We start from the raw sequence: 276108 nt of genomic DNA on the forward strand, positions 1-276108 counted from the left end.
TGTTCGCCAGGTGCGCCGCTCGCGCCCCGTTGGCTTTCTGTGCATCGGGAGGCAGGGGGGGGGGCTGGCGTTTCCGTGCAGTTCGTCGCACCTCAGCACTTCCAAGCGTTTCTTTCGTGGTTTCTCGTTGATTCTCAGGCGAAGCGTGCACCATTGTCTTGCGGGGCGGCAGCGAGCACGGTCTCGAAGAAGCTGAGCGCTCTCTCCACGACGCCCTTGCCATCTTGTCGCAGTTGGTGCTCGAGCAGAAGGGAGAGAAACAAAGCGGCCTCGACACTTCGGCCTTCCTCAAGGTCGACGGCAAAACAGGAAGTGCGGCTCCATTCCCAGACCCCACAGGCGCACAGCCGCTCGTTGTCTGTGGAGGCGGCGCCGCCGAACTTGCCATGGCTTCTGCTGTCGAGGAGCTGGCTCGGACAGAGGAAGGCAAAGTTGTAAGACAAAAGTATCCCGTTTGTCCACAGTCGATACACCAACTCTCTCCAGCGGACATCGTCAACATGCCCTGTATATATCTTTATATATGTATATATATATATATATATATAAATTTATATACGTATCGAAAGATGTACGCATGTGGGTATTATGTGTGGCAACGTGTAGAGATACAGATATATATCTGTATATAGGGTGTGAAGAAACCTGTGTGGCTATCGGTGGATATTGCGGCGCCGGAGCATGCCTGCACATGTCGATGTGCGTGCACCTGCACGCAGGGGCATCTCTCCGCAGATCTTTCTTGTGTCTCCACATCCGTGGTCTCTGTTTCGGTGTTTGGACAGAGTCTCGCAATCGAAGCGTTCGCCAAGGCTCTCAGACAAATCCCGACGATCATTCTGGAAAACGGAGGTAGGCTGTGTCTCCCCCACCCGCGAGGAATTCGTACGGGCTGACCCCCGTTTTCTGCGGCGACTGTTCAGCGAAAGGCAAAACGTGGGAAGGCAGTGAAGAGTCGAAAGTTGTGTGCAACGCAAGGCGGAGAAGCGGGACATTCGGTCTTCCCACGTGCGTGTTTCGGCCTTCAAGATTGGCGTTGCAAGTCTCAGGAAAAGGTGTAGAAATGCTTGTTTTCAGCGTTCTTCCAGAGGTGAAGAACGCGTTTTTTCCCGCTAAACTTGTCCTCGTGTCGGCACTGGGTATCACCTAGTTTTCGGTGACTGTCTCTGTGTCGCTTCCTCAGGTCTCGATAGCGCAGATATCGTCTCCCGTCTACGCGTCGCCCATTTGCGTGGCGAGCACACGATGGGTGTAGACATGGACACCGGGAGCGTCGCCGATATGAAGACAAAGGGAGTCCTCGAAGCCTACAAGAGCAAACTCAGTCAAATCTGCTTCGCCGCTGAGGCTGCAGAGATGGTATGAAAAATGATGGGAACGAATATCTCGGGGATAGTCATTCGTCATATGCGCACCAACAGGGATACACGCCTTTGTGCACATATAGATATATGCATATATGTGTGGTCTCTTAGGCAAATATGTGGGAGCAAACCAAGCGAATGGGGGCTATGCGAATGTGTCTGTTAAGCTTTGAACCCAAGGAGCACGGAACCCCTGTGTTAATGGCTTCCACATGCTGTTCACATTATTCGCAGATACATGGACAACTACGCATTCATCTAATTAATTTTTTCTGTCTGTGTGGTCTGCAGATTGTGAGAGTCGACGACATTATTCGCTGCGCTCCTCGTGAGCGATCAGGAATGTAGAAACAGACAGCTCGGCGGAGAAGCCCCAACGAAGAAAGAGCAAGATAGAGCCCTACCCCGATTGGGGAGAAGCTCTCATAAAATCACTCTTGCGATTCCTGCTGCCGAGTGGAGCGACTCCAGTTTCAGTCGTACAGACGCACGTGGCCCTATATATATATATATATATATATATATATATATATATTACGCATAGGTGGTTCCGCGGTAGGAGGCTCACCAAGCCGAGACAGCCCGCGCATGCGGCCAATAAATGCGTATGCACGTACAACTATGCATGCGTATTTTCTATTTATATATAATAGGTAATATGCATGGCTCTTCCGTATCGGGGATCGTGTTGATAATTCGTGTTTTCGGTGGTTGGCGAGATAAGCTTTGGTAAACGTTTTATTCTCTTGACTCTGTGTACTGCACCTTTAGTGCCAACTGAGAGACGTTTATCTTTTTTCGTCGCCCTCAAAAGTGGCAGAACGGGTGCGTGCATGCACTCGAAACTCCCGTTTCTCTTCTTTTTTTTTGACTTCCTCATGTTCTTGCTCATGCGGGCATCTCTACAGACACATAGACGCATGCGTGCATATACACTTGAACTTAACCTGTGTCAACAGAGGCGACCACCGGAAGCCTGACAATGCTTATCGGGTTCTTTGCCTTGTTTCTTTTCTGCGATCCACGAAGAGTTAGACGAAGGTATAACGCTGCGTCCCTTAACCTAGCGCTCCATTTTTGAAGCAAAGCTTTCTTCAGTGACGCCGCCCCGTTTTTCACCGGCGTGCCGCAAACACTTGCTGCTTCAGCTAACAAAGAACTGTCGGCTGCGCATGCTGTTCTCAGTCAAGAGTGCACTGGGTCGGTTTTAGTGTTAGCGCATCTACAGAAGCAAAGAGAGACTGCTCTCTGGGCCATTACAACGTTCGGCGCCGGAGCCAAATATAAGTTGTATATCTTTATATCGCGGGATATGTGCGGTTGTCGTGAGCCGGAAGGGGCGACTAGTCGAAGAGTCAGAAACCTGATCTACTTGAAGTCTTTTTTGGCCAATCCAGTGTATGAGCTCCCAAGAGAAGAAGCGGGAGACGTTTCGTGAAAGGAGTGGCACGGATATGTATCGGTAGACGGTGCTGAGATAGAAGGCGGCTGTCATCAACACTTCTCCGCCCTCATGAAACACATGCGCTCCAGTTCAACAATGAACAAACACATCCACGTTTTAGCATGGCTACATATATTTATGTGGGCGTTAATATGTATACTCACGATCAGCCCCGGACGGCGTCCCCTGGATTTGTATATAATACATATATACAGAAAAAGAGAGGCACACATGTGCCCTACAGCACCACAGATACATATAGGTAGAGGGCGATAATGAAAAGGCGCGAGACATATATATATATATATATACATGTATATACTTACCTATTCCCGATGACCTCGTAAGGCGACATGAGCTCCGCAACGAAAACGTCCGTTGCGGTTTTTGTCAGCGCACCGCCGACGTCGAGAGGCGTGTGAGAACCAGTTCTTCGTTGGCATCATCTGAGGCGCTTGCAATGACAGGCAGGCTTCTCCTGCGAGTGCGAGCATCAGGGCCGTGCCAGAATCGACAGTGTAAGTCGCTGTTCTCTAATTGGGTGCTTAAACTCGACGCCGCACAGCCTATACGCGGGGGCGAAGCTGAGCCTCACTCTCCCTGTTCTTTCGCCGTCCTCTGCTCTTGAAGAATTCCTCGACAGAAAGGCTGCGGCTCCGCATTCGTGCCCCTCTCATCTTCTCCGCGGTTCTTCCTGCTGAACATCTCTTGTTTAGATCTAGATTTTAAGAAACATTTGCACGACTCCACTTCCCTCTATACTTATACATATAAGTGTACATACACTCGTACCTACACAGTAGTACATGGCCATACATGCATGCATTTACAGAAAAGTAGATCTCCGTACTTAGTCGCCTCTGTCTTATATATACATATAAACATGGATGTGAATAAAAACGTGAGCGGCATGGGTAGCCCGGCACTCCGTGTTCTGCAGGTTGAGGAGAGTTCAGTTCCCGGATTGGTGGTTTCGGTTCTCAGTCGTACAGCTGGTAGCAGCTGATAGCTCCACTGATGAAGCCAGCAGTTCCCACAGTCCCTTCCGGCAGAGGATGTCCGAAAATCTTGTGCGGGAGATGCGCCAGGTTGGACGCGACTACCAGGTCCGCTGCACAAATCCGGAACAGAAAACACCGCAAAGTCTGAGGCTGTCGCAGTCGTGTCGCCTCGACAGATCGAATCCCCTATCGAGCTGCGCCAGGGAGACCTCTGCAACACACGTACCGGCGTTCTTGATGAGATTGAGGGATGCCGCTCTCTTCTCCTGTTGCAACTCACGCAGTGTCCTGGCAGCTTCTTTCGCACGGATCTCGAGATTCGCGCCGTGTTCGCGCGTGTCATCTCGCTCTAACGTATCCAAGTGATTCTGTTCGTCATCCTGCACTCTACGCAGCGTCCGCGCTTCAGTCGCGAGGGAGCCGAGGAGGCCTATAAGCCTAAGAGCGAGACCAAATGCGCGTACTACGCCAGATGTCAGGGAAACGTATAAGGGGAAAAAAAGGTTCAAATACGTGTCCCCACATTCGCCTGGGCGTACGTATTCACTCGGATGTACGCGTCTACACACAAATGGGTAAATGTGTACGCGTTGGCGCGCAGTGGTAGGCGTGCACGATGGTATAGATGCACACGTGCATGCGGGGATATACGCGACTTGGACTCCTGGGCGTTCGTCCAAGGACCGGAAGAAATAGAGAATGGAACGGCAACGGATTGCTACATCTCGTTGAGGCATACAGGGCTGGAAGCAACGTGTACATCACGAACGGGGTTTATGAGCTTGTGTGTCTACGAAGCAGCTAACGCAGCTTGGCCCGAACGGAGCTGTCGGTGCATCGCTTTGCCCAATTATCCGCGAGTATATATATATATATATATATACATGGATTTGGATAGATAGGCGTGTGTCTAGGTGTATCTTGTAAGCCTAGGAAGCAGAGAGTGTGGCATGAGGACAGCAATATTTACATGTGTGTTGCCAGCGGAGAAAAGCGGCTGATCATGGGACAGGAAAAGCTGACCAGAAAACGCCGCACAGTTTGGCGAGCTTTTTCGTATCGAATCCGAGAAACTTTATTTTGGAGAGGAGAAGCAGATTGTCCAGGACCCAGTAACAGAGGAACCCAAAACGACTGATAAGCTGCAGCAACTGAAGAGCAGACAAAAAGGCACAAGGCAAAAGAAAAGCGGGAGGCGTACGCTACACAGGAACTCCAGTGAACGTGACCCGTGGAGAGGCCGAATCCATCTGACGGCTGCGAAGAGTTGTGTTATGAAGAGTTAATTCTCCGTGTTTTCGGTACAGAAAGAGTCAAGTTGTATGACGTCATCCGAAGATATATCTGATGGGGATCTTCCCAGGTAGAACACGTCGCGACACATTTGGAGCTAGAGAGCCGTGGTAATCGTAAGATAAGACAGAGAAGCTCGGTCTCGCAAAGAGACCGAACATGCAAGAGGGGATCGTCCCGGAGGTTACTGAACAGCAACACAGCGCGTCTCCTCCTTAAGGCATCGCACGCATAGAATCCGCTTATTTGCACATGGTTAAACACCAGAAGGTTATGGTTTGTGCAGTCGATTCACGGTGGCATACATATCTCCATATGCATTTGAACCGTGCATAAGTTTGAGATATGCATCTCCATGCAGGCAACCGTGTACACACTCACGTTCCCAAACGTGGCCGTGCCCTATATATTTATATATATGTATATATATGTATTGTGACTGAGTGGAGAGCGTTTGCCACGCAGACTTTTCTCAGAGAAATATGCAGGAAGCAGATAACACCAGTTGGCGGCAACAGACAAAGGGAGTTTCAGCGGGGGCGAACGCTATGAAGTAGGCGACTTCGTTGTTGACACAACGCTTTCTGTTGAAAAGAAGCCTGGGAAGCAAATTTACAAGAGAAAGCAAGGGAATCCTTCCTCACTTGGGTTTTGTGGCATTCGTCCCAAGGCAGTTTAGCGGACTTGCAGCGCGATCGTAAGAAGGCAATGAGGATCGCCTTGACTTTCACGTACTCGTTCAGGAACTTTCCCAGGCGAAAGATTTTCCGACCGTCACTCGCAGTCCCTGACAGAAACGAAAAGAACCAGGCGACGATGCAATGGACATAAAATCTTTTTTCTGTATCTATGCGCATATATGCCAGCCTCCTTTTTGCCTCGTATGCTGTGGGTGCGTACTCTAGCCGTCCATTTGCTTCATCTCCGTTATCTTTTTCCGCTGCTCGCCACGTCTGTGTGCAACAAGGTGAAAACGACTGAGCCTCCCGGTTGTGGCCAGCAGCAATCAAAAAAATTCAGCTAACAGTGCTCGAGCCTGTGCAGTTGCATGCAAAATCACCAATGTTAAAGTTTTCTGATACAAATAGCATTTATAGCATATACAGGCATAAGCCCATATATATACCAAGGTCAAAGGTTTCTGATACAAATTTATCAACATATACAGGCATAAGCCTATATATATATATATATATGGTACGTGTGCGTAAACTCGCGTACTGCATGTGACGTGACCTCGCGACGAGTCACACAGTCTGGATGTACGGTCTACCACGAGAGCTCATCCAACTCAATAGCGTCATGTGGTTGTGTATCCAGTGGAATAAGAATAGTGAGAGGGACGACTGTTCAATAGGGAAATTTGCGGATACACACACGAAAGAAATGCGTAGTCCCCTATATCCACTGACCGGTTAAAGCAGCGAACTTCGCTGCGACTTTCGGGTTTCTTGTCACCAGAAAAGACGCGAGCGTTCGGCTTCCGTACTGAAGGCATTTCGTGGATTTGTCTCGTCCTTCTGTAATGAAGAAAAGATATTTTTTAATTTTCACTGGAAAACGATGATTTGCAAAAAACGCCGCAACATCTAGATCTCCACGAAGTGCTGATGCACACCAATTGATGTATCACTTTACCAGCAAACGATGAGGCACACGCATTACAATCGTACAAACGTATGCATACGTATCTAACAATATGCGTCCATTCTCCACCGCCATATCTCTACATACAGAAATCAATACATATCTGTATATAGTGATTTATCTACTGGCACTTGTACATACAGAGAGACACACATGTCGAGGTGCGCTGACAGGAACTGAGGGGACCAGAGCTGCCGGTGTGGAGCTGAAAAACAAGGGATCCGGCTTCCGAGAGTGAGTTATTTCCACGAAACAAGGCACACAAGCAGTGGTAAAAACTGAAAAGGAAGACCGGCAAAAAAATCTGTTGAGTCTTCGGCACATTTACCAGTGGAAGACCAGAACTTGACGAGATGCGCGACCTCGTCTCTCTCATTGCTGAACGCCATGGCCACCAATTACCGAAATCAGGGACGAGACCGAGAAAGAGAAAAGCTAGGACAGTGAAGAATCTTTAGCTGGAAAGACGTGCTAACAACCTGGTTGCTTGCAGAAGAAAAGTCAAGAAACCAGAAGCCAGAGGGTACGCGTTTGTCAGTAGATCGACGGAAAGAGGCATGGGAAAGAGGGCCTTTTTGGGGGGTGAAAGAGGGAGGAGCGTAATTGTTCGTCTCTCCTGTGCGCGTATGCTTGCCCGGCAACGAAGAGAAAGAAGAAGAGGAAAGATGTTGCACAGAATGCGAGCTAGGGAAGACACAGGAAAACGGGAAGGCGGCGGTAGACAAGACGCGTCTCAGATTCTACTTCAGTGCGGAACCGCAGAAGACGGAAGAAGATGGAAAAAAGGGAAATCGAACGGAAGATGTGTAGGGGGAAAAGGATACAGGAAAGAGCTGAGGCGATGGCGACGTGCAGCCGAGGTGATAAAGCGCAGGACGGTTACAAAAAGAGACTCAGGAAATACACAAGTCACCTCTCATCTTTCGGTGCTAAAACAAAAGTGGAAGAAAAGAGGGGGGAAGGGACCAAGAAAGAGGAAAGTATGCGGTGAAAAACGACGGCGAGAAGGGCTCGACGAAGGGCTATACATTCCTTCAGCTACATGATGGCGTGCATGTTTATAATATGCATGTACGTACATTTGTATGGCTGCGGCCGACGCACGTACCTAGTTTCTGTGCATCGTTCTGCCGGCAAGAATTAACAGGATCATTCTCTCTGCCTGGGAGTCCAAGAGGCGAAACAAGGACTCCAAAAAACACGCTGCTGCAGAGTGAAGGAAGAAGAAACGGAACACACGAGCAAGAAATTAAATGAGAAGCGATTGTGAGTTGATCATGCAGCCATCCGCAGACCTGTGGAAACTCGTGGAACCCAAAAAGAGAGCGACCGAAGACCTATTTCGCGAGGACCGGAAAGAACACATTACTTAGTCACACAGGCTGCGGCGCCGCGACAGCTCCTTCCCACATCTGCCGCTTTCCAGAAAACCACAAAGTCTCCTTTTTCGAGATTCCAAAAGTTTTCCTCCGCAGTCGGTTTAATGTTTTCCTTTTTCCGAAGTCAAAAGCAACGAGTTTTTGGCCAACTAGAACCGTGGGTGATGGCCACCGGTGGGTTACGGAACGCAAAGAGTGTGTCAGTCTTTGCGGAGAAGAAGAAAGTTCAGAGGGAACAGTGCGTGCAGGGGAACGCGTCTTCACGGGGATCAGTCTCGAAAGTTAGAGAAAGGAAACTTAGCAGGCAGCGAGAGCCGACTCCGACATCAGGCCGCGACACCGCCAGAACTTGTGTGTAGGTGAACAAGAAGCATGATTATAAAGCAGAACGCACGGAAGCAACACACGAGTTAATGAGCAGGTGGTGTGAATCGGAAATTCGTTCACCAACAAGGTGGGAAACCGGCAAACGAGTAGAGAGAAACGTATCTCCATGCACTTTCTTGTTTTCCGCTTTGCGAGGAAGCGCCAACTCGTAGTCTGCCCCGTCTAGTAGCCCGTTGAAGGAGCGCCTCGTCCGGCCTCTTTCCTTACCCGTTTCATCCGTTTTGTGCGAACCACTTCTTTCCTGCCTTCGAGGCCATGAAAAGCGAACAGCAAAACTGTGCTGGCTACTTCAACTGTTCGAGACGTTCGCGCGCCGTTCAGGATGTTCAGGAAAACAGCGAAGGCAACTGAACATCGAGCGGACCATTGAGGAGAATAAATAGTTGGCGCGTGAGTTAAAGGCGTGCAACGTCAAATGTGTCAGCAAGTCTCGCGTTTCACTCCTCGTGTATGCTAGGCGGATAAAATGTAAAAACGTCCTGCGATCCAAGAGGCGATATCTCAAAGAATCAGTGAAGGTAGCCAAAATGTCACACGATGTCCTGCAAAGTGTTCGTGACTGGGCCTCCAATTATGCTGGCAAGCGTGTTGCGGAGAGACCATCAAGGCAGTAAACAGAGGGTGGGTAAATCAAGATTCTCTGCAAAGGATATATCATCAGCGAACTGCAGGGCATACGTACCACGAGAGACATGTCGCCGAAACATCGACCGCCTTTTGAGGGTGGGGAACCACAAACAAGTTGACCAGCAATGCTCCCGGCAGAAATGTGGGAGTATGCTTGTAGATGCATAGCAAGGTGTCTCGCAGAGTATGTCTAACTGCGTTCTGGCCACATCTGTACGTTCAGACGGTTGAGACGCTTCTATCAAGTCGACGCTGGGCAACACGCATCGGTGGACGTTCCTATAGGACAGTGGCAAGACTAGCCCAGAGAAGCCTTCTAACAACATTGAGCAGACACCTTGAGCAGGACTTGAGAGACACGAGCAGAAAAACAACCTTCACGCCCCTGCGTTGTGCGTTGGGAAGGTGTCTGCCAGTAGTTGACGCGCTGTTCTCTACGAGGCTTTTGCAGCAGTCTCTTGTACAAAGGACCGAGTAGATTTACCCCTTGGCGAACTACGGGGAGAAAGCCCATCACGTGGTTCGTGATCATGGAACAGAGGAACATCACAGATGCCGCCAACGTTCTCTATTCTGCATATTTAGCGAGTTGTTCCTTGATCGTTCGAATACCTATCGCCGTTGTTTACATCGATTTTCCTGCGTCTCCACACAGACCATACGGACCTGCACCAGACATATTTCTTCTTTTTTGAGGAGAGAGACACGAACCAAATGGCTAGCTTCAATGCTTTACCACAGTCGGGAGGGGAAGCGGGCCCCTCGCTAGCGGCTACAGACGCATCCCGTTTTGCTAGTCGCTAGCGTTCCCCCCCTAGACACGGATCCAAGAAACCGAACCAGCCGCATTGCCCCCCCCCGCCGCCAAAACGGTCGCATTGTTGGGTCTCTACTCCCAGTTTTGTTGTTTCGACCTTCTCCTATCGTCAGGTTTTAAAAACGTTCGTTTAGTATGCTTTCTTCAAGTTCCTCAGTCAGTTACAGCAGAGCCAGTGACCTGAACACGCTGGGGTCATTTTTGCGTGGCTGAGCGCGCAGAAGAGGTTCGTTCGTGTCTTCCGCGCCCGTGCTTCCAGGGTGCATTTTCGCTGGAGAAACGACCGCGCTGCTGTCGGGTGTGGGCCGCTTCCCGTCGAGGTTTCGACTTCTCTCCCGGAAAAAACGAATTTCTCCCACTTTTCTGCTGGTCCAAATGACGCGCCTAACACCTCATCAAACTCTGCCGTGTCCACGCAGTGCTTTCCTCGTGCCTCGGATGTCGCTCGTCCGGCTCTTCTCCCTCACCCTGGCTGTGCCTCTCCTCTTCTCGTCCCCGCCTTCCCTTCCTCTCTCTTTTCTGTGCCTCGCGAGCGAACCCGGAAAACCACCGGAAGCTGTGTCCGCGGGGCCCAAGACAGGCTCCGAAGAAAAAACTCGCTCGGTTTCTCCACACCGGCCTAGTGACACTACGCTTCAGAGCGGTGGAGCGAACCCCCGGCCGCCTTCCGCAGGCACGAGCGAACAACCGACCGTCGGCGTCGGAGGAGCACGCGCGAGAATCCCCGGCCTTTCGCTGGACTTCAGCGGCCTCGGCGTTTCGGCGCCACCGTTGACGAAAAAGAAGAAGAAAGGTCCAAAGTTGTTCACCGAGGAGACGATGGGGCCGTGGAAGAAACACCCTTGCTTGCAACAGCTGGATCAGGCAGTCCAGAGCATTCAGGCAAAGGGGCTCGCTGGCAAGGAAGCAGCCAAAGCGTTCGCTGACGCGATCATAGCATGCGGCATCCGCGTCGTCGCCAGCGACTACGACAGAACCGCCATCTCTCACCACTCGGGTGCGCGCTCGCCTGTTGTGCAGGGCCGTGGTACACGTAGTTACATACATCTCGGTACAAGGCACGAGTGTGCACTGCTCTCAGCTGGGTGATCCGAGAACGAAGAAATGAAGCCAAGCGGCATCTTTCGCGACTTGTGCCGACCGTCTGTTTCTTTGGACCTCACGTGCAGGTGGTAGCGCGCTTCCGACCGATAAGCACATCCTTCAATCCCTGACTCGGGACTTCCACTGGCTTGGAGAAGAACTTGAACGCAGAGGCATCCCGCTGTACTTTGTCACCTTCTCTGGTAAGGTTCCGCACCACGCGGTTTCCACTCCAGAGGGGAAACAATCTCGACACGGCCAGGCTGCGTGTAGATCATTTCTATACCCGTGCACACTCCCGTAGGTGTCGCGATGTGTGTTGTTTTCCGCATATGAGGATGTGTCACTTTGAGCACACGTATGTGGAGTCACATACGCCGGGACGTGTACGTATGGAACTGGCGTGGGAGTGGAGACGGGCCACCCTGCTGCCGATGAACCACATCGTACCGTGTGTATGTTTCTCAATCGTCCTCGTGTTTGCCGCGGTCTTTTCGTTTGTTTGTGCTTCAGATCGTGGGGAGAATCGGGATGGAAGAATAGCGGCGGGGCCGCTCGTTGAGGCTACGCTGAAAGCGAGTGATGCGAAATTCGGAGCCCGTGGTGTGTTTGGCTTTTTCCCCCCGTAAGTCCAAGTCCGTAAAAAAACCCACCCTACGCAGTTGAGACTAACTGCATGCGTGTGCCTACTTAATCATATGATCTAGTGGTCAGCTTCGTGCTCGTCAATAGGCCCCCTCCCCTCCGGTCGGTAGCGTGCCTGTGTTGGAGTAGCTGTTCGTCTCGACGCATACTGCGAGCGGACGCTGGCGGAAGGCCTTTCCTTTCTCCCGAGATACACACACAGCACCGCATTCATTTTCCGCCTCACGCGTGCGCAAACGTGGGCTGGCCTGGGAGGCTGCGTTGCCTTTGTGGCAGTCAGTCAACGACACTGATTCCTCTCAACGGGCCCTCTTTACACGCGAATCGGCTCAGTTTGCTCCGGTGCAGAAAACCGAGTCTTCTAATGGCCGCATCGCGGCCTTGCACACTGGCGACGCGCGGAAGAACTTTTGGGTTTCAAATTGGGGCATGCCCATTGGGTCCACCTAACCTGAATGTCACCTTGCGCATCAAACTGCTTGGTTCTGTTGTGTCGGTTGACAGATTGTATTCGGATCCCGACGAGTACCAGGCCCTCGGTCTGACCGGGCCCATGCCGATGGACAAATCGTTCCATGTCAAGCAGGTATGTGCTTGGGAGACACCTTTCGTTGGCTATGGATGCGAAGGTGGAAGCCTGCCAATAGGAAACAAGTGTATGTCTGCATGGATGCATATTCGCCGTGTTTGTTCGACTGCAGTAATTTTTTCCGAGTCGGTCGAGGAGCAATGAAGGAGTAACACGTAGAGCTCTCAGCGTTGATGCCGCTGCACAGTATATATTTACCCAGTGTTCGCGGGTTGATAAATACGGAGACGGGCACCAGAAATAGTGAGGTACTTTGAGGTGCCGCAGTGTACAAGCGACTCCGCTTCTCATGAACCGGAGCTGGTTTTGGCGCCCTGTTTGAATTCTCAGGTCTCCAAAGTTTCGGGGGTGCCGGAAGAACAGATCCTTCTTCTGGACGACGATGTGACCAACTGCGTGAAGTACTGCAAGAGTGGTGGTATAGCTGTTCATGTCGGTGGCCATGACGGCTTCGACTTCAGGCATCTTCATGTTGTCACGAAGCCTGCGTTGGTCATGCATTGAAGAGCAGGTACAGACTGCGTGTCTGCTCTCGTCTCAGGTGGTAGCCTGACTACAGGCTCCACTACATCAAGAGCAATGGAAAACAGCAAGGGTGCGCAGAGGCCGTCCTGGTGCAGGCCTCCCCAACGAACATTAGGAGACCACCTGGGAAGAAAATGTCAACTTCTGGGGCAGTGCCCGGAAGAGCACACTTTTGTGTATATGTTATATATAGGTGTACATACGTATTCACGCACACGTGCATCTGCATTTGTATGCGATTTTGTGTGTGCGCTTGTGTATGGGGTATCACCTTAGTAACGCTGTTCTATTCGTCTTTTCCGAATAGGCGCCAAGTTGACACGGCGGGATCGATTGCTCCCGGTTTTCTTCTGCGTGACACACGTCTTTTGTAGTGGGAGAGAAAGTAGCTCCCAGCCGCAGGTCGATGCTGCTGCATGTGAAAGTCAAACGCTTCGGTGGCACATTTGGGGGCATTATGCTTGGGTGCGACGCCACGGCAGGAGACAGGTGCACAGTTAGACCTGTTTTCGATATTGTATCGCGGAGAAAGTGTCCGGCCTTTTGGGAGGGATTGCAAGTGTCGACAGCAGCAAAATCTCCGTGGTCTTCTTCGGGGTCAGCGGAGTTGTTGGGCGTGCACACGTGAAACTACGCGTAAAACAATGTAAGGATGGCTCGGTAGGTGAAGCATGAATATTTGCAGATAGTATGTGTGTGCAGAAACACTCAAAAAGTGGTGGTATTTGCATATGATTGGCAAATGGGATGCCGTTCTCGCTGTAGTGACCAAGATGCGGCGGCAGTGAATCTTTGGGTGTGGATTCACCTGTTTCATTAGCCCAGGTGTGAGCCGATGGCGGGTTGGGGTGTTTCTGTGTTAGGGAATATGTCAGAAGAGAACTAAACAATGTGACATTTTTTAGCAGACTCGCGTTCGTGCTGATACCGACACGGAAATGCTTTAGCATGACTCGTGACCTCATTTGGTAAAGTTGTTGTAGCCTGGCAAAGTAAAGAGACAATGTAAAAAGACCCCTATGTTGCGCAACAGGGGATCGCAAAGCAGTGGACTGTTTTTCGGGATCGCGGTAGGCATATCCGGGCCCCTCTACTACTGACGATTTCCTGACAAACATAGCGTCACTGCAAATGCGCTAGCGTAGATTCTACGGTAACCTCTCAACGAGAGCAAGGACCCGCCATGCACATATCATACGGCTGTTTTGTGTTCAGATTCGACCGTAGCCACCGTAGTTGTTGTGATCACGCTCAGATACTGCACCAGCGATGATGTGCATGAATAACACACTTTTTTTCGGTATATCATGTGGTATTCGCCTTGAGGCGCTTGTACACATTTCGACCTGTAGGAAACGTGGATATCTATGTATATAATGTAGTCTTTGATGTAATCGCGTGTGCTATCTTACTGCCAAATTTTGTGAGACGCAAAGCCGAGAAGGCTGCTAGATATTCGTGTCTCTCATTACGTGGGCGTGGATGCACCGAACCAACAACCCCCTTTGATATCAAGAAAATAGAATGTTGCTAATCAGTCATGTAATTTGGTTTGTCGTTTGACGCATTACGTTCAACATGGTCAGAGACTACATTCGACGCATATGCCCTGTTAGAAATGGTGGCTGTACCTTTGTTCACCCACCTCGCAAATTGTACAATACCTGGACGGTGCTGTGCTCCACAGAGGAGCTTAGCGCCCAAGAGAAAAAACGGGTTCTATCCACATCTTCTGCCAGAACGACACCGTCAATGACCACATCTTCTTTTGTACAAAGAAGTCTACAATTTGTTTTAATCTGTTTTTACATCACTTGCAAGCGTAGCACCCTTGCCACACACACCGCAGGGGACTGAGTGGAGAGTACGTTGCTCTCCGATGCCCAAAGATGAAGAAGATTCACTCGTTGTGTTTCCGCCTCCGATCAGTCAGCACACACAAGTGGCGTAAAAAAGCAGGGTTGAGCTGTGGACCTAAAAGATGGAAAATCCATCTAGCCAAAACGCGTAACTTGTGTTTTTTGGGGGAGGTACTTGCTCCTGTTTTTTCCGACCTTCTTGTGCTAGAGTAGAGTTAGAACCTACTTAGATCTCCAGTATTGAATTCTCGCTGGAGATAGGAAAAAGCAAAGTGCGAAACGCTGTGAAAAAGTCTTTTCCTACAAGTGGCGAAATGTGTTTGATCACTCGCAAAAGAGATACAACAAAACCTAGGCATTTTCATATCTGTGGCCTCATTCCATTTCTTGACATAATGCAGCTGCATGCGCGCGGTCTCGCGTGTCACGTTTTCACCAAAGAGTGCGGCCCCTCTCCTGCCGAGTTTGTTCCCGACGGTGAACTTTCTTCTTCAGAATTTGAGGTTGCTTTCCGCTTCTGGAGAGCCGTTGGAAAGAGAGGATCAACAAAGGCCCTCAAAATCGCCCAGACATTTCGGTCCATGTCTTGATCCCTGACTCGTGAACAGGTTCATGTAGATCGACATGCTGCGCGTTTGGTAAACAACTCGCAAAGATGTGTGAGAAAACAGTCGCCCCACGAAGCTCGTTTCAGTCAACTGTTGACTTCCGTTCCGTTCTTTGCACTACAACTATGAAGACATCCAACTCCTTCGCCTACGAAGCCTTGTGAGAGCTTCTGTAGGCAGAAACCAAAAGTGTTTTCTCAAAGCATCAACCAGCTGCAGCAGCCAGGATGGATAGGGCACATACGGCGGTTGATGCTTGGCTCCAGTGGGGCTCAAGAAAGCAGGAAATTAGATGAGTCTTCAGCAGGCCTTCCGTGGCACAAACATTGGAGAATCAGCAGCGGAGTAACGTGATCTGTGTCGTTTTCTGCAACCCACTCTTTTTACCGAGAGCCATGATCTGCCTGCTCGGGAATGCGCTCTAATTCATCATCTCACGTACTTTATGTTTGTTATTCCCTAAATATTGCCCCCCTTCATATATTTGTGGAGGTTAATGTGTATTCATGGGCACCATATATATTTCTCGACAACTAGATTCACATAAAAACTCAGAATCTAGACAGTCTGGTCTTTCCCGGAAGCGTAACGCTAAGAGTGTATGTATTTAGATATATGTACAGAGGATGTGCGTATGTGTATGTTTGGACACTGTTGGACTAACGATGGCATACCTGAATACAATACGACGCAGAAAAGCTCTCTCGTGCTTCTCGGCTGACACTCGTTTTCCCTGTTAATATACATCTAGCTCACGGGTACGGGGCTCTCGGGGGAGTCAACGGCCTAACCGGAAAACCGATACTCGCTGGTAGCACGTAGAAGAATGGAAGACGAGGCGCTCCAGTCACACGGGACCGCTCTGTCGGATCCGCTGTTGTCACCAACCCAAACGAGTCAACGTCCGCTAGCAGAAGACAAGGTTCCTTCGGCAAATTTGTCCCAAGAGGGACCGGAAGAAACGGAATACATATTCGAGCGTGCGTCTACCCGGTTTCGGGACGCGTATCTTCATTCCTGTTTCGTTAGTTTCTGCCCTCTGCATTTTCAGTCTCTTTCCTACTTCACTGTAGGTCGTGTTTCGCAGTTCTTTTTGCGAGCACAAAGCACCTTTTTCGTCGCCACGCCGCGTGCCTCCTCAAATGCCCACGTGTCATATACCCACGGGATCGGAAAAGCGCGCCCCATGCATTGAAGCATAGTATCGCTGTTCCTTCTTCAGCGGCGTTCGCATGTTCGAGCGTCTACATCTTCACCGGAAGGTTGATGCTTTCTCCACGAGTTTCTTGGAAACAGCACATAAAGTCTGCTACCGCTTGTGTATCGACGCGATTGGTGCTTTGGCGAGATCAGTCGACTCCGCAAATCTACATGAGAAAAATCCTCTGATCCGTGTTACAGACCGGCATTTCTTGTTGGGTCTTGCTTATCGCCGAACTGCGTCTATTGTGAAGCTTCGGTCTACACATTCCGCGTCACTACCGTCTTAAATGAGAGATCCTCTTGAAAGACTGTTGTGTAACACACGAGTGTTTTCGTTCAGATTCAGCGAACTTGTTTCCCACTTGCAAATGTTTCTGGGAAGTCTAAAATGTTGTCACAAATTCTTTAAACGTCAATCCACGAAAAATGGCCAGCCTGTTCTGTCCACGACCTTTACACTCCCCCAACTGCCGACGAGTGAAGTTAACAAAAGGGGAACAAGCGTCGCTGTTTTGAGGAAACAAACGTGCGGAGCTCTGTAGTTCCCGACATCCATCCCCTTTTCTCCTGAAATGCGACACTGTTAGTCGATGGCATCTTCGGCCATTGTCCTCCGACGCGCCTTCAGCGCTGTCTTGGTTCTTTTTTCGTTCAGCCGTCGTCATCAGCGACGAAGATGAGACGCTCGACGAACACCTGGAGCTGACGGAGTTGGAAGCAGAACTGCAGGCTGCTCTCTCGGAGGCAAACCCCCTCCGGGCGACAAGTGATGTTGCCGAAAAGAGAAAAGAGAGTTCACGTGGACCTATGGAGCGGACTTCCGAGGATGTCAATGAGCTGGACGACTATGAGCAGCTGATGAAGGATGCAAGAAAGTTCAAAAGAGAACGGGGTGAGAGCTTCGTCATCAAACGCACATACATGTGCAGTTGCACAGTGCTTCACGCCTGTGTCTCTCCCGTGGACACTTGTGGGCGTGTTCAACAATATCCTCCTCTACGTACATCTCTGCGTGGAGCTGCCGCTCCGCCTCAAATCTTCCTGTCGGTTTCTTTTCATCAAGCATACGAGTATGCATCCACACCAAACTGCCTCAGTACTCATCGAGTTCCGCATCTGCTTATCCACGTATTCATCTGTCCATCTCTCCGCGCACGTTTCTGTCTTGATGCCTATCTATCCATCGGTTTGCCTACACAAATGTGTGTATCTAGAGGTGCGCATGTCTAATATTTACCTGTTGCATATCCTACTATATGCTCGGTTTGCTGCTGGTTGTGTCTCCCCAGACGACAACGATGAGGACATTTCCATCACTAGCGCTCGAGTGACGGAGAAGCACGAAGCAATTGAAGATTTTATACGGTCTTTTCTCGTATCCTCCCAAATGCACAAGACGCTCTCCTGCTTCCAAACAGAGTGGTAGGTTCTCTAACTGCATCTGATCAAGCACATTACGGGGTTTTCTATCTGCTTCTTATCTGTACCTGGAAGAGTGATATGAACTTCGGCAAGACGCGGACAAGTGCTTTGAGCCTGCATTCGTCCACGAAGAATACGAAGGACGATCACGCCAGTCAAAAAGCGATCGATACACCACTCTCTCCATTTATCCACTTTTCCCCCGCTTTCGTTCTGGGTCTCATCCTGCCCGTCGGCCTCTCTGTATCGCTCGTTCTCTCTCCCTACATTAGGATATGTAGAAACATATACATATATATGAATAAGTACTTCCTTGCAGTATCCAATTTGTCTGCTTCGCCTGCTCGTGTTTGGCCACGTTTCCCCGTAGAGAACTTATCACTTTTATCACCCTGTTGGAAGGACCAGAGTATCTCGTGCATTTGGAAAGGACACAGAAACAACGTCGCTCACCCACGGCAAACAAGTCTGTGGGTTCAGTGTCGAGCGTTCTGTAGGAGTGCGGCCGATCCCCGCATATGACTCTGGCGTCACCGTTTTCAGCCTGGTCCTAATAGTGAAACATTATTGGCACGAGTAGGAGACGCTCTTTTCTACGGCGCACGTGCATTAAGACGTCTATGAAGAAACGAACTATGAAAGCAACCCAATGTCTTCAGGTATGACGCTCAGCTCCAAAAGAGCGACAGAGACTCAGCGACTGTGGCGAAAAGGGAGCAGTGGACTGTTCCACATGCCTTTCTGGTAAATCAAGATTTGAAAGAGCAGGTGGTTCTTCTGGAGCACGAAATCCGCCGACAGCGAGAGATTGCATCGAAGGCCTTGTAAGGAATTTTCTGAGTCCTGCCGAGCACTGGACTTCGCGTTGTCATTTGCTGTGGAGGGAGAATTTTTTAGTTTCTGCCCATTCATCTGCCGCCCTCCATAGCAGCACCTTCCGAACACAGGATTTCTCTTCGTTCTCCAGAACGTTCCTCTCAAACATCCGAGACGAAAGATTCACTCCAGCTGCTCGAGTTCTGTAGAGCGCTTGACAGCAAAGCGTCGATTGCTGGAGCTTCTTGCCCTCTCCCACTCCATTTCTTTCTCAGTCACGCTCTGCTCCCAAGCTTCTTTCTTGCTCGTGCTGTTTCGTATGGCAGAGAATACTTTGACCAGTTTAAGAAAGAGCGAGACTTCCATCGCATGCACCATCGACGACTCAAGCAAGAAAAGGAAAAATGCACCCGTAAGAGACACAACCACTTCCTCTGTCGTTCGGGGGGACGCATGGCGTGCGTCTCCGGGCGTTTACGACCGGAAGACGCGCAAAAAGAGAGACATTATATGCCACTGACTCCTGACCCAACTTTTTTTAAAACACGAACCAACACATCGCCGTAGATGTCAATACATACAGTAGAAAGACAGAAGCATACTGCAACAACGGTGGATGTCTAGTCGGTCACTTCCGCCCTGTACAGAATGCCCGGGGGACACAAAAGGTCGAATAGAACTGGACATGGAACGGCGTGTTCCTTTGGTACTCGCGTGAGTCCTCCAGGAGACAGCAGAAATCCCGGTGTCGCAACAATTATATGCACGTGTGAATAGACACGCGCATCCCGCCCTTCATTCCGCGTGGGGCTGCGACCGGTCAAGACTTTTGAGCAATTCACGGTCAGACCCGCGTTCAGTTTTTCGCTTTTCACCAGCAGATACTCTTCCACTTTTGGGCCCTCCTGGAGAGACTTCGAAACGACCGCACGGCACCATGTACAGCGGGAAAGTTTCAGAAAAACAACTTGTGGATGAGGGTCAGAGATGGACATGTTTTTGGGTCTCCATTGTGAGTCTTGTCCTCAGAAGAAATCAAGAAATTGAAGAAAAAACTCGAGGACATGCGTCCACAGATCGAGAGTCTAGAAGGCAAATACAAAGTAGGCAAGGGACGCCTCCAGCGTCTTTCGCGGATCGAGAGAGGAGTCTTCTCGCTTTTATCTCTGAAACCCTCTCTCCTACCTACCTCTCTTTCGCAGTGCCTGCATATACGCTTGGCATCCGCTTGGGCTCATATCCAATTCCACATGCATAAGCACATCTGCAGATGCTCCTTACGAGTCCGTCCACGTTAGAGGCATTCCCTGCGGCGGAGTGCTAGTTGATCATCCGACGCCGACTTTGGTTGTCCGAAGAGGTGTAGCTACGCACGTGTGGAGTAGGTCCGCCCGAGCAACCATCGCGAGCTCTACGGCATTCGAAGAGTCGACGCCAGTGCACGGAAATGCACGCTTTCCACCAGGATACAGCAATCTCCGTGCGCAAATACGCGCGCAACTGTTTGAGAAAACGCTCTGCCGGCGGCTACGTCTCGCCAAAGGAGACGCTTCGAATGCCCCCGTCCGGGTTTGGCAGAGCATGGGAGCTCGAGTGTTGCGTCGACCTATTTCCCCTTAGACCAGCATTCGCGAGAAGATGCTAGTCACGCTTGACCGAGATCGCCTGGCCGCTCAGATCGAGTCTGTGGCACAGCCGCCACGCGACTCGCCGCGCGCTGGTTCTCCTCGTAGGTTGAGGAGTTCAAATTCTCGCGGGACGGGGAGGCTGAAGACGTCTGACGGAGAAAGTGAAGTGGGAAGCCCCCCTGGAAAAGGATCGGACCAAGTCAGCGTCCCGAGCGAGTCTGGCAAGCCGAAGCAAACGAAACTTGACTCGGAATGGCCAGAGCGGCGCCGAGTCAATCCGTACCTTACTTTGGACAAAGGGGTGGGTGAAACAGGAAAGGGCGAGCATTCGAGGCCGACCCAACGGGAGCCCAAAGGGGATTCCGGTGCCTTTCTGTCGAGTGCCGAACGGCCCCGCGACCGTCTAAAATGCTCACGCGAGTTCGACGCTCACAACGCCGCAGTGGTTTCCCTTGCCTTTCACCCCCAAGTCGAGCTGCGTAAGTGTGTGCTCGGTTCTGGAATTCTGGAATTCGTTGAAAAGCGCGATGCTAGGGTCTCTCTCTTTCCCTTGTTTTGAGTCTTGAGAGAGGTGCGTGTCTCTGGCGGATGCAGTGAACGAAGTTGCACACCTGGGAGCTACCCTGCCTCCCCTCGTTTCCTTCTTCACGATGAAGAAAGAGTCGTTTCGGCCCGCCGCGCGCCGGCAAAAAGAAGAAACGAAACGAGATCTCAAACACGTCGCCCCCCCCCCTTTTCTCTGGATCGTTCTCTCGCTGCGCCTTCTCGGTTCCTGTCCCTCTGCCGAAGTGTTCCTCTATCTTTGCCGCACTCTCTTCCGCTCCATGTGTGTCTGCTATCCCCCTTCCTCTGTGTCTCTCCATCCACCTCCCTTGTTGCGCTCTACCTAACACCTACTCATCTCTCGCGGGTTAGACAGAGCTGGAGCGTGTGCCTGCGTCGTGCAAACGGGTGCACAGGTGTCCCCCCCCTTTTCAAATGCGTCTCCTCTGTCCGTCGGTGTTGCGAAACGAAAAGGTGACAATTCACGCTTGGGTATGCGCCTCTCTCAGTTGCGTCGACGAGCGATGATGGGACATGGAAACTCTGGCAGATGCCGGGGACTCACCTCGTCATGTCGGGCGAGGGTCACACGGTAAGCCGAGGACGTGCGGCACGGTTTCGAACCTTTCTTTAAGGACACGATCTGTTTTTCGTCGGTGGATCACCCCCCGAGTCAAGGCAACTCTAAAACCACGCGGCGGTTGCGACGGCGATCTATCGCCCACATTTCTTTGCACGTATGGATACGGAGGTACGACCGTTCATACAGCCCTATAGCTGTGCCCAGCCTTTCATTTGATGGATGAGCATCTGTGCACCCCGCAATTTCTAGGCTGCCAAAACAGCAAGTCACCCTGACTGTAAATTGCAGTGGAGTTACACGCGCCTGACCATGCACCCGTAGAGAGAGGTTTGTCAAGTCGCACGCGCTTCCTCTTTTCAGCCCTTTTTTGCTACCGCTGCGCAACGCGTGTCTTGCTAGGACTGGGTAAGCAGCGCCTCATTCCACCCCTACGCCTCCGTTCTTGTCACCGCCTCTGGAGACGGAACTGTCAAGCTGTGGAGCATCGCAGAAGAAATGTGCGTTCACACGCTCACTGACCACGCCAAGCCTGTCTGGGACTGTTGCTTCCACGATGCAGGTGAGCCGAGCCTGTTTAAATCCCCGCAAGATCCGTTCAAACGGCAGGGAACGAATGGAAAACGATGAAACAGCAACGAAAGGAAGTCGGGGACGCACGAGAGGCGCGCGGTAGTCCAGAGAGACAAGAATAGGGCCCCGCGTCCGTATCTTGGAAGGCATCCAGTCCAGTGCTTTCCTTCCGATTCTCGCAGTTTGTCCTCGCCCCGAGAGTAAAGAGACACGCTCTTGGATCTCTCCACGTCGAACGTGCTCGAGGGCCCGTTCGCCGCGCTTGTGTGCGTGTATGCGGCCACAGGAGACTTCTTCGCGACATGCTCTGCTGATCATTCCATCAAATGCTTCGATGCTAACAGGTGTGAAGAGAAGGGAGAGACTGAGAGAATGAAGAGCATCTGGGGGGAAGGCGCAGCCCTGGGGGGATGAGGCTGCTAGAAGTTTGCAGCTGGGCCGTTTAACCCTCTCGCGTCTTCAAAGCTCGACAGACGGTTTTCTCCTGTCTTCCTCATGTTCTACCTCGCGTGGCCTCTCTGTTCGCGCAGCCTGCGATGCCGCGAGAGTTTGAGAGGACATGCAGACTCCGTGAACGCAATCTGTTTCCAGGCCTTCACCAACTGCTTGGCCAGCTGCTCGACAGATAAAATGGTAGGCACCCGTTCCTGTGTGTCTCCCTCTGAAGTGGGTGCGCCGTCCTAGGTTTTGCCAATGGCGAAACGCCCTGCGAGAAGTTGATTACAAACTCAACTCGTGTTGCGCCTGTGTTTCGAATTTTGGCTGAATCGCCTCTTTCAAAACGGAACGGCCAAAGCACGGTCAAACGCTGTGATCCACAGGACATCCACACTCTGAAAAAAAGCTTCCAAGCATATGTATATATCTGGCCATCTGGGCCTGTCACGAGTCACAAACGAGCAGCGCGTATGGCATGAGACTCTATACCCCGATTGATGAGCCGAGTTGTTTGTCCCTCGACAGGTCAAGCTATGGGACATGCGAACGGCTTCTGTGGTTCGCAAGTTGGCGGGGCATGCTCATTCCTGCAACGACGTCACGTTCAATTTGCAGGTGAGAGACAAGGCTGTAAAAAATGTCCACGAGGCGTTTCTGGCAGCGGAGAAACATCCGGACTGGGGAAGGCTGTTTGCCAGGTTCTCTCTGCGGCAGCACGTTTCCGGACACTCCAGAGAAGAAGCAGACACGCAGCCCCCTTCTGACGACCCGGGCTGCCACAGTCTACACAAATTCCCCCCTTTTCGTACAGCGCCAGAAAAGTCTTCTATGTTATGGATAAGAAGTACAGATTCCGACTCTTTCGCGTATGTATGCCTCAGGCGAATGTGGTTGCCTCCTGCGACGCCGGTGGCGTGGTCCATGTTTGGGACCTAAGGAAAATGGAAGACGTCCTCGAAATCAGTTGCGGTACGCGACAGGCTCTGCGCGTAAAAACCACCCTCTATATGCGTATCGCGTCACCTCTAAAGATGCCCTGTAAAAGGGACACAGTTCTTCTTGAATGCACACACACACATATACGTAGCTTTTAAAGATGCATATATGTATCTATATGTATATATATGTATATATATGTATATATGCCAACGCAGGGTCCGTAAATTAAGGAGACACAAACCAACGTATATGTGTGGAACCTGGTGAAGGCTGGGGACAAGAGAGGTTGCTAGCGTGAACCGAATCGGTTGTGCCAAGAGACTTGTACATGCATATTTGCATGTATCTGCACAACTCTATGAATTTAGCAACTTAGTTTCAACTTTTGAAATAACTGGTTATTCACTCCGACAAATGTCCAGAGAGGTGAATGCCTCAGAGCCGGCCGGAATGACTCGCGAAGTCTTTTGGCATGCGCAGAACTTCCAGCAGCTTCTCCGTCGAAGCGAACTCGCACCCTACGATGCTCTGTGTGACCGGGTTCAACGGAAAGAGACGGGCGGTCCCGTATTGTCACTTTATTGGGTGTTTCATGCCTCGAGTTTTTGCTCAGGCCCCAATGCAGCAAACGGCTGTGCCTTCGACATCACTGGCAAGGTTCTCGCCGTCGGTTCCAGCGACGGAACCGTGAAACTGTGGGGCCATATTCCGGTAGTTCCACTCAATTTTATACATTTATACATGCGTCCGAATGCACACAGCCACACTTTCCCTGTGCGTCCATGTTAAAGCAGTGTGGATCTACACCTGGATTTAAATATGCAGAAACGGCCCGGCAAAAGACACCGCGAGAGTTATACACGTATGAAAGGCACACATTCGGGCATGCAAACAGCTGTACAGGGGTACAGACAGCTGAAACCAGCTCAGGAGCAACAAGCGCGCGTACGTAGGTGCCTATATATGTATGTATGTATGTATGTATGTATGTATGTATGTATGTATGTATGTATGTATGTATGTATGTATGTATGTATATATATATATATATATATATATATATATATGATCATGTGTTTGCGCAAACAACCGACGAAGGGCCGACGGTCTGAATCCGGAATGGAGCACCATAGTTGGCTGTTGCAAGTGGACGCGAGAGCTTGAGACTAGATGCTAGTTCTTTTAAACGGTCGGGCCCAAATTCCTGTGTCTCTTACTCCCTCTCTGTGAGGGCTTGAGGAATCAATACGCTTCTCCGCGCGGTGTCCGGCGTCACCCTGAGATGTGTCGAACGCGCTTGACCTCGTTCCGTAGGCTTCGAGTATATGCACGGTGAGGGTGTCATGCGTGACAGGTTGCTGCCCCCCCGTGTGGGGGCTTTGAGATGACGTTAGTATCGTTTCTTCCGTTACTCTCTTTGTTTTATTCGCGTTTTTTGTCGCCCTTGCTAGGCTCGACATAGTCAAAGAAACTCTTCTACAGAACGTGGATGGGCATCCAAACTATGTTCTGGTAGGTACAATCGCGGAGGCGGACACAGAAAGGCGCACACTTGCACGGATGCCGGATGAACCCTCTACGCGAGATGCGCATGCGTCTATCTCCGACTCTCGCCGTTTTAGATAGAGAGCTCTGGAGATTTGCGTGGCTGAGGTGGAAACGCCGGTGAAGAGGCGGTTGAGGCATCGAAAGACGGCCGGACCTCTCTCTACGCAAGAACGTGTGTGTGTTTGGAGGCAATACACGTGAAACCCGCATGGCATCGCCGGGGTTGGAAATGCTCCACAACACTGAGGGCGAGGCATCCTCACGTCCCACCGAAATTGGCCCGAAGAGGGCCCTCTGGACCTCTGTTTCAGGCAGCAAGCTCATTTCTGTCTTCCGATTGGTTCGTTCTTGTTGGGGCGACCTCGTTTTCCACTGCCTGCCGTCGGAGATGTCTTTCCGCTTACGGTTTCCCCGACAACCTGTTCTCGTTTGTGAACGTGTGGTCCTCGTGCCGGAAACTCCGGAAAACTGCTGTCAAGACCTCCGTGGCTGCCGTCTGCTTCTTCCCTTTTGTTTCTCCTGTCTCAGGATGTGCATTTCAGCCCCGACGCGTCATATCTCTGCTCTGCATGCGCCGACGGCAAAGTTCGGATATGGGAATGAATCCAGTGGATGTATTGTCGACACACGCGGCTCGAGACGCTCTTCCGCGATCCTGGACACGTCAACGTCGCATGTTAACCGGTTTAGAAATCCGTCGTTCAACTCCGTTTTCTGCTCTCTGTCTCTCTGCTTGCACTCCAGTACACCTAGCTGGATCAACACATCTGGAGCCTCGCCGATCAGAACGTCCCTGTTCTGTCTAGCTCTCTACATAGCGGAACCTATCTCGAAATATCGCTTTTCCTCCGGGCAACTCTCGTGCATGAAATATGTCTTTTCGTGGCCTCTCTGCGCTCCTGCCGATTTGGCGGTGCTTTTCCGTGCACACTTGTCCGCCGTTTTGTCTCTGCCTGTGTTTACCTGTGTTTGCTTGTGTCCTTTTCTTCTGTTTTTCCTGTCCATTTTCTGTCAACCTCACTTTTCTGGGTTGCTTCACGCCAGCGTAGGGGGCTGCGAACAGGAGTGGTGTCGTCGTTCTCCGAGAGTTGGGGTGGCCGTCCTCATAGGAGAACTCTTCGCCGACACGACACCTATCCTCTTCCGTCGACTACGGGTTTCCTCCCCCACCTCTGTTGCCACAGCCGGGGAGACGCCGATCTGTGTCGCCACACTCCACGCGCAGGCATTTCGGCTAGACTCTGCCGTCAAGAGACACGACTGTGCGTCTTAGAGTGTTTGCGAATGACTCGCGCGAAGCGTGGGGGGCGGGCGGAAAGGGGGAGGGAGGGTCTCCGCCAATACGGCATTGTTTAAAAAAAGGAAAACGCCGGTTCTCCGCTCAAAAACGACCTCGGTTCGATACTTAACTTCGTCACAAAACCTATACAAATTTTACTGTGTCTCTGCTGCGTTGAGCGAAAGCTGTCCAACTCTGGAAAGCTAGATGATCCACTCTTCTCTCCCTTCGGTTTATAGCTACACATAGACGTACGCCATAAATATATGCATGCCTCGCTTTCTACACATACGCATGCATACACGCGGGTATACCCAACATGGTAAGAGTACATGCTTACACACGTTTTTCCCCCATCAAACGCAAATCGTCGTCTTCTGATACAGATAAGTACATATCTACACATACAAGAATATGTATACTCGTACAAGAGCACCTATACACGCTTTGGATATGAATGGCTCTTTTCCGATTGACGTTCACTCCTGGTTGCCTCCAGTTTGAGTTCTTTTTCGCGGTCTCTCGATCGAATCTCGTCTCGGGGAGCGCGGGTGCTTTTTCCCCCGAGGAAATTCATTCTCTGGCTCGCTGCCAGGGCATTTCCTGTGGTCTGGCCCACACGCGACCCATTTCTTCCTTTCGGACTCTCTCGTTTGCGACCTACGTAAAGTACGCACATCTACCTAACACTAATACATCAATGAGCACACATACAACACTATTGCGTCTGCGTTCATACGTCGATCCTATCCTTGGACCAATAAATAACTTCAACAAACAAATGCATGTAGAAACATGCATATTGGCGCACGCATATGTGCATATATATATATATATATATATATATATATATATATGGCCCATCGACAATCCACCGGGAAGGGGACGGGCAACTCACAACACAGTCCCCTGCGTCTTTCCTCTTTGCGTTTGCAAGACCCTTGCGAGGGAGAAAGAAAAGAATTCCTTCGAGCACCGCCCCCCTAAAGGGACTACAGAAGAACCACCGGGAGGCGACACGCCGATTACGAAATTGAGCTTGCTGAAAAGACACCGAATTGAGAGGCTTTTAGCGACAAACGGAGAAGCCTTTTTGCAACAGAAAACCGCGAGTGAAGAATAACACAAGGACAGAGACCGGGCGCTCGACTCCTTAGAAATGCGATTCAAATGCCTTAACGCGATTAAGAAGAAAAGGCCTGAGCCACAAACGCCACAAACATGAGTAAAAACAGTCTTGGGCCAACGTGTCCTCGTGACTGAAAACGACCGGCGAAAGCGGACGGCATCGTTCAATTTGTGTCGAGAGAAGCACATTAAAGATATCGAAGGAAAACTCGAGATGTACAGGTACACCACGACAGCATATATTTAAAGATTATCTAATTCACATCTTATATCTTAGCCAGCTATAAGTATGTACCTTTGTATCTGCGCTTCCACACGGATACAGGCACAACTATGTACATGAGTATATGCGTGTGTGCATGTGGGCCGTTCCTGACACTGGTACACTTTCCAGATGAGCCGACCTGGTGCGGCGGCCGACAGAGGACGTCGAGTCAGTTTTTACCGGAAATGTTCGCTGTCAATATTCAGGTGTGCCACGTCGTTGCTCTCGTCGTCCTCGTGCAAACCTAGCGCGGACCCAACGGCGAAAGCTGAAAATTTCCCGCAGAGGCACCATACGAGATCCACTGGATCGAAAAGAGAGTACACGAAAGGGAACCAGAGAGAGACAAACGCCCTGTACACGAAAAGAGAAGACGAACGGTTTCTTGTGTGGCCTCTGTACTACGGCGCGGGGCTGAGGGAGAGACAGAGCACGAGCGACGAAGAGAGAAACGCCGGAAAGTGTACGCTACAAACACACGAGGATAGGCGCTTCTGACGCATTGCCAAGAGTATCTGCTCTCGTCGGCTCGTGAGAGGAGAGGAGATTTTGGACGAAACCTTGTCGACGATTCGTGCGGGTTATTTACACATGGCGCAAAAGGCCCAGGTGAACTACTCGCTACCCGCTTCTTATACCTGCACACGGAGATCTAAATGGTAACGCATTTGAACGTCTGAAATAGCCAATCTTGCACTCGTTTATATCTAGAGATTAAAACACATCTTGACCTATTTGCAACTCTATCACACTTGTAGAAAAATTTTTGAGACATGCAGATATACACGTAGTATCTGCTTATATATATATATATATATATGAATAGCGAGAGGAGAAGGACGCATTGGTGGAGGTCGGTAGACGGCGTGGTTCCGGCGACAGTGTTTGGTTTCTGTCCCTTCTTCGCTTACAAATCCACTTCAGTCTGCAGTTGCTCCGTGCAGCAGTTCCTCCGCAAATCTCGAACACGGCTCGATGCGTGTAGGGTCGCCGTCGCTTCCAGTCTCCTTCGGGTCCGCTTTCTCGCGGCGCGCTACCCCTCGACTGATCACCGCCGAGTGACGCCCGAACGCCCGAAGAATCAGAAGCAACAGACGACAAACCCGGAGGGAAAGAAGAGGAAGAGAAATGTTCTCCAGTTGAGACTCGTGCAGCGCGTGGTGGACTCGTTCGTCTGCCGGCTGGGTCTCTTCCGCCTCCTCGGAGTTCTCTGGCAGTTGGGAGAAAGTCCGAATTCGCGCCGTGCGTGCGGGGCTCGTCGTAGCAAACTTCCACTCGCCGCGTATGCGGATCGAAGGCGTAATCGCCCACGGCGATGAAAGGCACGAGCCGTTGCCAGGTCCATTGTCCCGTCTGGGAAGGCGCGGAGGACTGGGAACTGAGCGTGCTGAAGACGACGTGGCAGTTGCCGCCGTTCTGTGCGCGAGATCCGGGCAACAGAGACAGAACCGGAGTTTCGCCGTGAGCGCCGATTCGCTTCACTCTGGTCAGCAACACTCAGTCCCCTTTTCAGCTACCGCAGTGGGGGACACACCACACCGGCAGAAGCGCGTCGACTGGAACGCGTTGTGAAAAACCGAACGACACAACGACACCCACGTCTTTGCCTGCCGACGACCGGGAGAAAGCCCTCCAGCTAGACAGCTCGAGACGTCTCCATTGAAAACGTGGTCAGATGCACGGACCAAAAAGGGATGTGTCTCCTCCTCCCTGCCCCTGAGACGCATCGGAGGCTCGGAGCTCTCGTGTGTATCTCGAACCCAGTACTCTGTGTCCCTGCGTTTGGGCCCTCTGTTCTGCGCTATCTCTGCGCTTCCCCGCAAGTCCCCGCAAGCGCGCGAAACGCGCAGGCCTACTCGTCTCTCCACTTCTCGCACCCTCTGCTCCGCGTTTTTTAGAGCCTGAACGGCGATGTGCTTGTCAGCCTCGGACCTGCACGCGCAGCCGAGAACACACTCAACGCAGGGAGTCTCTCCCCCCAAACCGCATGTTCGTTCTTGCGGAGGAGAGCCCTCGAACCCCTGTCGACGATTTCTAGCTCTCCTCTGCCCTCACCTGCAAAAGCGGAAGAAACTCTCTTCTAGTCACACAGCCGCAGAAAAATGGAAAGACGAGGAAATAGCGGCACGGGTTACACAACATCCACAACGCATGTAATCACCTTGTTCCTCATACCATGTATGCAGCGATACAAATAGATTAACATGCACATGCTCGTATATATGTATATAAAGAGGAAGAGAGAGAACGAGACAGAAAGAGAGAGAGAAAGAGCGAAAAAGAAAAAGAGAGAAAGAAAGAGATTTATATATATATATACGTATGTATGCGTGAACATAAACTGGTGGTACATGCACTTCTCGATATAGGTATCGGCCTATGCATATATATATGGATATATACATATATAGGTAGACCGCTGTTTTCGACGGCTGCAGGTTTTGTGTGTATCCTGGTGGTTGAGGCGTCGCAGGTTTTGGCCTGTACCGTAGGACGAGGACTTTGTTGCCTGTCGCGAGGGGAAGAAAGCGAAGATATCGGTGGTAGGAGACAGCGACGACTGGGGACTGGTGTAGCATCGTCCCCAAGAGCTGGAGGGAAGCAGACGTCAGTTCTTGCTCTCGCTTCAGCTGCTGTTGAAGCCGAAGACGCTGTCGCCGTTCCTGTTCGCCCTCTTCCATCAGATTGCCCACGTCTCTGACACGGCGCATGTAGACGCATCTGGAAATGTAAATGCCGTCCATGCGAATCCGCGGCCGCTGCAGATACATTCTGTCGACAGGGCGCACAAGAACCAGCGAGCGCGGCGTACGTACACTGGAGATGCCAGGCCCCCGGCAGCGGAAAGAAGGCCTTTTGGTCGCAGCTTCCGGACCAACGCGCGAGGGAGAAAAGGGAGAAAAGGGAGAAGGGACCACGACGACCGAAAATCCGCGAAAAACGTCTGTTGGAAAACCTCCGTTGACACCCATCGGTTAAACAGCATCGGTCGGAAGACGTCTGTCGAAAAGCAGTGGCGACGAACAGAAGTGTCTCTACGCTGGAGCAGCGGTGGGCGCTGCTCGACGCGTTAACGGTAGCTCAAGCTTGCGTCTGCGGCGCACCTCATTCTGCCACATGCAGTTTGGCCCGAAGAAACTTGTTCGCCGTCTTCAAAGGGAGTAACGTTGGCGCATCGAGTCAATTAACCCATCCACACACAGATACACAAATGCGAAACAAACACACCAGTGCATACATCCAAGTGCAACGATATGGACGCATCTGGATGTAGACACAAAGACCGATAGCCATCTAGCAAGGCAGAGAGAAACGTCTTCAAAGGAAGAAGGAATGAAGACGACTTTGAAGCGCGTATATGCGGAGGAGGAAGTTTTTGGAAGAACTGAAGAAACGCTGTGTTTTTTGCCAAGGAGAGCAGAGCATGCGGCGCGTCTCCAGTTGCGGCCGGACGCGGCAGGCCCCAACCCACACAGATGCGCGGAGTCTTCCCGAGCACTTTCAGCATCCACTTACAGATGCCAGGAGGCGTTGTAGAGGCGCACTTCTGCCGCGCAACTGGGGCCGAAGACTTGCACGCACTTGGCTCGCCAGCAGGCATCGCTCTTGGCCCCACAGAGACGCTGGAGAAGCCGGCAGCAGCTCGAGAGTCTGGGGAAGGGAGGGCCCCGCGAGATGAAGGCCACACAGACAGTAGAAAACAGGAATAACGCGTGAGGCTCGAGGCCGCGCGGGTGGGACGAGGCTGTCTGTGACGGAGGGAAAAAAGAGAAGAAAAGAAGGAAGCAACCGGCAGGCAACACGCTATCGAGACAACACACCACACGCAGACAGCCAGCCACGTCTCCCTTTCTCAGCTTTTCGGGGTGTCTCCTCTCGACGCTTCCTGCCCCTCTTCGGAGCGGCGTTCTCTGTGTCGCTCTGTCTTCTCGCGTTCTGTCGCTTGCCCCGGCGTGCGCGTCTTCCTGACGCGATCCTGGCTGATTGAGGGTGCAAAGCGAGGACCCAGCGTCAAGCGCCAGGCTTCGTCGCTCTGGGTCACCCCCGATCGAAACGCGGTTTCTTCCTTCTCACCTGGTGAGAGCGAACGCATCGAGGTACAGGGGCAAGACGTCGAGGAGTTCTGGCGGCAGCGAGCAAAGGCTGCATGCGCCGCTGTCGAGGGCCCAAGGAACGTCTTCGCCCGCGTCTTGTTCGTTTCGCCGTCTGGCGGCGGAGAGATCGTCCTCGGAAGTTGAGAGAGACGACGAACGAGAAGAGGCGCCGTCTCGAAGGAACTGAACATCTTGACGGTCGCAGCCTCTGCGCTCTGGATCCGCGCCGCGCTCCACACCCCGGCCATCGCTTGTTCGGGGGTCGGAGGGGCTCTCGGCTTTCTTTCCTCTCTGGCATCTGTCGGGCTGTCTGCGGCCGGAACCGGCTGCATGCTCACGCGAAGCGGAGAGAGCTGGAGAGCCAGCAGCGAGGCGCGCTTCACTCGCCTCACTTCCCCTCTTCCCGAAAGACACAGGCGCACCCTTTTCTGTCTCGACTTTGTCAGCAGTCCGGCCTCCTACTGGTCCCGCGCAAACACCGCCCTCGTGCTTCTCTCTCTCCCCTGTCTCCTCCGCCTCCGGTTCCTCTCTCGCCCCTCTCTCCTCTCGCTTGTCTGTCTCCTCTCGCTTTTCGTTCTTCTCTCTCTGTGCGCGTGCGTCTTCCTTCTGTCCTCGATGCATTCCTTCCCTTCCGTCGACGAGAAATCCTCCTTCCTCGTTCCGTTCTCGAGCGTGACTCCGTGGGGCGGCTTCGCGTCCTTCGCCGTCCAGTGTCTCTCCGTCCCCGGACTCCTCTGCGTCGTATTCGTCTTCGCTCTCATCTTCAATGTACATGCTGCGCTCGTCGAGCGACGGGTCCAGCCGCAGTGCCTGTCTGTACATCCCGATGGCCGCGCCGAGCTTTCCTCTTCTTTCCAGGCGAAGGCCCTCCTTGTAGAAGAGAGTCGCAAGGTGTGAACGATGGTTTGCGCTCTCGGATGGCGAAGAGTCGCCTGCGACAGGTTGCAGATCCACGGGCGAAGGCGTCGCGTCGAGAGCGAGTCTCGCTTGCTCCTCTCGCGTGCGCAAAGAGTCCGGTTTCGGCTCGCCGGCCACGGAAGACTCCCCGCCGTCTCCAGGACACACCGCGCTTCCCCTCTCCTCAACTGGAAGGTTTTTGCTTCCCTCGCCGAGCTCAGAGGACTCGCAGACTGCATGCAACGGCGGCGAAGCGGGAGACCCAGAAGCGCCAGAGGGACGGCGAAAGCAAGCTTCTGGAAGCTGGCATGAGGGGGGTGAAACAATCGACGAAGAGGAAGAAGAAGAAGAGGAGGAAGAAGAGGAAGACGAGTAAGAGGAGGAAGAGGGGGAAGAGGAGGAAGAGGAGGAGGAAGACGAAGAAGGGGAGGAAGATGAAGAAGGGGAGGAAGATGAAGAAGGGGAGGAAGATGAAGAAGAAGATGAGGAAGATGAAGAAGAAGATGAGGAAGATGAAGAAGAAGATGAGGAAGATGAAGAAGAAGATGAGGAAGATGAAGAAGAAGAGGAAGATGAGGAAGAAGAGGAAGATGAAGAAGAAGAAGATGAAGAAGAAGAGGAAGATGAAGAAGAAGATGAAGAAGGGGAGGAAGATGAAGAAGAAGATGAAGAAGGGGAGGAAGATGAAGAAGAAGATGAAGAAGGGGAGGAAGATGAAGAAGAAGATGAAGAAGGGGAGGAAGATGAAGAAGAAGATGAAGAAGAAGATGAAGAAGGGGAGGAAGATGAAGAAGAAGATGAAGAAGGGGAGGAAGATGAAGAAGGGGAGGAAGATGAAGAAGAAGATGAAGAAGGGGAGGAAGATGAAGAAGAAGATGAAGAAGGGGAGGAAGATGAAGAAGAAGATGAAGAAGGGGAGGAAGATGAAGAAGAAGATGAAGAAGGGGAGGAAGATGAAGAAGAAGATGAAGAAGGGGAGGAAGATGAAGAAGGGGAGGAAGATGAAGAAGGAGAGGAAGAGAAAGAGGAGGAGGGAGAGAAAGAGGAGGAGGGAGACGGTCGAAAGACCCCTGTCATTTTTGAAGCTCCAGAGGGAAAGAAACGGAGTAGAGGAAGGGAAATTTGGCATGGAAAACCGAACCGATGCGCAATATAATAATCAGAAATGGGTGAAGATTTAAGAACGTCTATATAGGAAGACATGTCCACATCGATATACCGACACAGGCGTACACACATATATCTCTATATATACAACAATATACGAATATATTTGGAGGACATGGTGTTGCGAGTGGTGGAGGGGACAGGAGACCAACCTGAGAGAATCGTTGGAGAGAGAAAAACAAGGCTGGGTTGGCGGAAGTCTGGAGATGGGCACTTCCCCAACGCAGTTTTTTTTGTCGCCGTTTGCTTGTCTCTCAAACGTACGGGAGAGACGCGCATCCCTTTTTGTCTTTTGGGGCTCTCGAGCAGGCAAAGGAGTGGACGCAGGACACGTCTGAGTCAAAGAGAACTTCGCAAGACAAGGAGATGCTCCTGCCGCACGCCGCCGTCTCCGCTGCCACGGCTGCTGTTCCGGCGACTAGGAGACAGCTCGGCAAGTGTGTCCCTGATTGTTCATGGCTACAAAAAGACGTTTTCTCTCGCGTTCCATTGATGTGAAGAGCGGCGTGTTCCTCGTAAAGCGGTTAGCCGCGTCATTTGTGGAAAAAGAAGTGAGGCGGTTTTTGGCAAGATGTCTCAAGGTGTACATGCAGCTCGACAGCGCGGCGCATACCGCACTGCGCACACACCGCGCCAGCTTTTCCCACTTTTACTTCGCACACGAGAAAGACGAACCTGGAGTGACGACGCTGTCTCGTTCCTGTGGAGTTTCGTGCAGCAAAGTTCACGGGGAAAAGGATTTCCCCTCGCTCTCCAAAGAGAAAAGGGAGACTTCGAGAGGTCTCGTTGCAGCCGCGCGCAAAGTAAAAGGCGCGTGCGAGGCGACTGGGAGAACCAGGGATTTGTGTGCCTCCGTTGCGGGCTTTGTCTTCAAATCCTTCGCGAAAAAAGAAACCAGAGCACCTAGGGAAAACCCTCACAGGTTATTCCATGCAGCTACCCATCAAAAGTAAACAGCGGGACAACATCCCGACGGCGAAACTCTTCGCCTCCACACGTGCAGACTCGTTAGAGACGGAAGTCTCTCCGGAGATAAGGGACTGTTCCCGTGCTTTGAAAAGCAAAGAATCTGAGAGACACAGTCTAAAAGTGACGACCGGAAACTGATGGCCAGCCTTCGAGGTAGGGGGAATTCCGTGCTGTTAAAAACATCACCGGAAACCCTGCCAGGAAAGTTGCGTAAATATGTAGCCATACTTGCACAGATGGATATATATATATATATATATATATATATTGATCAATATAAATATGTATATATATATATATATATATATATTTATGGATAGGTATAAATGGAAATATCGAAATATGGATATGCCACGACCGTCGGTACTTGTTCGCTGAAAACGACATGTGATACACACATCACTACGTCAAGAATGTGTCACAGCTGTGTCCATGTGTATGTCGGTGTATAGGAATATGTGAGATTTTGTCATAGGATGCTTCTCCATCTCAAACGTCTGAAATACCGCCGGTATTTGTTCGCTGAAAACGACATGTGATATACACATCACTACGTCAAGAATGTGTCACAGCTGTGTCCATGTGTATGTCGGTGACTAGGAATATGTGAGATTTTGTCATAGGATGCTTCTCCACCTCAAACGTCTGAAAATCATGTTTATGCATGGTTGCATGCGCAGAGACGCATGGGAGGAGCTTCGCGAGTCGCTGCCTGAGATCGAACCGCGTGAGACAAGACGGGGCGTGGCAAAAAAAGACCCCTGAGTGGAGAGAAGAGCCACATGCAGAACTTGCGGACAGCGCGGAAAACACCGCGAGAAAATCCATCCACTTGCATGCGTTCCCCTTTTTCGTTTCCCTCTCGTTGATTGAGAAAACGTGCGATGTTTTTTGAAGGCACAACCTCTACCGGTGTAATTGATTTGGGCTCGAGACCAGCATGGCGTCGAAAATACAAGCATGCATATATATATATATATATATATATATATGTATATATATGCATATACATATATATCAGAAACATATATATATATATATATGTGTAAAAGATATATACATATACATATATATATATATATATATAGAAGAAATGTATATATACATATACATATGTAAAAAAATGTATATATACATATATACATACAGGAAAAGAATATGCACGTGCCTCCGTGCACCTATATAGATAGATATATGCGCCTTTTCTTAGGAGTGTATCCATGAGACACACAGAGTTCCTGCATTTACGAAGATGAATGCATAGGTTGAAGGGGTAATCTGGATAGAATCGCGACCACGATGCCAAAAGGCATATCTTCTGGCGAAGATCACGAAGGGGCCTTGGCGCAGGTTACGCGGGAGGAATGCAGAACTGAAAAGCAAGAGACAGCTCCCCGCGTTCAAGTCACCGGTGGGAATGCCCGCTAAAAAGCTGAAAATCTTTCTTCTCTTCCTCGTGTCGGCGAGCCGAAGAAGGTCGAGATTTTTCCCTCTGGTGTTTCGCACCGAACTGAACGAAGTCTCGGCAACCCCATCTAAAGAGCATTCACTCTCTTACAACGCGACACTCGACACAAACAAAACAGCCCTTTGCTTCCCTTGTTGCTTCAAACACAGACTACCGAATCTTCGGAAACAGGAGTTAAGGTGGTGTCTTGTGGAGATTAAGGAAACTCTTCCGACCTAAGACAAGAAACGCGCCTTACGAGGTCTTTTTAAACGTGTGGACCACGCGTCTATCTGCGGTTACAAACGCGCATGCACTCGAACAAAACGCGTGTGCATACCTGCTGCACATCACAATCATGGGCATGCGCATGCACGTTGACCGTCCCGAACCCTGCGGCCGCCAGCAGAAATTATACATACGTTCACCTTCCTTGCTCTGTTCCACTCTCTCCCGCTTAGCCTTCCTTGTGTCTCTGTCGGACTCGTCCCGGTTTCGCTTCTTCTTCCCTTCGTTCTTTCCCTGTCGCCACATCTACTCCCGCTGTCAATCGTCCGTCTCTCCTAGCTGCCTCCTCCGTCTGTGACGGGAGGCCTCTCCTGCCTCCGTTCTCAGTGTTCCTTTCTCTTGTCTCTCGTTTACTTCGCTTCCATGCGTCACCACGCGACCGCGCCTTCTCTCAGTTCTTTGTCTCTGTGCGTTTCCTCACGTTGCCTTGCCTGTGTTCTCCTTCTCTGCCCCGCTGCCTCCCTACTCACTCTCGACTCGCCTGAGCACGACCAGCTGCTGCTCTCCTCTGACTCCGTGTTGCTCCCTTTCCCCCATCCGTCTCGTTCTCTCTGTCTCCCTCGTTCGCTTCGCTCTTTGTCCCTCGGCTTTCATTCCTTCTTTCTCTCCTCGTCCGGTCCCTGCATGTCTGCGACTGCCGCCTTCTTCCCGCCCTTCCGTTTTCGACACAGCGACCGGAAGAAAAGATACCCCCAGAAGTAGTTCAGCAGCGTCCACCCCAGAGTGAGCACCATTATGAAAACCATCCGCAGCGTGGAAATGTTTGCCTGCGGAATGAGGTGCTGTCTGTACACCGCGCAGTCGATCCAGTAATGCCAGAAGACGAGGAACGGCACAACGACGAGCCGAACAGAAATAAACAAGAAGACCGTCAGGGCGTTGATAAAGCGAAACAAGGGCGTTTCTGCTTGGCCATTCTGGAGCAGAAACCATCGAAAGTGGAGGAAGGGGGTTGAGATCTCGCTGACCGCAAAGAGACTGCACAAACCTAAAAAGCGCACGACAAAAACAAGCCTGGCCTTCAACTGCGGAACCTGCTTCTGCTGCACACGGTCACGTGCCGTACCACTCCGCCTCATTTTCAAGACACCTAGGCAATCACAGTGCCTACAGAACCCGCCAGTCCATATATATATTTATACATATATACGGAAAAGTACAGAAAAATACATAAACTTACATAAACTTGAATAAACTTACGTATACTTATATATATATATATATATATACATGTCTGTATACAGTCACACATGTGTACAGGCCAGCGTGACTGGGCCCATGTCCGTGTGTAACGAGGACGGTGACTGCGGCGATAGCCTCCAAAGTCGACGCTCCTGTTTTCTTCGCAGTGTCATCTGAAGCTGAGTAGCGCTCCGGGTTTCGCGATGCACCCCAGAGCGGAAGCATGGCCGTGCCCCATCTCGAGAAATGTGTTCCTCGGAGAGCGGAGGCGGACCCTCGGAGGCAGAGGTTCTGGCCTTTCTCTTTTTGAGCGAATGCATCTCCAAGCACGCGTGTGCAGAAGACGCGACGCACCTGAGAGTTTGATGCCGGGAGCCGCGATTTGGATCGTGCCGGCGAGAAGGCTGAGAAGGGCGTGGACCAGGAATGCTCGCTGGTGGATCTCCACATTGCGTAGACACTCGAAACAATCCCACAAAAAGTAACTCCCCATTATGTAGGCTGCGCAGAAAGCACAAGGAAAACGACAGAGTACATGCACGTGCGTATGGGCCGAGTACGGCTCGCGATCTCCAGAGGGTCAAAAGAAGAAACCAGTGGGCAAATCGACGCACGAGGAAATTTCGAGTCCAGAGTCGGTGACACATCCCCGTCAGCAGGCCCTACACAAGATGTACGGCTTTCGTGGGAGCCTACATCGGCTCGTTTGCATTTGCGGCGACACTAAAAACGTGGCAGAGAGAAGAAAGTGGAGACGAGGAAGGCCAGAGGGACGGCAACACGAAAAAGGGGTGCACACACGTCTGCGTGTTTTGTGTCTTCCCCGAAACACTCCGCGCGTTTGTTCATCCACGTGTGGATCTCTGTCTCTGCATACATACACTTGCCTCTACGCAGGCACAGAGTGGCCGACCGGATGTTCACTGTATTCCTTCTGCGAGAGCTTCAAGTATCCCACAAGGCACTCTCGCCGCCTACGTGCTCTCCCCGCCGACGGGGCCCGGTGTCCCTCTTTTCTGTGCCTACGAAAGTCGTGTATCGCCCTCCCCACACGTGGAGGAAAGCGGCGCTTCGTTTCTGCGCAGATGTCTCCCGTCCTTGTCTCTGTTCCCCAGTTTTTTCGGATTCAGAGAGAAACGTAGTGGTCTCCCTCGCCGGCGTTGCATCTCTCTGTCTCTCGGGTTGCGTGTGTGTGCGGCGTCTGTTTGTGCGAGGTCAGCCTTCCTGCGTTCGCCCTGTTCCGGCTCTGCCTTTCGGCGTCTCCGTAATGCGCGCTTACAGGAGACGACGACGAGCGGATCGTGTGCACCGTCCCAGAAGTCGGGCGCGGCGTCCCAGTGCGCGAGGTACGTGCTCCAGATGTTGTCCTGTTGGGAAGCCGCTGCCTGCAAGGCTGCCTGCTCCGCCTGCATGCGGGCTGCTGCGTCTGTGCCGCGCGCGAGAGCTTCGGCGTACGCCTGAGAAGCTGCTCGAGCAATCAGGACTTGCGACGCAGGGAGAATGACGCTCCGAACGGCGTGGACGAGGGCAGCTGGCGCCAGGTAGAGCGCATGCAGAGAGGCAGTGGTGTTTGCGTTCGCACTGATGAAGTAGACGCGGAGAGCAGCTATCTCGTCGCTCACAGCCTCGCCAGAAACCCCGCGAGGGCCCGAAGAAGCACCGCCTTGGGGCCCCCGCGCAGCTTTGGAAGCTGGGGACTTTGCGCTTTTTTTTGGACAGGTCCGTTCAAGTTTCGCGAGTCTCGCCGTCTTCTCGGTGTGCTGTCGCCGCGCAGAGGGCGGGAGAAGCACCGCTGGGAGCTTGGGCGAGACGAAGGCGTGGACAAAGAACCAGAAACACGTGAGAGAGAAGAAGAGCAGTAGAGACGGAGACCGAGGACAGAACACTCGGAGCAGTTTGTCGGCCAGCCCCGGCTCCAGAGAGGCGAAGGAGAAGAGGCGCGAGATATACGCCAGGCCGTAAAAACCGAGCGCAGCCATCTTGTGGAAAAACGCGAAAACGGGAGGAAAAAGAAACCGCGAGGACGTGAAGGAAGTGGAGCAAGAGAGAGGGGCTACGTGGGGTCGCGAAGAGAGCGCGAGGAGGCGGAGAGAGGGGGGCCGCAACGAAGAGATGGAGAGGAAAGGAGGAAACGGGAGAGGGCCCGAATGCAGACTTGAAAATTACAAACAGCCGTTTTCGCCGGGTGACTGGTTCTTCAGGACCGCTTCTTCAGGTGGAACATCTCGGGACGGTGGAAGGCATGCGCCGGAAAAGAGACAAAAACCCCGAAAAACATAGGAAAAAAAGCAAAACACGAATCACCAGGGAGACCTCAAACGGTCTCCAGTAAGACACCCTTAACAGCGGCGAAGACAGACAGCAGGACCACAGAGAGCTGCCGACACGTACTGGCATGCATATGCCGTGTAGGGCTACATTCTCGACGTACACCTACACATATTTTGGTACGCATTCTCCCCGAGAAGCCGGTCCGGTCACGAGCAAAGAGACAAAAGTTCCAAAAAGAGCACTGACCAGGCTTGTGAACGTCTTAAAAGATACAGTAACGGCTGGTGGGCGCCTGGCGTTCCTGTCGGACGAAAACCTGCAGATGCGTTGGGAATTCGGCCCTCACGCGAGACAGTTTCGACAGTGCCTACTTCAGTTCGAGTCCTGAGGCTTTTCCTCATCTGCTTGTCTTTCCATTTGCAGAAAAGACGTTTCAGAGAACCTGGGTCGCTACGACGAAGTCGGCGATGTGTGCATGTTGGAACAGACGCGGGAGATTTCCGCCCAGGGGGAGTTAGCACGGCCCCTCCAGCGGTAGGAAAATGCCAAGGCCGTACCTGGTCACTGCACAAATCTCTCTTCACTGAAAAGGACCGTTTTCTTGGTTCGAGAAACACAAACAAACCGCTCGCCTACTGCACACTTGCGCGCCGGAAAAAATGCTCGTGCATGCCCACGGCTACCACACCTGCTGGGCGCGGCGGGGCGGCCATCGCGTGTGTGTCTCCATACAGCCCCCCGGCTTCGTGCTTCCACGCATGTGTACACTATTTTCATCTTTAGAGATTCCCTACCTCCCATGCATACCTGCTAGCGTTCGTAGTTCTGCAGACAGAAAGATTAGATATGCCCATGCAAGTGAGCAGAAAGTGCACATGCAGATATCCATATATATATATATATATAAATCGGCAATTCCGTCTATCCATACATGTCTGGAGCTCTCCGGGGGAATTTGCACCGCGAGAAATCTTTGTGGCGCACTTTTCGTGAAAAGTTTCACTGGGGGTTCCAAGGGGGGGTGTCTTATTCGCGGTTGTCCATCAAGTAGCGAGCGAGCAGCACGGATTCACCAAAACATCATTCGCCGAAGCTTCCTACACAGACGGCATGGAAATTCTGCAGAACGATTCGGATTCAGTAGAAACGGCCACAGTGACTGTCTATACCGCGAAGAAACTCTCTCAAACGCGTACCAGATACCTGCTAAGGGCGGTAAGCCGTCCTGTCGCATCCGCTTCTCGTGAGTCGCCGTGGTTTTTGTCTACACACACTTTCCACCCCATAAGCGGGAGAGCTTCTACACGCCTGGTTTCTGGATTCGCGTTTTTGCTCCACTCAAAAGCTGTCTTCCCTCCAGGACCTCTCTGCTCCGGGTTGTGAGGTTTGCTGTTCACACTCACGTGAAGCTGTTTCTGGGAGACATACACGTGTCGTTCGGGGAGGCAGAGCTCCCAATGCTGGGAGTTTCCGTGTGCCCGCTGCTATACCCTGTGAAGGGTCATAAGAGGCTCTGGAAGCGATAAGACACACGCGTGTCTCGTGGCGTCGCACACCAAAGCGAGAGAAAACTACTACTCAGATGCTAGTATGATCAGTACCATCGTACTGGGAATGATACTCTCTGAGACAGGATTATTTATAAGCTTTTTCTGGGGAGAGCGTTGGAGCACATTGTTTCACTCGATAGTCCACGCTCAATCTTACCATACATAGTACTTTTACGATCCCAGGCTGGTTTAAGAAGTAAAAGTTTAGCCGGGAAGTTAGCGTCTAAAATATATTACCGAGTATCAACTTAGATGCACAGAAGGACCATTCTGTGTTTAGCAGCAGCCGCAAGCTAAACCGTTTGCTTCGCTGACCTCGCCAGCGTAAATACAAAGTGGCGTCGAAAGCGGTGTGTGCACAAACATTTCTTCGCCGCATGTTGCGTCTTCCCCAATCCCTCGTGCTGGGCTGGTCCGTGCGGCTGAGGCGCAAGAGGCAGGCACACACCAGCGAAAAATTCGGAATTCGCACAGGCGCACGGCGACGCAAAAAGGTACAACTGCATGAAGATCAAGAGAAACACAGTGGACGAGCGAACTCTCCCTGGATTGCCCGACCTGCATTATTGTAGCGGGCGCCTTTCCTTGCCATGGAGCGCAGCGTTCGCGCCGCCCGTCAATCTGACAGGATTATCGTGGAGAATCGTCTCAGGTCTCATCGACATTTCCGGTTGAAGACAGGCATTCCCGCAAATCTCGGCTCGTGCGGCTTCTCATAATTGACATGCAGTGATCGACGGCAACACTCTGCGCGGAGTTGGAATACGGTGCTCGGAGAAGACAGCGTACTTTCGAGTATACTACACGCCGCACAGAAAGGCCATTAAATTTTCTGCAGCACAAGCGAAAAGTGATCCCGTGCTTCAACACGTTTCGCAAACAAAGGGGGGAAGAATCCTCATCGCCCTGTGTCACCAGGCGCTTGACCCCGCGCCGCGCCCTCCAAAAAGACAAAACACGTCACAACACAACGCGAGTGCGCCTTCCCCATTCCCGGCTCCGCGGGGTTAGACTCCCTCTCTTCCTGTTGCGTGCCTTGTCTCAAAATGCACCGGAGTGGCAGTTCGTTCGATTCCCCTGCATAACCACTGGTCATTAAAAAGTCTTCCTGTCTAGCGGGTGCGTCGCTCCAAACCAGTCCGTTGTGTACGTCCACCTTCCCAGGTGCCTCGTCCTGCCTTTCTCTCGAGTCCCCCGGATCAGGAGGAATACGATGTCGTTTACCGCTCGTCCTCCTTCAGACCCTCCGCGGATCACTATTCTTCGTCACGTGTTTCGTCTTCCACTGCAGCTTCGCTCTCAGTGTGCTGCTCTGTTTGGCCTGCAGGCTGTCCCTGGCGTTTTCCGCGTTTCTTCTGTCGGCGGCACTTCTTCCTCACGAAGCTTGAGAGTTGGCGAGTGGTCTGGAAGTAGGCGATCAGCAGGAGCATATAGATAAACACCACGGCGACCGGGTTTGTGTACATTGTGGAGAAGAAGTCCTGCGAGAAGGTGACGCCAAGATACAGAGGGAGAAAGGCGTGCAGAGATCCAAGTTGCTGCGGAAGAGAGGAAAAACCAAGTGAACACCTACACGACTACGACAATACAAAACCTGGCAGCGGCACAAAACGCCCTTCCCGTTCAAGACCGTCCACTTTTTTCCCCTGCGGAGAAACACGCGTCAGTCGACTTTCTCTCGAGAGGGCCGCCCAACACGCGAATCCACTCGCGACCTGTCCGCTTTTCATCTGGACTACACGCTTCGCCTGGGAGCAAACGCGAACGAGCAAGAAGGGGATCCGCTGAGTCTGAAACGCAAACTGTCGGCCGCGCCACCGGCCCTTCACAGGTCGACTATCCAGAGCACACCGTAGCCCGCCCCTATCCCGATTAACGCGGCTCTTCGCCGGCAGTCGCAAAGAGACGAAGCAGCAAACGGCAGGCATGTTTACGTCTGCTCGCACGCGTGTCGTTACACGACAAAAAGCCTCACCGGCCAAGTACGGGGACCCGTACTCTCCGAGGAAACATTCGCTTTGCGGGCTCTGTTGATATACGCGGCTGGGACCGCCCAGAGGAGAACGACGTTCCACAGCCATAGGGCCAGAAGCGTCACCTGGAAAGAGAACGCGTGCACACAAAGGCAGCTTCGCCTTTCGGAGAGGTTCACAGTTCGCAGCGAGTGCCACGTCGCGGCCTGGATTCATTGCACCTTGCAAGCGGCGGCCCAGGGACACGTCCCCACGACTGGCTGAGACTCTGCCCAGAAGAGCATGGAAAGAGAGAGATACACCGAAAGAAAGTGGTCAACACGAGGTCGGCGGGCTATGCGCGGTGCTGTGTGTACACCGGAGGTGGCCGTACAGGACCACGGGTCTCCCGACCACGCGAGCGCGGGGCAGACGCGAGGCACTGTCCTATGCGTCCATTTGACCCGCAATCTGTGCCCAGCCTCGGGTTACCACACGTCTCTCTCCCTCTCTGCAAGCATGTTTTTGTCTCGAATCTTCCCCTCTCTTACGGTAAAGGAAAGAGATCTGCGCCTTCGTCGCCCGCTGTAGTAGCCAGAACCCTTCTTATGGCTTCCCTTTCGCGCGTGCGCCTGGGAGGACGCGTTGGAGGAGAGCGGATCCTGGCCGGAGGCGCCGTTCTGCTGGCCTTCTGCGTCTCCCTGCACACCGTTCGTCGACTGGCTCCGGTATGCCGTGCGCTGCCATCCGTCTCCGTTTGCCGCCAAGGCCGCGTGTTCGAAGCTCTCAAAAAGGCCTTTGGACGCGAATTCAGACTGCGAGAGGAAGAAGTCCTTGTCAGAGGCGTGCGAGTCCACGCTGTCTGCCTCGGGCGCAGCCGGCTGCTCGTCCGCGTCATACGCCAGGTCGAACGACGCCGTGGTCCGAGAAGCTTCGCTGAACGAATCCTCCTCGGTTCCCTGCGACGCCAAGAGAGCCTCCATGCCCCACTGGTGGGGCCGTCCAACCGAACCTTCAACACCCGCAGTTTGCTCACTGAGGCCGCCGCGTTTGTCGAGCTCTAGAGAGGCAGTTCCGAGTCCGTCGGCGGCGCCGAGAGCAGGCTCCTGTGCAGCCGCTGTGCCGGCGACCGAGCCAGGTCCGAGGAGAAAGACGAACAGGAGAGAAAAGAGTAACGCACGACAGTGTGCGTTTCGAATTCCAACGGGTCCCATCTCCGGCCGACCGCCGCCCCGGCTGAGACTGCCAGGGATGTCCACCTGAAGAATCTCCCAGCACGACTTGCCTCGCTCTCTCTCCGGAAAACGGACCATTTCTGCTTTCGGAGAGGCGCTGGGGGAGAAAGCCCGACCGTCTGAAGCGTTTCGGTGCAAAGGGTTTCGCGGCCAACCAAGCGATAGAGAGAAGCGACCGTGTCGCCTACGGGACAAACGCTTGACACACACGGTGTACTCCGGAGGAGAATAGGGAACAGTGAAAAAGAAGACAACTTGACTATTTCCAAACCTCCATTCTCGAAGGAAGTGTAGGTTTTGGCGGAAGGCTGAGGTGTGATGCGCCTCGACAACCCCGCACGACACCAGCCTCGTTCACGTAGGGAATGCTGCGCGCCTAGAGGGGCACCTCCTCAACGTCGTGGAAGTCTGCCAGGCCTGCAGTTCTGCCGTCCACTGCCTTTTGGTTTGCAAGATGGCGGATGCGGAAGGAGGGGAATCAGAAGGGACAGGCCCGAACGGAAAGAATTTGGGACAGGCCCGAACGGAAAGAATTTGGGACAGGCCCGAACGGAAAGAATTTGGAACAGGCCCGAACGGAAAGAATTTGGAACAGGCCCGAACGGAAAGAATTTGGGACATCCCCCCCACCCGGCGGGAAAAGGCAGACGCACGCGGATTCGACCTATCGGCGGCGCGTCTCGCACCAAGATATCCACATTCTAAATAACCTGCCCGGAAAACGTGAACCGCGGTTTTCGATGCACGGAATGGCGCTGGACGACGACAAGAGCACACGCACACTCTGCCCACTGCCCGGAAGCACACAACGGTGAATGTGCTGGCGGGACACCGGAAAAGAGAGCTCTTCAATGTCAGGAGACACCCTTGAAAAGAAAAATACAGGACACAGAAAGACGGACCAGAAGCATGCCTTACCCAAGTACAGACACACGACAACTCAATTGGACAGTCACCAGAACAGGAAGCAGGCTCTCCGCAGATGCGCGAGGCGACCGAGCACACAAGCGTACGCCAGGTGGAGCGAAGGGACGTGATATCTTAATCAAAAGACATAGTAAGCAGGCTTTTTCAAATGCTAGAGAACCGCTGCCCCGTTGGTGCATGACGGCGCCTACATTTACAGAAACCCCTTTGCCGAAAAGGCGAGAGATTCGGGTTGTCTACTGGTCTTTTCACCTTGTGTTGCGTTATTTCGAAATGGAGTTCCCGCTTGCGCCCAACAGTCGTTCTACCCTTCTCGTGAATGTTCGCTTCGGGATAGAATGGTGAACTTCTTGCGGAGAAGGGACGAGGAGAAAAAGAACCAGAAAGGGGCGTTCTTTCCCCTAGCCTCGTTTGCTAGCTCGGCAGGACGGGCAGTGGGAAGGACGCCTCGCCTTCTATGTATCTTTAAGGGGGGAAAACCTTGATACATTGGGCCAGAGACGTGTTTAACTCGAAACAAATTGCCTCCTCTAACCTCCACTGAAACGGAAACTGTGCCGCTTCCCTCAGCACTGCTGCCACGGCCCCCGCTGCATTTGCTGGGTTGCCGCAGTTCACGCTGGCCCCAGCCTGCTCGGGGCCCTACCCGCAGTCCTGCTGGTCCCCAGTGTCTAGGGTCATTGCAGCGGGTCGTTCTGCAGCACAGCCGTCGGTTTATAAACGACAAAAAGCCTGATTTAGTCACGAGGGGTCAGGGAACAGTCCTCAGGCCGCTATCCTTCGTGCAAAAGCTTCACCTCTCACGCGACACAAAAAGGGTATCCTTGTGCCGATTTTTCGACAAACAAAAGTCTTCGTCCTCGGCGTGCACATTCCCGCTGGATTCGTTTTGCTGCCGTGCTTCGCTGGTGTCGACGCGAGCGCAGACCTTTCGCGAAGTCCAGCGCGTCTATCGAGCCTAACAGCTCCTGTTGCTGACCTGAGCAAGTGCTGGTGAAGCTGCTTTTCTCTTAGATCCGCACAGATCTTAGGACCGTATACACATATGCCTACAGCACACCGCATCCCACGCGGCTGTGTGATTCCCCTGTAGGGCGCGCAGAGGGGGGCGGGGGCCAGAGGCTCGAAGTTCTTCTAGTGTGATGTGACTATTGCCGGAACCTTTGCGCGTCTACAAGCACATGCAAACCGAAAAGTGTCGGTCACTAACGAAGCTCAGGCACGAGACGTAATCTCTCAAAACGTGGGGACGTGAGGCTGCTTCTAAATAAAGGGGAGGTGTGTGAAGTAGGGTGGTTCCTGTAATGCGAAAAGCTTAACACTTACCGACACTCCATCTAACTATACACAGTTATTCGTTCGGTATTCAGAGGCAGCTGCGCCTGGGAAAAATAGAGGCTCTGGAGGAGGTCGATACCTCGAAGCGACGGCCGGAGACGGCAAGCGTTCCCAGCGTTCCCACATGCAGCGTTGATGCAGTCACCGTATATTTGGGGAGCAGGACGACCCTTCTGCAGCAGTAGAGGAGCAACCACGAGGAAATCGCCCGCCAAGCGAGTCGACGGCGTCGTAATGTGACTTGAGACCACGACATTGTTCGTCTCCTATACACTGATTCCATCTTGCAAAAAAAGAATGAGAAAGTAAAAGGGTGTGTGAAAACGCGGTCGAAAGTGGGTCGGCAGATAGTCCGGATCGGGCAGCACACCGAGTAGCGACAAGCCTCAAGCTGGTTGCAGGCCTTGCGGCATTATCGTATTGTTGACGAATTGCATGTTTCGCCTGAATTTGTGTTGTGGCACCAAGAAAAGTCGTGGTCGTTCTTGCTTTTCGGACCGCCGCAACGTGTCGTGGAGACTTCTCTGTTCCCGGTAACTTCTTCCCACGACACAGTTTGATGTGCTCTCCAGGTGTACAGACACCGTGTTTTTTTTGCTCTCGGACATTCGAGCTTGTCAGCAACCATGTCGTCCTCAGTGTAACTAGTGGACGCCCTTCTCCCGCCTCAAAATCTCTGGGTGTGTCGCGGAATTGTAACTCCCCGCGTTATCGCTCGTCGCACTCTCTTGTGCTGCTGAGCCGCTGCCGGGACGGTTAATTTCCGGTCTGGCAGCAGCGAAGTCTCGAGCACCCCGTGCGTCTGGGTTGCCTCGCGAGTTCAGCTGTACAGAGTTTTTTCAGACGCCGGCCACGATTTCTCCTCGGGAGAGTCTGGCCCCGGACCTACCTCCGGAGGCTCCTCACCACCCCTTTCTGAGCTCTTCCGTCCCCGCTGCCAAATCGGCGTCCTCTGCCTCGACAATGTCTTCATTTAGCGCCGCTGTTCCGCTTGCATCGAATTCTGCTCGCTGTCGCGCAGACCAGCACAGTCTCTCGCGAGCGACTCTCCTTCCGGATTACACTCTGTCCTCTACGTCTTCCTCGTCAAACCCTGTAGCGGGTCCGCCGCAAGATGCCTCTCTTAGTAATTCGCCAGCGCGTGGATCGACTGTGAACGGCGACCTGGGTCCACCAGCGTCGTCGCGTTCTCGGCCTCTAGCGGAGACGCCAGCCTCGTCGCTAGCTCCCGTCGGCGCTGGCTCTCGTGAAACTGCTTTTTGCCAACGGCATGCAGTTTCCCGGGTTTGCCCCCGAGAGCGCCCCGTGTCCCGCGCGGGACTCTCGCTGGAGGCGCGGCGGGCGGCGGCGGCGACGCTCGCGCGAAAGCGAGCAGCTGCGGTGGCATCCTCACGAGACCGGCCTTCTCCCAAAAGGACCAGAAAGCACCGATGTGCTACCACAGAAAACGCTCTCCATGAGGGTTTTCCCGGATCTGAATGTGCGTGTGCCCCAGAGCGCGTGATGGAAGATAACGGGGTGGGCAGCGACGATCGGGAGACTGATGCCTTTTCCAATCCGGGAGAAACTCCTTTCTCTGGACTCCTGAGCAGGATTGTGGACGACGCAACGTCGACACTCAGAGCGAGAGAAGAAGCGCTGGCTGTTGCCAGGGAGACCGGAGAAAGCGGTCTGCTGGGAGGCTTTCGCTATCGTCTGACCCGCCGAATACTGGAGCGTGAAGCCGATCGCATGCTTCTTCTCGGCACTGGCAACTACCTCGTTGTCCTTGGAAAGTGAGGAAAGAGGGATAGGAGGAAGCAAGATGGAACCATAAGACGGGAACAAAAGGGGACCGACCACCGCGGTGAACTTTGGATAAGAAGGTAGCGCGAGAGCGCGATACAACGTCCAAACAGAATAGAAACAGCCAAGCGAGCACCCTCTGGTGCAGATGTCTGATGGAAACACACAATATGTACACACGATGTCACTCGAATCAAGAATATTGCAAAATTCAGGTTTTTGACGGGCTCGCCTGCTCTCTGTCACGCTTCCTTTTACGGCCCTTTCCGTCTCTTTCTCTTGTTCCTTGTGGGTTTATGACTCCTAGAGGACTTCATGTACACTGGATTCACACGTGCGTACGTCTCCTGAATTTGAGCTCCGGTTGCCTTCAGCACTTACCCCTGTTTCCCTCCTCTCTTTCCCCGCCTTCTGCACGCAGGTCTCTAGGGCTGTCGCTGAGGTGTATCTGCATCGGGTGCGTTTACCTCCACCTCTTCTTCGATTCCTTCTTCTTTAGCGGCCTGGAGAGAAAGTGCGCGGCGGCTGCTTGTCTTCTTCTGTCGTGGAAGTATGCCGAAGACAGTGAGGAATCCAGGTGAGTGGAGGAGTGCAAATGAAAGGAAGAAAGGTCTAAATTAGAAAGCATCGTTCCTTTCGTCTTCCCGTGCTTGTGGACCACATGTTGCAAATAGTAGGAAGGCGCGAATCGGCCAAAGGAGGAAGGCGCGAATCGGCCAAAGGGGGAAGGTACGAGGCCTGCAGAAGAACAATACCGACGAGGGCAACCCCGTACGAGTGAAACGTTCGGTTTTGAGAAGCCAGATACGCTATGAGAGCGTGATTGCAACAGGGGACGGTTTAAGGCGCAGACGAAACAAGATGCGTTGCCTCTATTGGGGTCGGTCAGGTTTTTCTTCTAATGTGCGGGGAAGGTCGTGTTTCTCTTCACTCGGTAGTTTTCTTCTGGCTGCCTGCGACCGTCCGGCTAATTGCCTGAGAAGCATTTTTTTGGAGGAGGCTGAGGGGAAACGCGACAGAACAGTCTCGGTCTGTTTACTGTCCATGTGCAGGTGCACGCGGAAGCTGTACGATCTAGCTCGAGGCATGTACAGGGTGTCTGTACAGCAGAAAGTCGCTGATCTGCGACAAGTCCGCGAACGCCTCCTTCTTGCTCTTGAGCGCGAGAGGGAAGCGGAGGAAAGAAGAGAGGAAGAGCAGTGCAAAGGAAGTCCGAAGGGCATCGCTCCTGAGGAACCCAGGGATTTCTCTGAAGCCTCCGACCGCCCGCATGCAGAAGTGAAGCCTTCACCTGTCTTGGATCGACTTGAGGCGGAGTCCGTCGTTAAGACTTTGCTATCTGACGACGCGTTGGCTGATCTTGCTTCGTCCTCGCGCTGGCTGCTGCGCGATTCGGCTGTCTCGTTCCGCATTTTGTGTCACAAATTGCGGATCTACGAAAGTGCGCTTCTTAGAGCAATTCGATTCAACGTGGGTCCCTTGCACTTGCCGGTTGCTGCCATTCGCTTTTACGTCAAGGCGTTTTTGACAAGGTGTGAAAGAGTGGCCCCGGTGACTGCTGCCTCCCCGCGAGCAGCTGCGTCTTCCTTCGCTTCCCCTTCTCTTCCTCTCTCCCCCGCAGAGACGCCTCCTCTCCAGGTTCATTCGCCTGAAGAGGGAGAGAAGCCGAGTTGTCCCTCCGAAGAGAGACAGAAAGCAGAGGAGACTTCGCCGGCACCCAGTGATCTGGGCGTTCTTGATGGACCGCTGTCCCCCCATCCTTCCGCTCCTGTTCTCGCTTGCCCATGCGCGATGTGGCCAGCGAGAGGCCTAAGGTATGCACAGCTTCAACGTCGCGTCCACGAGGGAGCGCTCCAGGAGTTTCTGCTTCTCTGTCGAACACCCTTTGTCCTCGAAAGGCAGGCGAACGCGATAGCGGCGGCGTGCGTCATACGCGCCGCAATCCTTGCAGGCCTCTCCGTGGGCTCTGTCTACACCCCGGCGAAGAAGGCGCGGGAAAGCTCCGCAGGGTCTTCGGCCTTTGCACCGAAAGACGGTTGTAGGTTGGAGAATGAAGAAGGAAAGACGGAAGAGGACTGCATTCTGGAAGCACTCACCGCATTCAGTGCACACGTAGATAGGTTTCTTCAGTTTATCAATAAACCTTTGGACGAGCGAACGAAAGGGACTGCCGGAGAGACGGGAATGCCTTCTTCGCGCCTTGACGGTGGGCTGGTCCCGGATGAGACCAAAGAGCGAGACGCTCACCAGGGTGCGCCGTCCAGCTCTCCACCTCATGGGGAACTGGAGGAGAAAAGCGGAGACGCACTCAGAACCGGCGCTGGACTCTATGGAGTCAACCGCAGTGAAGTCCAGGCCGTTCTCTCCGATCTCCGGCAAGCAGCCGAGTGGCAACTGGATCTCTTGCATGGCCCGTCGCCAACTTTTCCCTGTCTTGCGGCTTCTTCCTCTCTGGCGACAGACAATCCAGATCAGCGCGACGGGGCGACTGGGGAGGCGAAGGGGACGGAGGACCAGGCAGAGGACTGTAGAGGGAAGACAGAAGAAGCGGAGAAAAAAAGGGAGAGGAACCGGGGAGGCGGCAGCAAGCAGGCGGAGGATGGTCTCTAGAGGAAACGAGACGAAAGAAGAAACGTGAGGCGGAGCAAAGAGGAGATATAGGAGAGCAGAAGTCGCGCTGGTGGTGATCCAGATCAGTGGAGGACGAGGACAAAGGGACACCACGATAGGGAGAGGACTGCAGGGAAAGGCAGAGCGTGGGTTACACACGGGATACATCGGGAAACGGTGGAAAGTGAGTCAAGAGAAAAAGAGTCAAAGGAAAAAGAAGCCGTTGGAAACGTATTGGACGAAGCGAAAAAACGAGAGGTCATGAAACTGCTACCGCCACAAGCTGGAAGAAGCGGAACGGTGCCTCTCAGCACACAGTGCTGGAGCAGGGCCCGAGAGAACACCTTTTTCATTTACGGCTCGGCTTTTGTTCATCCCCTCTAGGGGTTCTCTGTTGCGCTGAGGAAAAATTCATCTGCGTGTAAGGCCACAGGACGTCTTCGTCCGTGGTTCCTCTGCCACGTCGTGTGTGTCAAGGCCCTGGCGCGTCTTTCCGTTCTGAAATCTGTCGCCTCGTGGCAGTGAATACCTTTTAATTTTTTCGTCAGCTGGCGCTTCTTGTCGACGCTCCCCCTTCTCTGTAGCTTTAGGCACTCTGGCCCAGTGGTAGTTCTAGACAGTTTCTGTGCGTACGGGAAAGAACGAAACAAATCGTCCTGCTTTCCTCGAGTTTCCGGTCTCTGCCCCCATCTGACGGAAGGTGCGGGAGGTTTTTTTGGAAACAGAACGGTGTATCTGGCTCGTTTCCCGTTCGAGGTCCGTTCGCTTCCTCGTTAGTTGGCAGTGCTTCTCAGCAGGCGGTTGGAGACATACACACGGCGGCCAGCAATAGCCGCCTCCAGAGTTTTTTTGTTTCTACAGGTGTGAGCCATAGAGCATTGTCTCTTCCACTCGCGTCGTCTGTTGCTCCCCGTTCCTGATCTCGCACATACTGAGTACGACAGTGCTTTCGTCCACCGAACTCGATCGGTGCATTTTCCCTAACACTGCACCATCCGAGGTATATGGCGACGCTGAGCACAAACAGACGCGTCAGTGCCGCTCGGAGTATGAGTGACAAGGGAAAGTCGCAACAGCTACCAGCTTGGGGCCGGAGCGGAGAAAAGAACTTTCGTGACGCGCGCCGGCGTGTCCGGAGGATCCACGATTATCCACAGAGCTCCTGTAAAGTACAAGGTAGCTCTAGATCGCTCAGACAGGCGTTTTAGTTCGATTCTCCCTCAGTCTCCTAGAGGTAGTCTTCTGTAGGGCTGTGAAGAGACTGCACAAGCCACGGAGAAGAATCATTAGAATGTGCCGAATACAGAGCTTCAAATAGTATTGTTGCAGCGAAAATCGCAGAACGTTCCTACTTTAAGCGTTCCTGAGCCAAAACCGTATTGGACCGTGTGTGAATATGAGGATATCCGGGACGAGTTTTCCTGAAATGTTGCTGCCTTGTTTTCAGGCTGCTGTACGATGCTAACCGTAAATGCACTGAAAATCGCCTTCCAGGCTCGGGCTTTGCGAGTTTCGGAAAGTACGCCCACGAAGAACCAACCTGTCAGTTCTTACACGCCTAACGCCGACAAAGCGGAAGAACGGGAGAGTCGATGCGGTGACAGGACCATGACCTTCGAAGCAGCCGAAGCGACAGGCTTCCTGCGTGTTGGAGGGTTTTATCTGGTATGGACCAGATTCCCTACGGACAAGAGGTCCGGAACGATTTGTGCTTTCCCGTCCAGGAATCCGTACCTCACCGTTTCGCGCACGTCGGGGCGTCAGTCCCCTTCGACTTTCACCCTATCCTAATCGGTGCACGCCTGATCGAAGGTGTCCAGTCTCTGTAAATTACCTCCATTTTGTGAATTATTCCCAGGGCTGCTGTACTTCCCCGGACAGCTTTCTCCGTCAAAGCGAGAAACCTGATCAATGTTTCACGCGCACTGCGTACCAAAGAGTCCCCCCGTCGTTTTTTGCTCGTAGCGCAGCTGAAAAGAGTCCCGTTGTGTCAGGCGGTCGGGACTGTGAGAAGTGTAGATCGGCGACTGGTTCCTACAAGCAGGATGCGGATTGCTGTGCCAATGGAGTGTTGGAAATTGAGGTGTAGAGCGCTGAAAAGAAGTAGTGGAAGTCGTTTCTTTTCGTCGCAAAAAGGTTGCAGAAAGCATGGAAAGCTCGAGGCGCGTCCAGCAAAAGAGCAGCTTTTTGCTTCCAAGACCTGCACTCTCTAAGCCCACGAAGGACCGTTCAAACGGTTTCCCCGTCTTCTACACTCAGCAGCTTCTAAGTTTACGATTCCCCGCTCCCGTTCCTGCACTACAACTCTTCCGTTTCCCGTCTCGCTTCCTGGTCATTCGTTCTTGCGTGGCCACGTTGTTTCTCTGCAGCCAGCTGAAAATTCCAGAGTAGGTTCACCTAACCGCGACGCGGTGGTCCACGGCAGGACAGGCGCACAGATCTTAAAAAAAGGTAGTCTGAGTAAAAATTGACAGCGACACAGAGTGCGCACCAGCGACGACCCTATGCTGGTTCTCTTTTTCGCTCTCTTTGTCCTCTCTGCGAGTTTCCTCGTTTCCCTCGGTTGCTCCAGTCTGTCGTGCCCAGGTCGCGTGGCGGCGACAGCGAGCGAAAGACAGCACCCGCGAACTGAGGGACAGCACAGCAGGGAAAAAAGAGTTCGTTACAGGCATGTCCCACCAATGTGTGAAGGCTGGGACGCATTCCGTCTCGGCAGCTGCGTTTCGCGCTAAGAAAGACCCCCGTGGAGACGAAGCTCCAGGCCACTGTTTTCTGTACGGCCTCGCCCCCGGGCGCCCAGTTTTGAAAAAATGTCAAGACATTTGCACAGCTGAACGAACGCACTGCACGACACCGAGCTCTCTGAGCAAGTCGATGCACTTCCCCCGTCCACCTCACCGCCGCACCGACGCCTCGGTGCCGCGCTTCTCCGGTGGACGCCCGTCCTCTGTGTGTCTGTTCTTCACAAGTATGTCGTCTCGCCACTGCGCACGCATCTTCCCCTCCGTTCGCCAGACGCCACGTCGAGTTCAGAAACGGTACACTGCATCTGTTCCTTAAATACTGGAAAACGAGTTTTCTGCGCAGGCAGCATGGCCGCCGAGAACGGGACACTACCACGAAGTGACGCAAAACGTTTTCCCTAGGAGAGAAAACGGGCGCAGCGAGGGGGGATGCGAGAAAGCCCTCTGGTTTCCGTGTTTTTTCTCTCTTCCTGTCCTGCGTGCACGTCAGCTTCGCACGCATGCCTCCCTCTCAGTGAAATCTTTGCCACAATAAAAGCGGGCACGACGCGTGAATCCTTCGGCGAACAGAAAGATAGGAACCCCTGCGCAGTCAGTGTCTGCTTTCCCGTATCGGAAAGAAACAGCTACGTCCTACGGAGACCTCAGTTTCCGGAGGAAAACAAACCCGGAAACAGCAAAACTGGGCAAATCACCGCTCCCCGTTGCTCTCCCCTCTGCTTCCTGGCCTTCAAATGGTTCCTTTCCTTGCCCGCCATTCTCCCTTTCTGCCGTTTGCGTGCCAATTGCTTTTGCACTGAAAAAACTGATTTTCCCACCACGCTTCCTGCCCTTCGTAGCTTCACGCTCGGAAGAAGTTTTGTACTACGGTTCCTTCTCCCTCGCCGCGCTTCAACGAGCGTCCGCTAGGAACCAGGAGGAGCCAGGAAGGGTGTCTCCCACTTTCCACTTCGCCCCTTGGCCCCGCGCACCTCCGCCTCTTCTGCCTCGCCTTTCCTCCTCTTCTAGCCGACCATCCAGTATGTCGCCAGGATACCCAACATGGCTGTTGCACTGCAGCGGACGACCTCGTGCAGTTTCCTGCCGAGCGCGGAGGCCGACCCAGAAGACCGGGAAATCGTGGAGGTGATGGAGACGAGGATCTCCGATTCCATTTCTCCCTCGACACGAATCACGACGGTCGTCTGGGGGGCTGTTCGGACGGCGCTGTTGACGACGGAAGTTCGCGGGCCTTGCCAACCGACGCTGAACGAGGGGTACGGCGGCTTGGCGCCTTCCGGGATTTTCAGCTGCCAGGCAGTGTTGATGCCGTCGCCGTACGAAAAGACAAACTCTGCCGGCGCAGTCGGAAACGTTTCCTGATACGTCTTCTTCGTATCTTCAGTGCACCGCGCCCCGGTGTCGTGACAGCACGACCCATTGATGTCCGAGGGCACGGAGCTGACGGCTCCTGCGCACCTAATGAACAGAGAGTCCCCCGGATTGACGGTCACAATCACTTTCTGGTTGCGGGAGTCGCAGCTCTCAAACGTCATCTTTCGAATAACGTTTCCCGCGGAGGCGACCGAGGAAAAGGCCAGAACGGTGAACAGGCTGAAAACGAGGCCACAGCGGAGGCAACCGCGGGAGGACGGCGCTGACGCAGAGGCACACCAGGACAGGCGTCCAAGACAAAGCGAACGAAGCGAGGCGCGGAGCGGCGGTCCACGCGACGGACGAGCTATAGGTGGGTCCATCGTGACGCGACGGCGAAAAAGGTGAGAAAAGCGAGCAGAAACACGGAGGATCGGCGTCCGCGGAAAGCAAGACACCGTTTCGCGCCCTAAACAGAAACACACATGAGAATCCCGGAAACATAACGAGACGCAGTTTCGCGCCTCCACAGCGTGCGTGTCGACGGCGTTAAAACGCGGCGGGGGGACGGAGACGGTACACCCGGAGTAGCCTTGGTCCGTCGATGCCTACTTATTTTTTGAGGGAGGCGACCGTATGTACTCGATAGGAGCCCGCCAACAAAAAAGACAAAACTGGGAGGCCACCAAAGGTCGCGCCTTTTGTCGTGGAATCATAAGGAGTGTCGACCCAGCGTCGATCTCAGACCTGGACGCAAATGTTCATCAGGAAATGGGCGTCTCCATCCGGGGAGACAAAAATCAAAAATAGTACAAAGAGAGGGCGCTGCGCGCGTGTGCCCGGGTGAAATCCGGAAGGTGTCGTCCACGGGGCGGGAACCTGGTGACTGCGTGCCAAGTCCCGCTCAACCTAGAAGGCAAATGCGGCTTCCATCTTCGCTGGCGGAAACTCGCGAAAGAAAGCTATTTCCTCTTCGTTCAAATGGGTGCCAAGAGGAAAACTGAAGAGCTCCAAATTTCTACATGAGCCCAAAACTAAAAATTTTGGGGGGGGGGGGGCGTGGAGCCGGCCGCGCGACTGGTGTTCACGTTCCTGGACTTCCCCCTCGTAAACTGATGAGAAAGCACCGAAAAGGTGAACAGAGAACGCAAGGCTGCAGTCCAAGGGACTGCAGCAAAACCGGAATTCCTTCCAACTGTCTCTCTCCTTTGTGCGATACGTGAAAGGTGTGACACAGCCGCAGTCGTGGATCAGAGGGCGAAGACGACGGACGAAACCGCTCCCTTTTGCTGCGCCAAAAATAATAAGAAAGCGCCTGTACATTCACCTCCGCATCCGCGAACCATACGTTTCACAAATTCCTTTTCTAAATGAAGCAACGGCAGTCCGCGACGGGGCAGAAAGATTGCAGAATCGACGCCGCTGCAAGAAGTACGGGGGGATGAGCGGTTCGGCCCTACCAGAACCCGGGGGTGTATTCAGAACACACGGGGTCAAAGCCGCTTCACGGTGAAAGAATCAGACAGAACGCTGCAAGGTTTCTTTTGACGAACTCAAAATCAAGGCACATCATTGACGAAACAGACACAAGAGCATCGAGGAGAAACCGCCAGGAGCAGGTTCGCTGTGTAGCCACGGCGGCGGACCGCTAGAGCGACCAGGGAGTTTGCACTTTTCTGAAGGAAAACGGAACTCTCCTACACTCCCTTCTGAAAAGAGCTCACAGGATGCCGCCCGTGAAACCATGAAAAAAAAATGGGAGACAGTTTCCCCAAAACATCGCTCGGAAACACACGAGTCCGCCCAACCCCTGGGCATGGAACCGCTCGAAGACGGGCGGCAGCTACAGCATGCCGCGAGAAGTCGGGAGAAGTAGCTGTTCCTAAGCACAAGAAACTGACAAAACGCTTCGGTTCTGCTCCTCTTCTTTCCTGGAGGTGCTGTTCTCCCTCCTCCCGCAATGACTTTTCTATCGCGCTGGGCCGATGTGTGGAACTTTTTGATTAAGGATTTTTTCAGCGAGGACCGAGTGCATCCGTACACTTCCATTGTGTGCCGTTGTACAGAGAGAGCCAGACCACACGGAAAAAGCGAAGATGTTTGTGTTTCTCGTGAGCGAATGCACAGAGGAATACGCCGGGGCGCTAGCCTCTTCCTCACGCGGACCAGGAATGGCACGATCGTGCAAAGTCTCGTAAAAACGAGGCACTACCGTGTGAAGGATCGCACCTCAAAAAGAACTCACCTTCAGCATACGCAGAAGGGTTCACGCCTAAACGGGAAAGTGGGACGCCGGCCTTTATTGCGACTCCAGATATCTACAAGTGTGTACACATCCACCGAATCCCGGAGAAAACCGACCCGGCTCATGTCGCTTTTTTGCCAAATGGCATCCCAGCGGTGTAGAGGTGGATCTGCTCTTCCCAGGAATCCATTTGTGGGTCAGCAAGTGAATTGGCACGGGATGAGAGGCGAGTGCATCGTCGCATGCACTTGGTTTTTTGTCCAAAGGCTGGTTCTCGGTAGGCCGGTCCTTTCTTGAGCAACACTGCACAAAAACACCAACACATCGCTCGGCGCTCTCAGTCCCTTGGAGCTCCTTTGCCTTAGCGTTGACAGGCTTCTTTTGGAAAATCGAGAAGAGAGCCTATGATGCACGGCTAAGAAACGGTCCATTCTTTGTTTTCGCTCCCAAGATACGCCCTGAGAACCGGGGTGCTCGCGGAGAGACAGGCTCATTGCCACACTCCTCTGTCTACCCCTGTTTGCCCTTGCTTCAGCCATTTTAAAGAGAAATTTGACAAACGGCAACGCTACGAGCCGCCTGTTTCTCAGCTGTTGCTAAGGGTTCAGGAGCGGTTTGCGCTATTCCTGCTGAGCGTTTCTGCACTGGGTCTTCAAAGGAGAGCACGGTGGAATCTGAGAATGTATTCGTCGGCAGCCCTCGAAACAGGCAAAAAGTCATTAGATGCCACCACCAGTGGGGCCTTACCGCTTCGGTCCTGTTGAACAACATGTGCTGGCCCGAGGCGAGGAAAAACGTGAGAAAAGCTGGGTATTCCAAGCACACTGCTGACACCTGTTCGCTTGTTCCCCCACACCGACGAGCAGTTCATGTACACATTTGGAAACTGACCCTCTCTAGTCTTTTCTCGTCATGCACCCTCTCTCCCGTGTCTTTCCAACCTGAAAAGGAATCGTGTGTGTAAACTGAGTCAGCGACAGTTTGTTCGGCCGGCGTTCTTTTGTTGCAGTTCCCTGTTTCTCGAAGGCAGGGGCGGCTTCGTCCGTCTGCGTTCTCTGCTCTCGTTATAGAGAAACAGGAAACAGCAAAATGCCGATGTTCTAGAAGAAACAGGAGTGCATATGCACACGCGTTTCTGAGAAGCGGTTTACAAAGACAAGAGAGACGAACTGTCCCTTGGTATTGGGGGGGAGTTTTCCCTGCTTTGCATCCTTTCCTACCCAGGGGCAAACGAACTGAAAAATGATCTGGAAGCAACAACACCGGAACTGAACGCTCGCACCAGCTCGATACCTACACCAGCCTCATCGATATATATATATATATATATATATATATATATATATATATATATATCGCGTCGAGATCGATTCCATGAACTTGTACTCGCTCGGGAAGTTAGCCCGCCGCCTCCACGCTTACCACATCGTCAGCCATGTCTCCTCAAAAAGGCAGCACGCATCGTCCCCACACAAATCTTTTGGCCTGCTTGGACACGGCACGCGAGTTCCGTTCCAGTCTCCCACAAGGACAAATACATGCATACCTACGTATATACATGCATATATATAGTGAATGTGACTGTTCTGTCGCGTTTCCTACAAACACAAAAAAGGAGATGTACGTGGTAGTCTCTACACGGGCATGGAGACAGGATACACCCTGGAGCGCGCGAGGTCGTGCGAGACAAAACGGCGGCGTTTCCCTCCCACAACAGCAACAAGGGCCTTGGAAGCTCTCCAGAGGAAACGAACAAATCACGAAGCAGAAAGAACACAGTACGCGTGTTTCCCGTTCGTCAATGGAAGCTAGTAACGGACGTGGTGCGCAAGTCTTTTTGCATGCATGTACACATACACCTACAAATGCATGCATGCAGAGTTGTAAAGCGCAGACCGTTGCATATGCCAACGCAGATATTCCCACGTCCAGGTCTCCTTTCTACGCGTGCACGTGCGCATGCCTAGGTGGATACATAACCTCTAAATCCTGATACACACTTCAATATCTAAATATAAAAACGTTTGTGTATGTTCGTGTCGAAAAGACGCACAGACCCGTACGCATCTCTGTGCAAACCTCTCCTTCCTCGCGCCAATTTCTTTCCGTATTCCCCGAGGACACTTGAGGTGAGCATCTTGACGCTGGAGGTAGGAGTTTTGCATACCATTCGCCTCGCATCTTTCCTGCTCCTTCTCTTCGGCTGTCACGCGTCGAATTCGTGCTATCCACAAAACTCGGCGAGTTCCTTCTCCACCTGCTTTCCTGTCCAATGTCGAGTCTCCTGTCCTCTCTCTTTCGTGTGTCCCTACGCCCTCGTGCTCTTTCTCTTCTACGTGCCCCTAGCCTCCTGCTCTTGGAAAGCTGACCTTCCCTTCCCTTCCCTTTGTCGTCCTCTAGCTCAAACCCTCTTGCTTGACCGTTCCCTGTCCCGTCCTTCGCTCACGAAGAACCGCGTCTTCTCTTCTGGAGCCGCGCTCTCCCCCTCGCTTGCAGCTGGGGCAACAGCCCCCAGAAGAACGTGAGAGAAGCAAATGGTGCAAGAGAAAGATAAAACAGAGATGTGAATCCATAGAGGGGAAAGGGACAGGCGCGAGCGACACAGAGGCTACAGCGTTCGCGGTTCCTTCTTGCGGCAAGAAGGCGGAAGAGAGCAGGTACTACTTTTCGCCTCCTTGAAAAGCATGTCACGTTTTCAAACTAACCGGACCGGAACTAGATCTCCTTTGTTCTCCCCGGTCCCGTCCGCAAATAGAGAGCGTTAATGTCCTTGGCGAATCGCTGCATGTACACACATCGAAGCCAAGAAACCGCTTCATAAAAAAATCCAGATTTTCATGTAGATTCACGAATACCCCCGCGCATCGTCCAACTACGCGCATATCGAGGCATACATATCTGAATCGAGCTAACTACATGTATGGTAAGGACAGAGCGGCCCGAGCTGGCGGCAGAAAAAACTGGAAAGCGTTTCTGGATTTGCCGTCTGCGCTGCTCTTGCGTTCTTTTCCTCTTCGCAATCCTCCACCCTCCAGAGGGGACCACGCGAGACGGCACTGCGTTCTCGTCCTCGGACGCGCCAGGAGGCACGGCCGGCCACGATCATTCGATTCCCCATTCGGACATCCAGGTACATGCACCACATGCATCTGAATGCTTTTCAACCTTGCATGCATTTACGCAGGTACCAGCCTATATATCTATCTCTTTCTCTATCTCTATCTATCTATCCCTATCTATCTCTATCCCTATATATGCAGAGACATCCTCACATGCAAGCAAACTCATGTGGGCGCATGTCAGCGTTCAGTGTAGCAGGCCATAAGGGATGGCGGCGCTCAACAAAAAGGTGGATCCCCTAGCTGGCTGGCGGTCAGTTTTCCTCTGGAGGTTCGGTCAAAGATGCTGAGAGCGGAGTCGCGTGCGTCGCAGCCGACCTCTTGCCGGGAACTGAGGACGCGTGTGGAAAGGGGCGAGGCCAGCAATCTAGAGCGTGTTTTTGTGTCTGCCGAAAGCATGTGAACGCGCACCACCACCACCACGCGCATGCACGCGACGTGTCCACCACGAGCTCGGTCTCCGGGTTACCTCTGAGGCGACGTAGCGTTTGATTTTCATGGTCGGCGTCAACAGCCCATTCTCGATGGAGAACGGCTCGCTGACGAGGCGGAAGTGCTTGACGACTTCAAACCCCTTCAACTGGTGCTCCTTCGCGACGGCCGCCATGCTTTCTGCCACGGCATGATGGAACTCGGGCAGTGTACAGACAGTCTGCAGAGTCCTGTCGGCGAGGCCACGTTGCGCCGCCCACTTTTCGGCCTTGGCGGCGTCAGGGACGATGATGGCCACCAAGCAGGACTGCGAGAGAAAGGGAAAAGGAACGCAGAGGAAGGAGTCAGAGCCGCTGTTCGCGCCCAGAGAGAGACGCACAGCCGGTACACATGAGACTGGAAAGACCGGAGAGACAAGGCGTGACGTGTCATGTGAGAAAAGCCGATCCGGCTTATATACGGGGAACACAGGGGACGGATGCAACCCAGATCTCTGCCTGGATCGAAAAATCCCCGAACCCCCCCCCCCTCGCAACTCTTTGTCGCTTTTCCCCGCAGGAGCTGACACCACAGAGAGGAGCAAGCCCCGACACGAAGAGAGACGAAATGTCGGCGGGGAACCGACACAGCTTCGCACATTGCGCCAGGATGCCAGCGCGCAGAACACGAAGCGACAGGTTGAGACGGCGAGAGGGGACACCGACACGCGAGGAAAGACGAGTAGCGAAAAGCGAGGCAGAGAAACACAGAGAGAAACGAGCAGCACAGGTGAGAAAGTTCCAAGGGCAGTCTGGAGACCTTGTCAGACTCCGCAGGCGGGTTCTACCTGCGTGGAGGAGCCTGTGACAAATGCTTGGGCGACGAGCGGCGCTTGAATGTAGATGTTTTCGATCTTCTCTGGAGACACGTATTCTCCCTGAAAAAAAACACACCAAGTTCCTGCGCAGTACATGTACTCCAACCTGGGGCCGCGCACTTTCTCAGCCACAACATTGTCTCTCCACTTGAACAGAGTGTCGCCCTCTCCTCTCTCGCATAGGTCTTCTTTCTCTTGCTCTCTTTCTCTCTCTTTCTCTGACTCGCGAGAGGACCGCGCATTCCTTGCACCGCAGAAAACAGCCGAAGCGACTCCAGTGCGCGCATCTTGTGGCGACAGGGGCCGACGGAGGACGCACCGCAAACAGCGCGCGACTGTTCCCGGAACTCAGTATCTTTTCTCGGTGTTTTTCTCTTGGCTTTGCTGTCTTGCGCACCTGCGAGAGTTTGAAAATGTTCTTTTTTCTGTCGATGATTTTCACCGCGTTGCAGCCCGGGACGATCACGGCGACGTCACCGGAGTGCAGCCACCCGTCTGCGTCGAACGTCTTTGCTGTCTCGTCGCGATTGCGGAAGTAGCCGGGAGTGACTGTCGGCCCGCGGAGACACAACTCGCCGGCGGGATGTTCGGGATCGTCGATGCGGTGTTGAGGCATTTCGTCGCTGATGTCGGACAAGCAGAACTCGATGCAGGGACAGCAGCCTCCAATGTGACCCGCCGTGTTCTCCCCCGCCAGGGAGATAAAGGAGGCGGCCATCGTCTCCGTCATCCCGTAGCCCTTTGCAAAAGAGAGACAACGCACAGGAACGATCAAAAGATGCCGCCCTCGCGGACAGCGTGAAGACCAGCGGTGTCCTCTCCCTTCCAAGAATGCACACGTCTGTTCCCCGGGAACGTCCGGCTTGCACAACGCGGAGAGATGGTGTCTCTCGACGGACTCCACACACTCACACACAGAGAGATCGGTCTACAGAGACGATGCACACTCTGGACACCACGGAGAGAGGCCTGGAGAGGCGGGGACTGCGCTTGCCGCTGTGTGCTTGCAGGAGGGAAACGAGGAGCGGGAAGATCTTGACGGAAGAACGTGTAAAGAGCAGACAGAGACGGTTGGACCACGAACGAACGACAGATCGCTGCCAAAGGTTCTCGCGGCGTTTTCGGCCCTTCCTCGCGCTTCTCTCGCTGAGGGCGTAACCCGTGAGGCACCAGCGAGGACGAGACAAAAAGCAGCCGCCGCGGGACACGCATACACCTACGACGAGATAGAAGATAAAGAAAAGGGAAATGGAAGCTGCCGGAACAAGGGAGAGAGACATGAATGAAGATTTACCTCGACGAGCGGGACGCTGAAGAGGGCTTCGATTTTTTCGTGGACATATGCATCGAGGGGTGCGGAGCCGACTAGCATGTATCGCAGCTTGGATCCGAGCAGCACTTTTGTCTTGTTGAAGACGAGCTAGGAACAGCAGACGCAGAAAACACCGGGAGCGTTGAGGGGCCACCTGGAGGAGCGACACTCTGCCCGTCTGTCTCCACCGCTTTCTCTCTCTCCTCACCTTGTCCCACATGGCGTGAACCGGCGACCCCGTGGCCTTGATCTTCCTGATCTTCGTGCTAAGCCCTACAGAGGAGGAGGCAGAGAGAGGGCCGGAAAGAAATTGAAGAAAAGGAGGAAAGGGAGAAGAGGAAGGACGCGAGGAAGCGTGTAGGAAAAACGCGGGGCTCGGGGCGGCGAGGTAGGGGACAGCAGAGAACAGAACCGTGGAGGTTGATAACGAAGTGCATGCGAGGAAAGAATGAAACAGAGGAAAGGGACAGCAGTGCGCCGCAAGTAGGTCCATAATCCAGGCGTTTGCTCTGCCGTGTCTCTCAGGGGTGCTCTGACCGACACACACAGAAGGGAGCAAAGGGCGAGAGCAGAGCCACGCGAGTCTCGAGTTGATCTTCCTGTTCACAGAAGATCGGCAGCGAGAGAGTGGAACGCCGACCCGAAGACGCATGCCGGATTCCCTGCAAATCTGCATGCGCTTCCACACAGTACCTTGACTGAAGAGCGACTGAGCGATCGCGGATTTGTCTCTGACGCTGTCGAAAACGCGGTCGTGGATCCGATTGAACAGACGAGGGACACTGGAGACAAAACAGGGAAAGCCAGGAGCGATTTGGAGTGGAGAGGCGCTCTACGCGGGAACAGCCAAACACTCGTGAAGCCGTCTTAACCTGCCGACAGATCTGCGTGATATTTCTTGGGCGCAGAGACCGCACGAGAGCGAGAGACGTGCACCTTCCGATATACGCCGACACTTTTCCAGATGCCACGGCGAGAAGCAGAACAGAGGAAGAGTTGGGGCGCAAAAGAAAGAGGAAAAGGAATAACGAGAAACTAACCTACTGAAGACGGCAGGTTCCAACTCTTGGATGTCTTCCAGGAGCTTGAGAGTGTTCTGGAAAGGACAGAGAAGAACACAGCATTCGCTCGCTGTGTCGTCGGAACGCCCAGCTCGACATCTTTCCGTAAAGTGGGGCAGCGCACAAGGGAGGCAACGACGCGGCGCGCGAAAGCGGGACGCGTCTGCTTCGTCTCGGAACTTTTAATCCCAAAAAATCCGCGGCACCATCCCCTTCTCCCTTCTTTCCTCCTTTCTGTCTCTCCCCGACGCAGTCTAGCTTTTTCCGGGACGAGAAGCCAGGCAAGGAATGCAAACACGCGCTTCCCCACTGGTTCCTTCTGTCTGTGACACAGAGAGACGGCGTTCTCGCGGCTGCTTCGTTGTCCGGGGGTTTCAGCCTTACGCCTGCGTAGAACCCGACGCTGCCGCCCAGCGAGAAAAGAATGTTTTGCAGCGACCGCTCGTAGACGTGAGCGAGGGGGAGATACGAGAGGTACGTGTCTCCTGCGTGGAGGGTCATTTGCGGCACCGTCAGCGCTGCACGCAAAGAGACACTCCAGGACGCGCGAACTGTGTCTCTCTGGCCGTCGCAGCCTCCAGTTTGGCGCCCAGACACGAAAAGCACGGCGGGTTCTCATTGATGCCTTCAGGGACGAAGCTCGCGACTTGGCTACGTCTCTTCCGTCACACGTAGGAGGAACGACAGAAAGGATTTCAGGAGGCGAATCGGCACAAGTGAGCAGAAACGTTTTTTCCCACGTCTTTTCACCGCTTACGTCCGCGCACAGCTCCAGCGACCGTCGCGACGAAATTGCCGTGGGACATGAGCACACCCTTGGGACTGCTGGTGGTGCCTGAAAGCCGAAACAAGACGCTCGCAAACGTTCGCCGTGTTGAGAAAAAACGCCTCATAACCCGAACTCTGGGGACAGCAGAGATGTCGGGAGAGAGAGACGAGCGAAAAACGTCGGGCCACGGCGCACAGCAGAGAGAAAAAGGCGCGAAAGAAATTGCACCGGAAAACCCACCGGATGTGTAGCAGACTGTGCTGACTGTCGACAGCGTCGCGACGACGTCGTCAGTCAGCGGCATCGGATTTTCTTTCCCCTGAAGACATTCAGGAAAAGAGCAAAAACCGATTCATCCAGAGTGCGCGGTCGCCTGCGACGCCCTCAGTCGGTCCGCCTAGCCCGACGGGGACACACTCTGAGCACTTGGCATTCCTGGAATTGCAAATTGGATGAAACCTTCTCGGAACGAGTGTCGACAGGCACCTTTCATGGAACTTGAAAGCTCTGGCGACTTGATGAACGGAGCTGCGCGATATCTTCGCTCTGATGGTCCCGCGAAAGCGTGACAACGAAACCGTCCCCCGTCAACAGAAAACGCGCCCCTTTTGGGCTTCTGGGCCTTCTGTCTTCCCTTCTCTTGGGGTGGCGACGGTCGCACGAAATCTGGAAACGGTGAAGACTTCCGTCTGAACGCTCGCCAGAAAGCGCACCATTTCAAGCAGTTGATTCCACGTGAAGACCTGAACACCCAGCTTCTCTGCGCGTTCGAGTAGATCCTTCGCAGGCGCTCCCGGATCATCCATGAGAAAAAGATACTTGACGAAAATCGCATCCACCGTCTGAGCTCCTCCAGCCTTCTCTCGCTCCCCGCCTTCCGCTGCCTTCGGCTCTTTATCTCCTTCCTTCCCTTCTTTCTCTTGTCCGTCTTTCTCTTGTCCGTCTTTCTCCTGTCCTTCTTTGTTCTCCTTTCCCTCTTCTTTCTTCTCTCCGTCCTCTGCCGTCGTGTGTGTCGCCTTGTCGTTTTCGGTCTGTTCAGCGGCGCGCGTCTTCGCAGCCTCCATCGACTCCAAGAGGCGAGACGCACACTCCTCAGACGCCACGACCGAGCGCAGCCGCGTTTGCGTGAGAATGTACGCCGTGCTCTCGGGTCCAAGAGTGTCGTAGAGCGGGACAATCGTGATGCCGTAGGCGTTGCCTGTGGAGCCGAAACGGGCCAAGAGAGCAAAAAGTACAGCCCCCCGAAAGCGATCTTTCTGCACCACGCCAAAAAGACAAAAAGTGCACGGGCAGCGAGAGACAACACACGGACCTGGTTTTCTTGGCCCCGCTACTGACACGAGCGGACGCCTTGTTTGCTTTGTCCGCGTTTGTGGGAGCTTCGCTCAGCGGCGAATGACGGAGAAGACGCTGCGCCGACTCCGGCAGAGGACCGGCCGCACAATCCCTCGTGCTGGCACGGTCTTCTGGACCGCGGAAACTGAAAAACTCCGTCTCTCGTGGAAAACTTTTACACGCTGGGCAGGGAGGGGCGGTAACGGCCGTGGTGTTCGAATTGCCCGTGGAAAGAAGGCATTCAGCGAATGGCCGAAGGCGCATTTGCATGGTGGGCAATGACACAGGAGACACCCGTCTCAAAACGGGAAGACACTCCTCTCAAAAAACGGGAGGGGACAACGGACAGAAGCTGCTCCAAGACTTACACGCCTGCTCGCAGATCACCCATTCTTCGCGGTTTCGGCTGTAGAAGGCCAAGAAGCGCATGTCCTTTTCGAAGGTCTCCTCCTCGAAGTGAAGCTTCGGGACTGCGTCCGGGAGACTCATGACGGCGCTACCTACTTGCAGCGCGAGTCGCTCCACCTGCGGGGGGGGAGAAATTCGCGAAAAGATCGAGTTTTCGGATCCACGCAAGTCGCGCGAAGGGAAGGCGCCGCGACGGCCAGCGGAATCGCACAAAATGCAACGGAGGCGAACGAGGCACACACACCAGAGGTGAGCTCTCCACCTAGCGACTTTCTCCTGGGACACACCAAGCTCAGAGTCACCTCTTTTGTTTCGGGAAAAATCGCCAGTCCACGGAAGCAACGGGTTCTCTTCAAACCCAGGGAGAAAGGGAGAAGAAAGTACGTTTACAGGCAGCAGTGTCCACGCCGCGCATAGGCACTCATCTCTGAATCGAGCAGGAGATGGAGAGAAATCAGGGAGTCCGTGCAGCTAATGGAGAACAAGACGTCGGGGTGTCCGACCCTTCTTGAGAGAACGGATGTGGCGGAAGAGCCCGTTTTTCAGAACGAGGCGTTGACAGGATTGAAAAGGCACAAATCGACTGCCACGCTCGTTTTTAGCGGCGCGTCGACGTGTTCTCGCCCTCAGCTCTTCTGACGCATTCGGAAGAGTCTTTCCGCAGATGTGTAACGGGGTCACGAAAAGAACTCCAATAGGAAGAAACCACACGGCGGCGTTTCTGTGTGAAGCGTGGCTTCTCACCTGCCGATAGGTTTTCCATTGGTACGGGCCGAGCGTCCCGTCCGGCTTCCTCACTCGCGTACCCAGGCACGGACCCTCTGCTGCGACTGCGACGCCGCGCTGAAACAAATCCCAGCTGCACACGCACGAGAGAGAGAGGCGACCAGTTGACGTCGAAAACTCGACGTTCCAGGGTTTTGTTTCACCGGAGATTCGCGTGAACGGCGCGTGCACTCCACAGAACACAAAGAGACACAACGACGGAGACGTGTGAATCTGATCGAGAGCGGGCCTCGCCAAGGCCCACCACACTCAGAGACAGCCCAGGGAGAAGAGACAAAACTCCCCGCCGGCATTAAACTCACGTTGTGACGGCCACCTCCAAAAATGCAAGCAAGACCGGAGGACATTTCTCTGCATGCGCTCCACAAGGCGAGTGGCGGAGGAGCGGCATCCCCACAGACACCGCTGGCGAGAGACACACTTCTCACGCCGCGTGCCAAACTGCGAACTTGTCTCTGCTGCCTGCAACTCCACGCGGCGCAACAGAGGCCGGGAAGCGCCTCATCGCGTCGACCCGCGTGACAATGAAGCCCAGAATCTGAGCCCGCGAGGCGAGTCGCGAGAGGAGGGGAAAAGGGAAGAGACGTCTTACGCGTTCTGACACGGCCGATCGGCGAAGTTGTCCACAATTGCATTGGGGCTGAATACCGAGCGGTAGATCGGGGTTCGTTTCTTTCCTGGGAAAAAGCGAAAACGAGTCACGCGGCCTGCGAATTGGTCATGGAGGCGTCTCCACATGCATGCACGCGTGCCGCAGGAACTCGGGAACCCGTCCACGCAGAGCGAAGACCGACTTGCGCTGTTCCACATACACATATAGTCCAGATCTACGAGCATGTGTATACGCAGCAGCTGCGCAAAGGTGGCTGAGGGAGCCCAGTGGAGATCCTACAGATTTCAGGCCCCTTCTGTGCGCGTTCGACGATACACTCAAATGTAGATCAGAAGTGTAGACGTGAAGAGAACGTTCCATGGCTTTCCAGGGCTGTTCACGGAGCTGAAATACAGAGAGCAACGAAGCATTTGGCCTCCTGTGTCGCCGGGGCGCTTCGCGGGTCCGTCGCCGCGCGCGATGCCGCAAAGGCTGCGGGCGTTGGGACTTCCTTTTGCGGCGCTTTCGCCTTTTTGCCCACGGACGCAGAAAAAAGCCGATAACACGCTGAGTTACCGTGTGCTGAGAGAAAACCGTACCGGCGGGAGCGGAGTCCTCAATCGGGACGTTGTACACGATCTGCGGTTCACTCTGGGCGTTTCCCATCTTGTGTCCGATGTCTGGAGAGGAAACGGCGCAGGCGAGAGAGGCGGAGACCAAAGGAAGTCGACTTCCCTCAAAGCCGGGAAGAAGATATGGGAAGCATCGCGTTTTCAGGGACCGTGACACACTGAGAGGCTCGCACACAAGACCGCCCCAGAGCGAAGTGACAGGCCAGAAGATCTCGCAGACGAGGGGAAAACAGCCCCAGTGCGTCAGGAGTGAGGGGACCGCCCACACCAGGCCAGAGTTCAGAGCAAACAGTGCAGGCAGCTGGAAACGAAACTCGACTTGGTTCCTTTTTCTGCGATCAACCGTGTGTGACTGTGTGTGCCTGTGTTTCGCGGTGTCCGTCTTCCCGGCCCCCCGCAGCTCCTTGGCGGCTGCACATCTTCGCCACGAAAACGCTCACCGGAGCCAAATAAGTTCCCTACACGGGCGGAGAGCAATGTTCACTGAGACGCGAGGCGCGGAGGCGAAGCCAGCAAAGAAGCGGTCGATCCGCGCAAAGTGCCACGCGAGGCGGGGAAGGGGAACAGCGGCAAGCAGGAACGAGAAAGACGGGAGAAAAACGATGCGCGAGAAGCAAAAAGAAGGGGAGCGACAGTCCCACAGGGGAAGAAGAAAAGTTTCACACGTGCGAAAACAACGCCGATGAAACACACAAAACCCGACCCCTGGGAGAAAGCGAAAATGGGAGAGAGGGCTGTCTCTCTAGAGAAAACCTTTGCGTGGCTCGGTTCAGGGAAAATACATGAACGGACAGAAGCACAGGAACCTGGAGAAAAGGCGAACCACACAGGTTATTACGAGGCCTTTTTTTCACTCGAAGGCAGCGTTAGAATTCGAGCGGCAAATGCGAGGCTTTTTCTGCATGGTTCGTCACCAGCCGGAGCTCTCGATATTTTTCCGTCGTGGTGTCTCGCAAAGAACCATGCCTCTTCTCCAAAAAGAAACAGTTTCCCGAGACATTTCTGGCCAGGCGCAAACATGGATGCAGCCAATCTTTTCACCCACGCGCGGTCACTCACAACCTGCAAACGGATCTATCGCCGGCAGCTACATCGCCGGCGTTCCTCTCTTCTCCGCAATCGTCGGTCCCGTGTCGGTCAGCCCCCTTCCGCAGGACACGTCTTCCGCGCGCCCGAGCGCGTCCTGGCTGCTGCGGAAACAAACTCGAAAGCGCTTACCAAAGTCTTTCCTCTTCCCTGAGAGTCTCCTAACAGAAAAACGTTCCCCTCCAAACAGACAAGTCCAAGCGCCACGGGTGGTGCTTTCTCGATTCTCTCCGGAGCAGACAGATGGTGCGGCGGGAACGGATCCTCGCGGTGACCCCACATTTTGCAGCACGTGTGTCTCGTGAAACTACGGAAAGAGTGCCTTTTCCCTTCACACCCCCTCAGTCCACGCCAGCTGAAAACCACACGCCGTTTCCTTTCTCGTGTCAAGGCCGTCCAATGGATACGTCGCGAACAGCAGCGCACGCTGCGCGGTCTTCCACCCTCAGTGAACAAGAGAGAGAGGAGCGCCCCACACACACAGACCGCGTTGCCACGGAGCTCCTTCGCTGTCAAACGCAAGCAAGTCTGAGTTCTAAGAAACCCGTTTTCTCGTGTTTTCGTAGGTGCCCGCTCACCTGAAAGGTGAAACACCTTTGACTTTGTTCCTCTGGAACGGCTTACAAATGTTTCGGGCAGGGAAAAGGGTGTCTGCCAAAGGCGGCGCCCCGAAACACTGGCGCCTTACAGCCGTTCCGGGACTGGTCCGGTGTGTATTGCTGCCGCATTTTTCAGAAAAAGTGAGAGGAAATACACTAAGGCGGTTTTGCGAGGAGCCAGCGACGGGAACGTTTAGGCTGCGAATTCAACATTATACCTGAGACTCTCCTCTCTTTTTCGCACTCTTTCCGGACATTGGCGGAGCTCGATGTGAGCCGAAGCCGGCCGCAAACCCAGCATACGTGACTTTGTGATGGGGTGCGGAGGCTTGCTTTAAAAGCCCATCGCCGGGGAGCAAAAGAAGACTTTCAAGTGTGTTGTCTCTCACAGAATGGCTGTTTTTGAGGTGCTCTGCTCGTGCAATGTGCTACTCTGCCCAACGGGAGGGAGTTCAGCACCCGGGGAATCCGTCGCACACCGAGGAGCCTCTTACCGTCCCTCATGCCTCACCTTTCCTGATTACGTGAATGCCACCGCATTTCTGCTACGTGAGACAGGTTGTTGTTCTTCTTCGTGCGACACGGCACTAGAAGTCTGCCTCACCATCGTCTGTTACAACTTGCGCAGCCTCGCGAACAAAACACCATCTAACCAAACGTCAGGCACTCGTTTCCAAAGTCACGGTTCCCCCTCGTCACCACGAGGGCACCGACCCCAGGAGGAATCAGCTTCTCGCTTCCATGAAATGCCGGTAATAATCGTCCCAGGACGCTGGAGCTGATTGATTACCGCCACATGCTCGGCGCAGTAGAGCCCCTACTGGGGGCTGGGAGGTGAGACCGCGCATGGAATTTTCTAGCGCCCTCAGCCTTATCGCCTCCGATGCTGCGTATTAGTCTATGGGTAGAGATCGATGCAGCTGTGGCAGCACTAGTCTGTGCTGCCTACCCGGCGAGCGCAATGGCCAAGCCCCGTACCCCCTTCACATCTAACAAAAAGACACATGCCACAGTCCCATCCCTTTACAGACACCCAGGTTGGACGCACACCCGTGTCACTGTGGCCCCCGATTCACAGTGAATCAATCCCCATCCTGTGATGACCCTCTAATGCAAACCTGGTTGTAGCACCGGAGCACGACACAACGTTTCCCTCTATTCAACCGCCCTGGAGATCCGATGTTCCGTATGGGCAGTGTGACCTTGCAACTCTCCGGCTCCCTCCATCTCTCATCTGTCCAAGATATATAATCTGCCAGGCTAGTAGAGAATCCTCAGCCGGGTGGCTTGGCTGAGAGGCCTGGAGTTTATGGGCGCCATGCAGTTGGCAAAAGCCGTGCGCATGACCGGCTCCCGCGCTAGTGGTCAGTAAAGTGAATATAATACCGTACCGAACAGTACATCTTATATGGAGGAGAAGCTACAATTTTACACCTTACCACCGGTGACACCATTGCATACCGTACCTGAATGGTGTTTTCTAGCGGTGTGTTTACCTTCAGGATCGTCATGCCGAGTGTGTGCGGAGGATAGGGTAACTTCTTTGTACCAATTTACCTTGTGGGATCGGAAGTCGTTCTCCCGACAATTCAGATACAACATGAGTGGTGTTACGAACCGGTCAACTGGCATGGAGTTTTCTGGACGTCACATCGGTTATGTTCTCGGCGTATAGATGGGTTGCCGTTACTATGGGACATCAGAACAGCCTATCCAGTTCTTCTGCGGTGAGCCCTGGCCTCGGGCGAACCATAAAAATTAAAGAGTTAACGACTAGCCAAAAACCCCAGAGAATTGCGTCATCGATCCTGGGGAGACCTGTCAACGGCGAAAACAGCATTCCACACCGAAGGAAACTCAGTGACCTCAGCACAGTATTGAGTAGGATCACATGCGCACACCAGGCGAATCGTTTGTGACGCCAAGGAGTGATGCTTGGAAAAAAGAATACAATGCCTTCTAGACAGGAACTCGGGAAACGGCGGCTGTTGTGGCTGCGATTCGAGAATTCAATACGGTCAGCACGAGTGAACCGGATGTTCGGCGGCTAACAGGTGGTTCCCGCCCCCCGATTCCGTCGGCCTGTCTAGTATGGCAGCTACTCAAATTTTGAACGACATACTCGTTCCTTTGTACCTTTTCCTGAGGACCCCCGAAGAAGCCTCGTCCTCCTTCGTTTTGCTGGAGTTCCTGTTTCGACTTTGACTGAACGTCTGCCCCGTACTCACGACGCAAATATCCGCGTCTCGCCGATGCAACATGCCGGCTTCTCGTTGCTGCGGCGGGGCAACAGAACACTGCGTCCAGCTCACCGCTGGAACGCTACTCCCTTCTTTGGCGATTTTTCGCTTTAGCCCCTAATCGTCTTTCCACTGTCTTTCCGACGTGTTTTCTCTCATCATTCCAGGCAAGCGCAATATACTCTGCTTCGCCTCATTGTCTCGTTTCGACAGCATACCGAAACGAACTGGAGGTAGCAAGGACGCAGCACAGGCAAGCAGCGGGCGTCGGTTCATGTTTATTCTGCTATTTTTCTTCGTTTTCTCGTTCCCTCTCGCGAGAGACATTTCGCGTTGCCGTTCTTGCCGGACGAGATGCGCTGTCTCTCGTCTACCTGTTCCATTTTGCCCCGTCGCCTCAGCTTCGCGTTCCAGCGACCGCTGCAACTGGGCCGTTGCTCGTCACTTAATCCGGTCCCGTCATCGCGGCGTGTTCCACATATCTCCTTTTCTTCCACGTTGCCTCGTCCTCTTTCGCATTTCTCGTCTCAACTCGCAATGACTTCTTTCTGCTCTGCGTCCTCTGCCGCTTCCGGTCCGCGGCGCAGCAAAGAGAACACCTTTTCCCGCGCATGCCTGCGGGAACGGGGAGTTGCAATTCGGGCTGTGGTGACGGATCTGGACGGCACTCTCCTCAACTCTGTCCACGCAGTTTCACAAGCAAATGTGGAGGCGTGTGCGCGTCTTCGTCGGAAAGGCATTGCCTGCGTGTTTGCCACAGGCCGGCCCCACGTTGGTACGGTCAAGTGCCTTGGGTCAACGGTTCTGGAAGAGATGGGAATGGCGAACGCGTTTCCAGGCGTGTACATGAACGGGTGTATAGTGTACGATCCTGACGGCACGCTGTTGCACGCGGAGTACCTCGATAAGGATGCCCAGAAAGCGGTCTTTTCCCTTCTGGAGGAGCGGAACCTGGTGAACCGTGTCTGTGGCTACCAGGAACAGGGAATCTTTTGCAATGAAAAGAACAAATACACGTGGCACACAAAAGATGAGTATGACGAATGCGAGCCCGTTGTGGTTCCGTCCCTAGATGAGCTAAAAAATATGAATTTTTGCAAACTGACGGTAAATGGCTCTCCGGAGGAAGTCGCCGAGTTCCGCATCCTACTCGAGAGTGTGGCAGAGATCTGGGACGGTCGGTGTGTTCAGCCCATTCCAGGGAACGTGGAGTTTATTCCCAAGACCATTTCAAAGGCGAAAGGTCTTGATATTCTGTTCGACAACATGAATATTAAGAAGGAGGAAGCCATCGCGCTTGGTGACAGCGAAAACGACCTCGAAATGCTTCGCCACATAGACCTCTCTGTTTGCGTCGCGAACGGATGTCCATCGGCCAAGGAGGCAGCTCGGTTCGTTACCGTCTCCAATGACCAGGACGGATTTGCCGTTGTTGTCCAGGAAATATGCCATGAGCTAGAAGAACAAGAAGCCAGGGCCGCCCGAGGGGCCGCATAGACGGTAAATAGGTTGCTGGGCCGTCCACAAAAAGAAAAGAGAGTGAACAGCAATGCACTCAGGGGGAGGCATGTGCAGGAATAGAGTGAGAGACGACTGGACAGGGAAGAGTTGGAAAACCGCAGATCCACAGGCGGGAGATGAAGACCGCGAATGCGTGGAAACGACGCTTTGAGCGGAGGAAACCGGACGAGGAAGCGTGAGGCTGCAGTGACGACACGAGCATCAGTTCGAGGTGAATCTGGAAAAGGAACGTGAGCTGCAGCGAAAGGCCTGTTTTTTTTATAGTACTCAAGAGGCTGTGTGTGAAGTGTGTGTGTGTCCATTTGGTTTGTCGCGTCTGGTAGCTTTTTCCCACGATGGCGTGTGCGTGTCAAGAGTGCGGTTCCTCCAGTAGCGACAGAAAACCAGGCAGGTTGCCCCCTGATTGAAATTTTGCTGTTTTCCGGAGAAAGCGTCTTGCACTTGCCTGGCACTGTCGCACATTCTCAGGGTGTGCGCAAGTCATATACACTCCTCAAAGTGGACAGTCATAAGCAACGTGGTGCAAGGTTGTGTGTGCTGGACGGAGAACAAAAAGCGATGGCATTCTGTCTTGTCCCCATTCTCCTTTCTGCTAGTCTAGCTTTGTTTAAAATCTGACGCAGTCCCCCCGTGTTCCAGGGAACTGCGTCGCTTGTTGCCTGAAAAAATCCGTTGCGATTCAAAGATGTTGTGCAAGAAGACACGCTGTGTTGCCAACCTGGCACATGACTGCCATTTTCTCGGGTGTCTTACGGATGCTCCTCAAGTCGAACATCATCAAGAAACGCTCGTGTGCGCGGCGTTCAGCGGTCACACATCCTGTCCCCCCTGCGTGGAGTAACCACCAGAGGCGTTCCAGGTGGCCTTTGAAGAAGAGGCAGTCTTCGAGGACACACGTTGCGTGGTGCAGCCGTTTTAAAGGAAGAGTGTCTAGGTAGCCACTAAACGCCAAGTGGCAGTGATATTTCCGCACTTTTGACTCGAGCTCAGGTACTCCACCGCCAAATGTTGCTGCATTTGAGTTCCACAGGCCGTTTCGTTGGCTAAACTCTGCTACAGAGACGCCTCACGTTACTTGTAGGGTCTTTCACCAGTTCAAAGCGTCGACGTTGTGCATAAAAGTTTGGTGCGATCGAGTTTGCTGAGCAGAACGAACGGGGCTGCCTATCCGCAGTGCTAGCTGTGCGGAGCACACCCGAGAAAAAAAAAGTACTGCTGAGGCAGAATCCGTTTCCTCGCGTGCCTTTTTCAGGTCGTCTTCGTCCGTTGCACACTTGCCTGGAAGTGCACACGAATGCGGAGACAGACTAGCAAACACCGGAGAGTGCGCAGAGAGGAAAAGCACGGAAAAGCGCATAGAATGACGTTCGAGACACGGGAGGCGAACAGGTCGCCGCCTCGTAGGGACATGTGCCAGGAAAGGGGGTAGTCAGGGGCCATACGCACACTGGCAACTCGGTTTCCCCCCGTGTATTTTCGACACACTCTGCAGGTGGTCAATTGCTAAGCTTATTAACGAGCGAAGGACGGCGCTTCGCCTGCTTGCTGTGGCAGCGGTCGAGGCGTGCGGTGGTTGGTGTCCCACCCCAGTTTCTGCACACCTCTCCCCGCTGACGGGAAACACCCCTCCAGTGTTTTGACACAGAGGAGAACGGTCGCGAAATGAGGGCCGCGGTGTCGAGAACGCGAATTTCATGGAAAAATGTGATCTTTCGGGAAACCGCCCGTGTGTGACTGCCGCCTCTCTCTCTCAGGTGGTGGTGTCGGGCTCCGTCCGTTTCTTGACCTCCTCTCTCCACTGTCACCCTCCACGCAGTCACCACCAGAGAAACGTCAAATCGATCTGCCTCTTCGCGTCCGGAGTTCCCGTCTCGTCTTGCATGTCTCCTTCCTTTTTGTTTCTTTCCCCCTTTCTCCTCACTTCTCTCCCTCCGCTTTCCTCAAAAGTGACGCCATCCGCCAGCTGAACGCAAGACCAACGCTACCCCGGGGCTCTCTGCGCCGCCCTCCCCCCGCCATACCGATACCCCCTCGACCATATATCGATACTCCCGCCCGCCACATAAAAGTTCCATCCTCCCTCTCTGTACACACTTCTCCCTTGTCTTCTTTCTCTGCTTTTCGTTTTGCCTCTTCGTCTCTGGTCTCATTCCCTCATCCATCGGTGGAGCCTCCCGGGTTCAACGACTGCTGGGCTGCGTTCCACTCGAGTTGGGTGTCTGTACACCAGAGAACCGACACACTACGGTAATGCAAGACCGAAGACCACCTCTGCGTTCTCCCCCTTTCTTCATTGTTTTCCGCGCCGAATCAGTCGAGTGCAGGCCACGCTCCGTTGGTCTGGTGTTGCCTTGCTGCGTCTCCTCGCCTACGCGGCTTGCGCCCCGTGGGTTTCCGTGAGTTCTCTGTCTCCCGTCGTTTGTTTTCCGTTTTCCCTCCCCCTCTCTTCTCAGTAGGATTTATTGGTTCCCACTTCAAATCTGATGCACCGTCAGCTGTTCGCGTGTGTCAGTCCTGCCGCTCGCTTCACCTTGGCTTCTTTGTCTTTTGTCCCTCTTCTCTCTTGATTCCCTGCGCTCTTTGCCCTTCCTACCATGGAAGAAACAACGGTCTACTTCAACACCTCCCGCCTGGAGGAGGGAGGGTTTTCCTCCTCGTCTCCTTCGGCTCTGATGCTGCCTTCTTCGCTTCCCTCCGTGCAGCAAATGAAGTTTAACTTCCGCCAGTATCTGAACCACGGAGGGGCAGAGCTGAAGCGGCGTCTCCTCGCTCACGCGGAGAAGAACGAAAGGTGTCTCCTCCACGTCGACTTGAATGACTTGAAAGTGTACCAGCACCACGTCTCGGAGGCGGACCTCAAGTGTGTCGATACACCGTACTGCAAGAAGAAACACCACGCCGCTCCTCCAGATTTCGCTCGCCAACTCGTCACCGTAAGAAACGAAAGAACTGAAAGTGAACAGGATGCGTGAAAACGGACAGCAGGCGACAGCGGAGAGAAGAGAGACAGTCGGGCCGTGGAGGCATCTGGCGGGAGCAGGACAGTTTTCTATTTGAGAGACAGAGAGAAAACAGATAAGCCTATACATCGGAAGCTTAGTCGAGCCTCGAGAAGTGCCCTCAATGCTCGTCGTTTCTCCTGGTCCGACGATATGTTTTATCTGCTTTTCTTCCAAGTCTTCGCTTTTCTGTCGCGGATCGCTGATTTCGCCTCCTCGTCTTTCCTCAGCTCGCTCTGTTTATCTCGGTCCAGAGCGATTTCGCGGGCGGGCGGTTCCCGAATGTTTGTTCTCCACTCTCCGCGTTTCCCGTCTCGCCCCTCCATGTGTCGTCAGGGCCTGCGGCAGAGACCCCTGGTGTATCTTCCCACTTGCGAGCGCGTGTGTGAAGAAGTGATTGAAAAAAGCGCCATTCTGCCTCCTCGACAACTCGCCGCTTCTCTCGCGCTCGGCGGAGCCGCTGGCCGCCACGGGAGGCGAGGCCCAGTCCAAGTGAGCAAACGGAAGGACCGTCCGGAAACGACGGTGATCACTGCAACTATCTGAAAGCTGCGTGTCTGTCTCCATATCCATATGCAGAGATACATTCATATACACCTATCTATGTGAACATTTATAAGCATGCGTTTTCCCTTTCGGGATGACTCGGTGTGTAGCTAGACAAGGAAAATGCAGGAGAGATCCGGAAGAAGCGGCTTCGACGTGACGGTTCAGAAGTTATGTGTGGACAGACGCGTCGGCCCGTAGCTGTGCATGTGTCTTAATCGGCAAACAGCTGATGAACCATCTCTGACGACCCGTTTGGGTCTACGCAATGTACCTGCCGGTTTGCAGAGAGGCAAAACGACACCGAAATACGCAGCGGCAACTGTAGACGTAGTCATATATCTGTAATACATATCTGTGTATACATATGAGCTTCGATAGCTCTCTCGTATTGCGTGTGTGGCTCTGTAGATGCCTGCGTTTGCGTCCGTTTCCTCTCAAATCAACTGGATTGACTGCGAGCCGTGCATGAGGACTACACATACTCACCCCATTCGTATGTCTGAATATCCAAGTGCACGCGCGTGTCTGAACGGGAGTAGATGCTGGATCTGAGTGAAGGCGAGAAACACGATTCGTGTGTTGCCTTTACATCCGAGAGCTCCTTGTGAGAGAACGCTTTTCTTTTGCATCGTCCTTTTCCTCAGGTCCAAATCAACCTGATGGACACGAGCGCCACACACACGCCAATCAGGTAAGAGGAGACTTGCGTGTCGGGTGGGCGTGGCTAGAACGGCGGCTGTACCTACACACTCGCGTGTTAGCCGCTCTGGCCTCCCGCTTCCCCCTTTTTGCCCGCGGGTGCCTCGCCACAAAAATTCCGTGTGCATGCGGTTTCCCTTTTCCCCGTTCAGACATCTTCTCTCGCGACAGCAAGAACAATTCGTTGTCACCACAGGCATCATCATCTCCTCCCGTCCCCCCGCGTCGCGACTCCAGGTGCGCGGTTGGTTTTCGAGCCGCGTCTCTGGCGCGATTTCCGCGCTTGGACAACCCATCCTCGCCCGAAGGCATCTTCGGGGACGTTCGGATCGTGCACCCCGCCCGAGTGTCTGTACACTGATGCGCCCACTTACAGGTTTCCGCGTGCCCCAGGGCGGCAGCCACAATACGTCACGCCGTGCCTCGCGTCTTCGCAGCTTTCGCCCAAGTTTCATGAATCGTTTAAATACTCGTTGACAGAAACCTCGGTCCTCAAAATTCGATCTCTGCGCGCGGTCTCTTATCTGCGTCGCGCGTTGTCTGCAGACCGTCACCATCCAGTGTCGCTACTGCAATCACAAAATGATCATTTCGCTGCCGGAGTGGAGGGAACAGCTGCAACTTCCCCGTTTCTGTCTCTACTCGCAACAACGCGCCGCGGTGGCGTCGACGGCCGGCCCCGCCTCAGTCCTCGGCGGCGACGCCAACGACCTCGCTGACCTCGGATGCAAAAACAAACCTGTGAGCGCCCCACGCGTGCCCGATGTAAACTTTTCAGAAAGAAACGTGATGGCCTTGAACGCTTCCAGAGGCACATAGTTTTAGACGTTGACGTATGTACATATTTGGTTAGCCTGCGCAGTATTTCCCCACACATACACCTCTCTCTAGATATATATATATATATATATATATGGAAGGACGTACACCCGTGGAGTTCCGTAGGTGAGTTTTAGCTGTAAATGTGAGGCAATTTATGTTCTGTGGCTGAGGCAGGCGGAGAAGGGAAAAAGGGAACTGGAGAGCGAGAAAGAAACGCCCGGACAAGACACCCGAAAAGGAAGATGCCTGTTGTGGACTTGCGCAGAAGAGACTCGTTTCTGTGTCGCGCGTGTCTGTCAGGACCCGTACTTCATCGTCACCAATGAATGCACGTTTGTCGACGTCCAGTCTCTCAAGCTTCAAGAACTCCCCGAGGACGTGAGTCTGCGTTGTCTTCGTTGCTCTCTTCTCCCTTGTTCTCGCGCGTGTCCGTCCTAGTCCTCCGTATCTATCGAAGCACTTCTGCGTCGTTCTGCATCTATCAATATCGACATATTATATATTATGTGTACCTCCGCGTTTGTCGGAGTGTCTCCCCCATAGGTAAATCCATGATTGGTGTCCGAAGCAAGAAAAGAGTCTTCTGCCCCGTCGAGTAGTGTTTTTCCGGTTTCTTTCGCACGCCGTCCGACCTGTGGATAGGAGTGCTGGCGGGGATCGCGGCTGTTTCTTCCGTTTAGGTCCCCACTGGCGACATGCCTCGGCACTTGCTCCTCAACTGCACACGCCTTCTCACCGACCAAGCCTTCCCAGGCGACCGGCTGATCATCCACGGTGTCCTGACTACGAACGTGACAGCTCCAGGCATCCGACAAACCAGCGGAAAAGGTGAAAATGAACAGAAACGTGCACAAGCATGCCGCCGAGTCTTGATCTCTGTGAAGAGTGTCGCTTCTTTCTGCCGTTCTCGCGCGTGATACGTACACAACGCGCGCCTGCCGACGTATGCACATAGGCGTGGATGGATGTGCATACAGGGATAGCTTTGTGCTGGAGTGCGCAGCTGCATTCGCGTGCGTGTGTGCGGTCGTTTTGTTTCTCAGAGACGGACCAACCCCACAGCAGCTACTTGCACGTCTTGGGTCTGCAGAAGATCTCCTTTTTGTCTCTCTCTCGCACGCGCCTCTCCTCGCAGATAGAGCAGCGCGACGTGTTCTACAAACTCGCACAGAGTCAGAACATTCTGGACAAAATCGCAAAGTAGGCGAGCGGTGTCGCGGCGTGCTCGCGCACAGCCTCCCCTTTCCCTGCTGGCTTTTCCCCGATACTCAGAAACGGATTTTGATCTCCTCTCCCAGGTTTCCGTTCTATCTCGGACGCGGCTTCGCCTTGTCTCTGTGTTTATACGCTCGGAGCGATGAACTTTTCGGGGCTTGGTCTCCGCTCCACGCCACCCCTGAGGCGCGCGGGAGAAGACTCACCGAAAAGAAAGAGTCTCTCGAAGCGATTCTCGCCCTTCCCTTTGGCGCTTTTTCACCGCTGTTTCTGTCTCTTTCGCTGCCTCGCAGGTCACTAGCGCCCGCGCTTTACGGCATGGAAGAAGTGAAGCGCGCTTGCGCATGTCTCCTCTTTGGCGGCACGCAGAAGATCGTTGCCGACGGCTCCAGACTCCGAGGGTGAGACTCCAGAGCGACTCGGGCAGGCAAACGTTTGTCTTTGAACCACACAAACGCCTTGTGAAGTATATTTAGGGAGGTCAAAAACGTTTCTTAGCGGGGGGAATCTGGACGAAGACAAACGGCGCGAAATGAGCGGTTCCCTCCCTCCCTCCCCCCCCCCCCTTCTCCTGCCACAGCGAGAGAGAAAAGGGAAGGGGAGTATAAAAGGGAAGAAAGAGATGAACGAAGAAACAGATTGGTGCGTATCGTGCGTTTTCTCTGTTCAAGAAAAGAGATGAAATGCGAGAAATCAACTGGAGCGCATCGTGCGTTTTTCCTCGTTTCAGAGACATCAATGTGCTTCTCCTTGGAGACCCCGGCGTGGCGAAGAGCCAAATCCTTAAGTTCGTCGACAAGATCGCTCCGATCTCCGTCTATACTTCTGGTGAGTGGTTTCCACTTTTTTTGGAAGACTGGCGAGTTCTGCATCGATTCTTGCGAGGCTCGACGGAGAGACCGTGCGCAGCCGCTGCGCCTTCACGCTTCTGAGTTTTGTGGGGAAGTCCCGGCTCTAGGGAAATGGCGACAGCGTCGCGGCTCTCTGGCGGTGAAAGTGCATCGTTCATCTGTGACCAGAGAGTGTGTGCGCTTTGCTTTCATCTCGCCGTGTGTCCATGCTTGGGGGAACTTGTGTAGAGTCGCCAGGGTGCACACCTCCTCTCGATTGTGTTCGAGGCTCCAACCGCGCGCACAGACCTTCGCCTTCGACCTGGGGGGACGGCTGGCAACGTCTCGCTTCTCCTCGTGCTCCTTTTGTGCAGCTGCGTCGCGTAATCTCCATGTCACATTCTCCTTTTTTCCGCAGGCAAAGGGAGCTCGGCCGCAGGTCTGACGGCTGCGGTTCTCCGTGACCGCACGGGCGTCTTCACTCTCGAGGTGAGAAGACAGTCACCGGAGAAACGAACAAGAGATACAGGGAGAGAAAGAAACAGAAAGGGACCAGAGGGGAGAGATGCACAGGGAGGGCGGCAATGGATGCAGAGCGGACAGGGAGATGTGTGAGTGTATATACAGGAACACACTCCCTCGTTTTGGGGCGCGTTTTCCGTCCTCTCCGGGCCACGTGCCGATGTGTGCTCTTCCGCACCTGGAGTTCTCTCTGCTTTAGTCTCTCTTTCTCTGCATTTCTTTCTGCGTCTCGCGTCTCGTCTTCTGTCAGGGAGGCTGCATGTGCCTTGCAGACGGCGGCGTGGTCTGTGTCGATGAGTTTGACAAAATGGACGAACGCGACGTGGTGGCGATGCACGAAGCCATGGAGCAACAAACAATCTCCATCAGCAAAGCTGGAATCAACACGGTGTTGAACTCTCGGTAAGAGAATCAACTCCGGCACTCTCATGCTTCTCTTTCCTCTCGCGGTGTCTCCTTTTCCTGCGCTCCAGTTCTCGTTCTTTCTCCCTTTTCTCTCTCCTCTCCATAGTGTCTTTCTCTATACCTTTCTCTCTTGTATCTCCCTCTCTCCTTCTCTCTCGTTTCTCTTTCTTTCTCTCTGTCTCGCGTGCTGGGTCTTTCCGTCAGAGCCTGATGGTGCCTGAGCGAGGCTGCACAGTGTGGCAGGCCGCGCGGTATCCGGTCCTTTCGCTCCTGAGTTTCGGTCCCGAGAGCTGCCTGAAGTGCTGCGACGTTCTCTTTGTTGTAGCGCCCCACCGTGCGTGTCCGGTTCTCTGCGCAGTTGTGCCGTCTTGGCCGCCGCCAATCCCTCCTTCGGAAGCTTCGATGACACCCAGGATTCTTCCGAGCAGCACGAGTTCAAAGCGACAATTCTTTCTAGGTGCGTTTCGAGAAGACCGTTTTTCGCGTCGGGTTCGCTCGAACCTTGCAGGCTGTCTCGGCCCATCGATACTCCAAACACCGAGTCCTAGTTATATATCTGCATCCACGGAGAGGTGCTCATGTTTAGAGCGACATTCATACGTCCACAGGTTTGTTTAAACGTGGGTAGGCACGTTTCTAGCTGCATGCGTGTGACGACATGTGCGACGTTTCTCTATATACAGATACGGATGCGTGTGCAGCTTTGTGTGTGTATTTGTGTATATCCTGGCGACTCGACAAACGATGTGCAGATATTCGAGTCTGTCTATCACATTCACTTGTCTTTCCTCTTATGCATCCATTCACAGTGGTCTCAATGAAAGTCGGGCTAGAAGTCTGAGTGTCTCGCGATCCAATCAAGAGCTCTACGTTTCTTGGGGAAGTTCTCACCGCGACGACTGCGTGCTGTGAGGAGCGCCTGTCTCTGGCTGTGGAGTCTAAAACCCCCGTCGCGTGGCGGGGATTCTCTTCTCCTCAGGACGGCTTTTCCTTGGGAATTAAAGAAAACGGACCTGGGAGAAACGTCCAGTTCCCTCCGATCTGTGTGTGCAGGTTCGACCTCATTTTCCTTCTCCGAGACAAAGAAAACTACGAGACCGACTCGGCACTCTGCACACATATCCTCAATCTGCATGCAGTAAGAAGCCAGGCGCAACGGCTGTTACCTGAACAGGGCGGATGGTCTCCCGGGGAAAGCATCCGAGAGACGTTGCCTGTGAGAGAGCAAGAGGTGACGCGGCTGTGTCTCGATGGGATGGGAAACACCGATCCCTTTCTTCCGAGAAAAAACGCATTCTCTCTTTTGGACAAAGGTCGCGGTTCTCACTCCGAAAACGGGTGTTTGAAACGCGCCAACCTACCGATCGGAGAGTCATTGGGCGTAGAGAGATACTCCTTCACCCTCCTTCATATGTACATATATATGAAGATAAGGAGTTACGTAAGCACATGCATGATGTACAGATGAAAAAGATTTCTGTGTATTTTGGGTCTCTAATACACTGTAGAATACGTCCACCCTTAACCCTCTCGATCGCCGCACCACAGGCACGAACGTATATATATATATATATATATATATATGTATGTTTATATGTTTGCTTGTGCATCGATTCGAGTGATCCTTTGTTGCGTAACAGGGTGTACCCAAAACTTCCCGTGGGTGGGGAAGGCCCTCGCGCATTTTTTTTTCTGAGTGGTGCGCAATTTTGTTCGTCTCTGCGCTTGTGGCGGGTGTCTTGTCCAGCAGAAGAATGTGCAGCGCGGCGACGACGAGGAAATCATTCCTTTTGAACTGCTGAAGAACTACATCCAGTTTGCCAAGAGTCTCCCTCCGCCGCTCCTCGGAGCCGACGCGCGAGACGCCCTGAAGAATTTTTACGTTCAGACGAGGTGAGGCGAGAAGGGAGAGGAAAAGAATCGCAGCTGCGGAAGGCGCGCTCGAGGCACGGTCCCACCGGGAGTCTAGACAGGGGAAGCAGGCGTGTGCCGACTCGACGTTTTTCCTGAAGCAGGCGCAGCGCAACACGGCAGGCTCTGAGTGTAGCGTCAAACGAGTTCAGAGTGGTGCAGAAGCGTCGGCAAGCGGAACGGAGACACAGCTGCACGAGGCTGCGACGGACAGGCGTCTTGTTTCTCGGATTTTCTCCTTCCAGGCAGGACGTCCGCGACGACAAGAGGTCCAAGACCCGGAAGATTCCCATCACCTTGCGACAGCTGGAGTCTCTTGTCCGCATAGCCGAAAGGTGAGGCCAAATGCGAGTGCGCATGCACTTCCTAGCACGCAGCTCCGTTTACAGCGGGAGAGAGCGCATTCGCTTGAGCTCACATGCAAACGGCGACCGACGGGGGTGAAGCAACAGGGCTGCATTTGTTCGGCTATCGAGACATAAGGCACATGGTGTAACTAATTGTGTGTGTATGCGGGGATGTGCGCACAGAGGTGTAGAGAGAGTGAAGTGGAGTGACGCATCCGTATAAGATGAACACTTACAGATATCTACGCGGCTGGGATGAGAGGAGAGAAGACTTCTGCATTCTGGAGTGTGTACAGACACACGAGTGTAAAGGAGAGCAAGCACGTGGCTCTCGTAGTCTGCAGGCGGCGCCACAGGCTGACGACTTGCATGTAGTTGTGCACATATTAGAGGATGTATCTTTCTAAGGATATAAGCAGATGACGATTTTAAATACAGAAAATCGAGAACCGGTCCGGCTCCTGTCCTTTTTCGCAGTTTCGCCAAGATGGAGCTGAGCCCATTGGCCTCGTCCAAGCACGTCCAGATGGCGATCGAGCTCTTCTCCGTGTCGACGGCGGAGACGGCGCGGCACTCTCTCGTTTTCGAGGGACTCTCAGCTGCGGAGCAGAAACTCATCAAGGTGAGCAAGAACAGGTTCCACGTGTCACGCCAAAAGGCAACGATATCCCTGTTTCTGTTGGAGTGCCCGAGAAAAACCAGTTCGGCAACACATGTTTACCTATTTCCCATTCTCTATATATATATATATGTGCGTATATGTATATATGTCTTGGGCGGCATTCCCTGGGCTTGCTTCTCGGCGGCTGTTTTTGGCTCTACGGGTGGAGCGCTTGAGGGAGTAGGCAGCGATCCTTCTTCGATCTTAAGGCGTTTTTATGGTTTTTCCCGGCGTGGCTGCTTCAGTCCTCGCATTGCTGCCTCATTGTTTTCTGGTGTCTTCGTTGTTCTCGCCGGTTCACAACTCTGCGCAGCAAGCAGAAGAGGCGGTCTTGGGGCGGCTGCAGAAGGGCCAGCGTGCACAGCGCAAGAACCTTCTGCGCGATTTGCAGATGCAAGGCTTCGACAAGAACGTCTTGAACCGGTAGGTGCTTCGACCCCTCGCTCGCGATCTTGTTCTTCGTTTTTCTCGCGCGAAGCAAGCGCACGCTCGCGACAAAGCTTCGGAAGGAAAACGGTCCCGAATAGGCGCGCCTGTCTACACGTGCAGAGTAGATCCTCTGCACGGGCTGTTCACGGCGCGTTTCGACTCTTGCGCGCGTGTTTTTTGTTTTTCAGAGCCGTCGCGATTTTGGTCCGACGCGGAGACCTTCAGGAAAGAGGCGATCGCTCGCTTCGCAGGCCGTGAGGACTCTTTCCGGAAAAACAGAGGAAAAAAGAGGCACGAAAAAGCAACGCCTCTTTCTCTGGCTCGGTTGCGCACCGTGGGAAGTAGTTCTGGACCGATTTCTGCCGTTTTGTCCGAGCTTTTTCACTTTCTTCGCCGGAAACTGGCGGCGAGTCCTTGTCAGAAACTTGGCTTTCTGGCCGTTTTCTCTGTTCCCCTCGTTTCCTACAGTGTCCCAAAGCCGTACTCGTAGGCGAAACTGTCGGCGAGCGGTCACCTGGGTGTATCAGTATTTCCCTGTTTGTTTATGTCGAGCGCATGACGTGTCCAGAAACTTTTTAGGTGGGAAGCGGCGTGCGGGTTTGGCGACATGCCGTCTTCTGTGTTTGTTTTCTGGGGAACTACCTGCTCCTATTAGTGGAAGTGTTGGAAAACGAACAGAGGCTCCGAAGAGCGCGGTGGACAGAAATGAAGCTCTTCGACGTAGGCGGCGTTTCCACTGTGTAGCACGGATCGGCATTGGTAGAATGAAATCGATTGGAGACACACAGAGACAGACGCACAGAGGCAGGCGTGCCCTCGTAGGACTCCAGCGTCGCTCTCCGCATTTTTCGCAAAAACACGCCGCTTTTTTTTCCACGTAGACGCCGATCTCGCTTTTAAGGTCACTTTGCTTCGTTGGTTTGAATCACGCCACAAAACACAAGCGGAAACGCACCGCTGATGAACGGCCACGCCCGAAAGAGACAATCCGTTCTTCTGCTTCGCTCGCGAGACAGAAACGCGAACCCCCGACACAGCTGCCAAGACTCAAGCCTGGCTCTGTCCCAGGCGGGGGCGTTCAGTCTTTCTTTTCGAGAACTGCTGGACTCGCTACGAGTCCCCCCGAAGGGAGGAGTTGAAAAGGTCTACCTTTTTTGTGTGAAAGCAGAGCACGGAACGCGTACCGTAGTCGTCTCCGTAGCGTGCAGGGCAAAAGGTGACTGATTTCAGGTCTCGGTGTGTCGATCGCTATTTCTCAGCGTCGAGGCGTTGCCTCTTTCGAGCACCGTAGACGCGCGGGGGTATCTCCAGCTCGCTTCGGAAGAAACCACCGAAGGATACGCGTTTTAGAACGGCACTGGAGAAGCAGTGGTACGCACACCGACAACGCTGGGGTCTGCTGGCGGGATGCGAGACTTCCGTGCTGGGACGTCGCTGTCGAGGCATCGGTCTAATTCTGCACGCGCGAGGGGCTGCCTCTGAACAACACGCTGCGAAGAAACCAAGCGCAGGCTCCAGTTATCGACGGAGCAGCCGGGAAGTGAAGCGGTTTCTGTTTTTCCTGAGACGGTGGTGACAGGACCACAAGCTTAAGACCGCCTCCACGGCAAAGAAAAGTTCGCTTGCACGTTGCCGCGAGTTTCACGTGTCTGTGGAGATATGCGCATCCACCACGGAAACATACAAGACACAAACAGGGATATTGCTGGATGCCCACAAACCACTAAAAGGGCGTTGAAAAGAGAGCGCCCGCAATGTATGTCAGCCTATATGTCCAACCTTCGCTAATCTACGTGGACGCATCCATGCGGCACTGGTGCCTGACCCCAACAAGGTCGAGGAGCTCCGGTCCCTGCCAAAGCTGAATCACACCGTGAAGGTGTTCAGGCTCTACGACGAAGTCTGGCCACGCCTGCGAACGGCCCGTGTGCACGCACAGGGCCGGGGCGCTGGGGGGGCGGGGAGGGGGGGGGGGGGTGATACGGTGAGAGTACGTCGCTTGCAGACGCAGCTCGGACGGACGGAGCCCATCCGGCGTTCGCTCCTCCATCGCTCCGACGTTCGCTGCTCTCTTCGAAGGCGGCCCGATCATTTTCCACTGTACCTTTTCGCTGCTGTTGTCGCGTTCTAACGCGTCATTTGCTTCGTTGTCTCGAGGGGGAAGTTCCCAGTCGTTGACATCCACACGCGCACACGAGGAAACACGACTACGCACTGCATTTTTGTGTCACAAGCAGCGAGCGCCACGCTTTTCGGTGGCGTGACAAAATTACGAAGACGCCCCGACAGTCAGAACGGCCAAGGCAATGAGACTTGTCGAAGCCACCACAGTTGAAGCGGAGGAGCTCTGCAAAGCAACCGCACAAACACACACCCCAGAAAGGCCCCTGCGCTTGAGACGAGCATTGATTGAAACGGTCGCAGACACGTGGAATACCGTCCGCAGTGTTTTTTGTTTTGGTGTGTCAACGCAGCCAGGGGTACGTGTTGGGAGAAGAAAACATCCGGTTCGCCAAAGGAGCGTTTCACCCTAAAACGGGTGTGCCTGCTTCCGACTCACCCAAGACCATGTTGACCCGGAAAAACAGGGCCACGCCAGCAAGGCTCCCCTCAAAGCGGCAGCTGAACTCACCAGAGCTTTCTCAGTCAGTCCGCGAACTGCCTGTTCATCTGTGAACACCTTTGCGAGATCAGCGACACCGATGCCGTCGGAACTGTCGACGATGGCCATGTCAATGCCCCTCTCTCCTGCTGCGCTTGCCGTCGACACGAAGGAGTGCTCCTTCACGACCGCCTCCATGGACGCCGCGTGGTCCTGCGAGTGACACAGCGACCAGTCGACACATTTTTAATGGCCTCGGCGCGCAAAAAGCGTTCATCCAGTTACTAAACACGTGCCAAGCCAACGCGAACCGGATATCCGCCACACGGCCGAGTAATCTGCCCCACAGCACACGGCGCGTCCAAGACACGCCACGGTTTTCCGCAGTCGAGACGGCGATCGGCGATCGGCGCCCGACGTGCATATATGCCGTGCCTTCTCCAGAACATTTTCATAAACCGCTTGGTGGCGGTTCCAACCGCTTCCTGACCGGGCCCTCTCTCTGCCCCAGATCAGCGGCGCTTGAAGTCGCAGAGTGATACAGCGTAAATAACGTCTGCGTCTTGCTATCACCCGCGAAGGGTGAACAATTCTGTGGTGGCCCATGATCGGATCCAGTTGTCCTCACACCTACCAGGCCACGCTCGACAACTCCATTCGCGAGAAGGTCTACGACCTTTCCCGCGTTCAGTTGCACGGCGGAAACTTCAGGGATGCTCGTGGCAGAAGAAATGTCTTGCGCATCGGTTTCAGCGTCGTTCGCGGGAGCAAGAAAATTGTCGTTGGTGTTGAAGAATTTGCGCCAGCAATCACGATACATTTCCTCGACGAAGATGGCAAAGCGCTCGACCAACCGCGTGTGGTTAACGGGCTGCAAAGGCATGCACCCGGAGAACAGCGTTCCGAAACAAAACGTGACACCAGGAAGCACGCGCCCACGGTACACTCACGGCACAACAAGCGTACGCAGGGAATGAGGGAGTCACCAAGACACACAAAACGTTGGAGGGTGTGGACAGATGACCATCTGCGGGGTTGCCCACACAAGTGAGGTTTTTTGCTCGAGACGGTCCTCTGTGAAAACGGTCTTGCCACCGGGTGCTGCGCTCGCGAACCTCCCGTGAAGGTCCATCATCGATTCCCCACGCACGGTTCGGCCGAAAGCGTCCGGAAGCGATTTGAAACGCGGCGGTGGCTGCGGTCGCCCAGCCTGGCTGTAATCACTCGAAAAACCGCACGGAGGCCACTCCTGGCGCTGGCCTCCGAACGCGTCCGCCAGGCCGTGTGTCAGCTCTGTCTCGGGGCCAGTGACCAGTTGCTTTTTGCCGCATCTGGACAACCTACCAGCTGATCCTGCACGCCGTCGCTGATCGCGCCTTCGCTGTTCATCGTTTTGTTGTAGAACTCCGCGACATCCACGTCGGGTTTGGGCAGAAGGAGCGTCAACAGCTGGGCTGTCGTCGTCACGGCGGCCTGCGGCAGCAGTCCTCCCCAGACGCCGAAGACGCGGTCCCTGAGGGAAAGGCGAAAGCAAAACAGATCGGAGCGCGCGTCCACCGGTGGAAACGGCTGCGACCTGGCAGCCAAAACGGTTCCTCTTGAGTCACCGATCAGGCGGAGAGACCGGTTGCGACAACCGTTCACGCCGCTGGTGCATGCAGCCACTTGCGAAGCGTCCGTGTCCACCGAATCTTTTCACACGCTGCGAGCCGCTCCCCATTGTGCCTCGTCACGTCACCCGGCGTGGCATCAGCGGGACGAACTGGCTGTCTACCTTGCCCCTCGTCGTATCTCCCACTTACGTCACGTCGAGGTAGGCGGCCTTCACGATTTTTTCAACGCCCGCCGAGTCGACTTCAAAAGCGACCGTGTCGTTGTGCATTTGGAGCATGCGCAAGCGGCTCATGACGGCCATCACTTTCTGCTTGATCGGGACCGCCTTCACTTCTTTGCTCGGGATCTGCGCGGTGTTGTAAGGCATCTCAGGGAGGTGACCTCGCTCCCCCAGAGCGCCGAGTGCTCCCCGATGCCTCGGTTCCGATTCTTTCGGCTGTGGACGAGACTCGTGCTCACGCGCCGCTTCCTCCGGAGTCGATGGCTTCTCTTGGATGATCTTGACTGTATCGGGCGCGACCTGTTGCTGGCCTTCGCCTGACGGCTGACGCTGCGCGCCCTGTTCGTACACCTCCAGAGGCGACAACGGCGGCATCACCTGGCGGCTCTGACCGACACCCGCGAGGTTCGCCCCCGGAGCTCCACTCGCGACTTGCGTCGGCTCAGCTCCGGGGAAGACTGCAGCCTGTCCAGGCGCGGCGGGACTCGGTTGCGCGACGGCTGCCTGTCCAGGCGCGGCGGGACTCGGTTGCGCGACGGCTGCCTGTCCAGGCGCGGCGGGACTCGGTTGAGCGACGGCTGCCTGTCCGGGTGCTCCCGCATCAGGCTGTGCCGGGAGTGCGACGGGCGACGCCGCAGGAGCTTGAACCGGCGGGGACGGAATCTGCGCGGGCATCTGGAACGTAGGCATAGGCTGCGCCGGCTGCACGCCTCCCTGAGCGCCCAACGACGCCACAACCGGCTGCAAGTCCGGCACAGGCGCTTGACTGAGCGGGAGACTCGCCGCCGGCACAGCGCTCAAGTACGGGTCAGCCTGTACCGCAGCCGCCGCGCCAGTCGGGCCCGCCACTTGCGCCGGGGCGATCGGCATGGCCACGGCCGCAGCTGGGTTTTGCGCAGGCACTCCGGTCGCCACGCTAGCAACCGTCGGCGCCACTGGAGCCAGCAGTTGCTGAGGCTCGTCCTGCACACCCGCTCCAACCTGGAGGAAGGAACTCTCTGGATGTTTCTCCTTCGTCTTGTGCTTTTCAAGTGGCAGCGCGGCCAGGAGCTTGTTCTGCTCCCGGACATCCGCCGACGGCTCCGCACTCTGCATCAGCCCTTGGATCTTGAAGAAGCGGAATTTGTAGAACTTCTTGTGGAGCTCGATCGCGCGGTCCAGGAGCCCGCCTTCTTCCAGAACAGCCTGGACGAACTTTTTCGCGAAAGTGTCGACCGCCTGTTTGAAGGCCTCGACCGCGGACATGTCCTCGCCATCCAGATTCACACGGAAGATGACTGTCCCTTCGTTCACGATAACGTTCGAGCCAAGCTGCGCGTCATTGCCGTTCCCCACGCTGCAAAAAATGGCTGTCTGGGTCTCTCGGCGACGCAGCAGCGCCTTCCTCACATCCTCCGAGTTGAACGCGTTCAGACCGTCCGTCGCGGCGGTCTTGAACGCCTCCAGCAAGGCTGCAGCGTCTTGGTAGATGTACCAGAGGGTGTCATCCAGAAATCCTGCGTCCATGGCCTTGTGGTAGTGGGAAACCAGAGCTTCGACGATGCCTTTCCGCGCGACCTCCGACCCCCCAGACGCTTTGCTCGGATCCAAATGTCCGAGCCAGCTCTGGGCGAGCGCATGAGAGAAGGCAACGGCTGTGAGACAGTTTTTCTCATGCACGTACTTTTCGATCAACTTCTCGTATTCGGCGCCGCCGCACTTGAGTTGGGTTGTGGCTGAACCCAAAACCTCTCCGTCATCGGACTTCTGTATTTGCCGGCAGACAGGCTGAGACCCGGACAGCGGCGCACACATTTCCTTGTTGTCCATGTGCTGCTCCAAATTTGATTTCAACAGCTTCCACTGTGGCGAGGCTGCCATCAAACTCGTGTTCGATCCGTTCAACTCATCCTGGAGCATCTTCTGCATAACCTCTTGGGCTGCGCACTCATCTTCTGACTCCTGGTCTTGCTCCGTCAGCACAGCGTCTTCATCGTCGCCGGCGCTCGCGCCATCCTCAGCTTCCAACGTGCTCGCACGGTGCCGAGCGCGCGTCGCCTCCGCCGCTAGCGAGGAGGGGAAAAGGGAGGCACTGGATGCAGAAAGAGTGGACTGAACTGCATGCTCAACGGATTCCGGCCGCTGCAACAGCGGCAGAAGGACGAGGAGGGAAAGAGTGAATTGACGCATTTCGACTTATCAACTTGAGCGTTCGCATTGGGTGCATGCGTGCCAACCTGCGGCGAAGTGCAGGGGAAGATACACGCGGCGTGCAACTCCGATGCAGAAGCCCCCAGACGACTAGGCACGCAGGAGTGCGCGGCGCGGGGGAGGAAGTCACGAAATGAGGAAGAAAGCTAGCCCACCACCAGATCGGTCTGTATGTCAGGAGGGGGAAGAAAAACAGCGCCAAAGCTTGGCGAGCGACCGATAACAAGGGAGACGTTGAGTGCTGAATGAGGGGGTAGTGCCGACCCGTGGAGGATGTGACCTTCAGGCAAACAGGCAATGCCTGCGAAAACACAAAGAAAACACGTTCCGTGCGCTGTGAAGAACAAAAAGTGAACAGTGTGGACTAGAATACAGAGCTGGAACGGGATGACTTGGAGCTTCTCTCGCAAACAGCCACTGTGGAGAAAGGAACGGCCGCCCTCGTTCGAGCAGTGCAGGCACCGTTAGTACAGTGGTTTTCGCACTGAGACATACCCATCCCTCTCGCTTCCACTCACAGTTAGTGACTTCTTCCCATCTACTGTTATCTGTTGGGAAAACGGAAAAAACCGAAATCCGAATCGGCGCGTCAGGCCGTTCTTTGTTTCCCCTGGCCCCGACCGTCACCGTTACTAAATGCGCGTTCGAAAAGCGACGTCCATCGACGTGGAAAGGTGATAGATGACAGTTTCTTGCCGTGTAATAACAGCCAACGAAACGTTAGACAACGTCTAAAGGAAAGTACCCCATAGCCTCCACGCTCACGTTTACTCCCCCCTCCCCGTCTCTCTCAGCGCAGCCTGGGCGAGAAAGGAAACGGGGGGCTACCGTTGCACCCCAAGCAGCGCTTTGGCACGAAAATAAGAGACATACAGGAAGCAACGCGAAATGTTGAAAAAATAACACTTTCGCGGAGGATAGATAACCAGATAGCTTCAGCATCGACGGCTAGTCACAGCCACTTACCTTCACCACCCTGCAGACGGTGTTCGGCATCAGCACTCGTTGGGCCGGGGAAGCAGATAGAAGTGCGGTAAAACTCGCTTGAGGGGAACACAAACGGTAAATAAGGAGGGAAATACTCTACTCCACAAGCAAAGTACAGCAAAGGAGAGGACACCTGGAGACCCAACCCGCGTCTCCATGCAAACGGCACCTGTAAGACTCGCTAGGAGCTTGGAATTGTAGCGCAGCTCGGGCAAGCATCGACAATCCAACCCGCGCGCGCACAGGGTATGCGGGACTCCCGTTGTTTCCCGCTTCGTGAGCAGAGGTGTAAGATCCGTGGAACCCCCAGAATCTTTTTAAAATCACCAAACCCCTCGCGAAAGACATACCGCCACGTTTCATCCGCTCCAGCGGTTTTTCCTTCCGTGCAGGGACGTGAGCACAATCGATCCTGCAAGATTGCCCATGTAGAGGGGTTGCAATGCATACTGAGAGAGGCGCAGGGGGATTACCCCTCCGTTGGGTAGCCACCCCGGGGAAGACGGTTGCCTGTGATGACGATTCTGCACCCAACCGCGAGCGCGCACCGCTCTCCTGTACGTACAGCCACTATTGGATGGCCCGCTGACTCAGTACTGGTGAAATGAAAAAGGCAACTGCTCAAAAATGCAGGTTCTCGGCTCTGAAAAAGATTCTCCTAGAGATGGGAAGCCGCCGGTCCTTTTCGAAAACAGCGCTGCGCAGTGCACAGTTTAGCGCACTCAGGCCAGGCAGCGTGCCTTGCGACGTCTCTGTAAAAATCAGGCCAGCTGGGAAGCCTCTATGGAGAGCGGTCGCCGTGCGTCCGATACGGAGCAATCGACGGCGTATATTTTTACTCTCAGCGGGAACAAGACAGCGGTCATACTTCTGCGGGGGGTCCGCGCATTCGAATGCCCAAAAAACGCAGCCGATACTGACGAGACAGTGCACTTCTTGTGCAGAAAAACAGCAATTGTCGAACAAGTGACGACAACCTCGTCTGAGAGCTGCCAGAAGAATTCTTTCGCACGACAGGGGGTGGGCTGTCGCCGGCAAGTCTCGTCTCCCCCCTTCAAGTGTCTCGTTCAGGAGCTTTTCGCCGCCTTTCTACCCTGCCTCATTGGCTGCTTGAGGCTGTCCTACGATACGAGGACAGCGAGCGTCACAGATGATTCATTTTCTGGGTTTCGTGTTAGACCTAGAGCTCCTTGCATGAACGAATTGCGTGTGTCGGGAGAACAAATTGAGTTCGTAGCGGGTCAGCTGCTTGGATTATCCGAGTCGGGCATACGGGTCCTGTACATGATCACCGGTGTGACGGAACGGGATACACGACCTGGCGCTTCCGGTGGCGGCAGCGTTTTTTCCGACGCTTCTCTCTGAAGCAGATAAGCGAGTATCTTCACTAGTGCTCAGTAGGGCTATATATTGTGTGTCGACACAATTCCTCATGGGTTAAGCGTGAAAGCGACAGTCTAGTCTTCCGCAGTTGCCCATTAGTTACCCGGCTGTGTCAGGTGCTGGAAATCCAAAAAAGAGGCGTATCGCAGTTTCGGAAACTAAGGGGACACACGGCTCGGCATTCTGTGCCCAGATAACTGCTCACAGCCTGACGAAGGAAATCTGTCGGAAAGGGATACCCCGGTCCACATCCATATCTCGAGCTCTCGTGTGTGGAAAGTGGAGCCTTCCCCAGCTGCCAACAGGTCAACCATGTATTATTTAATTCAGTCAATTCGCGTTAGGGGTGGATTCACGAAGGAGTTAGATGCTCAGAGCACTGTAAACTGGAACGCCAGGGGTCAGTTGCCTCCTTCCTCATTTTGCAACAGGCAACATGGTTTCTTGAGTCCGACGTAATCTCATCAGTGGAAGACAGCTTCTGAGGAGGCGGGGCCGACGCCACAGCCTCGTCCCCGGGGACCTCTCTGGCGAGTCAAGCCCAGAAGGTGTAGAGGGAGAAGCTGTAAACGTTCTTGAGCAATAAACTGCTGCTTGATGCGCCACGCGCCACTGTCCAACAAATAGTCGCGATTGTAATGGTGCTTTTGCTGCCTTCCTGTCAGATGGTGGGTGGTTTACTGGGCTTGTTATAGTACCGGGAAAGCGGTGATGTCCTCTAACTCGCCCGTGCCTAGGACTACAGTGTCTGTCGGAAGGCGCACGGCTCCCTGTGGTAGATGAAGCCTTTGCTGCAACCTTCAGACCATGTGATAATATATTGTTCTGGTGACTAGGGGCAGCGTATTGATTTCACCGGCACTTCAGTTGGCGGCGATCTGCCAATACTCAGCGGGGAGACTGACGCCCGGCAAAAGTCGTTTTTCATGAACACTAGTGGCGATGAAGAAAGGCAATTTGGCGCGGACCAAACCCCCCAGTAAAGACAAAGCTCCGAACATATGTACTAATACTGCTCGCAAGAATAAGTGCTGAAAAAAGGAATGTGCAGAGAAGCGGCTCGCAGAAAGTGCGGAACAAACCGATTTCTTTGGAAACTCCACTGCTAGTGAAGATCCCTGCTACGTTTACAAGGCATCTGGCACACGGTTACTATCCTGCAAACCGGATTTTCCTACCTAGCATTGGGATACACAGTCTATTAACAATGGCTTTGTACGGAATGTCTCTTCTTGTCTCAACGCAGGGACTTGCCGAAGCTGGTTCAGGGTTGCGGGGCCTGGCGGAGGTTGCAGATAATAGGAAACAGAGAGGAAGGCGCGCCCTATTTGCCTGTAGTAATCCACGAGTCAGCATCCACTGGTAAATTGTTAGTTATATGTCCACGTCATAGTGTTTCTGTATGCAGCCATGTAAATGTTCCTTGTTTACCACAGGTCTCGGTGTTACCTCTCACGACTCCGCCATGAATCCACCTACCGCGTTTTCCCTAGTTACTTAGCAACATATCCGTATCCATGCATCGGCCTCCTTTCTTCCACATGCATTTTTGCTGCTTACTCTTCCGTGTAACCATCCAGCTGCGCATGCATCGTTAGCGATGTATCTGTCTACGCGTGTTTTTGCGTACCATTATCTCTGGACCAACGGACAGACATTTCCCCTCAAACCAAAATCTACGAACCCGATACACTGGGACCAAGTATGAACCAGCGCAGCCACGTGTTCCTACCTCGCGGAGTTGTCGAAGCAGCTCACGGCGAGGTCTTGGCCTGGTCTGCGTTGTTGAACCAGAATATACATTACCGCCAATGCCCATGTAGGTGGATAGGTTGTATATCCGTTGGTGGATGAGTGAGACCACGCGTGACCGTCATGCCACAAAATAATGTCGAAAACTGCCTGCGCGGTCCCTGCTCCTGCGCGGGCGGACGGGAAATGCAGTGGAATGGACCGCCCTTATTCTGCGTCTAGAGTATTGAACGACGGCACCTACGTGGGCTGAGCCATGAGGCAGCTGGCAAAAAAAGCAAGCCCTGAAGCAGCCTCATCTGTTTACATTCTGTTGTAGGGGTTTTACCACGCTGACTGCACCCTATAGAAGCACTGCGTTAATCACATTTGCTTCGCCCGATTGGGCACACATGTCTGCGTCAGTCTTGAACAGAAGAGTGCTTTCGCAACTCTCTCTATATCACTCTGCGTACATCTCATCTCTTGCCAAGACTGCTTAATCCATTTATTCTCATCGTAAATTTGCTACACCGTTCCCGGTAGGAAAACTGCCCAGAGCACGATTTTCTCTTCTCCCGAGCATGAGCTGCCTAGGCAAAAGTCACTTTTCCCTGCATGTGACTTTCTCAAGGGGCGCATTCGGCACCTCGTTGTGGGTTCATCGTAGCCTGAGGCTGCAGCCTGTGTCGAATGGGTTGGTAAGTACCCATTAGACCACGTGAACTGAAGCGTTCGTAAGCTCGAAGACAGTATTTTATCTGTCCAGATCTTCAAAGGCTGATACAACTGTTTGCTTCCGATGAATAAGGAATATACAGGCACATACACACCCATTTCCAGTATCCCATTACACACTTTCCACCTCGGTCCCCAGACACGTGGGAAAAAAGAGTGCAGATTGCCGGACCCTTTCCTCGCTCGATGTTTTCAACTCAGTTCTGAATGAGGTTGCGGTCGCGAGTTGCCCGTCGCACCGCCGAACCCTTTTACTGCGTTGAAAAGCTACAGATGGGTGAACAAGGGCTGCACGCACTCCATGCATTGTGGTTCTACCGTATAGCGCACGGCACCAAGCAGAACCCGGAAGCGTTTTATAACAGCAACCTTCAAACGGTAACTCTTCTCCACGGACAAGTTTTTAATCTACATGCCGTCGGTGAGTCCGGAGACACCCGCCTCCGACTGGAGGGAGGACAGAAGTTGGTGCACCTTCTCCAATTCTTCCATGCCGGCTCCAGAGGCCATCAGGGAATTAACGGTGTCCGAAAGTTCTTCGGCTGTCAAGCTCCCCAGGGTTGCCATGGCCTTCTTTGCGACTTCAGAGAGGTCCTTTTTATTGACATCAAACTTGGATGAGAAATCATCAACCAGCTTGCGTAGCAGTTCATGGAGCGCCGCCGTGTCCGTTCCCAACAGAGACTCAAGCTCTGCCTCGCCCTGTTTCAAATCCTCCTCCACCTGCTGCTCAACGTCCTCAGCCTGCTGCTCAGCTTCCTCAATCTGCTGCTCAAGCGTCTGCTCCTGAGAGTCAACAGGGTTCTCGGCCTCTGCAAATACACGTATGGAACAACATGAGAGCAGACACAAAAGGCTGTATGCAGCAGTGCTGGCACATGCACAAGAGAGGTAGTTGAAAAAAACCTCTTACGCACGGGGCTCCCACATTCATTTAAAGAGGGCAAAGCTTCAGTCTTCACGGGCCAGTTGAATACCACTTGCCTCGAACTGTCCTATCCTCCGGGCAGAACAGACGGTCCGAACGTTTTTCGGTGTTCCAAAGACTTGACGGCTTGTGAGCTGTCAACATTTTTGCCAGCAAAAACCCCATTTACGAGAGCGATGAAATACTTGCGACGCCTTGGGATCCGGTATATCGGATGACCCTAGTGCTAACTACATTTCCATTGTAGAAAGTTCTCACGTATTGTTTCTCTCAGAAGTTGTCGCAGCTATCCACAGACCAAAGCTCGGATCACGTCAAGTGACTCGCCTCCCAGCCACCCCTCCTTCCACTAACAGAAAAACCGGGAAATCTCGGGGAAAACCCGCTTTTCGGGCCGTGTGCACCAGATTTCACACCGGCGGAACACGCTAGAGCTTGCACGAGTCTACGGGACACGCCGCAAGGACAACCTTCCAAAAGCGTTCGCCGTCAGCCGGGCGCCACGGTCGTCACAAGGGACACACCAGGGGTTCGACCAGGCATCATTCGGCACTGCCGTCGTGCTGCTGTTTCAAGTTCTTCGCCGGAACGACTTGTGGCACGCCCCCTAGAACTGCCCTAAAGCCTTTCGCTTGATGTTCGGACAAACTTCCTAGTGCCAAGCTCTGCGGCGCAACGCACTCGAACCCCCCCTTTCTTTCTACGGGGCAGCAGCACCCCGGCTGCCAGGTACCCCGAGCTGTCAGGTTTTCGTGCACGAATCCCGTGAACAGTGGCAACCATCCCACAAACCACAAGCTCTTCTTTTGGGAGCGGATAGAAAGAATCGGTCGGAAATCCGTCATACCCGAAGCAGCGGCGAAGCCGAAGAGGGAACCGAAGAGGAGAACGGCGGAGAGCTTCATTTTGAATACCGGGGTGGGGAATGGCCAACGGTCAGCGGGCGAAGCGAAAGTGCACCACGGGATCGGAGTGCAATACACCGTAGGGGAAAATGCAGTTGAGAAGTTTCCCGAAAGATACGAGTTTTATTCGTCAGGAAAAAGCAAATCACAAGCTTTAGAATTTCTGTGCTTCACGGTAAACCACGGACTGCGGCTCCACCCCTACACCTGGCGAATATTCCCTCTCTGGGCAGCGGTCCGGGGCCGCGTGCATCACGAGTTGCTACACCGCTTCGCACTCGGGGTGGAACGGTACCCGGTGCCGTTTCGATGTTTCCCGGACCACTAACTCGGGGCAGGGATAACCCGGGCCTTTCCACCGGGAATGCTCAACGGGGTTTTAGTGGGAGGCGCACCCCTCAGGTCTGCTAGACTGCCTCGATTATTCAAGCTCCCGCGCCTCGTCGTCCACGGCCTGCCTGAGCGGCAGCTGCAAAAAGTGCGGAGACGTGGCTTTTGGGGAATATCTCGCTGCCAGATGCCAGTGCCCTTGGGGCAGTCTTTCTGGTTCACTCTCCACACACGAATGGGCGAAGCAAACGGTTGGGATTAACAAGGGAACCAGGATTTCTGTTTGACCATGTGGGGCAGAGAGAGAGGAGAACGCGCATGAGTTAAACACACTGGGGGGACGCAGCGGCAGCCCGGAGCCGTGACGCTTTACGATTTTTTCGCTGAGAAACGCGTTATCGAAAGAAAAGAAGGTAGGATCTTCTGCGCATGTGGGATTGGCCTAGAAAAAAGAAGACACGCTTCGCGTTTAACGTCATTTTCAGCCACACAGAAGCTGTCGATAGCAAAGAAGAAGGAAGTTTTCTTGACGAGACAAAAAGGGTGCATTTTCCACTTCGGTTGCGCCGAGAGTTTCAGCGTGCGAGACGAGTCAACACCCGCACGCTCTTCTCTGTGTCCCTTTCCTCGCCGGTTCGCGAAGCCCTGTTTACGAAAGACCACGTTTTTCGGCTTCTCGCCTCCCACAGGAAAAACTCTCTTTTTGTTGCCGCAGTCTACTGGTTTCGCCCGCCGTCTCGGAAACTGTATTGCCTGCCTTTTGCCTACCCGGCCTGCGACTTGTTTCTTGCCTTACGGACACCACAACCTTCCAGGGCGTCGCTCGAGGTCGTTTCCCTTCTCTCCGAACAGCCAATGCACTGCGAACGCGACTGGATCCCCGCTCGCTTTTTGGCACGTCTCACCCTCTTGCCTGCCTTTCTCGTCCGTCTCGCCTCTCACCAACTTTACCCCGCAAGACGCCGGGAAGTCCGAGTTCCGGGGTGTCTGTGAGTCGTCGCTGTGTGAAAAGGCTTTCTTTCCGCTGCTTTTGCTAGAGACCGCCTACCTGCCTCTTCGTCTGAGGCCACAACTCTCTCGAGTGTTTAAAAAATGACAGAAAGGCTTCTCACCACCATCGGCCGCGCAGGCGTCCTGCTCGGCTCCGCAGGCTTCGTTGCGTCTTCTTGCCTCTATGACGGTAAGCAGTTTGCCGTTTTGTTTCGATTTCTTCTGTAGAATCTCGAAACACGAGAAAGCTGCCTTGCAAACTCAACCCTGGACCCTTTCCCCGTGTCAGTGCACTGTGACCCTCCGCCACTCCGGTGAGAGGAACGCCGCCGGCGTTCCGCACGCCCAACGAGAAAACGCACAAAACCAGAAACAGTCCAGTTTAAACGCCCTCGGTGAGGGTGCGGGAGACAAGGCGTTCACAAAGACCGGCGATGTGCGGCGGTCTCTTTTTCCACTTGCGAATCGGGGTTTGTGGCCGTGGCCCGTTGTGCCATGCAACCGCGGAGAACGGGGATGTTACGGTTTTCAAGAGCGTGTCTCGGCCGCGTTTCCTAGCCGAATGACTGCATGCAAGTGGGCTCTGTGCTGGGCATCCAGACAGTCTTGATGCTTTCTTTGCTCGTGGTGAACCGTGGCATCCGCGCAGAGGGAACTGTAGTCGTGCAGAGGAGGATAATGCCCCACAAGCGCCATGGGAGCAGTTATGCGTATGCGTTTTCACATCGGGAACCCCGTTTCCTCACGTGGAATCCCGGTTCGACATGCTCGCCCACCGTGGTCTGTATAGGCACCGGCCTTCCTCAGCCACGCAAGGGCGAGGGAAAGAGAAGTTACACTCATGAAGGCGCGAGCGGGTCTGTGAGAGACGAGGTTTCTCGTGTTTCCCTATATAGTCGCCATACCAGTTCCACTCGGCTGGCGTCCACGGCAGCGCGAGGACCGTTAGTCTAGAGGGGCGAGTCGATGTGCCCATGCCACGTGCACTGATAACCCACAACTGGGCACGTAGGTGGGAAAACAGATCCAATATATATATATATATATCTGTTTATGCGCGTCTGTGCGTGTGCAGGGGGAGAGCGTGGGTGGGGGGTTTGAAGTGTAAATGTGGGGTTGATAAAACAGTTGATAAAACAACGGCAGACCAGCTACGTGGAGTCTGCCGTTCCACGTCTGTGTTCTGGGCGCCGGCTCGCGCGAAAGGCCCTAGACCCGGTCTCGCCCGCACCACATCCAAACATAAACATATGTATATATATATGTATATATATATATATATGTATATATATGTATATATATATGTATATATATATATATATATGTATATATATGTATATATATATGTATATATATATGTATATATATATGTATATATATATATGTATATATATATGTATATATATATATATGTATATATATATATGTATTGTATGCACCTCTGTGTGCAGCTGGACATGCGTTGCGAGTTGCGTGTTTTCGGCGAGTCTTTGCGCAGTGTTGATGTCTTGTCCTCTTCCGCGGATGCAGCCTGGGTTTTCTTTGTGTTTGTGCGTTCCTCAGTCGACGGCGGGCAGCGTGCGGTGATGTTCAACCGCTTCGGAGGCGTGGCGAAGAAGCCGATCGGAGAGGGCATGCATTTGTATTTCCCGTGGTTCCAAGTGCCGTTCCTCTACGACGTGCGCATCCGCCCGAAAGTCATCAACACGACGACGGGGACGCGCGACTTGCAGATGGTCTCTGTGGGGTTGCGGCTGCTCTACCGCCCGATGGAAGATCGCCTGCCGATCATTCACCAGACTCTCGGTCCGGACTACGACGAGCGCGTGCTGCCATCCATTGGAAACGAAGTGTTAAAGGCGGTCGTCGCGCGCTACGACGCGGAGAGTCTCTTGACGCAGCGGGACAAAGTTTCCCACGACATCCGCGACGCCATCACGAACCGTGCACGCCAGTTCGACCTCGTTCTCGACGACGTGGCCATCGTAAGCGACTCCGAGACTGCCTGGTGCAGAGCCAGGCTTCCAGAGGGAAGAAGGGAAGGCTTGCGCGGCGTAGCCTGTCTCGCGTGTGTGTGTGGCGCAAAGAGCACGAAAAGGGGGGGGGGGGGGTAGAGATCCGAAAAGCAACTCCGTTTTTTTCGCATTTGCGGGAAAACAGACGCTGGACAAAACGGTCCAACGGAGAAAAGGAAGCCTGCACAACCGCCGGGAAAAAAAGGGCCTCGATGTTGAAAAGAGCCTACGTTGCCTCCAAAGACGTCCATCCCACACGTTTTCACACATGTATGTGTATATGTAGGTCTGTCGGTAGTGTGTATCTTTTTAGTATAGAAAGGCAGAACTGTACAGCAGTATATTGCTGTATGGTGTGAATCGGGTAGTCTGCAAAGAACGCCGGTTTCGCTAACGCCGTCGGAAGCCAGAATCTGGGGTGCACGTCTTTGCGTGTGCGTCGTCTGGATGCGTTTGGGTCTCTGCGGTGGGCGCTGAGCGGGCAATGGGAGTCGCTGTGCCTGGTCGTGCCGGTTTTCCCAGACGCACCTGAGCTACGGCAAGGAGTTTTCCAAGGCCATTGAGGAGAAGCAGGTGGCCCAGCAAGAGAGCGAGAGAACGAAATTCATCGTCGCGAGGACAGAGCAGGAGAAGAAGGCAGCGGTTGTGCGCGCCGAGGGAGAGGCCGAGGCAGCGACGCTCATTTCCGAGGCCATCAAGCAGCACGGCACAGGTCTGATTGAAGTTCGCCGCCTGGACGCAGCGAAGGAAATCGCAGACACCATGGCCAAGAGCCGCAACGTCATGTATTTGCCTTCCGGTGTCAACATGCTCTTGTCGCAGCAGTAAAAAAAGGCGAGCGCCGGGTCAGCGACACCAGCGGAGAATCAGAGACAGGCAGAAGACCGTGCGGGCCCCGCCGTGGCTTCGGGAAGCGAACAACGGCGGCTCTCCCGCCCTCGCGGCTTCCTTCCGTGAACGCCACGCGCACACAAAAGTACAGTAGGACTGACCACCTATGGATATCTGTTTGAACGGTTCCGGTACGAAGCCGAGGACGGAGCGACGTGGAGAGTGAAGAATCGCGGGGACTGGAGTCGTCTCTCTTCGGTCTGAGGCGGCAGACGGTCTCGGGTCCGTTGGAGGACGTGTGGGGTGGTTGCGCGAGGCCAGCAGATCGGGCGATTGCGGCGGGTATCGTAGACCACATGGGTAGTCGACATGTGCTACTGCAATCCACTCAGGGAGTGGCTGATACCTGGGAAGGAATGGGAACGTGGGAAGTGTGTCCACACACGCAGTGGATAAGAGAGGCCCAGCGAGGGGGGAAGACAGACTAGCCACGCGTTGCTCGGGGCAAGTGGCTCTGCTACTGAAAAGGGGGTCGGTTTGTGCGTTTGCCGATTCGGTCTTGCCTGCTGTCGTATCTTTCTTCGTTTTCTACGTGAGCCTCAGTGACCATTTCTCCGGTGTATGTGGCTCTTCGGCGACTAACGTGTGGAGCCCCCGTTTCTGCGTTTTCTCTGTGGCGACAGTTTCCTTGCAACACCAATGTATTTTCGAGACGACGGAGAGGGACGGGTTGCGAGCGTCTGTACGCGACAGCTGTACCCAGTTGTTTCCGCGTCACGCGTTTTTTGCCAGTGGACCTATCTTCCGTGAGGTCTCGGCAGCCTGGCGCCCGTTTCGATTCGTTTTCCTTTCTGCTTCTCCTCTGTTTCTGCTGATTCGATTCTCCGCCGTTTTTCTGACTCTTCTCTCAGCGACAGTTTCGGCATAAAAGATGGTTGTGCTTTTCAAATACGCCTCCAGTCTCACCACGTCTCCATCGAAAAACACAACTCGGCACTCGCTGATCCTCTAGCTGGTGTAGGCCGAGAACTGCTCACGTGGCTGCTGATCGCGGCACTCTGTCCCGTGCACCACATCAGTCATGTTGCTCAGGAGGAACTTGAACATGTCTACGGGGTGCTGTCAGTATGTGTGCCTCTGTCAATTTCATTGGGGGCTCTACAGAGACGCGTAAGTCTACACATTTGTACAGCATCTGTATAGCTCGTGTGGGTAGTGAGACTCGACAAGCAGGCGAAGCCAGAACACAGTCTGATATCCTATGGCACAAAACGCTCCGTACGAAAGAATTCCGTCTCCTTCCAACCTGAAGAACGACCGGCAGCACTTTGTGCAATTCTGGCGATCCACTTATGGACACGGACGACAGGAGTTCGTACCGAAAAGATTGCAGAGATGCGGACGCCTAGACTGCCAGGAGCCGATCGTGAATGAAGTGGAACAATCTTGGAGCCTGTGTGCATCTGCAACGCGCGCCAGGCAGCACAGAAGACTGGCGCAATCATCGCGACCAGGAAAAGCTGAGAAAACGCATCAGGCGGCGCAGCGTCCAGGCGGCGCCTCGTCAGGACCGATCGGTTTCTGCTTTGCGCCTTTCTCGGACCCTGCTGACAGTGAGACGCCGGAGGACCGGCGATTTCTCACTAAATTGGTCTCTCCCGTGTGTTTCTGCGGGGAATCCGTTCCTGGAGTTTCGCTTGCATCTGTCTGCTTCCTCATTTACACTCGTGGATTCCCGGACGGGTGCCAACAAATGCCCTAAGAGCATCACCGCCACCTTTCCTGCAGTCCCAGGAAACGCGCAACTTCACGGAACGAATCAACCCGTTCTCCTCCCCTGCAAGCTGATCTGTGGTATACCGGTGCGGGTTTTTCGGCAGATTTCCCTTGCCTGGCTGTTCGACGGTTGTTCTTCGAGAGATGGCATCCGCGTTCCTGCAAAAAAGTACCCTTCATCCTGTATGAAGCCACGTGTGTGTATGTCAACGCTCGGGTGGAGAGACTGTGTACGCAGGGTACTCGATTCTTTATTTCCGGTGCTGAAACTTGTGTTTTTTCCTGTGACACGAAGCGAAGAACTTCATAATGGACGGCACATGGCCTGCAACTTGATAGTCGACAGGATCTCGCTGTCGTAGGCGTCTCTCTCGAAAGAGCCACCGCGGGCGAAGAGGCCGACCTCCGTAGCGACCGAAAAGGTGTTCTGACTTGGCAAGGAATCTGGATTTCCCGTTTGCAATAAAACCCGTTACTAAGACGGACAACTGCGGATTGGCAAGTGCGCTAGGAGCGACACACGCACACATACGCACACGAACGAAGTCGCCGCCTTCCTTTCTGATCCCGTTCCTCCGAGGCAGCATCAAGAAGCCCGACAAGCAGGCGCAACGGTGCCTGCACACCGGAAAACATACGCCTGTGCACATACGGGTACATTCATGCATACATGTGTGTATACGCAGACACACAACCAGGAACATATACATTTGTACGCGTAGGTCACGCCCGCTCTCGCCAAGGCGTTCAGTTCTAGTCCCCCCCACCGTACCGTTGGGAGAGGATATTTTCAGCTTTTTTCGGCCATTTGTTCATGTCTGGACGCCTCCCTCTCTCTTGCTCTCCGATGCCTTCGCCCAAAAAAGCGCGGTCTCTTCCATGCTTCTCCACAGCTGCTCTCTTCTGGTGCAGCACTTCTCTGCAACCCGGCTGCGTGCGCCGTGCCAACTTCTCGAGCAAACGCTGCGTCTTCATGCAGAAGGCTCGTTTCGCACCTTGTGGACGAGAAACCACACGTTCACCATTTCCATCTTGGCGGCACAGGCTTCGTGTCGGTCACCAATCCATGAGCGAGAGTTCGCTTCCCTCTGTGTTTGTCTCTTCCGACAGTGCCGGTTATCGAAAACCCCGCAAAAACTTTACACTGCGCCCATTCGGTCACCCTGTGCACGTCGGGACTGCGTTCCTTCTTTCTCCTGTTCTGAGTTTTTTGCGTGCAGGTCTTGTGCCGGTCCTGAAGCTTCCAAGCGTCTCGCTCTCTCCGCGTGGTGTTCGCGCGTTCCTCAGCCTTTCTTTCTCCCGCAGTTACGCGCTGCCGAATGCGCAGCCGCGCCTCCTACGCGAGGAACATCTAGTGTCACGTTTAGGGGATGTCTTAAACAGTTCAGTGGGGTGGCGGCGCAAAGCAATCATAAAGAACGTCTGTCATAAAACTGAAGTCATGGGGAACGGAAGACAGTTGCCCGAGACGTGGTCGTCACGCACACACTGCGTCTCGGTCCGCCTCTCCGGCGAGCCTGTCGCTATAGAAGCGCACCTACCCTGAGCAGGTGCGTGTGTTTATCCCAAAGGTATGTCCGTAGACATTTGTGCCGAGTGCGTGTGCAGATACACTGTGCGACGGTACAGCATTATAGACGGAATTTTGAGACGGAAGCGGCCCAGAGCGCCTTAGGGTTTGCCGGTCAGACTCTGGACTGTGTGATCCCTCGGGAAGTTTTCCGGCCTGCCCTCAGTCCGTGCGCAAAAGACGCACTCTGCAAATTTAGGATACATCACCCTCATACAAATCCTGCAAATTCCGTACAACTCCATGTATCCTCTCGCGAGGTTTGCTCGACCGAAAACGAACATCCGGTGCCTCCCAAGCCCTCCTCTGTCCGACACCCAACCTTCTCCAAACACCATGTCCACAGACGAGATACGCACAAGCGGATCCGCAGTGATTATTTGGTGCAATGGGACGCCCAATGGAGACAGGACGCGTTGCAGTCCTCGGGTGAGATGTGCATGCAGTCCCCTTACAAGCGATCTGTTGCGACACCTTCCAAGCGTAAAAGACGTGGCTCTTCGCTAAGCGGTTATCTCCCCCGACGCTATTCTCTTGCGTGCGAATTGGAAGACACGTCGTTCACACCACACCGCCATGGCCGTCTCTTCAGAAGACTTCTCGATGAGCCCTCCTCGCGTCCATTCTCTTCATTCGTTCGCTCGCGCGACGCATGCCCATACATGCTCTGTTCGCGTATACGGAAGTCCTCTCTCCCCTTTAGTCCCTCCGCGAAAATAACTCCCTTCCCACCGTAACGCTTTCCCCCCTCCCACGCCCCTTTGACGCCTCAGACACTTTCTCTCCGCTTCCGAGCTCTCGCTTCTCGCCCCGCCTCGCGCGCTACGTCACCCCTCTCTACCTCGACCAACTCGGCTGCTGGTCTCCGCCGCCGCGCCTGGACCCGCCGCCCCGAGGCCTCCCCGCGCCTCCACGGGCGCCGCCGGCCCCGAAGCGCCGCTCGCCCTGACCGGCCCCAGCAGCCGCGCCTGTCTGCACCCCCGCCGCGGGCCCGGGGCCTCCGGGCCCCTTCTTCTTCTTGCCGGCGTCGATCCACTGGCCGCCTCCGTCGGCGCCAGTCTCGCCTTCCTTCTGGCCCGACGCTGAGCCCGCAAAGACGCCGTTCTCGTTCGCGCCCTCGCCGCGAGCGTAGCGGGGACGCTGGAAGCGGCTCTCTTCCTCGCCGAAGGCACCCTGGTCTCCCTTGGGTCCGTAGAACTCGCCGCGACCGTTCGGGGCCTTCCCCGCGTTCCAGCCGCCCCGGCCCCCGCGACCCCCGCGGGCTCCGCCTCCACGGGGACCGCCGGATCCCTGCTGGCGAGCAAAGTCCAGGCGCATCTGGAAGAAAAGAAGAGGGCACACGCGGAAGCATGCAAAGCGATGCGGAGAGTATTGTGGCTGACCCATCAACAAGCAGGGGGGAACCTACCTTCCCCCGTTAGAACGCACCAAGTGCATGCACGAGGTGTATAGGAACAGGAAAAAAGGGTACGAGTCCTCCGCGTCCCATGTACGGAAAGAACAAACGTCTTCAGGTCGTTTCACGCTGGAGGTTCCCTTTCAAAAACACTGTCCCGTCTCCACGTGTGCCTCAGGACTGAGAGAGTCTCTTCACGCACCTGTCGTCCGCGCACGTATAGCCCTTGCTGCATGAGGTACTCGGCACTCTGGCGGCAGTCGAGCTCAATGAACCAGCCGAAGGTGCGTCCGCTCGCGGGTTTTCGGATTTCCACTGCCTGGCCCTCGTTGAATTTCTTCAGCTGATCTGCAACTGCCTTCTTGAGTTCGTCCACCGAGAACTCCGGCGGCATTTCAGAAAGCACAACCAGCTTCTTGGCGCCCGCGGGTGGCCCGTCGCCTCGCGCGGGACCTTCGGCTCCAGCCTCGCCCCCCTGGGCACCTGGAGACGCCTGGGCAGCGCCCGAACGCGAGCTCGTCCGGCCCTCCTCCTGCGCGCCGGCGCGTCCGTTGCTGGCCGCGGAGCCGGTAGAGCGCGTCGCCGGGACGGCAAAACCCTTCTGAAAACACACGCGCCCGGAAGGAAGTTCGCAATCGGGCCACGTGGGAAGCGGTCAGCAGACGGTCGCGAATCACACGCGAGACTGCCCTAAAGAGCGGCCCATCGGCCACACGCGCAAACCCAGGGTGGCAAAACGTGGCGGAAGCGACAAACACGGGGTGCGAAAGCAACGACTTACGGGTCCGCCTGCCGTGCGCTGCGCGTTCTGCACGACCTTGAACGCAAAACTCTTCGGATCGTAGTTGAACTGCTCAGCGTGCTGTTGCGCGTCGGCCTTCTGTGCCTGCTGCTTGGTTTCGCCGGGGCGGGGCCAGTCTGTAAGCACGAACAGGAGACGCCGTTTCACTCTTCTGCCAAACAGGCGGACGCAGCGCTTCATATCCGCTCCACATGCACGACGCTTCGATTTCTGTCCCTCGTCTCTACCTGTGACACGCTCACGTGACCCACGGATACGCCTGGCCTCCCCCCGCTCGCTGTACCGTCATTTCTGGAGGCCGCACCCATGCATGCACCGTCCTCACTAACTCTCCACCTCGCAGCCAATGGCCGCCCGCTTTCCGCTGCGAGCGAGATTTCCTGCAACTGATGCCTGAGACCTACTCGCGTCCGGGGCCGATGCTTCGGGGCTCGGCGCGTCCTCGCGCTTCCATTGGCGTTTGGGCGCGGGTTTTTGCGGCGCCAGAAACTGGTTCTCCGCCTCTGCGGACGGCGCGCTGTTGCTCTTCGCCTCCTCGGCGCCGGCCTCCTTCTTCCCTTCGCCCGCTGCTTTGCGCGCCTCATCCCCCGTCTCTTGTGTCTCCGCGGTCGTGGGGACGGCAGGCGTCAGGGGCACCACGCGGGGGCTCGCAGGCGCGTCGCCGGAGCCCACGCGAGGCGAGCCAACGGCGTTCGGCGCACGGGGACTGCCGGCCGCCGAGCCTCGAGGGCTGCTTTGCTCTGGGGCGAGGGTCTGCGTCGCGGCATGTGCTTCCACGCGCGCGGTCGCAGCGGTCGGCGACCGCACCGCTTGCTGGAAACCCGCCGTGGGCGCCTCAGACACCCGAGATCGAGCGCTTGGCGACGAAGGCAACGCCGCTTCCCTCGCTCCGTTCTGAACCTCCTCAACGGCCGCGTCGAGGTAACAGAAGATCTCGTTTGTCACGTACCAACCCTGAAAAGGAGAGAGACCGCGGCTGACATTTGAGCTTAACCTACGAAAACGTGTAGCCTCGCCTTCACACACTCGCGAAAACTTTTTTGAAAACCCCCCCCCCCCCCCCCCCCCCCCACACGAGAATCTACAGCTGAGTTGCGTGTTGAGCACATCCCACTGGGGCTCTGTTCAACAAGAGAGGTGTCCCTGCACAACCCCCGCGAAGCGGCATTTCGCCCGTCGACGTTCCCTTATCTTCCTCAGAGGGGTGGTCTGTGTCTTCTCCGTTGTCCAACAGACTTACGTTTCGCGGGGCCTTTTGCTTCGCGAGGAAGACCGTTTGCGCGAACTCTCTCTCCGGGCCCTCGTCTGCATGCTTCAGGCGGCCAGCGACGAGAATCAGCATCCCTCCGTCCTTGTTCTCCTGTGCGTCGATGAAACGCACTCGGCAAGTGGTCCTCTCGAAACGACCTCTCTCAAAGGCCCGGTAAATCTCCCGCTGGCCCATCGCCCTGACGTCCGTATGGTGGGGCGCGCTGTGAGGCACCGTGCCGTCGCGGTCCGTCGTTCGGATCATCTGCGTCGAAGCCGCAACACATCCACGTCGGCACATTACCACACACTCTCTGTCTGTCTGCATTGTCACTGACGCGAGGTCCACTTCACCGCTACTCCCAGGCCCCCTCGAGCGATGTGTGTGCGTCCCCAAACGCAGGCCCCGTTCCAGGAAAGCAACCGTCTGCGGATGCAGCAAATGCGGGGGCCGCGACGCCCGAGGCACTTGCCCGTTCCTGCATGCGTCCCCCCACATCTCGCTGCTTGCCTGGAAGTCTACGCATGCAGGTGGCGGCCGCCTGGTTCCCCTTCGACTTACTTGGGAGTCAAAGTCGTAGAATCGGTGCAGGTCGAGCGGGGTGTCGTGCAGCATGTAGTAGTACTGGTAGACGAAGGAGTGCGCCACCTCCATCGGCGTCAACATCCGAGGCTTGGCCGCATGCGCGCCGTGGTCCGTCTCGGGGCCTTGTGCCACACTCGAGCTGACCTGAGCCGCCCCGAGCGGCGCTCCCTGCGCGTCCATCATTAGCGGCGCGCTCGGGCCCGACCCCGCGGCTGGGGCTCCACCGGCCGCCCCTTGGGAGGGGAACATGAACGTCGAAGTGGAGCCTTGCTGGGCCAGGAGCGACGCGTCCGGAGCCGTGGCGGTCGGCGTGGCCTGGCGCGAGAGAGGCAAGAGTCGAGACATATGCAGAACTTTAAAAAATGGAATCATCTGTGCACATGAGGATCCAGGGGACCCGCCAAGGCTAGGCCCTGAGCGCCTGGGCAAGTGGAACGGAGACAGGTTCTCACGGGGCAGGCTAGGAGGAGACCTGGCAGGCCGAGCACACAAACAGGAACGCGGCCAAAAGCACACGGCCGACGCAGAGCAAAAATTGGGCGGGCACAGCGCACACAGACGCTTCTCTCGCAAGATACAAAAAGCCCGAGAACAACCCCAGAACGCGGATGCCCATCGACACCGATGGACAACGCATACACCAGACGCGCACTTCTTCGGGAGTCAGCAAAAAGAGGCTGCTTCGGGTGGAAGTCGCGCTGTCGCATGCGGCGCTCCGGCTCTGGTCAACGAGGAAACGCGCCGTTTTTCCCTGAGTGAACACTGTTTTCTGTGAACTTACGAGTGTCGATGCCGCGGACATGGCCGTGGCGGCGTTCGGTTGCGAGTAGGCGTGTGGATGGTGACCCTGTTGCAGCTGTTGCGCAGACTGCGCAGAGTGTTGCGAGTAGTTTCCTGCGTTCGTGAAGCCTTGGTATTGTTGGTGCGGCGGAGGAGGCAAGGGCGGCTGTTGCAGATGCTGGAGCTGCATTTGCTGCTGGAGATGATGGGGTTGGCCGTAGCCGCCGCGGCCGCCAGAGGATGGGTGAAGCCCGGAGGTTCCGCCGTACGTGTGGGGGCCGGAAAACGCTGTGTTCTGTGCGCTGTGGTGAAATCCTCCTCCCGATGAGGCCGGTGCCCCGGCAGCAGGGTGGACGGAGTACACAGACATTTTAGACGAGGTAAGACAACGGTATACGGAGGCAAACCGGCGCCGCCAGCACAGAGACCGACTTCCAAAGGCGGTTCACGGGAGCGAGGCAGCGGTTGCGCGAAAAACCGGAAAATCACACGGGGGGACGGGGGGCGTGCGGAAACCAGCAAAGGTGCGGTGAAGACGACGGGTTGTGGAAAAAAAACGGCGGGGTGGCTGGAAACGTTCAACCGCGCGAGTACGTGGAGAGGATCGAAATACAATACCGGGGGCAACGGACACACCGAGTCGCGGGCGCTGGGGGGCAGACCGCAGTTTTTTCAGCGGAAGGGGGACGGGAATGTGGGAACAAAAAAAGACTCGACAACGAAGACTCTGCACGAAAAAGAGGTACGTGGAAACGAGGAAGTCAAGAATTCTCCACAGAAAAAGCTGAACGAGGCGAACGCGATATTTGTGCGCAGAGAAAGGAAAACGAACCCACACAGGCAGGCGGGAGACTCAGCGCGGAAGAAACCGCCGGACGGAGAGACTTTTTCCGCTGAAAATGCAGGCCTGCGAACAATTCTTTGCGGAGAGGGTGATTTTCTGAAGCAGGAATGGAGCACTACCACGCAGGAGAAAAGGCAGGAAAAAGGCGCACTGAACTTGCGGCCTGCACAACTCACTCGGGGGAACACGACGCGACGAAATCGTGGTTCATATTAGACGGGGTGTTGCACGAGCGACCCAGACGATGCGCCAAAGAAAAGAAAAACGCGCGCAAAAAAGAAAACAGAGCGGCTACGGAACTCCCGAAAAAAATGCAGACAAAAAGGACGAGGTCCGCGAAGCAGGGGAAAGACAGAGGGACGAAACTAGGCGCTTCTTGTGTGGACGAGGGAAACTGCAGGCGCACGCAGCGTACAGCGCCGCGCTCGTGTGGACTACACCCCAAAAAGGAGGGGCAGAGAAACGCTGACGAAAAGGCCGGTTTACGAGAGAGTGGGTAAACAGGGGAAACACCACCTGCGGAGATATCGAGGGGCCACAGTTTCGCGAAAAGGACTCCCACCTGGCAACCCCCGCCTCCCGCGAACGCAAAGGTCTGCGCTCGCCCGTTGACACACTGTCGCACTCTTTTTGTGGCCGGAACCGTGAGGATCTGCAAGCAGGAAATGTATTCGCGACGCACACCCCGAAAACTGTGTGGAAATGAACAAACTCCGCGCATTTCTTCGAGCGACCATTTCAACCGAAGAAAGCACAAGCATCCCCCCCCCCCCCCCCCCGCCTCCGGGCTGACGGCCGCCTTCTCGGCTGCGCACGCGCGTTTCCTGAGAAAAAATCGCGAGTCCTTTCAGAGGAAATATCGCGGGTTCTTCTTCTCAGAACCCGCCTGCGTGTCGGGGAAAACCGAGCAGCGTACCCATGTCACGGCCAGGCACTTGCGTCGAGGTCTGCCGTTTTAGGTTGGCAAGATGAAACACAGCAGCGCACAGGAAAGGCACGTGTCACATACACCCCAGATCCAGGGCATACGCGAGGCGACCAAAGGGGCGACAACCCAGAATTTCGGAAAGTGGAAATTCTTCGGGCCACCTCACATTTCGAAACATGCCGTAGGCCGCGTTCGCACAACTCTTACAACACAGGACTGCGCGGCTGCTTCCCGCCCATAGGAAGGCTTCCAACTCCTGGTTGGCCGAACTCATATTTCGCAGGCAAATGGGCCAGGTCCACGCTACGTTGACTGCGGAGTGCTGGATAAACGCGGAGCCGAACTCACGTCGGTTTCCGGTTTAGAGTTGATCGTGCACACTGTCGCAGGAGTTCAGGTTTGCAAACATATTCATCGAAGATATATATATATATATATATAGTTATATGAGCGTGTACGAACACACACGCACACCAACTGCGCGGAGTTCATGAATCGGACGGGTCGCGGGAAGAAGCAACAGTTCCAAAGAGTGTTTGTCGATACGACAAGAAAGCGTCCACCAGCCGCTGACCGCTGCGCGTGGAGGCGTGTGATCTCGCGGATAGAGGAACGAGCGTTTGCCTCTGACAACCGTTCTCTCGCGCCTCGCTGCTTTCTGTGGCTACCACGAGCGCTGTGAATCTACTGCGTCTAGCAATGACGGCAGCGGAATCACCACTGAAAACTACAGAATGGCCGCAATGCTCTCAAAGCGTAGATGATTGAGAGAAGTTGACTACGCTGATGCCGCTTGGCTGCAACAAGCTGTCAATGTGCAACGGAGGCATGAACGCATCCTGTCCGTAAACATGTCTTAGGCGGGAAATTCGAAATGCAGAAGGGATATCGGCGAGGCTGGCATCTTCGACCGTTGCATTCTAGGACAGCAAACACCGACGTCGACAACCCCTGAAATCTAACACGGGGCAGAACGCTCATGTGACCAAGTATTGTGGAGGAAAAGCACAAATTGGAGGGAGGCTCTTTGTACAGCATCAGGCAGCTCTCGCAAAGACAACGCGGGAGACCAGCGTCGTTGCACTTCATTTGCTCACCTGGTGTACGCTCACCGTGTTCCACTCCCTTTAGCAGCGCTGGAACTTGGAGTGAACAATGTAAACATCTTTGAACACCATTCCTGGCTGTGGCGTCCCTCACTGCGTTTCCTCAGTAGGGCTGTGCCCTAGAACACCTAGTTGGATTCTGGATCCAACAGGTGTCTCCGAGGTCTGGTGTGTCACGTTGCCGTGTGGGCTCCCCAGTTTCTTGTTCCGGGTGCCGACACAGGTTGCAGATAAGAGCGTGGCCTAGCCGGTGTGGAATTGCCTTGCCAACTACTGCCCCGCTAACAAGGTTCATCGCGCTAGAGTTTCACCTTCTGTTCCGGTGCACAGGTCAACGTGCAGTGCGGGCGAAATGACTGAAAGGAGTCCCAAGGGAGGTGACGGAGTTGTGTTCCGCAGCAGTTTCGTGCACCGCTTCCCGTATCTCGTATGAGGAAACGTGGAACCATGGAATGGCACAAGGGAGAGTAATGCAGCACAGCTCAGAATGGAGGTCACCAGCAGACCAAGGAAGTGCCCCGTGCCGGAGGGAGACAGGACACGCGGAGAACTCAGCGAACGGTCGATCGCTGGATGGTCCCTAATCTTCAACGATAAGGGAACTTCACAGTGTGATGTCTCCAGGAGGATGGACTGTGTGCCTCCGGAGCGAATCCTAGAACGGAAGTTTAGGAAACGCTGGCCGGTCCCTGTGGCGAAACACTAACGCTTTTTTCACGTTCAGATTCCGTAACACTGTAGATTCCTTTGCCTTCTACAGCCCCCCCTTCCTAGGGGTTCCTCGTTTTTCTGCGTCGTCCTGGACTAGCGCCTCCCTCCTGTTGCTGTGTTTCCTTCCTTGCTCGCGATTTCGGTAGAGCTTGCTGTTTTCTTCTGTGAAAAAACCACTCTGTCTGCCGACCAAAAAAAACACTGAAACAGACACTCACTAAAACCGCGCAATCTGACGTTCCAGTGCTCGCAACGAACCCGTTCTTTTCGGAAACCAAAAGCCTAGTTGGCCACGGGAGCCTGCGCCTCTTCAAATTGAGACCCTGAGTTGCCTCGAATCCACATGCGACTTCCGGTGCCTTACAAAAACCCTACAGTGTCCCGGTTTCTCGTGCCATGGTCTTTTTCGTCCAGACACCCTACGAAGTCACTACGTTTTGTGTGCGTTGGACATTCATGTTCTTCTGCCGGAGAGGCTTACGCGGCAAATCTGTAGCTGAGCTGAGGTTCTTGGCGTAGTTGTGGAGCGTGATAACTACTTTTTTGACTCTTGGACACATACATACGAACTCTGGGGGCCAGTGCTGGCCGACGAACAACAGCGGCGCGGGCGGAAGCCCTCGAGTCGCTCTCTTGTTCTTGGTCCGCAGCCTATGATGCGTCGGACGCAGGTGAAACCGAGGGATTCGTGTAGAACAAGGGATAAGACGATTCCGTTTGTGCAGAAAAGGGTGAACCCGAGCAGAAGTGGAAAACCCACTGAAGCCGGCAGCATGACACACAGGGACAGGGCCATTCGGACGTATATAAGCGTACCATCTGAGGATGCGAATCTTCAAACCCAAGGTTGCACTCCCGTCAAGACAAAGTGGGGACAGAAACCTGAGAACACAGAACAAGGAAAAACACGTCGCGAACCCCGGGAGTGCACTTGACCCCCTTGCGACTATCACGATGACGGCCGGGCGATCGCCATCGACAGCAATGCGCAAACCTGTCTCTTCCAAAACCACGCGCTTGGCAAAGGACTTTCCGGAAACTCTTCTGAGACTGAATGGAAGGTCTGCGTGAGTGCGGGTCGGAATCTATCGGGGGAAAAACCTTCCTGAACCTGTTGGATCGAACAGGACACAGGGTTCACCAGCGGCAAGACACACGCTGAGCCTCCCTCCTCGGTGTTGCGCAAAGACGTTGTTTTTCAGCTGTTTGAAACGATACGTGTCCGATGGGCTCTTCTTTGTCGGAAGGCCCTTTCCCCTTTCCATCCACCGAACCGTTAGTGGTCTCGCCATCTGTTCCTCTCATTTCGTTTCCTCACCTCCTTCGTTTCATGCGTGCCGTCGATTCCGTGCACACAGCGACGGCAATTTCGACACGTTTCTTCGCTCTCCTCTCGAAAAATCACCATGCAGCCCGCCGCGACCCTGCGTCTGGGACACTTTTCTGTTTTCTTTTCCGTGCTCGCTTCTGCCACGCGCGTCAGAGAATCTTTCCTCCGTTCTTTCCGACGCCCTTGCTTCGTCTCTGGCGACCCTCTCCTCGGCATGTGCTCCCTTGAGAGGACCAGCATCACGAACCGATCCGCCCGCCACAAGGCGAATGGGTTTACTTCATCTTGACGAGACACTGGACTGGAAAGAGGCGTCCAAACGGGCGACGACTTCCTGGATCCTTCGCATTCCCTGGATCTATAATACCCCATCGGGACGGGGGCGTAAGGATCTAACCACCGCTGTTTTTTGTGTATACAGGGATACGTTTTGTATCGACTCCCATGAAATGTCAATGCGTTTTCTTAGTTTAGTCAAAGGAACACAGCCGTTTTCGCTATTTGAAAATATGCGTCTACGCGTGCAAGGGGACGTACATCCATATTCGTACACCGCAGCGTGATTTGAATAAAGGCAGCTCCTTTTACGGCCACACGAATGTACACAACAACTATACCGCTACTTATCTGTGTGCATATCCCTCTACGACCACTCCGCATCTATCCATTTAACTATATACACCGCATGTATAAACAGATGCAGATATGTCCATGTCTGCGTGTAAGCCTGCACATGTTGGCGCGAGCTCTGTTTTTTTCCGGGCCGAAAGGGTCTAGCCGTCGTCCGAGACACCCCAGACGCAGTCCGCTGGGGGGACAAACGACTGGTCTTCGATTCCGTCCTAGGCGCGTTCAGTTCACCGTCGTTTTAACAACAGGCGCAATCGAGGTTTGTTCAAGAGAGAGCGCTCACGCCTCCATGCCGCTCCACTCTGTGACGCTCATGCGCTTTTCCCACGTCGCTTTCGCATACGCGCGTCTCGCTCTTCTTCGTTTCTCGCGGTTCGAGCGCCTTCCTCTTCTCAAAATGCAGAGGGAAGGAAGCTCGACTCGCCGGCTTCCAGAAGAGAAACTGACGTTTCCCGCTCGCACAGTTTCAAGGCAGTGCCCAGACCGAGGAAGTGAGCGCCGCTAGCCGCCCGCACATGTTTCTGAGCGCGTCTCTCTCCATTGCTCTCCGTCGCTGCGAAGCACAAACCACCGAAACAGGTGAAAACGAAGACAGCCTCCCGGATGCACATCGCACACGCACATCGCAACTCTCGTCGCCGCAAACACGAGGGGCACGTCCCTGGCCTGCGAATCTCTTTGTGGCGTCGGAAAACGATCCAGTCTCGCCTCGTGGAACGCGCGTGCCGGCCCGCTCGACACGCCCAGAGGTTTCTCGGCAGGAGAAGCGCTCGCGCCGAAGCGAGAGGTTCTCAGCAGAGCTCGCGTACGTGGCCCTGGCGCCGTTGTCCTTAATCCCCCGAGGCAAGAGATGGTGACTTCTTGTTTCGCGGGGGAAATCCAAGATCGGGAACATGGCGACGACGCAGACTGAGGCAACCTCCACGCCGTCCACGACGTGGGGCAGAGCAGAAACCTGCTTCACGCGAGAAGAAGAAGGGACGCCTCGCAGCGGAAGCGAACACGCGAGACGCGATGGCGCGCAGGCACACTCCCGACGCTTCAGCGACACTCTGGCGACGCTCGCGAAAACCGCGCAGGAAAGGTAACCGAGGAAAAGAAGCGTTTTCGGAGACCGTTTGAAAGGGGAGAGACTGGCAAGTGGGAACTGGGGGTGCGCTGCGCTGTGCCGCTGTATGTCTTGGAGGGGCGGTTCGACAACGAAGCAGATGTGTGCCTCGTTTACGTCTCCTCTTCTATCAACTGGGATATACGCGGGGGTGTTTGCACGTGCATCCGTGAGCAGGTCATTGACGTGCGACCTTCTTCCAGGAGGCTGATGCACGCGGTGTCCTCGGACGCAAAAGACGTATCGGAACGCTCGTTTCCACTGAAGAGGCGGCGGATGCACCCGGTCGCTCGCATTTTCGTCGCACCGTCTCGCCATTCACAGTTCTGCCCCTCTCCAACTCTCCTTCTCTCCTTCCTCTGCTCTTCACCGCTTCGCGTCTCTCCCCTTTCGTGCTTTTCTCTGTTCACCCCTCTCCCTCCGGATCGCCGTCTCCCACCTGGTGTCGCCTTTCTGTGCCTTCCTTGATTTCGCCGACCCTCAGCGCTTCTCCTTCCCCCCTCTCTCCTTTCTCTCCTTTCTCTCCTGCTCTCGCTCGTCCTCCTTCCGGCTGTTTCTCACCGCATTCTCTCTTTCTCGCCTGCCTGTCGTTCGCTGTCGCAGTCTGGTGCGCCTGCCTCCCTCCCTGCGGAGAAGGCGCAGCAGACTGCGCACGCCCCATCGACGCGAGAGCAGAGGAGACACTTCCTCGTCGTCCCCTCCCTCTCGCTGGCTCTTCCCCCCCGACCCGGCAACCACAGACGACGCGGCCTCTTTTGTGCTCGCTGAGGACACTTGGATGCCTGTCCTGGATGAAAGAGAGGTGAGCGCAGCAAGCTGCACTGGGGCTCGGACGGTAGGCAAAAAAACGAAGAAAACCGCGACTGAAACGTGCCTGGCAGGCTTGTTGCCTCCAGTGATGTTTTGCAGAGAGCCTCGTGCGCTGGGATCGAGGCTACCCGACCCCGCAGGCGTGCACGACAAAAAATGCGGCGGAAAAACTGGAGTTTCGCGCGTGTTTTCCCGACGGCAGCGCGGCTATGCCCCGCGTCGCCGATGCCCACGCAGTCCCCCTTGCAACCTCTTCCGGTTTGTTCCTCTGCGTCTCTACGTTCTCGGCACGACCTGCAGGACGGTTTCGCGGGAGACGGAGAGCCGGGACGCGAGGCGAGGCGCGTCTCGGGCACTGCTCGAGAGCGAGGACCGAAGAGAGAAGAGTCGGCGGGGGAAAAGGACGTGCAGCACGAGGCGAGAGAGGGGACGGAGAGGGACAGAAAACCTTTCTTCCCAGAGACTTCCAGCAGCTGTGAGACTTCCCTTTGGCTTGGCGAAGAGCCACCGCCAGCGTTTCCTCCCCGCCACGCGCTCGCTGTGTCAGCCCGTGACTGTCTTCCGAACGCACCCTGCATGTCTCCACCTCCAACCTACAGAGCACATTTCCAGAGAGATAACCAGGTTGCTCGCTCTGTTGACGCTGCCGCTCCGCGAGACTGGAGAGCAGACATAGGCTGTCCGGCAAGCCCCGCGGCCGGCTTTCGGCTGCTACTCAATGGCGACACGTGTCTCCTCTCTTTTCAGCGCTCTGAGGCGTCTGTGGGGGCGCCCGAAGAAATGGAGCTGTGGGGTTGCGCCGACTCTGGAGAGACGGACGCGCGGCGCGAGGACGCGCCGACAAAGAGCGACGAGGAAGCGAAGCAGCCGCAACACCAGCTGTCCCCTCGCACCGTCGCCCAAGAAGGGAACGCTACGCGGGCGGCGTTGCAACATTCCCTCGACAGACAGAGAGAAGGCCTCAAGGCTCTGATGCATCACCAGCGCGTGCTGCATCGGGCCCTGTGGGTTTCAGGCCTGTCTCTGGGGCCTCCGAGCGTGGCTCCGACCTCGCCCGAAGAAACAGGGACTGGAGCCCCAGACCTGGAGACGGCGCGGGACGCTCTCGCCTCTCAGGCGACCAGCTGTTCGAGGTCGGCTCAGCAGCCCAGCGCAAGCCGCTCTTCCGTGTCTCCTCCGTCTCCTCGGTTCTCGTCGGGCGCCTCTCACCGCGTTTCCTGTGGGTCCTTCCCTTCTTCCGGGCCGATGCATGCGCCCTCTCTGCATGCGCCTTCTCTGCATGCACCTTCTTTGCATGCGCCACGCCTGGCCGCGGGCGCCTTTTCACCACCCACTGGGAGAGAGCCGGTCGAAGAGGCCAGGGCCAGGGGCGAGGACCAGGCCCCGGCGAGCACGGACAGGCCTGCGCAGGTCGCGAACGTCGAGATGCGGAGGCAACAAGACTTGCTGGCGGCGCTCCTGACCCAGCAAACGCACCTCCAGGAGCAACTCGCGCATCTCCTGCATCCACAGCCGGCGCCCTTTCCCGGGACCTGGAACCCTGCGGATCAGCTCTTCCTCAGGCCGAGGCTCGAGTCGAGTTCGCTTCCTGTCTTTGCCAGTCCGGCTTTTCTCCCTCGCTCCACCGAGAGGTTTCCACCCTGCTGCCCCTGGCCGCCTGAGGCCACGTGCGCGCCGCCCTGGCCTTCCCCGACTGCCTTTTTTCCCTCTCTCGCTGCCTCCTCCTGTCCTCCGGCCCCGCCGTCTTCGCCAACCCACCTGTTCCCTCACGAGGCCTTCGTACCTCGCTCTTCTCTCTCGCCGCTCGCCCCGTCGCCGCTCGCCCCGTCGCCATGGTCCTACACGCCGTACCCGGCCTGTGCGGCTCTCGGGGCTGCTGCCGGCGGACCGACGAGTCCGTCGCGTTCCTCGCCGGAGCAACCTGGAGACAGCCTCGCCACGGACGAAGACCGAGCAGAAGCGACTTCCAGCTCCGGATCGCTTGCTCTGCCGTCGCTCGCGGAGTCGGCGCAGGAAGAAGCCCCCGAAAACGCCCACGAGAAAAGGGGACAGATGCTTGCCTGCGGAGACAGGCGAGACCGACTGGAGCTTCGCGGCGCGTCTCTGCGATCTTCAGATGTTCTCCACGCCCTTTTCGAGGAGCGCGTCGCGCCCCCAGATGCGCACGCGGGCGTAGATCACATGCGCCCTCCGCCCGAGGCGACGCTTTGCTCGCCTCACGCCTCGAGAAGCCGGCATGGGACAGCTGTAAATACAGCTGTGCTCAGAAGCGCGGCGCTCTCTCGCAGCGGTCCTGCGGCCTCGGGAATCGCCGACAAGGCTCCCGAGGCGGCCGAAAGCGGCGACGCGACGCGCCGGATGCCCCTCGCCCCGCGCGCTGCAGCCGCAGGGACGGAGCGTCTGGACGCAAAGGAGAACGCAACGGGAGCGCGTTGCGAACTGGGCGACGGCGCGGCAGATCCCCAGTTCGGCGCGCCCTCTGGAGAGACGAAAAATCTGCCTAGGGCGGGAGACGCGCGGGAGAAAGTCCGAGACGACGGGTTCTCAACTGCCTTTCTCTTGAGTCAGCAGAAACTGCTTCAGCTCCAGATTCTGTATCTCCAGAGGCAGATGGAGGAGTATGAACGTCCGGGCGGTCGAGGGCATCGCGGCGCACCCGTCTCTCGGGACAGACCGGGCAGTAGCTCGGGGTCTCCTCCGTCTCCACACCCAGAAAAGGCGCCTGCTGCTTCGCCTGCCGCTCCGCCTGCTGCTTCGCCTGCCGCTCCGCCTGCTGCTTCGCCTGCCGCTCCGCCTGCTGCTTCGCCTGCCGCTCCGCCTGCTGCTTCGCCTGCCGCTCCGCCTGCTGCTTCGCCTGCCGCTCCGCCGGCTGCTCCGCCGCTTGAAAGCGTCGCGCCTGAACCACTTGAGCGGACTTGTCGCGAAGGAGGCGCGCGCCTTCCGGGGGCCTCCGCCCCTCCAGAGAGAGACACCGAGACGGGACCTGCCTGCATGCGCGCTGGGACCCGACTCTTCCCGCAGCAGCGTCCAGTCATTGTCAGCTTTGAGGGGTGTTCGGCCGTCTGCTCCCCGTCCGCCTTTTCGAGTCCCCTTCCGGCTTCAGCTTTTCACACTCCGCCCGAAGGCGCGGCGCGCCTGCCTGCGGAGGGGCATTTTCAGCCTGCACGGCGCGTCGTGAACCACGAGGACCAGATCGTTCCCAGCTTGCTGAAGAAGCTGCGTGAGCAACGCGACGACCCTTCCTCGCTGCGCAGTTCTTTCCCTCCTGCAACTCCTGCTCGCCTCGCCGGCAGCTGTTGGTGGGACGCGCGGCGACCGCAGAAACTCGGCAAGAAACAGAGGCCGACCGAAACAGACACCCCACAAAACAGCTGCGCCGACTGTCCGTTCTCCTCGGCTTTGTCTTGTCCTTCCCCGCCCTGTTCGGCTTCTTCTGACCAGACCGATGGCCAGAGGAAGCGACAGACGAATTTTCTGCGGAGTCGGCGAGAGCGGCGAGTGGACCAGAAAGAAATTGCTGCGTTGGGAAGCCCCGACATCTCCAAAGTCGAGAGCCGCGTCAAGGCCTTTTGGAGCGGCGGCGCGGTGGACGACGCGAGCTTGCAGATCCCCGCGGGACGCAACAGAACTAAGACGGGAACGCGTGAAGACCGACTCGCCAGTCTGCAGGCTCTCAGCGGCAGAGGGTAAGCATCCCCCCTCGCTCGTTCGTCGTCTCGCTCTCCTGTGTTGCGTTTCGAACACACGCGCTTGTACCCGTCGGCGCGCTGTCCGCGTTTCGTTCTCTTTGCCGTCCTTTCTCATCTTCTTTTCTCCGTTTTTAAACGTCACGCTTCTTCGCCGCGTCTTAGATCCAGCAGCGGGGGGCTGAGTCGTCTGGCGCGTCAAAACCCTCGAGCCAGCTTGACTTCCTAGATCCCAGAAGCATTTCATACGCCCCACGAGGTGCGTTTCCACTGTCTCTCCATGGTGTGTGCATGCATGCCTCGCCGGCTTTCTCCTCCTCTGCTCTGCGTCGCCTTCAGGACCGCCCAACAGCCAGACGGCGCTGAGCAACTCGCAGGCCGCCGCTCTCGCCTTAGACAACGGGTCGTCGTTTCCCTTCCCGCGCCTTCCCCGCCTCGCTCATCCTCCGCTTCTTCTGCATGCCCAGCCCCGTTTTCGCTTCCGCACTGCTCATTGGCTGAGGGAAACGCCGAGGGACAGCATGCTCAAGAAGTTGGAGAAGACGGGAGCGACATGCATGAGGAAAAGTCGAGGTCTCACTCCACGGGTGCACATACAGCAGGTAACGGATTGCTTGACACTGCCGAGGAAAGATAAGGATTCACAATCTCTTACCGCAAGTGTTTTTCGGTATTCGCGATCGAGCCCTTTCATACACCGCAAATTGTGAGAGAGAAAACGAAGGTCGAAACGCTGTGCGTACGTCCATGCATGGGTATTCCCACGTGTATGTACATGCAGATGTTGCCGCGTCTGCGGTATATGCATGCCCATTATTTTGTGTGCATATCTAATCATGTGCACGCTGGCGAGGGAACAGCTTCGAGCGAATGTGACAGGTGTTCGCGAGGTCCAATGACTCGTTCGTTTCCACGTTTGTCTTTCTTTCTCTTGTCTTATCGCCCGTTTTCTCCGTCTCCTTCCGTCTCCCGACCGCTCCAACTGCCTCACCGGCCTCCTTTTCATCCCTCGCATGCTTGTTCTCGTTTTCTGCAGGGGTACAAGGCCACGATGGCGAGACGCCCAGCGACGCATGCAGGCCGACGGAACCACGCACTGAGGGGAGAAAGAGCGGGGACACGGGCGACGGAGACGTTGGCGAAAGCGTCTCGTCTCCAGAGAAAAGACACGGGGAGAAACATCACGAAACGGATGGCGCCGTGTCTCCACGTTTGAACTGGAGCAAAGAAACTGCCGAGCTTCTCCGGGAGTTTTCGGAACAGCAGCACGCAATCGCAGAAGCGAAGAAGGAAAGAAGATGTGAGTTTGTTCTCCACTCTTCGATCCAATCGAGTTGATGGCCTCGTTCCTTCTCTGTTTCCTTTCTCCTCTTGCATCCTGTTATCCCTTGGCATCTTCCCGCTTCGTTTACCCCTTTGATTTGGGCCAGTGCTGTGTTTTCAAGTTTCCTTTCTCTGTTTGGTTTTTCTTCCTTCTGCACGACCGTCCTCTGGTCTTCGAGCGCGCGAGGAAGACGCCTCAGCGAAAGAAACCCACGACACAAGTCGACACAATATATATATATATATATATATGTCTCTAGAGAAGGCTGGTCCTTATCGATGTGTCCGTGGGTGCCTATGTGCGAGACACGAGTCCATGGCCTCGCTGTCCTCTCCTGCCTTGATAGGCAGAGTCGCATGCAACAGAAACGCACTCCCTCCTCTACCCGTCACACACTTCTCCCGGTTCCTGTTTACCGAATACGGAAAGGCGAGGGGTGAAATTAGCCCTCTCTGTACGACCGATATATATATGTATATATATGTTTATATATCCATGTGTAGTGACGTGTCTGCATGCACAGACGCAGGCCTATCCGTGAGGCGTTTTTTAGGTATTTGCCGCATCCGCCAGTTTGGTCTTCCACAGGGCGATGTCTGGCGGTCGCTTTGGGATTCAGGCGCGTCTGTTCGAACCAAAGGAGGGAGTCGCGTCCCGTTCATCTCCGAGACATCTCCATTTTTCCAGGAGCAAGTTTCCAGACTCAACTCCAGTGCGGCCGACTCGCTCTACGTGGTACGTCGGGGAAGCCTTGGCCAGAACACAGACCGAGAAAAAGAGAAGGAACAAGAGGACAGCGAGGAAAAGAGAAGGAACAAGGGGACAGCCAGGAAAAGTGGAAGGCACTGTCTTCGCCTGCGCATGAAGGCCCGTTTTCGCTCTGCTCGCTTTGAGGCTTATCGTTGAAAAGGGGCTGTCTTAGCGCATTGCTTTTATCTTGGTGGCTCTTCCTTCTTTTTCTCTCCTCTCTTTCTGTCATCTTCTCTCGTGTGCAAACGTCTGCTGCATTCTCCGCCTGAGAGACACTCTCGGGTTTCCCGTTTTCCCTTTGCTTCACCTGTGTCCGATTTGTGGTGGTCCTTTTTGCGTCTTCTCTTCTCAGGCTACTATGCACACGCTCTTGCAGCGCTACGAGGAGCTAACGGATGTGGCATAGACGCTGTCAGTGAAGACAGCGAATCCTCGAGGTTCCCGCGTTCGTCCTTTTCCCCCCTTCGCGTGCGTTTGCATTCGCATCTTCCCCGCATGTCGTGCACTCGCCAGCTGCATGCATCTCGTCCATTTGCGGGCGCGCGCGCTGGAAACACGATCAGGCTCTTTTCGATGGACATGGAGAGAGATAGAGAGATGCCGTGAAAATCGGAGGAAGATGTCCATGGACACAGAGAGGAGGATGTTTGAAAGATCCGGGAAGGCACACCTTTGCGGGCGCATGCAGATCCCCTCTTTTCCCGACAGGCGTGATCGATGCATGCGCTCACACACAGGCGGCTACGGCGACCTCAGCACACTGAGAATTGGTACGTGCGAAAAAGGCGCACATCTCCCAGTAATCCCCCAGTGCATTTCTGCACGGTGGGAAGAACACATACAAGGATGCATGTGCAAAACGACCGGAGACAGAAAATCGGTACAGCCATAGAGTCCTGTACATATATACACATGCACGGATATATATATATATATATATATATATATATATATATTCATGCGTGGGCATACGTGCACTGTATGTCTAAATGAAGGTGAGCGTGTCCGTACGCCTCCGTTCCGTGTACACATGCATATATATATATATATATATATGTATATATGTAGACATAAGTATTTTTGTATGTGTCTATGCATTTGCATGCATGTCCCTTGCATTAGTTTGCACGACGGGCGTCCTGTGTCTTCTGAACTTTACATCCGGAAACCTGTATTTGTCGAGCTCTTATTTGCATGCCTTTGGCTCTTGATTCCGAGAGATGAAGACCGAAAACCCCCTTGAAACACCCAATTCCGACCACCCGTGTACACCAGTAAAGGCATACTTTTACTGCAAATCGCTACGTATATGTTTATAGCTATATGTTGATACAGAGGCTCATGTTCGGGCAGAGCTGCGTGTAGAAGAGGTGCGTTCCCGCTCCGCCTTCTTCACTTGGAGGATCGCAGTGGCCTACATATCAACGTTTTTGGAAAGTTTCCATTCGACACAAAGCAATCCTGCGGCGAGTCAGGGTTTCCAACATTTGGAAAAAACGCCTCGAGGGTGTGCCGCCGCCGCCCCCAAATCGACGTTCATGGCGCTGACTTCGGACAGAAAAAATATTTGTATAACTGTACGTCTGCAGCTACGCATAGAGGCACGCAACCACAACTGTACATGTATATGTATAGAGTATATAGAAAGAGAGAGACTTGTTCACACAGATACGTATATGGGCATACATGTATTCAGATATTTTTCATTCTCTGCTCCATTTGCTTGTTGTCTCTTCATTCTCTTTCAAAAACAGTTGCAATCACATATTCACATATATACCACGTACACAGACTCACATACTTATATATATATATATACATATATATATGTTGGCCTGTTTCTGTTGCTGCTTTTGAAAGCTTGATCAGTCAGCGTAGAGAGATGCCGAGCCTCCGTTTCACTTTGTTTTCACAAGGACGCATGTTGGACAGCTCTTTAGCAGCGATCCTCCAAAGAAGGCGCTTGCACGAGATTGAAGTCGACAAGTCTACAGAGTCGGAAAATTCAGACTCTCTACACGCACTCTCGGATTACCTGTTAGGCGAAACCACGCACACACACAAACCTCAAGAGGAAACAGCCGGAAAACAGAGAGCGGTTTCTCTCGACCTGAAGAGAATGCTGTCGATGCATGCATTCTCAGCGAAGCAAAACACTCCACTTCCATTCTATATCCACATTTGTATATGGAGGTATTGAATAGCTATACAGGAATGCAAGTATAAAAAAAAGTAAAAACGTGTGCATTAGAACGAAACTGTGATCATTTTGTCTGCATACATGTGCATACTTACGACAACGTGTGTGAAGGCGAAAACACATTGATCGATAAAATTAGAGGAGAGGAAGACTCTCCGTCGGGATATTGCCAGGTCGTGCCCACTTTTCATTTCATGTGACAGGCGAGAGACACGCGTGTTCCCTGTCTCCTCTGCCTTCGTCCAATCCCTCTTTTTTCTGAGAGTGCGGCCTTCACTCTCACAGACGGGCTTCTGAGTTTTCTCGGACTCTCCTTTCCGACTTTTTCGCCCTTTCTAAAAACAAGCCGGCTTTGCCTTCTTCCTACTTGTCTCCAGTCGGCTCTTCGTCGGTACATCTCCTGCTTTCTTCCCCCACGTCTCTCTCTTCCTCTCTTTCTCCCTTTCTGGTTCTTCTCTGTTTAGGCCGCCCTCCTGTGTGGGACGTGGAGGGTCGGCAGCTGATCCTTGAGGCTCTGGATGTCGCGTTGCAGCTGCGCAATGGCGTTGTCTTTCTCTTCGAGCATCACATCTCTGCGCTTCAGTTCCTCTTTAGCTGTTTTGTACAGACTCGACATGTTGGCCAGCAAGACGGAATTCAGCGCACTCAGTCGCTCGTTGTGGACCCGCAAGGCCTGCGTCTCTGCGCTGCAAGCACACCCGCATGCGGCATCAGAGCCAGGCGTTTCCCGTTCTTTCTCACAACCTTCGTCGTCGGAGAGAAGCGTCTGTTTCCCCCCCTCCCGCTCGCCGCCTTCAGCTTCCATCGAGACTGTGCATGCAGAAACCGGTGCCTCGCCCTCCAGAAACACAGACACAGAGACGAACGAACTGGAGACAAAAGAAAGACAAGGCAGAAAAAAGAAGAGGAAGACAAGGCAGAAAAAAGGAGAGAAAGACAGAGACGAGGAAAGAGGCAGGACACAAATGAAGACAAAGAGGGAGAGAGAAAGGAGAAGAAGACGAAAGGAGAGGATAGTGCGTGGAGAGAAAAGACGACCGGCAATCCCAAAAAGCCAGAGTCTTTCTTTATCCCTCTCCCTTTCTCGTGTGGATTGTGGGACGCAGCGATCCTTTCACCTTCCAGAAAAAACGCCTGGGGCAACACGCTCTTCAGATTCCTTCTCTCTCCGAGGCCACCGAAAAGACAAACGGGCAGATATACCTGCACACATCTACACTATACCCACATGCATACACACCACAGAAATCCACGTCCTTAAACACGTCTCTCTATCTTTACGCGCAAAGGGAGGCCGATCGAGGCTTTTATCGGTAATGCGTCGATGTGCGCTTTCGACAAGGCAGGGAAACTGAATTTTCACTGGTTGCCAGAAACCTTTTCTACGCGGGGCGGGTTCCAAACAAAAATTTGAGGAGTCGAGGAAGACGCTTTTCGTTCGACTTTCCTCGCGGGCGGTCAGAAGAGCACTCCTCGCGTGTGCACCGAGAGAGATGCACTGAGTGAACATGCCCAGAGAAAAAGCCGGCAAGACAAAACGGCGAAATCGACAGGAAAGCGAGGATCGCAAATGCATGGATACTCTCTCCAGAGCCTGTTCTGCGCACATTCTTGTATTCCGTGTGTCCGTGGACGTATTTACATATTTGTGTGTAGAAGCATGCAGGTTCTTTTTGAGTTTCCCCGTGACTCTCTCGACTGCTCTTTGTTTCGCGCTAGCGGCCACCCGTTGCATGCAAAACGTGTCAGGTCCGTCGCTGTCGTTTTCGTTTTTTTATCTAACTTTTTTAGCAGCAAGTCGGCTTCCCTCTTTGCTTTCGCCTCGCGCGACGATTTCTGTGTGAGCGCTCCTTCTTCTTTTTTGACGCGTTTCTCCCGAACCGCCGAAAAAGACCTCAGATCGTGCCGAAGAAACACCGACCGTCCTTCCTGTGCGATCTCCATCGAAATGGACGAAACTTTTCAGAAAGGAGAACGCGAGAGGGAGTGAGCGGTCTTGCCCTCCACCTCTCTCCGAGATGTCGCAACCAGCCTACGCGGCGGAGAGCAAATCCCGCTCGTCCCCGTGCTCTTCTTCCTCGCATTCTCCTAACGCTTTTTCTTTTCTTGGCGTTTCACTCTCGCGCCGCACACAGCTGATTCGTCCCTTCGTCCGCTAGACGGATGGTGAGGCGGCGGGGCTTTCCCCAGATTTCTGGCTGGCCTTTTTGCCGCGTTCGGAGTTCTCTCTCCGCTTGTCCTTCGGTCGCTTCGCTCGAGAAGAAGGTGGACCGTCTCGTAGCCTCGTCCACGCCTCTCGAGCTGCGCCGGCTCGAGAGAGAAAGGCATGACCGGACCGGTCTTTCTCTCTGTGGGCCTCTCGGGTGTCTGTACAGCTGCGATGCGTCCGGCGCCGTCGCGTGTCGAGACAGAAGAGTGTGCGCCAAGAGAGAAATTATGACGCGCTTCCCAGGGCAATTGCTATTGCCTTTTTGCCAGCCACCGAAAGGCAGGCGACAGCAGTGAGGATGCTGTAGGCACGCGTGCTCCGCATGCTCTCCCTCCGTTCTTTGCATCGTTGCCTCCTCGCCATCTCCCTGCCTTTCCTTCTCCTTTTCTCCAGCTCTCTTTTTCTACACATCCTTTTCGTCTCCCCTCTCCGCTTCTCTGTCTCCCTCTCAACAGACACCTGCCACGGACCAGCACTGCGTCTCCACCGTGCGTGGATCCATCTCTTCTCCCGAAACTCTTCTCTCCTTTCCGTCGGCCTGTTCTCTCTTCGTCTTCTCGCGCGATGCCCGTCCCGTGCCTCGTCGGGCTCGTGGCCAGTGAGGGCCCTGGAGCACAAGTCGCTCAGCTGCTGTTTTGCCTCCTCGGCGTCGGTTTGCTTCTTCACTTCTCCGTTCACCGCCGCCTCGCGGCGACGGTCGCGTCGCTTCTCCACCCTCGACCTCGCCACTACATCCGCGCACATCTCTCCGGCTCGGCGTCTTCTCTCCGCCCGCGCACGCACGCGGCCTCGCCTGCCTCGCTCCTGGAACGGTGTGGCGCGTTCACACGCAGCCTCGGCCTCGGACGAGACTTGCGCCACGGCGCGCGACTCGGTCGAAGTGACGCGCGCAGGGGACAGCTTCCGATGACGCTCGTCATTGACCTTGACGAAACGCTCGTCTTGGCAACAAAAACCAGGGTATGCATAGACACGAGTCGCATGCGAGAAGAAAAAGGCGCCTCGGCCTCGGCAGCTTTCGTTCGCAAACACAGAGAAGGGAGAGAAGGCTCTGACGCGTGTTTGGCGGGTGCCAGGGAACAGGCGTCTCTCTCTCGGGTCAGTCAGGATCTTTCCCGCGTGCGAGAGAGAGGGCCTTCGGGGCTACGGTCGGCTCTGTGTCGTGCCGTGTCGCCGTGTCCTTCGGCCGCAATGCGCTCGTCCACCCGACGCACTTTCTGTTTTTCTTCGCTTTTGCGATTCCTCTCGCGAGAGAAAGAGGGAAGGCTCTGCGAGGATATCAATCTCCTCCGTGCAAAAGGATGCGCCGACGCGCGGCTGACGGCGACACGGCAGGGTTAACAAACGGATGGCCGACCCTTTAAAACCGACGTGGCGCTCGGGACGCCCCCCCATTTCGCTTTGATCCTCTCTAACGTTCTTCGGTCTCGTCTCTCTTCTCTTTGTCCTCTGCTCTTTCTGCTTTTTCTCTCTCTGTTTCTCTCTTTTCTCGTTTCCTTGTGTTTCCCCGGCTGGCGCTCTCCCCCACTTCGTGTAGCTTTCGCCACTTTTTCTCTTTTCTTTGCTCGCTGCTCAGCTCTGTCCGGAGCAACTGGCCGTCGACGTGTCGATACAGGGGAAGCTCTCGACGTTCTACGTGGCGAAACGACCCTTTGCGGAAGTCTTCCTCGCCGAAGTGCGTTTTCTTTTTTCTCGATTTCTCCTCACGCGTCTCCGCCTCCGAGCTGCGCACCTCGCCCTGTGCCACGGCGGTCGGCCCCTGGCGCTTTGGTCCCTACGCGCCCCGCTTTGCTGCTTCTGACAGGCTTCGTTCGCCGACGCTGCCTCAAACTTTGTCCCTGCCTCTCTCTCCAAATGCACAGAGACACCTGCACACCGATGATATATAACATATGCATCCATCTATCGATCTAGCTATCTACCTCTTTCTATCTATCTGTTTTTCGGACATCCAGAAGTATGTATTCTAATCTTATGTCTATCTATGCACGGAGGGGGATTAGCGGAGCTGATGTTTCTCAACACGCCCGTCTGTGCCTGCATATAGTAGATGGGGAGAGAGATAAAGGGAGATAGGGAGACGGAGCTAGACGGACACACATATATCTCGGTGGAGTGTTGTGTATATGCGACTCTCGTTTCGTTTTTGTCTGTTTCGAGTTTGTTTCTCTTTGTTGTCCATCGGATGTCTCGTTCTCTGTTCCGTCTTCTTCGCAGTTGTTTCCTCTCTTCCAAATCGTCATCTTCACGGCGGGGCGACACGAGTACGCTAACGCTCTCCTCGGTAAGTGTACATACACCCGAAAAACGGAGCGCAGCGTTCCATATGCGTGACGACCTGTCCTTTCTCGCCCCTTTTCAAGTTTCCTTTTTTCTGCCGCTCGGAAGTGACCGGCTCTCTCGCACGGGATCTGTTGCAGAATCTCCTCGGCACTTTGCGTCTTTTTCTTGCCTTTTTGTCCCCGTCTCTGGCAAGCGGCGGCGGCCCCACGGGGCCTCTCTTCCCGTCTTCTTTGGCATTTTTGTCGGCCCGCGTCTTCCTGCATCTCGTCGCCCCGCGGTGATGACGGTTGCGGATTTGCAAAGGCACACAGAGGCAGAAACCGCCGTCCTTCTTGGCTTCGGGGGTGTCTGTGCAGACAGCTTGGATCTGCATGCGTATGTCGACCGCTGTCTGACGCGAGAAGACTGCCGCTTGGTAGGGCCAAACCTCTACGCCAAAGATCTCCAGAAAGTCTGTAGCGACCTATCAAAAACAGTCCTCATCGACGACTCCCCTGTCGCCGCTCTCTATTTCCCAGGTAAACAGTCAGCCTTCTCTGTACAGACTCATGCCAAACCTCCCTCACTTCTGCATTTTCATTACATATATATATATATATATATCCGTAAATCCTGTATGTATAAATACAATACAATTTATAGTATACAGACTATATATATGTAAGAATGGAGAAGGCTGTCTTGCACATAGATGTCACTAATGCTGCGATGCTGCTCCGCTTGCCTCTTAGTTTGTCAAAACAAAGCAAACATATCCAACGCCATACACGCCGATGCCAGCGCTCATACGCACCTCAACATAGTTACACATACATCTATACGGATATATGTATGTATGTATGTATGTATGTATGTATGTATGTATGTATGTATGTATGTATGTATGTATGTATGTATATATATATATATATTGATAGATCTCGATAGACATATAGATAAACATGTAGGCACACAGGCTGGGCAGATGTGCCTATAGATACCAAAGTATAGCTAGATACATCAGGAGACACCTACAGATTGCCATACATACAGGCATACGGATCGTGTCTAGTATGTTTTCTCTGGCAGCTTGTCGATGGACTCAGAGGTTAGGTGAGTTTCACACAAACTTAGGTGCGCCAGGTTCTGGTGTCGCGCGGACTGTCGCCGTTCGCATGTCTTTTTTCAGACAACTACGTTCCCATAGAGGGATGGTGTGGAAACGAAACAGACACGGCGCTGATGGACCTTTTGCCGCTCTTGCTGGCACTCCGCTCTGTCCGCGATGTCCGTGCAATTCTTCATCTCCGACATCGCGGACAGCCTGAGCAGGCAAGTCAGAGAAGAACGGAGAAGAAGCGAGAGACGCGCGGCGAAGCAGCAGCGCGTTATTTGAGAATGACCGCCGAGAGCGCAACCAGAGAAGGAAAGGAGGATCAGAACAAGCGGAGATCGTCAACGCAGAGAGTGGGGGAATTTAGAGATCGAGTCGTACACCGCCAGGCGAGACATTTCAGTGGAAAGAAGCAAAGGAAAAGGCAACAAGCTACTGAAGGGGAAAGGCGGGGGAAGGCAAGAGGGACACGACGAAGGACAGGGAGAGAAGGAAGGAACTGCGAAAGGTGTCTCTCGCGTTTCACCTCTCCTGTTAATTCTTTGTCAGTTTCGGGATCTGTGAGAGGGAAAAAGAAACGGCGTGTATATGTAACTCGCGCGCGAGCTCGCGTTTGGTGTTTCTTTCCCTCTCGTGCTTCTTCGCCGGTTTTCGTCTCTGCTGGCACCTCGAGATTGGGCTCTGCGTGCCGTCCCCGTCTCTGTCCTTATTCCCGTTTTCCACTTTCGCCTTTTCCGGTTTTCCACATTTCTTGCGTAGCTCTCGCTGTCTCGTTTCTGCAGCGCCGCACCCTTTGGCGCTCCGGCGACAGCCCGCCTTCTCCTTCTCCGAACGGCTTTCTTCGGTTTCGTTCTCCGTCCCTCGTGGAGCTGACCCCCAGCGGCGGTCTCTCGACTTCCGCCGCGCTGTCTCCGTCCCCCCTGGCGCAGCAGCCTCCGACGCTATCCGCTTCGGTTCTGGCTGCATGCAGGTCCACCATGCGCGCGGGGTTCGTCTCGGGTGTCTACGCACCTCTCCAGCACGTTCAGGTATCTATACACCAGCGGGTCCGCTACCTCGCCCAGGGCGTCCAGGAGTGCGTGTACCAGAATTGCCTGTCTGTGGACAAGACCGAAGAGCGCGAGAAGAAAGAAGAGCGGCGAGCGAGCGAAGATCGGAATCGGGAGGAAGAAGCGAACGAGGTGAAGGCACTCGCGAGGCGGAAGAAAAAGGCCAAAGGAGAAGAAAGTGGGTAGAGGAGAACTGGAAACGCGAGGCCGACCAGCAGCTGGGAACCCTGCGTGCGACGCGGGTTGCCAAAGAAGGCGGAGTCACAGGGGGAAAGGCAAAAGAGGGAGAGACGCAGAGAGGACGAAGCAAGCGAGGATCGGAGAGAAGAAGTTGACGGGACAGAGAGGGACAGAGAAGGAGTAGATAAAAAAAGGCGTGTAACGAGGAGAGCAGAGGGTCAGCGACGCAGAGATGAGACAAAAAAAGAGAGTACAAGGCAGAGGGGAGGCGCTCTCTACAAGAGAAAGACGCGTCCAGAGAGAATTCACGGTTTCTCTCCTTTTGGTTGAGTTTTTCCTCGGCGGGAAAGGCAGAGACATATGACCTGCCTCTTTCTTTTTTTTTCGTGCACTCTCTTGCTTGTGCTTTCTTGTTAATTTCTTTTCTTTTTTGTGTTTCCGTTTGACGTCCTGGCCCTGTCGTTCGGGTGGGACAAAGCGCTTCTCGAAATCGGCCAAGACAAGAGACGAGACGTTGTTTAGCCTGACGCGATGCTCCGCGCGGGACAAGCGCCGGCAGCGAGGCGCCTGCCGGGACGCACTTGTGTCTGGGGCGAGCGATTGAGATTGTGCATGCCTTTGTCGGTGGCCAGAGAGCGGTTTTGCGCTTTGGTTCGTGCGCTTGGCTTTCCGCTTTGAAAATGCGAACGCAGAAAGAATTATCTTACGCTAAAAACTGTCGTTTTCGTGTGCAGACGTGTTCACGAGTGTTGTCGGGCGAGAGAGAGGACTGGACAGGCGAAGAGGCGCGCGGAGAGGCGCGCGGAGAAGGGTGTGAAGTGGAAGGGAGCGGAGAGACAAGAAAGGAGGAAAGGAGACGGGACGGCAGAATCTGGGCGTGAAAAAGAGGTGGGAAAGAACGCGAGGCACGGGAAAAGAGACACACGACGCGGAAAAGTAGATCAGAGACACTGAGAGAGACAGGTACCGCGTTACGGGGGCCGTTACGCGCGCGTTCGCGTGCGCGTCGGTTCGCGCGTGGAAGATGGTAGGACCTGTGAGGAGAGAGGAGCAGTGCTTCAGACATTTTGCCCGATTTGTGTGTGAAGAGAAATGTCCTCTTTTTTCGTGGTGGGCTTCAGCCGGCAGACGACAGACGCAAAAACGACATAAACCAGGTGTAGACGTTTTCCTCCTGTCCGTGTTTTCCGATTGCTTCTGTTTCACCTGTCTGCACACAGATCTCTCCCGCGCCTGATTGTCGCAGAAAAGTCTGGAAAAGTATTTTCTCGCAGCGAGCGCGGATCACCACCTCTCTTCCACCTCGTTCCACAGACACACGCCTCAAAGCGCACGAATCGCAACTGGCCCCAGCGCGAAAGCGACTTCTGACCCGCCCAGCAGGCGAAGAAAGAGGTCAAGAGACGACAGAGAGATTAAGCAACCGTAGAGAGAGATTAGGAAACCGTAGAGAGAGATTAGGAAACCGTAGAGAGAGATTAGGAAACCGTAGAGAGAGATTAACAAGCCGTAGAGAGAGATTAAGAAGCCGTAAACAGAGATTAAGAAGCCGTACAGAGAGATCAAGAAACCGTAGAGAGAGATCAAGAAACCGTAGAGAGAGATTAGGAAACCGTAGAGAGAGATCAAGAAACCGTAGAGAGAGATTAACAAGCCGTAGAGATAGATTAACAAGCCGTAGAGAGAGATTAGGGAACCGTAGAGACAGATTAGGAAACCGTAGAGAGAGATTAACAAGCCGTAGACAGAGATTAAGAAGCCGTAAACAGAGATTAAGAAGCCGTACAGAGAGATCAAGAAACCGTAGAGAGAGATCAAGAAACCGTAGAGAGAGATTAGGAAACCGTAGAGGGAGATCAAGAAACCGTAGAGAGAGATTAAGAAACCGTAGAGAGAGATTAAGAAGCCGTACAGAGAGATTAAGGAACCCCAGGAGACACGGTCGAGAGGAGAAGAGGAACGGAGAGACTGAGAGGAGACAGAGAGATTGACAGACGACAGAGAGGGTAGTAGAGGCAAAATTAGAGACGGCAGGAAACTTCGGTCTCTTCCTATGCGGATATCTCTTTCGAACAAATCGTCTTCGCCGCGATGCCCGGGTTGTTCTTCCCGTCGGCGGGTTCGCGGCCAGAACTCGAGGACACCTCGAACCTGGACAGCGAGGCTGTCTAGACTCCCGAGAACTCGCCTGTGCAGGAGTTGGCTGTTTGTTTTGCAAAGGCGGAACGCTTTTCTGAGCCGGCATCGAAGCGAGTCTTCGGGCTCGAAAAAAAGAAATGGCCAGCGTCTTGTGCCGGGGTCGAGCGCATGCAGAGAAAATTTACATGTTCTCCTTTGCTCAAGAGTTTCGCGGCGAAGCATGCGCTGTGGCGTCGTGGGGCGTTGACTAACACGGAGGAAAAATCCTTAAAAAAGGGTATTTTGGTTCGCCTTCTCCACCGCAAATCGACGACTCTGTTCTTCTGTCTCGCCTGCGGTTCCTCTTTTCCTTCCTCTAATTCCTTTTTCCTGGCCGTCTTTCTTCTCTCCCCCGTGTTCTCTGGGAGCTCGGCCACTGCCACACCAGCGAGACTTTCTTCCAGGCTCGCTGCCTTTCATTTCCTCTCTGTTTTTTTCTCGTTTTCTCCTCCTCTTCCTTTTCTCTCGGGACGCATATTCTCCGCTGCTTCACTGGGGCCACGGCTTCTTTCGCGCTCCTCTCGGCTGTACGTAGTCCCTGCCGCAACCAAACATTCAGTGTGTCCCTGTTTCTCCTTCTGTCCCGTTTCTCCAGTCCCTTCTCCCTACCTTCTTCTTCTTTGTTTCCGTGCAACTCCTTCTCTTCGCGCGTTTCCTGTCGCCTGGTTGAGTGCAACGCGTCGGCTCGAAGCGGACGAAGCGCCGGACACGCGAGATCCGTCTCTTTCGCTGGGGTTTTGCGCCGTGGGAGAAGATACAGAGGAAGAGACAGAGACGCCCGCGTCGTGAAAGAAGTCAGAGGAGACAAGTCGCCAGCATGGCGAAAGAGAAGCCGCGTCGCGGGGGCGGCGCTGCCTCGCGTGGAGGCAAGAAGCGGAAGGAATTCCAAAAGGCGCCTTGTTCGGGGAAACTTCGACAGAAGGAGCAACAGGAAATCCGCGAGTTAGAAGACCGCATCTGCGTCGAAATGCCTCTCCCTGGTCTCTCGTGGCAACCCACACTCCTTCACGCGTGCCTTTCGTCTGGATCGGGAAGCGCTTCGGACGCTCACCCGGAGGAGAAACAGCCGGGGAGCGCCGAGGCACCAGACGCCGCGGCCGCTGCAGAGAACCCCGCTGGGACGCCTACCTTATCGCGCTTTTTCTTCTCCGACTTGCCGCTCAGTCAGTACACTCGCCGAGGCCTCAAAGACGGAGGTTTCCACCTTCTCAGCTCCATCCAGGCTCGAGCAATTCCCCACGCCCTCCGGGGCGCCGACATCCTCGGAGAAGCTAAGACGGGAAGCGGAAAAACGCTGTGCTTCGTGATCCCTGTAGGCGCCTCTTGTCTCGCATCTATAGGAAAACAACCTAAACGGCATTTACATCAATATCGATCGCGGTCGACACGCCGCGCAACGCATCGATCCATACCACGTCCATCTCTCCATCTATCTGTACCTCTTCATCCATCTATCTATATATGTATATATATCGTAGGGAGATCGATGCAGGTGGACAGCTGTATATGCCTCATATATATGTATATATCGTGACATTTACTTTGCCTGGTGGATCGTTCTCTCTTGTGTGTATGTGTCATGCACCCATCGCTACGCGTGCACAAAGGCATTCATCTGCGGATCTATGCGCATCACATGTCTATGTATGGATACACGAGATATAATGCGCGCTCAGAAAAGACGTGCATGCGTCCGTATATTATATTTTCGTGCAAGTAAAATCACGCATGCGTGAGGATCTCGAACGTCCTAGCGGCTAGTCGCGGCGCTGGCGACGAACGGGCGGTGTCAGGGAAAGACGCTCATCGAGTTTCCGTTTCGCGTTGTTTCAGCGGTTTTGCGACGCACAGGCGTTTGGCAGGTCGGTCTGCTTGTCTGATTTCCCGCGTTTCGGCGCCTCTCTCGCCCCTTTCTGTCTCTCTAGGTTCTGGAGTGTCTGTACAGAAACTGCGTTAGCAGCATCGACGGCTTGGCCGCCCTCATTCTTGCGCCTACGCGCGAGCTGGCCGTGCAGATATTCGACGTCATCAAACTCGTTGGCCGGTGCGTAGTGGAGTTCAAGGGAAAAGTGACGAAAAGGAGGAAGCGAATGGAGAAAGGAGAGAAGGGAAAGAAAGAAGGGAGAGAAAGGAAGCGATAGACGGAAGCAGGAAGAGAACTCTCGCCGGATAGAAAAAGAGAACGACAGGGAGTCCCCGCACGCGGGGATCGACGAAGGGTGTGGTGTGTGCCGCTGTCTCCCTCGAAGCTGTGTGGCTGTCCCTTGGCCCCAAACTGCGTTGACAGACGGCGAAGGAGCCCTTGTCACCGAGCCTGTCCTCCCGGCGTCTCTGCATCTCTTTTGGCAGACACCACGAATTCTCAGCCGGATGTTTAATCGGTGGAAAGAGCGTCCAGGCGGAGGCGCAGCGTGTGAACGCTCTGAACATTGTCGTCGGCACTCCAGGCCGCGTTCTTCAGCACATGGAGGAGTCGCAGTTGTGGGAGGCGAGCGGCCTAAAGATTTTAGGTGAGGCTGCAACTTTGAACATCCGAAAAGACGCGACCAGCGGCATCTGCGCGCCACGGTTTTACGCCTCCATCCTGCATCCCATAATTCCCCCTCTGGTATCTGGTGTTCTCTATCTGGCCTCCATTTGTACCTTCCTTTCTCTCTCTTCCGTCTCTCTTTCTCTCTCCCCTTTTTTCCCGCTTTCTCTCTCCCTTTTTCTTCCCGCTCTCTCTCACATCCCCATGCATTCTCTTTGTCTCTTTCTCCTTCTTTCCGCCTGGTGTCTTCCTTCCGCGTTGTCGATCTCTCTCCTTTTTTCACCGGTCACCTCCGGGTTGCAGAACGCTCTTTCCCCCCGAGCCTTCTTGCAATTGCTTGCGTTCGCGTGCTGTCCTGTGTTCCCCGCTTCCTTGCAGTGATTGACGAAGCAGATCGCCTAGTGGACATGGGATTCTTCGAAACCTCCCGGATGATCATCAGTCAGCTCCCGACTTCTCGCCAGTCTCTGCTCTTCTCCGCCACTCTCAAAAGCGCCGTCAAACGCCTCGCGGCTCTCGCAGCTTCGGTGCGTTTTGCCGGGTCACTTTTTAAAGTCAAATATCGCGCTATCTGCTGAAACGCCCACACCCCGCGGCCTCTAAAGGGAGACCGGTTTACTCGTTCACCGACACCAGACAGTCCGAGTCCCCTAAACGCGTTTCTACGTTTTGTGTTTTGCCGAAAACGGTCTTCGTTTTTCCACGTCTTCTCTGCGCGCTCTGTGCCGCGCTTTCGCCTCCTTCCGCGCCCGCTGCTGTCCCTGCTCCAACGCACAGATCCCCCCTTTTGCAGTCTCTGCATTGGGGTCTGCTGAGCGCGATGCACAGCCGCGTCGCTTCCTATCAGCTCGCCTCCCCTTGTTCTGTTCCTATGCCTCGCCTCTCGCCTCTCACCTCTCGCCTCTCGCCTCTCTTGGTGCCTGCGGCGTCACAGGGTGTCTCTTCGCGGGCGTTGGCGGCTCGCCGCGCTGTCCCTCCGTCTGTCTCTCCGGGCGGCCTCGCCCCTGCTGAACTTCTGCGTGCGCGTTTCGTTCTTCCCGCAGACGGATGCGGAGCGCATCTCGGTGGATCCCGGTGTGAGCGCGACTCCGGTGTCGCTACGCCAGAGCTACGTGGTGGTGCCTGCGCAGCACAAACTCAGCGCACTCTTTTCGTTCCTGCGGACTCACTCTTCGAAGAAGATCCTCGTCTTCGTATCCAGCTGCAAACAAACGCGCTTTCTGTACGAGGCGCTCCGGATCCTAAAGCCAGGTACGCCTCTTGTTTTCACCGAAAGAGATCTAGTGAAGGATGCGTCTCCCCCCGGCTGTCGCACTTCGGTTGGCCGGCGAGGGAGGCTGTCCCACTGCTCGCCCTCTGCTGTGGGGAGGAGGCTCTGGGAAACGAAAAGGCGGTCTGGTGTCTCCTCACCAACTACGGGGGGAGGTCTCGAAAACCGGGACCAGACCTCAAGCGGCGCTGTTCGTTGGGGGCTCCTGTGGTGCATGCGGACTCGCGTCGAAACAGAGAAGCCGTCCGGAGACCGGGAGACTCTCCATCTCGGTCCACATCGAGACACGCAGTGACAGCCTAGATGTGGACATGTATGTATATATATATATATATATATATATATATAGGTGTATCTGACTGAAGTTCGCGCAGGCCGAAAGGCCGTGGGTGTAAGCAGTCCTGTCGCTCGTCGTCCACCGTTCGTGTGGACTACGTGAAGTCGTCGGGTGTCTCCAGTTTAGGGTTACGAATTCCTCCATATGCGTTCCAAAGATGTGCCCGGTGTGTCTCGCTCACCCGCGTTTTTGCGTGTTGAGCCCCTGCGGCGTCCGCTCGCGTGTGGGTCGACTTGTCGCAAGTTCGCGCGTTGTCCTTCACGAGGCTTCGGCGATTCACAATATACTCAGGAAAAAAGCGGAGACCTGGGCGCGTCCCCGCACTCTCGGCGTCTCTCTCCTCGCTCCTCTTCCCGAGTGTGGGCGCCGCGCCTGACTGTGTGGATGCGTGTTTGTAGGTGTGACGCTGATGTATCTGCACGGCCGGCAAAAGCAACAGAAGCGCTTGGAGGTTTTTCAGTCCTTCGTGGAGCGTTCAGGCGAGTGCTGCCTCATCAGCACGGATCTGGCCTCCCGAGGAATCGATTTCACGCAGCTGTCTCTGTTCACGGCGAGCAAGCTGGGACCTACGGGCTTCTCTGGAAAGAGACGCGCGCGCGAGGAAGACGAGCGGACGCATGCAGAGCGACGCGCGGCGGGCCAGAGAACGGGCAGCGCGCGAGGCCGACCCGACGACGCCGCTCGCGGAGTCGACTTCGTCGTACAGCTCGACTGCCCAGACAGCGTCGAGACGTACATCCACCGCGTAGGCCGAACGGCCAGGATGCAACGCAAGGGACAGGCTCTCCTCATGATCCTCCCCTCGGAAGTCCAGTTCGTTGACCGCCTCCGCGACAAAAAGGTACGGACACAACCCACAGACACCACCGACAACGAAGCCAAAATGCACACACATATATACACATTATATATATGCATATATATATGCATGCGTGCGTGTCTGAGTATGTACGCCCATTTGAGTCCTATACGTAGATTTATGCGCACGCACATGCCTTTCGACTTGAGTTCGGATCAGGCAGACGCGGCGACGTCGAACAGGATGGGCAGGTGTCTAGATTCCAGGAGCGAAGAAGGGGACGGCCTGGAGGTAGCCTGCGACGCAACTACGCCGAGAGGGTGTCGAGCGGTGCACGTGTGCGTATGTCTCTTCTGCTTACTCAGTGGCTCTATTTGCTCGACAGATATTGTCTCACATCCGTCAACAGGTCTTCTGGTTTTTGCACATTCACAAGCACACCGTTAGTCGAACAGAGGCGTGAGAGGACCGAAGATCCTGGGACGAACCAGGCTTCCCATGCGCGCGATTTGAAATCGCTCTTCCCTTTCGTGACGCGCCCCTCGACCTGTGACGTGCCGTGCGCGGGTTGGCCTGCTTCCCTTCTTTGATTCCTTTGGGAGTGCTTTTCTCGTCTCTTCGCTCTCGTTTAAACGCAAGCGGTGCGATGATGCTTCGCTTTCTGGAGTTGGGACGGCTGCTGCTCGCCTGGCGGCAACTCTCCCCTCATCCGGCCCTCCGGGCCTCTGTGTTCCTTTTTTAAAATCTCCGTTCCCTCACGGTCAAACATGCGTCCCAGATCGAGATGAAGCAGCTCTTCATGAATCCGAAGAAGGCGGTACGGGTTGAAAATAAGCTGCAGTCGATCCTTGCGCAAAAGTGAGTTACAAACTCCTGGGGGGTTCGTCCTCGCACACTTTACAACCGAGCCGCGCACATCCCCCCGTGTTTGTCCTTGTCCTCCCTCTGTCCCGCGGCCTAACGCTTTCCTCATCTCTCTCTCTAGTGTCGTCCTTTCTCTCGTCTTCTTAGAACCCGTTCTGTCGCTCCGATCCCCCTCTCCCCCGTGTCCATATACAGTGTACATACACCCCGTCAGTGCGGCTTCTCTCTCGCCCCGGCGTTGTCTGCAGTTTGGCGCCACCGCCCGTGCGCCCTCCAAGGCTGCCTTGTCGATTCGCTTGCGCGCCTCTCTCTCTCTGTGTCTCCGCCTTTGCACGCGTCTGGCTGCAGCACTGCTCTGAAGATCCTTGCGCAGCAGGCCCTGACGAGCTATCTCCGTTGCGTCGCGTTGATGCCGGATAAGACCGTCTTCTCTCTCCCTACAGAGAAGAAAGCCTTGACAGCGCTCGCGAACGCGTACGGTCTCTCGCTGCCTCCCAATGTCACGCTTCTCGTGGACGAAAAGGCGAGGCCGCAGAAGGGCGGAGAGGCTGAGTGCGGCGAGGGAGAGAGCAGCGTGTCCACCGGCGGGGCAGTGGCTGTGACGGAGATGAAGAAAAAGAAGAATCTCTCGAAGCTGGAGAGACTCAAGGTGAGTTGGGCTTCGCGCAAAGCTTCTTCGGTGTGAGAAGGTGCGAACGGCACACCGTCCGTCTCTCTCGGTCGCCTGTGCAGTTTGCGCGTTCAATCCGAATGTGTCCGATGCTCTCCTCGTGTTTCACCTCTCTGCTTCCTCTGGAGCCTGTCGCCTCCTCCGTCGGCTCTCTCTCCGCAGATGAGCTCTCGGGGGGTTCTCTGCCGGGCGCCATGGAGCCTGTCAGTGCGTCGCGCTTTCTTGCTTGCGGCCGTGAAGCAACAAAGCGTGTCGGCGCCTCTCAGCCGCCCTGAAACGAGTAACTGAACAAAGTTTCGAGTTCACGGAAGGCTAACCAGGCGAGGCGCGGCGGCCACGTGGAAAACGTGCTCTGTGAGCAGCGCTCTCGGCGTCGTGTGTTCCCTTTAACGCGAGTCGGGCCTCCTCTGGAGGACCAGGAATCGTCGTGCGCGTCGGCACGCTGAGACGCCTGTTCGGCGTCACATCTTGTCCACCGGCAGTCGTCACGTGCACAAATTGGGTACCTGGGAGCGCGCGCTGTTGTAGCTGAGACCTTGCGCAGAAGGGAGCGGAAGCAGCGCAGAAAAAAATGCTCGAATTTCTGCTGACTGTGCCGATGGCTGTCAGGAGAAAATCCGACAAAAGAAGGCAGAGAAAGAAGCGCGACGCCAGACCCAGAGTCTCGACACAGAGACGAGAGAGGCCGGGGAGACGGAGACTCTGGTGGAGGTGGAGAGTGCAGCGGAGATTAAGGAGAAGAAGGGAAGAGCGAACGAGAGGAGACGGGAGCGGTTTGAAGAACCAAGCGAGGGAGGCCAAGACGACGACGCAGCGGGAAATCTTGACGACGACGGTCTGCTCGTTTTGAAGGACACGGAAACTGCAAATCTCGATGAAAAAGACAAGGGTCGCCTGCTTCATGAGCAACTCATGAGGAAACCAGGTAACGTTTCCACGTTCGTCGCGGGTGAACAGCGACTGAGACCGAGGGACACAGAAAGCGACAGCGGAAACGACGCGTCTCTCTCGATCCATCGTGCACGCATCTAGACCAATGGTGGCCTGTTTTTGTGTCTGCATTTCTGCTCACATGTGCACAGTTTTTCGTGTGTAACGAGAGACGTTGATGTAGTCGGTGTCCTGTTCCCGCACGCGCTTCTCTATGCGTTGCGGGCCCTGTGTTGTGCGCGCGTCTGTAGAGAGGGCTTGGGCGGATTGGCAGCTGTGCAGTTCAGAGCTTTTCGATTGCGTCAGGTTTTCCTTATTTTTGGACTTTTGTTTTTCTCTTTCGGCAGGCTACCGGCGGGAGCAACTGCGTTTCCGAGCAGACGGAACGGCCAAAGTGAAAGGCCTGGCGGCGGCGTCTCTGCAGCAGAGCCACGTGTTTTTTGGAGACGAAGAGGGTGACGAGGAAGAAGAGAGAGACAGCGGAGACAGCGGAGACAAAGGGGACTGGGGCGGAGACGACGAGGGCGAGGAAGGCTCTGGAGATTTGCCGTCGGCCTCGGGCCGCGCGGCGTTTCTGCAGAGAATGCGGAAGAAGGTGCTTGCCGCGCAGCAAGGCGACAAGGTCGGCTCTCGAGGCGAGAGGGGGAAAAGGGAAAGCGACAAAGGGAAGGCCGAGGAGATGCCATGGCAGCGCAGCGCAGAAGACGGACAGGGCGTCGGAGGAGAGGAACCAGGAAGGGAACGAAAGGGAGAGAAGAGGCGAATACCAACAGAGAAGCAGGGCGAGAACGAGCTTGCGGGTATTTGTGTTCGTATCGCATCCTTGTTCTTCCCTCTTTGTTTCCCTTTTTGTGTCTTCTTGTTCTCGCTTGTTTCCTCTCTGCTTTTTGTTCTCGCTTTTTTCCTCTCTGCTTGTTCTCTCTTCCGCTCGTCCCCGCCTCGCCCCTGCGTCTTCTTCGGCACCGTGTGTCTCCGCGCCTTTTCCGCGGTCTCGCGTTCCTTTGTCGTGCACCGCCCCCTCTGCATCCCTCGTGTCTCTCTGTTCTTCCTGCTCGCCCCAGGAAAGACATCGACAGAGGATCCATGAACTACACACGCGACAGCGGCAGAAGGCGCGCGCGCGTCGCCAGGCTCAGGCTGCAGGTGAGACCCGCAAATGAAGGAAAGAAACCTGAGACAGACGAAGAAGTAGAAGAGAGGGAGAAGAAAGAAGAAAAAAAAAGAAAGAAGACGGGCAAAGGCCCCGAGGAAGGAAGCCAAGGAGAGAGGAAACCAGACGGGTGCGGGAAAGTTGGAGAGGGTGATGCGCTCGAGACGAGAGCGAAATGGGTTCTTACCGGGTAGTAGGTTGGTGTTTGGGTGGACTAGTCTCTCTCTCGTCTCAAGTTCGTTGCCATGCTGTCCACGTTCTTCCCTCGATGCAGAACAAGGCAATGCCCCTCAGGCTGTGTTGGACCTCCGCAACAGCCCGTGGGAAGAAGACGAAGAAAGCGCAGAAGAAAGAGAAGGCGGCGAGGAAGAAGACGCTGAGCAGCCTGGTGGGAGGCGCGTGGCGAGGCGTTCTTCGTCGCCTGGCGCAAGTGACGAAGAATGCGAAGAAACGAGGGGCGAAAAGAGGCGGAAAGCAGATCGGCATGAGACAGGAGTCGCGGGAGGAGGTGGGAGCAAACGCCAGCGACGGGACAGAGTCGCGTCGCAGGCGACAGATGACGGCGTTCCAGAAGAAGATTTGGAGGCACTGGCTCTGCAGGTTTTACAGGGGAAGGCGTTGTAGTTTCCGTTTTGTTCCCGCGGCTTGTTTTTTTCCGCACGTGTTCTGCCTCGTGGCGATTCCGGTACTCAAACCTCTGCTTCCTGGGGTCTCCGTTTCGTCTTTGGTCGCCTACGGGTTTTCTGTCCCAAGGCGTTTCCCTTGAAGACAATCTCCTTGCCTCAGGCGCCCCAGTGTGTCAGCGAGCGTTTGTTTCTTTCCGTTTTCCGTCTTCCCCCTCGTTCTCGGCTGTCCCTTTCCGGCACTCGCGCCGTCCTCGTCGACAGCCGCTGCGTGTCACCGCGTCTCTCAGTCTTCCTGGCCTTCATGCGCAACGCCCTCGAGCCGTGCAAGAACGCCGTTGAGCACCGGGAAAGGAAAACGATTCAGGTTTCTGAGCGCCAGCAAACCTTGGAAATAAAACTTCTTCCTAATCGCGTGGGGCGAAGGCGGCAGGTGCGGCGAACCACACCACTCGCTCCCGGGGCTGCCGTTACTTCAGGCCAGAGCTCGAACCTATGCAGGAAGGTATTCTCTGCGTGCGCTGTACACTTGCCTAGCTTTTATACAAGCAAATAGACCAGCACTTCGAAGTTGATCGCTTGCTAGCTCTGTGACGTCTCACAGGGCGTCAGAAACAGGCGCTTTCCTCTCCTGTGTCGAGTCTCGACCACCCGGCTCCTGCGGTCAGACCTCTAAACTGCCGGGGAGACAGCTGATCGCGCAGGTCGATCTGTTTACGCCTTTCTACAACGCCACGACTGTCGCCCCAAATAACGCTCCGTGCATCTCTGTTTGGAAGGCGTTTTTCGACAGAGGGACAACGGTGATGGAACACCGTGGCACTTTCACGCCGTGCTACATAGAAGACGAGAACTTATTACGCGTTCGACGCCGAAGCCGTCTACGCTTTGCTGGAAACGAACGGGGAAAAAGGGGATCTAACAAGGTCAGCGAGACAATAACAGGTCTACCTGCACACGCATATATATATATATATATATATATATATTTGTGTAGGAACGTTGGCCGGCACGGAAGTCTACATCTCGACAGAGAGAGCAAGAGTGAAGATATGGGCGGCTACCGCGGGGGACATCTTGCGCCATGAATCTCCACAGGGTGCAATGCCGTGATTCGAAAGGGAGACAGCAGCCACTCCCGCGTGCGTTTGTGTCCTTTACTTTCTCGTGGGAGAGAAGCGTTCTTGTTTGGCTAGAGACTCCCGGCGTTCACTACCTCATTTTGCCTCCGGTTTCCACTCCTCCTTTGGCTTCCACGCTACACGGGAACGACCGAGTACCTCAGCGTCTCTCTGCTGCCTTGAGACGGATGCAGTGCCTCCCAGTCTGCGGCCACGGCTTCATTTCGCGTCGAGAGAAAGACGACAAACGGGAGAAAACGAACGAAAACCAAGAGTTTACGTTGGACGCTCGGGGAATCCAACGAGATCAGCCGCTGCTAACCAGAGGTTTGCCTTCTCCGCCTCGAGCTCGTTCGCTTCCGCTCTCCTCTTCTCTGCCTTTTCTGTTTTGTGTTTTGCCTTGTTCTCTGTCTTCGTGCCTTCCTTCCTGTCCCGCGTTGCCTGGATCTCGGGCGTATTTCTGCGAAACTCGTGAAGGTAGTCCGAGGAAAGGACAGTCGAAGACGAGGGAGAACGGGAGAGAGCCTGACAGGTGGTCGCCTTCTTGCTGTGCGTAGGCACACTCGCGAAGACGGCGAGAAAACCGCGCGGCGAGGAGGCGGCGAGAGAAGAAGCGGAGGCGAAGGACGAGTGGACGCAAAAGGGAAATGCGGAAACGAGGACAGAGACTTCTGTTTCTCTGTCGAGCGGCAGAGCAGCCTTGGACGGCCGCGTCAGCGCCGGGGCAGAACCCGAAGGAGACGAAGGGAGACAGGCTGACGAGGCCCAAGACGGAGACGCAAATGGAGAAAAAGAAGGCAAGGAAGGCATCCAGCTGCAGCGAAGTCTCTGGACGGCGTGAAGATCCTGCACACAAGACAAAACGACCGGAAAAAATGGCGATGCGTCATGCTGAGGGCCAGAATGCAATCTCGGCATTTTCGGAACGAAGGATGGCGGACGGCCCCTACACTGCTCGACACTGGCTGTCGCACCAGCTGCGAATGCATGACGGATCAGAACACACTGTCTCTGCTTCCCGTTTTCTCGCTGTTAGACTCGTTCTCTTTCTCATTGCCCTTGCGCGCCTCTGTCTGATTCTCTCGTCCTCTCTTTCCGTCAACTGGTTATGTCACTCAATGCTTGCGGACGCTTTACCTCATCGGGTGGTGAGGGACTCGGGCGCAAACCTGTACTTTTCCGAGCTTCCACGAGGCGCGAGAGAACAGTTGGATCCACTTCCACGAAGATGCGAAACGCGCATGCTAGAAAACACGACGGGGAAAACGTGGGAGACAGAACAGGCCGCACACGGCCAGAGATGACTTCCGGATCGGCCGAGAGACCGGCAGCCGCCCCGCTCAGTGGCGGGCCTACGCAGAGCGGACTGGACGGAGTCAGCAGTCAGGTGAAAACACGAGGGAGGAGCACGAGAAAAGAGGGAACGACGCCACCAAAACAAGCAGAAAGATCCATCGCCCACACGGGCCTGCGTATATGCAGGGGACTGCGGTGTCGAGATGCAGCGCGAGATCGAAGCAAAGAAACGAACAGGTTCAGCTGCACGCCCAAGACGCGTGCATCACCTCTCGATTTCCTGGAGGGAGGACGCCCACAAACGTGAAGGAGCGCGTCGAAATGACTCTCCGTGGCTAGGCTACGCATGCACATCTCTGAGGGTCGAGCGCCTCTAGGCCACGACTACTGGTTTATATATAGAATATCCTTGTTTACCAAATCCGAAACATTTTGCGCTCGCCTGGAGAACACTCAGTTTAGCTACCGGCACAGCGATATTGAGACGCGCGCAAAGAACCTCTCTCTGTTTCGCGATCTCCCTGAAGCACTGCACACCCTGGTGAAATCGACTGTCGGCGCCTTTCAGACTCGAGCGTCAGCATTCCTTTTTTAGCTGTGAGGCGCCGCGCATATGAAGAATGGTGGGTATAGACGCGCTTCCGATGCCTGGCCTACGCGCCCCTGTAACTCCGGAAAAACTTCGGATACCAAGTTGCCAGCGGTTTCTATCCACTGCCGTTCCATGGGAAGAACGCGAACGTTTCACGGCTCGTGGTGTCTCACCTTTTCTCCTATTAAGCAGAGCCTGGCCTTCCTGCAGCTTCGCGGAACCGATCGGCCGCTTCTCCAACTGTCTGGACCTGCGTCGCCGCTCCCTTGTCCTTTGCTCGTCTTCGTGCTCTGGAGCTTCTCCCTCTCCTTGGCCTTCCTCGCGAAAGTCGTCTATCCAGAAGCTGCTGACCTCCAGCCGAGTCAAAACATCGCGGAAGTGTTCAGCTGTAGCACGAGAAGGGATCGGAAACGCGTACTGTGCATGGTTCCGCGGTCTACCTGGATACTCAGGCAGCGGGAACTCATTGCGTTCTTTCGGCCCTGAGCTGGGGTTTCTGCGCCTGGATTTCTGGGTCCGGTTGACGTCATCACCATCTTCGTCGCCGGCCCGCGGCGTCTCGTCCACCGGTCCTTCGAACTCCCTCCATCTTTTTCGGCACCAGAAACGGCCCCCGGCCGCACTTTCGCTCTTCCTCGGCTTTGCCTTGGTCTCCCCGTCTTGGCGGTGTGAGTGCTGCCCTTCCCTTTCGCTGTCTCTCTCACTCTCGCAGCCCAAAGCTGAATTTCTCGCCAAATTCAGCGCGGCTCCGGCGGGCTCTCCTCCGTCGTGGTGGCATCGTTCCACTGACGAAAGTTGCGGGAAGGTCAAAGACGAGAAGGACGAGGAGGCGTACGAAAAGCAAAAGTCGAACCACTCAAGAACTGAGTTGTTCTTGTCGAAAATAGCCAGACGAATCAAAGGAAGGAGACGGCGCTGGAGACTCTCGCGCAAGGAAATGCACAGTTCGCGAATGTAGGAAGAAACCGCTTTTGCCTGGCTCCACCACACAAACTGGCCAAAAAGGCGAACGCGACGAAAGAAAGCTGCAGGATACACTCCGCGAAGGCAGAGAAGATGATGGAACCACGCTTCCAAAAACGCGACGAGGGTATCGACGGTGTCTGCGCCGCCCGCCGACATGGGAAGCATCGGCACAGGCACGGCGGGGACAGTGGCTCACATGAGGTTGTGTACACAGGGAAAGGATTCCTTCAGTGGAGAAATGGAAACAGCGCGAGAGAGAGAGGGCGAGAGGTTCAGATGGAAAAAACGAGATAGCTGGTTCACAAGCAGCGACGGCGCAATGAAGACAAACAGTTCCTGCGTGAGAAACCCACGTGTTTCGCTGAGATTTGAAATGAGGGTCCGGTGAACGGAGGAGAAACGGAGAAAAGGGATACAGGTGTGCGCGTATTTTCCGCGTGAATTTCCGTGTGAAGCGTTCAGCCATAAGTCACCTGGAAGAGATGTACCATGTGCATCGTGGAATCCGAGACGACTCTTCGCAACGAGGACGTGTGTTTGCGGGAAAACGTTTCGCTGGCCCGCAGCGAGCGGAGAAAGTGACGCAAAGACAAAGGGTACGAAGGAAAACAGAAGCAAAAACATATATGGCAGAACGGGGAGAAACGGCAAACGCAAAAGGCCAGCAACACCATACAGTTCGAGGACGGAACGCGCTGGGAGTTGAACAGCGATCGACTTCCTCTAGATGCATGCAGTCCTCAGCGCAAAGCCCCGCTCGTTTGTGTGCGATCCTGCTCTCGTGTTTCGGATGTTTTGAGTGCATCTTCTTCTCATTGGTGACCGTTCCTTTCCGGGTTTGTCTCTCTCGTCCCAAGCGAGACTCGACACAGCACACGCTCGTCCGACCGTCTCTCTCTCTCTCTTGGTCCCTCCTTGCTGCCACACTGTCTCGCGGTTTCGTTTGTTCAGCCTCGGAGGGGCCATACACAGCACGTGTCGCCTGGGTCTTTCCGTGCGAACTTCCCGTTTCCAACCACCAGCAGTCCCGATCTGTTTGCCTCGGAAAGAAACGGTTTCACTAATCCAGAGAGCGTTTCGCCTGCTAGCCGTCTGGTGACCCTGCGTCGCGGGCGAGCTCCCCTTGACTGCATGCGTAACCAGATTGAGGGGACGGTAAGACACTCCAGAAAAACTGCGCCTTTGTCGCTGCTGCACCACATGGCAGGGAATGTTAGGAGCACACACGCGGCTCGAGAAAAGAAAATCCGGAAGACGACGCCTTTCTGGGTGTGCTGGCGCGACGCCAAAAACGTCGGCGGAAGACACACGCCCGCACCTTGGTGTGTCTCTCGAGGAACCGCGTGCGTTCGAAGGGGAGTTGCCACGGCGAAGGCAATGGCTTACACACACGTAAAGACAAAAGCGAGTTCGAAATCAACTTGCATCGCCTCCCAGCGCCTCGCGAGGGACGGGAGTCCCTCGCGAGGCGATGCGGGAATTCAAGGACTGAGACGCGGTGTCGTTGTGGTGTCTCACCGTTTCACAAGTGCATATGCAGCGATTCGTTATGGAGGAACAAAAGAGAAGGCATTGCAAAAATACAAAAAACGCGTCTGCGAACGTGGGCCAAGAGAAAAACCGCCAAGCGGGTGCGTGCGCGGCAAAAACAGGTCATTTGTAAGCTGAACCAGTCACACAGGACAAATCGTTAGATCGCGCAGGATATGTTGTGCACGCAGATGTAGAGACTGGTGGAGGCAATCTTGAATGCGTTCCAGTCGAGCTTTTGGGAGCCCACACGCATTCCGTTCGTTTCATAACAAGTGTTGCACCAGCAAAAGCATTAGCTGCAGCTCCACCCCGCAGTCGTCCAGTCGCGCAAACAGGTTATGACGTTGCTTTTCGGGCACAGCCCTCATCGCATTGTATGGATGAATAGACCACAACAGCACACGATTCCTGTTGTTCAGGAAATAACCCAGAGCTGTCCCGGAATGTGGTGTCACTGGTGAACGACGGGAGGTGCTTCGCGGTCGCCAGTCAGTTCCGTGTGGCCGCATCAGTAGACTCCTTCGTGCCAAAAGTGAATTTTCTCATGCGCGTGTGTTCTCATGCTTCCATTCCCGTCGCCATCGTCCCGTGCTTCCCCTCTGGATACAAAGGTGCATGTCCCTGGTTCTCATTCGACGTGCCTCTTCGTGGCTAACAAAGCCTCCTCGTTTGCCTGACAGGCATAGCCGCACAGCTGCTACGCAAACGTGTTTCGTTTCTCGAACGTAAATAGTGTAGTCACAACGTCCTCGGCCGTTTGTCGAGACGGCAAATCTAACAGCGGGACTGATCACCAGACCTCGGCTCGTCCTAAATCGGTTTCGCCTCCTCCTCCTGAAAGTGGACTGAGGTGGATGACGTCAGTCGCCTTCAGGTCCACCTGAGCAAATTCCTGCGCAGTTCTGGCCTTACCGAAGAGCCGGTGGGAACTTCGCCCTTGTGTCGCATCTGTGAGGTAGCCGTTTGATGAGGCAGATGATCTGCGGCACACTAACCTGATACTGCACGAACAAGGTGGAGCACTGATCTAGGCTGAAGCTGGGCTAGAGAGTTAGTGCATCACTTTGTCGCCAAAAAGTACCGTCTCAGGAGTCGGCGGAAACTTCACGCCCGGTTTCTACCCTCTTGCTTGTGAGGCATTGAAGGGGCCCAGCGTTGTGCTAGGATTGTGTTCAGGACTCAGCTACACATCTGAAGGGAAGATGCTCCACCTCGAAGTCTCCGCCATCGCAAACGCAGATAGTGATTCAACTCATGAAGACCGGTAGTCTGTCACGGTTGCGAAGTCGAGAACGCCACATGCAAAGTTTGTGGCCATCCTTTCTCGCACGAACGTCCGACAGAGAGCCTATCCCCTGGGCGGAAGTACATATAGCGGATAAAGTGAAGTTATACAACCTGTAACGTTGGCGGTGAGTTCTCTGACAGACTCCGGGATTCTTCGCGGATGCACGTCCGCGCTACTCAGTAGACCTTGGCCTCTACCGCTGCATTCAGGACGTATCAGATGACCCAACATGTAGGCAGTGCAGCCCTTCACCCCACTGCGTGCTTCCTTCAATTCTACCACATCGTTACAAACTCAGGTTCAGTCCTCTTCCTTCAGCTTCCACCCCTACTTACCAGATTCAACATGGCCAGGACCGTCGCAGGCGCGTCCTGAGCGGATATTCCATCTTCCCCGCGTTTTTGCAAACGATATTCCCTGAAAAGTGATAACATTGGTTCCTCGGACAGCGAACCTTCCGGTACAAAATCAAATTGTAGTCTGTGTTCAGAAAAAGAAGAATTATGGCGACGGTGAGGCATCCGAATGTCCGAATGTCGAGAGGAAACCATGGACAGAGCATGCACACTGAGTCGTCCGGAAACACTACATGCAGTCCATCGATGTTCTGGACGATACCCGCGCGTTATCCCAAAAGCGTGTGAAATTGACAACGCTAGAGAGCATGTGTCTGCCTTTTGGCCTGAACTTTTCGCAAAAGATTTTCGCTGGCCGGCACTTTACGATTACAGTATCACCGGAAATAACTACAAAACGTGCTGGATGTAAATGTCCCTGGGTAGAGCCATTGAAGGCCGTAGGCGACGGGGCGGTCACTGTCCTGTCTTTCTGTGTTTCTTTGGTTATATACCGTTGCCTCTTCAATTGCTCTCTCGCTTTTTCGCCACAGTCTGTTATGCGTTGTTAGAGGTGACGATCTGTTCTTGCTGCATCATTACGTTGCCTGCATTGGAGACCCCGCTGCCGCGTTGCACTACGCTGCCTGCAATCTCCACTTATCCTCTGCCGCCACGCAGAAAGTATCTTTGCAGCCACCGGTGTGGTCCAACTGTTTCTCCCCCTGCAGTTCGTTCTTTCGTTTTCTTTACCCTTCCGTTTTTTGTCAACCGGTTTTGACTCGTGTGCTTTCCTTCCCCACCGCCTTCTAGCTACTCCCCTCTCCCTCCCACCTCACAATCATCGAAGAAACAAGACACAGACTGAGGTCTCCACACCGAGGAAGGCCGGAGACGACGAAAAGGAGTCGCCGTACGCCGGAAGAACGCAGAGGAAGGCAAAAAGGAAGTACAAAATGGCAACCGAAATTCACGTCGAAGAAGTATTCGCTGTACCCGCCCACGTCCTCTACGAGGCATTCCTCGATTCTCACCAGATGACCCGAGTGGGGTTGGGCGCCCCGGCTGAGATTGTACGACTTCCTCACATGACACACAAAGGCTGTTAAATGTGCGAAGGAGAATCTCGTGATCGTTGTCCGTTTTCCCGAGTATATGTATTTGAACAAGTGAAGGGAAAACAGAGGATCGCCCGGTCTAGTCTTCCAAAACTTTTTTGTCTCGCAAAGTCCGGACATACAGCACGTGCGATCAGACTAGCTTGTGAGGAAGTCTGGAAAGCAGAGGTTAGGCAGGCATTCGTCTGTGAAGAGCTATTTGAAGGAGACTCTCAGAACCGGCCAGGCGATACCTACTCGCATATATGTATATATATATATATATATATATGAACATATACAGATGTATCACTTAGACGTCGTGCACAGTGTTGTCGTATGCGCGTGGCGGCTCTGCTTTTGAAGTCAGGTTCCTATGCTGGTGTATTGTTAAAGTACCAATGCTGTATAAATGGCAATTTGCAGGAGCCTTTGAATATGCCCTCTCTTGGAATGCACAGGATCCTAAAGTAGGAGGCAATTTCTCGTGGATGAACAAAGGCATTGAGGGCGAAGTAACGGCGCTGACAACAAACAAGGAAATCCAAATGAAGTGGAGATTGTGAGTTGACGTTTCTTTCCTTTCCTACGTAGAGCGCGGTTGGCAGGTTGAGCGAGTGTGGCGAGACACCGAACATTCCAGAGCTTTGGCACGTGTGCGACACAGACTAAAGGGCGAGATGAGTGAAAGCGGCAAGAATGTCGCCACAAAAAGAGGAAGCAAGGCATGCAAGCGCCCAAAGAAAGTGCCTCTGCAAGAGAAGCGCAAACACGTGCAAGTGGCAGTTTTTCAGCCAGTGCTATTCTTCTTTCCCGTAGTCGGGTCACGCCCGCCAGCGGAGGATGGAAGGCCACGACCTACTCAGCCTCTCGAGGATTCCAGTACTGTGAACAGTTTGCACGTCTTTGACGCTTAGGGCACTGTACACAGTAAGGACGGCTTCTTCAGGAGCAGCTGTACCCTTGCGTTTGCCATTATTTTCGTTAGCGCAGAGTGGGAAGCAGGCGTCTACTCCAACGTCAAGATTACATTCGACGCTGAAGATTGTGACACGACTCGTGTAATCATTGAACAAAGTGGGATTCCACTCACGGACAAATTCCAAAATGGTGAGTCGAAAACGGACACGAAGGTTTTCCGCTGCGCGAGCAAAATCCCGTTCGCTCCCGGTGTCTCTGTGGATGCACCGTAAAACTCCTTCATGCTATCCGCATTCTTCGTTTCTGTTTATCTGTGACGCACTCTGGTGAACACGTGCTGAAACGGTGGCTTGGCCCGAGTAGCTGGATCTAGCACATAAGCGAGGCTCTTTCACAAAAAGTCGGGGCCTTGCCGTTTTCTACCCGGGACGTTTCCGCGTGACATGTTGATGTGCAGGCAACTGCGACGTGCGAGTGCGGGAAGGCTGGCGACAACACATCATCGACCGATTCGAAAAAGTGTTGGGATATCCGCGTCAGAAGTGAGGGAGCGAGTTTTGAGGCTCTGCACTGCAAACGGGAATTAACAGCCCATGATTAGATGAGTATTCTAATGATCGGTTGCCCTCGGTATCGAGAGTTCTTTTGTTCCCATGATTTCGCCATTCTCTTGAGCATTTCAAGCTTGCCAGGCAGTCCTGTCCTTTTGGGCTGTGACTGCGTGAATCAGACACGCTCCCGGTAGCTCCTGTTTCTCTCCACGAAACCGGGTGGCCCGAGAAGGCACCAGGTAGTCACAGGAGAAACGACATGCACTGCTTGAAAAATACGCGAAATGCCGTCCGTCCATCTTGTGTCTGCTAAACGGAGCATTCTGTCAAGGCTTGGATATATGCAGCCTTCAGTGTGTCATCCCCGGTTGCCGTGAGCGTGACTGTCATCGTACAGGTAGAAGTAGCGATCACAGTTGTATAACAAACTGTTTTCCGACGTTGTTTTCTGCTTGACGGCTTTGGTTCAAAAAAAACTTCGATTTTAGTTCGAGGAGTGTCACAAAACGGACGTGGAAACCGACAACCTCAAGGGGACGAAACGAATAGGACGTTCGGCTGCTAAGACGAAAGGCTCATATGCTGAGCTAAGGCTCTGTGACTGTCTGGGAAGTGTACGCCGCGAATCGCAGCCCCAGGGCCCCCCGTCCTTCAGCAGTGAGGCTTAAACTCTCTGCAAACACTGCCTCGGTAGCTTCCGTTTTGCCGGGGAAGATAACGGATTGGGGCAGAGAGCGTGCAGGTCTTTTTTCACTGTGACCAACCGAACGGTTGGCCGGTTTCGGGCAAGCGCGTTCGCGGAACGGAGTAGCAGGTCCTTCTTGGCATAACATTAAATCCAAGTAGACGCATACGTAAGAAAATTAACATGATACTTGCCAAGAATACATCAAACCGGATAATTAAGTAAGGCGAAGAACCACCCCGTATTTGCATGGAATAGATTTAGAGTATCTCCGAACATATCTTTACTATAGAAGGTAAATCCACATATAGTTGCTAAGATAGCTCCAAGAGATACTACAAAATGGAAATGTCTTAGAGATGAACAAAGGGACAGTTGCCCCCTGGCCTTGCCACGCAAAGGTGGTAACTTGCCACCAAACTTATTTCCGCCACGACTTCGATGGCCATGGGCTGCTGCGCGGAAGGAAATAGCGATCGGCTACACGTTGGCAGCTCTCGTTTTTAGTACGACACGTCACTTGGGCCGTTGGGAGACCATGCATACTATGACTTGCCAAGTTCTGTGAGAATGACTCGTCGCGCTTCATCTGAATGAAGCATCGCTTGAGGTACAGATGCAGGTGTGACCGAGGCATCCTTGTAAGCTTGGACGACTTGGATTAGAGATGCAGCAGATGTAGCCGTCGGGGATACGCTTTCAACAACTTCAGCGCTGTAACGTAGGTGAATCGGCGAAGCCTGTAGCTGGTGCAGTGCTGCATCTGCGAACCATGAGCCTTGACGTGAACAGACGAAAGAGAAAAGCGCAAACATCGTGAACTTTTGTGACACAGTCGTGCAATTTCAGGCTCAATGGACTTGTTGCTTTGTGCGACTTCACGGAACGGCACCTCGTAGTGCTTTTATACAGGATACGAAAAATGTGGTAGCTCTGTCTCTGCTACCAGTTTTAAAAAGCTGGGGGTCTAAGAGCACAGGACCGAATGAGTTTCTGCCTCATTCGATATCCAAAAAAAAGAGGAATACGATGTGAACTACTCCAACTCCTTCGCGCGAAACTGCGATCCCTACGCTCGTAGTCGCATGACTACTTGAAAACTGGTACATGGCTTTGAATGCGGGAAAGACCTTAGATCTGTTTGGCATGGCACTAGGCACAAGCGAAAGACGAGGAAGCGAAAAGACTGCGCCAAGCTTCAGCGTGAGCCTCACAGGGCGTAGTCTGACTTCAGATCATCCTCCTCCTCTGGCCGGCACCGGAACCTTCGGAACACTGCCGACGTGTGCGGCGAGCGAGGAAAAACTTCCGCAGTGTGATGGGAAGTTTTTTTAACCGCAGCAAGATGGCCCCTAAGTCGACTACGCAGCTCATCAAACATTCGGCCACCTGCGGTGTACATTCACACTGTCAATTCCGTCTGAGGCCAGGACGTTCTGGCGACGCGAAAGATCGCGGAAGAGCCTGCCACCGGCCGCTACATCGGCAGAAAAGTGACGGTTTCTTGCTGCAATGACGGCTCGTGTCATGGTTTTGCCGCTCACTGCGAATCCCCGTCTGCTTGGCAACTGCTTTTTACCCAGTCACTCAGCGGGGCAAGTTCGGTGGCACTCGGGGAGACAGGTGCGTGCGCTCCGTTTTTCTCTTCCCGGACGACAGTTCATTTCCCGCGGATTCCCGAACAGGTACGGGAAAGCCCCCAGCAGAGCATCTGGGACAACCGCCGACCCGCTCTCTCCGCTTGTTTTTCAAGTGCGAATCAATACCCAGGTCCCCGGATACGTTCCCCGGTCTCAGACAAGGAAAGCGTCGGCACACCCTGCAACGACTGGCCCGTGCAACTGCTTCCCGCGTCCGGCTGCACGGGGCCTCGAGAGAGACCCTCAGTGTGTGTGAAGGCGTTTGCAGCAGAGCTCCCTCCTTCGTTGCGGTCGAGACAGAGCCGCACAGAGTCATTTTGTTTCCCCCGTCAAAAGGACGTGTCTTTCACGTCTAGCCTTTGCACGTGCAAAGACGTTTTGAGTGTTGAGGGCGGCGTCGTTGCTTCCGCCGATCCGAAAAACCCCTGGTTCCGCAGTTGCCCGTAGCGTGGCTTTCTGCGTCAGGGGCAACGGCTGCGGGTGTGGTTGGTGGTGACAAGGCATCGGAGAGCGTCACCAGCCCGCCTCGTTCGACGCAATTGCATCGGCACCGCGATTGCCTCGGCACCGCAATTGCATCGGCACCCGCCGGTTTCTTTCCCGGTCCGTTGTTGCTTCGCTCTCCCCGTCCTCTCCCCCCCGTCCGGTTCCTGGGCTTCGCTCGTGGGCCATTCCAGGGGGTGTGTCGTCTCAGTCTCGTCCTCTCACTTTTTAATTTATCGATTTCCCCGGGGATTTCCTGTTGTTTCTTTGTCTTACCCACGTAGAGTCATCGCAGACACGAACGGTCTGAGAGACTGTCTGTCGTGTGTCATAGTCGTCCAATTACCAAATCCTATTGCCAGGTGATCACCGTGATGCACCCCTCGCTTCCGACACGGGCGCACGAGGAGCGAGCGGACGCGCAGTCCCCTCTGTCTGCCCACGCCTCCAAAGGCTTTAGTCTCCCCGCGAGACTCGGAAGCTTTTATTTGCCGCGCTCCGCGGTCCGCTGCGGCGCCGTTTTCTGTGCGATCCTTGCACTCCTCGCTTCCTCCCAGCAGCCCCAGAACGGGCTGGTCGCATCGACCTTTGCTGCAGCGGCGAACGCGGAGCCGGTCGCGGACTCAATTGACAATGTGCTTCACGACGCCGAGCCAGAGGAGGACGGCGCTGAAGGCGCAAATCGAGGCACCGAAAACATGACTGAGGTGGTCTTCGAGAGCAGTTTTTTCCCAAGCCGCTCTCGGGTGCGACTCTCGCGTCGTCGTGACAAATACGCTGTTGCAAAAAGGGCTTTGGCTCCGGCGGCGCTTCTGCTTCTCGCTGGTTTGGGTGCTCTCAAGTACTACAAGTACACATCATCAGGTCAAACTGTCGAGGGCCTGGCAGGCGAGCAGGTAGAAGAGTCCGACTTCGGTTCTGTTTCGGCGCGCCAGGAACAGCTTACCAGTCAACCCGATGAGGCCGTGACTCCTGACTCCAGCGATGTCTCTCGAGAGCGAATCAAGACGTTGCGGAAAGCTGCCGCTGCATCGGCAGCTACCTTGCTCATTGTCTACCTTGCGTACCGCTATTCGCGCAGCACGTTTGGTGCTTCCGACGTCGCTGAGTTGCTGGGGAAAGTCATCCAACCCTCAGAAGAACAAGCGCAAGACGCGTCGGCCGCTCATGACGTGTTTCCTGAGAAACCGAGCGATTCAGGCCAGGCAGCGGAAGGCCAGGACGCACCTTTACCCGGAGGCTCTGCATTCGACGACGCGGAAAGTTCGAGCAATTTCTTGAGCGCCTACATGCCCGGGGTCCTGAGCAGCCCCAAGCAGCTCCTGACTGGTGCAGCAGTGTTGGCTGCCGGCGGCATTCTGGGCGGGGTTGTTAAAAAAGGTACGCATGCAGATGAGCGCGAGGTTGAAAGACTCCTGCAACGGCTCAAAGACAAAAGCGGCCGAGCCGATATGCGCATGTCGGCGGTAGACGCCGGCAGCAAAGCGGCCGTGGTCCTCGCTGACGAGGTGTCGCAGTTGAGCGACAACATGACTCAGTTCGAGAGCGACCTGGCCCTCTCGATTGCTGCTTACCAGACCGCACTTCAAGACTCCGACAAACAGTACCAGGTGATGGCACAGGAACTGGAGGTAGTGCGCGCCGAGCTGGTGGAGAAGAAGAAACTGCTGAAAGAGCTCATGGGGAAATCCCCCGGAGAAGCAGCGGAACTGCTTCAGAATCGCCTTGACGCCGCACAAAAAGCCGCCACTGAAGAGAAGCAACGAGCAGAGCAACTTGTCGCGGACATGAAAGTGAAAGAAAAGGCCGTTGCAGACCAGAAAGCAGCGATCAAGAAGCTCCAAGCGAAACTTGATGACACACTCCGTCGGGCCCTGCCAGTGGACGACCAGGTCAAGGAAATTGAGAGCAAACTGCAGGAGGCTCGAGAACGTGTGCACCGGAGAGAAGAAGAGGCAACCAGGCTAGCGAGAGAATTGGCTGAAGCCGAAGATGCAAAAGAGTCGCTGGCGAGGACAGTGAAGGAACTACAAAGGAATCTTAACGAGCACCTCTCTGATGAAGAGAAAGTGTTCGTTGAGGGCGACAACGATTTGGACAAGCTAAAAAAGAGACTTGCTGTGGAGAAGAACTTGCGGGCTCAAGCCGAAGCCGAACTGCGAACCGCCGAAGAGACCAAGATGTCGCTCAAGGGAACCGTGGAATCGCTCCAACGTGAACTGGAGATGGCTGACGTCGGCGGCAAGGTTCGCCAGCTGAGGGAACAGCTTGCGACGGAGAAGAAGAAGCATCAGGGTGCCAGCGAGAGAGCAGAGAGTCTGGAGAAGGCTTTGGCGGAGACGGAGAAATCACTCTTTGAAGCACAATCCGAGCTCGAACAAACTGCCCGAGATGCCGACATAGCTCAGAGGGAACTGGAGCAAATGGAGCGTGCTGCGCAGTCACTGCGCGAGGAGCTGAGGAACGCACAAGAGAGTAGAAGGAATCTCACAAGGAGAGCTGAAGAGGCGGAAGCGGAGGCAACACTGGCGACGAACTACCTAACTGCGTCTGAGAGGGTCCTTACTCATATAAAAAAATCCCTTGACCTTATCGAAACCGGCGACTCCGCTGTAAAATACTTGCAAGATACCGTTCAACGCTTGGAGCAGCAGAGAATTGCTCTCGAGCAGGAGCTCAAGGAATATAAAAAAAAGTTACAAGAGGCTGAGATCGAGAACGGTGGTTTGAGAGTCACATTATCAGAGATGGAAGAACAGCTGAAAGAAGCGAGGGAAGAACTGGACCGGAGACCTGCAAAGCTGGTAGCCGCTCAGGAAAAACAGGGGCAATTGGAACGTGAGCTTTTCCTTGCGCGAGAAGGTGTCCTCAGGATGAGAGATATTGTACGTGAAAGGGTGGATGCCTTGCGCGCACAAGCGAAGCTCCAGACGACCAAGAAACGCAAGAGAGAAAAGAAGTTGTTCTCGCTGAAGACAGCCATCGCCACGAGCAAAAAGGAAGTGAAGAGACTGAAACACTTGTTGGAGGAGTTGCGCGAGAAGAAGCTAAAGCTCAGTGAGGAGGCCCTCTCAGTGACGGACCAGGAAGAATTGAGGGCCTTGCGCTCGGAGGAGGATGAAGTCAAGCATACAGTTAGCAAGGCCAGGTGGGAACTAGCCACGCTGGAGAGGAAGGTGAATGACATGGAGGCAGAATATCTTACACATATATCAGACGGTGAGGGATACCGGGTTTTCGCAGACCTGTTGCTCGAACTCGCAGATAAACTCGAGCTTGCGCTAGAAGAAGACAAATAACCGTCCCAGTGTTCGGGAAGTGGACCGGGCACATGGCATGGTCTTCAGCAGGGGGGACAAGCAGTGCGGGGAGACCTCAAGCAGAGGGCGGTGTCATAAAGAGGCTGGCAAGTTTATAGTAGCAGCCATACCCCTAGTCGAGTACACATTGGAGGAAGTATTGTGCAGTCGTGAGTGGATCCGTCTAGCCCTGGCGCGGCGAAGCTCGAGTGCACGTGAGGCTTCGAAACACCCATGGGAGCTTCAGTTCCCGCGAGCTCACTGCAGCTGTGTTTTATAGCGTACAAGAAAGGAAGAGTGGTGTGATCTGAAGTAACTGGCACGGGGCCACTGGTTCGTCAACATCCGGCCATGCCGACGTCCAGTCGTGTGACACGTTCGTGTGTACCATGGGAGTGAATATTCGGTTTCTTCCAGGTTACGCGCAGTAAACGCTTTGAACGAAAATATTTTCGTCTGTAGATAATTCCATGATGTCCGTCCGTCTCAGGATATCCGTGGATGTCTATGTAAGCGTTGCTGGTCGGGTGACAGGCGACGTCCAACCGTCGCGAATCAATTTCGAACAGTTATCGCAGTGCTGGTCATGGCTTCCCTCGCTGTACCGTGCCGAAGAGAGGATTCGAAGGCGAAACCCTCATACCTGTCTGGTGGGGACACGAAGAGAGCCGTTTTGTCTTCGTTGAGCGTTGGGAAGTTTTTGCGGGAGGCCCGTTACGCTGGCATACCACTACTGTTCCAGAGCCAGCGACGACTGATCGAAACGTTTTATGCATTCCGTTTCTGTGTATTCCCTCGTGCACAGTTTCTGAGTTTTATTACAACAGACTTGCATCTCCGGTCTGTTCGTTTTTGTACGTTTGTTGTGTCATGCACGTGGTCGAGCTGCTACCCGAAACCAGCTGTCTCGCTTGATGCCGGTACGGATGCGACCGAAACTGCGTCTTAATTTCGTACATGCCCATTCGAGGCAGTGCAAGCGTGTATTGCTCGACGTCCGGTCGGTGGATTTCTTCCTTCCACCCGGCCTCCCCTCTTGGCCCACTCGGAGGCCAGTCGCATTGGAAAGGCCCAGGAAATCGTGCTATATGGCGGCTGCCGACCATTTAGACAGTAGCGGTAGATACCAGCTTCTCTACATGTAACAATGACACCGCAGTTGTATTTGTCGTCGAGGATTCTCGAGCGCAACCGCTGGATGCGAGAAAGGATCACGAATACAGCGTGACCTTGCCAGTTACCAATTCATCGTTCTTAATGAAGCTCTTGGGGGTTTGTAGGTGACGGCTCGGAGGAAGCACGTGTGGCAAACCCCATCGGATCGGCCCGTTTCACACACATCTCAAAGATCAGTTCCGTCTACTTCCCAGCCACCATACGGAGTGAGCATCGCGCTTGTCACCTGACGGGAAAGTTACGTCACGCTGTTTTACCGACATGACGTATTTCAAAAAAATGCGAGGTTGGTGAAGACAGCGAAAGCCACTGTCCAAAAGAGGGTACCAAACTGGTCACATTCACATATAGACGTTGACGCGGGAGACTTACCTAGTGCATTAGACTAGCGCCTGCTGCATTTTTCCTTGCTGTTGGACACGGGTACCACGCAGTGGCTGGTGGGATACATGTGTTTCGTTCTATGTAATATTACACGAAGAGACAAGACTCCTGAAGCAGTTATTTGGCGACGGGCGGAACGGACCACAACGTGCAACCGCCCCAAACACGAGTTTGCTACATGGGCCAAGATTCGGGTACAGTATCGCAGGTACCACGGCTGAGGGTGCTAAATCGGTAGTGAAACTGTTCTTCTGTCTTGAGTTGATGCCTAGGGGTGACTTCCGGCATTACTGGTAGCTTCCGGCTCCAGGGTAGTCGAGACTGTGCATCCTGTGCCATTCAAACAGGCAACCCTTCGACATGTCAATTGAGTGGGCACTCTTCGTTCATCACGAAACATTCTGAAACATCTATCCTTTCTGGCAGAGGGGGACAGATTTGGTCGACAGGGGCAAGCCAGAATCACGAAGGCGTGTTGCGCCTGCCACCTCGTTCCTGATGGCAGACGCACACTTGCTTTCACCGTTTTGTTAGACGGACATGTGGGCGATAACCTTTTGATATGGCTCTATTGACAGCTTTTCGGGAAGAAAAACAAAAGGGGAAATCCTCAGTGATATCGCGATTTGTGATCTTGCTCGTTAAAATACTAGCCCATCCCGCATGCAAAGTTGAGGACGCCAGGCACACACAGAAATGAGGGGCCCTACGTGCTGAAGCCGAACGTCTGACAGAGAGCCTATCCCTTGTGCGGGAGTACCTATAGTGGATAAAGTGAAGTTATACAGCCTGTAACGTTGGCGGTGAGTTCTCTCTCTGACAGACTCCGGGATTCTTCGCGGATGCACGTCCGCGCTACTCAGTAGACCTTGGCCTCTACTTTACCGCTGCATTCAGGACGTATCAGATGACCCAACATGTAGGTAGTGCAGCCCTTCACCCCACTGCGTGCTTCCTTCAATTCTACCGCATCGTTACAAACTCAGGTTCAGTCCTCTTCCTTCAGCTTCCACCCCTACTTACCAGATTCAACATGGACCGGACCGTCGCAGGCGGGTCCTGAGCGGATATTCCATCTTTCCCGCGTTTTTGCAGACGATATTCCCTGAAAAGTGATAATATTCGTTCCTCGGACAGTGCTACAGAATCAAATTGCGGTTGCCACTCCAACGTCGACATCTAGAAAAGAACGAGGGACTTAGGGTAGCAGGCACGACATCAACCCTTGAAAACGCATCCCGAGATTCTTAACACGGATTCAGTTTGTAGTATGTTCGCTAAACATGTGTTCGCACATGGATTGACAGCGATGAGATGATTCATGGAGATCGAAAAAATGACTAATCCGCATCCGATATCAGAGAGTGGGCGAATATTTCCCCTTGGAAATTGTACCAACGTCCCAGAGTGCTTTCAGATTTTCTTTCTTCGTAATGTGACACAAAAGAGAACGCACTGCTGAGCCGGCCCTTTTTTCACTTGGACAACTGGCCCTGAAAAGTTCGAACAACCAGCTTCTCCTTGCTTTGATACACACACTTGAACTAGTGGTACAGAATGCCGCGTCAACTTCAGCCAACCGTAGATGCCCCCAAACCCGCTACGTTGGTTCAAAAATTCGACTCGTTTCGTTCTTGCTGAGACTATATCTATCATGGCCGTGACTGCCGGGCGCATCGAGAATCCCCCAGCTCTCCCCTTCCGCGACTGCCGGTTTCTATTTCGGTGGCTCTTCGCATCCCCCGTCCACTAACCGGCTTTGCCCTGTGCCAGTCTCTGTCTCTCTAACGGAAAACAAATAGTGCCTGTGTTTAGTCACTGTCTATTTCGCTTTCGGCGTTGACGTGCCTTACATGTTTCGTTGCCTGGTCTCCAGCGGCGGGTGCCCGAATCCAAACAATATTCCTGGAGACGGTACGCGCCGTTAAAAGGAGCAGCTGCTGGAACAGCGGGCCTCTGATGGACCGACATGATCCTCAGGAATACCGTAAGAAGAGATCACGCTTTGAAATGCCACCGGACTTCTTCGCGCGAACGAGGCGAATTCGCGAATTTCCTACGACCATACGGAATAACGATACAGGCATCAGTGCCTTCCTTACAACACCAAGAGCTCTCGGCGCGTGATTCGCTCATGTACGATTCAGAGATTTGTTTCAAACTTGGATTAGCAAACAGCAGTCACTCGACGTATGGGCGTGAGTCACAGAAACTCTTGAGTCAGTGCCACGTCGCCGTTATGCCCATGAATGCTCTTAACTCGCACCTCCCTTTGCGGTCCATGTCTCAGTCGTAATTGCACTTCTGCCTTTTTCGTTTGGCTGCGTTATTCCGGTTTCTGGCGGGGCCAAGGGACATTCACTTAGCCTTACTTAGCCGCTTTAGTGCAAGCCAGCTGTGGGTACCGAACCCAGCACGCTGCCCATCTATGATGCATACTGCGCTGCCAGAGCCATGTCGCACCAGTACCCCTTCTTGTTTCGTAGCGCTACTGCAGACAAATCACACACAACCGGAGTAGGGTTCTTGGTCAGCCTTCGACGGAAGGACGGCCTCCAAATAAACGAAGCCGATGTTGCTTCCCCTGTAGAGTGGCATTCCGATAGTGACTGTGAAGACGAGGGCAGTCTTCTCATGGACTATTCCTCTCGGCCAGAAACTTCCGATGCCTCCAGCCACCTTCCTGATGAAGAAATCGTCTACGGTGTAACGGCTGAGAGCCAAGCTGACCACGGCATCTTCACTAGGAACACCTCTGCCACGTCAAATACACCGAAAGGCTCCGCAAGCACCTCATCTCAAGGAACAATCCTAGCCGGCTCCAGTTTCGCAAGGCCAAGGACACCTCCATCGCCTCGGGATGCGACGTGGGCTTCCGGGCACACGGGCGAAATTTATACCCAGACCCGAGACGGATGCAGCCCGGAAGGAAATTTGGCAGGGAATGTCTCCCCTAATGGCGGTTCACCGGCATGGAGAGGTAAGAAGCTCCGCGTGGATTTTCGAGGGGGTGAAGACGTCCCTGCTGCGGCGGGAGACCCATCCCCACCAGAAAGGAGAGACAGCCGGAATGGATGTCGACAGCCTCGGAGTGCCCCCCAGGGACAGGGGGAGAAAACCCCGATTTCTTCGTCGGAATCAACGGATCGCAGGGGAACGGAGGGTGCGGGAGAGTCTCTGAAGCGACAAGGCGATCCCCAAAGAGCTGTCAAAACGGGGGTTTTCCTAACGGGGGCCTTGACTGTCCCAGTCGGGCTTGTCGCCTTTGCATGTATATCGCCCTGGAGTTTCGGCTCCGGCTCGGCGCTCCTCGCCGGCGGGGCGCTTGTTTTTCTTTTTGGCTACTTCGGGACAACGCTGAGTTCACGGCCACTCCTCCTTGTCTACCTAGCACTCCTTTGCTGTTTCCTGGCCGGTCTTCTCGTGGCAACTGTCTTCAACACACATCTCGCCATTCAAGCCTTTCGAGCTGTCCGACATGTCTACTTCGATACACCCGAGGAGGTGGCCGCTGCATCTCGCAGACTGGAAACCGCCTTGGGCTCGATCCATGCCACAACATCAGAGACTACGCTTCCGCCTCCACCTGACTTCCCTGTTCGAGAGATCACGAACGAAAACCTGCCGAAATGGAGGAACTCGAACTCCCAAAAGCTTGCTATTTCGTCTGAGACTGACGTGCGTGTTTTGAGCAAAGGTTTGGCCCCACTGACTACAGGAGAGACGAATCAGGAACCCGCGGCTCCCAATGCAAGGCCCCCGGAAACGGGGAAGGGATCTTCTACACTTTTTGGAGCAAAACGCGAGGCCCTCTCAGTTTCAGCTTCTTCCCATTCGACTTTGGTTGGGCAGTGGTCAGAAAAACGCACAACGGCGCAGCACTCTCTCGGCGAAAGTTCAACGTGGCAATCGCCATTTTCACCTGAAAGTATCGGAAACAAGTCCGCTTTTCTGGGCTTTTCTGTCGCTCCAGAAGTCAACCTGAATGCGGAGTCGAACAGAAACGTTTTGCTCAGAAAGGCTCCTGCTGTTTTTTCCGGTAGCACTGACGGATATCGTGATGGATCAGCTCTTCAGCAGGGTTCAACGCCACGGGGACCACCGTCACTTCACGACAGAGAGGGAGGAGACGAAAACGAAGGGAGCGCCCGAGACAAAAACGTTTCTCTTCGGCACAATACCGATCCGTTAGGCCCTCTAGACGTGCACCTTCAAGAGGGCCTGGCAGATTCATTCTCCCTGCTCGGGGGTACATCACCTGTTCGGAGTCGTAGCCCGTCAGCACTGGATCCCAAGTCGTTTGTAACAACCTCCCATGTGACGGAGACAGGAGAAATGTACAGGGAACATAGACAAAGGGAGCTTGTGGACGTTCAGCAGTCGCCACCAAAAGCGAGCTTCCAGCGCAGATTTGACAAGCCCGAGTTTTCCGAAAACTCACCTGGTGCAGAGTCTGTTGCGCCTCCGTCAACGCGTCTTGCCTCAGGGGTAGAGGGACGTCTTTCGCTTCTTCATGGCCCGCAGGCAAACAAGGCAATTGGTCTACAAGCGACTACTCTGCCTGTCATTCGCGTTGAAGCCGCGCGATGCAATGCAGTGCCTCTCTCTCTCTCCAAGTACATAGGACCGACAAAACTTCAGCTGGAAACCTACGGCTTGATATGCGGCTTCTCTCTGTACAATGTTTGGGGGGTTGTCGACGCCTGGAACGTTGACTGTGAGAACTTTTGCGGCAATAAATACCTCGCTACGAAACGGTACATATGGAATGTCGGCCACGATGCCTCTCAAGACAGCGAGACTGAACATGCAACGGCAGGAGGGAGCCTGAGCTCTCCGGGACCTGGCGCGCCTGCGTTTCGTGGAGAGCGGAGAATGCAAGCTTCGCGTACACGTTCAGAACCGTGGAGTGTCCTTCGACCTCAGAAGAAGACAGCAAAGAGGGAGGCGCGCGACCCACGCGCGACTCAGACGAGGTTAACCGCGCGTGACGACGCGTTAAAGGCGTGGCGAGAGACCACCTCCGTAGCAGACCAAATTAAATGCATGGAACTTGCTCTAAATCTCTCGTGCGGTGTCGTCAAATCCTTCTACCTTGTCCTGCTACCTGGACTGAGTGTAGTCATGGTTGTGACTTCTCTCGCTCTGTTCACTGCTGGAACGTCTCTCGTCAAGAAGGGCTTTCAGCTCAGGAAAGCGTTAGCAGAGTGAGGGACCAGAGGGAGTGTGCGAACTGTTTCCCGTCGCCGTTGCAAGCTCTGAGGAAAGAAGCGCATGCACCTTCCTCTCTACACAACACGGAACCGGTTTTCAGTTCCTACATGTCCCTCCATTGTTTACTGACAAAGACTGCACTCCAGGCCGTCGTGGTTCACCGGTGTGTACACTGCAACCGACACACACGCCCCCAGACATCGTGTGGCCCCAAGGCGCCTCAAGTTTTCCTGTTCAGTTTCTGAGATTTCACACTGAATCGCGAAGCATCCCTCGAGCAATGGCCTGGACCCATACCGTGGAAAGGAAACGCGTCTCAGTCGCGGATTCTCTGGACAAGGGAAAACTGTCGTATTACACCCATTCCGTATACACTGCCCCACGTTTACAATACTTGGTCCGTCTCGGCACTCTGTGCACTCCAACAATACGAGACAGTTTGCCTGTCCGCTTCCTCACGGTAACAAGCAAAAGCCTTTCTGAGAGGCAAAACGTCTTCTTCGTTGAAGTCTTCCTGCTGGGAAGAGCTCGACGCAGCAGCAGAGCAACAGAATACAGCCAATCGTCAAAATAGAGATACCGTTCTAGGCGTATCGGCTTCAAAAGCGTTGCCCACCAACACGGAGGGAACGTTTCGAACACACACTGAGACGAAAAAACCAGACTGTTCGCTGCTTCGGAAAGAACAAAAGTACTTTAACGTGTACCAGAAAAAAGGGATGAAAGAAAAATCAAGGTCGCGCCCAGTACGGACAAAAAGCGAGGAGCCTGGGGACTTGTCAGCGCCTCGTGTTTCTTCGCGACATCGCCGGCGGCCACAGAGAGCCGCGTCGCGAGGGGGTGGAGAACCTTCACAAAGAGAGAACGAGCAAGAGAGGGACGCGCTTGAGCTCCCCTAATTCGTTGTCGCTTTCGTTTTTTCTCCCTCTACCGTCGCCTGCTAGTGCCGTTTTGTTCCTATCCTGCTCTCTTTTCTTCGGACCCACTCCGCTCTCGCGCACTCGAATTCAAGTGGCGCAACGGAGAGTTGCCAGAGAAGAGGCTTCGTTCGTCATTCCGTTCCAGTGTCAAGACATCAGAGAGGGTAGAATATTCCGAGACAACGCGGCATGTGTCTAGCGTCCGCTCTTTCTCCTTAATGCGTCTGCGTTCGCCGGACGTTTCCGATGCATCCCCAAGCCCGCCATCTCTGCTATATCTGTCGTTTTCCTCCCGAGTCTTTTCGCCGTTCTCCTCGTCCACGCCTTTGTGCTTCGCTCCACTCTCGCCTGAACCTATCATCTTTTCTTGCTTCGTTTCTTCGTCTCGCCTTTCCACTAACGAGTCAGAAAAGACGGCTTCGCCAGTGTCTCGACGAACCCTCTGCGCAGTTTCTTCCCGTCCACTCGGCAGCCCAGGACAGGGTTTCCCGTCCTTCCCCGTTTCTGCTTTCTTCTCTTCCACCTCTTCTTCCTCTCGCCTCGCAGTCTTCTCTTCTCCACAATCTCGCAAAGAGCAGGGCGGCCCAAACTCACGCTGCCGTTCGGTCTCCATAGGCTTCCCTCGCGGCGTGCGCGACGAAGCCACGCGGTCGTCTGGCGAAGGAGAAGTGGGAGGAAGGAAGAGACCCAGAATCGATGACGCTGGCAAGGCAGCGTGTGCATCTGCGAAGGAGAAAACCAATAAGTTGGCCAGGCAAAAGAGCAAGAAAGAAATAACTTAGATCCCGACCAACGGCTCCACACACAGTTTCGCATCCCCGCAAACACATCCTCAGTTGTAGCCCTCGCCAGTCAAATGCACGCATTCATGTCAAGAACGATGGACGCAAAATCAGACAAGACCTCGCAAGAGTTTGTCCCACACCGATGCAGGGGATATAAAAGCCAGAGGACCGCGTAAACAACTCACCAAGCAGGGCCAACCTTGTCAACAAAAAGGCGAACAAGGGGTGTACGAAAAACAGCAACGGATTGCCAAGCTTTGGAGAGACACAGGAAACAAAACGGGCGAGAAAGCGGCGCACCTCAGACAAGGGGAGAGACGCAGTCGAGGATTTACCTTCCAGAGAAACTGCGACACTGTGCAGAAGATGCAGGCGATCGAACCAGTCACACGCTTCCTCGACAAATGCCTCCTCGACCGCCTTTCGATCCTTGTCTCTGAGAAAAAGGAGAGCACAACCTCTTCACGTGGGCCTTAAGAGATGCAGGACGGTACACCTTCGTGTCTATCGCTCCACTTCCATCTCTCTACAGCAGCTTGGCTCTTGCCTCTCGCCCTACAAATGCGTGCAAATACGTATAGGTATACGCTCAGATGTGCTGCGAATAAATATCGAATAACCGTGTAGAGTTATGTATGTCGACGTGTGCCTGCAGACGAAAAAGTGAACATATATACACACATATGAACATGGATCTTCTTTGTGGATGGGTAAAGCGTCGGGTTCGCGCCTGAGGTGTTTGTGGCCGTTTTAGCTCTCGTGGCTGAAAACGCCTGAATCTCTCCTTGGTTCATGGACAGGACACGAGGCGGTCGAGAATCTCCGACGCATGTGCGGCAAAAACGGCTGCTTTGTTGTGCATGTCACTCTCGTGGAACTCACATTTCCTTTTCGCCGATCACGGGCTGCTGTTCCGGCGGGGACATCGGCGCGAGACAGGACGCAGCAGAGCACGGGAGAAGAGAGAGACGACGGTGGAGAAGCTCGTAAGCTCCGTTTTGAGGCAACAGGAGGGAAAGTCCTGAAAGGAAAGGCGCGAGCGGGAGGCGGTGAGGTGCGAGGAGGAAAGGTGGGGAAGAAGAGCAGTCGAGAGCGAGACCACGGGAGAGACAAATAGAGAGAGGGGAAGGCGCCTCGGAAGGGACACCACCGGCGCGCAGGATACGCACGCGACGTTTCTGGGCCCAGGGAGCGAGAGGCCAGAAAAGAGACAGACGAGCCGAGATGTCAACCAAAACAGATTCCAAAAGAGCCTGCGCGGAAACAAACATGCGGCTCAAACGGAAGAGGCAAACGCGAACCAACCGGTCACCCTCAGGAGGCTTTCTCGGAAGGACATCGCGGAGGTGCGGACCACACGTGGCTTCAAACGGAGATTACAGGGCAAGGCCGGGGCTTTGCAGGCGCCGTACATTCGGAGACAAGAATGCTGCGCGCGCTCCGCGGCAGATGCATCGTCGCGAGACGGGTCAGACTCGGACACAGGCCCCCACTCACATACCCAGCTAAAACTACGTAGAACGCGTGCATGCGTGATTGAGAAAAAAATGGAGGCGACGTGCACGCCCTGGTAAGCCTGCGCGACCAAGTTTGGGGGGCAGAAAAGAGGCGCGCGCGGCAGGCGCAGAGGTGACAAGCAACCAAGGGGTAACAAAAGACAACAGTGAACACGCGAACAAAGAGGAACTGAACATGCAGAACGAGAAGGATCCGTACCGACAAGTGCCTGGACGAGATCAGGATATTCCTGAGGGCGAAGCAGAAGAAGACGAACTGAGACGAAGGCCGGCGACTCAAAGAGAAGCACCAACTGATCAAGCTGCACGTACACCTGGAGTGGGAGGTTTCCGACGGTTGCTCTGCACACACAAAAGTGCACAGAAGGAAGCAAAAGAAGTGACGCAGGACACGGAGAAAATGTAAGACCCACCAGCAGTACTTCGCTTTCGCCACATACATTCACACTGCAGAATGACATATATGTATGCATATGTGAGATGACTTTCGTGCAGAGTGTCTGTTCACTTTTTTATCCTGGGCGTCGCGTTGACGGTCCGTTTCACGCTGGCTTCGTTGCCGCTGAAACATGCGACTTCCGGCGTGGAGTCTCGTTTTCCAGCATTCTCCCTGGTACCGATGTACGTACAGTCGCTGGACGAGCGCCACGGCCAGGCGGTGTTGATGCACGCGGAGAGAAAGGGCGAGCGTGGCGACAGGATTGTGCATCCTGCAAGAAAAGAAAATTCCATATCTTCCACAAAATTTATCTCCGACAGTTAAAAATCTTTGTCTACATACAAAAATTCGGGGGAGGGGGGGCAGGAACCTACCGGATGGCGAAGACGTACGCCACAAACGCGAATGAACCTACAGTCATCTGGGTTCCAAGGAGGCAAACGGTGACATATATTTCCAGATACGCATACGCACGTACACACACATATGAATGTGTGTGTATATATATATGTACCTCTCTTGTTCTCCGTAAATATGTACATGTGAATGCCTGCACGCGTCTATTATGGTTCTCACTCCGCTGGAAATTGGAAACGCCTCAGTTTAGAGCTCACCACGCTGGGATCAGCCGGCGGAAGAGCGAAGCCTCGGAGTCTGCATCGACGATGCAGAAGACATGCAAAACGGAGTTCCGTGAAGCCGATGAAGAAGCACGATGGAGGTTCGAAAGACGCAAGAAAAAAACAGAAGCTGACGCGCGCGCGTACGCCGCGAACCTCATCAGAGAATCCATAGACGGCCCGACGCCGTGGCTGTGGAGGGAAACGATCCACGACGAGGAGTCTAAAGAGAAGCATCTTGTGTAGCGACGCACAGAGATTAACCACAGTGGAGCTGCCAGGCAAGCACACAAAATGGAGAACGAATCCCGCATCCAGACACGCGTATCTCTCACTCTCAACACATTAGCATATATATATATATATATATATATATATATATGGTTCTCTGATTTGCTGTACATATCGAATACGAACGTCCCTCGTCCCCGCGAAACGTCCATAAGGAGAGTTTGCATCGTTAGGTTGTCCTACCTCGAAGCATCTCTTCTCGCAGCGACTGTGTCTCCTACGGCATAGCGAGAAGGCGACAAGAGACGTGAGGAGAGAAAGGAAACATTCAGCGAACAGAGGCCGACGACGGCAAAGGCGAGCCGGACGGAGGGGCGACGCAAGGAAGCAGAGAGAGAAGGCGGGGAAAGATAAGGCCCAACTAAGCAGTGAGCGAGACGGACAAAAGGCTACGGAAACAAGGCGGGAGAGAAACGATTCAAACATCGCGTGACTCCGCTTCTCAGATACCCCCCGAACGCGAGGAGCGCGTGCGGCAGCGGCGACGAACAGGAAAGAGCAAACACGCAACTGAAAGGCCAAGCGGTCGAGACGAAGAAGCAGAGAGGTGAAAAGAGAAGAAAACAAACGCAAAGGACGCGGGACGATCTGTCGAGCTCTCCTCCGTCGACAGGCTGCTTCGCGTGGAATCGTCCCAGCGACACTCGGCATCCTGCTAGCCACTTATCGACGCGCTTCCTGCTCTCCGTTTCTGTGCCTCTCAGTCTCTGCCGTCCCCTCAAGCCTCCCGTGCTGCTTCTCTTTCTCTCTTTCACGTTCGTTCTCTGAACGCATCGCTCGACGACTGTGTGCATCTGGTTTTCCGCTGTGCGGCGACGGCGGCCGAGCGCCGCAGCCAAGCACGCATTGATCAGGAAGGTTTCCTCGCAGGGTACAAGAAAGGGGGGAAGCAGAGAGAGAAGCTTCAGTGCGGCAGAGACAAACGCGTCATCGACGTTTCTGTCCCTTTCCCCCGCGAGGAGCAAGGGGCGCCCGCTTACTGGAGCAGAGAGGAGAATCCAGTTGAAGACTTGCACGGCCTGGTGCACGAATTGAAGAGCTTCTGTGGGACAATAAACGTCTTCGGTTGCTTCCTTTTGTCCGTCCCCTCCTCGAGGGGGCTTCCCCTTGTCTGCCGCCATCTCGTTCCCCTCCTTTTCGTGCTCTGCGCTTTCGCCTCGTTGGCGAAATCCGCGGAGGCCTTTTTCTGCGTCGTCTCCTTCCGCTGCGTGTCCCTCGTCTTGTTCGCGCTCTTCGCCCTGTTCTCTCCCGAGCGCAGCTTCTTGTATAAGCCGAGTCCGCTGAGCGAGGGAAGCGGCCACGCCCTCGTAGAGCGTGCGCGGCTCTAAGAAGTCGCAGAGGTGCCGAAGAATGACTCGCCCTCGTGTGTCCTGACAGGAAGGGGGCGAGGACGCGAGAACGAACCGTGGAGGGAAACGCCGAGAAGACACAGAGCGAAGAGGGACAACAAAATAGGACATACCCGAGACGATTGGTCGTTGTCGCTGGCGACAGAGAGACACTCTGCCCGAACGGAAAAGCGCGGAGACGCGTCAAGGTCTTTCGCCGAGATGGCGATGCCGCGCGGTCCAGGGACGCCCTTTGTTCGCAGGCGCGGACGAAACAAGAAACGCGAGACACAAACACACTCCCGACAGGGAAGGCGGCAGGGCGGAACAGCCCTCGCGCAGCCCACAACAGTTCTGGCGACCGCCTGTCTCTCTGGACCGTGACTCACCATCATGCACCGTTCTGCCTCGAAGAAATGGAGAAGGAGGTCGACGAGTTTCTCAAAGACGTGGTGGCCCCCGTCTGTGAGTCTGGCGATGATGCGCAGAGCCAACTCGCTGATTTCTTCGTCTTCTTTCTCGCTCTTCCTTCTCTGCCTCCGTCCTCTGCCTCTCCCGCGACTCTCTCGCTCGCTGCTTCGCGGGACCGACGCGGGGGAAGTGGCGCCTGAGACTGCAGACTCGCCGTCGCAGGTCGCGTCTCTCCCTGCGTGGATTTCCGTTGCTGAAACGGCAGCAGGGGAGTCATGCTTGTTCTCGTCCCGGCCCGCCGGCCTCGACGGCGACTCGCGAGCCGAAAACGCCGGAGGAAACTGCGACGCTGGGGACGCGTAGGAGGCGGAGAAGACCGATGACGCATGCGGCTGAACCCCCCCCGCGTCAGGTCCCGCCCTCTCGGCGAATCGAAGCGCGACGAGCGCAGCGCGAAGCAAAAGCCTGTCGAGATCTTCGAGGAAAATGAGCCGCCCCTTCTGGAGCAGGAGAAGCAACAGCCACTGGAGACAGAGGAGACGGACGGTTCTGCTCGCCTCCCGCGAAGACGACGGAGACGGCGCGAGAGACACGGGAGACGGAGACAGAGAAGCCGCAAAGGCCGAGGAAGGCGAATGAAGGTCCAGATGAAACACCAACACGTAGACCACTTGACGGACGTCAAAGGCAAGACCCTGAACCAGCATCTGGAAAAACACAACAGACATCCAACAGAAACATCCTCTCATAAATAAAACAGAAACATACATCTCCGTCGTGCACGCAGAGCTCTCTCTCTCTCTCTCTCTATATATATATATATATATATATACGTCTATAAATATACATACCCATAAAGAAATACATATATATATATATATATATATATGTATCCGTATTCATATCTGGCTCTTGCAACTCTATCGCCGTATCTCTCTCGACCTGTCTCTATCATTGTTTAGAAGGATGCAACTGGACGCGGGGGAAGGAAGACAAGAGACCTCGACGGACTGAATGTGGCGACAAAAAAGGCGTGAAACTGAGGGAGACAGGCGCGCTGTTTGACTCTTTGCATGCCCTCACTGGAGGCTCTGAGGACACACGTGGCCAGCAGGGGGGGGGGGGGGGCACAGAGAGAAGACAGAGAGACTCAAGAGGCAACGACGCGAGCGCGTTGCATGCGCGTTGCATGCGCGTCAGCACCGGCAGAGAGACGGCTGAAGGAGAAAGAAGAAAGAGTCGAGTCCCGAAAGAGACAAGAGACGCGCCTTGAGTCTCTTAAAGGAAAGAAGAGACGCACGGGCCACCTGTCAACAAAGAAACGAGAATGAAATCGAGAACGCTGACCTTGAAAAGGAGATGCTGGTGGTTCTGGAGAGCGAGACGCCGGATCTCTGAAATTGCAGAACACAGAAGTCGACGTGACTCGCCACGGGTCTCTCGCGACACCCATTTCCATGTTTGAATGCCCATGCGAGTACACACGTGTGCATCAGGCCTTCTCTCCCTTTCCCAATCTGCTGGGCTCCCTGCCACGGCTCCTCACTGTTCGCCCTTTTCCCGAGAGGCTGGCCCTCACCTTCTTCTCTGTCGGCAACGCACTGGAGCACGCCGTCCACGATCTGTGGAAAGAGAGGCTGCGCGACAGAGACAAAGAGATAGATGTAGAGACAAATGGAGACAAACAGAGATATAGAGAGACACACAGCGACAATGAGAGACAGATAGAGGCGACTCGAATATCTAGCGAGATAAAAAAACGTCATCAGATTCCGACAAGCTTTCCCGTGCTTCGGTTTACATGGTAAAGAATTCGCGTCTTGATGAGGTCGCCAGGGTGTTTCCTTTTTCTTTCAAAGATGCGACGCAACCGCTTGAAAAAAAAACTAACCTCCAGCTCTCTTTGTAGCGCGAGTTGCCACACGTGTCGTCGATGGTTCTCGTCTTCACTGTCTTCGTTTTCGTCTCTCTCTTCCTCGTGCCGCGCGTCTTCGTGCCGAATCCGGCTCAGCGCTTCTCTCTCTATCGTCTGTTTCGCGGCCGGTGTCGCCGCACTGTCCCTCGGCGAGTCGGCGTATCTGTGCTGCGTTCGAGGAGAGGCGAGGGATTTCTTGGCGGTCTCCGAGGAGGGCGAGGAGACGAAGGACGAGGGGCCAGTGGGGTGAAGCGCGAGAGAGAGAAGTGCATGCAGCCAGACGAGGGCCGTGAGGCGCGAAAACGAGTCGCGACTGCGTAGACACCTCAGGACGATTCGGGCCACAGACGCCAAGACTGTGACTTCCGCTGACCAGGAAAGACGGCGGGGACACAAAAACAGTGAGAATGAAGCAAGCGAACCTACGCGCAAACATGCTCAGTGGAAGTTTGGCTACCGACGGAAGACAGACGAGCACGAGGGGAAGGAGTGGAGGGAGTGGAACTGGAGGAGATAGAAGAGAAATCGAGAAACAGCAGAGGAAGCCCAGAGGTAAAAGGACAGAAAGAGTGAGACGGAGAGATAGGAGAGAAAGGGAGAAACTGCGGCGGAAACCCAGAGGTAAAAAGACAGAAACCGTGAGAGCCAGCCTACTTTTGTGTCCGTTCTCTTTAACATCTTCGAGGAGCCCGGCGATGCATGCATCAGCTGCGTGTCGAATGTCTCTGCAAAAAAATATGAATTTCGGAGAATCCAAAAGGTTTCCCGGCCTTGCGAGGGACGACATCCTTTCCTCCGCACGTCCGTGTACGCAGATGTCCATTTTCCCATCGATGTGGCGGTACTGCCACAGAGCTCGCCCTCTCCGCCACCGTGCAACGACTTGACGTGTATATCCCTACACCGATTTACACGTGTCCTCGCACAGCTGCAGGCGTATGGATGCAACTATGTTCATCGAGGTATCGTTCCCTGTTATCCTTGTACCTACAACTAAGTATGCACATCTCTATGTCTCTCTAAATCTGGATCTATCCATCTGTGTCATGTATTCATGTGTATGCCTATGGATATCTGTTCAGATCAAGTCCCTTTCGTGCGTGTGTGTCGCAGTGAAGGGAAAGCGGGGCTCTGCACTTGCATCTCTTCGCCTGCGACGAACGGTGCGCAAGACGCCGACACGAAATGCGTCGAGGCGTTGACTGTGCGAGAGACGGCCGTCTCAACTTTGTCTCGCAGAGCACGCGCGGTAGACCCGCGGGTGGGGGAGACTTTACCACCCCAGCGGCGCGCTCCTCTACAGAACCGTACAGGCTGCTCCGTAGACAGGTCGTGAATAGTTTCGTGTTTCGTTCTTTCCTCAACTACTGCAGCGAGTCCCCGCCGTGTTCGTTTCCCTGCGGCCGTGACGATCCTCGAGAGAGAACAGGCTGACATGCAGCTGACAAGGTAAGCATCGCTGAGCGCAGCCACCACGAATTCCGACCTGTTGGTGTCGCCAAGCAACTCGAAAAGACTCTCGAGGAAGAGCTGGAGATGCTGAAGCATGTCCGTGTCTGAATAAAGCGAACACCCCCAAAAACACAGAGGAACAAAGAGCATCGAGGAACAGAACAGGAATACAGCCATACATTGCATCGACACACATACGGCACTGCGCACCAATCCATATATATATATATAGGCATATCGACCTGGATTCATACTACGGGTATATGCACAGGAGTAGACATATGAGTATATACGAATGCATAGGTATACATGTGCATATATATATATATATATATATATATATATATATAGGTCGAAATGCATGGATATGCATCCAGTTATGCATCACGGGCCCAAGGGTGGTACAGTTATGCGACAGAACTACATTGCGACTGTATGCCAGCATACGAAGGCACTTATTTACATCCATGCATGCACGTGCACAAGGGTACGCACCACAATCGGTCTCCGAATGGTATCCGAGAACACACGCGGCCACACATCGCGGAGACTTCCTTACAGAATACCGCCACGAGCTGCCGAGGCGCAAGATCAACAAAACCACAGAGGAGCGAGAAAAGAAGGAGAAAAGAAAAGGACAGAGAAAGCACGACGCGGGCGAGTTACCTGGGACAGAATCGAGGAGGGAAATCCAGGAAAGCTGCACAGAGCGAGAGAGGAGAAAAAAAGGCACATCCCACCAGCCAGCGCTATAGACATGTATACACACATGCATATATACATACATATACATGCATATATGCAGATATGTACTTCTAGGTAGATATTCATACAAATGCAAGTGTATATATTTTTACACACGCGTTTACCTATATAAGCGTATACGCCTGTATGTGTATATATCCAAGTATATCGCCGAGGTAGAAGAGAACCGATCTACATATCTCCATTGAAAAACGTATCGATCTTGTCCCGGTGTGTGCCTCCCCCTGGAGAGTGATTGAATCGTAGCCTGGGCACGATCTTGCCCCTCGCCGCTGCAGCATCCCTGCGGGCCTCGGGAGGCTTCAAACCTTGCAAGAGACAGAGACGGCGTGAGAGGGGACAGCTGCCTCGCTCGTCTTCACCCGTCTCTGGTGACGTACCGCGAGGAGCTTAATAAAGGGACTCTTCACCCGACAACGCTTGACGAGCAGTAGCAGGAATTCTTCTTTCCCCGTCCAGTTGCTTGCCGCGACAAAGATCTCCTTCAAAAGTCGATCGACAAACAAAATGCCGCCTCGCACATCGAGGTCCACGTCCCCGTAGAGCTGCATGCAGGAAGGGAAAAAACCCACGGAACTGCGCATGCAGACACGCGTGCGTCGTGTGGAGCCCACCCACGCTGGCGAGCGGCAAAAAAACGTCCTACACACCCAGAGACGTTGATGAGTCGGTCCGGAATCCGAGAAAGGAGGGAATGTTAAAATGCAGTAGTGGCAAATAGCCCCTTGGCCTCCCAGTGGTGCTTCTCTATCCCCACAAACCTCGATGGGGAGAGGTAGCAAGCGACCCGCACCGGCCGAAAGAGAGAGATGAACGCACCGCGTACCGAGGGCGGCGGCCATCGACCGCGCAGGTTTGGAGGGAGCCCGCCCCCAAAACCCCGCTCAGCATGCATATCTCAAGAAGCATTCACAGATATACGCATCTGTACATCAGTAGAGATACAGATACAGATATATATATATATATATGTATATATATGCATATATATATGCATATATCTAGAAGAACGGAGATCGGGACATGACTGCCTAGGCCTGTCCGCGCTTAGATGCAGAGAGGAGTATCAGGCGCTGCGAGCGCGACAGCTGTCCTGTTTAGAAACTTTTGGAGAACAAAGGAGTCGCTTGCATGAGGAGGATCATTCGCTACACAGCTGCGGAGAAGACGACGGCAAGCGACAGATCAGCGTTCGCTTGGGGAGACGGACGAGCTAGCGGATGCTGTGCAAAGCGCTGAGCCACCTCTGAGGCACTGTCGGCGTCAGGGAGCAGAGAAAAAAGGGGAGACGCCCCACGACCTAGAACTGAGGCCCCATGTGGAATAACGTGACCACCGCACGGGATGGCGGTATCCACCCCGTTTGAAGGAAACCGCCTCGGCTGTCTCTGGAGAGGATCTTGGTGCACAAGCGCGAAACGCACCTTACACACGCCGTCGAAAATGTCGTTGAGGAAAGTGAGTGCCGACGCCTGGGCGACTTTGAGGACGTTGTAGAGGGCCTGCGGTGTACATACACCATACACGGGATGGCTGAAGAGAGACACTGAGAAGGAAATCCTTTTACGTGCGGATGTTTGCGCAACACGCGTGGGATGAGAAGGCGGACACGCCCATAGGGAGCCCTAAATGTGGAAAAACATGCCTGTTGATTCGGCTTCGCTCGCCTGTGCGTCTCCAGAAGGCTCGTCAACTCTCGCGTCGGCCTTGTGGGTTTGCGCTCTGTTTTGTGGTTTTTTTCGCGACTCCTGTTCTGCACCGCTTGTTCTCCTTTCCCTGGGCAGGCGCACCTTTTCGTCACAGCCTTGTCTGGTTCTTTCTCCTCTCCCCCGCTAGCTCCGATGGACTTGGAGGCTCCCTCTTTCTTTCCCCTCTGCGGCCGTTTCCCTTTTCGTGCTCCTCTGCGGCTCGGCACATGCTTCCGCGTTGCACGAGTTCTCCTAAGCCTTCAGCGTCCTTCGCTGCTTCCTGCTTTCTTCCTCTCCGCTACTCCCCCTCTCTTCTCTTCCTCTTCCTCGTTTGCCTCCTCGTGCTCTTGCTCTCCTTCCTCTTGTTCTTCATCTTCTTCCTCTTGTTCTTCATTTTCTTCTTCCTCTTGTGCTTCACTTTTTTTCCTCTTGTTCCTCATTTTCCTCTTCTTGTCTTCCTCTCTGGCGTTTCTGCCTTTCCTGAGGTGACTCACTTCGCATGCATAGTATCGAACGCGCGCCTCAGGGTCCGAGAACGCCCGCAGCAGAGGCGGCAACAAGAAAGGCAGGAACTGCTCGACTTGAGCCTGCCGCGAGACAGGAAAACGGAAGCCCAGAAATTGGATTCCCAGAAAGAGAACAGACACAACCCGACAAAGAGGCGACATCCATATAAATATATACACACATGTGGCTGGGGTGGCTGTTTGACTAAATGCGCCTTCTGTGTATCTGTGTGTACATGGCCTGACGGTGAAAGCCTGTGAATGCATCGCTTTTTCTATAAAGGCCAGAGAACGTGGAACGAGAGCGGACCAGCGTTATGGAGAAACCATTGCTGCCTCGCTCGACGTGTCCCTCTTCCATGGACCTGCGAGCGAGAGAGCGACATCGTTTCTCACCCCTCCCACCTCTCTCGACCCCCCTTCCCCCCCCTTTTTTTCGCCTACTCTCGTTCCGCCTCTTTCTCGTCGAAGCCTCCGAACTACGGTCGCCGGGATCGCACGCCGCTTTTCTTCTTTTCGCTTCGCCCTTCCCGCCTTTTCTTTCGCGTGTTCTTACCTCGAGAGCAATGGCGATGGAGGCGAGAGCGACGAGCCCCCCTTTTCGGTGGTTCGGCAGGACATGCATCAGGAATTCGCGGTTTAGCACGGACACAATTTGCAGGATTTTGGCATCCTCGGCCTCGATTTGGCTTCGCCAAAAGGCATCTTCGCTCGTTTGGGCCTCGCGCGCCTCTTCCCCCATGCGCTCGGCTGTCCCTTCTCCAGGTCTTTGCTCCTCCATGCACGTCTTGAGACGCGCCTCGATCTCCAGTTTCCGATGCACCACCAGGCGCACGAGCGTCTCGACCTGCTGCGCCCCAGCCTTCCTCTTTTCATGGTTTTTGTCGCCGACGGCACGGAGAATCTGAGGAGACAGCACCTCAGCCTTGCCCGGTTCCAGGGCGGCCGGAGCGAGAGACGCGCCTTCTCGCGCCGAAGAAAACATTTTTCAAAAGAGAAAGAAGCGAAGAAGAGAGGGAGAGAGAGGAGAGAAGGGGAGAAGTGGAGAGAGAAGGAGAGAGAAGGTGAAGAAGAGGAGCAAGGGGAGGAAGAAAGGAAGAGGCAGCAAAGGAGGGGAAAGAGAGAGGTGGGGGCAGAGAAGAAACGCCGGAGACGCGAGGAAGACGATGGAGAGAAATGAGGGAGAAAGACGGATAAGGAACGACGACAGCGAGAGAAAGGGAAAGAGGCTGAAAAACAGAGTGGGCGAACAGAGCCGTTTGCCTCAAGAGGGCGGTAGAGGATTCTTCGCACTGAAGACAGCACTTGAGAAGAGAATAGGAAGGCTCCTCGTCGCCTATCGGAAGGCGACATTCTCACATTTCACACTGCCTCGGTGTGTTCGGACACCATTGTCGAAGCACTGGGAGGCCTTCCTCCGTCATCGGTAAACGCCACTCTCTCGCAGGCTCTGTATTTCTCTCCATCGCAGAACGCTTATCTCCATCTTCCGCGAATCTCTTCACCTCTCTCCTCATTCTCTCTATATTTGTCTCTCGTTCGCTCTCGCTTTCACCTTTTCTTTCACTGTGCTCTTTCCCCACCTAATTCTCCCTTTTTTCTCGCACTTTCCTCTAATGTCGCCTGCGATTGTCTGTGGCCAGCACGCTTATGGTATTCTTTTCCCGTCTATGGGAGGCGGAAAAGAGGGAAACGAGACGTGAGATGGAAGATTGTGGAGGAAGGACAGGAAGAGAGAACGAGATGTGGGGCGACAGCGATGCCGAGGAAGAGCGAAACAAGACAGAAGACGAATAGGGGCAGCGACAAAGAAACAGAAAAGAGACACACGCGAAAGAGAGACAGGAGAGACGAAAAAAGGGTGAGAGGAAAAGACTGAGACACCAGGCACGTGGCACGCGTGCTTTTTAGAAGAAGGCGTAAGAGGAAAAGGGAGGGTCGGGAGGGAAAGACGGGCGAGACCGAGGATAGGAGGAATATGGATGAGAAGAGGAAGATGCGGCGACGAGAAAAGCGAGAAAATCAAAACGTGAGTGTCTCTCTTTTACGGGAAGGACAAAGGCCAGCGGAAACGAAGTGTGCTGGCGGCAGTCACAAAAAACCAATTCAGAAAAAAGGGAAAAGAAGACGACGCTTTTCGAATTTTTCGCTTACCGTTATCTGCGGATCCTCAAAAACGACGGAGAACGTGAAAATGAGAGAGACAGGCTAAGGCCCGAAACAGGAAGTGGAAGACAGCCTATATTCCAACGGAAGAAAGGAAAGAAATACTTTTCCGTTTGGAGAGACGAAAACACGGAAACACACCGACGCTCTCTCCATGAAGCTTGCTCCCTCACAATTTCCTTCTTCTTCTTTTCCTTCCTTGTTTTCTTTTCGACTCCTTCCGTGGGGCCTCTGCGCGTCTACTCTTGCTACGCGGTCTCTTAGTGTCTTAAGTCTGGGTCATGGCCCCAGCGAGACACGCACGCGGCAGCCGCGTTTTGTCCTTGCACGGCTAAGGTAACGGCGAGGAAAGACAGGAAGGAAAGTGAACAGGTTGGAAAGCCTTTCGACACTCTGGAGAAGCTATACGTCTGTGCAAACAACTGCGTTTCCGACTTTGTGTCTGGGCATCGCGAGAAGGAAAACTTGGCGATTTCCAGTGGGCTTTTTTCGTGCGATGTGTCACACCCGCTGCGTCTCCAGCGGCCGGCCGCTCACGCGCTCCTTTCCGCGATCATTTCAACACGAATTCCACGTGCCCAGGGTGAGAGTGTGTTGCCTCTACTTTTTGTTTCTCCTTTCCCTCTCGCCTTTCTCTCTCTCTTTGCTCTTCAAAGCCGTGGAAATCTCTTCTTCGGACTCCTCCTCTCCCCTTTGGACGACACCGGCGTCTCCATGCTTCTTTTCTCTCCGCTGTTGTGCACCTTTTCTCTCTCTCCTTCTCGCCTCACCGTCCCGTTTTGCCTTTCGTTCTCATTCCTCTTCTTCTCTCGCTATCTTTCTCAGATTGCTTTCGTCGCTTTTTGCCTCCCGGGGGTTCACGCATCTCTGCGCTATTTTAGAGTCGTTCTGTCTGCCGCGGAATCGGAAGTCCTGCTCTTTCCCCCTCGATATCGCCGCTGTGTCTCCTCTGTCTCCTCGGTGTCTTGGAGTCTCCTTCGAGTCTCACTTTCTGTTTCGTTTCTCGCTTCCGGTCCTCATGAGGAAACATGGAATCGATGTACGGGACAATGGCATGCCTGCCGATTTGCCCAGCAAAAAATATGCGGAAGCTGCTCGATCGTCTCCCAGGAAACAAATAGCTTTCCTCCGTTTCTGGCGTCGTCCCTCCCCTTTCCTCCCTCCTTCTCTCGCTCTTGTCCCTCTCTTCCGCGTTGCGCCGATGCCTACACTCGTCAAAAACGGTGAAGCTGAATTTTTTTCTCCTCTGCCGTTCCTCTCCATCCTTCTCGTTTCCGTCTGCAGCTTGTTTCTCTCGCTGCCGCTGTCTTCTTCCTGCCTCGTCGCGGGCGTCTCCCTTTGCGGGAACAATATCCCCGGCGTGTGCACACACCGCCTGTATGCCGCTGTCTGTTTCGCTTCTTTTCGTCCTCTCTGCGGCTTCGTCTTTCGCTTCTTTTCGTCCTCTCTGGGGCTTCGTCTTTCGCTTCTTTTCGTCCTCTCTGCGGCTTCTTCTTTCGCTTCTTTTCGTCCTCTCTGCGCCTGTAAGAATGCGCTCTCCTTCTCTCTTCTTTCTCTCCTCTTGTTCCCTCTTTCTGCTTCTCGCCTGCAGTTCACCGAACTCGGCCCTTCTCGTTTCTCCCCTCCCGTGCTCTCTTCCCTATCCTTTTCCGTCGTTTCTTCCGCGTCTTCGTCCCTATCGGGCCAAGACAGAGCTGTCGACTTCACAAATACCTTTTCGTGCTTCTCCCGAGGAGACAGCAGAACCGAGCCAGGACCAAGAGACAGCCGAATCGACGAGCGCGTACGCAGAAGGCAGGGAACTCCGCAGAACACGAACCGTTCCGTCTTTCGGAAACACGCGCGGCCGCGGTGTACATACACCCGACGCAGCGCGCGCGAACGTCCGGGAGAATCAGAGCAGCGACGGAAAGAGGCGAGGCCACTCCCGCACAGACGGCACGGAAACAAAGCATGGCGAAGGTTCAGGACATCGACTGGAAGGGTCGGCGACGGCCGAGGCGGGGGGGGAAGGAAGGGCGAGGTTACGGAAACAGCTCGGAGCACGCGGCAGAGACGTGAGAGAGAGACGAACTCCAAAACTCACCCACGTGTCCTTTTTAACTTCACCCTCTCCTTCCCAGCGACATCGATATCCCCAAATCTACTGCCGGCGTAGCTCTTCCTCTTGTCGCTTTGCTTTTCTCTCCTCTTTTGTTTCGCCTTGTCTGTCAGCTACACATTCTTTTCCTCCCTCGCTTTGTTCTTCCGCTCTCCTGGTCTCCTCTCCTCGCTCCCCCGTTCGACGCTCTTCTTTCGCCTGGATTCGTTCTCTTTTGCCGCGCCTTGGTTCGTCCTGTCTCGCTTCGTCGTTTTCCAGTCTCCCCCCTTTCCTTCGGGCCTCTCGAGCTCGCGCCGGCCCGTCTGCGGAGAGCACACAGCGCCCGCTGCGCAGCGCACCCCGGGATGGGGCGCCAGAGGGCGAGATTTCGGGCGACGACCCCGAGACCCAGAGGAGACTGTCTCCTCTCCGGATTGATTACCGGAAGGCCTTTGAGCTTCTCGAGCAGGCAGACCCAACAGGTCGGTCGCAGTGCGCATGCAGGAAAGACTGGCGTCTCTGGGCGAAATGCCCCGTGGGACTCGAAAGTATCGCGCCAGAAGTCCTAAACGCCTCAAGCACTATCCTCGAAACAGCGTGTGCCGCCCGTCTCTACGCGACCCTCGTCAGCTCCAGTGATCCCCACGTGTTCTCTGCTTGCCTGCACGTATCCTGTATCGATGTGGCTTCGTGATATATGTATACATACATATATATAAATATATATATATATATATGTTTTCATGGAGCACGCCGATGCCTATCTGCATCCTAAAGGTGTGCATCTGTATGCATCTATGTATGCATACATATGTATGAACAGGTGTGTGTAGACATAAGGTATACTGAAGACAAAACATAGATAGCTACACCAAGCCATATATATATATATATATATATTTGGTTTTTGCTTTCTGGGTTTTCGCGCCGCTTCTGTCTCTTTACGTGTCTCGTTTTGCCCTTTCGTTTCCGTGCTGGCTTTGCGCCCTGCTCGCGTCGTCGGCGCTCCGTTCTTTCTGTGGTTCTCGGAAGCATTCCGCAGTTTCCGGAATTGTCTTTTTCAGGCATCAAAGCCTTGACGGCTGCCTACAACGCAGCGCTGCATGCATGCGAGCGCCAGAGAGATCGCCCAGGCGCCCTTCGCATCTACGCAGCCATGCGCGAGAAGCAAATCCCCGTCGATGTGGTGACTCTCCATTCGCTCTTCACTCTTCTCGAGGCTTTTGGCGACGATACAGCTCTCCTTCAGGTTAGCCGGAGGAGCGGTTTTCGAACAAACTGTAAACGGCAGGCCGCCGAGTCGCTGTCGATGCCCCCTGTCACGTCCAGCTTTTTGCTTTCAGCTGTCTGTACACCTACGCCAGAGTGGTGATGGAGAGAAGACATTTTGTGAAGAATGCACAAAGTAACGGGGCATCCAGAGAGCGGTGTCCAGGTACAGGGAGGCGTCCTTATTCGCGTCCCGCACGGCGGCCAAGAGCCGCAAGCGAAAGAGAATATCAGATCAACAGATCAACCTGGTAGCCCAGGAATCGCAAGACATTTGGACGAGATGGGAAAACTCGACACACGAGGGAGCACGCGGAGAGCAGGGGCCGGCAAAACGGCGTTTGAGGAACAGGCAGGCGAAACAGGAGAAGAACGGGGGAGGGAAGAACGGTGTCGTTGAGGTCGTCCCAAGAACTGCCGATGCGTGTTCGCCATCGTCTTTCGCTCTTTTCCCTTCAGATCTTGGCGCAAGTCGACGCATCCGACCCTGACTCGTCTTTGGCTTTCCTCGCCCCTTCTCCATCTTCGTCTCCTCTGTCTCCTTCTCTGTCTTCGCCGTCTGGGTCCGGGCCCGGGCTTGCCGCTGTCTCTGTGACCCCGTCGCTCCTCACGCTGGGCATTTCCACGTGCTGTCGCGCTGGAAACGCGACGGCAGCTGTCCAGTTGATGGAAAGGCTGAAGGCGCTGCTGCGGCGAAACGCAGAGCACTTCCTCCTCAGCTTCACGTCCGTTCTGCCGCCGGACACCGCCGACGCCACTGCTGCTGTCGCACACCCGCCGACGTCGGTGTATGTACAGCTGGTCGTCGCTCTCTCCCAGGACGGCAGGTAGGAGGCAACCGCGGAAACGCAGAGAGGCGAAGGCGGGAAAAACGAGGACGCGCGATCGCGAAAAGGGTGTGCGGGGGAAAATTTCGAGGGGCGTGCGGGGAAGAGCGCGGAGAGGAACAGATAGGTTTGAGGGAGGCAAGCGAGAGCGCGACGGAGACGGGGGCTAGCGGCGAACGCCTACAGAAGGGTGGAAACCTATCGAGGGGAAAGCGAGACACCACAAAAACGCCAGAGAGACACGCCCACAACAAACGAAACAAAAACGAAGAGTCGAGGAATGAAACGCTAGGAGGGAACGCCCACTGAGAACTGGAGCGGGGATGAACGGAAGGCGCGGTACGCGACGACTGTTTTCCGGATATTTGATGGTTTCAGGTACGAGGAGGCCTTGGCGTACTACGAAGAGTTGAAGTCTCTCCAGCGTCGCTTTATTCAGCAACAGCACATTCTTCAGAGAGAGGCAGCGCGTCGCGCAGAGCTCGTGGAGCGCGAGGCGACGACGAAGAACCTCAGCGAGGACGAGAGGAAAGAGCTTCTGAGCCAGATCGAGAAGCAAGTAGTGGAAGAGCAAGAACACCTTCTCGAAGACTACCAGCCTCCCATCTCCGCCATCAACGCTGCCCTAGAAGCTTGTTGCTGCACTGGGCGCCTGAAGCAGGCCCTCGCGATATACAAGGAAGACGTCGAGTTCTCGCAGCAGCAACGCGTTCTCGCGGGAGAGGCTCTCGACCAAGCTGAACCGACGGTAGGAAACAAGAGAGAGACTCGCAGCTGCCAGCGCAGCACGAGGCGCCACGTTTTGGTCAAAGGACCCAGACTCCACATGCGTTCCTTCTGGGCTTTCAGTTCTCACAGGACACCAGAGAAAGCTGTGGCGCAGAGCCAACGATTGTCGCTCACAGAGACCGAGATGACGCACAGCGCCGCGAAAAAAACACGCATGTGTAGAGCCAATCTGGCGTCTCCGTTTCCGACACGAAGCGGCGGAGGCGAGGGCCCTGTCCACACCAAGCTCGGAGCGGTCTTTTTCTCTCCGTCGGTCGCGCGTTTGTCGTTCGCGCGTTTGTCGCAACCGCGCTGCGACGTCCATGTGTGCGAGTGTGTGTCCTCGCGTGGCGCGCCGGATCCCGCGGCGTGTTACGCCATACATGCACACGGCCTTGTTCGACGGTCTTCTGCCTTTCCCTTTGCAGCCGAACAAATCCTCGCCGACTGTGCGGACCTTCGACTTGCTGCTGCGCGCATGCAGCCAACAGAGACAGGCGTTTGCTCTCGCGCAGATTTGGCGGGACTTCGAGCGTCACCGGGAGAGGCAGGCGGAGACGCCGAGTGAGCGTCTCTTTCGCCTCCCCGCCGCAGCTTCGTGCTTCGCGTCAGCGATTCAAGGCTTCGCTGTTTGCGGCGACTGGACCTACGCGCTGTCACTGCTTCTCCTTCTCCACCGCGAGATGTCGACGGCGCGGCAGCGACTCGGTGAGCACCTTTCCCGTCGCTTTCAAGAGGGGCGCGGTGGTGACGCTGCAGGCCAGCAGGCGGCTGAGGCGAGCGATGCGCGAGAAGCGAGCGGACTCGAGGAATCGACTTACCAGGAGAGCGGCGGCGACGTGGGGATCGAGCCTTACCTCGCAGTGCTCCGCGCCTGCCGAGACGTTGGCGCGTGGAAGCCTGCCCTGGGCGTCCTGCGACTCCTCCAGCAACGGAGGCATCAGGAGCGCCTGCTGCACGCGCTGGGCACCGAGCGCGAGAGGCGGGAGGCGGAGCGCCGCGACCGCTTTCAGCAGCAAGTCCTCGCCTTGAGAGGCCGTCTGGCTGAAGCGAAGAAGACCGCCAGCGGCGTAGGAAACAAAGAGGCGCCTCGGCAGAGAGATCATGCACAGGCGCCGCCTGGTTCGGACCCGCTCCTGTCTCGAGACATGGAACGCGTCCTGGGGTGTCTAGATGGCCCCACGGCGGTGGGCCGAGTCCCCCTGCTTCCCGAATTTCCCTTCGAGGCGTACGCACTCTGTCTGGGCGCCTGCGCGACGGCCGGCGCTTGGGAGCAAGTCCTGGCGGTCTCAGCAGAGTTTTTCTCACCGCGAAACTCTGCTGCATGCGCGGGTCGAACGGCGGGGATGGGCGGTGCGAGGGAAGAGAGCGAAAGCAAATTGGCGAATCGAGGCGGATGTCTGGCCGACAGCGAGTCAGGGGAGACGCGGGCAGGAGCGGGGTCGGAGCGGGAAGGGCCCCAGGCGTCGCTGGAAATAAGAAAGATTGTGAATGCGTACAGACTGATGGCGCTCGTTCGCCTGGGGCGTCACCAGCTAGTCGAAGAGGAACGAAGAAGCCTCATCCGGCTGATGGAAATGGAGCGGCGAACGCGCGAGCGACGCCACGCCAGAGAGAGAGACAGAGAAGGCCACGAAGAAGAGCGTGGACGCGAAGAAGCGTCCCTGGCGAAATGGAGAGAGGAAGCCGACGAGGAACGGCTGGATCAAAGGGGCGACGAAGACAATCAAGACACTCACGGAATTGCCTCCCGGGCTCTCGCAGAGGCAGAGTCCTGGCTAAAGACAGAGGCCGTTCGCGCGAGACCAGTTCGAGGGAGCGACGAACGATGGCAGGTTTCGTTAACCGACGACGCACCTGGCTCGTCTGACGCAACGTATCCTCACTCTTTGCTTTCCTCGTCTTCATCTACCTCTTCTTCGTCGTTTTCCGCTTCACTTGCGTCTCCGCTTTCGGCGCCTTCGCCGTCTTCTGTTTCGTTTGTGGGGAAAGCAGAGCCTGCTGAGGTGCACTCCGCGAGGGCGCAGGCTGCGGAGGCGCGCGGGGCCAGGCCTCTGTCTCCTCTGCGTCCTTCCGTCTCCGCAGTCTCTGACCGAGGCCCAGGCGAGGCTTCCGAAGGCGGCAGCGATGGCGACGCGAGGCTGGCGCCAAGACGCAGAGGCCTTGTCGGGCGAGGCCTTGACAGCTTTTTTGCGGGCCTCGAACCGGCGTCGGAGCGAGAGGCGCGGGCCGAGGCAGAAGCTGCAGCGAGACGAAGAGAGCACGAGCGCGAGATGAGAGAGACGACAGAGCGCAGATCGCAAGAGACAGGCGGGAGGGAAGGAGACGACGGCGAAGGAATTGAATGCCACCAGGCGTCAGGCTGGGGGACTCGTGGAGACGGGGAGATCCGAAAGAGCGAGGAAGGCAGAGTACGTGGATCAGAAGGAGAGAAAGACGCCGGGAGGGACGCGACAGAGCGAGAAAAGGACAGGGAACACACAGAGCGCGAGGGCGATGAAAACTCAGAGGGAGAAGGAGGAGCCGTAGGCGCAGTCGCAGGAGACAGTGGAGCTCCGGTAGCAGCGTTTCTGAGTTCTGTCTTGGGCCCGCGGCGAGTCGTGCTCGAGAGCATTCGCGAAGAGCCGCTTTTGGTGGACCAGACGCCCGGGGAGCGTGCGGACCGCGTGCATGCAGATGCAGGAACACCGGAGGCACAAGAGCGACCGGGGGAAGAGGAGCAAACCGACGCAGTCGGAGAAGGCGGTAAAGTTGACACAGAGAGGGGAAACGCGACAAGGGTGGTGGGAGACATCGAGGAAGAGAGGCGGGAGAAACAGGAGGCTCGTGAAGGGGACTTCCCTAGAGCAATGGTCGAGGGATGGATGACATCTAAAGACAGGGGCCGAGCCGAAGACAGTGGCGGCAATGCCGAGTGCTTGTTGGACACCGGCAGATTCGCAAACGGAAAACAGGAAGGCGTGTCTCCCGCCTGCGAAACGAGTTCGAGTGGTCGGCCTGTGGAGACGAGCCTGGATCTCCTGCTTCGTCACAAACAGGCTTCTCTCCCAGAGTCGGCAAACGTCAGCGTCGGACCGCCTCGCTGGCTCGCCACGCAGGGCGCCGCAGCCGCCACGGGGCCCAGACTCTCAGCGGTCCACAGTGGTGTACGTACACCAGAGGGCTGGCCAGGTGTCTTGCCACGTGGCGAGGAGACGCAGGGAGCGCGCGCCTCGTCGGCGCCGCATCCGCAGCCCGCGGCGCAGCCTGCGAAAAACGGATTTCTGTTTGCAGGCAACCACGGCTGGGGCTGGCCGCCGCACTGGGAAGAAAAACTCGACAAGGCACGCGACAGATGGCAACGAGAGAGTGCGGGGAGACACGGCGAGGCAGAACGTGAAGAAAGCGCAGAGACGGAGAGCCCGTGGGGGATGCGGCCATCCCCTTAGACTCGTCGAGAAGGAATTCTGAGAAAAGGACGTCGAGAAGCGGTGTAAAGGCGAGAGAGGCTGGGTCGCTGAGAGACTGGGACGTCCCCAGCTTCGCTCCTGTCGATCAGGGTAAAGGCGCGGATGCTTTACCGGCGTCGCGTTTTTCGAAAAACGAATCGATGACTACGGCAGAGCTGCGCCGGTGGAAAGAAAAAGAGAGGGCCTGGAAACAACCCAGTGTTTCCTTGATCCGCCAGGTGTGGTCAGAGACCTTTGACGAAGGTCGTTCGTGGTTCATGTCACCTTTGCAGTTCGCAAATAAATCAAGATATCCAAACAAATACATGGATGAAGGGAGCACCTCAGGGAAAAGGGCTCTCCGTCGGGCGGTTAAATGTGCATCGCTGTGAGATCCATCGAGGAGGCTGACTCTCTCCACGTCGCGGACGGAATTGAAAACTTCTCGTGAACGGAATACGAAGCTTTCAAACATCTGCCTGCCCATCGATTGGTAACATCCCTTTTTTGCTACATGCCATAAGCAGCCATGCAGTGATCCGTATATATATAAATATATATATATATATATATATATATACATATATGTAAATATATATATATATATATATATATGTACATATATATAAACTTTAAACCCTGCTCAAAGATATATACTTTTTCTTTTGTCAGAGTGGTCGTGTTCACAGTTTCCGGTTTGGGGAGTCTGTGGGAGGGACCCTGGAGTGTGTCCGTGTCAGTCGTTATCTCTGTTCTTGTCGTTTTCAAAGGGATATCAACGCCCTTTTGGCTGCAGTTTGGCTTCTCGAGCCAGCTGAATATTGGAGAGATATAATCCCGCTTTTGTCCCAGCTCCGCAGCTCTCCAGAAGCGCCGTTGTGTCCTGCAAAGGAGACAGCGAAACCTGTTGAGCGCTGCGCTGTGTCAGCTCTCTCGACCTGGACCCCTCCAGCACTCGCCGACTTCCCTCTGGCTGTGGAGAGGCCCGACGCGGACAGACCGAGGGTTGCCGCCCATGCAAAACTCTTCAAAACGAAAATCGGTCTCGGCCCTGCTCTGTTACAGCTGGTAAACCTATAGACGGACGACACTGGGACGACTCTTTCCACAGAGCTGCCGAGCACCTGGACTCTATGTAGGCAGAAGTGAAAGACGTCTCTGTTTATTCGATTTGAGTTATACCAATGTGAACACATAAGGTCATCGAATATAACGGTATGCTACGCCGTTGGGGCACTGGGGAAGTTCTCGAGACAGACAAGGCGAACCTTCGAACTGCACAGATACTCTCGAGACTCCAGAGCGACCGAAGAGCTCCACGGAAAAGCCTCGTTTTCTCTTGAATTGAGAGATGCAAAACAGATCTACGCAAGTCCGGCCGCGTAGGGCAACGGTGAAACAGGAGCTACATGAGGTGCAAATATCGCTCTGCTCCATCATATACATATATATACATATATATATATATATATACATATATATACATATATATATACATATATATACATATATATATATATATATACATATATACATATATATATATAAACGTGGATAGATAGGTGCATCGATACACGTGCATCCACAAGTACATATATGTAAGTGTTTGTATATCCTGAGACAGGATTCGCGTGAAAAAAGAGAAAAGAGCTGTTTCAGCACTTGCTAAAAACGTCCCCGACCGTCCCCCCTGGCGTCTTTGCCTGCTGTGTTTCCCGGCCGTATCAACGGCCGCTTTACCACCAATGAAGACGAAGGACAGGCATCCTCCCGCGGCCCTTCTCGTGCTTGCACCGACATGCATCGATCTACGCACACCGCGTCGCGAGTCAAGAAAGGACGATTCACACGAAGGCGTGCGACTTCCAACGCATGCGAGACACCGTTTTCCCGCCCCTGGTGACGGAGTGCTGTGCGAATGTGCCCAGCCATGTCCACGCCCTTGCAAAACTTTTGCTGCACTCTTGCGGTTTCAAGTCGCATCACGCGGAATGTAACACCTTCTGCCGACCGCCGTGGCACGTGGCTGCCACAGCTTCTGCAGGTGTAGCTGATAGAGCCCCACCCCTCCAGAAACAGAGTTTGTCCCATCGAGGAAGAGCATGCTCACAAGCGGCGTTTCCCCCTCACGTGCACTGTCTAGTCAGGGCCTCCCTCTCGACCTGCGACGCCGCCTCAGATGCAAAGGAAGCCTTGGAGAGGAAGTGCGCTTGCTGGCATCTTCCCCAGCTCTCTTCCTGGGAGACGCGCAGGCCTCCGGGAACTCCCCCGCCAGCATCCTCGAATCCCTCTTCCTCTGTATCCCTTCACCTCTCTCGGGTTCTGGAACTCATTCCCTCCGCCGCTGTCTCTCTCCCTTCTCTCGCGCCTCTTCTCTCTGTCCCCTCTGCCTCCCTCTGCATTCCCGGGTTCTCTCGCAGCCTTCTTTCCGCACGTTTCCCCCCGGCTAGTCGATTTGCTCGACGAGGAACGATCCGTCATCTCGAAGACTGAAGGACAGAGAGAGACCCTTTCCCAAGAGCATCGCAGTGGTTGGCATTTGAGAGCGGTCTGAGCTTTTGCGGCCACTCTGTTCCGTTTTCTCTTTGGGTTTCGTTGCACTTTCGAAAGAGAAACTCGAGGCCGCACCGCGGTCCTTCCTCGCCGCAGTCGCCTTCTTCGCCGGTGCAGGCTTGTCAGGTCCAACCTTCTGCCGGCGAGGACGAGTCGCGAAGTTCCCAGGGACATGTGCTTGCGCCTCGTTACCTGGGTGAGCGGCCTCTGAGATTCGGTTGTCCGCCGCCCTGCTTCCCACCTTTTCCTCGCCACAAACCGATGACGACAGGCGCATGCCCCGTGCCAGAAAACTTCGGGGCGGCGTCGGCGCGGTGGAGGCCGGGGAGGCTGCCTGAGGTCGGTGGGCTGATTCGACCGAGGACTGCATGCGCTTCGGCAGCACTTGGACACCTGCGAATTCGAATTCCAAAAACAATGTCCCTGCATGCACGAGGGCGTGGTTCTCCCTGGGATCGTCGAGCGGTCGTTCCGACGAGGTTGTTGCCTCCGTGGCAGTCTCCACTTCGAGCTCGATTTTTGCGTCGCCCCTCGCGTCTTCGCGCCTCGCGGGGGCCAGCACGCGACTCTCCCACGTGGCGCGAAAGCCCGCTCGGCGCGCCTGCAGACCAAGTGTTTCCGAGGGGCCGACCGCGGAGACACTCGCCGCGGTGCGTGCAGTCGCTCGCGCGGCGCAGCAGTCGTCTGAGAGAGACACCGTGAGGCAAGAGACAGGTCGAATGCACAAGAACGGTACAGAGAAAACGGGAGGCAATACACAGAAGGCGCGGGACAGAGGCGAGGAGGACAAGAGGGAAAAGACAGAGAGAAAGGAAGAGAAAGGAAGCGAAAACAGAGAGGAAGAGAGAGACGCAAAAAGACAGCGGATACGATGGAGAAAAAAAGAGACGAAGAGGGAGGGAGCGAGAAAGGCAGAACACAGAGACATAGAATGAGTAAGAGGACGAGAAGAGGCAAGCATTAGAGGACGGAATACAGCTGTTGAAAAAAGCGAATAGAGAGGCATATCAGGCAAAGCGATCGAGGCCAAAAACGCGTATAGGCACCAGGAGCAAACGGAGCAGAGACGTGCCAGTGCAACCAAACATGGGAGAAAAGAGGCGAAAGTCCAGGGGACAAAATCTGAGAAGGCTCCTCACCGAGGGCGCGTTGGACCTGTCGACAGCGTGCCGGCGAAGTCCGAGGGAGGGGCAGCTGCGCGATGTGTTTCGGCTTCCGGAGCAAGGCGAATTTCAGTGCCCGACTGGCTGTCTGAAACACAGTCTCTCCGTTCTGCGCAAACATGGAAACACAGGAGCGCACTTTGCACATGCACCTACTAGCCTGCCTACAAAGCGAAGGTATTGGTCTCTACGAAGCTCTCGACACAAAGACGCCTCTGCTTCGTCTTCATCTGCCTCGTTTTCAACTGTCGCCATCTCCACGCACTGCACATCAATGAAAGCCGGCAAGGTATCAGACCGTAACGCGAGAAGGAAACAACATGGAAGTGCTTAGCTGCCAGAGGTCGGGGGGTGATACGCCTGCAGCGCGGAGAGAGACTGGCCTCTAAAAAAACACGCATGCGCACCTGCTTCGCAATGTATGGGTCTGCTCCGTACGCACAGAGCAGCTGGACCATTTTCAAATCTCCCCAAAAGACAGCCTGGAAGAGCGGGGTTGGCAGACCCAGTGCCTCCACGAAGATGTTCGGATCGGCGCCTTGCTGGAGAAGGAGCTCTGCCTGCAGAGCGCAGAAACAGCAAATACACCGCGCTGATTCGATCGCAACCCCCGCGCGTATTTTGACAGATTGGCTGAAAAGGACAGATTTTCATGGAGCGCAGCGTTGACAATTCAGAGGGGATCCTTCTCCACATGCCCACCAATGGTGTACACGCCGTGAACACGGCATTGCACTTCGACAGGTACAACCCAGCTGGGAGGTATACCTAAATACATCGATATGTATGATACATATATATATATATATATAGAGAGAGAGAGAGATGACCACCTTTGCAGATAAGCCAAAACACGCCACAACAGATACAACTGGAAAAAGGCATTTTCGACAGTGACGCCTGCCTCCCAGTCAATATGCCCCCGTGGGGATGTGTTACACACCGACACGAGCCTCGAGAGACACAATCACGCCGACACATGCCGAGCGGACGTGTCTCCTCGCCGTGGGTCTCCGCGCTGCCTCGGGATCGTCCTTTCTTCGCCCTCCTCACCAGTCTGAGATCTCCAGTGATGACTGCATGCATCAGCGCGGGCACATCCTCGGAATCTGCGACTGTGGGGACCGGTCGGTCAGGCGCCGACAGCGCGTACGTCACCCGCGCAGGGGCTGCATGCGCGGCGACGGGGACAAGCGGACTGTCGGGAGCGGCGCCGTAGCGCAGCAGAAGCTCAACCTTCTTGTGTGCTGCCTGGAGGGAAGACGCTGCCACGTTGAGCGGGCTCAGACCGTGCTGAAGCGAAGCGTGGAAGCACCCAGTCACACGGAGGAAAGGCACGCACCGGTGGAGCCGAAATGGGAACCCTGCCGGACCCCAGGACGACGCGGGGCCACGCCGCTGTCGAACGACCCCGCGTAAGAGGACCGGCGACACGGGAGGAGTCAGACGAAGACGTCGGGGGCTGCGAAGGAGAGGCGCGGCGGCAGAGAGTTTTCAAGCGCGTGCACTGGGGAGACGGAGCTCAAGCGAACGGGCGAAGAAAACGCGACGCTTGCCGGAAAACCGCTCGCCTCAAAACACACGAAAAAGAAACGAGCAGATGCGAATTGTCGACCTACCACGACTCTGTTTGGATTGGCGCCTTTCCTAAGGAGAGTTTCGACGGCTTCAGCGCCCGCAGCGGCCGCAGCGGCTACGAGGAAGAGGCCTGGGAACACAGCCACACTTTTGATGATCTAGCACGTGGGACGTCCAAACAATATAGAGCCAAGCTCTCTCGGAAGCACGAAACGCCGCCGTCCGAGTCCTGGGTTGTGCCTGAGCTACTCTGTCTCTCGTTAGTCCTGAGACTTCTCCCAGCCTGTCATCCACCCCGTCCCCTTTCTAGCCTCGCAGAGCCTGTGTCTCTCTGCACGTGTGTGTGTGTGTCAGCTTTCCAGCGTCTTCAGACCCTTCCCCTACACAAAGCGCCTCCTGCCTTGCGAGTCGCCCTCTCTGCGCACTCTCTCGTTCCGTCTTTATTCCGTTTCCCCTTTTTTCACCCACTGAAACCATTCGTGCCCCAAAAGCGCGTTTTTCGCTGACGCCTGGCTGAGACGTACTCGGCCGGCTGACGTGTTCCAGCATCGTGGCGATGCACCGGGAGTCTCCTTCCAGCAGAATGACGTCGCCGAGCCTGAGCGCCCGCTGTTGAGCGAGCGCTCGGAGGACGCGCTTGCCCTCTTGACTCTCCCGCGGCGGCTGCTTCGCTTCATACCAGGCTGAGCCGTGTTTGCTTAAGACAGACCAAGACGAGGTGAGGAAACGGCCCTTCTCCTGGAGACCCCCCGGATTATCGCGCAGAGCCATCGACCGCTCGTTCGCGCCTTTCTGGTCCGGAGGCGCAGGAAGGTACAAATACGTGTACTGGCTCGGGCCTGCGGCGGCAGAGTGCGAAGACGCCGAGGTCCCATCCCCCGAGCAGCGCGGAGAGGCTGCCAGGCGCTGAACCGGAGAGGAGGGGGAAGACCAAGTCGCCGCCTGAAGCAGTTCGTCGCTGCAGTGGGAAGTGCCTTTCGACGCGTCGCCCAAGATCTGCGGAGAAAACAGACGCGCCAGCGGCGGTCCCAAGGCGTCCGGAGCGTTGCTCGGCCAGATCTGTTCGGGCGCGCATGCACTGCCCTCAAAAAATGCCGACAGCAGGGAAGCGCCTCGGCGACGGACGACTTCGCTCATCACCGCCAAACACTCCGAATCGCCCGAAAACAACAATCCGCTGTTCTGAATCACACAGAAAGGAGCCCACACACGCATGCATGCGCCGGTTCAACGAAAGCTTTAGAGAACGAAACATCGCTGTACAGTCCTTCCCCCCCCCCCCCCCCCCAGACTGGAAGAGCGATACAGAGAGACGCCTTGCGAATCCACAGAGAGGGAGGCGAAGGCGCACGAGTGCGAGAGCGTCAATCGCCTCCCCGGGTGCTTTGTCGTGTCGAGTTCAACGTCCGCCTTGGCGAAGCGGAATGTGTGTAGGCATATCTATCTATTATTAAAGGTAAATACGCAAAGCATGTATGCACGCAAATAACCAAATCGACGCCTTTGCAATCCCGAGGGGAATGGAGCGCGGGAGGAGGCCAAGACTTGCGCTTGCTGACGATTCGCGGGAAAGGCGGAAAACCGCGTTTCTCTCAACTTACAGTGACTTGAGGGTTTCGGCGAAGGAGGTCCGTGACAGTCGCTCGCCGCCACTTGATTGCTTTCCGCAGTTCCACGGCAAAGTTTTTGGGGACATTCTCGCTCTTTATCCCACTGACACGCAGACCGTCGAATCCTGCATCTCCGTCTCTCAGTCTCTCCGCCTGTAGCCTCTTTGCGAGCGGCAGGGATTCCGAGAGCGGTAGCAGTTTGATGCCTTGCGCTCTCTTCCGCGACCAGCCATGGCCTCCCTGGCTGGGGCCGCTGCATGCAGTTACGGAGCCGAGCTTCTGCGGAAATGCCGGGGAGGCTTGGCCGTGAATCGAGGGCGACGAAAACCTCCGCATGTCGTCTCCGTCCACTAATGCGTCGTTGTCAGTGTCGAAGTGGCTATGCGAAGCCGTGCGCAAACTATGTTCGTTCCCCATTTTGTGCGAAGGCAGTGCCGAGAGGGACACGGGAGAACAAGGCACAGAGGGGAAGCAGGAAGTATGCTCGGGCGCCGCGAAGAAACGCGGGCGAGGAGGAGGTAAGAAATTGGAGGGAAGAGAGAAGTGAGGATCAAGCTAGGAAGAAAGGAAGCTGACACACACGCCGTCAAGAGAAAGCGTGAGGTGGGAGAGTCAAACGAGGCAAAGAAAGGAATGAAAAGAGCAAGTGGAAACACGGTGTCTGCCCCCTGTCAGATGTGACACACATGCCCACGTGCCTCGCGCGGTCTCTCGCCTTCGTAAAAAAGAAAGAGAGATTTCGCAGGCACTCTCCGTTCCTCTCGCTGTCTGCGTCCCTGTTAGGTTCATCACTTGGCGCCAGGACGTTGTGTGCGGAGGTGTGGAGCAGAACAATGTGAACTGCGAGCAAGAAAAGAACAGACAAAGAAGGGCTCTTCCCGAGAAAGAGAAACGCTTTCGCCCCGGAAGAACTGAGAGGAGGAGAAAAGGTCCGTTGCAATCACGTCGTCTGAAAGCTGCCTTCCTCCACCCTGGGCTTCTCCCCTCCCCTGTAACTTTCTCTTCCTGATCCTCCTCTCGTGATCGTCCAGTCCTTCAGATGAGCGCAGAGCTTCTGAGTTTCTGCGAGGGTTTTCGTTCGTCTCCCTTGGTCAGCGAGGAAAAATCTGTGCCCGGAGCGGGTCGGATTCGATGACACGAGAGACACGTTTCGTAGATGCTTTCCCAGAGCACAAACGAGTGGTCAAACATATGGGAGAAGAGATGACTCTAGGCAAGAAAGAAGATGACTGGGCGGAAGAGAAGATGACTAGGCAGGGAAGAAGCAGGCTCGGAGAGAAAGGTCGATTAGGAAAATGGCGACACGGAGGTGAGAATTTCGAGAGAACGGCAGTTCCACCGGCGAATTCGCGGGCGTTATCGCTCACGCGGGGTTGAGGAACGAAAGAGACGTCGCGAGAAGACGTGTTTGCTGTTTGTGACGAGGCGAGCTGGGCCGGAGACGCCACAGACCTGGCGAGATTTTGGCAGGCACAGGCAGCGTCCGTTTTGTCGTTTGGAAACGGAAAAAAGTGCCATCCTGTCAAGGTTCGCACTCACGGCCAGCCGAAAAAGGTTGGGGCTCGAGGTGAATCAGGAGACAGTGGGCGGGTCGGGGACGGCCTTGAGAGCGCCAAGAAAGAGTCGCGCTAGGAAGCCGGTGAGACTGGAAAGAGAAGACGCGAACAAGAATCGGAGTTTCGAGCGAAGAGTTGTATCTTTGCGCGGCGAACCCACCCGAGAAGAAAAGACGAATCGTCTCGGTTCTTCTTTGTCTCCATCGCTACACCTGAGAAACGCGGCCGGAGACAGCAGAGGTTTTTGGCGCAAGGGCGCGGATTATGGGAGAACAGTCTCGAGGCAACTCAGGATTCCCTGCCGCGCGTCCAGCCGCTCTCGTCTCGAGTTTACGGGGCGCATTTTCTCCTTCTGCCTGGCCTTCCGTCCGCTTCGGCTGCCGTGGAGCTATGTGTCAGGATGGGAACTCAGTTGTGAAGAGCGAGGTGAACATTCGGAGAAAAACTCGCGCGTAAGGGACTGTGCACCGGCCTTGTAGCACAGAGCGTGCGCCGGAAGAACAGAGTGGCAAGTGCAACGGTCGGACAAGACGCGAGAACTGTTACTTTCAGGCTTGTGACAGAGAAGACGAACTCTCGATTTCCAGAGAGGCTCTCCAGTCGAAAAAGAAGAAAAAAACGTCAACCTCATACAAAGACAAGGACCAGTCGACCGCTTTTTCTCAGCCTAGCGGCGACCAGAGTGAATCGAAACGCGATCGGCCGTAGCGAAGGCGGAAACCAGGACGAGGGCCAGATAGCACAAAACTGTAACCTCACTTCGAAAGTGCCGGGTTTTCTTCAAAAACGTGGGAACCACGCGCGAAGGAGCGGCAAGCATCTGGGGAGGGCCGAAAATGGCGGCTCGCAAATCCCCGAGTCAGCCACGGCGCTGTACAGACACACGCGAACCTGCGTCAAAGCCCGGGAATTTTTAGTAAAACCTGGTTTTGAAGTCTTTTTGTCTCGAGGAAAGCCTTTTCCTCTTGGAGAAAACCGGAAAACCCCGAAGGAGGGCGCAGTCCCTCGCTTTTGTTCTTCTCGGCTCCGTTGCTCAAGCAGCTAGGTTCTCGCCACGCAGGACGAACTCGTGCGCCGACGGGCTCGGTGCGCCACCAGAGAGGCGCTTCAGGGTTTCGGATTTACAGATAATACACTTTCCTTCTCGATTGAGGAAAAGGAGAGAAAAAAAAGAGACCCTAGGTCACCCTTTCTGGCTCCAGAGACAGAGCCAAACAGCAATTTGTTCGCACAAACGTGGTCACTGTCCGCCCTCTTCTTACGCCCTACAATGCCCTACAGTTATTGAGTCGCGCATCTATTTGCACTCGGCGTTCCGACACCCAGACCCCTTTGGAAGCGAGAAAACTGCGCTTTCTTTTCTACAGGTTTCTCGAAAGCCGAATGCGCAAAAGCGCGCGTCCTTTTTAAAAGAGACAGCGAACAGTGCCATGTTTTTTGCACGGCGCGTAGGGACTGGATCGAAGCGACTAGCCACGGCTGCCACTGCCCTCCTAGACCAGCGCGAAACAACGGCGCCTATCGTACCTGAAAAAGATGGCCGTTTTCACGGGATAGCAGCAGCTCCTGTCTATCTATGTGTACCTCTAAATGTGTACTGGCGAGAAAAATTGGAGACTGCTGCACTCCCGCGAGGCGATAGTTCTGTGACGCGCGCGTAGCTCCACGTTAGGCGCGTGCCGAGATCCTGGCGTTGTTGCTCAGCAAAACTGGAATGCAAGCATTGGGAAAAAAGCTAGGACGCCGCTCTTAACCGTGCAAAAGAGTAAATTGCAAGGCCGACAGTTTCCACACGGAACCCTCAGATCTCTGTCTTTCTCGCGAGCCTGGTTCCCGGCTCGCTCACGTGTCTCATCGTGGCCGCAGCCGCGGATCTCTCTGCAAGACACACGCAAGCTCCGCAGCGTGGCGAGGACTTTCTAGCGTTTCTTCCCCCCGATTGTTCTTTTTCCCTCTGCTTTGCTCGCCAGCTGTGGCGAAAACCCTTTTGTGGGTGAAGCCTTTCTAGGAACGGGTTCCTTTGTACTCAAGGCCCTCTCGCCGGTGCACTGGGCAGGCCAGGTAGCGTCGTCTTGACACGCCGCCGCTTTTTTCGCTGCGTCTCTTTTTTCCACTGTCCTCGATCTGTTTGACAGCCTGGAATCAATTTTCGCTCCTTTTGCGACTCGTTCTGCTTTTCACTTTTCGTCTCCTTGCTCATCTGGTGCTCACGGGTGTTACGTCCGCACGGCTACCCGCGAGTTCTTTCCCGGCGAAAAACTATGGTTGGTCATGGGCAACCGAGATTTTTAAAAAAAGAAGCCAGACCCACATCCACCGTGCACGATGTGTGGTCTTTCCACACCTATCTCCATGGATTCAGCCTGAAATGCAGAAGCGTAGATGCTTCTCTGTAGCCCTTCTCCGTTCATCTGTCCCGACAGATACGTGTGCGTACGGTGCGGAGTCGGTCACGAAGTTACTGTTTTTCGTTTTTCTCGTCGGAGACATTCCGCAGGTTGAAGCCATTCCATCTGTAAGGTCTTCTCTTTGCTTTTTACTGCGTTCGGTGTCGGCGTGTGGTTCTCTCACCGGGAAACAAAACGGCCGCCAGGGAGATTCGGTTTTTCGCGGTCACCTGCGTTCCCCTCGTAAAAGAAAAAACACAAGTGTCCGCACTGCTGCTCCAGTTGAAAGCCAGCACCACGCTCAGCTGTATCGAACACGGGAATCTGCCACTCTGTGAGGACGACCACACTGCAAAGGGTCATTTCCGCCTTGAGAAGAGAGGGCCGAACTCTTCCGAGGAAAAAAGGCAGACACAAGCCATGCACAATGGCGGTCCTTTCCGTTCTGCGTTTTTTGTTGTCCCGTCTCTCGGTCTCGCTCCTGCTTCCTCTCGTTCTCGCCACTTGCACTGATGCCGACTCCGTCTCGGGGGCAGTCCTGCGTCTCCACAGAGCTCCCCCCCCTCCAAAGCAGGCCTCGCATGCTGGAAAGCCTCCCTCTTCTTTTTCGCCTCCCTTATCGTTTCCTCTTCCACCGGCACCTGCTGCGGCGGCCGTTGCTTCCTTTCATGAGCGTCGAACAGTTCTGACCCCATCGCGTGTCGCGGAAGGACTCTCGAGGGACGGAGAGAGAATAAGCAAGCAACTGGCTTTCCCTGAGATCACAAGCAGCGGCGGTGAAACGCCAAAGAGCCAGCAGCGTCTGCGCCACGCATTTCCAACCGCACGCCCTGCTTCGTCTCTCTCTCATTCCCCCGGCGCTGGTCCCCTGGCCTCTGCTCACGCGTCTTCTCTCTCTCCTCACATTTCTCCTCTCTCTCCTCACAATTCTTCTCTTTCTCCTCACGTGTCTTCTGTCTCTCCTCACGTCTCTTCTGTCTCTCCTCATGTGTCTTCTCTCTCTTCTCACATTTCTTCTGTCTCTTCCTCTCCGCTCCGTCGCCCCGCGCCAATGTCTCCCGCCGTGAAATCTGAACCTCGTCGATATCCTTCGCTCGTTCAGCTGCGCGACGCTCCAGCCTTCAGTGGCCAGCTGGGGGCAGGCGTCGATCTCATGCCCGACTCTGAGGAAGACATCAGCATCATGCCCAACTGCATGTTTTATTCTTCCTATGCCGGCAGCTGTATTCCGGGAGCCGCTCACTCCCCATGCAGGTGAACAAGCGCGCGTTTCCATGTGTGCCGCATGTAATTGTCTATACGGACGGAAATCGAGAGAACCTAGGAGACGAAGATGGGACGGCACGCTCTTGCGGGCATCCCACCTCGGATGTGTCCAATTTTTACGCCGTTTTTCCGGACAACATCGACCGGCCATACTCGCTCCCCGGCTCATGCACTCTATCTCTTGTGTGTCTATGTATATCTTCATATATATAAATATACATGCTTCTGTATATATATATATATACTATACATTCATATATATATATATATATATGACTGCATATACTGTGGACGTCTTTTCTATGTAGATATTTATGTATATGTGGATGCCGGAAGCAACCGAGGTCGAGTACTGGGAGAGTGGAGACATGTGCGGACTTGTGACCGTCTTGAACGGAAGCGTGCTGTGTCTCCGGAGTTTTCAGGGGTGTCGATGTTCTCTTTGCATCTCTCCAACGCGGATATCCTTATCTTTTTTCCCTTGCTACACTTTTCTGTTGTTCTCCGTGCTTCTTTTCAGATACTGCCGCGCGAAGCAGTTCACGGGCTTATATGGAGGAGCCCAGTGTAAGTGTCTTCGGAGGCCGTAGGGTAGAGAATTTGGAGGGCACAGCAGGAGTGAGGGAGAGGGGCGCGTTTTCCTTTAGTGTGGGCCGTCATAGGGCTTTTTCCTCGCCCGCTCTCTCGGTTGCTTTCTTCGCTGTCTCTCCTCCGTTTTCCCCCTCCACGTCGCCTTCTTTCTTCGGCCTTCTCCCTCGTGTGTCCCTCTTTTCTTCAGGTCCGTCGTTCACATCCTTTCCGCCCGAACTCCAGGCCCTCTACCGTTGGCGCATTACGCCGGCAAAGCGGTCCCGAGTCAAAGGATGGACAGACGAGCTCGTTTGCGTCGTGGAGAAAACGCAAGTGGGCGATCATGTTCAGATGCAAATGCAGCAAAGTGCGAATCAGGCAGCGGTGCAAGCCTCCGCCGCGATGCCCGGCGCCGGCTTCGCTGCTCCGTCGCCTTTTGTCAACCCGTATTACATCAGCCAGGCGTCGTTCCACTGGCCACAACGCGCAGGAGTCGGGAGTCTCCTTTCCGTTTCTCTTCCGCTCTTCGCGTGTCTAGTATCTCTTTTAAAAGCATGAGTTTTGTGTGATGCGACCGCGTGGAGGGAAGGAACAGGACAAACACACTTATCAAAAGGGAGGCGCACGCGTATGGGTCTCTACATGGAAATCTGCAAAAATAGATTCAAGCTTGTACATATGGGCACATGTATATATATTCAAAGTGCATTCATCCGTATATTGGCAAGTAGGCCGATATTTATACAATATATATATATATATATATATATATACATATGTATATAGGTGTGATGAGGGTTGCCTGTATTGGCGGCAAGCTGTCTGTGTCTTTGGTTTGTTGTTTCCTTGGTCTCCGGGGAGTAGGTGGGAGCAGGCGAAACAAGGTGGAATGCAGGAAGAAGGAAAGCGAGTGTCGGTACGAAAACTCGCTTTGGACTGCTTGTCTGTGCCTCTTTTTGGCGTTTTTTCGCGACAATTCGCGAAAGGAGACACAACGCGTCTGTGGCCCTAATTCTTGCCATGTGACCACGGCCGTGAGCGACACACCCATTCTTTCTTTTTGCGGCGCGAGAATTGGGCAGGGCTTTGTGGGGCGGCGCTTTCGTCCACGTAAAGCGAGACACAGTTGCCGTGTTGCCGCGAGTTTACGTGAATTCTCTGGTTGCTTTGCTACGCCCTCCACTCGTCACCATCTGAAGAATTCCGACACAAGACGCTCAGAGAAGGTAAACATTGTAGGCAGACGAAAAACTCGAGAGCCGCATTATGACACTTGAACGACAGTTTTGCCCGCGAAGTGCGCGAGCGTACGAAGACGGAATTGCATCTTTCGAGATAGATCGGTGGAAGAGCGGTTGGCGTCGAGCCGATTCCTGTTTTTTGGTTTATGGGCTGGATGACCGGCAATTTTCTCTATGGAAACTTTTTGCTCCTCGTAAACAAACAGATGGACGCACGCGCAGAGCTCTACGCTGCTTGTAGTGCAGATGCGCATTGTAACCTGGGAGATCTCCCGCGTGGGCACCTCACTCTAAAGAAGACGTTTCCTCTCCACGCTCTACACAAATACATCAAAATATGTATACATATATGTATATCTGTGCATGTGCATATATATATATATATATATACATGTATACTGGTGTCGCTGTAGATGAGTGATTAAGAGTGTGAGCCACAGCGGGAAGAAATATCGAGAGTATACGGTTCCGTGGCGGTGATAGGTTTGTTCCATGTCAACGAGCGGGCGTTGTCCTTGTCGAGTCTCAGGTTTCCTCGCGCGGTAGGCCTTTCCCAGAACCCGTCCACATCCCCACTGGTTCTGTCTGTGCCTCACAGAGGATGATTTTTTTCGCAGTTCCCGTCGTTTTTCTCCGCAGACGAGGCAGAGGGACTGAAAACACAAAACGCGCCGAGGAGCGAAACCGCGGGCAGGAAAGCTGCTGCATTCACCGAGACAGTCGATGCACGTATGTGGATATTTCCATATCTGTGAAGGCGTCAAGCGTAGGGTTTGTCGGCAAAAAACAGTTCAAAAGTGCTTCCTGGGAGACGGAGACACTGGGAATTCATAGCGGTGAAGAAACAAACAAGCACTATTTCGCTCTTTGTCTAAGCACTACAGTAGCCTCGTCTTCACCAGACACTGTGAGGCGCCCGCGGGGCGAGAAAGGGGGAGAAGAGAGCAGAGTCGGCTGTCTCCGCTGTGGGGTTCTGGGCCAGGCGGTACAGCTGGTCGATAAGCTGGCGAGCCGCCAGAGCTGGAAAGAGCGCATGCAGACGCAAACCGAAAAACACGTTCGATGAAGCGAGGCAAACAGCAAACCTGCGAACGGGAGACGCGAAACAGCAAACGCGGGGAAACGCTCCCGAACAGGCGTGGCGCGGTAGCGAAGCCGGAAGGCAAGATGAACCTACATCTCTGCATGCAGGCGAATTGCAACCAAAAACGAAGAACTAAAGGGGGCGCGACATCACGCGTTTAGAGCAAACAAAGAGTCGTCAAAAACAACGGCCTCGTGACGACGCGGGCGGGCACGAACCCGCGGAAAAAAAGGCAGAAAAGAGACAAAGATCGTTCGCCGCTGCAAGGCTGTGGCAAGGATGCGACGATATCTCAGGCTCTTCCCGCAACTCAAGTGTTGGACTGTGGGTTAGATTCAAGACCCCAGGCAAATCGCTGGACTTCGGACACTGACGTAAATGTGCTTCCACTATAAAATAAGATTCCACTGTCAGCGAGTGACTGCAAGATAGTCACGAGCCCACAACCACAACTTTGTAATAACGGTTTGCGGTAGAACCATAGCGCAGTGAGATTCACACAGTTCAACGCACAGGCAAAGATGTGCCCCATTAAAGGCAAATGGGAGTTCCGCTGTAGCGTCTCTCAAGTTCAAGCGAGGAAGGCGAGTCGGCCTCGCAATTCAGAAATTCACAGGAAGTGCTGGGCACTACGCCGCCGGCACTTGCGTGTCTATCACCCGATCTCGCGCTGCCAGCCGAGGCGTAAACGATCCCTTCTGCTCACTTCTTCGGTGACAGCGAATGGGCCTTCTGCTTCTCCGGTCGAACAGAAAGGCGCAGATACACTCGAGAACCCGCCAGCAACAAACAAGCTCCACGTCGTCCTTTCTTCTCTTCCACAAGCCCGAGCGTGTCCTTTCCTCCAGAGTCGAGAAGAACACGGCCGGCCAGGCGTCCCATTGCCCACCTTCCCGTTCGGCTTCTCTTACGACGCGATAAAACTCCACCTCGCTTCCTTTCTCTGCGTGCGCTGGTTGCCCAGGCACACCTGGCGAGCAAGCAGACACTCTTGTAGGAGAGAGAGGACAGCACGACGTTACACGGCCTCGGGATACAGGCGACGCGGATGCCGGGATCAAGTCGGCAGTCTGAACGCGCTGGACGTACAACGCACTGAGAAGAGGAAGGTCTGGGTGTTCGAGGAGGCGATGGAATCTGAGTAGAAGAGAGGCATCCGAACAGGGGGAAAGCGGAAATAGAAAATGCCGCATGAACCTGAACCGGAGAGCGAAGGGGATACGGGAAGACAACTGCAACACAGAGGGGGGACGCGTAACACCACAGAGGACGACGCATTTTCCCGCGAAAAGGCGGGCGCTGGGGGTGACGAAACAGAGATTTGGGCCCGCAGGACAGGCAACGACGAAACCAAGACTGCACGAGAAAGATCTCTAGGCACAAAGAAGCGCAGCGACGCATATGCTTGTGAGGAGTCAAGGAGAGATGGTCTCAAACAGGCGCACAAGAACTCCCGCTGATCCGTTGAAACCTTTGACGAAACCGCATGTCTCTCTGGTTCGCCGCTACTCTATAAGCCGCCTTCATGTCATCCCACAAGCGAAAAGAGACACAGCAACTTGAGAAGCACAATGAAAAGTTCCGAAACAAAGGAAAGTGTCGTCGGGTGTAACCAGTCACGTTCGGAAACGATTCGACTTCCTGGGTAGCTGGTCACCTTCAGGCTCACCGGTTGACGAGAAGCAGGAACGAGGTTCGAGTAGCGTAGAAGTTCTTGACAGTCGCAAGCGCTTTCATATTCTGCTCCCACAGTGTGTTCTTCCTGTTTCCATCTCGCGAATTCGAGTCGGTGGCTCGGACCTCTTCCTCGCCGACCGCCCCGAGGAAGTTGTGCAGTGTACAGACAGCCGGCCTGGCTAGCCCACGAAAACAGCGATGAAGAAGCACACTCAAGTCTTGTTTTTCGCCTTCCGAGAAGTGGAACATAACACGGAACTGATCGCTGAACCCATCCACTTGATCTCGTTCGGAATCCGCCCCCGGTTCTCCCGCCTCGCCGCTGCCTCTTCCCCCGCGCTTCTTCCCTACCCCGCCATCATCCTCTCCTTGTGTTTTTCTTCGCCTGCATGCTCTTTCTCTCGCAAGCTCCAGTCCGTCGTTCGACGACGCCGGAAAACTGCAAGATGGATTGTCCAAGAGCGGGGCGAGAACGCGACGAAAAAAATCAAATCCGACGGTCTGAAGAAGTTCGTGGCGAATCTGGCACCTCAGCGTACGCAGCAGAGTAGTAACCAGTTTTCTGTGGAGCTGCACCAGCTTTTCAAATTTCCGTTGTGCGACAAAAAGGCCTCCGTGAAGGAGCAAGTCAGCCACGAGTTCTCCCATCCAAAGCGAGAGGCAGCTGGAAGATCTTGGATCCGACTTGCTCTCGTCTACGGGCTCGATGCCTTCGCCGGCTTTCTCTGGAGACGGGCGCAAGGCTTCTCTTGCGTCGACTCCTTCCTCAGCTTCGCCTCGACGTGGCAGTCGACGCATATCTCCAACTCGACCCTGACGTTCTCCTCGCTGAGATCCCTCGCGCCTTCGCTTCCTTCGATATCCCGAGAGCCGCCTCCCTGTGGTACGCGTTTCTTTGCACAGAAACACGTCCAGGTCTGCCACGATGCGTGCAAGTGTGTACTCGATATCTCTCCGAGGAAGAAGAAAGTCTCGACACCCGTCACACAAAACCACACAAGATGTTGAAGCACGGCACGAACCTGGAGGCGGCGACAGTGAGCCTGAGGAAGGAGAAGCGTTGGGTACACGCACCAGAGCCTGGGGCAAAGATGAACTCGACTCAGTGACTGCCGGATGCGTCGCCGGAGGCACCAAGGCAAGTTCCTGAGACAATGCGCACCTTGGCTGGGCGAGGCTGTCTCCGTCTTGGCTTTCGACTCCCGGGGGAAGCCCTGCGCCTCGCCCGTGGGCTTCCACGGCCGCAGTGCTCTGTCGCAGATCTGCGCCGCATTCTTCACAGCATGCACCATGGATCTGCGTGAAATAGACGTCTCTCCAGTAGCGCGCACTCGCTGTCTCTTCGCCCGGATTGAGCGCGGGTGCGGGCGTATACACGGCGTCTCTGTCGAAAGTAAGTCGTCTTTCAATCCTGGCGGAAAGGAACATCTGAGGGCGGGGCGCAGCGACGGAGACACGCTCCTCCAAGAGGGGACTCCTCATGCAAAGAGAGTGGTAGAAGCAAGCAACGATGCTTGGCGGGAGTCTGACGAGAGGACGCTGGGGCGATGCGCGACAAAGAGAACCCTCGCGCATCCGCCGTGGCCTTCTATCCCCGTCGTCACCTTCACCTTGGTGAGCTCCCTGTCCTTTATGCGCCTCTGGGGGGTCCGAGGCACACACGCCATCGCTGAGGGGTAAAATGCGCGGCGGTTCCTCCCGCTCCTCTCGGCTTCTTTCACCAGGCGACAACGTGTCGGGTGGAGAGCTTCCACAAGCAGCTAACGTCGAGCCACGCTGCTGCTCTGCACCTGGCTGGGCACCTGCACGGTCCGGCGACGCTGGTATCGGAGTCTGTTTGGAAAGGGGAGAGAGTGGCCCATCCCGGTTGTCGGCAAAAGACAAAAGGGGAGGGAGAGAGGCGACGAGGAGCGCTCGAACGTCTGCGCTCGAGGGAAGAAACGAAACAAGCAGCGCAACGAGCAACGGATCATTCAGCACGTGGTGAAGATTCAACGCCCGGAAAAACACCGCCCGGTCCGGGTGTATAGACACCCCGAAGCCGCGGATCTCTTCTTCTGCAGCCGACCCCTCCTCTCCATGATCCAGGCAGAGAGAAGGGCAGTGAGACACAGACGAAGAAGCGACCGACGCAGAAAAGACAGACGAAGGAGCGGCCGAGGTAGAAGAAAGGGAAGGCTCTGGTGAGGCAGACTTGGTCATCTGTCTAGAGCCTGCAGTTGACCTTCCCACAAGGAGAATCGAGCACACGGGTGCTCTGTGGCAGTTGCCGGGGTCCTCAGAACTCGGCAGAAAACGAAAACAATGCGGCCAAGGAACCGGAAACCTAACCCTACATCGGCAGCCAGTAAGCGATGCTTTTTTCGCGTGGTGGTGAAGAGGTCCCAAAAAGCGCGTTTCTTCACGCACTACCGGCAACGCGTAGCGGAGAATTCTGGTCCTTTGAGGAGTTGGCGTTCGTTATGGCCAGGACAGGCCGCCTTTCGGCTGCAACGCCACACGCTCCGGGCACGGTGAACCCTTCTTCACGGATAAGAGACAAGGGAAACGGACAGCTCAAAGGGTTAAGACTCGCTGTTTCTATCGGGAATGAGGCACGAAATTCGAAAAGCCGGGGAATGCAGCGCGAAACAATGAAAAGCGCCTGTTCATTTTCTGGGCACATGTACCCCGGCTCTGCCAGATAGAACACGCTGCTGGTTTACAGGCAAGAAGTCAGAAACGGCAGCATTCCCTCCCACCAGGAACAAGGGTAAAAGACGCAGTGGCTGAGACGAACGAAGCAACTTTTATTGGTAGAAAGTCGATCGGGGTCGTTCGCGTTAACCTATCGCTCCCTTGAATCTCCATTCTGCATGCCGTCTTTTTCTCAGCGTACGTATGAGAACCGTCCAGGGACACCTGTGCTCGGTGCGAGCTCACGACCGCGCTCTAATGCGCAGCCTCCGACAAACTGATTCAAGATGTCCATGTAGCTTTTCTGCACACGTAGACCACTCCGGTGTCGACTCAGTGCAGTCGGGGAAAGCCCAGCCGACGGAACTGAAACCATGCCAGGAGACGAAAGGAAAGTATGGCACGGAGCCATGTGGTCAGCGTGTGCTTGAAGAACCCCGGCACGGCCCTAGGTTTCAGCGATAGGGAAAAGTCGCGCATCGGAGCTATATGAAACCGATTCTACGAGGATGTTCCCAGAACGATGCACAGGCCGCCGCAACATACGCACTGCCCGACTGCTGTCCCACACCCTTTCTGTGTTTTGTTTGCAAACATTCTCGCACACTTTCTCTGATGGGTTCTCCACAGCCGGCGCTACTGGCGTGGTCGGCCACGTGGGAGAAGCCCACAGAGGATGGGAATCAGCATGGAATTGAAATCTTCTGAGTCGGAATCGTGTTGCGTCTGCAGCAACGGAAGTGTTCATAGTGCGTCCTTACTGTCTGCTGGAATAGCGAGCAGGCAGAGGAAATTTGAAGCCTTCTCCACCGGCGGGCAGAGGTAAGTCAGAGGTGTCGGTTAATGTGTTTAGGGGAGGGTTCTCCGGGGGCAAGCGCCCAATGCATGGGCCAAACGCGGAAGAGGAGGAAAATCCGCCAAAGTCTAAGTGGACCCTCTTGAACGACTTCTTGACTTCTCGTGCGAATCGCACGTACTTTCGCTGTCTACGTAGGGCCAGACGTCTACTAAAACCGAGCAACCTATCCCCTAATGACCTGGCACTGTGCAGCTAGCAACATGTCACAAGAATGAAGAGGCTGTGTGTTTGAAAACGATATCTCCTATCAGTTAGCGTCCGCGAACCTTTCTGTGACGCTTTCATAGGGCCAAGGACGGCCGCATGTTTCATAGCAGTTCCCGCCGCCACAGTGAAACGCCGAATTGGAGCCGCTCCGCTGAGGAAGGCAAAGTTGAAAAAGCCTGACGTTTTAGACAGGGGACGGCGAGTTATTTTTGTGAACCACCCCGCACAGCGTGAGCCAATAATGGTTTGTATCTTCCTAGGCGAATCTCAAAAAAGCAGACTTCACTGAACGCTGCGCTGGGACGCCAGCCCTCGGAGCGGCGGAATAGATCGCTGTGGCACTCCTAAAAATTCCATAAGCTTGTACAGGGCCCACATCTTTGCAGTGAGGTAGTCGGCGTAGCGAGATGCAGAATGACTCAACCCTGGTGTCATTATCGAGTTGCTCTCTTTCCGCGATTACTTGATGGGGGCCTCCAAGGGCACGTGTATCTTCAGGACGAGGAGACACGGCGGCTGGTCACTCGAAGATCGACTGAATGTTTTGCAGTGTCTCCTGCACCAGAAAGCCATTCGGGCCGAGAAAGGGGTCGCCTGGAAAAGCACCCTCACACACAGCTACCGGATCAAAATGAGGACGAAGACGAGCGGATGCCAGAAGTGACTCAGCAAAGACCCGAACCGAACTAGCGTCCGTTCTCCTAGTAACACTGGAAGCACACATGGCACCCAGTACCTCGATGAAACCCGACACGTGCATGAACTGAGACCAAGTAAAAACTCAAACGATAGGCGCTCGTCGCTGGTTCCCGAACGCAGTGAAGTTCTGTGTAAGAATATCGACGGCTCGCGCCGCGTCACGACACTTCCGTCAGGCCGTACCACCCCGGAAACACAAACCATTCCGTGAGTCCAAACGGACCGACACTGCCCTTTTCCTTTTTTCCGTGAACACGCTGAAGGAGCTCGGTCCTTGAAAGATCACTTGAGAAGATGTGTGCAAGCGAATCTTCTCCCGGTGCCGCGAACTTCATCTATTAGAGAAATGCGCTAATCTGGACGAGGCAAATGGACGGCTGTGACGTCGCCAGACACCACGCGCATGTGCGCAGTTCGGTATGGGGTGGCCCATTTCCTCTTGCAGGCACAGAAAGGACACTTGTTCCAACAACGACAGAACCTTCCCCTGGCAGCGGTCCTGGAGGAACAGTGACACTCTGACTTACCGAGGGGAGTCTCGAGGGCCAGGTACACACCCGGCGCCACGAAGACGCCAAGAGCCAGCACGATTTTGAGCGCCTCCCACAAAGCGCTATTTCTGAACAAACAAGCAACAACCACCTTCCGGTTCTGTAGTGCTCTGAGCGAAACCCGTCTAGCCCATTTCTAGGTAGAATTTCATCTCTGCGCTGCGTTGTCTCTGCTTTGCAAATCTTGCGTCACCTGCTGACAACCGACCGCTCAACACGACTGGGAGTCTGCAAGTTGCCGAGGAGTCAGTGCGTTTTTCCGCACCCTGCAGGAATCTTTGGGAGCGCTTTATGCCACGTAGGTTCTTCCGCGAGAGCCCCTTGCTGTCTCACCGTTTCTGTAGCCTCTGTTTGGTGTTCAGCTTGGCAGTTGGCAAGCTGCCAATTGAACGTGTGCCCGTTGTGCGCCGACGGCTGCGACGACGAAGAACGTCCAACGGCTCCGCTTTTCCACTGAGACCCGTTGACTGGAGGGTGTCCCCGGTCGACTCTGTCTGCTCCAGAGCCCCGTCAGGTTTTTTTCCACGGGACGAGCTTTCCTTATCGAAGCCCTCCGGAAATGCAGATGTGTCAAGACCATCACCAGTATTTGAAGTTTCCACGGATAGACGGTCATACACAGGCACGACGGGAGACTGTGGCGCTGCTGTGACACCCGCGAGCGGGAGCGCAGCAAGGGAGTTGCACAGTTTCTCGACAAACCAAGATTCCCCCTCTGTAGCCACTGACGATCCTTCGGGGTCTTGCAAGCAAAAACTGAGAGCAAGAAACAGACACACCAGAGAGTGGCCGTTTCTGGGCCTTCTGGACTGTGCCATCCTGCATCCGCTACAGAGGACGGCCGGCAGGTGGAGCGCCATGAGTCCTTCTAGAGACTCTCAAACAGGAGCGAACTGAGAGGGCAACTGCAGCAGCAAAGAAAGATAGGGGGCACAACGCGCTTCAGCACCACACGAATGCTGACCGAACAGAGGGATTCTGAGAAAAGGCGACTGAAACACGCAGAGGAAAGGAATGTCTCGGACGCTAAATCACGTTTGCAAGCGACGCTCAAGATTGTGGCTTTGTGTCCCCTTTGCGAAACTCCCCACAACGAAGGGATCTTGGGCTTTCGTGGTTTTATCTGTTTATTGACAGCGCGTTTTCAATTCACAGGAAAAAGCGGGAAAGTTGGGAAATGGCAGGAACCTGGAGCCGAGGCTGACGTACGGGACGAAAGGCCGAACATCAAAGTTATGCGTCTCTTGAGCCGACAGCGACGACCGTTCGGCCGGGAGCGACCTGTCTTGACGCCAGCAACCCCTTCAAAAGTTGACGGGCTGCCGGCGGTGCTCGCTTTCGAGTAAGCACGCACGCATCAACAGGCAGCGTCTCTTGAGGAATCTGGATGTAACGGAGGTTTCTGGTGTTTACTTTGCTCGTTCGACTTCCACATGGCACTTTCCGAACCAAGTTTGCAAAAAGAGCCGAGGGGACAGCCCACGAGCGCCAGGAGCGCAGCTGCCCACCGACGTACAGTCACTTCCAGCGATGTATCTCAGGCAGAGAGTCCATCTCTCCTACCCATGCAGATATCAGCATTCATTCCTCGTCCACAGAACGGAGAGGTTCAAGTGGCTCAGCGACACCTTCCAGGGGCACTGTCCATGTGGGGCGAGACCGTAAGGAGACATATGCGCATTACACACCAGGCTCGTTTCCCGTTTGAACAACTGGGTTTTCTATCTTCAAAGCACACGCACACCTGTGTCGGATGCGTATATGTGGAAACGAAGCGTAGGCCGTCGTGTCAGACCTATTCGCTACGGTATCAGGAAATAACCCCGTTCAGTGACAAACCCCCTGGCGACTAGGTTCCTAGGCCGAGGCTCTCCCGTTGGCACCTGCGTTTCCCAGACGAACAGATACCCCTCAGGAATATCGCCTCTTTGAGGTCAGCACCACTCTAGCAGGTCAGAGCCACAAAAAACCAAATAGAGACTAAAAGAACTTCCACCGTCCAGAAGGAGCGACACTCGTTCCCGAACGCAAACGACCTGTAAAACCCCCTCCACTGGTCGTTCCTGCCCTTTAGGGAAGTCGGAGAGAAACAAATGTGAACGCGAGTTTTATGCGGAAGGAGCAGTTGTCTCGGTTGCACGGAAGACGAGCCGGTTCTACATTCTTCCACCAGCTTGCTCGCCTGACTTCGTGTCCTGTTTCTTGTGGCTGTGTGCCTGTGCCTTTGGGTTCCTCTCAGCTACACTGTGTACGCAACGGAATTTGTCATGGAAAATCACCCACGTGTGGTCCAAAGAAAGGTCCACACAGGACATCGCGTACGCTGTTGCCAAGACAGCCGTGAATCGGTGACTGTCTGTTGCCGTAAATGCATCGAATCAGTGTCCAGCGCTCACCCCGAGAGTCATGGTTTCTATCTCTACGTGAGAGAGCGAATAGGAACGAAAAGAACATGCTAGCGGCCGATGAGAGCTCCGAGATAGAGAGGAGCGAAGAAAGGGACGGGACCCGAAGACAAGCGATGGCACGCCAGAGACGGCGTTTCGTCCCGCGAGTATTCTTGCGACTTGTGTTTCGCATCCGGAAAATCAGGAGGTTGGGGAAATAAGGCTGCCTTCCATGACGCAAGAGAAACCCGACGAGAAAAAGACAGAGCGCCCTTCGTTTTCGCAAGAACAGTGACAAATTCGTTTCGTTTCCCTTTTTCGTGCCGGCTGGGCCACATTCGTGTCAGACGCATGTATCAGGTCCAAGAACGAGAGGGTGCACGACGGAGCAAGAGAAAAGCGTCAGAAGACCAGAGCCGGCCGAGTAAAAGCGGAGAGAGAGGAACCAGGGAAGCGACACAGAGACACAGAGTGAGAAAAAGACGAAATGCGAACGAGGAGATCAATGCAGACGGATCACACCGCCTTGGGAACCATAGAAGCGAGATCTTTCTCGACCTACGAAGGCAAAAAGAGGAAAAGCATTCACACACCAAAGGCCATTTGTTTTCGAAAGTTTCGGCGTCTCCCCTTGGACCACGCGCTCAAGCAGAATGTGGCTACGGCCTCAGGTGTTCGCGGCCTCTACCATCGGATGCTTGCCTTCTCCGCTTCCCGCGCTGCCAGAGTCTCGTCCTTTGTTTCCGCGGTCACCTCACCTTTGTGAACTTTCCAGTAGACGAAAAATAGTTGACCTTCGCAGTACTCTCTTGCTTCTTGCCAGCACCACCTGACGGGTTTGCAGCACCTGCGGCGCCGGGGTTACATAACTCGATCCCCTGAATCGGCGTGAAGGTGAGCGAAGAGGAGAATCCGCATCCCGCGGTTTCATTGCCTGCTCTGGCACCTGCGCCGCGATTCATCTGCTGCTGGCGTTTACGGCCTGAAAACCGCAACCAGACGGAAAAGCTGCATGCACCACCGAAGACGTCCACGCCAAGAAACATACACAGCGTACAACGTCATTCGCCAGAGACACGCACGCATGTGCCTCAAGGCATCTGCATGCTTGTACACGCCTGATGCGGAAAACCATCTGGAGGTAATTTGACGAGGAGCAGCACGCTCATCGTTTTTCCCTTTTCACCGTCTTTTGACTGGCCGAAGAAGTCGACGCGCGCCTCCGGAGACACTTTCCCGGCGAGGAGGCGCAATGTGCGCGTGCGGAATGGAGGTGGGGACGAAACGATAATTTCGCACGAACAGAGCAGTGAACTGAAGGGGACAGAAGCAAATGTGGTCCCATATGTGGGAGGTCCAGCAACGAGGCTGGGAACCACGCCTGCGAAGACCGGTGTGAAAACCTTTTAGTAAGAGATCGCCGCGTGGAGATCGCGGGGCGGAATAAGAGGTCCATGCAGCCTGTGCACGAGGACCACTCCGGTGTCGACTCAGTGCAGTCGGGGAAAGCCCAGCCGACGGAACTGAAACCATGCCAGGAGACGAAAGGAAAGTATGGCACGGAGCCATGTGGTCAGCGTGTGCTTGAAGAACCCCGGCACGGCCCTAGGTTTCAGCGATAGGGAAAAGTCGCGCATCGGAGCTATATGAAACCGATTCTACGAGGATGTTCCCAGAACGATGCACAGGCCGCCGCAACATACGCACTGCCCGACTGCTGTCCCACACCCTTTCTGTGTTTTGTTTGCAAACATTCTCGCACACTTTCTCTGATGGGTTCTCCACAGCCGGCGCTACTGGCGTGGTCGGCCACGTGGGAGAAGCCCACAGAGGATGGGAATCAGCATGGAATTGAAATCTTCTGAGTCGGAATCGTGTTGCGTCTGCAGCAACGGAAGTGTTCATAGTGCGTCCTTACTATCTGCTGGAATAGCGAGCAGGCAGAGGAAATTTGAAGCCTTCTCCACCGGCGGGCAGAGGTAAGTCAGAGGTGTCGGTTAATGTGTTTAGGGGAGGGTTCTCCGGGGGCAAGCGCCCAATGCATGGGCCAAAGGCGGAAGAGGAGGAAAATCCGCCAAAGTCTAAGTGGACCCTCTTGAACGACTTCTTGACTTCTCGTGCGAATCGCACGTACTTTCGCTGTCTACGTAGGGCCAGACGTCTACTAAAACCGAGCAACCTATCCCCTAATGACCTGGCACTGTGCAGCTAGCAACATGTCACAAGAATGAAGAGGCTGTGTGTTTGAAAACGATATCTCCTATCAGTTAGCGTCCGCGAACCTTTCCGTGACGCTTTCATAGGGCCAAGGACGGCCGCATGTTTCATAGCAGTTCCCGCCGCCACAGTGAAACGCCGAATTGGAGCCGCTCCGCTGAGGAAGGCAAAGTTGAAAAAGCCTGACGTTTTAGACAGGGGACGGCGAGTTATTTTTGTGAACCAGCCTGCACAGCGTGAGCCAATAATGGTTTGTATCTTCCTAGGCGAATCTCAAAAAAGCAGACTTCACTGAACGCTGCGCTGGGACGCCAGCCCTCGGAGCGGCGGAATAGATCGCTGTGGCACTCCTAAAAATTCCATAAGCTTGTACAGGGCCCACATCTTTGCAGTGAGGTAGTCGGCGTAGCGAGATGCAGAATGACTCAACCCTGGTGTCATTATCGAGTTGCTCTCTTTCCGCGATTACTTGATGGGGGCCTCCAAGGGCACGTGTATCTTCAGGACGAGGAGACACGGCGGCTGGTCACACGAAGATCGACTGAATGTTTCGCAGTGTCTCCTGCACCAGAAAGCCATTCAGGCCGAGAAAGGGGTCGCCTGGAAAAGCACCCTCACACACAGCTTCCGGATCAAAATGAGGACGAAGACGAGCGGATGCCAGAAGTGACTCAGCAAAGACCCGAACCGAACTAGCGTCCGTTCTCCTAGTAACACTGGAAGCACACATGGCACCCAGTACCTCGATGAAACCCGACACGTGCATGAACTGAGATCAAGTAAAAACTCAAACGATAGGCGCTCTTCGCTGGTTCCCGAACGCAGTGAAGTTCTGTGTAAGAATATCGACGGCTCGTGCCGCGTCACGACACTTCCGTCAGGCCGTACCACCCCGGAAACACAAACCATTCCGTGAGTCCAAACGGACAGACACTGCCCTTTTCCTTTTTTCTGTGAACACGCTGAAGGAGCTCGGTCCTTGAAAGATCACTTGAGAAGATGTGTGCAAGCGAATCTTCTCCCGGTGCCGCGAACTTCATCTACTATAGAAATGCGCTAATCTGGACGAGGCAAATGGACGGCTGTGACGTCGCCATACACCACGCGCATGTGCGCAGTTCGGTATGGGGTGGCCCATTTCCTCTTGCAGGCACAGAAAGGACACTTGTTCCAACAACGACAGAACCTTCCCCTGGCAGCGGTCCTGGAGGAACAGTGACACTCTGACTTACCGAGGGGAGTCTCGAGGGCCAGGTACACACCCGGCGCCACGAAGACGCCAAGAGCCAGCACGATTTTGAGCGCCTCCCACAAAGCGCTATTTCTGAACAAACAAGCAACAACCACCTTCCGGTTCTGTAGTGCTCTGAGCGAAACCCGTCTAGCCCATTTCTAGGTAGAATTTCATCTCTGCGCTGCGTTGTCTCTGCAAATCTTGCGTCACCTGCTGACAACCGACCGCTCAACACGACTGGGAGTCTGCAAGTTGCCGAGGAGTCAGTGCGTTTTTCCGCACCCTGCAGGAATCTTTGGGAGCGCTTTATGCCACGTAGGTTCTTCCGCGAGAGCCCCTTGCTGTCTCACCGTTTCTGTAGCCTCTGTTTGGTGTTCAGCTTGGCAGTTGGCAAGCTGCCAATTGAACGTGTGCCCGTTGTGCGCCGACGGCTGCGACGACGAAGAACGTCCAACGGCTCCGCTTTTCCACTGAGACCCGTTGACTGGAGGGAGTCCCCGGTCGACTCGGGCTGCTCCAGAGCCCCGTCAGGTTTTTTTCCACGGGACGAGCTTTCCTTATCGAAGCCCTCCGGAAATGCAGATGTGTCAAGACCATCACCAGTATTTGAAGTTTCCACGGATAGACGGTCATACACAGGCACGACGGGAGACTGTGGCGCTGCTGTGACACCTGCGAGCGGGAGCGCAGCAAGGGAGTTGCACAGTTTCTCGACAAACCAAGATTCCCCCTCTGTAGCCACTGACGATCCTTCGGGGTCTTGCAAACAAAAACTGAGAGCAAGAAACAGACACACCAGAGAGTGGCCGTTTCTGGGCCTTCTGGACTGTGCCATCCTGCATCCGCTACAGAGGACGGCCGGCAGGTGGAGCGCCATGAGTCCTTCTAGAGACTCTCAAACAGGAGCGAACTGAGAGGGCAACTGCAGCAGCAAAGAAAGATAGGGGGCACAACACGCTTCAGCACCACACGAATGCTGACCGAACAGAGGGATTCTGAGAAAAGGCGACTGAAACACGCAGAGGAAAGGAATGTCTCGGACGCTAAATCACGTTTGCAAGCGACGCTCAAGATTGTGGCTTTGTGTCCCCTTTGCGAAACTCCCCACAACGAAGGGATCTTGGGCTTTCGTGGTTTTATCTGTTTATTGACAGCGCGTTTTCAATTCACAGGAAAAAGCGGGAAAGTTGGGCAATGGCAGGAACCTGGAGCCGAGGCTGACGTATGGGACGAAAGGCCGAACATCAAAGTTATGCGTCTCTTGAGCCGACAGCGACGACCGTTCGGCCGGGAGCGACCTGTCTTGACCCCAGCAACCCCTTCAAAAGTTGACGGGCTGCCGGCGGTGCTCGCTTTCGAGTAAGCACGCACGCATCAACAGGCAGCGTCTCTTGAGGAATCTGGATGTAACGGAGGTTTCTGGTGTTTACTTTGCTCGTTCGACTTCCACATGGCACTTTCCGAACCAAGTTTGCAAAAAGAGCCGAGGGGACAGCCCACGAGCGCCAGGAGCGCAGCTGCCCACCGACGTACAGTCACTTCCAGCGATGTATCTCAGGCAGAGAGTCCATCTCTCCTACCCATGCAGATATCAGCATTCATTCCTCGTCCACAGAACGGAGAGGTTCAAGTGGCTCAGCGACACCTTCCAGGGGCACTGTCCATGTGGGGCGAGACCGTAAGGAGACATATGCGCATTACACACCAGGCTCGTTTCCCGTTTGAACAACTGGGTTTTCTATCTTCAAAGCACACGCACACCTGTGTCGGATGCGTATATGTGGAAACGAAGCGTAGGCCGTCGTGTCAGACCTATTCGCTACGGTATCAGGAAATAACCCCGTTCAGTGACAAACCCCCTGGCGATTAGGTTCCTAGGCCGAGGCTCTCCCGTTGGCACCTGCGTTTCCCAGACGAACAGATACCCCTCAGGAATATCGCCACTTTGAGGTCAGCACCACTCTAGCAGGTCAGAGCCACAAAAAACCAAATAGAGACTAAAAGAACTTCCACCGTCCAGAAGGAGCGACACTCGTTCCCGAACGCAAACGACCTGTAAAACCCCCTCCACTGGTCGTTCCTGCCCTTTAGGGAAGTCGGAGAGAAACAAATGTGAACGCGAGTTTTATGCGGAAGGAGCAGTTGTCTCGGTTGCACGGAAGACGAGCCGGTTCTACATTCTTCCACCAGCTTGCTCGCCTGACTTTCGTGTCCTGTTTCTTGTGGCTGTGTGCCTGTGCCTTTGGGTTCCTCTCAGCTACACTGTGTACGCAACGGAATTTGTCATGGAAAATCACCCACGTGTGGTCCAAAGAAAGGTCCACACAGGACATCGCGTACGCTGTTGCCAAGACAGCCGTGAATCGGTGACTGTCTGTTGCCGTAAATGCATCGAATCAGTGCCCAGCGCTCACCCCGAGAGTCATGGTTTCTATCTCTACGTGAGAGAGCGAATAGGAACGAAAAGAACATGCTAGCGGCCGATGAGAGCTCCGAGATAGAGAGGAGCGAAGAAAGGGACGGGACCCGAAGACAAGCGATGGCACGCCAGAGACGGCGTTTCGTCCCGCGAGTATTCTTGCGACTTGTGTTTCGCATCCGGAAAATCAGGAGGTTGGGGAAATAAGGCTGCCTTCCATGACGCAAGAGAAACCCGACGAGAAAAAGACAGAGTGCCCTTCGTTTTCGCAAGAACAGTGACAAATTCGTTTCGTTTCCCTTTTTCGTGCCGGCTGGGCCACATTCGTGTCAGACATATGTATCAGGTCCAAGAACGAGAGGGTGCACGACGGAGCAAGAGAAAAGCGTCAGAAGACCAGAGCCGGCCGAGTAAAAGCAGAGAGAGAGGAACCAGGGAAGCGACACAGAGACACAGAGTGAGAAAAAGACGAAATGCGAACGAGGAGATCAATGCAGACGGATCACACCGCCTTGGGAACCATGGAAGCGAGATCTTTCTCGACCTACGAAGGCAAAAAGAGGAAAAGCATTCACACACCAAAGGCCATTTGTTTTCGAAAGTTTCGGCGTCTCCCCTTGGACCACGCGCTCAAGCAGAATGTGGCTACGGCCTCAGGTGTTCGCGGCCTCTACCATCGGATGCTTGCCTTCTCCGCTTCCCGCGCTGCCAGAGTCTCGTCCTTTGTTTCCGCGGTCACCTCACCTTTGTGAACTTTCCAGTAGACGAAAAATAGTTGACCTTCGCAGTACTCTCTTGCTTCTTGCCAGCACCACCTGACGGGTTTGCAGCACCTGCGGCGCCGGGGTTACATAACTCGATCCCCTGAATCGGCGTGAAGGTGAGCGAAGAGGAGAATCCGCATCCCGCGGTTTCATTGCCTGCTCTGGCACCTGCGCCGCGATTCATCTGCTGCTGGCGTTTACGGCCTGAAAACCGCAACCAGACGGAAAAGCTGCATGCACCACCGAAGACGTCCACGCCAAGAAACATACACAGCGTACAACGTCATTCGCCAGAGACACGCACGCATGTGCCTCAAGGCATCTGCATGCTTGTACACGCCTGATGCGGAAAACCATCTGGAGGTAATTTGACGAGGAGCAGCACGCTCATCGTTTTTCCCTTTTCACCGTCTTTTGACTGGCCGAAGAAGTCGACGCGCGCCTCCGGAGACACTTTCCCGGCGAGGAGGCGCAATGTGCGCGTGCGGAATGGAGGTGGGGACGAAACGATAATTTCGCACGAACAGAGCAGTGAACTGAAGGGGACAGAAGCAAATGTGGTCCCATATGTGGGAGGTCCAGCAACGAGGCTGGGAACCACGCCTGCGAAGACCGGTGTGAAAACCTTTTAGTAAGAGATCGCCGCGTGGAGATCGCGGGGCGGAATAAGAGGTCCATGCAGCCTGTGCACGAGGACCACTCCGGTGTCGACTCAGCGCAGTCGGGGAAAGCCCAGCCGACGGAACTGAAACCATGCCAGGAGACGAAAGGAAAGTATGACACGGAGCCATGTGGTCAGCGTGTGCTTGAAGAACCCCGGCACGGCCCTAGGTTTCAGCGATAGGGAAAAGTCGCGCATCGGAGCTATATGAAACCGATTCTACGAGGATGTTCCCAGAACGATGCACAGGCCGCCGCAACATACGCACTGCCCGACTGCTGTCCCACACCCTTTCTGTGTTTTGTTTGCAAACATTCTCGCACACTTTCTCTGATGGGTTCTCCACAGCCGGCGCTACTGGCGTGGTCGGCCACGTGGGAGAAGCCCACAGAGGATGGGAATCAGCCTGGAATTGAAATCTTCTGAGTCGGAATCGTGTTGCGTCTGCAGCAACGGAAGTGTTCATAGTGCGTCCTTACTATCTGCTGGAATAGCGAGCAGGCAGAGGAAATTTGAAGCCTTCTCCACCGGCGGGCAGAGGTAAGTCAGAGGTGTCGGTTAATGTGTTTAGGGGAGGGTTCTCCGGGGGCAAGCGCCCAATGCATGGGCCAAACGCGGAAGAGGAGGAAAATCCGCCAAAGTCTAAGTGGACCCTCTTGAACGACTTCTTGACTTCTCGTGCGAATCGCACGTACTTTCGCTGTCTACGTAGGGCCAGACGTCTACTAAAACCGAGCAACCTATCCCCTAATGACGTGGCACTGTGCAGCTAGCAACATGTCACAAGAATGAAGAGGCTGTGTGTTTGAAAACGATATCTCCTATCAGTTAGCGTCCGCGAACCTTTCTGTGACGCTTTCATAGGGCCAAGGACGGCCGCATGTTTCATAGCAGTTCCCGCCGCCACAGTGAAACGCCGAATTGGAGCCGCTCCGCTGAGGAAGGCAAAGTTGAAAAAGCCTGACGTTTTAGACAGGGGACGGCGAGTTATTTCTGTGAACCAGCCTGCACAGCGTGAGCCAATAATGGTTTGTATCTTCCTAGGCGAATCTCAAAAAAGCAGACTTCACTGAACGCTGCGCTGGGACGCCAGCCCTCGGAGCGGCGGAATAGATCGCTGTGGCACTCCTAAAAATTCCATAAGCCTGTACAGGGCCCACATCTTTGCAGTGAGGTAGTCGGCGTAGCGAGATGCAGAATGACTCAACCCTGGTGTCATTATCGAGTTGCTCTCTTTCCGCGATTACTTGATGGGGGCCTCCAAGGGCACGTGTATCTTCAGGACGAGGAGACACGGCGGCTGGTCACACGAAGATCGACTGAATGTTTCGCAGTGTCTCCTGCACCAGAAAGCCATTCGGGCCGAGAAAGGGGTCGCCTGGAAAAGCACCCTCACACACAGCTACCGGATCAAAATGAGGACGAAGACGAGCGGATGCCAGAAGTGACTCAGCAAAGACCCGAACCGAACTAGCGTCCGTTCTCCTAGTAACACTGGAAGCACACATGGCACCCAGTACCCCGATGAAACCCGACACGTGCATGAACTGAGATCAAGTAAAAACTCAAACGATAGGCGCTCTTCGCTGGTTCCCGAACGCAGTGAAGTTCTGTGTAAGAATATCGACGGCTCGTGCCGCGTCACGACACTTCCGTCAGGCCGTACCACCCCGGAAACACAAACCATTCCGTGAGTCCAAACGGACAGACACTGCCCTTTTCCTTTTTTCTGTGAACACGCTGAAGGAGCTCGGTCCTTGAAAGATCACTTGAGAAGATGTGTGCAAGCGAATCTTCTCCCGGTGCCGCGAACTTCATCTACTATAGAAATGCGCTAATCTGGACGAGGCAAATGGACGGCTGTGACGCCGCCATACACCACGCGCATGTGCGCAGTTCGGTATGGGGTGGCCCATTTCCCCTTGCAGGCACAGAAAGGACACTTGTTCCAACAACGACAGAACCTTCCCCTGGCAGCGGTCCTGGAGGAACAGTGACACTCTGACTTACCGAGGGGAGTCTCGAGGGCCAGGTACACACCCGGCGCCACGAAGACGCCAAGAGCCAGCACGATTTTGAGCGCCTCCCACAAAGCGCGATTTCTGAACAAACAAGCAACAACCACCTTCCGGTTCTGTAGTGCTCTGAGCGAAACCCGTCTAGCCCATTTCTAGGTAGAATTTCATCTCTGCGCTGCGTTGTCTCTGCTTTGCAAATCTTGCGTCACCTGCTGACAACCGACCGCTCAACACGACTGGGAGTCTGCAAGTTGCCGAGGAGTCAGTGCGTTTTTCCGCACCCTGCAGGAATCTTTGGGAGCGCTTTATGCCACGTAGGTTCTTCCGCGAGAGCCCCTTGCTGTCTCACCGTTTCTGTAGCCTCTGTTGGGTGTTCAGCTTGGCAGTTGGCAAGCTGCCAATTGAACGTGTGCCCGTTGTGCGCCGACGGCTGCGACGACGAAGAACGTCCAACGGCTCCGCTTTTCCACTGAGACCCGTTGACTGGAGGGTGTCCCCGGTCGACTCGGTCTGCTCCAGAGCCCCGTCAGGTTTTTTTCCACGGGACGAGCTTTCCTTATCGAAGCCCTCCGGAAATGCAGATGTGTCAAGACCATCACCAGTATCTGAAGTTTCTACGGATAGACGGTCATACACAGGCACGACGGGAGACTGTGGCGCTGCTGTGACACCCGCGAGCGGGAGCGCAGCAAGGGAGTTGCACAGTTTCTCGACAAACCAAGATTCTCCCTCTGTAGCCACTGACGATCCTTCGGGGTCTTGCAAGCAAAAACTGAGAGCAAGAAACAGACACACCAGAGAGTGGCCGTTTCTGGGCCTTCTGGACTGTGCCATCCTGCATCCGCTACAGAGGACGGCCGGCAGGTGGAGCGCCATGAGTCCTTCTAGAGACTCTCAAACAGGAGCGAACTGAGAGGGCAACTGCAGCAGCAAAGAAAGATAGGGGGCACAACACGCTTCAGCACCACACGAATGCTGACCGAACAGAGGGATTCTGAGAAAAGGCGACTGAAACACGCAGAGGAAAGGAATGTCTCGGACGCTAAATCACGTTTGCAAGCGACGCTCAAGATTGTGGCTTTGTGTCCCCTTTGCGAAACTCCCCACAACGAAGGGATCTTGGGCTTTCGTGGTTTTATCTGTTTATTGACAGCGCGTTTTCAATTCACAGGAAAAAGCGGGAAAGTTGGGCAATGGCGGGAACCTGGAGCCGAGGATGACGTACGGGACGAAAGGCCGAACATCATAGTTATGCGTCTCTTGAGCCGACAGCGACGACCGTTCGGCCGGGAGAGACCCGTCTTGACCCCGGCAACCCCTTCAAAAGTTGACGGGCTGCCGGCGGTGCTCGCTTTCGAGTAAGCACGCACGCATCAACAGGCAGCGTCTCTTGAGGAATCTGGATGTGACGGAGGTTTCTGGTGTTTACTTTGCTCGTTCGACTTCCACATGGCACTTTCCGAACCAAGTTTGCAAAAAGAGCCGAGGGGACAGCCCACGAGCGCCAGGAGCGCAGCTGCCCACCGACGTACAGTCACTTCCAGCGATGTATCTCAGGCAGAGAGTCCATCTCTCCTACCCATGCAGATATCAGCATTCATTCCTCGTCCACAGAACAGAGAGGTTCAAGTGGCTCAGCGACACCTTCTAGGGGCACTGTTCATGTGGGGCGTGACCGTAAGGAGACATATGCGCATTACACACCAGGCTCGTTTCCCTTTTGAACAGCTGGGTTTTCTATCTTCAAAGCACACGCACACCTGTGTCGGATGCGTATATGTGGAAACGAAGCGTAGGCCGTCGTGTCAGACCTATTCGCTACGGTATCAGGCAATAATCTCGTTCAGTGACAAACCCCCTGGCGATTAGGTTCCTAGGCCGAGGCTCTCCCGTTGGCACCTGCGTTTCCCAGACGAACAGATACCCCTCAGGAATATCGCCACTTTGAGGTCAGCACCACTCTAGCAGGTCAGAGCCACAAAAAACCAAATAGAGACTAAAAGAACTTCCACCGTCCAGAAGGAGCGACACTCGTTCCCGAACGCAAACGACCTGTAAAACCCCCTCCACTGGTCGTTCCTGCCCTTTAGGGAAGTCGGAGAGAAACAATGTGAATGCGAGTTTTATGCGGAAGGAGCAGTTGTCTCGGTTGCACGGAAGACGAGCCGGTTCTACATTCTTCCACCAGCTTGCTCGCCTGACTTTCGTGTCCTGTTGCTTGTGGCTGTGTGCCTGTGCCTTTGGGTTCTTCTCAGCTACACTGTGTACGCAACGGAATTTGTCATGGAAAATCACCCACGTGTGGTCCAAAGAAAGGTCCACACAGGACATCGCGTACGCTGTTGCCAAGACAGCCGTGAATCGGTGACTGCCTGTTGCCGTAAATTCATCGAATCAGTGCCCAGCGCTCACCCCGAGAGTCATGGTTTCTATCTCTACGTGAAAGAGCGAATAGGAACGAAAAGAACATGCCAGCGGCCGATGAGAGCTCCGAGATAGAGAGGAGCGAAGAAAAGGACGGGACCCGAAGACAAGCGACGGCACGCCAGAGACGGCGTTTCGTCCCGCGAGTATTCTTGCGACTTGTGTTTCGCATCCGGAAAATCAGGAGGTTGGGGAAATAAGGCTGCCTTCCATGACGCAAGAGAAACCCGACGAGAAAAAGACAGAGCGCCCTTCGTTTTCGCAAGAACAGTGACAAATTCGTTTCGTTTCCCTTTTTCGTGCCGGCTGGGCCACATTCGTGTCAGACATATGTATCAGGTCCAAGAACGAGAGGGTGCACGACGGAGCAAGAGAAAAGCGTCAGAAGACCAGAGCCGGCCGAGTAAAAGCAGAGAGAGAGGAACCAGGGAAGTGACACAGAGACACAGAGTGAGAAAAAGACGAAATGCGAACGAGAAGATCAATGCAGACGGATCACACCGCCTTGGGAACCATGGAAGCGAGATCTTTCTCGACCTACGAAGGCAAAAAGAGGAAAAGCATTCACACACCAAAGGCCATTTGTTTTCGAAAGTTTCGGCGTCTCCCCTTGGACCACGCGCTCAAGCAGAATGTGGCTACGGCCTCAGGTGTTCGCGGCCTCTACCATCGGATGCTTGCCTTCTCCGCTTCCCGCGCTGCCAGAGTCTCGTCCTTTGTTTCCGCGGTCACCTCACCTTTGTGAACTTTCCAGTAGACGAAAAATAGTTGACCTTCGCAGTACTCTCTTGCTTCTTGCCAGCACCACCTGACGGGTTTGCAGCACCTGCGGCGCCGGGGTTACATAACTCGATCCCCTGAATCGGCGTGAAGGTGAGCGAAGAGGAGAATCCGCATCCCGCGGTTTCATTGCCTGCTCTGGCACCTGCGCCGCGATTCATCTGCTGCTGGCGTTTACGGCCTGAAAACCGCGACCAGACGGAAAAGCTGCATGCACCACCGAAGACGTCCACGCCAAGAAACATACACAGCGTACAACGTCATTCGCCAGAGACACGCACGCGTGTGCCTCAAGACATCTGCATGCTTGTACACGCCTGATGCGAAAAACCATCTGGAGGTAATTTGACGAGGAGCAGCACGCTCATCGTTTTTCCCTTTTCACCGTCTTTTGACTGGCCGAAGAAGTCGACGCGCGCCTCCGGAGACACTTTCCCGGCGAGGAGGCGCAATGTGCGCGTGCGGAATGGAGGTGGGGACGAAACGATAGTTTCGCACGAACAGAGCAGTGAACTGAAGGGGACAGAAGCAAATGTGGTCCCATATGTGGGAGGTCCAGCAACGAGGCTGGGAACCACGCCTGCGAAGACCGGTGTGAAAACCTTTTAGTAAGAGATCGCCGCGTGGAGATCGCGGGGCGGAATAAGAGGTCCATGCAGCCTGTGCACGAGGACCACTCCGGTGTCGACTCAGTGCAGTCGGGGAAAGCCCAGCCGACGGAACTGAAACCATGCCAGGAGACGAAAGGAAAGTATGGCACGGAGCCATGTGGTCAGCGTGTGCTTGAAGAACCCCGGCACGGCCCTAGGTTTCAGCGATAGGGAAAAGTCGCGCATCTGAGCTATATGAAACCGATTCTACGAGGATGTTCCCAGAACGATGCACAGGCCGCCGCAACATACGCACTGCCCGACTGCTGTCCCACACCCTTTCTGTGTTTTGTTTGCAAACATTCTCGCACACTTTCTCTGATGGGTTCTCCACAGCCGGCGCTACTGGCGTGGTCGGCCACGTGGGAGAAGCCCACAGAGGATGGGAATCAGCCTGGAATTGAAATCTTCTGAGTCGGAATCGTGTTGCGTCTGCAGCAACGGAAGTGTTCATAGTGCGTCCTTACTATCTGCTGGAATAGCGAGCAGGCAGAGGAAATTTGAAGCCTTCTCCACCGGCGGGCAGAGGTAAGTCAGAGGTGTCGGTTAATGTGTTTAGGGGAGGGTTCTCTGGGGGCAAACGCCCAATGCATGGGCCAAACGCGGAAGAGGAGGAAAATCCGCCAAAGTCTAAGTGGACCCTCTTGAACGACTTCTTGACTTCTCGTGCGAATCGCACGTACTTTCGCTGTCTACGTAGGGCCAGACGTCTACTAAAACCGAGCAACCTATCCCCTAATGACGTGGCACTGTGCAGCTAGCAACATGTCACAAGAATGAAGAGGCTGTGTGTTTGAAAACGATATCTCCTATCAGTTAGCGTCCGCGAACCTTTCTGTGACGCTTTCATAGGGCCAAGGACGGCCGCATGTTTCATAGCAGTTCCCGCCGCCACAGTGAAACGCCGAATTGGAGCCGCTCCGCTGAGGAAGGCAAAGTTGAAAAAGCCTGACGTTTTAGACAGGGGACGGCGAGTTACTTTTGTGAACCAGCCCGCACAGCGTGAGCCAATAATGGTTTGTATCTTCCTAGGCGAATCTCAAAAAAGCAGACTTCACTGAACGCTGCGCTGGGACGCCAGCCCTCGGAGCGGCGGAATAGATCGCTGTGGCACTCCTAAAAATTCCGTAAGCCTGTACAGGTCCCACATCTTTGCAGTGAGGTAGTCGGCGTAGCGAGATGCAGAATGACTCAACCCTGGTGTCATTATCGAGTTGCTCTCTTTCCGCGATTACTTGATGGGGGCCTCCAAGGGCACGTGTATCTTCAGGACGAGGAGACACGGCGGCTGGTCACACGAAGATCGACTGAATGTCTCGCAGTGTCTCCCGTACCAGAAAGCGATTCGGGCCGAGAAAGGGGTCGCCTGGAAAAGCACCCTCACACACAGCTACCGGATCAAAATGAGGACGAAGACGAGCGGATGCCAGAAGTGACTCAGCAAAGACCCGAACCGAACTAGCGTCCGTTCTCCTAGTAACACTGGAAGCACACATGGCACCCAGTACCCCGATGAAACCCGACACGTGCATGAACTGAGATCAAGTAAAAACTCAAACGATAGGCGCTCTTCGCTGGTTCCCGAACGCAGTGAAGTTCTGTGTAAGAATATCGACGGCTCGTGCCGCGTCACGACACTTCCGTCAGGCCGTACCACCCCGGAAACACAAACCATTCCGTGAGTCCAAACGGACAGACACTGCCCTTTTCCTTTTTTCTGTGAACACGCTGAAGGAGCTCGGTCCTTGAAAGATCACTTGAGAAGATGTGTGCAAGCGAATCTTCTCCCGGTGCCGCGAACTTCATCTACTATAGAAATGCGCTAATCTGGACGAGGCAAATGGACGGCTGTGACGCCGCCATACACCACGCGCATGTGCGCAGTTCGGTATGGGGTGGCCCATTTCCCCTTGCAGGCACAGAAAGGACACTTGTTCCAACAACGACAGAACCTTCCCCTGGCAGCGGTCCTGGAGGAACAGTGACACTCTGACTTACCGACGAGAGGCCTGAGGGCCATGTACAAACCGGGCGCCAGGAGGACGCCAACGCCAAGAGCGAGCACGATTTGGAGCGCCTCCCACAAAGCGCTATTTCTGAACAAACAAGCAACAACCACCTTCCGGTTCTGTAGTGCTCTGAGCGAAACCCGTCTAGCCCATTCCTAGGTAGAATTTCATCTCTGCGCTGCGTTGTCTCTGCTTTGCAAATCTTGCGTCACCTGCTGACAACCGACCGCTCAACACGACTGGGAGTCTGCAAGTTGCCGAGGAGTCAGTGCGTTTTTCCGCACCCTGCAGGAATCTTTGGGAGCGCTTTATGCCACGTAGGTTCTTCCGCGAGAGCCCCTTGCGGTCTCACCGTTTCGGTGCCCTGTGTTGGGTGTTCAGCTTGGCAGTTGGCAAGCTGCCAATTGAACGTGTGCCCGTTGTGCGCCGACGGCTGCGACGACGAAGAACGTCCAACGGCTCCGCTTTTCCACTGAGACCCGTTGACTGGAGGGAGTCCCCGGTCGACTCGGTCTGCTCCAGAGCCCCGTCAGGTTTTTTTCCACGGGACGAGCTTTCCTTATCGAAGCCCTCCGGAAATGCAGATGTGTCAAGACCATCACCAGTATCTGAAGTTTCTACGGATAGACGGTCATACACAGGCACGACGGGAGACTGTGGCGCTGCTGTGACACCCGCGAGCGGGAGCGCAGCAAGGGAGTTGCACAGTTTCTCGACAAACCAAGATTCTCCCTCTGTAGCCACTGACGATCCTTCGGGGTCTTGCAAGCAAAAACTGAGAGCAAGAAACAGACACACCAGAGAGTGGCCGTTTCTGGGTCTTCCGGACTGGGCCATCCTGCATCCGCTAGAGAGGACGGCCGGCAGGTGGAGCGCCATGAGTCCTTCTAGAGACTCTCAAACAGGTGTGAACTGAAGGGCGAAAACAGCATCAAAAAAAAGATACGGGGCCGAACACGATCCAACGCCACACGAATGCTGACAGAACAGAGGGATTTTGAGAAAAGGTGACTGAAACACGCAGGGGAAAGGAATGCCCCTGACGCGAAATCGCGTTTGCAAGCGGCGCCCAGGACTCCGGCTTTGTGTCCCGATGCGAAATTCCCCACAACGAAGGGATCTTGGGCTTTCGTGGTTTTATCTGTTTATTGACAGCGCGTTTTCAATTCACAGGAAAAAGCGGGAAAGCTGGGCAATGGCGGGAACCTGGAGCCGAGGCTGACGTACGGGACGAAAGGCCGAGCATCGAAGCTATGCGTCTCTCGAGCCGACAGCGACGACCGTTCGGCCGGGAGAGACCCGTCTTGACCCCGGCAACCCCTTCAAAAGTTGACGGGCTGCCGGCGGTGCTCGCTTTCGAGTAAGCACGCACGCATCAACAGGCAGCGTCTCTTGAGGAATCTGGATGTGACGGAGGTTTCTGGTGTTTACTTTGCTCGTTCGACTTCCACATGGCACTTTCCGAACCAAGTTTGCAAAAAGAGCCGAGGGGACAGCCCACGGGCGCCAGGAGCGCAGCTGCCCACCGACGTACAGTCACTTCCAGCGATGTATCTCAGGCAGAGAGTCCATCTCTCCTACCCATGCAGATATCAGCATTCATTCCTCGTCCACAGAACGGAGAGGTTCAAGTGGCTCAGCGACACCTTCTAGGGGCGCTGTCCATGTGAGGCGAGACCGTAAGGAGACATATGCGCATTACACACCAGGCTCGTTTCCCTTTTGAACAGCTGGGTTTTCTATCTTCAAAGCACACGCACACCTGTGTCGGATGCGTATATGTGGAAACGAAGCGTAGGCCGTCGTGTCAGACCTATTCGCTACGGTATCAGGCAATAATCTCGTTCAGTGACAAACCCCCTGGCGATTAGGTTCCTAGGCCGAGGCTCTCCCGTTGGCACCTGCGTTTCCCAGACGAACAGATACCCCTCAGGAATATCGCCACTTTGAGGTCAGCACCACTCTAGCAGGTCAGAGCCACAAAAAACCAAATAGAGACTAAAAGAACTTCCACCGTCCAGAAGGAGCGACACTCGTTCCCGAACGCAAACGACCTGTAAAACTCCCTCCACTGGTCGTTCCTGCCCTTCAGGGAAGTCGGAGAGAAACAATGTGAATGCGAGTTTTATGCGGAAGGAGCAGTTGTCTCGGTTGCACGGAAGACGAGCCGGTTCTACATTCTTCCACCAGCTTGCTCGCCTGACTTTCGTGTCCTGTTGCTTGTGGCTGTGTGCCTGTGCCTTTGGGTTCTTCTCAGCTACACTGTGTACGCAACGGAATTTGTCATGGAAAATCACCCACGTGTGGTCCAAAGAAAGGTCCACACAGGACATCGCGTACGCTGTTGCCAAGACAGCCGTGAATCGGTGACTGTCTGTTGCCGTAAATGCATCGAATCAGTGCCCAGCGCTCACCCCGAGAGTCATGGTTTCTATCTCTACGTGAAAGAGCGAATAGGAACGAAAAGAACATGCCAGCGGCCGATGAGAGCTCCGAGATAGAGAGGAGCGAAGAAAAGGACGGGACCCGAAGACAAGCGATGGCACGCCAGAGACGGCGTTTCGTCTCGCGAGTATTCTTGCGACTTGTGTTTCGCATCCGGAAAATCAGGAGGTTGGGGAAATAAGGCTGCCTTCCATGACGCAAGAGAAACCCGACGAGAAAAAGACAGAGCGCCCTTCGTTTTCGCAAGAACAGTGACAAATTCGTTTCGTTTCCCTTTTTCGTGCCGGCTGGGCCACATTCGTGTCAGACATATGTATCAGGTCCAAGAACGAGAGGGTGCACGACGGAGCAAGAGAAAAGCGTCAGAAGACCAGAGCCGGCCGAGTAAAAGCGGAGAGAGAGGAACCAGGGAAGCGACACAGAGACACAGAGTGAGAAAAAGACGAAATGCGAACGAGAAGATCAATGCAGACGGATCACACCGCCTTGGGAACCATGGAAGCGAGATCTTTCTCGACCTACGAAGGCAAAAAGAGGAAAAGCATTCACACACCAAAGGCCATTTGTTTTCGAAAGTTTCGGCGTCTCCCCTTGGACCACGCGCTCAAGCAGAATGTGGCTACGGCCTCAGGTGTTCGCGGCCTCTACCATCGGATGCTTGCCTTCTCCGCTTCCCGCGCTGCCAGAGTCTCGTCCTTTGTTTCCGCGGTCACCTCACCTTTGTGAACTTTCCAGTAGACGAAAAATAGTTGACCTTCGCAGTACTCTCTTGCTTCTTGCCAGCACCACCTGACGGGTTTGCAGCACCTGCGGCGCCGGGGTTACATAACTCGATCCCCTGAATCGGCGTGAAGGTGAGCGAAGAGGAGAATCCGCATCCCGCGGTTTCATTGCCTGCTCTGGCACCTGCGCCGCGATTCATCTGCTGCTGGCGTTTACGGCCTGAAAACCGCGACCAGACGGAAAAGCTGCATGCACCACCGAAGACGTCCACGCCAAGAAACATACACAGCGTACAACGTCATTCGCCAGAGACACGCACGCATGTGCCTCAAGACATCTGCATGCTTGTACACGCCTGATGCGAAAAACCATCTGGAGGTAATTTGACGAGGAGCAGCACGCTCATCGTTTTTCCCTTTTCACCGTCTTTTGACTGGCCGAAGAAGTCGACGCGCGCCTCCGGAGACACTTTCCCGGCGAGGAGGCGCAATGTGCGCGTGCGGAATGGAGGTGGGGACAAAACGATAGTTTCGCACGAACAGAGCAGTGAACTGAAGGGGACAGAAGCAAATGTGGTCCCATATGTGGGAGGTCCAGCAACGAGGCTGGGAACCACGCCTGCGAAGACCGGTGTGAAAACCTTTTAGTAAGAGATCGCCGCGTGGAGATCGCGGGGCTGAATAAGAGGTCCATGCAGCCTGTGCACGAGGACCCCTCCGGTGTCCACTCAGTGCAGTCGGGGAAAGCCCAGCCGACGGAACTGAAACCATGCCAGGAGACGAAAGGAAAGTATGGCACGGAGCCATGTGGTCAGCGTGTGCTTGAAGAACCCCGGCACGGCCCTAGGTTTCAGCGATAGGGAAAAGTCGCGCATCGGAGCTATATGAAACCGATTCTACGAGGATGTTCCCAGAACGATGCACAGGCCGCCGCAACATACGCACTGCCCGACTGCTGTCCCACACCCTTTCTGTGTTTTGTTTGCAAACACTCTCGCACACTTTCTCTGATGAGTTCTCCACAGCCGGCGCTACTGGCGTGGTCGGCCACGTGGGAGAAGCCCACAGAGGATGGGAATCAGCCTGGAATTGAAATCTTCTGAGTCGGAATCGTGTTGCGTCTGCAGCAACGGAAGTGTTCATGGTGCGTCCTTACTGTCTGCTGGAATAGCGAGCAGGCAGAGGAAATTTGAAGCCTTCTCCACCGGCGGGCAGAGGTAAGTCAGAGGTGTCGGTTAATATGTGTAGGGGAGGGTTCTCTGGGGGCAAGCGCCCAATGCATGGGCCAAACGCGGAAGAGGAGGAAAATCCGCCAAAGTCTAAGTGGACCCTCTTGAACGACTTCTTGACTTCTCGTGCGAATCGCACGTACTTTCGCTGTCTACGTAGGGCCAGACGTCTACTAAAACCGAGCAACCTATCCCCTAATGACGTGGCACTGTGCAGCTAGCAACATGTCACAAGAATGAAGAGGCTGTGTGTTTGAAAACGATATCTCCTATCAGTTAGCGTCCGCGAACCTTTCTGTGACGCTTTCATAGGGCCAAGGAAGGCCGCATGTTTCATAGCAGTTCCCGCCGCCACAGTGAAACGCCGAATTGGAGCCGCTCCGCTGAGGAAGGCAAAGTTGAAAAAGCGTGACGTTTTAGACAGGGGACGGCGAGTTATTTCTGTGAACCAGCCTGCACAGCGTGAGCCAATAATGGTTTGTATCTTCCTAGGCGAATCTCAAAAAAGCAGACTTCACTGAACGCTGCGCTGGGACGCCAGCCCTCGGAGCGGCGGAATAGATCGCTGTGGCACTCCTAAAAATTCCATAAGCCTGTACAGGGCCCACATCTTTGCAGTGAGGTAGTCGGCGTAGCGAGATGCAGAATGACTCAACCCTGGTGTCATTATCGAGTTGCTCTCTTTCCGCGATTACTTGATGGGGGCCTCCAAGGGCACGTGTATCTTCAGGACGAGGAGACACGGCGGCTGGTCACTCGAAGATCGACTGAATGTCTCGCAGTGTCTCCTGCACCAGAAAGCGATTCGGGCCGAGAAAGGGGTCGCCTGGAAAAGCACCCTCACACACAGCTACCGGATCAAAATGAGGACGAAGACGAGCGGATGCCAGAAGTGACTCAGCAAAGACCCGAACCGAACTAGCGTCCGTTCTCCTAGTAACACTGGAAGCACACATGGCACCCAGTACCCCGATGAAACCCGACACGTGCATGAACTGAGATCAAGTAAAAACTCAAACGATAGGCGCTCTTCGCTGGTTCCCGAACGCAGTGAAGTTCTGTGTAAGAATATCGACGGCTCGTGCCGCGTCACGACACTTCCGTCAGGCCGTACCATCCCGGAAACACAAACCATTCCGTGAGTCCAAACGGACCGACACTGCCCTTTTCCTTTTTTCCGTGAACACGCTGAAGGAGCTCGGTCCTTGAAAGATCACTTGAGAAGATGTGTGCAAGCGAATCTTCTCCCGGTGCCGCGAACTTCATCTACTACAGAAATGCGCTAATCTGGACGAGGCAAATGGACGGCTGTGACGCCGCCATACACCACGCGCATGTGCGCAGTTCGGTATGGGGTGGCCCATTTCCCCTTGCAGGCACAGAAAGGACACTTGTTCCAACAACGACAGAACCTTCCCCTGGCAGCGGTCCTGGAGGAACAGTGACACTCTGACTTACCGACGAGAGGCCTGAGGGCCATGTACAAACCGGGCGCCAGGAGGACGCCAACGCCAAGAGCGAGCACGATTTGGAGCGCCTCCCACAAAGCGCTATTTCTGAACAAACAAGCAACAACCACCTTCCGGTTCTGTAGTGCTTTGAGCGAAACCCGTCTAGCCCATTCCTAGGTAGAATTTCATCTCTGCGCTGCGTTGTCTCTGCTTTGCAAATCTTGCGTCACCTGCTGACAACCGACCGCTCAACACGACTGGGAGTCTGCAAGTTGCCGAGGAGTCAGTGCGTTTTTCCGCACCCTGCAGGAATCTTTGGGAGCGCTTTATGCCACGTAGGTTCTTCCGCGAGAGCCCCTTGCGGTCTCACCGTTTCTGTAGCCTCTGTTGGGTGTTCAGCTTGGCAGTTGGCAAGCTGCCAATTGAACGTGTGCCCGTTGTGCGCCGACGGCTGCGACGACGAAGAACGTCCAACGGCTCCGCTTTTCCACTGAGACCCGTTGACTGGAGGGTGTCCCCGGTCGACTCGGTCTGCTCCAGAGCCCCGTCAGGTTTTTTTCCACGGGACGAGCTTTCCTTATCGAAGCCCTCCGGAAATGCAGATGTGTCAAGACCATCACCAGTATCTGAAGTTTCTACGGATAGACGGTCATACACAGGCACGACGGGAGACTGTGGCGCTGCTGTGACACCCGCGAGCGGGAGCGCAGCAAGGGAGTTGCACAGTTTCGCGACAAACCAAGATTCTCCCTCTGTAACCACTGACGATCCTTCGGGGTCTTGCAAGCAAAAACTGAGAGCAAGAAACAGACACACCAGAGAGTGGCCGTTTCTGGGCCTTCTGGACTGTGCCATCCTGCATCCGCTACAGAGGACGGCCGGCAGGTGGAGCGCCATGAGTCCTTCCAGAGACTCTCAAACAGGAGCGAACTGAGAGGGCAACTGCAGCAGCAAAGAAAGATAGGGGGCACAACACGCTTCAGCACCACACGAATGCTGACCGAACAGAGGGATTCTGAGAAAAGGCGACTGAAACACGCAGAGGAAAGGAATGTCTCGGACGCTAAATCACGTTTGCAAGCGACGCTCAAGATTGTGGCTTTGTGTCCCCTTTGCGAAACTCCCCACAACGAAGGGATCTTGGGCTTTCGTGGTTTTATCTGTTTATTGACAGCGCGTTTTCAATTCACAGGAAAAAGCGGGAAAGTTGGGCAATGGCGGGAACCTGGAGCCGAGGCTGACGTACGGGACGAAAGGCCGAACATCAAAGTTATGCGTCTCTCGAGCCGACAGCGACGACCGTTCGGCCGCGAGAGACCCGTCTTGACCCCGGCAACCCCTTCAAAAGTTGACGGGCTGCCGGCGGTGCTCGCTTTCGAGTAAGCACGCACGCATCAACAGGCAGCGTCTCTTGAGGAATCTGGATGTGACGGAGGTTTCTGGTGTTTACTTTGCTCGTTCGACTTCCACATGGCACTTTTCGAACCAAGTTTGCAAAAGGAGCCGAGGGGACAGCCCACGAGCGCCAGGAGCGCAGCTGCCCACCGACGTACAGTCACTTCCAGCGATGTATCTCAGGCAGAGAGTCCATCTCTCCTACCCATGCGGATATCAGCATTCATTCCTCGTCCACAGAACGGAGAGGTTCAAGTGGCTCAGCGACACCTTCTAGGGGCGCTGTCCATGTGAGGCGAGACCGTAAGGAGACATATGCGCATTACACACCAGGCTCGTTTCCCGTTTGAACAGCTGGGTTTTCTATCTTCAAAGCACACGCACACCTGTGTCGGATGCGTATATGTGGAAACGAAGCGTAGGCCGTCGTGTCAGACCTATTCGCTACGGTATCAGGAAATAATCTCGTTCAGTGACAAACCCCCTGGCGATTAGGTTCCTAGGCCGAGGCTCTCCCGTTGGCACCTGCGTTTCCCAGACGAACAGATACCCCTCAGGAATATCGCCACTTTGAGGTCAGCACCACTCTAGCAGGTCAGAGCCACAAAAAACCAAATAGAGACTAAAAGAACTTCCACCGTCCAGAAGGAGCGACACTCGTTCCCGAACGCAAACGACCTGTAAAACCCCCTCCACTGGTCGTTCCTGCCCTTCAGGGAAGTCGGAGAGAAACAAATGTGAATGCGAGTTTTATGCGGAAGGAGCAGTTGTCTCGGTTGCACGGAAGACGAGCCGGTTCTACATTCTTCCACCAGCTTGCTCGCCTGACTTTCGTGTCCTGTTGCTTGTGGCTGTGTGCCTGCGCCTTTGGGTTCTTCTCAGCTACACTGTGTACGCAACGGAATTTGTCATGGAAAATCACCCACGTGTGGTCCAAAGAAAGGTCCACACAGGACATCGCGTACGCTGTTGCCAAGACAGCCGTGAATCGGTGACTGTCTGTTGCCGTAAATGCATCGAATCAGTGCCCAGCGCTCACCCCGAGAGTCATGGTTTCTACCTCTACGTGAGAGAGCGAATAGGAACGAAAAGAACATGCTAGCGGCCGATGAGAGCTCCGAGATAGAGAGGAGCGAAGAAAAGGACGAGACCCGAAGACAAGCGATGGCACGCCAGAGACGGCGTTTCGTCCCGCGAGTATTCTTGCGACTTGTGTTTCGCATCCGGAAAATCAGGAGGTTGGGGAAATAAGGCTGCCTTCCATGACGCAAGAGAAACCCGACGAGAAAAAGACAGAGTGCCCTTCGTTTTCGCAAGAACAGTGACAAATTCGTTTCGTTTCCCTTTTTCGTGCCGGCTGGGCCACATTCGTGTCAGACATATGTATCAGGTCCAAGAACGAGAGGGTGCACGACGGAGCAAGAGAAAAGCGTCAGAAGACCAGAGCCGGCCGAGTAAAAGCGGAGAGAGAGGAACCAGGGAAGCGACACAGAGACACAGAGTGAGAAAAAGACGAAATGCGAACGAGAAGATCAATGCAGACGGATCACACCGCCTTGGGAACCATGGAAGCGAGATCTTTCTCGACCTACGAAGGCAAAAAGAGGAAAAGCATTCACACACCAAAGGCCATTTGTTTTCGAAAGTTTCGGCGTCTCCCCTTGGACCACGTGCTCAAGCAGAATGTGGCTACGGCCTCAGGTGTTCGCGGCCTCTACCATCGGATGCTTGCCTTCTCCGCTTCCCGCGCTGCCAGAGTCTCGTCCTTTGTTTCCGCGGTCACCTCACCTTTGTGAACTTTCCAGTAGACGAAAAATAGTTGACCTTCGCAGTACTCTCTTGCTTCTTGCCAGCACCACCTGACGGGTTTGCAGCACCTGCGGCGCCGGGGTTACATAACTCGATCCCCTGAATCGGCGTGAAGGTGAGCGAAGAGGAGAATCCGCATCCCGCGGTTTCATTGCCTGCTCTGGCACCTGCGCCGCGATTCATCTGCTGCTGGCGTTTACGGCCTGAAAACCGCGACCAGACGGAAAAAGCTGCATGCACCACCGAAGACGTCCACGTCACGAAACATACACAGCGTACAAAGACATTGTCAGAGACATGCACGCATGCGCTTCTACACATCTGCATGCTTGTACATAGATGCGAAAAACCATCTGGAGGTAATTTGACGAGGAGCAGCACGTGAATGCATAGACGCAGAGAATATTTGCGGCACTCCTGCATGCCTGAAAAAGTGTTCTTGACGTCGGTAAGTCGCGCGTGTTGTGTAGCTACCCCCATGTTCTCAGAGAGATGCAGATTCGTTTCGGTTCAACACGGGATCCAAACAGGACAAAAAAAGAAAGAGCGACAGGAGAAAGGGAGACTCAAGGCACCATTACATGACACAGTCAACGCACAGCGTAGTGAAACGGTAGGAGGAAAAACGCGAAATGACACTGCACCGATCCCCGCGCGTAGAAGGAACGGAGATACGAGGCACGGAAGGCACAAAGGCGGACTCTTTTGATTCCCTACTCGGTTGGAGCTTCTTCTGTTGCTTTGCCTGAATCTTTAGACGGCCGCTCGCTATACTCTTCCCCAACATCCCGAGCCCCTTAGCTGCAGCACACGAAAGCCAGGGCGCCATAGGCCACACAAGACACACTTGTGAACAGGAACGGCAGCCGTCTCTGAATCAGGTGGCGACGCCTCAAGAGGGTGTACAGAGAGAAATGGAGAAAGGTAAAAAGTGTTCGACATGCACACGCAACGGGTTACAAAGCAGCCTCAAAGCGCTCCCGCCGGAACAGACTCGCACGCTGACAAAGGAGACAAACCCGCCACCCCGTTTCGCACTGCCTCGTTCACTTGTTATCCTTCTATGCATGTGTTTTGATAAGTAAACGGGCCCTTTCATCACAAATCCAAAAAGGAGCACTTTCCGGCCGGCGTATGTATACGCCGGGCGCTCGCCGTCTCGTCTTGCGCCTCTCTGCCACGCACCTTTTAAGCCGTTCTGGTCTTCCTCGACGCCGAACTGCATGCGGTTAAGCTGCTTGTGCACCTCCGTGAGTTCGTACTTCTCTTTCATCCGCCTGAAGAGGCAGACGGGGAAACCAGGAAAAACACATCTGTCGAGGCGGAGAAGAGAGACTAGCAAAGCACGGCTTCACAACTCGTCCCCCTCACAATCGGCAGCGTGAGCAGCTACTGAACAGCAAACAACGCGCCTGCCTCTCGCAAATCGTCAGGGAAGGTAGGGGATTTGTACCCATCCGTGTGCTTCCTGAAACACACTGCTTGCGACGGCAGTGCAGTGTCGGCTCGGTTGAATCCAACTCAGCTGCGGAGCCTTATTGAGTTAAGCCGAATGCGACAGGCGGCAGCAGAGTGTCTCCTCCGTCTCTCCGCTTACCGATATTTTTTCCCTCCGCGCTTCGGGCGGGCCCTCTCGTCGGGGGCCGGCAGCGCCTTCTTCTGGGGCGCCGGAGGAGGTTCTTGGACCTGCGACAAGAAACCGGGAAAAGAATCGAAAGCACAGAACGTGAGAGGACGTGAGCAACGAAACGTCGCAAGGTCAGGAAAGGAATGAGAATACATGAGGACGCAAAGCGCGGCGGATCATGCGATAGCAAGCAGACACAGACCAGAAAAGAAGCAAAGGCATACACTCAGTATAAACGTGACATACACACGTACAACAAATATTTGGTGATGTGTCTGCAGATAGATATCGATAGACATGCATTTAAAAATACAGATATATACGAAGATGTGTATCTATATGCAGATATGTGCGCACTATTAACTGCACGGACTCGACATTTTGTTTAAATGCAAAACTCATGTTGAAACCGATCGGTCGTGTGTACTTTCGACACCCCGACCCACAAGCATCTGTGCTCCGCGTCCATGCCGCTGCACACACGTCGAGTCCCGAAGAACACACCTCCAAAAATTTGTGGCGCGCGGTGTATTTACACCTGCACAGGATTCCGGTCTCCGACTCCTTACCTTGATGAGAGCGCGCACAATTTCCTCTCTCATCGCTTTGCCCTTTTCGCCGTCTTTGGACTGGCCAAAGAAGTCGACGCGCGCCGCCAGAGACACTTTCCCGGCGAGGAGGCGCAAAGCGCGCGTGCGGAATGCAGGTGGGGTCAAAAGGATAATTTCGCACGAACAGAGCAGTGAACTGAAGGGGCCAGAAGCACTCGCAGTCGCTCCACCCTTCGACGACAGAGAGAACGACGTTTTTTTCTGCGAACCGACGAGCTGAGCAAACGCGGTAGCACCACAGAGACAGGGAAACTCCATGAAGTCTAAATACGCACAAAGTAAGCGGAATGTGACACAGCGCCGCTGCCGGAAAAACTCCCTTGCAGATTTCACAGCCTACTTGCTCCTAGAAATGCACATATGCGTGTTCATACAACCCTCATACAACTTCATATATAGGTATATAGATCTAGAGGTACACACACATGTCTACATAGGTATATACATATATATATATATATATATATATATATATGTATATGTATATGTATATATAGGTCTATCACTGTGTTGAATGTTGATGACCTGAAGCGAAACAAAACAGACAGCGACGCAAAATCGAGTATCTGTTTCCACAGATCTGCATGCATTTGCACGCAGATGCGTGCCTGGGATGCGTGGATTTACCATGATGTTTTGAGACGGCATTTTTGCCAGCATTTTCAGGCCACCCACGCGCGTGAGGAGCCGCGCCGCCAAGGCAGCGCCGAGGATGGTAGAGACGTTGGGGGCAATCAAACTCATTCGACTTTCGAGGTACTGGAGAATCTGCGGAAAAGAAGGCACCGAATGCACACACACTATTTAAAGGATCGAAACGAGACGACAGGAAGAGGAAAAACAGCGTCGTGTCTGCTACCGCCTCTGCAAAACGCGAGAAAAATTGAAGCCTGGGACCAAAACCGAAGACTCGTCAGCTGCCGTCTCACCTCTTTGCGCTTTTCCGCCAGAGCAATCGCTTCCTTCGCTGCTGCGATGGCCTTGCAGAATTCTTCGTCTGGCAAGCGGCGCCCTGCGGGGATTTCGCAAACGCCACTTGCTATATACTGCGAGCACCGGATAGGAGCCCTTTGGACAACTGCAGACCTTTCCTTCCAAGTCCGAAAATCCGCATCCCTCATCGACATTTCACCCCCTCCATCCCAGCCCGACTCGATCAGGCGCCGAATGAATAGGCGCCTTCCTCCGCGGAGGAAAACAACTACGATGCACAGCAACGAGAAAAACCTGTCACGTGTGTCTCAGCACCACGCGCTTGTTTCGTCTCTCCTCGCGAGAAGGAAAACCTCAGAACACAAGTAGAGGAGAGAAAGACGAGGCGAAAAGAGACGGAAAAAGGCACGGGTGTTACGTTCCTTTCCTTCCCGTCCTTTCTCTCTCTTCGCCGCCCCCCTGCTCTCACCTGAGGAAGAGGATGACGAGGAGGAGACAGAGAGAGACGCAGCGACGGTCAGGGCCATGATGGTAGGCGACGGCAACAAGTCGGAGAGATCAACTTGCGTCAAGTCCTGCACATGGAAAAAGATGCAACATACATATACATACATATATGTAAAAGCACAAAGGAAAAACAGTAGGACTACACGGTCGCAACAATCGCAGAAACAAACCGGGGACAGGAACAAAACCAGAAATCCACATTCCGAGGCGCACAGATAACGGGTACTTTTTGGCGTTGCTGGATTGACTGGGGACACGTGATATCCTTACACATGTGGGTGCTTTTTTCTGGACAGTCGTGCACCTTTTGATGCCCTCTTCAACTGCGTTTCTCCAGAAATGGTTTAAACTCACATGCATCCCTACGATCTCTACGGTCAACACAGAGAGACGCTTTGCCAAAGAAGAAGGAACAATGCAACCTCTCTCTGTATTAAATATGTAGGTATGTATGCATGCATTGATTTGTACATGTATGCATATACGTTTATGTGTATGGACGCGTATGCATGTATATGTTTGGATCACTGTGTTTTGAAGAAGCACGTCTGAAACAGGTCGTTGTACCGTTTGGTTCTGAATGCGGAGGACGACGCCAATGTACTCGAGCGGTCCCTGGACGATCGACTCGAGCTCGGGGAATTTCATGCTGTAGATGTCTTTGATGAATTTGTGGATGTTCAGAATGCTGCAAAACGCAATACACCCACAGGGTTGAATGACCACCCGCCAATCCATAACGAGCCTGCACGAGACGCAACACGATCGACAGCATGCCACAGAACTGCAGAGAACTAAATGTACGCAAACATGCATGCAAATTGCTCACATTGGACGTTTCTCCTCTCAGACAAGTCTCTCTAGTCAGTGCTTCACATAGCACGACAGACACATACGGATATATACGATGTATACGCGTATATATGAAGGCAAGCAAATATGTATTCTTTTAGATACATCTTCCTTCCACACATCTTCACAGACTGCGACGCAGTCTACGTGAGGGAAAACCACAGATATGTAAAGCATATCAACTGTATATAAATACACATGTGCCTGAATGTTCTATGAATATCTAGGTCAGGTTCTAAGCGTGGGAGTCGTGCAAGCGTGGGAGTCGTGCAAGCGTGTGCGTCTGCGCCCTACTCTTTGTCAATGTCGATGACTCGTTCATTGCACTGTTCAATGAGGTGAAGTTCCTCGTTGTCGTATTCAGCCTCTTGTGGAGTGAGAACTCGAACGCGCTGGAAGAAGAGAAGGGAGAAGAGAGAAGGAAACCGAAGATTAGAGCAGGAAAAAGAAGGAAGAAGGCGACGCCTCTGAGGACGTAGGAACGGGTGGGCGGGGAGCTGAGAGAGGGCGGCCAGGCGCGTCACGGAGAAGGAACGGATGACACGAGCGCGGGCAGTCCAGGAAGGCGCCCGAAGAAAAGCGAAAGGAGAAAAAGTGAGGAGCAGAATGTGGAGAGAGAGAGACTAAAGGAGACGGACGGAGGCGAGGAGAAAGAGCTCGATGTGCAAAGTTTCACAAAGTGGAAACGGCGAAGAGGAGAAGCCGGGCATAGGACAGAAACAGAGGGGAGAAGGCCAAAGAGAAGCACGCGACGAGAACGTCAGGTGCATGCCGATTCAGCAATCGCCGCTGTACCTACATCGAGGAGTGCGAGGAAGTCGGGTTGGAGCATAAGATCGCTGACCACAACTCCGACATAGTTCTCCTGCTGTCTCCGTTCATATTCTTGAACAGCATCGGGAATGGGGGTATCGAGATCATCCTCTTCGATCTTCTCGCTTGATCCCTTCGTTTCCGAAACGTCTAGCGACAGAGACGGTGCCCCCAGCAATCCCCCCGCCTCTCCTTTCTGTGAGAGAACAAGGGACAAAAAGCGCCGCAACGCACTGACACTGCTGTCTGCCTATACAACCGCATGCTCATGCAGTTACAGATGCCCCTGTATGCATATACAGAGGGACAAAGACACAACCCTGTTCGCCTTCATGTACCGAAGTGATACGTGCATCGGCCGAAAGCAGGGGAGAAAGGGAAAATAACACAACCCGGCGGGGAGACTGAAAAGAAAGGCCTCCGCAGTTCATTCCCCCAAACTGACAAAATGGTTCGTATGCTCAACAGCACATGCAGCCGCGAAAAGACTCCCGCATATGCATGTACGCATGCATTTTTTCGGGTGAAACAATGGACGCTTACACTCATATAAACGAATATATCCATATTTATATACGTAGGCATAGATATAGGTATGTGTCGGTGCGCATTTCGCGTGTCACGGCGCGAGTGTTCATATATTCGCGGATACCCCGCCGACAGGCGATGCACGAGAAAGACGAAGAACATGAACAAGAAGACAGCAGGAAAGAAAGAAGCGAAAGGAGAAGAGGAGACAGGATAGAAAGGAAAAGAAAAGAGAACCGAGAGAAAGGGGAACAGGAAGAGAGACACGGTCAACCTGGCTTACTGCTTGAGACTGGGGAGCCTCCGGACCCGGGATGCCTGCGGCGCTCTCGACCTCTTCGGCGTCTTCATCTTCAAGATCTTGCAAATCGCACAAGAACGATTCTGCGAGAGTCGACTGCATCACCAGAAAGAACAGAAAACACGCACGCCGCATGCAGGTGAGTCGAAGAAGAAAACACGCGAACCCATTCATATGCACATCCATACTTGCATATATATATATATATATATGTTTGTATATGTATATGCACACGTATATCCATACGCGTGTGTGCGTGAACAGACATAGGTTCTCTGGAGGAGGCGAGCAGAGAAGAAAGGGGTGTTTCGTTCACACGCATCGCTTTGCTTTGCTTGTTCCGCAAATTTCAGTGTCTGAGGTCGGCATCGGCAGGTACAGGGTGCAAAAGTAAGAGAGGAAAAGAGGAAGAGTCAACTGACGGAATGAAGCGAATGCGCGGGAGAGGAAAGGCTAATTTAGGACGGCCTGCAGTACAGCTGAGGAGCTGGATGGGCAGGACCACGAGAAGAGCGGTCGCTTCACATAAATGGAGAGTAGGGCGAAGATGCGTTAAAAGAAAGACACCAGAGCGACTTGAGCAGACAAGAAAGCACGGCGTCCATAACTTCAGAGAGAACAGAGAGAGAAAAGCGAGAGGCATGCGGGGAGTGACGAGAGGCCTCGATTCGAAGGGAGACGGGGAAATGCGTTCCCGTAGAAACGGAGAGCAGAGACTCGACACAGTCACGCACAAAGAAACGGAGACACCCGGTGGAAGGCAGTGGGGGGAGACAACACCACTGAGCCGGGGAAGAGAGAGAAAGAGCTTCACTTCAGGCCCGGATGTGTGCACGAGAAGGAAAACGTGGAAACTTGCCATGTTGGAGACGGAGGTGAACGAGAGCAGGCCGTGGCTGTCGGCAGGAAAGAGCGCTGCGGCGAGGGAGAGGAAAACAGGAAGGCCGCGAAGGTACCACGAGACTCGCTTCGAGGGGAGAGAGAAAAAGACGAAGCAGAGGACAACAAAGGGGGGAGATGGAGCCGGCAAGGGCGCTCCTGTTCTCTCTGAAGAGCGGCAGCGAAGAAGCGGATGGCTCTGGCGATCGGAGGTTGGCACGCAGAAAGGCAGAGCCTAGAAGACGAGAAGAGACCACGCGAAGAGAACACGGAAGAAGAGATGGACAGAAGACGGGGGCCTCGAAGGGGGATATACGAAGAGGCAACAAAGAGATTCGGGTTCGCGTTGACAGACAAGCTGCGATTTCACGTGCGCTTCCGAGAGATCGAAAACGTCTCTGGAGCGTCGATTGGCGGGGGTGTACGTACACACCGTGACGAGAAAAGATCGGGAACTTGGATATCCTCCCGCGAATTTTTCGCGGAGAGCGGCGCAGCAGCCCTCCCGTGCCAATACCTTTGTGGCATTCTGCGCCTTCTCTAGATTTTCTGGCGTCAGAGAACCGAGAGAGAAGCCGTCGAAGACGAACAGAGCAAAGCGAAGACGGAAAAAAAGAGAACTGCTCTTTTTCCTCGACAAAAAAGAGTCTTTGTTTCGAGGCCACCCTGACTTTGCGCTTCGGGACGCGCACATGCGCGTGAAGTATCTCAGTGAGGCGAGAGCGGTGCCGCCCTCGCAAAGACCTTTTCTCTCTGTTGAAAGGGAAAAGTTTGTTTTCGTGTTTCCTGTCGTGTCTGGGTTCTTGAGAAGCACACTTTTCACGTCTTTGCTTCTCGCGAAGTCGACGCTGTTCTTTGCGCTGTGTCTCCGCGACCATACGCCTTGTCGCGAGCGCCGGAGACTCTCTCATCTTTTAGCCGAGCGCAGAGCCGCGTATGCATTCTCGCCGTTTGTGTGTTTTGTGCGCAGAGACTCTTTCCAAGCTGTGAGGGGAGGCACGCTCTCGCCTTCTCTGCGGAAAGTCTCCAGTCGCTCTCTCTCTCTCTCTCGCATCGACGCCTGCACGGCATTACATTCGAGTTCCCTCGTCTCTTGCTGTGCGCATATTCCTTTTTCAATTTGTCTCGTTCGTCTCTCTTTTCTGTCCCTTTTCTGTCTCTCACACGTGGGGTTGCCCAGAGACTGTCCGGGCGCCCGTGTTCCCGAGAAGGTAGGCCGCAGCCCGCGCGGAAAAAGGCAAAGAAACATTCGTAAAAACAGTCTTTCCACAGACTGAGAGAGTCTGGCGGGAAACCGCGCAGAGAACGCTCATCGTCCTCTCTCTGTCTCCCTTCCGCCTTCGACACCGCCGTGGAGAGTCCCCTACCAGGGACGCGCGTTGCTTCTATGCGGCGGGGGTGAAACGCCCCATCCGCGCTGTTCTCGCCTTCTCGTACCGAGAGAGAAACACCCGCTCTGCCTGTCTTTGAGGGAAGGATCCGCGAAGAAACGATCTGTGAAGAGAGGCAGCTCTAGCTTGTGCCCGTGTCTCCTGCCGCTCTCACCTGTCTCTCACGCTTCTGCGCCTCGTTACCAGAAGAACGAGTGGGGAAAGGGGGAGTTTAGAGGCCGAGCGGGACCATTCTTTATCCGGTGGTGTGGAGTCACTCGTCGTTTCTCTCGATTTTTCGGAACAGAGAATCCCCTCTTCCCTCGTCTCTCCCAGGTTTCCTCCACATAGTCGGCTCCTCTCTGCAGAGCGCCTCCTCTCGCCTCCCTTTTTAGCCTGGCGCTTCTCAGGCGTCCAACGCTGTCTTCTGACTTCTTCTGTTCCATGGAGATCGCAGGGTGTACATACGGCGCCCCACAGTCCTCCCGCGTTTCCTCTCTTCTTCCACAGGCCGCTTCGTTCCCAGTTTTCCTCAGGGGGACTTGTGTTTTTCAGTCCTGTGGAAGCGGTGCGAGAGCCCCCCCTGGCCTTTCTCGTTGCCTTTTTTGAACCGATTTGATCTCTCCCGCTCACACGTGCCTTTCCTTTTGTCGAGCAGGTTTCTCCATCTCCGCCACTGTTTTCCCCTCCTTCCCCCCCTCTGACAACCATGGATGCCTCCAAGACATCTGAGAAAGTGCGTACAGCGAGAGACATTCTCTCTCGAGACTCTCGTTACTCTCCATTTCTCTCTTTGTCGTCTCCGTTTCTCTCTCTGTTGTCTCCGTTTATCTGGTTGTCTCGCCCTTTTGAGATTCTCTGTCGCGTGCCGTCGATGCTTCTGCGCCTTGCTGCGTGAGAAGCGAATAGGCTTCTCCGTGTCATCTCAGACGTACACAGACTTCGCAAAGAGGCGAGAAGCGAGAAAACGCTCTCTTGTCCACGATCATACGCGCGTGCGGAAGTGTCCGTTTTCGTTTCCACACAGACGTTTTTTATCTCGCACGAACTGTCTCCTGTCCTGATCATTTTAAATCCAAGCAGAAAACAGGGCGAATCCCTCGAGAGAAACGCCCGACACTCTCATGACACAGACCTGTGTAGCCATCCGTGTATTTCCATATTCATCAATACATGTGTATATAGATATGTATATGTCGGAGCGTGCGGATCCACATCTCGTTCCCTGTCTTTGCACAGCTCCAATACCTATGTTCACACACCGTAAACCCCAATTATATATCTACATACTTCAATATATATATATATATATAGAATTCGATGTGTATGTATAAGTGGACAGGGATTGCTAGGTCGGAGAATTTTGTGTGTGCCGGCGAATTCTTTCGTGTTTCCCTCCCTTGCGTTTGTGTCGAGTTGTTTTCAAATGCGGCTAGCGCCAGTAAAGGCCATTTTCTCTTTTTTTCTGACTGTTCAGGACGGCGCCGTCGCTCAGCCTGGTGCTGACATCGAACTCATCAGCAACCGACTGGAAGCTGTGAAGATCGGTAAGCGCGAGACGGAATCGTGAGCAAAAACTGCATGCAAGCGCATGGGGGGGCATACCGACTCTGCCTTTCACTGTCTGCATGCAAGGGTGTGTGGCAGGCAAACAAAGAATTCGGTGCCTCGCGCTAGTTCTTCTGTCTACGTCTTTGTATGCTTCTGGCTCTATTTCTCTTGTGTCCGTCTGTTTTTCGCTTCTCTCTGCTTCTCGTGTCTCTCCTCGGTGTTTTATCCCCTTCTCCGTCTCATGTGTCTTCTTCTCGTATCTCGACTTCTTTCTGTTTTCCTCTCTTGTTCTCTGTTTTTCCCTTTTTTTCTCCGTTTTTCTCTGTGCATGCGTGGAGGGGCCATGCGTTGCCATCTTCCGTTTGTGACTCGCTTTCCGCCTTCTCTGTGCAGACAACAAGGACGAAGAGGAGAACGAGATTCTCAGCGGCTTGACGCCCGAGCAGCGCGCAGCCGTGGAGGAGTTGCAGGCGATTCAGGAGAAGCACGACGACCTCGAACGCGCCTACGACCGAGAGCTTGTCGCCCTCAAGATGAAGTACGAGAAACTCTACGCTCCTCTCTATGCTCAACGAAAAGAGCGATTGTTGAAGAGTGACCCAGCAAACCCTGCAGCGCAGAGCGGAACCCCGGTAAGCTGGAAAACCGACGCTGGCGTGTGCGAGCATCGCTGGCGACGCGCCCCTGCATGCCTCCACTTAATCAGATAAACATCAGTCCCAGCCTGTGCGTCGGGAATATCTGTGTGTGTCTTGGGGGCGTGTAGTGTCTTGATATGGGTGTCGATTGTGTTTGAGCGACGCAAATACAAGTCGCCCCGACTCGCTCGGGCCGTGCGCGTCGCCGTTTGCGGGATGCCAGGGGTTAAACGTTTCACAAAACTTCCCGGCTTTCGCGAGCTCTGAGAACGAGGCGGGTACCCGTTTGCTGGCGTGTGCAGTTGACTTCATGTAGAGCCTTCCTCTTTCGTTGTTGCTCGGTCGCTGTCTCCCTCACTCGTTCTCCGTCTGTGTTGCGTTTTAGGCAGTGCCGTCGTTTTGGATGAATTGTTTGAAGCAAAACTCGACGTTGGCGGAGCTGGTCGAGGAGCATGACGAGCCCATTTTGCAGTTTTTGGAGAACATTTCTTGCGAGTATTTCACGGCTGAGGAACAGGCGGAACTCGAGAAGAAGGCCGGGAAAGAGGCGGAGGATGCCGCCGAAGCTGCAACTCCCGAGAGTTTCCGGCTAGTCTTCGAGTTCTCGCCGAACGACTTCTTCACTCCCAACCGGTTGGTCAAGGAGTACCATTTAACTTCTGCCTCCGCACGGCACGGGGCGGAGCTCACGAGCACCAAGAGCACCGCCATCGAGTGGAAGGAGGGGAAAGATGTGACAAAGAAGGTTCTGACGCGCAAACAGAGAAACAAAAAGACGCGGCAAACCCGCACCGTCGAAGAAGTCGTCGATAACGAGAGCTTCTTCAACTTTTTCACTGACCACGAAATCCCCAGTGAAGAGAAAATCGAAACCATGTCGGACAAACAGGTACGCCAGCAACACGGCGCGTAAACAACGTTAAGCATCAACCGTAGACAAGGCAAGACGCCATAGACATTCAGCAGAGGCGTCACTATACCAAAGTAGACACAGGCGTCTCTATACAAGACATCTGTACATGTATATACATATGTATTTGGGTAGCTATTAAACTATATGCGTATATATATACACACACACACACGGATATGCCTACACGTATTTATATGCGTAGGTGTGTAAAATAGGTGTCGGGGAACGAGCCGTCGACGCAAGAGAAGATACCTTGCGACAGTTGGGTTGAAACGCGTTGGACAGTGGAAATCTCGTGGGCGGTTTCCTGCTCGCTTCTTGAGTCTGAACTCCGTCATTACGCCCGCGCGAATAACGCAACGCGTGTATGGGTTGCCACATATCGCCCGTGCCGCCGTCAAGTCTTTTTCCTGTTTTTTTTGCCGAGCTTCGGAGAAAGGCAGTGCAGCCCTGCAGCAGGCGAAGCCAGGCGGGCAGACGCGGTTGCGCTGAAGCTGTGGATCGCGAACTCTCTTCTCCAGATGACAGCAACACACATGTGGGAGATTTTGTTCATTGATTTCGCTGTGTAACACCGCGCGTGGTGTCCTTTCGCATGCAGATCGGAGAGTTGCAGATGATTGTCGAGGCCGACTATGACATCGGCGTGACCATCCGAGTAAGGGCCGGCGAACGCCTCAGCGAGGCGACAGGCTAGCGTCGCGCCGGCTGTCGTCAAGGCCACGTGCATCTGTGTGGACGTTTGCGAAATAAAAAGTTGCACACACAAATCTGCTACCGATGCAGATTTTACCAAGAAGTTCAAATATGTAGAGGATCGGATAGGGAGACAGAGATAGATTGAGAGATAGATTGCCCTAGATGCGCACATGTGAAGGCAAACACCGTGTACAAACGCATTCGTCTGTTCACCTAGTTGTGCTCGTGAAGGGAGTGACCCAGAGGGGGAGTGAGAGGGAGTTTGGTACGAAAGGATAAGTTGGGGCAGCGCGTCCCAGGAGAAGAGGGATTTGGTTTTTTCTTGTGCATGCAGGATAAAATCATCCCCCAGGCCGTCGAGTGGTTCCTTGGAGAGGCTGACGATGACGAACAGTTCGACGATGACTTCGAAGACGACGAAGATGACGATGATGAGATGTAAGGGCTTCTCGCATTTCCTCACTTGTTCGCGTTCTCTCTCTCTTTCCTAACTTCGTTCTGTGTGTCTATACTTTCTAGAGATAAACGTATCCGTTTGGGCGACTAGGCAGCGTAGACAGCTGTCGTGCGTTTTATCGGTGCTCCGTGTCGAGGTCTGTGCAAGGAGTCCCTCGTTGCAACATTTTCGTGTTTTGTTTCAGGTTGTCTGACGAGGACGACGACTCTGATGAGGACGAGCAGCCACGCCGAGGAGGCGCAGGGGTTCGGGGACACCCTCGCGGAAAAGGTGGGAAGGTACAGCCTCCGATTTTTTTTCGTTCGTGCGACCTTCCAATCTTCCCTCGCCTCAACTCACGCAGCTCTCGAATCCAATTCTCGCGTGTGGCGCACACCATCTTTCGGCGCATTCTCATTTTTTCCTGTCTCTGCTTCTTTTCGCCTCGCCCTCCTCCCTCGCTTTCCATACTCTCTCTGGGACCTTCTGAGATGCCTGCCGCTTACGTGTTTCTTACCTGCCGTGTCTTTCTCGTCCTCTTTCTCCCTTCTCTCTCTTTGTGTGTCTTTCTGTCTCTCTCTACCCTCAGTAAAAAGGGCTGCGCATTTTTGCCCGGCTTTAGCTTCCCGGTGCTTGCTTCGCTTTCCTTTCTCACCTCACCGCTGCACTGGTGTACACCTTCACTTGTCGCCGCCTCTCTCGTGGAAGGGTGTGCCTCCGTCTTTTTGGCAGCGTCTTTGCTTCCTCGCGGAGCGAGAACAATTTTCTCGTTTGGGATTTTCTCCATGCAGGCCACCACTTCGGGTGAAAATCCTGAATGTAAGCAACAGTAGAGAGCCGTCGATGTCCGGGAGTCGGGAAGCTCCTGTTTCGCCCTGTCTCGGTCCCGTTCTTCGATAGCGAGCATTGTCAGCCGAGGCCGTCGCCGTCGCCAGTATCTTTTTCCTTTCTCCTGTTCCGGCACTCGCTTGCCGGCCTTCTCGCCGCTTGTGCGCTTCCGGCGCAGGCCGCCCTGTCTCTCGCGAAAAGGGCGAAGTTGTTCGTGGACTCGAAAGGCCAGAGAATCGAAACGCGAAAGCAAAGCGGCGAGAGGCCCGCGCGAAGACAGATCGATCGAGACACAAAGGGAAAGGGAGGAAAAGGAGAGGGAAGGGAAGAAGGAAGAAGATAGGTCAGGGAGGAGAGAAGAACGGAACGGAGAGCGCGGCTGTGGGAGGGAAGCCTGCATGCATTTCTAGAGAAGATGTCGAGTCGCTAGATCCAGCCGGGGTGTTCAGAGGTGTTTCTGCGAACGCGCCGTGGCAACGGAGAGAGACGGATCGGGAAGCCGCGACTTTCTTGGCTGTGACTGCGCCGCGTTCGACATTCCGGCATCTTGTCCACGCACGCGCGTTTCTATCTACGCGAGAGAAGAACAGGAACAGCCTGCTTCGCGCGCGTGCGGCTCCTTGGAAGTCCACGCGTCGACTGGCCTTCAGGTTCCGCTTTGTGCACGTTCAGAGCTGTGCAACCGGGATTCGATTCGCGGGCTCGGCCCCGAGTGACACTGTAGCAGACCGCGAAAGCCTGTCGTTTACGGTAGAACTGTGCGAAGGTTGCGCGACCCGCGACAGCACAGCGTCGCAGCCCCTTCCAAGAGAAAACCTCAGACGAGAACCCTTGAGTGGCGAGGCGTTTTGGTAACTGTAGAAAGAAGGCCCGCAGCCCACACACGTGTCCAAAAGTGTCTATAGAGGCAACGCGTGTGCTGTGAACGAGAAGTTTGCGATGCCGCGCGCGCGCTTCCATTGAAGCGAAGCGCCACGACGCAGATTGTGCACTGACAAAAGGCAGCGCGCGCCTTCGTGTCGAGCGCATGCAGTCCCTTGGAAGCAGATACAGTGGCGTGGCCCCAGGTTTCGCCCCTGCTCTCTGCTCGAGTGCGAGACCGAAAGCCGATTTGACAGCTGTTCTTGGCGCGGTTTCGTGCGTGCGAAACGAGTCTGGAAGGCCCACGATTTCCGAAAAAAAAGGGCCCTTTGGTTGCCTTCGTGGAAGAAAGCTCGACTGCCGAAGAGACAAGAGCGAGAGATAGAGAGGAGAGACATGGTGCAGAAAGACAGGGCGCAAGGAAAAGAGAAAGTGTTAAAAACGAAAACTGACGAATCGAAGACAGAGACGTAACGGGCTCCGAGCAGATCATATATATATATATATATCCATATATATATATATATATATATATAATCTTAAAAGGAGAAGCGTTTTTCTTAGAAGTCCGGGAGTGTCTCTCGTTCCGAACGTTCAACACTGGAGCGGCCGGTCAACAAAACAGCCGATGCCCTTTGGCTCCTCCGTCTCGCGCCTGGTAGGGTGGCCCACTCGCCTTTTTCACTTTTCGCATCGAGAAGGTTCTTTCAAACAGCGCACGGCCGTTTGCGGCTGGACGACTGCTTTGCTTCGAAAAGAGACTTCCACGAAAAGGACTTTCTACTGATTGTCACCGTCATTCGCCAAAAAACACAACGCACACTCGGGACTCACAAAAAACCCCTTCACCGTTTCTCGCCTCCAACAGCAGCCACCCGGATACTCTGTTTTCGTCCCTGCAAACGCACAGTGTTGTCCCCCCGCCCGCCTCTGGCCCTTTCTTCCCGTTCTCGTTTGCGCATTTTCTTCAGTAGAAAAAGACACGGCGGTCGCTCTGTCACGAAAGTAGTAGACCTCCCTGCGGCGGCAAACAGCGACTGCTTCGCCCTCTGAAAGGCACGACACGGCTCTTGCTCACGGCTTCGTCTCTCCGTCCGTGGGGCCAGGACCGCGCTTTCGGCCCTTCCCCTGCTGGGCCTTCTCCGAGGGCGGGGCGTGGGGAACCTGCTCTTCGAACGGCACATCAACAGACGCAAAGTACGACGGAGACAGCTCCTGCAAGGCTGCGGACGAGAGCGAGGCGAGAGACACGCCCACGGGGAGCGAAGCGAAATCCTGCTTGCGGAAAACGGAAATGTCGAACTTGTAAGACGGCCGCGAGTACAGGCGCGCGGGAAGACGCTGCCCCGCCGGGGAAGGCTGCGGACTTTCACCTCCAGCGTGTGTGTCCCCACGCTGCGAGTTTCCTGAAAACGGCGGCGCTTCCAAGCGGTCTTCTCTCTCTGCTTTGAGCGCTGCCTCTGGCCTGTCCCCTGGCGCCTCGACAAAAGAGGAGGACTCGAGAGAGGCGCGAAGGGAAGGCGCAGATGAAGAAGACGAAGAAGACAAAGGCGGAGACGACAAAGGCGAAGAAGATGAAGCAGGCGATTTTAGACAGGCACTTTGCTGCGCAGACGCACGCGAGACTCTCGGGCCTCCCAGCGAAGGTCGCGCTGCGGCGGGTCTCGGGGAGACACCGGAGTCGGTCGTCTCTTCCGCGTTTTCGTGCTTCACCGCCCCTCGCGCGCTCTCCACAGAAGCACCCCTCCGTGGCCTCCTCCCATCCCCGTGTCTCGCACACTCTTCTTCCCCGTGCTCTTCCTCGTTCTGGTCCGGTGTCTGTGGCCCCTGAGGCGAGGAGCGGGATCCTCTGCGCGTTGCGCTCTCCCTCGCTCGTCTCCCGAGCTCCCGCCCCTTCGCTGCATCTTTCACGCGTAGTTGCGCTCTCTTCCCCGCCTGCTGCCGTTTCTCTCCACGGCCCTCGTCCCTTTCTTCCTCTTCTGCTCGGTCCTCATCGCCTCCTTCCTCCTCGTCCCTGTCTTCTTGCTTTTCGGCAGTGCGTGATCGCGTGCGACGTCGATATCTGCATCCCCGGTCCTTTGGTGAGTTGTCTTTTGTTTCTCGGATCTTCAGCTGGCGCCGCGTTCGGACGCCTCTCGCTTCCGTCTCTCGTTCTTCTTGCGATGCTTCCTTCCCTCCCTTCTCTTCCTTTCCCGGCCTCAGCGAAGTCGACGCCGACTTCAACCGACGAGAACGCTTCGCCGAACCCGCGGAAGGCGAGCGACGGGGCGAAGCATCGGGAGGAGACGCAGTTGTCCACGACGCGGAACCGCTGCGATTTCTGCGAGTTGCGCACCTCCCGCTCCGCCCCCGTTTCCTCTCTTTCTCGTCGGTCTCTGGCCCCTTCCTCTCGTCGCGCTTCTTCCTTTCTCTCTCTTCTGCCCCGTCTACTTCCCGGTCTTCTTCCCCGTCGGCTTCCCCATCTCCGTCCTCTTCTCCGTCCTCCTCGGCGTTCACGTCCGCGCCTGCCTGACGACGCGACTCCTGCGAACCGTTCCGCTCGCCGCGCCTCAAGCAGATCGGGCGCCCTCTCCTCTTTCGCTTTCTTCCGCGTCGTCGCGCAGCCCCGTTGTCGCCACCCGAGCCGTCTCCTTCCTCGGCGCGCTTCGCCCCCGCGGTCTCCTCTTTCTGGTAGTTCTGCAGGTCAATCGCCGCGTCGACGAGAATTTGGTCCCCGACGTCCACAGACACCTCGTCGGGCATCAAGACAAACGCCTTGTACCAAACTGAGGCGTGCTCGTCCGGAAACGCGTGCGGAGACGGCCCGCTCGTCACGCACTCCGCCGTTCCCACGCACAGTCCCTGAACGCAGACGCGGCGAGAAAAACGAACAGAGAAACGGAGAAACGGACCGACACAGAACCGAAGAAGACGAACGCGCACGTGCAAACACACAGACACCGAAAAAACAGACGCCTCTCCCGTATCTGTGTACAGGGGGAGGGAGTTGCCGCGCTCGGAGGCAACGGCTGGGCGAGATGCGTGGCGGCGAAAGGGAGAGGTGAGAAGACAGAAACATCGACGAGGAAGAGCGGAGAGCGGAGGGGCGAAGCGAAAGGGCGAGCGAGCCATGACGCCTTTGTGGCTGCACGACAAAAGGGGAAAAGCCTCGGTCAGGGCTCCAACTGCCGCGGCTAAAAATGCCACCGGAGATCGAACAGGAAAAGATCTCGTCTCCTCTCACCTTCACTAACTCCACTTCGTTCGTGACCACAAGTCCCGCCATCGCGCCCCGCTTCTCGACGACGAAACGCAGGAGTCTCCGCTGTTGCATCTGACATTCCATATCTTCTTCCAGAAGTAATTCTTCAAAAACTGGAGAGAGAAGAGGCGCCGAACTGCTGCCGCACACTTCACCTGGCCGCGCGCCTGCTACTGTCATTCTCTCCTCGACGATGCGGGACCGTTCCTCTTCCTCGGTAATCACGGTCCGCCTCGCCTCGCCGCCCGACGTCTCGTCTCTGGGTTGCCCTGCCTTTGTTTTCTCGTCTCCCTGGGCTCCTGTCGCCTCGATCGAGGCCACCGCTGCGTCTCCGTCGCGTCTGGACACCGCATTGACGTCTCGCCCTGGCGCGTTCTCTCCCCTTTCTTCTGGATCCTGCTCGCACGGAACTTCGCGCCTTTCTCTCTTTGCATGCTTCGCGTCCGCTGCTCCATCCTCGCGTTCCTCCACCTCCCTTTGCACCTTCTCGCCGCGCTTCTCGCCGCGCTTCTCGCCGTTCTTCTGGCGGTCGCGATCTCCGCTGCCCCGGTCGGCGGCTTTTGTCTTTGCGCCTCTTTTATCCCTGTCCACAGGCCCGGTGTAGGGCGACCCGTACAAAACGGTGATTTCCGCGGCGCCTGTGGCGAGAAGTAGGGCGAACTGTTGTAGGCCAATCGCCTGGATGAGGCGCCGTCTGGGTGAGATTCGACTACGCTGCCGGTGGAGAAAGTGGGGAAACGGAAAGCTCGTCGAAGGCGGAAACATGCACGGATGAATGAAAGACCTGGCTGCAAGCGGAATGGACCGCGGCCTGTGCGGCCTCAGCTCCTTCTGCAAGAGCCGAACGACATCTGCAACGCCTTCGTTTCCCGCAAAGTCGCCGATAATCTCGTGAATAATCAACAGACGCGCAAAGGGATCCGGAGATGAAGACGGAAAAGAAGAAGATGAAGAAGAAGAAGCGCAGGCTACGGCGGACGGCTCGGAAGCAGAGGGAGAGGCAGCCGCACGCTTGATCCGCTTGGCACTCGGCTCCGTACAACCATCATCCGAACTTTCCGTCCGGAGTTCTTTTCCTTTTTTCCCGGTGCGCCTTCCACGCAAAGAAGGCCGTGAACCTTCATCTCTCCGCTCTCCCTTCAGTTCGTTCTTCCGGTCATGCCTCTGCCGCCTGGTCGCCTGGTCCACGCGCAGGGCGTCGCCTTCTCGGCATTCGTCCGTCCCTTCGGTTCTCGCGACTTCCTTCTCCTCTTCTCTGCTTCGCCCCGGGTCTCCCGCAAGGCCTCTCTGCGCCTCGCCGTCTCCACCTTCTCCCGCGTCTCTCTGGCGGCGAGACGGCAGAGGCAGCGCTGCGAATTGCGCGGCTAGCTGCGCACGCGTCACATCGCTGCTGTAAGCATGCAAGACAGAAACTTGTTTTTCGAAGCCAAAAAGCTGGACGAAATGCGCGGCGGACGAGGCACTGTGCCGATCTGCTTCCAAGGCAACCACCCGTCTGGCACCGGCGCGTGCGGCGTTCACTGCTAAAAGTGCGTACGGCCCCGTCCCAATTTCCAGGACATCCGGCCCTTGGTGTTCTTCCTCTTCTTCCTCTTTGTCCTCTTCTTCCTCTTTGTCAACTTCTTTCTCTTTGTCCTCTTTTACCTTTTCTTCTCGTTTCTCTGCTGCTTTGCGCGCGTCGGGCTCTTCGGAGCGAGGTAGCCCTCTGCTGCCTCCTGAAACAGCAGCAGGGCGGGATTTCTCCGGATCGGGTTCAGCCGCCAGTTCCTGCTCCTCCGCCTTCCTTCTCGCTCTCGCCTCCTGCGCACCCCCTGCCTCGACTCCCGAGGCAGCCGCCAAACGCCTCCCTCTCTTTGTGCGCATCTGTCGCTCCGTTGTTTCTGCCTCTATTTCGTCTCCCCCGTTTTCCGCGTCTGAGGCCTTTTGCGCGGTCTCCAAATCTGGGTGGTTGCGCCGCCTCGCGGCTCTCGCCCGCCGCTCTGCGCAAACGACGTCGATGGCTCGTTGGTACTTTCCCACGCGGTACACGTCGTGGATCATGCTCGAGTGGTTCGACGCCTTGAAGCGGGAGGTGATCGAGCAACAATTCGGCGAATCCGAGGGCAAGACCATCTGCTGGATGATCCGCATGCGAAGCAGCGCCGCGATCTTCGGCGCCAGAGGAGACACAGGAGACGCCGCGAGGACGAAGGGCGACGAAGGGGCGGGCGAGGCGGAACTCGGGAAGTCGCCTTCGGGCGTGTCTCTCTCGCGCCCGACGCTTTCGTCCGACTGCTTGACTTGCGGGGCGCCTCCCCCGCTGGCCTCGCTGGCGAGTCTCTGTTCGCAGTCGAGCCTCTGCCTTTGGGTTGGAACATTTCCCAGCCTGGCTTCGGGCCGAGAGTCGAAAACCATCGGCGTGGTCTCCTGCACAGAACGTGCCTTCGACCTGTCGTGTTCTCTGCGCTCGTCTCGCCCTCGCCCGCTGCCTTGAGAAGGGAGGCAAGAGAAAGAGCAAGTCGATGACAGCCTTTGGATGCGGTCCTTCCCTGGCGCTCTCTCGCAGTGTTCTCCTTTCTCTCTTTGTTCGCCGTGGAGCAAAGCCAGGTAAGCCAGCAACTCCCTGTCTCTGTCGCTGCTCCACGGCGGGCCCAAGGCGGCGGCGGAAGCGAGTGAAGACGGCGCCGGCGGAGACAAAGGGACAGACGGCGACACCTGGCGAGAGACAGGAACAGCGGGAGGGAGACATGATCCCGGTGCCCAGGCGGACGCACTGAGACGACTCGCTGGCTGCCGACTCCTCTTCCACTGGGCCCCTGAGGGACGTGCCTCTCGAGAGGGCTGACTCGACGCCTGCAGCGACTGCCGCCAGGGATCGGGGGCGCGAGAAAAAGAAAAATTCCAAGACGCGCCGAGGGCCGAGCGCGCGACCGAAGCCGTCACGGGCGACCTCGACAGGCCTGGAGCGCCTGAAAAAACGTGAGAAGCGACAGGAAGAAGAGACGGCCTGTTCAGGCATCGGGACGCACTGAGAAAGGGTCGGAATACAAGTCGCGTGAAAACGGAGACGAACAGAGAAATACGGCCACCAACAAAAAAGGAGCGACACCTGTGAAGTGTGTCATACGGGAAGGAAACAGGATGCGCCACATATGCGCATGTGGTGTGTTGAAAAAGAGAGGTCTTCTTGCCTCGGGAGTCTTCATGTCTTGTTCACGCCTTTCGCGGCCTCGCGACGCGGCTTCTTTTCTCCCTTCCAGCGTGTGCCTTTCCGGCTTCGTTTCCCTCTCCCCGTCCTTTCTTCTGGACCAGTCCGCCGCTCGACTTACTGCAGCCTGCGTCGCCTGAGCCTGTCTCCAACTTTGCGGCGCCGCCCGCAGTCGCGCGGGCCATCTCCACGTGCGGTCCAAGCGGTCGACGGCACGCGTCTGCCTTCGAGCGCTCGCGCATGCATGCTCGCTTCCACCACAGCTCAGCTGCCTCGCTGTCTAGGCCTGTTTCTCGGTCAATTCTGCACTGTCTCGAGAGCGCCGGGAGACGCGGGTAGGCTGCCTGCTGCTCCGTTGCGTCGCGTTCACTCGCGACTTCTCGGTCCTTCCCCGGCTTCGAGGCGACGGCGGACTCGACCCCTTCGGGCGTCTCCTGGGCGAGGCCCAGGAGACGCCCGGGACGCAGCCGCGCAGGGGAAGCTAAAGCGGCCGACGGAGACACCGGCGAAGAGACAGGGCCCACCCACAGCGCCTCGGAGCTTTTATCGGTCTGCATGCGATCCCGGAGAAACTCCAAGAGTGCCCGACGCTGCCTTTCGTCCACTTCGTCTGGGCTTGGCAGGCGCCACTTCTCGCGGTCCGAGCCTCGTGAGGGCTTCGAGACCGAAGCGGAGGCGGGCGAGCCTTGAGCGGAGGACGTGAGCGGCGAGAACAGCGGGGACGACGAGGCGCGGGTGGAGTCTAAACCATTGAAGGAAGGCCACGGCGTCCCGTGCAACTCGGGCTCGCCTCTATGGAGCCACAAGTCGTTGAATTTTTCCAGAAACGAGGTGAGCAACTCGCGAGTAGCTTCCGGCCCGGAAAACGCCCGGCCGAGGTCCTGGCGGTCCGCGAGGCCGCCTAGCGCGGCTTCAGCGTCTGTCGATCCGCGGGCAAACCGCGGCGCCGAGACGAACCTCTCGGCATCTGCAGAAACGGGAGCAGTCTGGCTCAGAACGTCCTGGGAGACGCCGGCTTTGCCCTCGCCTCTGCATGCAAAGACAGCGCCCTGGGCCTGAACGGCTGGGGGTCGGGCGACAGCGTGGAGAGTCGCCGGTGCAGAGACACCGTGGGGACCGCCGGGGACGAGCTTCGCATCGCATGCGCCGTGAGGCAGAAGACACGGCGTTGCAGTGAATGCCGCAGGAGCAGAAGGCAGACGGACCGAAGGTGGAGGTTGAAGGGCCGAGCTTCCCGCCTAGACCAGAGAGAAAACAGTCGATCAAGAAAAACGGAGGTTTCCAAATGACAGCCACAAACGCACAAAGTGACACAACAACCAGCGACAGCTACAGAAAGCGAAATGGCAGCACCACCCCTAAAACACATCTGTGCCTAGAAACAGATATATGCAGATATATATATATATATATATGAATACAGAGGTATCTAGATATGAAGATACACAGCGCCGTCTATAGAGATATAGCTACATAGATCTACATATCTATCTAACTATCTATCTATCTATCCATATATATATATATATATATCGACGTATATAGATATATCTACATATATATAAATATATCTACGTATGTGTAAACATGTATATATATATATATATATATACATGTATACATATCTATATAAATATATATATATATATATATATATATATATATATACATATTCAAGTATATGTACCTATGAACAAGTGCACAAGAAGGCGCGGAATTGGAATGCACAGAGAGTCGTATGAAGAGCTGAGGACAACGCCCTGTCGCAGAAGAGACGGGTTTTCGAGATCCACACGGATGGGCGGCTGCGACGCAGCACTTGTCCCTCGGCGTCTGTTTCTTTCGCTTGTTTTGCATGCGTCCATCTCTGGGGCGCCTCCTCACTTTGGCGTCGTTCGCGTCTGCCTTTGCCGAGCGCCTCAGTCTGTTCCAGCGCCGCTCTTCACCGCCAGTGTCGTGGAGAGTCACGACGCGGCCTCGCCACGCTTCCTCTCTGGTGGCGCACGAGCGGCGCTCCACAGGCTCCCAGAAACTTTTCTCGCACGAGAAGGAAGTCGATATGAAGGCCTCTGCAGTTCCCGCCGGACATCGTCTCCACTTCGCACACTTGTCGCACTGTACCGGAGGACCGGGGAGACACGCAGAGGAGTGCGAAGGAGCGATTGATCGAGAAAGCGACGCGGCGACAGTAGGGGAGAAAAGAAAGGAGAGAGGAAGGAGAGAAGGCAACGGAGAGAGGAAGCCGGCGAAAAAACAGTGAGAATGGAGGTGAAGGCGCGAAGCAACAACAGACGGGAAAAAGAAAAATCAGACACGAAGAAAAACGGAAAGGGAGGAGAGACGTAAGAGCAGGAGAAACAGGCACGCGAAGTTGGAGAGAAGCCGAGACCGAGGAGACAACCCCAACAATATTTGCAACCTGTCCGTTTAGAGTTGAGGAAAGCACCGTATAAGAGAGAGGACAATCAAGGAGAAAAGGGAGATGAAAACAAAGTGAAAAGTGAAAGGAAACAATCAGGGGAGAGGAAGTGAACCAAACAAACTGAACTGTTTTACGGTGTAACGGCACGACCCTTGAGTACTCTCTACCTGCATCCACTCGTCGTAGCAGACGTTGTGCCTCGCTGTCGACGCGTTTCGCTCTGTCGCCCAAGATGCCATCTCCATCGCGTTCGCCGTTCTTCCTCTCTTCTCTTCTGCCTCTCCACTCGTCCTCCTCTTCTCGCTTCCTGCTCTCTTCTCGTCTTCTCTTTTCCTGTGCTCTCGCCTCTCGCCGCTGCGCCTTGTTCGCGTGTCTCTGGTGTTTCTCTCTCCGTCTTCGCCTATCGGAGGCATTGGAGACGCGAGAGTGCGCGGGCCGAGACACGGACCGTCTCTTGACAGCCGCCCCAGACTGGCAACCCGCCTGCTTCGCTCCTTCGCTTCAAGGCGCGCGAACCTCTCAGAACGCAGGGCGGGCTGAGGGCGGTAGAGACCGCCAGCAATCAGGGTCGCCCAGCGCCGCGAAAGACACGAGACAGCAAGTCCAAGGGAAAGAGAACGAGACGAGAGTCCACAGCAGGGAAAGCAGAGAAGACGAGAGTCGAACGAATCCACCTTCTCACAGTACCTCACACACGGGAAAGACGCACGGCTGGGAGCGCACCCTTCTTCGCGGCCTTTTGCCGACAAGGCAGGAACGAAGAGGCGATGAATGCAGGAGACACTTCACGGCCTTTTCGAGCGGCTTGCCGTCACTGAGGGAAATCCTCGAGGGGTATATAGCTCATAGCTCTCTTCCTCGCTGCCAGTCACCGTCGGGCGGCCAAGAACACGGGGCAGACTGAACTTGAAAAGAACGCACAAGAGACAAACGAAGGGAGAAAAGAGAAAGGAGAGAGAGCAGAGAGAGACGAGAGAGAGAAGAGAGAGAGGCGAGACAAAAGTACAACCAGGGTACTCGATTCGAGAAGTGAGGATGGAGAACCAGTGGAAGCGAGAAAGACATGCAAAAAGGCCACGGGCCGCCACAGCGTCACCGCAGCGTGCGAGGCGAGGAGAAAAGACAAGTTTTTCAGAAGAGTTTGGAAGAGCAAAGTTGAAGAGAAGCGGACGTGTGAGAGGCGTAGCTAGTGAAACGCACACGGCGGTGCGCAAAGAGAGGCTGCACAGCGTGTGTCAATCGAAGCGAGAACGGCCCTGCGAAAAACCCTTGAATACGCTCTTTTGTTACCACGTGTAACGATCAGGCTCCGAAGCCTGTTTTGTTGAACTTGTTCTTCCTCTATTATCAATTTTTTTTCTTCTTACGCTTTCCTTCCTTGTCCCTCTGCTTCTGCTTCACCTACTGTCTCTATGTCTCTCTGTTGCACGCCTCTCACAACTATTTACATCTCTAGCCTCGATCCTCTCACGCGCTCGCTTGACTCGCTCCCGCCCTCCTCTCGTCGTGGTTGCCCGAATACACGCCGATCCGAGTGTGTGCTGCGTTCATTGAGCGCAGCCAAAGATGGCACCTGTCGTGCGCAAGGCCTTGCGCCTGGTTGTGGGCTTTTTTTCTCTTTGGCGTGTGCCATAGCGTGTTTTTGACTCCCAGCATGTCTCTTCTGATTCCTCGCTCTTGTGTTCTCAGCGCGGCACAGCGCCTCTCGGACTGGAAGTCCACTTGCTGTCTTCTCTCTCTTCTATGTCTTCCCAGCGCGTCTTGCGCGCGTTCGAGCGTCGCGGCGGGAGACCTGCAGATGTCTGTGTGCAGGAAGACGCGCAAAAAGCCTGGAAATCGCCCGCAGCTTCCCGTGCCTGTCCGTGCCGTTTTGCCTCTTCTCACCGTTTTCCCAAGAGCGCGACATTCGAGAGAACGAAGAAGACGAGGAAGAAGTCACAGGCAACACGACAGCGTTTTCCCAGTGACAGAGAGAGCCTGGACACCAGGAGGGCGAGAGCTAACCAGGGAAGGGCGCGTACAGCCGACAGCGATCGTCTGTCTTTTTGGGAGCGGCGTCGGTCCGTGGTCTTCTCAGGATTCTTCCCGCCTTTCTCCCCTTCTTGCCGGTCTTTCACACTCACGTTCAGAGAAAAAGGCGAAGAAACCGAGACCGCTCAGAACTCGCAATCTGTTCGGTCTCTCGAACTCACCTCGCCTTCCGTCCCAGGAGTGCTTCTCGTCGTGCGCTGTGCCGCCTGTCCCAGCAGGCCCGCAAAAAAAGCGAGAGACGATGTCTCGGAACCCTCTCGCGTTTTCCTCCTTTTCCCTTTATCAAGTTGGCTGTGGGAAGCACGTACAGCGAGGAGACAGACGGATCGTCCTTTTCTCCCGCTCCAACGCGTCTCCACAGTGCCCGTGCCGTCTTTTCCTCGAGCCGAGAGCTGTCCCCTGTTCTCAGGGCGGCGTTGCCCCCCTCGAGACTCCTCTATCGCATCTTCCTCGCTTCAGAGTTTTCCCGATCTGCTGTCTTTCTGTCTGGGAATTCGTCTGGAACCTTCAAGGCTCTCGAGTCAGCCTAAATTTTGCAACGCCAGCCCGGCCCGGTATGTGTAACTCCAGTAGCTGAAAGCGCAGTCAAAACGCTGGTCTTCTGTGGCGTCCCTCCTTCTCTCCCCTCTTCCTCCCGATCTCTTGTTCTCTCTCGCTCGGTCTCTTGTTCTCTCTCGCTCGGTCTCTTGTTCTCTCTCGCTCGGTCTCTTGTTCTCTCTCGCTCGGTCTCTTGTTCTCTCTCGCTCGGTCTCTTGTTCTCTCTCGCTCGGTCTCTTGTTCTCTCTCGTTCGGTCTCTTGTTCTCTCTCGCTCGGTCTCTTGTTCTCTCTCGCTCGGTCTCTTGTTCTCTCTCGCTCGGTCTCTTGTTCTCTCTCGCTCGGTCTCTTGTTCTCTCTCGTTCGGTCTCTTGTTCTCTCTCGCTCGGTCTCTTGTTCTCTCTCGTCCGGTCTCTTGTTCTCTCTGTTGTCTTCTGTGTTCCTGTCTGTGTTGTTCTCTCTTCCCCTCTTGCAGTCTCTCGTTCACTCTTTCCCGCAGTCTTGTCCCCTTCTCACTGTCAGTCTCTTGTTTTCCGTTTCTCTCTTGTCCTCTCTTTCTGGCTGTCAGTCCTGTGTTCTCTTGTTTCGCCCTCTCTCTTGTTCGCTCTCTCTTCGCTCTGTCTGTCATGTGCTAATGCGAATGCTTTTGCGGGCACAAGTCGCTCCAGCGTTCGAGCCTCCAGACCGTTCCCCGTCTTCGTCGTGCCTGCTGTCGCATTTCTTTCGTCTCGGCTTCTCGCCTTTCCCGCGAAAAAGGACAAATCTCCAGCGACTGTGGGTGTACATGGACGCGTACGCAGCCCCCTTCCACCAGAGTGGAGCCTCTCTTTGCCGTTGCGTCTCTCAATCCCGGCTCGCGAACTGCAGCGACAGTCTCGCTGACTCCAGAGTGGAAACAAGAGCGGTGAAACATGGGACGCAGGAAATTGGCGACTTGCCTCGCTGCGTAAATCGGAATATCGAATAGGATCTCGCCTTCTGTCTCCCCTCTTCTTCTGTCTCCGCGTTTCGAGTGTACGAACTCCCCTACCCCTCCTCAACCCCAACAAAGCGAGCAGTTGATGAGAGACATTCACACGTACCCACCTACCGTAGATCCACCTGTTTTCTCTTCGGGAACGCGGACTTTGTCATCAGAGATTCATTTCGGTTTCTCTGCCTCTGCCTGCGGGTGTGTCCGTCTGTTTCGTTTTTTTTCCGGTAACGCCACACAATCGAATCTTGTCTTTTCCTTATCGTTGCCTCGTCTTTCTCTTCGTCTCTGTCTCTTTCTGTTTTCCGTCTTATCTCTCGGCCTACGCTCGGCATCTTTTTCTTTTGAGCTCTCCCGTCGGTTTCCCTCCGTTTCGCGCCCGCAGTCTCCTATCCGGTTGCTCGGCGCCGGCACAGCTGTGGCAGCTTGCGCGTTTCCCTGTTTTGTCCCTTGTCTCCTGTGTCTTCTGCCCCTCTCTTTCTTTTCTTTCTCTTCTTCCTCCCGTCCCCACGGTCTCGTCTCAGGCGCGCATGTGCTGTCTCGAGCACCGCCTTTGTCTTTCTTCTTCGAGAGATGTCTCCCTCTCCTCAGCCCTCTACCAATTCCTCATCAGATCCCTTGACTGACCCCAGCGAGGCAGAGATCGCGGATGGCCGGTCTTCTGTCCGCCGCCTTTCGCCTTCTTACGACGCAGTTCCCTCCAACATCTGTTCTTGCTCATTCACTTGTCCCTCGCAGTCTTCTTCCTGTTCCTTTTCGGATACTCCTTCCTCGTGTGGTGTGCAGAGGAGCGATGCAGGGTGCGGAGAGACCTGGCCCGGGCGGAGCGAGGACACGGACGAAAGCGAGGCGCGGAAGCGTTTGATTTTCTCGCGTCAGGAAAGATGTGGCGAGCGCGGGGAGAGCAGTCCGCGAGGCGTCTTTGCCGCTCTCGGCTTTCGCGAGACGGTCAGCGGAGCCGGCGCGGCGAATGTCTCGGGGGACAACCGGCAGATTCTGGAAAGGCCCGAGAAGGGAGACTGCCGGAGGAACGCAAAGACAGCAGAGACACCGGCGGCGGCTGCGCTCGGCGAGCAAAGAGTCTCGGCCTGCCTTCACGAGGAGAGTATGGACGCAGCGCGCCGAAGAGCGCGAGAAGACTGCGGGGCTCGCGAAAGGACCACAGGGCGAGAACGAGGAGAACAAGAAGAAAGAGGGGGAAAGGGGGAGGGTGTGTTGGGTGATGAGGACATCCACGCAAACGAGTCGGAGGACGGGAAGGCGAGCAGAAGCCCAGAGCAGAGAGAGGCATTAGCGAAGCCAGTCGCGTGTGGACACTCAGCCGAGGACGGAGCGTCTCTGTCTCCGTTCACGGCTTTTCTCTTGGCGGCTCCGAGTGAGTGTCTGGACCGTCTCTTTGCGTTTTTAGATTTCTCGGCCTTCTTCTCGGCCTTTGCCACCAACACGATCGCCTTCTCGGTCTTTTCCTCGCCCTCGCTGCTGCCCCAGACTTGGCGACGCTTCGCCCTCGCCCGGAAACTCTGTTTGGTCGCGGTGCCTGCGCCGCCCTCGTGGCTTTCGAATTCGATATTTTCGGCCGATTCGCCGAGCGGAGGTCAGAAGACACTCGAGGCGGAGCGGAAGTGGGCCGCTGACGGGCGGCCTGCGCTTGGCGACGCTGAGAGGCGCGGAATGGAACCGAAAATCGAGAAGAAGCTGCCCTTGGTGACTGTGCCGTGCTGCCTGAGTCGCGGGGACTTTCTCCGCCTCGGCCAGGCGAATCGCCGTTGGCGCCTCGGCTTCTTCTCTCGCGAGCAACGGATTTCTGTCTTCACCCACGAGCCTCTCGAGAAGGCGCAGATTGTCGCGTGCCCCCCCCTGTTCTCCTCCAGTCAGGTGTCGTTTTCCGCGTCCCCGCCATTCCCGGCGCAGTCGCTCCTTCCCGGCGCGCTCGCGCGGCAGATCGGTCCGTCGAATCGCTTGACTTCTCTCGCAATCGAGGGCCGAAAGGGCGCGCGAAACGGGCCCAGTGAAGAGCCGTGCCCGCTCCTCACCGTCTGTTCCAGCTGTATATACACCGCAGACTTCGGGCGGAAAAAGGCGACGGGGACCGGGAGCTCGGGCGGGGCAGGCCGCAGCCAAGTATGTGCTGCGGGAGAGGTCCGGTTGCTCGCCGTCCCTGCTTCGATGTCGCTGGTGTCTCCTTTTCCGCTCCTCTCCGGCAGCGGCGTCATTCGCCTTCTGCATCCGAACGCGTCTGGTGCGCGAGCGGCGTCCTCCGCTTTGCCTTCCCCTCAGAGCGACGCGAAAGAAGCTGCGCACGGACCCCAAGATGCCTGGACTGCCGGCGCAGGCTCCGTGGGTCCCGGGAACGAAGAGAAGCAGAGAAAAAAGAAGGTCCAGGCGCGCCGCCCGCCACATGTGGCCTGGGTGCCGTGCCTCGAGCACCCTCTGCTCTGGCAAAGACCGGCCAGTTCTGGACGGCGAAGGGAAGACGGCAAACGGTTCGGGACTGCTTCTCTCTGTTCTTCGCCTGGCCTTCGACCCTCGTCTTCTCCTTTTCTTGGGCCATCTTCTTCTCCGATTCATGGACCTTCTTCTCCTTTTCTAGGGCCTTCGTCTTCTCCGGGGTGTTGCCCTTCTTCTTCTCCTTTTGTTGGGCCTTCTTCGTCGCCTTTTCTAGGACCATCGTCTCCTTTTCTAGGGCTTTCTTCCTCTCCGATTCATGGCCCTTCGTCTTCTCCCTTTATGGGGCCTTCTCCTCTTCTGGAGTCGTCGTCTTTTTCCCGAAAGGAGGGAGAAGAGATTAGAAAGCGCGACGCAGAGGGACAGAGCATTCCAGGGCGCCTGCTGGCGGCGGCTGAGCGGGGGCCCGTTTCCTCGGAGGCCGTGCGAGAAGGGCGGAGGGATCAACTGAACGAACAAGGCGAATCGCCTGCAACTCACGGAGTGGCATCCGCATCGTCTCTCTCCATATCGGCGCCGAACCACTTCCTCTGTCTCACACTTCAGCCCATCGACCTTGTTCCTCCTAGTCCGTCTCCTCCTGGCCCTCCTGTTCTGCCTCTGCCGGGCGAGGCGAGCGACGTGGGAGGTTTCAACAAAGCTGAAACGAAGGAAGACTCTGCGTCGCCGAGAGGGCCCCCATCGACCGACGCAGGTAGTGCGTGTCTTTCGGCCTCGGCTTCTTCGTCTTCGGCCTCGGCTTGTGCCTCGTTGTCTCCAGGTGAGGGAGGACAAGGTGTCGGGTGCTCTGGAGAGACGCTCAGGGCCCAATTCGGTCAGAAGGCGGAGGCACTGGCAGAAGGAGAGAAGGTCGTCGCGTGCGTGGGAGAGAAAAAGGGGGAGAGGGGCGCGAAGGGTGGCAACGAGAAAAAGGAGGAGAAAGAGGCGGCGAAGGCAGAAGCCGTCTCAAAAAAAGTCCCCAGCGACAAGTCGTCCTCTGCGAATCTCTCGTCGACGCCCGCCGCTCCGCTTTTTCGGCTTCACTCGGTGGCGCTCTGTTCGCTGCGACGGCAGCATCACGCCTCAGGGCCTCAAGTCCTGCATCCGCATGCCGTTGCCTGCTGCGCCCTGGAAGATGAAGAGGCGTTGACGATCGCGTCTGCTCTAGTGTGGAAACGGAATACTTCCAACAGGTCGACGCCTCTCCCCGCGCCAAGTCGAAAGTCTTCTTTCTCTCCCTCCGTACCTCCCTCTTCTTCCTCTTGTGCTCCCGCGTGTTCGTCTTCGCCTGCGACCTGTGGGGTTGGAGAGAGGGAAACGGCTGCAGACGCTTCAGCGTCAGGTGCGGCGGCGGCCATTTCGAGGCCCGGGAATTCGGTCGAAGAGAAGCGAGAGAAATTTCCAATAAACGCGAGTGTCGCGTTCGTGTTGGGAAGCACCAGCGGCTTGGGAAGTGGCCCAGCGCCTGTCTCCTTCGTCTCCGTCATCGCCGCTGGAACGTCGTCGGGGGCGATCTACGCGACCTCGCCCTCGCCGTGCCTCGTGAGTGCATGCACCTGTCTCCCGCGGCTCGCGTCCGTGGAAGCTTCGTCTCCCTCACAAACTCCTCCAGCGCGCTCTTTTCAAACTTCTCTTCCACTGTCTTCCCCTCCCTCCTCTTCTTCCCAACCGTCCTCTTCTGCCTCGCGAATGTTGCGTCGAGACCAGAAAGCAACTGCCTTGTTTGCCGCAGAGGAGGCGAGTCGTGGCTGTCCGCTGCAGTTTGTTGGGCGCATCGCGTCGCCAGATTTTTCCCAGACTGCGTCGGGCCCGATCGACTTTTTGCACCTTGTCTCTGGGACGCCCTGGAGTTCGCCAGTTTTGCCTTCTCTCCCCGCCCCGAGTCGAGGCAGTCCCGCGTGCTCGCCTGCTTCCTCGCCGCTTCTGCAGCCTTCTTCCTTTCCCTCCGTCACGGCCCCCTCGGCCTCGCCTGTCGCTGCGTGTCCTCCCGCGCCTTCGCTGGCGGCAGACGCGCCCGACGCGCCGGCGTGGCATCTCCGAAACTGGTCCCCTGCCGTCGCTTCCGAAGCAAGCGGAGACAGGTTCTTGGAAGAGACGCCGAGACAGAGCCCGGGAGACGGGGCGGTCCCGTCGGGGATCCTCGCCGCCGCCCTGTGGCTCTTCGCCGGGACCAGCAAAGGCGGCGGCGTGAAGATCTTTCGGTGGACCTGGGCGTGCTCGCGAGAGCTCGAAGCTGAGCGCGAGGCGGGGCCAGCCGAGAGCGCCGACGCTCTCGCCCCGAAGAGCAGAACGGCGGAAGGGAATGAGGTTAGGGGAGAAGCGTGCACGCGGTGTAGCTACACCGGGAAGTGGGAGTGCATGTACACAATGGCTGGGCAATACGATCTCCTCACCGTCGACCTCCAGTGGGGTCTGTTTGCTCTCTCCACACCGGTCGACTCAAAAATCCTCTTTCTCTCCTTCAAGGTACGCTCTTCGTTCGAAACAGCCAAAAGGGAGGTCGGGCGTGTATCGCTGTTGTCGAGGGCGCTGCTTTCCTGTTTTTTCGTCGTCGGCGTATTCTCCGTTTTTCAAGTCCCACGGGCAGTCTGCGGCAGAGAAAGCCGCGTTTAGGGGGAGGAAGGACTCTCAACTGCGCCTCCGGATTGGGATAGGGAGAGGGAGGCAGACAAAGAGACGCCCAGGGAGAAGCTACAAAACGATCTGAAGCCGCAAGTCGGTTGTGGAAACGAGGAGACGCAGAGATGCATTCCCAAGCAGCCACCAATGCTTCTCCACATCACTCCACAGACAGTGTCGGCCCCCTCGCGGGCCGTCGTAGGTGCCCACACTCCAGGAGATATACAACGACACGCCTCTGTACGGAAACAAGATAGACGAAAACACGGCAACGAGAGAAGAGATCTGAGGGTGGCGATCTCTTTTCGGCAGTCGGGCCCTGAATGTGCATCGCACATGTGGCGTGTCTTTGTGTCTCTTTCCCCTTGTATCTTCTTTCTGCAGAAGCTTCTGTCGCACACGCAACTCAGCTTTTCTTCGGGCCTCAGCGGCTGCGGGGCCTCTCCCTCCACGTCTGGTTCGCCCCCACATGTCTCGGTTCTCCCCTCTTCTTTTCGTTCGTCTTTTTGCTCGTCGGCATCTTCGTCTCTGCCGTTCGGGGCAGTCTCTTCTCTGTCTGCGCTGTGGAGCTCTGCGGATGCAGCCTTCGGGACTGCGTGCGCGGTGCCTCCGGGAGGATTTCCCGCGCGCTCGCTGCGGGGGTTTTCTTCGTCGCCTCTCATGTGTCCCTCGCAGGGCGCGATTGGGAAGATCTTCGTCGCGAGTCCGCCCACGTGCCTCGTCTCCTTGGGTGGCGGTCGATGGGCAGCGGCTGTGGGGCGAGCGCTGCGCCTCCTCCAAGTGCACTACGAGGAAGAGAAGAGCGAGGCGGATCGCACGGCGCGCGGCAGACCCGGAGATCGCTCCGAACGAAGAAGAGACGCGAGGGCGCCGCGAAACCATGAAGGTGAGGAGGAAGGGAGAGGCTGTGTCGCAAGCTGTGGAAAGGCGCAGAAAGCCAGGAGGGAAATGGTCTGACTTGACCATTCGCTGCTCGTTGTCGAACTCGCCTCGTTTCAGGCGGTAATACGGCGGAGCCGAGAGAAACGTTTCGTGCTTATCTGGAGGCATCCGACTTTTAAGGCGCTGGAGGTTTCACAAGGTTTCCCAAGTGGACTGGGCATGCGTTTCTTCTTTCCGCTCCAATCGCATCTCCAGAAAGCGCGATGGAAAGAAATCTCGTGAAAAGCGTCTCCTACTTACTCCACGCAAGTTCCACGAATCTGGGGCAAGCTACCCCGTACTCACTTGCGTGTGCCGCCTTCGTGACGCTCTCTATCTTTCCCGGGAAATGCTCCTTTTTCTGATTGCAGGTCCGTCGTCCGCTCCCGAGGCTTCGACTGTGTATGCGGCGCCGGCGACTCTGCGATGCTCCTCGCTCTGCGTGTTGAGCGGCCACGACTCTCGCATCTATCGCTTGGCCTTCGACGGCGTGCGGCGGCTGGTGTCCGTCGACTTGGCAGAAGTTTTGATTGTCTGGGACACGTTGCGTCAGCGGAAGCTCGTTGGCCTGGATTTGAAGGTGAAGAATCCGCCGCTGACGGCTTCGCATCTCGCCTCGCTCTCTGCGCTCCTCCCGCGGGACTTGCGGTTCCCAGCCTCCCCGCCGCGAGGTCCCGCGCTCACGGGCGCAGACTGTGCGGCGCTATCGCTGGCGGCCCAGGCGAAGAAAGGCTCGGGTCTCTTGCTTGGCCGGGACTGCCGAGCCGACTCCAGTCTCGCCGCGCCGTTTCTCTCCGGCACCCTCGCAGTTGTGGCGGCTGCATGCGCGGCCTCGGAGGGGCGCGTGATGGGACCGGCTCGCGCGGGCGGCGCCAAGCCGCGTCGGCTGACATCCCAGGCTCTCGGGTTCTCGGTCGCGACTGCGAAGAAGAAGGGGAGGGCGCGAGATGCCTTCTGCGCAGGCGACGAGGTCGACCAGTTCCTCGTCGCGCAGAGCGCCTCGCGGCTCCTCGCGAAAGAAAACGTCACTCAGCGGTGCAGAAAAGTGAAGCGAAAAGCCGAGCTGTGGACTGGAGGCGGCGGTCTGAGTGCATGCAGAGACGACCCCGCTCGCCACTTGGGCTCCAGGCCTAGAGGCGACGTGTGCGGGAGTCGAGGGGCCGAGACGGACAGCGACTTTGACGACGAAGAAGATTTCTTGGTGGATGACGAGCTTCGAGAGAGAGAGAACGCGCTCGCCGAAGCTGTCCAGCTCCAAATGGAATACGACCTTCGAAATCTCGACCGCCGACGCGACGCGCCAGACGGCGAAGGAACTTTCGACTTTGCGTCGCTCGCCTCTTCGGCGGGCGCCTGGACAAAGAACGGGAGTCCAGCGCAGCACGGCCCGAGGGGAACAAACTCGGGAGGCTTCCTCCCAGGTTCGCCTCAAACCGCGATTCGTTCGCTCTCGGCCTCACAGCTGGCGCCCCAAAGGCGAAGAGACTGTCCCCTCGCGGCGTCGCGGCGGCATCCGAGCACGCAGTCCAGTTGGAGTGAGGCCTCGTCCCCGCCGTCGCCGTTCCAGATGCCTCTGCATGCGCCGGCGTCTCCAGAGCTGAAGGAAAACGCCAAACCCTTCTCGCCTCCACCTGTTTCCTCCGAGAGCTACTTGGCGCATTTTCCGCCGCTCCTTGCGCTCCCGCCTCTCGTCGCTGCCGACTCCCGGGCGACGTCGCGCGAAAAGGAGCACCGGAGACTGGAGAAAGAGAAGAAGGGGGTTCCCGAGTCGCCGGAAACGACAGACGCTCGCAATGGCGAGGGCGCATCTGTCAACGACGGTTCGCGTTCTAGCGACCGCGAGCCTCCCGCGGCTGTGTCTCCTCTGTCTCTGCTGTTGAACTCGCCCCTGCAGGGCAAAGAGCCGCGCTCCGTCGCCGCCTGCCACACAGACACTCGAGAGAGTCAGCTGGAGAATGACAAGGAGAATCGCCTGTCGTCGCCCGCCTCGGGATCTGCCGCTGTCGGGAAGCGCGAGGAGACGCCACGCCCGCAAGAGAAGAGAAAGAAGACGTTCGCAGAGGCTGCAGCTGTCGCCAAGGCGGACAACGCTCTCTCGCGGCGAGTCTCGCCGTCGGTGTCGGCTGGCCAGGCCGCTCTGAACTCCGCGCGAGCGGCCGCTTCTGAACTGTTTTGCGAAATGCTCGATCGGGACTCCGCGGAGGTGTTGAAGACTGCGGCGACGGCTCTCGGGATGTCCGTCGACGAGCTGTATGTACATCAGATGATGGAGCTGCAGCGCCACGAAGAAAGAAGCAAGCGGCGCGGAGGGAGTGAACCGAGAGCCGAGCAGCGGGACAGAAGCGGAGAAGGAGGGCCGCCCGAGAAGGGACTTGCAGAGACGGCGACTGGCGACGCAGGAAATGCCGGAAAAAGAAGGCACAATAGAGAATCGGATGACGCAACACAGCAAACTGACGAAGGAAGGAAACCCCAAACGACCGTCGAGGGGACCCAACAGACTGAAGTACCTTCCGAAACTGAACACAGGGAGACGCCCACTTCCACGAGTAAGCCGCATTCCTCGTCATCCTCTTCTTCGTCTTTGGCTTGCGGCCCCGGGGAAGACCAGAGTCCTCCTGCGGTGGCGGAGTGTCTCCTTTCGACGTTGAACGGCTTGTCGGGCGTGCCTCGGCTGATTGGGCTCCTGGGTCGGAAGGGCTTGGTTTGGAGACAAGGCCCGAACAGTCAAGCGCGACACATCGCTGCGGTCTGCGTCGGCGAGAGACAGTTGGCGCTGCTCTACCGCGAGTTGAAAATGTGGCAGATCTGGCACTTTGATAACTTCCACACTGACGAGCACGCGCCCGGATTCGTGGAGCCTGGCGACCTCTAGATACGACGGCGGGGACGCCAGAGAGCCTGTGCTATCGGGCGTATGTACGTCTCAGTGGCCAAGCGGGTGTGCCAGTCTATAAGGCTGCGCACCTGCCTCTCGATGTACAGAGACGAGGATTCCTACCTCCGGGCAACTACATGCATACATGTATGTGAAAGTGTATGCACTTTATTTACATGTTTATATCAGTTCATTTGTATTCATGCGCGTGTGTGTGCGCACATATCTATTGAGATGTAGATAGCGAGGTCCTAAAAATGGTAGGCGGTGGGCGTGTGGATCGCAGTCGATCTCAATGTCGCCGCGGAAGAGAAGGAACAGAATACGGCCATGGAGCGTGACAGAGAGGCCGTGAGTCTTCTCGTGCATGTAGAGATGGAGCAGGGCCGCCTCTCTCCTCGCTGTTCTTTTTGCCTGCCTGTGTGCGACAGCGCTGCTTTTAGGCCTTTGTGCTCCCTTCTCTGTTGTTCTCCTGGGTCGGCGCCAGAGATGCATGCAGCAAGAACCGGCGGTGCGCTGGCGATCGCCTGGAAGTATCTCCTCTTCTCCCCTCACTTTTGACGAAACGGAAATTTCGTGCCTGCAAAAATCTTTTTTCTGTGGTGGAGTTCCTCCTCCGCTGTCGACGCCTGGCGCAAGCGAATGTATCCCCTTCACAACTATGTATGTGTATGTGTATAATGTGTGTATACATGTATATATTTTTCAATTCACACTTTAGATTGCTTCCTTTTTGTACATATATTTACGTCTATGTGTATGCGAATGTCTATGGGGATTCATGTGGCGGTAAGAGAAGGAAGTGTGGCCGAGTCAGAGACTTGGGACGCTCGTGGACTGTCTTGTGAGAAGGTGTGGAAAAACGTCGACGGGTCTTTCTTCTTGCGTGGGCCGGCAGTGGCCTGTGAACGGAGCTGTGCCTCTCGGGGCTCTTCTCTCCGGGCTAATCGGGGCGTGCATCCGCGCCTGGTCGCTTCTCTCTGCATGCTCTGCATGCGCCGTTTCCCGGTGCCTTGGCTTGCGGACGTGCCGAGAGTGCACCATATACATTAGCATATATATATATATATATATATATATGTATTTTTGGGGTTGTTTGTAAAAAAGTTTATACGCATGTGTGTACTACCTCCGTGATCGCTGAGGCGGTTCTCGCGACGAAGACTCGCGCGTCTTCGCGGTGGAGGGAATCAAGGTTCGCGTTTTGTGTGTCAGTGATCTGGCGGCTCTGAACAGAGGTCGAGGCAAAGAACGAAAGTTTCGATTCCAATTCGCATGCATCTGCGTGACGCTTCTGTCTCAAAGGCAGTCCCCCTCTGAGGGCCTGACAGGTCCAGGCACAGCACACACAGCGAGTCGCTCGGTCTCCTCTCCAGGGGGGGGAGGGGGGTCAGACCCCGTCGGAGCTTTCAAGAACGAGAGGGAGAGAGACTGTGTCTTTTTGTGCA

The 276108-nt window shown here is 54.9% G+C and overlaps 34 protein-coding genes across 34 annotated transcripts in view; 18 read left to right on the forward strand and 16 right to left on the reverse strand.

Moving 5' to 3' along the window:
• The window catches only part of NCLIV_018400 (putative TCP-1/cpn60 family chaperonin), a gene marked incomplete at both ends in the record, with an annotated part of 6486 nt that extends 4774 nt beyond the window's left edge, over positions 1-1712 (forward strand). Inside the window, 4 exons of the mRNA XM_003882033.1 lie at positions 139-434; positions 786-852; positions 1184-1359; positions 1656-1712. Coding sequence (XP_003882082.1) covers positions 139-434; positions 786-852; positions 1184-1359; positions 1656-1712 — 596 coding nt within the window. The remainder of the gene's footprint in view (positions 1-138; positions 435-785; positions 853-1183; positions 1360-1655) is intronic.
• Positions 1713-3788: 2076 nt separating this feature from the next.
• On the reverse strand, positions 3789-7138 carry NCLIV_0184 (peroxisomal biogenesis factor 11 domain-containing protein; the record flags this gene model as incomplete). The annotated part of the gene is made up of 6 exons (XM_003882034.1): positions 3789-3919; positions 4036-4247; positions 4833-4960; positions 5747-5889; positions 6515-6655; positions 7078-7138. 6 exons carry the CDS (start codon positions 7136-7138, stop codon positions 3789-3791), a joined length of 816 nt encoding a protein of 271 aa, XP_003882083.1.
• A 3259-nt stretch (positions 7139-10397) lies between these two features.
• On the forward strand, positions 10398-12780 carry NCLIV_018420 (uncharacterized protein; the record flags this gene model as incomplete). The annotated part of the gene is made up of 5 exons (XM_003882035.1): positions 10398-10956; positions 11129-11245; positions 11556-11667; positions 12192-12273; positions 12607-12780. The coding sequence occupies 5 exons, from the start codon at positions 10398-10400 to the stop codon at positions 12778-12780; spliced, it is 1044 nt and encodes a 347-aa protein (XP_003882084.1).
• A 3314-nt stretch (positions 12781-16094) lies between these two features.
• On the forward strand, positions 16095-22447 carry NCLIV_018430 (WD-repeat protein, related; the record flags this gene model as incomplete). Its single annotated transcript, XM_003882036.1, has 9 exons — positions 16095-16248; positions 17127-17363; positions 17761-17893; positions 18985-19121; positions 19739-19812; positions 20330-20816; positions 21390-21472; positions 21863-22022; positions 22320-22447. 9 exons carry the CDS (start codon positions 16095-16097, stop codon positions 22445-22447), a joined length of 1593 nt encoding a protein of 530 aa, XP_003882085.1.
• A 4943-nt stretch (positions 22448-27390) lies between these two features.
• NCLIV_018440 (conserved hypothetical protein) lies at positions 27391-32546 on the reverse strand (the record flags this gene model as incomplete). The annotated part of the gene is made up of 6 exons (XM_003882037.1): positions 27391-27436; positions 27811-27898; positions 28542-29046; positions 29508-29562; positions 30118-30402; positions 31705-32546. The coding sequence occupies 6 exons, from the start codon at positions 32544-32546 to the stop codon at positions 27391-27393; spliced, it is 1821 nt and encodes a 606-aa protein (XP_003882086.1).
• Positions 32547-33055: 509 nt separating this feature from the next.
• On the forward strand, positions 33056-33802 carry NCLIV_018450 (hypothetical protein; the record flags this gene model as incomplete). Its single annotated transcript, XM_003882038.1, has 1 exon — positions 33056-33802. The coding sequence occupies one exon, from the start codon at positions 33056-33058 to the stop codon at positions 33800-33802; it is 747 nt and encodes a 248-aa protein (XP_003882087.1).
• Positions 33803-37082: 3280 nt separating this feature from the next.
• Positions 37083-39653, reverse strand: NCLIV_018460 (conserved hypothetical protein; the record flags this gene model as incomplete). Its single annotated transcript, XM_003882039.1, has 3 exons — positions 37083-37480; positions 38029-38175; positions 38954-39653. 3 exons carry the CDS (start codon positions 39651-39653, stop codon positions 37083-37085), a joined length of 1245 nt encoding a protein of 414 aa, XP_003882088.1.
• Positions 39654-42751: 3098 nt separating this feature from the next.
• Positions 42752-44760, reverse strand: NCLIV_018470 (hypothetical protein; the record flags this gene model as incomplete). The annotated part of the gene is made up of 3 exons (XM_003882040.1): positions 42752-42976; positions 43471-43593; positions 43999-44760. 3 exons carry the CDS (start codon positions 44758-44760, stop codon positions 42752-42754), a joined length of 1110 nt encoding a protein of 369 aa, XP_003882089.1.
• Positions 44761-48450: 3690 nt separating this feature from the next.
• Positions 48451-51342, forward strand: NCLIV_018480 (conserved hypothetical protein; the record flags this gene model as incomplete). The annotated part of the gene is made up of 3 exons (XM_003882041.1): positions 48451-48722; positions 49232-49309; positions 49785-51342. The coding sequence occupies 3 exons, from the start codon at positions 48451-48453 to the stop codon at positions 51340-51342; spliced, it is 1908 nt and encodes a 635-aa protein (XP_003882090.1).
• A 3748-nt stretch (positions 51343-55090) lies between these two features.
• Positions 55091-55822, reverse strand: NCLIV_018490 (conserved hypothetical protein; the record flags this gene model as incomplete). Its single annotated transcript, XM_003882042.1, has 1 exon — positions 55091-55822. One exon carries the CDS (start codon positions 55820-55822, stop codon positions 55091-55093), a length of 732 nt encoding a protein of 243 aa, XP_003882091.1.
• A 4577-nt stretch (positions 55823-60399) lies between these two features.
• NCLIV_018500 (Fatty acyl-CoA synthetase 2, related) lies at positions 60400-70800 on the reverse strand (the record flags this gene model as incomplete). Its single annotated transcript, XM_003882043.1, has 16 exons — positions 60400-60465; positions 61273-61542; positions 62062-62151; positions 62489-62830; positions 63386-63511; positions 63612-63676; positions 64097-64185; positions 64444-64499; positions 64849-64982; positions 65222-65299; positions 65474-65552; positions 65947-66431; positions 66937-67093; positions 67608-67835; positions 68355-68439; positions 70697-70800. The coding sequence occupies 16 exons, from the start codon at positions 70798-70800 to the stop codon at positions 60400-60402; spliced, it is 2454 nt and encodes an 817-aa protein (XP_003882092.1).
• A 2648-nt stretch (positions 70801-73448) lies between these two features.
• On the forward strand, positions 73449-74408 carry NCLIV_018510 (Hydrolase Cof, related; the record flags this gene model as incomplete). Its single annotated transcript, XM_003882044.1, has 1 exon — positions 73449-74408. The coding sequence occupies one exon, from the start codon at positions 73449-73451 to the stop codon at positions 74406-74408; it is 960 nt and encodes a 319-aa protein (XP_003882093.1).
• A 2618-nt stretch (positions 74409-77026) lies between these two features.
• Positions 77027-86079, forward strand: NCLIV_018520 (putative DNA replication licensing factor; the record flags this gene model as incomplete). Its single annotated transcript, XM_003882045.1, has 19 exons — positions 77027-77365; positions 77768-77923; positions 78625-78671; positions 78832-78916; positions 79226-79420; positions 79802-79879; positions 80182-80329; positions 80545-80701; positions 81010-81117; positions 81447-81544; positions 81965-82035; positions 82319-82470; positions 82832-82930; positions 83527-83611; positions 84221-84366; positions 84630-84719; positions 85209-85353; positions 85706-85815; positions 86010-86079. 19 exons carry the CDS (start codon positions 77027-77029, stop codon positions 86077-86079), a joined length of 2379 nt encoding a protein of 792 aa, XP_003882094.1.
• Positions 86080-88090: 2011 nt separating this feature from the next.
• On the reverse strand, positions 88091-92426 carry NCLIV_018530 (conserved hypothetical protein; the record flags this gene model as incomplete). Its single annotated transcript, XM_003882046.1, has 5 exons — positions 88091-88168; positions 88454-88636; positions 89058-89294; positions 89768-89936; positions 90226-92426. The coding sequence occupies 5 exons, from the start codon at positions 92424-92426 to the stop codon at positions 88091-88093; spliced, it is 2868 nt and encodes a 955-aa protein (XP_003882095.1).
• A 5268-nt stretch (positions 92427-97694) lies between these two features.
• NCLIV_018540 (conserved hypothetical protein) lies at positions 97695-99119 on the reverse strand (the record flags this gene model as incomplete). The annotated part of the gene is made up of 2 exons (XM_003882047.1): positions 97695-98098; positions 99062-99119. 2 exons carry the CDS (start codon positions 99117-99119, stop codon positions 97695-97697), a joined length of 462 nt encoding a protein of 153 aa, XP_003882096.1.
• Positions 99120-100541: 1422 nt separating this feature from the next.
• Positions 100542-103282, forward strand: NCLIV_018550 (YGR231Cp-like protein, related; the record flags this gene model as incomplete). Its single annotated transcript, XM_003882048.1, has 3 exons — positions 100542-100629; positions 102003-102424; positions 102977-103282. The coding sequence occupies 3 exons, from the start codon at positions 100542-100544 to the stop codon at positions 103280-103282; spliced, it is 816 nt and encodes a 271-aa protein (XP_003882097.1).
• A 4186-nt stretch (positions 103283-107468) lies between these two features.
• Positions 107469-111813, reverse strand: NCLIV_018560 (putative ras-GTPase-activating protein binding protein; the record flags this gene model as incomplete). The annotated part of the gene is made up of 7 exons (XM_003882049.1): positions 107469-107948; positions 108230-108628; positions 108809-108945; positions 109234-109783; positions 110070-110342; positions 110640-110978; positions 111445-111813. 7 exons carry the CDS (start codon positions 111811-111813, stop codon positions 107469-107471), a joined length of 2547 nt encoding a protein of 848 aa, XP_003882098.1.
• A 6072-nt stretch (positions 111814-117885) lies between these two features.
• On the forward strand, positions 117886-125076 carry NCLIV_018570 (conserved hypothetical protein; the record flags this gene model as incomplete). Its single annotated transcript, XM_003882050.1, has 7 exons — positions 117886-118076; positions 118704-118935; positions 119658-122596; positions 122936-123198; positions 123633-123896; positions 124540-124655; positions 125023-125076. 7 exons carry the CDS (start codon positions 117886-117888, stop codon positions 125074-125076), a joined length of 4059 nt encoding a protein of 1352 aa, XP_003882099.1.
• Positions 125077-127330: 2254 nt separating this feature from the next.
• Positions 127331-127675, reverse strand: NCLIV_018580 (conserved hypothetical protein; the record flags this gene model as incomplete). The annotated part of the gene is made up of 1 exon (XM_003882051.1): positions 127331-127675. The coding sequence occupies one exon, from the start codon at positions 127673-127675 to the stop codon at positions 127331-127333; it is 345 nt and encodes a 114-aa protein (XP_003882100.1).
• A 1968-nt stretch (positions 127676-129643) lies between these two features.
• On the forward strand, positions 129644-133690 carry NCLIV_018590 (hypothetical protein; the record flags this gene model as incomplete). The annotated part of the gene is made up of 6 exons (XM_003882052.1): positions 129644-130039; positions 130656-130754; positions 131297-131363; positions 131719-131880; positions 132531-132677; positions 133215-133690. The coding sequence occupies 6 exons, from the start codon at positions 129644-129646 to the stop codon at positions 133688-133690; spliced, it is 1347 nt and encodes a 448-aa protein (XP_003882101.1).
• A 2989-nt stretch (positions 133691-136679) lies between these two features.
• Positions 136680-145036, forward strand: NCLIV_018600 (putative DEAD/DEAH box helicase; the record flags this gene model as incomplete). Its single annotated transcript, XM_003882053.1, has 12 exons — positions 136680-137174; positions 137788-137906; positions 138212-138372; positions 138771-138919; positions 139436-139643; positions 140398-140840; positions 141577-141656; positions 142011-142311; positions 142942-143257; positions 143610-143884; positions 144324-144405; positions 144687-145036. 12 exons carry the CDS (start codon positions 136680-136682, stop codon positions 145034-145036), a joined length of 2979 nt encoding a protein of 992 aa, XP_003882102.1.
• Positions 145037-146432: 1396 nt separating this feature from the next.
• On the reverse strand, positions 146433-149175 carry NCLIV_018610 (conserved hypothetical protein; the record flags this gene model as incomplete). Its single annotated transcript, XM_003882054.1, has 4 exons — positions 146433-147002; positions 147294-147400; positions 148218-148430; positions 148485-149175. The coding sequence occupies 4 exons, from the start codon at positions 149173-149175 to the stop codon at positions 146433-146435; spliced, it is 1581 nt and encodes a 526-aa protein (XP_003882103.1).
• Positions 149176-153122: 3947 nt separating this feature from the next.
• On the forward strand, positions 153123-154730 carry NCLIV_018620 (Os08g0464000 protein, related; the record flags this gene model as incomplete). The annotated part of the gene is made up of 4 exons (XM_003882055.1): positions 153123-153239; positions 153665-153825; positions 154252-154373; positions 154642-154730. The coding sequence occupies 4 exons, from the start codon at positions 153123-153125 to the stop codon at positions 154728-154730; spliced, it is 489 nt and encodes a 162-aa protein (XP_003882104.1).
• Positions 154731-157917: 3187 nt separating this feature from the next.
• Positions 157918-160842, forward strand: NCLIV_018630 (hypothetical protein; the record flags this gene model as incomplete). Its single annotated transcript, XM_003882056.1, has 1 exon — positions 157918-160842. One exon carries the CDS (start codon positions 157918-157920, stop codon positions 160840-160842), a length of 2925 nt encoding a protein of 974 aa, XP_003882105.1.
• Positions 160843-164856: 4014 nt separating this feature from the next.
• NCLIV_018640 (69N21, related) lies at positions 164857-167613 on the forward strand (the record flags this gene model as incomplete). Its single annotated transcript, XM_003882057.1, has 1 exon — positions 164857-167613. One exon carries the CDS (start codon positions 164857-164859, stop codon positions 167611-167613), a length of 2757 nt encoding a protein of 918 aa, XP_003882106.1.
• Positions 167614-168573: 960 nt separating this feature from the next.
• NCLIV_018650 (hypothetical protein) lies at positions 168574-181238 on the reverse strand (the record flags this gene model as incomplete). The annotated part of the gene is made up of 19 exons (XM_003882058.1): positions 168574-169259; positions 169657-169757; positions 170204-170342; positions 171038-171180; positions 171468-171548; positions 171892-171931; positions 172372-172405; positions 173169-173558; positions 173906-174634; positions 175275-175321; positions 175507-175564; positions 175819-176210; positions 176497-176567; positions 177278-177398; positions 177961-177994; positions 178440-178604; positions 179484-179561; positions 180242-180334; positions 180810-181238. 19 exons carry the CDS (start codon positions 181236-181238, stop codon positions 168574-168576), a joined length of 3831 nt encoding a protein of 1276 aa, XP_003882107.1.
• A 3134-nt stretch (positions 181239-184372) lies between these two features.
• Positions 184373-190791, forward strand: NCLIV_018660 (conserved hypothetical protein; the record flags this gene model as incomplete). The annotated part of the gene is made up of 6 exons (XM_003882059.1): positions 184373-184403; positions 184808-184981; positions 185564-185748; positions 186228-186595; positions 186974-187343; positions 187792-190791. 6 exons carry the CDS (start codon positions 184373-184375, stop codon positions 190789-190791), a joined length of 4128 nt encoding a protein of 1375 aa, XP_003882108.1.
• Positions 190792-193237: 2446 nt separating this feature from the next.
• On the reverse strand, positions 193238-198112 carry NCLIV_018670 (putative ankyrin repeat-containing protein; the record flags this gene model as incomplete). The annotated part of the gene is made up of 7 exons (XM_003882060.1): positions 193238-194028; positions 194484-194616; positions 194915-195067; positions 195561-195800; positions 196127-196215; positions 196610-197267; positions 197687-198112. The coding sequence occupies 7 exons, from the start codon at positions 198110-198112 to the stop codon at positions 193238-193240; spliced, it is 2490 nt and encodes an 829-aa protein (XP_003882109.1).
• Positions 198113-202689: 4577 nt separating this feature from the next.
• Positions 202690-204032, forward strand: NCLIV_018680 (conserved hypothetical protein; the record flags this gene model as incomplete). The annotated part of the gene is made up of 3 exons (XM_003882061.1): positions 202690-202892; positions 203425-203471; positions 203683-204032. The coding sequence occupies 3 exons, from the start codon at positions 202690-202692 to the stop codon at positions 204030-204032; spliced, it is 600 nt and encodes a 199-aa protein (XP_003882110.1).
• Positions 204033-205610: 1578 nt separating this feature from the next.
• NCLIV_018690 (conserved hypothetical protein) lies at positions 205611-209678 on the reverse strand (the record flags this gene model as incomplete). The annotated part of the gene is made up of 3 exons (XM_003882062.1): positions 205611-205735; positions 206824-206936; positions 207469-209678. The coding sequence occupies 3 exons, from the start codon at positions 209676-209678 to the stop codon at positions 205611-205613; spliced, it is 2448 nt and encodes an 815-aa protein (XP_003882111.1).
• Positions 209679-215371: 5693 nt separating this feature from the next.
• On the reverse strand, positions 215372-245356 carry NCLIV_018700 (SnoRNA binding domain, related; the record flags this gene model as incomplete). Its single annotated transcript, XM_003882063.1, has 33 exons — positions 215372-215413; positions 215614-215837; positions 217138-217254; positions 218305-218396; positions 218657-218978; positions 219103-219151; positions 221470-221693; positions 222994-223110; positions 224161-224252; positions 224518-224940; positions 225598-225743; positions 227330-227553; positions 228854-228970; positions 230021-230118; positions 230384-230806; positions 231463-231608; positions 233195-233418; positions 234719-234810; positions 235882-235983; positions 236249-236671; positions 237329-237354; positions 239062-239285; positions 239800-239883; positions 240268-240359; positions 240680-240768; positions 241279-241536; positions 241948-242088; positions 242250-242332; positions 242723-242828; positions 243328-243448; positions 243907-244004; positions 244412-244621; positions 245237-245356. 33 exons carry the CDS (start codon positions 245354-245356, stop codon positions 215372-215374), a joined length of 5349 nt encoding a protein of 1782 aa, XP_003882112.1.
• Positions 245357-248212: 2856 nt separating this feature from the next.
• NCLIV_018710 (hypothetical protein) lies at positions 248213-253423 on the forward strand (the record flags this gene model as incomplete). The annotated part of the gene is made up of 9 exons (XM_003882064.1): positions 248213-248239; positions 248981-249050; positions 249448-249686; positions 250078-250581; positions 251207-251263; positions 251639-251742; positions 251946-252039; positions 252473-252559; positions 253241-253423. The coding sequence occupies 9 exons, from the start codon at positions 248213-248215 to the stop codon at positions 253421-253423; spliced, it is 1365 nt and encodes a 454-aa protein (XP_003882113.1).
• Positions 253424-254503: 1080 nt separating this feature from the next.
• Positions 254504-262692, reverse strand: NCLIV_018720 (putative protamine P1 protein; the record flags this gene model as incomplete). The annotated part of the gene is made up of 5 exons (XM_003882065.1): positions 254504-256270; positions 256653-259618; positions 259979-261095; positions 261742-261972; positions 262447-262692. The coding sequence occupies 5 exons, from the start codon at positions 262690-262692 to the stop codon at positions 254504-254506; spliced, it is 6327 nt and encodes a 2108-aa protein (XP_003882114.1).
• Positions 262693-266391: 3699 nt separating this feature from the next.
• Positions 266392-274657, forward strand: NCLIV_018730 (conserved hypothetical protein; the record flags this gene model as incomplete). Its single annotated transcript, XM_003882066.1, has 3 exons — positions 266392-270708; positions 271246-271747; positions 272154-274657. The coding sequence occupies 3 exons, from the start codon at positions 266392-266394 to the stop codon at positions 274655-274657; spliced, it is 7323 nt and encodes a 2440-aa protein (XP_003882115.1).
• Positions 274658-276108: the final 1451 nt, after the last annotated feature.

This window comes from Neospora caninum, chromosome VI (assembly GCF_000208865.1).
Source record: "Neospora caninum Liverpool complete genome, chromosome VI".
NCBI classification, from domain to species: Eukaryota; Apicomplexa; class Conoidasida; order Eucoccidiorida; family Sarcocystidae; genus Neospora; species Neospora caninum.